Source organism: Mesocricetus auratus, unplaced genomic scaffold, assembly GCF_017639785.1.
Source record: "Mesocricetus auratus isolate SY011 unplaced genomic scaffold, BCM_Maur_2.0 Super-Scaffold_100018, whole genome shotgun sequence".
Lineage (NCBI taxonomy): Eukaryota > Metazoa > Chordata > Mammalia > Rodentia > Cricetidae > Mesocricetus > Mesocricetus auratus.
The window spans coordinates 1,543,479-1,775,014 of NW_024429199.1; the positions used below are offsets into that span (position 1 = coordinate 1,543,479).

Genomic DNA, 231,536 nt, shown 5'->3' on the forward strand with positions numbered 1-231,536 from the left:
AGTCAGAAAAGATGTCCTGTTGCTTGTTTGCTTGCTTCCTTCCTTCCTCCTCCTCCTCCTCCTCTTCCTCCTTTTTTTCTGAGACAGGTTTCTTTGAGTAGCCTTGGCTGTCCTAGAACCTTCTCTGTAGACCAGGCTGGCCTCCAACTCATAGAGATCCGCCTGCCTCTGCCTCCCGAGTGGTGGGATTTAAGGCATCTGGCCACTTTTTTAAAAGGTGAAATGCTACTGGGCATGGTGGCACATAACTTCAGTCCCAGCTTTCAGGAGAATGAGGCAGACTGATCCTGTAAGTTTGATCCAGCCTGGTCTACACAGCTAGTTCTAGGACAGCCAAGACTGTAGTGAGACCCTGCCAAAAACAACAACAAAAAACAAGAAACAAGCTGGGCATTGGTGGCGAACGCCCTTAATCCCAGCACTCCAGAGGAAGGCGATCTCTGTGAGTTCAAGGCCAGCCTGGTCTACAGATCGAGTTCTAGGGCAGGCTCCAAAGCTACACAGAGAAACTCTGCCTCGAAAAACAAAACAAACAAACAAACCAAAAACTGAAACAAAAACCCAAGAAATGAAAAAATTGTGAGATATTTTTTCTCATCTCAGTCTTTGAGCAACCAGAATACAGGGTTGCCGGTTTCTGACATAATTCAGAGATATTCAACTAACACTCAAAGAAAACGTGTATACACTATGAATGTCACTTTACAGTTATGGCCAACTTGTCCCCATGGAGGTGATAACAGTTCATCCCCCCCAACACCTGTGATCAAACCAGTCCTAAGACTGTGTCCCTCACAATCAACCAGGTGACGCCAGACAAGCAAAATCTAGTTAGAATGCTGTCCCAAGTGGCAGGTCTGTCCCTAAGGACGTAGCAGATGCAAACCAGAAGCTGGCTGAGGTGGCAAAGAGCATCCAGGTCCTGAAGAAGCAGCAGCTATGTGATCAACATTCCTGACACCAGTGCCCCTCTCTTCCAGACAGGAGGGGCCATTGTCTTGGCTCCACAGCACATAAAGGGTCAGGCCGCACAGATCTATGCCGAGGGGAAAAACACCACAGGTCAAAGTGTTCAGATTACTCCCAAGAAAAGCTCTTTGCAGAGACAGCAAATCCCCAGTCAGGTGAAAAGACGAACTTTCTTCACCCCAGAGACACTGCAATGAAATAACCGGTTGAACACGGTTTGGATTTACCGAACATGAAAACAACTGGATTAAAGTATAATCTGACTGGAAAGGAAATGTACCAAGAAAGCTAAGTAATGATGAGGCCACAGTGTTTCCCTCTGCCAAGCAGGAACAGCCAATCCAGTTCTACAACATCTCAGACCAATCCTGCTACCACTCCCCTTGCTTCAGACTGTCGACGCAAAAATACCCTCAAGAATGCTGTGGCCAAATGGCGGCTGTGTCCTTAAGGCTGGTGTTCATCTGCATGCACCCTGGCCCAAATGCCCAGCGCACCTGTGCTGAGGCAGCGTCTACCTGCTGCACAGCACAGGTGCAGGCTTGAGGGCCACCCAGCCTAGGGTTTCGCTTCCTACTGTGAACTTCATCAAATTTGTCCCAGCTCTTCTCTTGGCAGAATGAGGAGTCTAAGTCCTGCTCTCTGTTACCCATCGGCACTTTCGTGTTGCCTACCTTTCCCGCGGGAACATTTATTAACCTGTTACTTCTAACTGATAATCCTAAACACCTGTGATGAACCGCTCTGGTTTGGACTGGTTTATCTCCTCAGACTTTTGTTTGTTTGTTTGTTTTTTGCTAGACATGCACTGAATAAGGCAAACTCAAGACAGGCAGTGAGAGGGAAAATGTATGGCAATCTGGCCAGAGTTGGACTGTTTATTGTTTGTGGAGTTTTGTTTGCTTTGTTTTACCTGCTGGAGGTTTCACCACCCTCTGGTGTCTTTGTTTCTGCTTCTGTATTTTGGGTTTACCTATTACTCCTCAGAGGAGAGCTGTGTTATAACCACCATGCTTATTTATTCCAGAGCACCACCTATGTGTGAACGGTGCGGGGAAGGGGGGGTGGCGGGGGTGGACACCACGTGTCCAGATGAGATCTCGTATTTACTGGGTTTCTGCCATACACAAAGCTATCTCCAAGGTTATGTGGTTTAGGTCTGTGGCCCTTCTCCCTTCCCTGGCTGCAGCATTTCCGATTTAGTTCTAACCCCTTGTTGACAGAAAGGGGAGGCTGATGGGGGGCGGGGGCTGTGCTGGAGGGGAAAGAGCTCCTGTCCCTACTTGGTATAAGGCTGTGAAAATCTTACTTTGAAGGCCAGGGAAAGAGGTCTGGTTGTTATTTCATGATTCTTCAGTTTTATTTTGCTCTATATCTTTGCTGTATCTGATGGGTTCCTGAAGGTCAGTCTTCAAACCTCTAGGTGCTTCTGTAGAAGTGGGATTTCCAGGAATTTCTTAGTCTCATGTCAATGCATACTCAGCCCCTAGCAAGCTATCTGCATCCTCTTCTAAAACAGCATGCACAAACAAAACAATCCTCACTATTTATTTGAGTGTGGCGGCATACATGCTGTGGTGCATATGTGTGGATCAAAGGACAATTTGGGGGAAGTCAGGTCTCCCCTTCTACCCTGGGAGTCCAGGGGTTGAACTCACATAGTGAGGCTTGGCAGCAAGCTCCCTAGCCATCTGACTGTTCTTAACCAGGTTGTAGCTCCCTGACCGCTCCCAGCAACCTCATAGCAGTTGGTTCTCTTGGATGAACAATCCTGGAAGACCCTGTGGGGGAATAGTTTGCTCTGTAACCGAAATTCTGAGGGGTCCAAGGAAGGGCTGCTTTGGTCCAGCTTTTTGTTTTGGGGTATGTGTTGGAGATCAAGGCCAGGGTCTTGCACCGCTCTTCCTCGGAGCCACCCCTCACCCCCAGGTTCTTGTTTGGAGGAAGTGCCAACCTCAGGCTCCTCTGAAGCAGCACACCTGACTCTGAATGGCCATCCATCCCTCTGCCTGAACCCCATGTCCCTGACTGAATGGCCCACCCGTCCCTCCGCCTGAACCCCATGTCCCTTTCTTGTCCTCACATTTCTGTATGTTTACTGTGAGTTTTGACTGACAGTGATTCAAGACCTCTCTGGCCCACATTGTCATTGAGTTTACGACCATTTCCACCCATAGCACTGACTCTGACAGTGAAGTCAGCTCTAAATGCCCCTTCCGGGTTGTGAAATCAGCTCCTAGCCTCCAGACCAAGGGCAGATTTTCTGAGTTCACAATAGGAGAAACTTTGTTCACTATACATTAACCAAAATAATTTCTCAAGGTCTGATAATACTTTTTCTTAATTCCCTGATTTTAAAGATGAAGTTGGCCAAATATGGTTCAGATATGGCCATCATCAAAGGACCTCTCAGGGGAGTGCCCAATCCGAGGATTTCCTGGGAAGTTCAAAAAGGCCCTTGGCTCAGTCTTACAGAGTAACTGTGATGTTTACTTACCTAAAGCCAAACTTAAATCCAAACCCCACGCATTCATGTCCTCTTCATTTATGTTCAGCTGCCACTGTGCCTTCCCCACCGTGGCAGAGGGATGGCCTCTGGAAACCCAGACTTTCATGCTGCCAACACTGCACAGAAAGCCAAGGTTCCTAGTCCACAGAACAGGTCATCATTGGGGGTCCTTTGAGGTAGACATCTTCAGTTATCCATCCTGAGCGCAGTTCCTGAAATTTGGGAGCCTCTCTTCATCTGTCAAGGGGAATGCCACCTACATAGGATTCTGCACTCAGAGAGCACACTGGAAACAATGGAGGCCCACACTCTATCCTAGACATTGCAAACTCCTTCCCCAGACTGAACACTTGGGTGCTAATCAACGCTAGCAAGCACTGAGTGTGTAATCTCCAGGCCACAGCATGCTCAACTATCTGTCCTTCCAAAACACCAATGTATTTTATCTTACTGGCTCAGGGGCCTCAGCCTCTTTTCACCTCCTACAGAGGGAGAGTCCTTCAGAGTGGCCCATAGCAAAATGCCCTAGGTCACAACCACAGGGCCCTGATGATAAAACATCCAACCAAGAAGCCAATGCCAACTATACTTGCTACTCTAGATGCCCATAGCAAGTAGCTACAAGGCTAGTTACTAGGAAGCAGTTCAAGGCTTCCCATGTGCTAGGCCAGGACTCCACCAAATAAGCAACATCTCCATGTCCAGAATTAGGTTAGCTACAAGGAAACCTCCACATCCCAAAGCTGCTGTCCCTCAGATTTCCACAGCTAATCCTGTCAATTGTATTGGTGTCCCCTGGACCAAAGTTCTTCAGAAAACAACTTGAGGGCTAGAAGGGTTAGACTTAAGACTTTGGGGGCTGTCAGTCTGCTGCACTGGGGAAGGCACTGTGGTGTTGTGGTAGCAGAGACGTCACAGTGTCACTGACCACTCACATGGCAGCTGCCCAGGAAGCAGAGCTCCTGAATTAGGGGCTGGCCCATTAACCTTCAAGAGCAAGCCCCTACTGAGTGACTTTCACCAGCTAGGAGTTCACTTCCTGATGTCTCCACTGACCTCCTGCCCAAACTTAAAAAAACCTCAATAACAACATCAACAATTGGTGGCACATACTCAACGTAAGTCCCACTGGGGACATTTGAAACCACAGTCCCCAACCTCCCTGTGAGTTTGAAAGGCCCTGTTGGCACTGACTGCAACAGGCAGAAGTGGACATAAGGCCTTACATTCCTTAGTCACCTTCCCAGGTTCTGGAAGCTAGACACCATGTGCACCACCATGCCTGGCTACAGTTTGAACTTCTAACCTCAAGTTTTGGCTGTGTGTGAACGTGGTCAGGACAACAGGTGGTAGTGGGCTCTCTCCTTCTCCATGTAGGTCCCGAGGATCAGGCTTAGACCCCAGGCTCGGCAGTAAGCACCTTCACTTGATGAGCCATTGTGACAGCCCCTTCTATTTTGTCTAGCAAAAAACGAACACCCTTGATGCTATCACTCCGGCTCACTGAAATCAAATTTGCACGTTATCTTTGTTGTTTTGCAGTGTTCCTGTGCTAGCATCTGTGTGTGGGTGCACTGAGCATGTGTGTACACAAATGTGGAGACCCAAAGTCAAAGTCGGGGTCCTCTTTGACTATTCATATATATATATGGCACAAATTCCCTTCCTGTGTGCTGGGATTATGGGTGCTGACTCGCCACATGGATTTTACACAGGTTCTTGGTATTTGAACTCTAGTCCTTATGCTTGGGTAACAAGCACTTTACCACCTTCCCAGTTGCCTTATTTCTTTGCTACTTTTATTTTTTTGTGGGGGGGGGCGTTTCGAGACAGTTTCTCTATGGCTTTGGAGGCTGTTCTGGAACGAGCTCTTGTACACCTCGAACTCACAGAGATCCTCCTGCCTCTGCCTCCCAAAAGAGCTGGGATTAAAGGCATGCGCCACCACCGCCTGGCGCTTTGCTATCTTTTAAAAAGATATTTTGCTTTTATTTGAAATCATGTGTCTCTTGAGTGCAGTCATCCCCTGGAGCTGGAGTCGCAGGCAGCAGTGAGTTGCTGGATGTGTGCTGGGAACTGGATAAGGGTTCTTTCCAAGAGCAGCAAATGTTCTTAACCACAGAGCCATCTCTACCTGCACAGTACACACTTTTCTTCTGTTACCCAAACAGTTTTGCTATGTAGCCCAGATTAAACTCCAGCATGCATTATAACCCTCTTGCCTGGCTGCTTCGTATCATCTTGTAGTGCTAGTTTTATGAAATTGTGAAAGTGTTTTGAGCAACTAGAGGCCTTTTACTGCAGCTGTGACTTCTTCATCGAGTCGGCAGTATGTATGTGGACATCCTAGTTTGACAAAGACCTGAGCTTGCTTCTTCTCATACCGTCTTGTTAGAGTGTGCAGGTACATGCCTGCGATTCCAGCATTTGGGAGGCCGAGGCAGGAGGATCATAGTTTGGAGTGAGTCTGGGTTGGCAAATAGCCTTTCCTCTTCCCGAAACTTAACACTCAATCATAATGGGGTCCCAGACCACCTGATGTGCAGATGCGTAGACTAAAAACTACATGCCAGCCACTAAGTCTGGTCTTGTCATTCATTAAGTCAGGTCGCCAAGGCAGTGCTCCTCTCTCCTCAAAGGATGAGGTGTGCCACTCACACAAGCCAAATTACAGAGAGCATGCACCTGCCACTTGGTACTCTTGCTAAGTTCCTGCAAGGCATTCAGATGCCTGGGGAACGAGCACTGAGAAACAGGAGGGCACACTGGGTGTCTTATAAGGCCGCTGCGAGGCTGACTTCTCATGCCGTCCTTCCCACAAGCAGTCGGCCTGGGGAATGCTGCTCACTGCATCCATCCCTAGCTGCTGTTTAAGGAAACCCCCTATTCAAAGGGTGCTGGCGCATTTGATATCACCACCGTTTAAAGAGGAATGGGTTACGGGAAGGAGAGTATATAATTAGCACATAATCCCTCTTAGAGAGGGAGGCGAGTACAAAGCCACGGAGGAAGGACAGGCTCTGCAGGCCATGCAATCAGTGCACACGAGAAATGCGTTTCAACTTTTATTTGAAAACAACTTAAATTTTTAGACAAATGATTTTAGTATATAAATTTGATTTTGCTTTTATACAGAATATAAAGATTTCCCTCATTAATCTTTCATGTGAAGGAAATTACAGGCCAGAAGAAAGACACACTCTGCACACAAAGTACACCTCATATGTGGCACTGCAGACGAATGGTGTCGTGCACCTTTAATCCTGCACGTAAACTAGGACCAAGTGGTGACATCACACACTAAGGGGGAGAAGAAATATTCTACTCAGTCAGACTCAAGAAGCAAACATGACACAGAAACTGCAAATAAGACCAAGTCAGCAACTTTAGTGAAAGCAGCGCAGGTCTATGGGGCTTGTGAGGCTACAGTGTGCATACGGACACAGCGAGGAAGAGCTAGAGAGAGAGAGAGAGAGAGGCTCAACGGGGGTTTCACTAAAGCAAACGAACTTCTTGTCAACTGCCAAAAGAAAAGGAAACCAAAGGAAGGGAGCGGTGAGTGTTAGTATACCCAGGGCATGTTAGACCCGTGTCTGCGCAGCATGCTTCGTTAGTTACAACTTCTTCATTGGTGTGGATCAATCATTAATGGTCGCGTGTTTGCCTCTTCTTCCCAAACTCAGGCATGTCTTATTTTAGATGGAGTATAGCTTTTATCTATTATTTCATCCTGTAAGAACATGTGAAGACAACGTTCATTCTGGGCCAGAGGATGACCAGCGACCCTGGGAGGAAAAAATACAAACTTTTAGTTCAATGGGTTTTTTTGTTGTTGTTTTGATTTTTTTTTTTCCGTTTTTTCGAGACAGGGTTTCTCTGTGGCTTTGGAGGCTGTCCTGGAACTAGCTCTTGTAGACCAGGCTGGTCTCGAACTCACAGAGATCCACCTGCCTCTGCCTCCCGAGTGCTGGGATTAAAGGCGTGCGCCACCATCGCCGGCTAGTCCAGTGTTTATTAAAGATGGTATAGGAGGGGTCAAAACAAACACATTTTAAGGCTAGGAAATATGTATGATTTGTAAGTATTATTCTAAACTACCCATAAAACAGTCTTTTCCTTTGGTCCATAAAGTGATTTTAAAAATATTTTAGAGGTGCTTTTGGCTAAGTCTGATGACCTGAGTTCAATCCCCAGGACCCCACATGGTAGAAGGGAAAAAGTGACTTTGCAAATTACCTTTTAACCTTCACATATGCACTGAGGTGGAAACACACAGTAAGATAAACAAAAATAACTCTTAAAACTCTGTAGTGCTTCTGGAAAGTGTATCCAATTAGCTTTTCAATTAGTTGGTACATGCCTAAGAAACTTTTATTTAATCATTACACATGAAACAGTTCACTCCATTTTAAAAATACAGGATCCAAACCAGCACACTAGCCCATGCCTGTAATCCCAGTACAGGAGAGGCTGAGCAAGGAGGCTCTCAACTTGGGCAAGTATTAAGAAGATAACGTAAAAATAAAACAGGATATAGGTTTTGAATTAGAAATAAAGGAAACTCGGGGCTAGAGAGATGGCTCAGAGGTTAAGAGCACTGGCTGCTCTTCCAGAGGACCTCAGTTCAATTCCCAGCAACCGCGCGGTGGCTCACAACCACCTACAATGAGAAATGGTGCCATTTTCTGGCATACATAATAAATAAACCTAAAAAAAATTACAGGAAACTCAATAGTAAAGAAACACTAAGAAACAAACAGAAATGTTCACGTTTTTGCTGTTCTCTTTTTCTTCCCTTTCCCCACCTCTGTAACCGGCAGTCCAATCTGTATTCAGCCCAAGTGTAGCTTCGCCTTCTCAAAGAGAGTGCTCACAAAAAAGGAACTGCAGGGGTGTGGTGGTGAAAGCCTGTCATCTCAGCATTTTGTGGAGAGTTCAAGGCCAGCTGGGTAACACAGTGAGACCTCATGAACAGCCTAGGCTACACAGTGAGGCCTGTGTGCTATAGTAGGTAACTTCTGTTCACCACTCAGATAGCAAACCATCAGTTAAAATGGATGTGTGTGCTCACACAGCAGCGTCTGCCAAGATCTGGTTAATATGACAGAACCTAACACTGACCCATAATCACAGTGGCACTGGCATGCCTGCAGTCTCAGCTACTCAAAGGGGGCCAGGAGGACTGCCACAGCCCAGGTCAGGGACAATGAGTAGTGCTGAGCATTGGTCTGTCCATCTGTTTGTCTCACTCCCTTCCCTCCTTCTCCCTGCAGCCCCAGCTGGGCCTGGCCTAACAATACTTCTGCTGGGTCACATCTTTAAAAAAAAAAAAAAAAAAAAAAAAAAAAAGCAGGCAAGTAGTGGTGGCGCACACCTTTAATCCCAGCACTCAAAAGCAGAGACCAGCCTGGTCTACAGAGCGAGTTCCAGGGCAGCCAGGACACAGAGAGAAACCCTGCCTCGAATAAAAACAAAAACAAAGAAACAAATAGGAAAGAATATTGGTTTGAGCTTATCAACAGTTACTAAAAGACAAACAATCCTAAATTTTCTTACATTTTTCAAAAGAAAACATTTTGCCATGAAAAAATTTTAATGTATACTTTTACATAAAACATGCTGATAATATTGCTACTTGCAATCAAAAAAATGATTGCAAATGTATTGTACATTTTATTATTCACATGAGAACATACCTTAAATCAGAATCACAAGTAAAACTATTTTCTGAATGATGCAATTTTAAATGTAATTTGCATAAATTATCCAAGAACAACAAATATGAAACACAGGTCAACACAAAATCCCTCACTTCATCCACTAGAGAGTGCCAGCATTTACCCAGTGGCATTCAACTTAAGAGATACGAGTGCTTTGTTTAAATAGTACAAAGTTGGGAAATGGCCAGATGAAAGGCAGCGAGCACGGATCTAACAACACTTAAATGACAAACAGTCTAGGTTGAAGAGATAGCTCAGCAGTTAAGAGCACTGGCTGCTCTTGGAGAGGGCCTGGGTTCGATTCCCCAGATGTATGGGGAACAGACACACACGCAGGCAAAGCATCCAAGCACACAAAACAAAACTCCAAGTAAGTAAACGAATGAATAAATGAATGAATAACTAGCAGCTAGTAGTCATGGGATGTCTCAAAGCGCTGCTGTCCCAGTACTTACTTGTTTATAAACTGTTCCAGCCCTTGCTTCCTTTCCTCGATGAAATTGTCATCAAATATTCCATCATCTCCTCTAAAAGGAAGTTGCCGCAAAAACGCTTTCCCAGGGAGTGGAGGAACTACAACCTGAAACAAACCCACACAGTGAGTCCCTGCTGATGACAGCCGGGGCGTGCTTAGTGAGTGAGAGGAAGTGGCAAGTCCATCCACAAACAGTCAAAAGTGAATGAAAAAAGGTCAGCAGCAGTATCAGTCACCAAATGAAAATCAAAAGTACTTCCATTTATACAAGCAAGGCCATGAAGTGCATTAACGCCTGCTCAGGGATAGGTGAAAGCACAGGTTGGCCTTTGAACTCCCAAGCACACGTGATGGTCTTCATGCATCGTCCTGTATGAGGCTGTAGATGGGCACCACTGTACCAGTGCAACTGCAGCCTGCACTGCTCCTGCCAGCAGTGTAAGCATTCTGCATCTCTCCCTGGCCTCCTCTGCATTTACTGTTTTTATTCTTTTACTCTCTTTCCCTTTCCCCTTTGTTCTTCTTTCTTCTGTGCCTTTTTTCTGGAGACAGTCTTGCCATGTTGCTCTGGCTGGTCAATCCTGCCTCTGCTATCAGAGTGCTGGAGTTAATTACAGGTGTACTCCATCACATCTAGCAAGTTTCTTGTAAAAGGGTTATTGGTGACAATGAGTCCCTAATGACTTGTAGTTACAGCTGCGCAATTCTGAAAATTTTAGGTGAATTATGTCACCTCAATTGTATAGCATGCAAACTATCTCTCAATAAGACTGTTGCTGGGGGGTGGGGGAGGATATAGTCAGCAAACATTTATTAAACATTACAGGGGCTGGAGAGATGGCTCAGTGGTTAAGAGCACTGGCTGCTCCTCCAGAGGACCTGAGTTCAATTCCCAGCACTCACATGGCAGCTCAAAACTGTAACTCCAGTTCCACAGGATCCAACACTCTCACACAGACATACATGCCGGCAAAACACCAATGCATGTAAAATAAAAATAAATCATTTTAAACATTCCAGTGTGGTATATGCTATGTTCAAAAAAATGCAGTTTATCAAAATACTTCTTCCTCCTGGTTACTACAATTTTCTCAAATTGTTCAATTTGTTTTATCTTTTGACATATATGTGTGTGCTTGTTTTTTCTAATTTTTAAAAATGTATACAGGTAGCCGGGCATTGGTGGCACACGGCCTTTAATCCCAGCACTCAGGAGGCAGAGGCAGGCGGATCTCTGTGAGTTCGAGGCCAGCCTGGTCTACAGAGCAAGTTCCAGGACAGCCTCCAAAAACAATACAGAGAAACCTTGTCTTGAAAAACCAAAAAAAAAAAAAAAAAAAAAAAAAAAAGTATACAGGTGTTTTGTGTGCATGTATGCCTACAGACCAACAGAGGGCATCAGATTGTGAGCTGCCATGTGGGTGCTAGGAATTGAAAAATAGCAACTCTTAACCGCTGAGCCATCTCTCCAACCTCATATGCTTGTTTTTAGCCCTAGCTTCCTGGAACTTGCTAGCTCCTACTTAGAGATCTGCCTGCCTCTGCCTCCTGGGATGAAATATATACAACTATGCCTGGTTGTATGTTTTTTATTTCTGACTTGTTTTATACAGTTAAGAGTTTCGTTTATCTGTAATTAACAGCAACCATATATTGCATTCCTCGATACATATCCAGATGTTTCAAAGTCTTTTACTGAATTCATTTACTCATTGGTGGGTATTATTATGTGGGTTTTCGTAATGAGAAGACTGGCATGACTTGGTACATACTAAACATGTACTCTTTCACTGAGATACATCCTGGTCTCCAATCACACCTTCTGTTTTATAAATTAAATCACCTATAAAAACACAGGTTAAGTCAGGCTTAGTGGTGCACACCTTTAATCCCAGGATTCAGGAGGCAGAGGAAGGTTGATATCTGTGAGTTCGAAGACAGCCTGGTCTACAGAGTGAGTTCCAGGCTGCACAGAGAGACCCAGTCTTGAAAAAAACCAAAACCCAAAACAAAACAACCCATAGGCTAGTTAGCCTTTAAACTGCACCACATTCTGCTAGTCTATACTCACAGATAGAACACTGCTATATTTACAGCTTCTCAGGTGTGGGAGAACAAACTAAGACCCATGTATGAGTGTGTGTCACTGAGCTATACCCTGACCCCGAAAGGTTTAACAGCTACATCTGTAATATGTTCTTGGTATTCAGGAGAACAAGCACATGCTCAATATACCACGAGCCACTGCGGGCTATTCCTGGGCTTTCGGACTCTAAAGCTCATGTCAGTCTGCTTAGTGTACGCAGACCTCCAGCTGAGTCCTACTGCAACGTTACAGTCTATAACCAAGTTAGGAGACAGCGCACTACTGTATGGCAAGGTCTCGACCTCCTCTCCACCATCACAACTTGTCTGATAGAACGTGAGAGCATTAAAGGAATCTTAGTTTATCTAGAGCTGACAAACAGGGTGAGTCTCAACCCTTTACATACTCGATTGTCTGCAGGTATACACTGTACACCAGACACACCCGTGTGCCTACCTCCCTCTTCCAGGTCAGGGTTTTCCTTTATTCCCGTCCAGTTTTATTTTCCTGAGCTTCAGAAAGTAACAACCTTTCACTGACTTCAGACAACTTCTTCCTGCTACATTCTAGTAACAAAATAACCTCAAAAATGTCTAAGAGAAGACAATCGTTAGCAAGATAGACAATGGTGTCATTCAAAGCACAGGCAGCAGTGGGTCACAGTCACCACTTAAAATCTGGGATGGGGATGCAGCTCAGTTGTAGTGGGCTCCCCTCACATGCACATGTCCTGCTTGGTCCCCAACAGCACATATTAACTAGGTGTGGCCCGTATTCCTGCATTCAGGAGATAAGAGACAGGAATCAAGAGGTCAGTGTCATCCTTAGCTACACAGAAGCCATTCTAGGTTACATGAGACTTTGTTTCAAAAAATAAACAAACAGGGCTGGAGAGATGGCTCAGAGGTTAAGAGCATTGGCTGCTCTTTCAGAGATCCTGAGTTCAATTCCTAGCAACCACATGGTGGCTCACAACCACCTATAATGAATTCTGGTTCCCTCTTCTGGCAGAACACTGTATACATAATAAATAAAAAATAAAAAATAAACATTAAAAAAATAAATTAAACAAATACCTGATCTGGGGGCCAGAGTGTAGCATGAGAACTTGAGTTCAGATTCCTAGTATCTATACTAAATTTAGGAGTGCTGGTGCCTAAAACGCCAGAACTGGGAATGGAGGAAGTAGACCCAGGGGGCTTACTGGCCAGCCAGCCTAGCTGAAACACCAGTGAGGTTCAGTGAGAAACCTTGCCTCAAAGGTTAGGTGGAGAGTCATGCGACAGAGGAAGGCCTTAGTAAGAACACACATGTACATCAGTCCTGATACCCACTGCCAACCTTATCTGAACACTGATGTATCATACCTAGGATCAACATTTCATGAAACTTCTACATACAGGTGGGATAATAAAAATGTTGACTATGAGTCAAGCATAACTGTAAAACATACTGACATTGAGGAAGAGGAGGGAGGAACAGCATCAAGAACTGAGAAGTGCTACTCTGCAAGTAGCACGATTGAGCACAGAAGGGAGCCAGCTCTGAGACAAAGGGGACGACTATTCCTCTACTCTCCGGTACAACGTGAGATGGACCCATTTACACTGCGTCCTACACGGGTTTCCACCCACTTAAAGATCTTCAGTTAGAGCTGGAATGTTTTAAAGTTACATTGTAAGTCAAAGAATTGCTACATTTTAAACAACTCTTACCTTGCTCTCTCTTTCTAGTTCACTTCGAAGCCATTCAAAGTCACTGTATCTTCTTCTAACAGTAGATTCCTTCAGCTTGAAGATAGGAAGATTTGTCTGAAAGCAAAACAGTCACTCCTAAGTCAAAGCACATTAAGGAGCTTCTGAAAGGGAGGAAGATGTCTGCCACATTGATAACATGACAGTAACTTCAGTTTTTTGTAAGCTAAGCAAGCACACCACCACTGAGCTGTTTCCAGCCCTCCTTTCCAAGTTAATTTTGAGACAGGATCCACTAAGTTCCCAGGCTAAGCCCTGACTACCACTAATTGTAGTCAAGTAGGCTTTGACCTTGCTATCATCCTGCCCTGGCCAGGCACTAGCTCTTCTCTCTGCAGTGCCAGGAATGAACCCACAGCTTTGCACACTAGCAGAGTCACATCTCCAGTCCAAAACCACAGCCTTTTTTGTTTTCTCCTTTGAATCCATGTACCTCGCGTGTGTGGGTGCACATGTGGAGGTCTAAACACAACACCTTGAGCTAGTTCTTTCCTTCAACCTCATGTGATGTAGAGTCCCATGTTTTACGGACTGAGCTGTCTGTCTAATCCTGACTGCAAGTTCTGACCCATTCTTATGGCTCCACCAGGCTGTCACCACGTCATCTGGCTTTAATTCATGTGGTCAGGCTTGCATGGCAAGCATTTTATTCGCTGATCCATCTCCCTGAACCTTAAATATATCTTTAAAAATACCAAAAACCGTCAGGGAAAGTGCTGCGATTTCTGTACTTATCAGTAGTAGAAAATTAGGAGCCAAACTACAACAACAATAAACCCCAAATCACCCCCCCTTAACATAAAAAAGGCAACTAAGAGGGCTGGAGAGATGGCCCAGCAGTTAAGAGCAAGTACGACTCTTGCAGAGGCCTCAAGTGTAGTTCCCTGCAGTCATTCTGGGTGGTTCACAAGCACCTGTAATGGGGCTCCAAGAGATCCAATAGCTTTCTCTGGTCTCCATGGGCACACACCCATATCACACACATCTTTAAAAAAGGGAATTAAGGGTTGTAGCTCAGTGGTAGAATATGTTCACCTATGTGAAGTTAAAATTAAGTTAAAGTGGGTAAACTAGGCTTACAGAGCCAGATCTTTACAGGAAGAGAGCATATTTAAGGACTGAGAATAGGCCAGACATTGATGGCACACGCCTTTAATCCCAGCACTTGGGAAGCAGAGGCAGATGGATCTCTGTGAGTTTGAGGTCAGCCTGGTCTACAGAGCGAGCTCCAGGACAGCCTCCAAAACAATACAGAGAAACCCTGTCTCTGAAAAAAAAATTATTGAGAACGTAGCTGGGTGTGTTAGCACATGCCTTTAATCCCAGTACTTGGGAGGCAGAATTCAAAGCCAGCCTGATCTACACAGTAAGTTACAGGATAGCCAGGGCTACATGGAGAAATCCTGTCTCAAATCAAAACAAAACAACAAAAAGAGCATGATTTAGCTCAGTGGTAGAACGCTTAACTGGAAAGCTAAGGCCCTGGGTTGAAGCGCTAGCAGAGGAAAAAAAAAAAGCAAGCTACTAAATCCATTAAAATGATTTATGATAAAAAACATTAACAGAAGAAAAGATTTTTAATATGCATGTAAGAATTAAAAATCTTTGTACTCAAGAGGCAAAGCAGGATGTCAAGGCAAGGCCAGCCTGGGATCCACAGAGATGCCCTTCACAAAGTTTGTAGAGATCAGGAATGATTTAATATAATACATGGCAAGCTCTATCAAAATTCCACTTAATATTACCCACTGTGTTGGGTGAATTTTGTCCTTAATTCAGTATTTGCACTTGGGGAACTAAAAACTGTTGAAAAAAAATTAAGAGGCACCTGGAGGAAAGCCTCCCTGCTTTGGAGATCAAGGCATGTTGTAGCATCCACTGCTAAGAAAACGCTCCTCATTTGCTGACCTTAATGCCACCAGTAAATAGCTGTCACTCAGCAGAAGAAAGGCTTTCTATTCAGGACCTTAAGTTCATTCTGTAGTGGTGTCAATTTTTTCCACAGTGTATTAACTTCTACGTTGTATAACTTGAGCGTGGAGCCTTCTACAGATGCTATTGGGCATAACAATGTATAGGTTTCAAGCATGAAACCAAATCTCACAAGAGGTTTAAAAGCACTTGAGTTTTCTTTCCCAGGTAACCACAACATTTGTTCATTGTATTAATGACTACGAGCAAAATTGCACCTAACAAGACTCTTATTATACTAAAAGTCAAACTTGTATTTAGAGACGCCGGCTAGCTATACAGAGGAGCATTCTCATTCCTCAGAAGGAAAAAACTCAGGTCCCCTGGAGAGCAGGATGGTAATTCCCAGAAAGAAAGCACTGGATTATTTCTCTCTAATTTCACCCATTGGCTTTTTAACCAGGTTCACCCTTCCGCATTAAAATATTAAGTCTTTGTAAGTGTCTAAAGACAGAAAGGTCTTTACAGAGCTGAGCGCTTTCTGCAGGTGAGATTTTACATTCTGAGCTCCCTCCTCTCAAATTACTTTACAAAAGGGATTAACTGCTCTCTTTATTCAGTATGTTAAGATCAAGCCTGTGAAAAGAGGTCCCCAAGAATTTTCATACTTCTGGGTACGGAAGTCTATAAAGTTAATCTCCGAAACAACATATCAAGCTTACAGGTACAATGTTGAGGGAAGAGTGCCAACTCGGCTCCTTTTCCCTTCCATTTTCCCTTTTGAACTTTTGACACAATCATGATTATATCTGAATCTCTCTAATTGAGTGAGGAATGGGGGAAAGTCCTCCCTTCTATATAAGCTAGTAGTTTATATATTTAGAAAGGATCTTTTAGGTTTACTCAGCTGGCTATAGCTCTCTTGTACAAGTGCTATCTGGAGTCCTGTCAAAGCTTAGCAGGACTCTGGGCTAGGACTCAGTCAGTGATGGGGAGAGTGCTTGCCCAGTGTGCACAAGACCCTCTAACACTCTAAAAACCAAACAACTGAATTCTTATTCCCCACTACATTTACAATACCGAGCTTGAGTAAGATGCCTGTCAAAGTTTCTCCTAATTAACTTTGGTGGCATTTAGCAATCCCAGAATTAGAGAGGGCAGGGAGATCAGAAATTCAAAGTCACCCTCAGCACACAAAAAGTTTTAGGTCAGCCTGTGCTACATGTCTCAAAAGTAAAGTTTTCCTGGGGCCGGTTAGATGGCTCAATATTTGGCAGCACTGGCTGCTCTTCCAAAGGACCCAGATTTGGTTCCCAGAACCAACATGGTAGCTCACAGCATTCTGCAACTCTAGTTCCAGGGGACCCAGAGTCCTCCTCTGACAACAGGCCACACATGGTGTACACACACACACACACACACACACACACACACACACACACACACACACACACACAACAATCATACACATAAATCTAAAAAGAAAGGAGCCTTGATCATTATACACTTTAACTTAATCAAAAGAAAAAAATAACTGCCATGTTTTTATATGAACCACTGAGCTATCACTATTTGATTGCAAACTCTTATTTGGGCACTTTAAAATTAATTAATGCTTATAAATACTCTGAGGACAGATATTCCCCCATCTCCCAGCTTTAGAAGACTCATGTATTGTTTACCAAGCATCTTTAAGATAAGATAACAGTGCTAAATATGGGATTACTTAAAATGATGGATCAAATGCAGTCCTGGCCCTCATGAAACTTAAGGAAACACAAAGAAAAATAGAAGCCAATAATAGAAAACTCTAAATTTGTGTGGTTAAAACACCACAGACAGGACCTGGAGTTTACTTCACTGATGGGACCTTGCTTAGTATATCCAAGGCCCGGAATTGACCCTAGTACATCCCCCGGCTACCCCCACCAAACTACTCATACACAGAAAAGGTTCTGCCCCAAATGATGTGACAGACTTCAATGATCTCCCACGGGGCCTCACCCTCCCTGAGGAGTGGATGGGGGGTGGGATAGGGAGATTGTGGGGGGATGGGAGGGTGGGAGGGAGACTGGGATTGGTATGTAAAATAAGATTGTTTTTAATTTAAATTTAAATTTTTTAATTAAAAAATCAAACATGTTCTTTATATTGTTCAAAACTTACAAAACTATCAGAGAACAAAATGACTTCTGCTTATCGATACTTAGGACTGAACACAGGCCCTTGCATGCTAAACATACATTTCACTAATTAGTTATACCACCATATCCATGCTAACCACTAAGAGAGACTAGTTTCTACTACAAAAGGGGCATTCCCTGCTAGACACTATGTGAATAAACACACTGTGTTTAATCGGCATATGGTACATGAAGAGGTCTTAAAGTCCAGTTGGCTGAAAGAAGGAATGGGTGTCTATCTCTGGTCTAGAAGAAATTCAGGGTAATACGTATGCTTCTATGTTTTCATTTGCAAGTTGAAAACTGAATTCTTAGCTCATGAAAAAGATGGACTAGATAGAATACAAAACCACGAACACAGAGAAAACTAGGAAAAAAGGTAGGGCATGATGGTGCACGCCTACAGTCCCGGTGTGTGGGAAGGAGAGGCAGCGGTGTGAGGAGTTCAAGGTGATCCTTGGATATACAGCAAGTTTGAGAACAGTCTGGACTACATACAACCTGTCTCAAGAAAACTAAAAAAGAACAAGAACAGAAGCCAGAGCAACACCAGAAACAAAATGGCAACAATGTTAGGAAAGATCTATGTGCTCTGTACTTTCAGTTTTCTGAGAGAGAGACAGAGAGGCCCTTTTTTCCCACAAAACTGTATTATTATTCACAAGGATAAGATCATCGGGACTCTGAATGGACAGTGGCAGGACAAATTTTTGAAACCACAGTATATAGAGATCTAAAACAAGCACTTCAAGTCCAAGCACAGTAAAACTGCTCTTACATACTTACACAGGCTGACCTACTGAAGTCAGCAGCTCACTCACACACACCCTATATGTAACCTGATTATCACTGATACCAAGCAGAAAAGCCAGCTTTAAAATGCTATCAGCTGACTATAGCTTAATAGATAGCAGAAAAATGTTTACCAAGTGTTTCTAGTATTTCTTCAGACAGTGTCACGTGTACATTTAAAAAAGACTGGCAACAACATCAAACGTACACTCGAGAGCCCACACTATTCAGCCACTCCTAAGAGATGTAAGTGGATGCCCCACTCCAGGCTCTCATTCAGCAGTTGCATCTAGAGATAAAGCCTAAGCTCAAGTGCTGAGCTATCACCTCTCCCTGCAGTACTCTTGGTACTTGTTTTACCCAATCTGGAACACCATGAATAACCAGAGATATGGTTTATAACCTAGATGAACTCCTAAATATGGCTGGAGAGAAGTCACTTAAGTGAAGAATAAGCTTTTTAGTCTGAAGAACCTTTGAAATGGAGATTGTGACTAGGCCAAAGTATTTAGTTTCTTTCTTCTTTTTAAAAACTAAGGACATGGCCTTCAATGATACAATTCCTCATTATTTTAAAGAAGTATCCTTTATGGTGTAATTTCCAAAAAGAACAACAACGAGTTATTTAAACTAGTTTAATGCATGACAAAAGTAATTCCATAAACTCTTCCGACTTTGTTTATTCTTCATTTGTGAATTCCCAAGAATACTCATTTGTGAGAAGATAGGAAGTTTTCAAGGAACAACTTTCAACAGAAGTGTGTAATTTCACTATAAAAGAAAATCATATACACGTTTACAAACAAGCACATAATTCTATAGACCTATGGTGGAAGAAAAGGCTACTAATTAACATGCTAGTTACTATTCTAACACTTTCTACATATTTTATATGTGCAAAACTTTAAAATTTGTATCTTTCCAACTTGCCTAACCCTAAGAATTATACCTCAAAGTGACTACCACCTAAAATCACATTCAAATGGCCTATGGTAGTGTAGTAGTTACTTTTCTGTTGCTGTGATAAAACACAATGACTAAAAACAACTTATGGAATAAAGAGATTATTTGGGCTTAGAGTTTAAGAGAGCCAAGAGTCCATCATGGCAGGAAGGTTTGGCATCAAATAGCAGGCATGGTGGTGGGAGCAGGAATCTGAGTGTGCACATCTCTCCCTGTAATAGGGTCTTCCTGTGTAGACAAGGCTCACAGAGATCTGTCTGCCTCTGGCTCTTGAGTGCTGGATTAAAGACATGTGTCACTACACCTAGCCAGAGAGTTCAAGATGTGAGCTCTCATAAGCATAGAGCAGAGAGCACAAACTGGAAGGAGTTTAAAGCTTTAATCTCACAATTCACTCCAGATGACATACATATCCCGCCTCCATCAAGCCTGCACCAACTAATCTACCCCAAAAGGGGCACCAACAGGTGGAGTGTTCAAATGCCCGTGGAGGGGGCCGTTTCTCATTCAAACTACCACAGGCAGACTAACCATCAGCATTTTAAAGGAACTCTAAGGTATGGTCAGAGCTGAGAACTGCCAACCTAGACTTGCTCTATGAAATTCGGCAGGAGCTCATGAATCAAGTGATTCTGAGAGCTGAGATGAGTATGAATGATATTTTACCTTGGTGAGGACAAAGTCCAGAATACAATGAGAACTGTGAACTGGGAATGGTATGCAAAAATCACCTTAAGTCTATCTGCAACGTAAGAAATGGGGGAGAATATTAGTTAAGTGGCTCTACTCAATAATCTTAAATTCTTAGGGACTCACTAAGACTACTACAATTGTGGAAAAGGAAAAAGTTGGCGGTAACACACTTTCTGATTTATGTAATCAAAATTGTATGGGATGACCAGATAACTCAGTGGGTAAAGGTGCCTGCTGCCAAAACCTGGCCATGGGAGTCTGACCCTCAGAGGACCCTACATGGTGGGAGAACTGATTCGGTAAATTGTCCTCTTACCTCCCATCTGCACGATAGCTCAGGTGCACGTACACCCACACATAAATATCTTAGAGGGAAGACAGAACCCAGTAAACAGAGCCCAGAAATAAGTTTAAAAGCATGGCCAACTATCTTTACAAAGGGCAAAATAAGAAACAGAGGGGAAATAAGTCTCTTCAATAAACTGTGCCTGAAAATTGGATTTGTTTATTTAAAAGAATAAAACTTGCCTGGCAAGATGGCTCAGTGGGTACTTTCATGTAACTCTCATGTAAAGATCTAGGAGGAGGAAATAGACTCCATCAATTTCCTTTAACTCCACATGTGGACGTGGCATGTGTATGCTTCTACACAGAGTAGATAGTCCTCTTCCAGCTCCCATGCACATGCTTAGACACACATATCTTCACACAGGTGCACAGATACTACACCACCCACCCACCAAAATCAGTATGAGTAAGAGCTCTTACCTTCAAAATATGGAGCATAAAAGGCTGGGGTAGTTCTTAGTGAAAGAGAAGTTACCTAGCACAGGCCTTGGATTTGATCTTTAGTATCATAAAAAGTAGGCAAAGGTTAGTTATAAAAGGGCCAGTTGTAAAACTGCTATATTGCTACATTGCTGGAATGGACTCAATAAAACCTCTTCCTAAAAAACTAATAATAAAACTAGACAAATGAGTCAAAAACAACTACATCTGGCCTTTGGAAATTTAGTGACACATAAAACAAACTAAAAAGCACTTACTCAGAAACACTACTGGCTGGGCATTGCAAATGCCTATAATCCATGTCCTTGGGAGGCTGAGATAGGAAGATTTTGAGTTTGAGGTCAATATAAACTACACGAGAACATGTTCCAACAACATCATACTACTGAATTACAGGTCAGAAGAAAGGAAGTATGGTATTAGCATGCCCCATTTGAATCCAGCAATGGCAGGGAAAACAATAAAGTTGCATTTGTGGGTAAACTGTTAAAAAAACAAAACAAAACAAAATAGTGTTCTTGAGAACAGAAAATTGGGGCAGGCCAATGCTGCAGGAAACCAAGATTATAATTCTAAGGTAAGCAACAAACCAACAGACCTGCTGAACAGCATGGAAATTGGAGTTAACACAGGCACAGCGAGCCTTGGTTAAGTTTCTAACTTGGGTGGCTTGTATAAAACTACAAACATGAGAATGTCTGGAAATTAGCAACGTTGATGATCTACAGAACTACAGTTGAATGTGATTCCTTCACAGATAAAGGATTGAAAAAGACACCAGAATCTTGCTATGTAAAGGCTAGGGTAAGTTCATGAATTTCCTAAACTTTACACTCCCTAACCTACACAATGATCTCTTCCAAAGGCAGTTTTCCTAGCTCAAGGTATTTATGCATAACCTTTGACCAGTGGCTAATCACTAGTGTTAACATGATGGGGGTGACACTAGGAGTTCAGGCTTAAAACCTCTTGAAAAAAACCCAAATATCCTGTTCATAGAAACATCAATTTCACACTCTAGACTTACATGCAAATCCCTAAAATAAATAATGAACAGCAACACTGGGCATCATGTGTCTCTGTCAAATTGTTTTTAAAATATGTATGGTTTTATTTTTGCCTATAGATTGTCAATGCTCTTAACTTTGATCAGAGGTTGTTTCTACAATGGCAAGTACATACTGCAGACTCATAATTGGTGAAAGTATTAAGACTGTTGTAATGGTGGTGGTGCAAATCTTTAATCTCAGAGCCTGAGAGGTAGGTAGAGGTAGATGGATCTCTGAGTTCCAGGACAGCCAGCTACACAGAGAAACCCTGTCTCAACAAAGAACAAGTGACTGTTGAATGCTCATGGGTGGGGAAATAAAGGAAGCTCAAGGATAAGAGTGCTTGACAAACATACATGAATTCTCAGTCCTGTATCACCCTAAGTAAGGCTCAGGAACACCATGGAAGAGGAGGCGGGGGGTGAGTACAGAGTTAAAAGAAGTAGAGTGCTTTGCAATGCTACCTTGCTGGCACTGATGGCCACTGTATTCTCAGCAATGTGAGTATCAACCTGTACAAGATTAGGTTCACCAACATTCTATCATGGAAGGGGAAGAGCTCATGAGGCCCTGTATTCTCTGAGGATCTAACAATTGCTGGGGTATGGAGAAGGTTCATGAAGTCCATCACTCCCGAGGATCTCTAGGTAGTTAATTGTTGCTGAGGAAGGCAGACATTTCTTCTCAGTGTGCAGTCAATGGTTATGTTGTCCATGTTCCTATAAAGAATCCCTTACCCATGCTCTTGTAAATAACTAATTAAACTACAAAACAAATCAGGATCAGGAAAGTAGATTGGGGCCTCATTGGGAAAAGACAAAAAAAAAAAAGGGGGACAAGGGAGGGTAATGGAAAGTGAGTATGTTCAAAATACATTACGTACATGTAAAAATATTATGAAACCCATTATTAAGTTAAATTAATATATGCCAATAAAGACCAGAGTGACAAGTAACTAGAAACAGACTGGAGGTCAATGAAAGTTAGGGAGCAAAGTTCTAGTATGCCCTAGTTCCTACATTAAGAGTCACTTGTACATCTCAGAGGCCACCATTGCTTACCATCAAATAAACAAACTGAACAAACCAAATTCAATTTCCAAGGGATATCTGGTAGCATGAGTCTAAAATTCCAGTTTGAATGACTGCTAGGGGCTAGGATAGCTCAGCAGTTAAGAGCACTGACTGATCTTCAATTCCCAGCACCCACTCGGCAGCTCACAACCATGTGTAACTCTAGTCCCAAGGGATCTGACTCTCTTCTGGGCCCCTACAGACATAACTGATAGCCTATGCCCACATCTAAAGCTTTCCTGTTTTCTTTTTTGCCAAGATAGTCTCTCATCATAGGTTGGCAGTCCTGGAACGCTGTATGCAGACCAGGCTGTAAGCCAAATATGGACACCTACTACTGAGCCTCCGGTCTCTGCAGGCAGGTACCACTGACCTGTTACAGACAATTAAAAAATTATTAAGCTGGGCGTGGTAGTACACACCTTTAATCCCAGCACCTGGAAACAGAGTCAGGTCTACAGAGTGAGTTCTAGGACAGCTAGAGCTACACAGAGAAACCCTGTCTTGAAAAACCCAACATAAATTAAATGTGTGGTATGTACAGGTGCCTCTTGGGGTCAGAAGGGCGCGAATCCCTTGGAGCTGGCATTATAAGCAGAAAGCCACTACATTACATGGGTCCTCTGCAAGAGCGCAAGTGCTCTCAACTGCTGAGTCATTCTTCCAGCCAGACTCAACTTTTCTTTTTTATCAGGAAAAACAAATGTTCTATCAGTGAGTTATATCATAACCCAAGAGGGAAAAATATGAAGACAGGGTCTTGCATATCCTAGACTGGTCTCAAAGTTACCATACAGTTGAAGATGACTTAAACATTTTTAGGGGTTGCCAACTGAGCTACCTCTCCCCTCCCTGGACATGAACTTCTTCTCCTGTTCTGCTGGATCACAGATTTGGCCTCGTTTATGTGGTGGTAGAGATCAAACCCACAATTCTGTACATGCCAGACAAACACTATACCAACTGAGACCCATGCCTAGACTCCTAAAGAAAAGTATTTTTAGAATCCTTGGCTTATCAGAAGAAAAGGGACAAAAGCCAACGGTGCCAGAAGATGGGGAAGAAGTAACAATGTTTTGACCTTATAAACAAGGTTCAGAGTTAGGTTCAGGTTCAGCAGTCCCTATTGACTCTGCAAGGCTGTTGGGAACTATCTCTATCTAGGACAGAGGCACACCATTATTATTAGAAGAGACTTAGCATCTTCCAACAATTACTATCTTTAAAGAAGTTAGTTCTAGAGGCTGGAGAGATGGCTCAGTGGTTAAGAGCACTGGCTGCTATACCTGAGGACCTGGGTCCAATTCCTAGCACTCACATGGCAGCTCACAACTCACATAGACAAAACACCAATGCATAAAAATTTTTTTAAAAATCATTTTAAAAGTAAAAATAAATAAAACTTTAAAATCAGTTTCAGTGAATTTCTTTTGGATAATCCAGGGGAGAACTCGTTTTGCCTTTTTAGTTTTTAGAAATTGGAAATTTCTAACTAACATACATTGTGAGGGAGAAATATTCTGTCACAAATTTTCTTTTGTGGTGCTGGGCATTGAATCCAAGGCCTTGTACATGCTAGGCAGGTACTCTACCTACACCAATGAAATGTGGTAGAAGTGAGGAGTAGAGAGATATTGTAGCGTCTGCCTCCACTTTCTTGCTCTTGTGAGGACTGTCACAAGTAGAAGCCTACGAGATAATGAGAAGCCCTGTAGAAGACAGGAAGATCTACACCAGTAGGCAGATAGCATCAAATGTCAAACATGTCAGCTATTCAGCAAACACACAGTGACAGAGACCATCACCAAGGTAACATGGAACGTGGCAGGAACTAACTCATTGCTGTCATACATTGCTAAATTGCAGGTAACACATAGAGGAAACAGAAGCCTATGTTGTGTACATACAGTAAATGGATTCCGTTTTTTGAAAAAACGGAATAAAAATAAAAAATACGGGATAATGACTAGAGTTAATTTTGAGAGAAGAGTAGACTACATTATCTTAGATGTATCATAAGGAACACATTCGTAATTAGGAAATAAGTATAGTCATTTAAGAATCTGCAACTAGTTGGGTGGTGGTGGCGCACACCTTGAGTCCCAGCACCCGGGAGGCAGAGGCAGGCATAGATCTCTGTGAGTTCGATCCAGACCAGCCTGGTCTACAAGAGCTAGTTCGAGGACAGCCTCCAAAACCAGAGAAACCCTGTCTCCAAAACAAAACAAAAAAATCTACAAATAGCTAGGGAAAGTGAGGCAGGAGGATAGCCAGGCTGCACAACTGAAACTCTGTCTCAAATGACACCCTTCCAATTAGGGGGAGAAGAGCAACTTAGTAGCAGAGGTTATCTGCCTAGAATGAATGAGGTCCTGGGACAGAGGCTTACTTCCTGACCAAGCAGGCCTACACAGAGAAACCCTGTCTCAAAAGAAAAAGGGGGTGGAGGGGCATTAAACATAGACTGAAGAGGTAGAGAAAACACATGATCACACATCACATCCAAGTTAGTTTCATTCCAGGGATACAAGATGGTTCAACATATACAAATCAATAAACTTAGTACAGAACATATATAAAGGGCAGAAATCGTGTGATCATTCCAGCAGATACAGAATCAAAGCTCAATATCCCTTCATAAGTCAACACAATAAAGGCTACACAGGGCAAACCTACAGCCAGCATGATGAGAGACGGAAAAAGTATTTGCACTAAGCTCAGGGAGAATGAAGGTGCCTGTTATGTTCTTTATAACACAGTGCCTAAAGTCTTGACTAGAGAAAGAAAGGGATAGAAAAATAGCAAGTGGAGGTGTCCAATTATTGCTATTTGCAGAGGACACAATCCTACTTAAAAGACTACAGACTTCACCAGGAAACTCAGATAACACTTTCTGTGAAGTAGTACGATGCAAAATAAGTGGCTTTTTAGTACAGCAATAATGAACCACTGACAAAGAAACCAGAAAAAAAAATTCCACTTATAATAGCTTCGAAAAACAAAATAAACCAACAGGATAGGAATAAGCTAGATAGCCAGACATAGGGGTACAGGGGTACACACCTTTAGTCCCAGCACTCTGGAGGCAGAAGGAGGATCTCTCTGAGTTCGAGGACAGCCTGGTCTATGTTCCAGAACAGCCAGAGCTACATAGTGAGACTCTGCCTTCAAAAGAAAAAAAAATATGTGAGAGAGAGAGAGAGAGAGAGAGAGAGAGAGTGTGTGTGTGTGTGTGTGTGTGTGTGTGTGAGAGAGAGAGAGAGAGAGATGGGGGGGGGATGGAATGAGCTAGGAGGTGAAAGACTGCTACAAGAAACTTTACAGCCCCAAAGCAATTGAGAACACCTATGTCTACAAACTGGTATAATCAATATTGTGAAAATGGTTCTAGTACCAAAAGCCAACAACAAGTTAATAGAATTTCCCATCAAAATCTCAAAACATCCCTTCATACAAAGCAAGAACAATCATCAACAGCCAAAGCAATCCTTAGCAGAAGAGCAAAACTGCAGCCACCCATCCCAATACCAGAACTTTAATTACACCAGAGTGACAGGAACAAAAACAACATTGTACTACTAGCACAAAACCAGACATGCATACGCATGGAATAAACAGGAGCAAGAACAACAGTCCCACAGCTACAGACACCTCATCTCCAACAAAAGTCAAAAGCATACACTGGAAAAAGACATATCCAACAAATGATGCTGCACAAAAACAGATCAAACATATTACACCCGAAACTTAGAAACTGCTAGAGCAGTGGTTTTCAACCTGTGGGTTGTGACACACACACACCCTCCCGGGGAGAGGGGGGGGCTGGTAGTGGGGTGGGGTTAAAATGCCCTTTTCACAGGGGTTTCCTAAGACCATCTGCATATCACACATTTACATTACGATTCATAGCAGCAGCAAAATAGTTATGAAGTAGCAACAAATACCATTTTATGGCTGGGGGGTGACCACAGCATGAGGAGCTGTGTTAAGGGTCCCAGTATTAGGAAGGCTGAGAACCACTGAGCTAGAGGAAACACTTGCTAAACATTCAAGACTTGGGCAGACACGGACTTTCTGAAAAGGACTCCAACAGCGCAGGAAACAATTCTATTAACCGGCAAGTAGGAGTGAATGGGATTACAAACTGTAGAATATGTGAACTGAGTGTCTGCATGTATGTTTGTGCACCACATGTGTGCCTGGAGTCTCTGGAGACTGAAGACAGCATCTGATGCCCGGGAACTGAGTTACATGTGCTTGTGAGCTGCCCATGGGGAGGGGAATGAAAAGGCAGAGCTGTGTGCAGCAATGAAGACTGGAACGAACTGCACTCTCTGCAGATGTATTCTTCCTCTGTAACAAAATTCTGGACCAAAAGCAGCAGGTTCACTTTACCTCTTGTCTGTTTCTAGAACACACCAATCGTCTCGTCATCCTCCATTTCCGGTTATGTCTGGTTCATTGACTGACTGTCCATCAACTTGGAATCTGATCTGTTCACTAGGAGGTACGTGCCTCTCAATCACCAGAGCCACAGAAACCTCTGCCCCATCATCTTCAAGTCAGTACAACGACAGCTCGCAGCCTTGACTCTTTCCACCAGTCTCCCTGGAGGAAGCTTCACAAGAGATATACCTGGTCCACACAAGGAGCAACAGGAAGCAGCAGCTCTGGGCACATGTCACATGTTCCCTCCTCTCACCCAGCATAGGAACTCCAATAGTTTAACACCAGAGAGCCAAATCAACCCAATCGTAAAAGGTCAATAAACTGAAAAGACAGTTCTCAAAGAAAGAAATATGAATGACCAATGAAAAGTGTTCAACACCCTTAGCCATCAGGAGACTGCAAATTGAAAATGCTTTGAGGGCCTGGGAGATGGCTCAGCAGGTAAAGACGCCTGCCCCCACCCTGACAACCTGCCTTCAATCGCCAGGACCACATGGTGAAAGAGAACAGACTCCTGTGAGTTGTCTTCTGAAACCCACATGACACTCCTGCAACAAAAGCCACACACACACATTAAATACATAAATAAATGCTGAGATTCTATCTCGCCCAGTCAGAAGGGCTGTCATGTGGTGACAAGGACACAGAGTAAAGAAGAACCCTTCCTTCTACCCGGACAGTAGGAGTGCAGTCCTATGTGTCTCACAACATGGAGGTTCTTCCAGGACGTGAAATCGATGCCAGCACACCAGAAGCAGTTACATACACAACCTTGTCCACTGCTGCACAATGCATAACTTCAAGTGGGCAGAACCAGCCTTGGTGGACAGTAACAGATGCGCGGATAAGAAAATGTGGTACTTTCACACAATAGAATCAGAAATGGAATTACGTTATGAGACAGAAGCTGGATTCAGAAAGACAGATACCACATTCTCTCACATGGACAATAGAAATCTAAGCATATTTATGTGTGGAGAGGAGTGAACAGGCACATGTGAAGAGGCAAAAGGGAAGATTCTTTAGAGAGAAATGGAAGGAGAAGGAGCCCAAAGAAACAAGAGGGCAGAACTGTTTCAGTCAGACAGCGACATGGGTCTTGGGGAATCGAATGGTCAGAATCCACCACTATTGGATGACCCAGGCAGGTCCATAAACCAGGGTGCTCCCTCTACTGCACTCACACTCCTGGCCAACGTGGGTTCTCTGCACATTATGCACATTTTCACCATGCCCATACCAAGTTGGAATTGAATCTGCCCCCCACTTGCCACCTCCAGTACTGAGGGGCATATGGAGGTCAGAGGTCAATCTCCTTGTTTTGCTTTCTGTTTATTTCAGACAGGGTGTCTCTGTGTAGCCCTGGCTGTTCGGGAAATTTCTTTGTAGATCAGACTAGCCTCCAACTTAGAAATCTACCTGCCTCCCAAGTGCTGGGATTAACAGTGAGCACCACCAACACCACGAGAGAGGCCACTTTTGTGCACGGTTCCTCAGGATCCATCCATGATGGAGACAGGAGTCTCTTCTCCAGGATCTAGGTCTCAGATGAAGCTGAGCTACCCATCGTGCAAGCTCTAGGGCTCTTTCATCTGCACCTCCCCAGCGCCATCACGACCAGCTTTTTACATGGGTACCACAGGCTAGCTCAGCTAGCTACACTGGGAATAAAGGTGTATGTCAATTACGCCCAGTCTCCAGCCCAAGCATTTTGGGGCTACTCATCTTTGAGTCAAGCATCTAGTCAGGGAACTTATACATGTCCATCTACTGGGTAGTTTTGAGGAAACAAAACTGATCAGAGCAATCCTAGAACAGGAGAAAAGCCAGAGTCACTTCTGTAACCCTGGTGCTGGGGAAGCAGAGACAGGCAGATCCTGGGCACCCAGCCGGGATCAAGCTCTAGGGACAAGTGAGATACCCTGTCTCCAAAAACAAAATGGAGGGGGGACAGAGGAGAGAGAAAGAAGGAAGGAAGGGGGGTGGGAAGAGAAGAAGAGAAAAGAAGGTGGTTGGCTGGGTATTGTGGTGCTTACCTGCAATCCCAGCACTTGAAGACAGAGAGAGGCAAGAGGATCTCTGTGAGTTCAAGATCAGCAGGTTCTAGGCCAGCCAGGGCTACACAGAGGGATCCTGTCTCAAATAAAAACTTCAAAGCAAAACAAGGTCCACAGGGCCTGAGGAACAAGACTGAGCCGAGAACAACCTCTGGCCTCCATGGCCACTCGAATGCCTGCGTACACTGAGACACACACACCCCAGAAGCAAAAGGGCTAGAGAGCCTAGAAGGATGAAGGGCAATCGGTCTCAGCCTTTTCGTCTGCAAACCTGGGCTTTTACCTCCTTGACTTGGTTGTACCAGAGGATGGATGGATGGATGGATGGATGGACGGACGGATGGGTGGGTGGGTGGGTGGGTGGATTAAAGGCAGCACTTGCACACACTAGGTATCAATAGCTCTGAACTAACACTCCTTCAGACACCTCTTCACAGCACAGACGCTCATCACCTTCTCAGCTGTTTTCCTAGGCACATCTTACCTGCTGATGGCAACTTCTCTATCTCAAGCATGCCAACACTGGAATTTCCTTCAAAGCATTCAAACATCTAAATATACCAAAATTAGAGTGTGGATTTAACAAGTTTAATGTATTTTTTAAGTAACCCATACCAAAATGCGTAAGATTATAACCATAGCAGCTCTTGCGCATTAACTAGACTACTTGCTCTGGGTAGGAGACAAGTTTTGTGCCTTTGTTTCTGAATAAAAGCTAAATAATATAGATCTGGGTTTCTAATTACCCAATATAAGAAGACAGGACTCCTTTTCAACTGTCACCACCTTTATCACATTCTCTTAAGACCTATGTTAAACTAAACAGAACCTTCTACCACCACTATGAGTGACTTCACTTGATAGAGACCCCAGAAAAGCCAATTGCAGGGCTGGAGAGATGGCAGTGGTTAAGAGCAGTTGCTACTTATAGGACCCACATGGCAGTTCACAACCACCTGTGACTCAGTTCTAGAGGAGCCAGTGCTCTCTTCTGACCTCTGTGGGCACCACCGGGCATACACATGGTAGACACACAGGAGGACATTCACACACAAAAGTCAATTGCAACTGACCTCAAATGAGTTAGGAAACATTTCAGCTGGGCATGGAGGCACACTCCCTTAATCCCCAACCTCAGTAGGCAGAGGAAGGAGGACCTCTGTGATCTCAAGACCAGTCTGGTCTACGAAGCTAGTTCTAGGACAGTCAGGTCTACACAGAGAAACCCTGTCTCAAAAAAAGAAAGAAAGAAAGAAAGAAAGAAAGAAAGAAAGAAAGAAAGAAAGAAAGAAAGAAAGAGCAAAAAAAAAAACCTTGATTTTCTAACATACTATTTTGGCCAGGCATGGTGGTGCAGGCCTGTAAAATGACACTTCAGAAATGGAGGCAGAAGGATCAGGAATTAAAAGTCATCTTCAGCCACACCGTGAGTTGGAGGCCAGCATGATAAGCCATGTAAAACCCTGTCTCAGATATCACAATAAATACTATGCAGACCTTTTAATACTTTGCAAGTCTTAAATACTGATTTCCAAATTTAGTATTAGAAGACTGACACCCTTCCCTCCCCAAAAAACCAACCTGCCTAGATGCGGTGGAGCATGCCTTGGGAGGCAGAGGCAGGCAGATCTCTGAGTTTGAGACCAACCTGGTCTACAGATAAGTTCCAGGACAGTCAGGTCTACCCAGAGAAAAACAAACACTCACCCTTAAAAGGAAAGGAAGAACCTTTAGAATGGTGAATGCTATCAAGCTGCTACTTGAGACAGGATCACACTATGAAGCCCTGATTGACCTGGAAATCCTTATGTAGACTAGGCAGGCCCCTGCCTCTTACATGTTCCCTTGTTAAAACCAATACCAACCAATGTTGGCATTAAGCTTTAAGCTTGAATTCAAGATTCTAAAGCTATATGGTTAGGTATTAAACAGCATGGCTCCTTTTTATATCACACTTGCCTCAATGAAGGTACACTTCCATAGTTGCTTTGATAGGAAATCAATTTTAGTAAATCAACTTACAGCAAGTTAACACAAATAAGGTAGCTGCCTTCAACTTTTCCTTTAGAAGATATTTATATTTAGAAAGAGCCAGACTTTGGGTGATTATTGGATAAGTGTCATAATATCCAATCCTGGGAGGTGGGTGTGACTGCCAAGGACCCATTTCATGGAAAGGAAGTATAACTAACTTTTTTGTATGTAAATTATCCCGCCAGGAAATGGTACTTACTTTTTTGAACTCAAGGCTAGCTCAAACCTTAAAGAAGAACCTCATACCTATTCCTGCATGATACAATTGCCTCCAAGTACAATAGTAGATCTTAAATAACTGAAAAACCCAAAGTACTAACAAAAACTTCATAAGCAGTGGCTGAATTTCCTTTTCAGCCCTCTCTTTAATATGACAAATAATCCAGACTTCGAGCTTTCCCAGACCTTTAATCATTTACAGAGTTCTCTGCCATACCTACCCATTAGAACAATTTTAAAAAACATTAACACTGTGCCAATTATTTTCAAAGCTGAGAGATACTAATCAAGTGATCCTAATAGTCTTAAACACTATTCTCAAACGAGAAAAGATAAATGGAGATTGGGAAACTTGTATTCTAAAGTGCCACCATCTAGATAAAATTACCCTGTGAATTGGAGCAATTTCAATCAGACCCTGTAAAATTGAACATTTTTCTCAAGACTAGAATTAGATAGTAACTATAAGATAGTTTAAGGGTCTGAACTCTGAAAAATAAAAGGGCTTTCTACATGGCAAATTCAATTTCAAAGGCAGGCAGTAGAAACTATGAAGAACATCAACAGTTTAGAATAGTAATAAATAAAATTACAAAATGATAAATGTATTCATCTCATGGCCATTCTAACTTTTTTTTGTATCCTGGAACTTACTATGTAGATCAGACTGGCCTCAAACTCAGAGACCTGCCTGCCTCTGCCTCCTGAGTGCTGGGGTTAAAGGCGTGGGCCATCGGCTCCTTCTACCTTAAAATAAGATCATAATTACTCTGGAAAATCACATGCTACTTAAATAAAGCCTTAAATGTCTTACTACTTGGTGTCCTGAGTTTTCAGTCAATACATTACATACTAAGAGAAACTCCAACAGCATTTTCTAAGCATCAAAACTCAAGTATGTTTTATTATTGGGTGCCAGTATTTCCAAAAGTCACTAACAAACAACCAAGTGGCTTATAATAAAAATAAGCCAGAGTAGGTATAATTCATTTAATTATCTAACTCACTAATCACTCTTAAAATGACTGTTTTCTATGTACATGGCCAGGCCATTAACAATTATATCCAAATGTCACATCCACTATTTAGTAATAAGGTCTCGTGTATTTTTGGAAAGGGAATTATCACACTAGGATCCATTTAACAATGCACTCAGCAAGATAAGCACTAAGTTATTAAGTGGAGGAAGTGTAGGCGGTTCACTCAACTGTGTGACAGGAAACGCTAGCTATGGAAGTTTGGAAACAGGAATACCAAGTTTCATGCTAGCACAAGGAAAAAACATGCTGGTGAATAGAGGCAAAAGAGGAAGTTCTTTTTAGTGACAGGCCATATACTAAAGACAAAAATCATCCCTTAAGCTTAAAAAAAAAAGCATCACCTTTAAAAAGTTGTTAATAAAAAAAATTTTCTGTGTCTGTGGGTGCCACCTGTGTGAAGGTCGTCAAGGAGACCAGAAGAGGGGCAGGGAGTTACAAGTGGAATAATTCATCTATGTGGACGTTGAGGACCAAACTCAAGTCCACTGCAAGAGTAGAAGTGTTCTTAACCACTGAGACATCTCTCTAGCCCCTACATTATTCCCTTTTTTTTGGGGGGGGGGCTTTTCAAGACAGGGTTTCTCTGTATTGGTTTGGAGGCTGTCCCGGAACTTGCTATAGACCAGGCTGGCCTCGAATCACAGAGATCCGCCTGCCTCTGCCTCCCGAATGCTGGGATTAAAGGCATGTGCCACCAACTCGACACGCAGCTTCCTAATTCCCTTTTTAAAAAAAGGTTTGTACAAGAGTGAATTCCCAGCAGGGTGTGGTGACCCAAGTCACTTGTGATGCTGAGACAGGCAGATCTCTGTTGAGTTCTAGGATAGCTAGAGCTATTACACACAGAAATCCTGTTTCAAAATACCAAAAAAAAAAAAAAAAGGTTTTCATCAGGTGTACTAGAGCCTGAATTTTGCAGTTTGCAGAGAATAAGATACTAATTTGGCTCTACATCTACAGGGTTTAAAGAGTAGCTTAAAGTCCAAGCTATTAAATTTAATCTTATAAATTTGTTTATTTAGCCAGGCGGTGGTGGTACAAACCTTTATTAATCCCAGCACCCGGGAGGTAGAAGCAGGTGGATCTCTGTGACTTAGAGACCAGTCTGGTCTACAAGAGCAAGTTCCAGCCGGGCGTTGGTGTCGCACGCACGCCTTTAATCCCGGCACTTGGGAGGCAGAGGCAGGTGGATCTCTGTGAGTTCGAGGCCAGCCTGGTCTACAGAGCTAGTTCCAGGACAGCCTCCAAAGCCACAGAGAAACCCTGTCTCGAAAAACCAAAAAAAAAAAAAAAAAAAAAAAAAAGAGCTAGTTCCAGGACAACCTCCAGAGCCACAGAGCTCTGTCTTGAAAATCCACCCCCCCAAAAAGGAAAATTGGTTGATTCGCCAGAGATAGTGACACTGGACTTTAATTTCAGCAGTTGGGGCCAGCCTGGTCTACCTAGTAAGCTCAAGGCCAGCCAGGTCTACATATAAGCCTGTCTCAAAAGTTTGATGATTAACTTTTTTCCTGGTCATTAATTACACAAGAATCATTCTTTAGCTGGGCAGTAGTGGCACACCGCCTTTAATCCCAGTACTCAAGAAGCAGAGGCTGGTGGATCTCTGTGAGTTCAAGGCCAGCCTGGTCTACAAAGTTACACAAGAGAAACCCTGTCTATAACCCCTCCCCCCAAAAAGGAATCATTTTTTAAAAGTGTGTAAGTTTCACAACCTAGATATATGTAACACTACTGAGTCACAAAATTTAGAATTGACTAGGATGGCAAATTTTGTTTACCACACAAAAAGTGCCAACGTTAGCGAGGAATTTCTACACCTAAATGCTATTGGTTATCTTTTATAATTCTTCTAAAGCCAAAATTATGTTTTGTTTTGTTTTTATGGGGGTTTCCAAGACAGGGTTTCTCTGTGGCTTTGGAGGCTGTCCTGGAACTAGTTCTTGTAGACCAGGCTGGTCTCAAAGTCACAGAGATCTCCCTGCCTGCGTCTGCCTCCAGAGTGCTGGGATTAAAGGTATGTGCCACCACTGCCCGGCTAATGTTTTTGTTAATAATTTGGTGTTTAGGGACGAATTACTACAAAAATTAAAAAAAAAAAATCCAAAGCCGGGCGTTGGTGGCGTACGCCTTTAATCCCAGCACTCGGGAGGCAGAGGCAGGCGGATCTCTGTGAGTTCGAGGCCAGCCTGGTCTACAGAGCTAGTTCCAGGACAGCCTCCAAAACAATACTGAGAAACCCTGTCTCCAAAAACCAAAAAACAAACAAACAAAAAAATCCAAATGCGGGGCGGGCGGTGGTGGCGTGCGCCTTTAGTCCCAGCACTCAGGAGGCAGAGGCAGGCGGATCTCCGCGAGTTCCAGGACAGACTCCAAAGCAATACAGAGAAACCCTGTCTCGAAGAAAAAAAAACCAAAAATTTCCAAATGTGGACAAAAACTTTAATCCTGAACTGCAGAAAAAAAAATACTACAAAGTAGTACTTTGATTTAGCATCTTTCAAACCATATAAATTGCTTATTGCTAAGACCCACTAGCTATGAAACTCTTAAGTGTATGTTTCTACTTCAGCTGATTCCTTCATTCAGTCGAAGTGAAAATCTAGAAATTAAGAGAGCAGTTGTTGATGAGGTTGCTGAGGTAGGTGACATTCCCCACACCTAGGCCTTCAACAGGCCGACAGCCAAGAACGCTTAAGGTCAACCATTTCCCCATCACTGCTAGCGCTTGGTTCAGCCCTAGCAAAAAATGTGTCACGCTTTCGTGAACTCCCGTCAAGTTCTGCTCAGAGAAGCGTACGACCCAGGTTAGTCTTGCACCCTGAGAAAGGCCTGGAAGGAGCAGCTAAGCTAAGCTTGGCTTGGCCACGTCTTGTTAAGTGTTCAGGAAAAAAAAAAAAAGAGAGAGGGAGGGTTTCAACTTTGCACAACCCCCTTTTCCTCAGTCACACCTAGCTTCCTTTTCGGAGAAGAGTGTTCTGGAAAGATCTACCTCTTCAACTCAAATGCCATGCCCAGATCAGCTGCTTAAGAGGCAAACAGAGCTCACCCCACACCCTCATCTTCCAGCACCTTCTACAGAGCCGATGGGCTGCTCCCCACACACGGAGGGAGACCCTGGCTCCCCCTGCGCCGGCAGACGAGCTGCCCAGGGCGTCTGCAGGGGAGTCTGGCCTGGGCGGCCGCTGACACCCGAGGCCCCGCGCCCGGCCGGGTGGGGACGAGCGGCCGCGACGCGAGGGTCTGGGAGAGGGGCGGGCGCCTCACCTTGACCCTGATCTCGTAGGTGGTGAAGCGGCCCCGTCCGACCCCCACGGTCTGCGGGTTGCTCACATCGATCTCGAGGAAGTTGCTGGGAGGCCCGTAGGCGTCATTCAGGTTCTGCGGCTTGGTGATCAGCCGCCGGGTGTCCGCTACGGTCTCCGCCATTTCGCTGTCGCCGCGGCAGCCGCGGACTCTCTCCACCGCCTCCGCCTTCTGCCAACGCCGCCGCCGCCGCCGCCGCCCGCCGCGGGGACTCCGGGCTCGCGCGCAGCGGACGGAGGCGAACGAGCACGTAGGGAGGGCGGGCGAGCGGGAGGGCGTTCGCTCCTTACGAAGCTCCGCCCCAGGCTGCTCGGGCTTCCGCCCTTAGCCCGGGGAGAAACAGCTGACTGGCCTGAACACCGCGCCCCGGTACACAGACCCCGCGGCGGCCCCGGAGGGACACTGCGGGGTGGGACTGAGACGCAGCGGTGTCACGGGACAGTGTGCGCCGAAGATCTGACCGGACTACAATGACCACAATGCACCGGGTGAGCGCGGCGCCGAATGACGCGCAGGCGCAGTAGGGAGAAGCGTTGGGGCGAGTTCCGGTATTTCTGAATCAGCCTCCGCCGGGAGGGGCCCCCGGAAACGATTTTAGCTGTCTTGGCGCATTGGAGGCAGTAGTTGGAACTGCAGGAAGAAGACAAAACTGCCTATACAGCCAGTCCAGTGCCTCACTGGGACCCCTGGAAATTCACTTCTAGAAACCTTTAGTAAACGTCTCAAACGAATCAGTGCACAACTGGAATCCTAATATTTGGGAGTTGGAGACTAGAGAATCAGGAGTTCGAGGTCAGCCTGAGCTATATGAACCCCTGTCTCAAAAGACCGGAGCCGGTGATGTAGTTCACTTGGTAGGTTGATTGCCTAGGATTCTTAACGTCCTGGGTTCAGTCCCCAGGAAGGACGTGAATCCTGACGCTATGTAATGCCGGCGCTCAAGACAGCAGAGGCCTGAGCCTCAGAAGTTCTACATCCTGTTCTACACTGAGAGATTCGAGACAGGAAATAAGGGGAGTGGAATTTTTAAAACCTGGTAAGCTCAAACTAAGGTCAAACTGTGTCTAAAAAGAAGTCTGCCCCCTATAACAATAGCAGACAAGCGGAAAGCCACCCGAGGAATCCTGTCTGGATAAGCTGCCCACTTGTTTCCCACGAATCCTAGCAAGCTGGTTTTGTTTTTAAATGGTAAATGTGCCTGTATTATGCTTGGGATTCAACTTGGATAAGCCCTTAAACAAAATGGGGAGGAAAAAAAAGGTAGTGAGGAGGAAGACAGGAAACTAGGGGAGTGCTAAGAACTCAGACACAGGAACCACTCATTGTGTTGTCACCCATGACGCCAGAGCAACTTCTCACACATTCCCTAGAGATCCTTCAGGCCAGCCTACAAAACATTGTAGCAAGATCATATAGCTAGCAAGTTCCAGAGTTAGCAGTTTATTTTCAGAGTACAGGAGATCTGAAAAGGATAGAGTTGGAGACATGGCTGAATTATTAAAAGTGTTTTCTGTACAAGATGAGGACCTGAGTTTGCAGCAAACTAGGTTTGTCATACCACCACTGCCTACAACCCGTGTGTGTGTGTGTGTGTGTGTGTGTGTGTGTGTGTGTGTGTGTGTGCGCGCGCTCGCGTGCGCGTGCGCTCATGCTAGAGAGATAGGAGAATCACTGGGATTTTTTGGCTCTCAGCCTGGGTGATGAGGTTGCTAACAGTGAATTCCAGGTTCATGAGAGACCATACCTCACAGAAATAACCAAGGGTGATAGAAGACATTGATGGTAGCTTCCACACAACATGTCAGTGTACATCACACACATATACACCATACAGAGAATAAACTGGAATTAGAGAATACAGTGGATGGATGAATAACAGTAATTTTTTTTTGTCTAGACAATGTCTAGTTATAATGGAGATGGAAATAACTTTAAAGGACACAAACAAGAAAGAAGAAAGAAAATATTAAACCCTCCTCACAAGAGTGACCAACATTGTCAAATTCAAGACTCAGAGGAAAAGTCAGAAGTAGCTGGACTTCAAGGCCAGCCTGGGGTATACATCAAATTTCTGAGTTTACTTAAGACCTTTGCCCCAAAACATGAGTTCAAGATACTCTCTCAGCCTAGACACACGGGGAAGGGCCTAGGCCCTGCTCCAAATGAAACAACAGACTTTGAAAATCCCCCATGGAAGGCCTCACCCTCCCTGGGGAGCAAAAAGGGGATGGGATAGGAGGCTGATGGGGGATAGGGGAGGAGGGGAGGGAGAGGGAACTGGGATTGACATGTAAAAGAAGTTAGTTTCTAATTTAAATTTTAAAACATGAAAAAGAAAAAAGGAGCTGGATGTTTTGCACACTTTTAATTCCAGGACTGCAAAGGCAGAAGCAAGTAGATCTCTATGTGCTCAAGGCCAGCCTGATCTATATAGCAAGTTCCAGGCCAGCCAGAGCTACACAGTGAGACCTGTTTCAAAGAGAAATGTCTATGCATGTCCTGCAGCCTCTTAAGAAAGGAGATTCAAGACGGGCGTTGGTGGCGCACGCCTTTAATCCCAGCACTTGGGAGGCAGAGGCAGGTGGATCTCTGTGAGTTCGAGGCCAGCCTGGTCTACAGAGTGAGTTCCAGGACAGCCTCCAAAAGCCACAGAGAAACCCTGTCTCGAAAAACCAAAAAAAAAAAAAAGAAAGGAGATTCAAGCCAGGTGGAGGTGGCACATGCCTTTAATCCCAGCACTCGGGAGGCAGAGGCAGGTGGATCTCTGTGAGTTCAAGACCAAGCCTGGTCTACCGAGTGACTTCCAGGACAGGCTCCAAAACAATACAGAGAAACCCTGTCTTGAAAAACCAAAAAATAAAGAAAAGAAAGGAAATTCAAGTGTACAATAAACATAAAGAGTGTGCCCAAGTATTTTAATCAAATGCTGCTGGAAAAGACCTGCACTAGCACACCCAATTTATAACTTTCATCTTCAATGTCAGTTAAGGATCTGTTTTATCAATTGTTTTCTTTTTTTGACTAGAATGTCACTTCCTCAAACCCAGAAATCTCCAAGGGAAACAATGAAAGCATGTAACTAGAGTCAGGATCTGAATCATGGCACACCTAAGACTGAACAGAAGATAAGTGCATTTGTAATACAGAGAGACCCTGCATAATCTCACTTTCTTTCTAAAGTTGACATTTGATTACTTTTTAAATTAAAAAAGTTAAAATTTATTTATCTTGGGGGCTGGAGAGATGGCTCAGAGGTTAAGAGCACTGACTGCTCTTCCACAGGTCTTGAGTTCAATTCCCAGCAACCACATGGTCGCTGATAACCATCTACAATTCAATCTGGTGTATATGTAATAAATAAATAAATATTTAAAAAGTTATTTATCTTATGTAAGTATGTATGTACACCATGTATGTGCCTAGTGTCAGAAGGGGTCAGAAGAGGGCATTGGATCTCCTTGAACTGGAGTTGTGGTTCTGGGAATTGAACCCTTGTCCTCTGAAAGATCAAGTGCTCTTAACTGATGAGCCGTCTCTCCAGTTCTTGACATTTGATTTAGCAACACAAGGAAGTACATATTTGTCTGTAGCTTCACAAACAGTACAATTTCTAAAATCTTTTTTTTTTTTTTTTTTGGTTTTTTGAGGCAGGGTTTCTCTGTGTTGTTTTGGAGGCTGTCCTGGAACTAGCTCTTGTAGACCAGGCTGGCCTCGAACTCACAGAGATCTGCCTGCCTCTGCCTCCAGAGTGCTGGGATTAAAGGCGTGCGCCACCAACGTCCGGCTCTAAAATCTTTCCTAGTCTGAATGGTATCTTAATTTGAATTTTCTGAATTGTGAATGCCTGTGAACCTCTTTTTACAATTTTATAAACATTCATACTTCCTTTTTCTATTTGTGATCTATTCAAGTTATTTGTTTTTTGAGACAGGTGTGTAGCCCTGGCTGTCCTGGAACTCACTCTGTAGATCAGGCTTACCTCAAACTCAGAGATCCTCCAGTCTCTGGCTCCCAAGGGCTGAAATTAAAGGTGTATGTAAGCACCCAATCCTACTAAATTTTTTGCCTATTTTTTAAAAAGATTTTTATTCTTTCTTTGTTTTTAATGTTATGTGCCTCTCTGTGTGTACACCATGTGTGTTGTGGTGTCCCTGGAGCTGGAGTTAGAGGCCATTGTGAGCCACCATGTGAGTGCTTGAAACTGAACCAGGGTCCTCTGCAAGAACAGCTAGTGTTCTTAACCATTGAGCATGTCGAGAGCCCCTGATGGTGTCCTTCCCTCAAAGGGCACATCTTTGATGATATAAATCACAACTACTGCCTCAGTTTAGCCTTTAATCATGCTAATGATGAATTTTGCACCTGCCTTGTTTATTTTATGTTATCATTATTACACTATTTATTTATTGAGACAGAATTTCACTTTATAGCCCTTGTTGGCCTGGAACCCAAAGATTCAGCTGCCTCTGTACTCAGAATGCTGGGATTAAAGGTGTGGACCACTGCCCTGAAGTCTTTTCTTATATATCTTCTGGATTATAAAAATATGGCAAGAAGGACAGCCAAAAAAAAAAAAAAAGGCAATTACTGTTGCAGTAGGAGTGTCAGTGTGAGGTGAAACTAAAATATAGCAGAGACGCATGGGAATTTACAGTCAGGGAACCAGGGTAAGGGTGTCAGTGCATGGAAAGTCACTGAGAGGAGACATCATGATGTGGAGTCTCTTGCTAAGCATTCTTGCTGTCATCAAGCCAGGATTTAGACATTGTAGGGGATGGTGAAACTGACCCGGTTATCGAGAAGGCTGAGGGTCTTTACACTGACTTAGCAATGGCTTCTTCAAGAACAGGCATGGAAGGCCAAGATGAGGACTAGCAGAGAAGAGCTCAAGGATGTGAGGGTGGTCTTGTCATGACATCTGTCACTCCGTTGGTCACCCAGGCTGGCTGGGCTGATCTGGCTGGCTAGGTAGGGTCCCCTTCCTCCCTCATTGCTAGCATCCCTTCTGAAGCTGCATTCTGGGTGGAAGAGAATGACTTTCTCTGCCGGAGGAGGACCTTCCTTCTGCCAACAGTATACGATGAGCTGTGTCCCCCACCAGAATCAACAGAATTCGATTAGCTGTGTTCCCTCCAGCTGTGTTCCCTCCAGCTAGTACATCCAGATCAGCTCTTAGGAGAGCTCAGCAGGGCCTCTCTACAGGGCTCACTGCAAGGGGCTCCCAGTATTGTTGGAAAGGATGCCCCAAAGAACCCGGAATTTCAAGGAGCAAGCTTGGAATTTTCTCTGACCTGCCCCTCCAGTCTCCTAATCCTTCCCAAAGCACAGGGAGATAAAGGATCCTGACCTTCCTTTCCAGGAGGAACACGATTCTTAGGAAATCCCATTTAAGAAAGATTAACCACCAGAGAGAGAAAAGGTTAAAGGTCCTTTTCTTGTAAGAATGGCTCCAGAGATCACCTGATTGGTTTTATCTACTTAAAACAACCTTCTGGGGGTGGAGGTGGGGAGAAGCACATGCCAACGATCCCAGTCCTCAGGAGGTTGCAGCTGGAGCATCACGAGTTTGAAGCCAGCCTAGACCGTACAAAAAGTCTCCTTCTCAAAGGAAAAAGAGAGAGGAGAGAGAGAGACAGAGACAGAGACAGAGAGACAGAGAGACAGAGAGAGCAAGGGCAGATATATTTGGTTAATTGTTGAGGTGTGAGGAAGAGTCCCGTTCTAGCATCAATGGCATCTTGTAATCTGACGGAATAGAAATGCCCTTGTCACCAGAGCTACAAAGTGAGCCCCTATCTCGAAAAATAAACGACAACAAAAAAATAACGTAGGACTTTTGGATCCTTTTGGTCATTTTGTAAACAATTATGTGTCAAGCAGACTGTGCAAGAGTGGAATGGGTGTGAGCAGCATGAGGAGTGGAGATGGCATGCAGCCTGGCCATCAGGACAGAACAGTGATGATGCCTGAGTCCCCAGCACCTGGTGGTACAAGCTCTTGGCTGGAGCTCCTGGGCCGTCTTGGCTACTAGAGAGTTGGAGGCCATCCTGGGCTACCTGAAAACATGTAGCAATAAAACAGCAAAAGCCCTGTCAAGACTGATAAGAGCCACATAGCACAGTCTTGGGGAGGGGGTTCAGAAGTAAATAGTGAAGCAGAAAATGAAATTGATATGGATTTTTTTTTCCTAAGAACTGAAACTATAGTCTTGTACATGCTTGAGCAAATTCCCTTTGTAGACCTGGCTGGCCTTGAACTCACACAGATCCACCTGCCTCTGCCTCCCGAGTGCTGGGATTAAAGGAGTATGCCACCAGCGCCCAGAAAAAAATTACAGGAAGCTGGCTTGGTGGCTCAGACTTAGAATCCAGTGTTCAGTGTCAGCATGGTTATTTAAGAACATGTCTCAAAAAACCAAACCAGAATAACTGGTGACTCAGCAAATCAAAGTGTGGCCTCTAATCCTCATGATCTGAGTTCAACACCTAGGGTCTACATGGTGGAAAGAGAGAACAGACTCCTGCAAGCCGTCCTCTGATCAGCCAGGCAGTGGTGGCGCACAACTTTAATCCCAGCCCTTGGGAGGGCAGAGGCTGGCGAATCTCTGTGAGTTCGAGGCCAGCCTGGTCTACAAGAGCAAATTCCAGGGCAGCCTTCAATACAATACAGAGAAACCCTGTCTTGAAATACAAACAAACAAAAGAAACAAATACCTCTGATCTGCAAGCCCCTTGCCCAAGGACATACAGTTCCTGAAATGCTGGAGGCTGTTGTTTATGGGAGATAATGAACAACATGTTTTTCATTCCCCTAAATAAGTCTGTTTCACCCACCTACACCAGATGTGCTAGAAGAAATGTGGGAGGGAGGTTCACAGGCTGGAGGTATGGCAGGATGTATGCTTGTCCCTGATTGGACCTGATGGGAAACACAATGAATTATGGGTGGCTCCTCCTCCTCCTCCTTCTTCTTCTCCCCCCTCCTCCTCCTCCCCCCCCCTCCTCCTCCTCTTCTTCTTCTTCTTTTCTTCTTCTTCTTTTCTTCTCTTCTTTTCTTCTTCTTCTTCTTCTCCCCCCCTCCTCCTCCCCCTCCTCCTCCTCTTCTTCTTTTCTTCTTCTTTTCTTCTCTTCTTCTTCTTCTTCTTCTTCTTCTTCTTCTTCTTCTTCTTCTTCTTCTTCTCCCCCCTCCTCCTCCCCCTCCTCCTCCTCTTCCTCCCCCTCCTCCTCCTCCTCTTCTTCTTCTTCTTCTCTTCTTCTTCTTCTTCTTCTTCTTCTTTTCTTCTTCTTCTTCTTCTTCTTCTTCTTCTTCTTCTTCTTCTTCTTCTTCTTCTTCTTCTTCTTCTTCTTCTTCTTCTTCTTCTTCTTCTTCTTCTTCTCCTTCTCCTCCTCCTCCTCCCCCTCCTCCCCCCTCCTCCTTTTTTTTTTCTTGTTTTTTCCAGACTGGGTTGCTCTGTATTGGTTTGGAGGTTGTCCCAGGACTTGCTCTTGTAGACCAGGCTGGCCTCGAACTCACAGAGATCTGCCTGCCTCTGCTGGGATTAAAGGTGTGCCCTACCACCGCCGGGAGAGTTTTCCTTCTTAAGCCACTGCAAACTGTGATTCTGGGTCATTTCCTTAGAACCTGGGTATGGACCTGGTCAGAGCCCATCCACCTTGACCAGTATTTAATTAAGGTTTGCTTCAAATTTGGATGATGTAGTGATCTTATTCTTGAATGCTGGGATTAACACAACCAAACCAACTAAGCAACAACAGCAACAAAAATGTAAATGCATTAAGACACACACACACACACACACACACACACAAAAGCTAAAAATAACAATGGAGTCAGTAATGCTAAAGTACCAAGCAGCCAAATCCAAATTAACCTGCTTGTCTAATCCTCTGAGGAACTACGAAAAATGTCAGGTATGGTTATGCCAGCCCTGGGAGGCTGGGATAATCAAACTGCGAGTTCAAGGTCAGCCTGGACTGCACTCTGACCTGAGACGCCTGACTTTTTCTTTTAAAGCTGAGTTGGAGTTTTCGTAAAGAGGTGTGTTCTAAGCACTAGAGTTAGGAGAATAAAGATGCTCAATTTGAAAGATATGCCTGGGAATGTTGATAAGAATCACCTCACCAAAAATCCTCTTAGAAAAAAAATAAACAAGAAATAAAAACAGTCCAAAGTAAAGAGAAACCAGGTGGTGGTGGTATACACTTTTAATCCCAGTACTGGGGAGGCAGAAGCAGGCAGATCTCTGAGTTCAAGGTCAGGCTGATCTACAGAGTGAGTTCCAGCACAGCCAAGGCTACACAGAGAAACCTTGTCTTGAAAAGAACAAAACAAAAGTAAAAGAAGAAAACATGCTAGTTCCAATTAAGGTATGCCTAGCTTGTTACAGGTAGCTGGGATTTGAACTCCTGTTCTTGTGCTTGTGAAAGACCTCGGCATCAAAGTGCCGGGCACTGAACCGAACCCTCTGCCCAAGAACCGGGGCCAGACCACTGGCTGCAAATGCAAGAGGTGATTTATTGAGTACACAGGCGCCTGCGGATGCTACTGCAACTCAGGTGCAGAGCATCCCGGGCTTGCAGGGAGCACAATATTTATAGAGTTTTAATGGTTACATAAGTAACAGGCATTTCATTGGCTCATCTTGGGGGCAGGGGTAGTTCCCACGGACTAAGTTTCCTGGTATTACTTTATGAAAGACCCTGGCATGCTTCAGCAATTATTATCCGGGTCCCATGACTACTATGGTGATCATAGACACAACTGGGGGCAAGGGTAGTTGCCAAGGACTAGGTGTCCTGGTATTGCCACATAAAAGACCCTGGTATGCTTCAGCAATTATTATCCGGGTTCCATGACTGCTCTGGTGACCACAGATCCTGTTTGACATCCTGCCAGCTGGGCGAGGCACCTGGTCTGGGTTTCTTTCATTAGGCAACAGCCTGGCCTTGCTTTTCTTTTCCGAGGGGGTCCTGGGTAGGGGTCTTTCACTTGCACAGTAAGAACTTATATCTCCTGAGACATCTCTTCGGCCCCAATAATGACATTCTCTATACTATAGTTCTTTAATAAAATAAGCTGTCCCAGGTAACCAGCAGTCACCTTCTTGCTCTGTCCCCACCCTGCTTTGCAAGGAAGGAAAGTAATTTTGAAATAACCAATCTATTTTTTTTGTCCATTTTCTTGCCTTTTTCTTTTTTCTTTCTTTTTCTTTTTCTTTTTTATGAGACAGGGTTTCTCTGTATTGTTTTGGAGACTGTCGGTCCAGCCTGGCCTCGAACTCACAGAGATCCGCCTGCCTCTGCCTCCTGAGTGCTGGGATTAAAGGCGTGCGCCACTACCGCCCGGCGCCTTTTTCTATGTATAAACCTGAACTTCTTTTCAGCTCACTGGAGCCTTTACTTTGTTCTATGGAATGAAGTACTGTCAATTCTATAGCAGAAAAGAAAGTCAAGTGTTATGGCTAAAGAAGCTTCATTTTATGCTAGGTGCCCAACTGGCACCTGTGAGGGTTCAGGCATTATTTTATGCTAGTGCCCATCTGGTACCTGTGAGGGTTCAGGCATTATTTTATGCTAGGTGCCCATCTGGTACCTGTGAGGGTTCAGGTATTTTATGCTAGTGCCCATCTGGTACCTGTGAGGGTTCAGGTATTATTTTATGCTAGTGCCCATCTGGTACCTGTGAGGACTCAGGTATTGTTTTATGCTAGTGCCCATCTGGTACCTGTGAGGACTCAGGTATTGTTTTATGCTAGGTGCCCATCTGGTACCTGTGAGGACTCAGGCATTATTTTATGCTAGTGCCCATCTGGTACCTGTGAGGGTTCAGGCATTATGCTGGCCTGCCCCCTGTCACCTGGCAGAATGCACTCAGGCAGTACCCTGGTCAGCCCAGAGGTCCCTGGCTGCTGCTTCACTAGGTAGTCTGCACGCAGGTGCAAAGGACCCTTCAAAAGAAAAACTCCATCCACTTCCCTCCTCTTTCCTCGCTGGTTCCCTGGGGAAGACGGGACTTTTCCTGTCTCCCTCTTCTCTTCTGTCCTCTATCTCTGTGTCTCTTTACCTCTTTTCTCTTTCCTCCCCCTCTCCCTTCCCTTTCTTTTTTTTTCCTTTTTTTTTTTTCTTTTTTAGTTTTACAAGACAGGGTTTCCCCGTGGCTTTGGAGGCTGTCCTGGAGCTCACTACGGAGACCAGGCTGGCCTAGAACCCGCGGAAATCTGCCTGCCTCTGCCTCCCGAGAGCTGGGATTAAAGGCGTGCGCCACCACCGCCCGGCTCCCTTCCCTTTCTAATAAAACTTCTCACTTAAGCTCGTCTACCTGGCATGTCTGTCCCTTGCCTGCCATGGAACCTGCCAAAGTCCACCACGAGTCATATTCCTAACAGTACACACTAGCCTTTGGCTCTGACTCCAGCTCCTGGAAGACAAATTCCTAGTAACCCTGACTCAGGGACCCCCACCCAAAGGTATGCAGCCATGAGTATCTACTTGTTATGACTAACTGCCTCTGCTTCTGCAACTTGTTTACACAGATACCCAAAGATTGTTTTGAGTTGCCTTAATCACTTAAGTCGGCAGAACAGAACATTTTTCTTTTCCTGACTCAATACATATGGAAGGTCTTCCTGTGGTTTTCCCCTCTAAAAGTCCTTCCCCATAACCCTCCTTCACTGCAATCTCGAATTTGGCTCAGAGATTGTTGGTCCTGCCAGTAGTTTATCAATAGGTCTTTTAATTTTAATTGGGTTGAGTCTAAGGCCCTTTCCCAGATGTCATAAACTCTATAACACAGACCTTTATGGACATAGAGACGGCACAGAAGATGAAGATGTTTATGGTGCCAGCCTGACCACCTGCATTTGATCCCCTGACTCTTGTAAAAATGAAAAGTCGGCCTCTGACCTCCATGCATGTGTACACATACTTCCCTCCATACATACAGCATACACAATGACAACAATAATAATAAATATTCCTAGTAGTCTAGTGGTTAGGATTCAATGTGCTTATCACCTCAGCCTGGGTTCAATTCATGGTTAAAAAAAGAAGAAAAGAAAAAAGAAAAACAAAATAATAATAAAATAAAGTTTAAGAAGTCTTTAAACTGGGCTGGGCTTGTAGTTTGTTGGCAGAGTGCGTGCCTAGCATGTACAAGGCTCTGGGCTTGCTTTACAAAAGCAAGCAAACAAAAAGTTTAGACTGCTGTCCAGTTTTAGCCACAGGGAAATATACTCCTAGGCATGCCAGGTATGACCCACAGTTGCATTTACAAAGCAAGTTGTTATGAAGCATGTCTTCACATGTCTTTATCTAGAACCTGTGTGCTGGGTTTGGTGGGCGCTTACCAAAGGCCGAAGCATGTCCACTCTGCTCTCCACTGCCCCCAGTCCATCATTACTTCAGCAGGAGCGGGAACATGTCACTGTGATACCGACCACTCAGGGGCCAGGGAAATGACTCAGTGGGTAGAAAAGCTTGTCACCAAGCTTTTTTTTTTTTTTTTTTTTTTTATGAGACAGGGTTTCTCTGTATTGTTTTGGAGGCTGTCGGTCCAGCTTGGCCTCGAACTCACAGAGATCCACCTGCCTCTGCCTCCCGAGTGCTGGGATTAAAGGCGTGCGCCACCACCACCCGGCTTGCTTGTCACCAACCTTAAAGACCTTAGTTCTGTCCACAGGATGGAAAGAAGGAAAGGACTCACACACACACACACACACACACACACACACACACACACACACGCACGCACGCACGCACGCACGCACACACACACACACACACACACACACACACACGCACGCAGCTGTGGGGGGAACAACATTGCAATTAAAAATGAAAAGAACAATGACCACTCAGTGAGCCGCACATCGGCACAGGCACCTATATGTGATTTCTGTTTGTTGCACCACTGACTAAGTTCATTTAAAATCATTCTCATCTAACTTTTTTTTTTGAGTCAGGGTTTCTTTGTGTAACCCTGGCAGTCCTTTGCTCGAGCTGTAGGCAAGGCTGGCCTCAAACTCACAGAGATCCATCTGCCTCTGCAGACCTTCCAAGTGCAAGGACTAAATGCGTGGACCACCACGGCCCGGAGAGTCCCTCATTGACATCTGTTCTCTGGTGCTGTCTGTCTATTGCTTGGCACTGGGACCTGAAGGCGTTGTTTTTCCTTCTCTCACCTGCCTTCACCCTGCTGCAGTGCTTTAGTTTGGCTAATGTTACAATGCTCAGGGCTCTGCCCTGTCTTGATCCCTCTATTAGCTCCAGCTCATTGTGCATAAGCCCAGTATGATTTACATGTTACGATTCTAGTATTTGGGGCTTTTGTTTTATAAAGTTTTCATGAAATTTTATATGGTCGAAGGGATGGGCATGCTATCTCTGGCCGTGCCTCCCCCCCCCCCAACTCCTCTCCTTCCCTTTCTTTCAACAGAGTCTCTCTCTATACAGCTCAAGATGGTCTGGAACTTGCCACAGAGCCTAGGCTGGGCTCCAATTTGTGAGACTTTTGTCTCAGCCTCTGAAGTGCTGGGATTACAGGCATGCAAGACCATGCCAGGGTGAGTCCATTCATTCACATATAGAATGGGAGTAGCCTGGTCATGGTGGTGTGTACCTTTAATTCGGCACTCAGGAGGCAGAGGCAGGCAGATCTCTATGAATCTGAGGCCAGCCTGATCTACAAAAATGAGTATCAGGATAGCCAGGGCTACACAGAGAAACCCTATCTCGAAAATGGGGGGTATTAGCCGGGCAATGGTAGCGCACGCCTTTAATCCCAGCAATTGGGAGGCAGAGGCAGGAGGATCTCTGTGAGTTCAGGACCAGCCTGGTCTACAGAGTAAGTTCCAGGACAGCCTCCAAAACAATACAGAGAAACCCTGTCTCGAAAAGAAAAACAAAAACAAAAACCAAAAAAAAAAAAAAAGAAAGAAAGAAAATGGGGTACTAAGCAGGGCATGGTGCCTCAAGCCTGTAATCCCAGCATTTAGGAGGCTGTGGTAGAGGGGCTGCTGTGAGATTAAGGTCAGCCTGCATTACAGGTGTAAGTTTGAGGCCCTCCATGGTTTCATAACAAAACCCTGATGCATAAATAAATAGCTGGGCCTGAACATAGTCAGTCAGTAAAGTGCTTGCTTCTTACGCGTGAGGACTCAGTTTAATCCTCAGCACCCACATAAAAGCCACACGATAGAGCACACCTGTCACCCCTAACGAGAGGTTCCAAAGGTTCCAGTCTGGCGAAATGTGAACTCAGGCTCAGTGGGAAACTCTGTCTCAAAAAATGAAGGCAGAGGCTGGGCAATGGTGGTTCATGCTTTGAATCCCAGCACTTGAGGAGAGGCAGAGGCCGGCATATCTCTGGTCTACAGAGGGAGTTCCAGGACAGCCAGGACCATACAGAGAAACCCTGTCTTGGAAAGAAAAAAAAAAGAAAGTTGTCTTTCAGCTTCCGTGCGCATGCATGTGCACACGCACCTGCACACACACAGCTAAATTTAATAAAAGGAAAGGGGCTGTAGAGACGGCTCCGCAGATAAGAGTGCTTACTGCTCTTGCAGAGGACCTGGGCTTGGTTCCCACATGGCAGCCCACAGCTGTCAGTTAACTTCCGTTCCAGGGTGTGTGACCCACTCTTCTGGCCATTTTGGGCATCAGGCATGTACATGATGCTTATACATACATGCAGGCAAAGCACTCATACACACATTAAAAAAAAGAAGATGGCACCCAGTGTTGACTCTGGTCCCCACATGCAGATGCACACACATGAGCACATACAAAATTAAAAAAATAAATAAATAAATAGGGATGTTAACAGTACTACTTCACAGAATGCCAAAAGAGTTGCTATGTTTTGAGCATTTGACACTGTTAGGACAGTGTCAGAGTCATGAACCCTCTATAGAAGTAAAAAAAGGAAATGGGCTTATGCACAAAGAATATGGTTTTGAAGGTGGTAAGTTGCCTGGCCTGCCATGATTGGCAGTGACCATGGTGGAGTTCATTGGGGTCCTAAGAGGAACCATAGTAGGAAACAGTGCTACCTTCTTTTGACCATAACAAACTGGAGCTTACATCTGATGTAACGCTGGAGTACCTTGATTTATTACAGTGATTTGAAGTTCGAAACAGAAGTTTCAGAAGCATATCAACTGGGTACAGTGCCAGCTACCGAGACCCTAAACAAAGAAGTGTCCTTAAAGGTTTATATCACCACAGCTTGCATTTAAGAAAGTCAAAATTTTCTAAATGTGGTTAGTTTCAAAGTAATTTTTTGATAAACCAACTTGAATACTGCATTGTGGGTAACAAGGTTAAATAAAGGTTCTAATAAGACAAACAGTGACAATTTAAATAAATCAGATGTTTTTGTGGAAGATTACTCTGTGATTTTCTCCAATTATTCATGACATTTCACCCATTCATATTGTGATCTGCTTTAATAGTGGAAGGAAAAAAAAACTCTTGTCTCCTTGTTTATTCTTTGTTCTCAAGGAGATAAGCTGTTTATAAAGACACGTTATTTGTTATTTAAATCACTTTTACTGAAGTTGTTTATTTCCTTGTTTCAGTTTCTAAAAATATTGCAACAATTGTAATGCTTCTTAGAGATGTCTATTCAATTCAGAGTGATTTGTACTGAAATCTTTGCTAAATGGGCACAGGTGCTGGTCTGTAGAACATAGTAGAGTGAGTCAAAACCAGCATGCTGAGGACGGGGAGAGAGACCGACCGTGTCAACTTTTCCAATCAGCCTTCCAAAGTCTTACATATTTGAAAAGGTCTAATGCTATACATGCCACTTTATAAGTACTTAATAATAGTAATACTAATAATGATAATAATAAACCAGGTCTAATGCTAAAACCATAAGCAGAAAAATTGTATAATTTAAATCCAGAAATCTATTTCTTAGAAAATGCCCTTTAATCACTTTGCAGACTTTCAAGATCATAATTATTATATAAAAGTAATTACATTAAAAGATAATTTACCTGGTAGTAAAGTATCAAATTAAAGCTGAAAAGCACTACTTATAAACAGAATTAAATATGTATTTTTAAAAATTGTTGAACAGCAAACATGAAATTATATCTCTCCTACTTCCTTTCTCCTTGTTGTGCACAAAATTACCACCAAAATTAATCTTGGCTTGGCACTAAGAGGCCACATAAGCAGATGTCATAGAGCCGCATTACATGTTTTATACAAACTATAAAGCTAAACTATGGCTCTTCTTAGGTAAGAAACAGGATTGATGTGTGAAATCAAGCCAAGTGGATTTGATGTTAGAAGGGGCTTTTGATTATTTCCAAGAACGAACAGTTCCAAATCCAGCTGGGTTGATTTGTCTAAAAAGAAAGTGAAGCCCACTCTCGTAATTTCCAGTCTGCACCCCTGCTGAGAGAGCTGGGTACAGCAGACTTGGGTCTGTGGGTGCACATCTCTCCCTTTGAAGCTGATGAGAATTGCTTGTGCTAAGCGAGAGGCATGCTGGGAAAATTGGGCCCTTACGTTGGTGTGTGTCCACATCAGCAGTCTCATGACACTTTCCTGATCTGGGCCCTCAATTTTCCCCTCGGTCTTGGTTTTGGCAGGAGATACTCAGCTTTGGATCAAACATTCAGTGAATAACATAGTGTCCGTGATATTCAGGATTAAAAGTTATTCAGGGTTTTTCATCCTAAACTCTCACTTGAGAACTTCTTCATTAGCCGTGAAGTTGGATAAACAAAACTTCCCTGACTTAAATCTTATCTAAATCATCTCAGATGTCCATTTGAAAAGCAAAACAAAGTCAAACCCATGTGATTCCTTTGAAGTCTAGGCCAACTCCCTGCTAATTCTGAGTTTAGTCACCTAGAGCAAGGAGTACGATGGGTTCATGAGGTTTTATGATGACTTATGAAGACTGGCTGCATTGCAGGCCAGCTTCAGTTCCTTTGCATAAGTGGGCTATATAGAAAAACAGTTCTTTTATTGCTTGGACACATCCGTTAGATACAAAAATCAGTAAAACTATAATGGCTACATTATCAGGGAGCAGTTATCACAGTCCTACATTGTATGGTTGTTTTTGTTTTGTTTTTTGTTACAAGGGCTCTTTGTGGTTTCAACCAGAAATATTCAAATATTGAGATTTTGATTCTCTGTTTCGCTGTCTCTCTGTCTCTCTCTCTCTGTGTGTGTGTGTGTGTGTGTCTCTGTCTCTGTCTCTGTCTCTGTCTCTGTCTCTGTCTCTCTCTCAAATTGAGATAGGGTTTTTCTGTGTAGTCTTGGCTGTCCTGTAACTCTCTCTGTACTCCAGGCCGTCCTTGACAGATATCTGCCTGCCTCTACCTCCTGAGTTCTGGGATTAAAAACATGTATCACACTGCCATAGGTTTTGAATCTTGTTCTCCAGCTGTTGGTAAGCTTTTGGGATCTGTGGGGCCTGGGGAAATAGGACCTGGCTGTTGGAAGTACATCTCAGAGGAGGCCTTCGAAGGCTGTTGCCTGGCTCTAACTTAGGCTCTGCACTAAGCTTTTTTTCTTGGTCTACTGTCATGTGAACAGTAAGACCATGCTATCTAGCCACCATTGAGAGAGTCTGTCACCTTGTTTTCTCTGCTCTGATAAATGGAAACTTCCAAAACCATGACCTAATATGAGCCTTCCCTCTTTTAAGTTATCCTGTCTGGTATCTTTTCACAGCAGTACAAAAGTAACGAATACAATCTTGCTATATAGCCCTGGCTGCCGTGGACCCTGATCCTCCTGCCTTAGCCTGCAATTATAAATGTGTGCCACCACCCCTGAACACCACCATAGGGCTGGTGAGTGGCTCTGTGATTACTTGAGTTCAGTCTCCAGAACACATTTGATGGGAGGAGAGCACCTACTCCAGCAAGATGTCTTCAGGCAACGGCACCCATGCATTAACGGCACCCATGCAGCTGCTGGAGCGTGTGGGCCATGTGGGTGTTCATGAACACACTCTCACACAACCACACACAGATAGATAAATGTTTCAGACAAAGTAACTGCGGCTGGAGAGAAGGCTCAGCACTTAAGAGTACCCGCTGCTCTTCTAAAAGACAGGGTTCAGTTTCCAGCACCCACATGGCAGCTCGCAACTATCTATAACTCCAGTTCCTGGGGATCCAACACTGTCACACAGATATACATGTAGGCAAAGCACCAATGCATGTAAAATTAAAAACAAATATTTTTTTTTGAGTGAGGGTTTCTCTGTGTAGCTTTGGAGCTAGTCCTGGAACTGGATCTGTAGAGCTACAGGGCAAGTTCCAAGACTGGTTCTGAACTCACAGAAACCCACCTGCCTGAGATTAAAGCCACCCCCTGGCAAAAACAAATATATTTTTAAAAAATTAAAAAGACCCTCAACCTAAAATACCACTGTCAGTGTCGTTTCAGCCTGTTTATACGCTTACATTTTCATACTGTCGACTCAAAGCAGCCCAGAAGCAACATCTACTTCTGGTTACGCTCCCATCTCAAGGCTTTCCCCATCTCTGCCCCTTATCTGGGGCAAATATCGGCACACCAAGAATACATATATTTTATGTCGTCTGTCCCAAATTTTCAGTATTAAAAGCATTCCGACAGCTTATTTTAGATTCATTTATCTTATTTTATGTGTATGAGTGTTTTGTCTGCATGCACTGAGAGAACCAAGCAAACCCCATGACAGGCTCCTAATACCACAGTTAAAAACTAGGCCTCAGTTTCAGCTTCCTGAAACTATACAAGCAGTTTCTAAGGAAGCCATAAATAACCAACAATTAACCAACAATACCCCTGATAGTAGCTACATGGTGAGACCCTATCAAAAAACAAAGAAAAGAAAATGGGAAAGATATAAATTGTGATTCATTCTTTCATCCTTTAGTCCATAGGGAAGCCCAGCTAATTTAGATGGTTGGAAGCATATTATATGCCTAGAGTGATCTGGAGAGTACAGAGACACTACATCAGCTCTGGCAGACCCAATGACAGTGGATGGATTTAAGGTATTTTAGGACAATAGAGCCAATCAAGTTTGAGAAAGGATTAGGTGTGAGGGTTGAGAATCAGAAATTAATTCAAAGTGGCTCCTAGCTTCCAAGTTTGTAGCTGGAATGCATGTGATGAAGCCTGCATGTAATTCCACTCCATGGGAGGCAGGATTACTAGTAGTTCAAGGCTACTTTAGGCTACATAACACGGGGCCAGCTAAGGCTCCATGGTGAGTGGAATTATAGGAGGTTGCAGAGTGGATAGACAGGTTCAGGGCTGGTGAGATCATGGCTGGTGGAATGCATAGCTGAAAATTCCTTTTCCCTGTTGTCACAGCTCCTTCTTAGCGTTGGTCATGGCGAGTCCTTACACTATAAACCCATGGGAAGTCCCGCTGCCTCTCTGTCCCCTGGGTCTATGAGATGACTAGAAACACTACCCATTGTGTTACACAAGCTGCATGGAACCAGAGGGGCTGGGAAGGGTGGAAGCTTTCCCAAACGGGAGGCCAGAAGCCAGCACACAAAGCTCAGAGGACACCAGCGCTCTGTGATGGTGGTCCATGGATAATGATCACTCTCAGCTCACTGATGCTCCTTCTTCCCAGCAGTGGCGTGGTGAACCACAGGTGACTCTACAATTTTCCAGGTTTCCCTAACAGCTGAAAGCTCTTAGGGTCTTTCAAAAATATACTTTGTATTTTTACTGAAATTACTCAGTCAGTTTTCAAACAATGTTCTAGTAAGCTAGACATTATTCCAGGTCTAGGGATTCGGCTGTGACTGTAACAGACACAGGGAGATTAAATTCTAAGAAGAGCAGATAGTAAGCTAAATAAATTAATGAAGTATGCACAGTGCTATGGTCTGGGGCTGAAGCGCCACAGCTTGCCTCGTACGCACTAGAGTTCAGTCTCTAGTGATCAGAGTGCTCAGTGGTGTACCATTACCATATGGTGGTGAGTGTGTGTGAGATTACAGTTTTACATAAGAGCTAGTAGTTAGGTAAAGTCCTAGCTGCAATTCGTAGGGAAGTAATGACATGGGGAAGTAAGCCAAGTAGGCCATATATTTATTATTGAAAAATAGATTCTTCTCTCATACGAGGTTTGCTTGTTTTTTAAGACTGAGTCTCATTACATAGATCAGGCTGGCCTTGAGCTCACAGAGCTCCACCTGCTTCTTTCGAATCACACCTGGCAGATACCTTTTTGAACATGTTTTAGTGTGTGTGTGTGTGTGTGTGTGTGTGTGTGTGTGTGTGTGTGTGTTCCATAGTAAGTGTATAGAGGTCAGAGGACAACTTTCAGGAGCTGCTTCTCTCCGTCCCCACATGGGTCTCAGGGATGGAACTCCGATCATCAGGCTTGGAAGTGGGAGCCTCCACCCCCTGAGTCATCTCACGTCTCCCTGATAGGTATTTGAAGTATAGAACATTCCAGTAGAAAGACCAGGACACTGAAAAGATTTAGGTGTAGGAGGCAGGCTTGATGAATTCCAGGGACAACAGGAAAGCCAACATAGGGACAAAGAGAGGAAAATCAAATGGCTAGAGATGAGATCAGGGAGCCTGCTGTGACGGTGACTTAGGAAAGTACCTTTGAATGGCACGGTTCAGTTGAGTAGTTTAGAAAATGTATGTTACTGTTGTGCAGAGGACAGACAATGGGTTAAGAGAGTGAGCAGGCTGAAAGAGTATCTCAGTGATTGGGGGCCAAGGAATACCACAAAAATCACACCCGAAACAGACCTCACCTAAGAGATTTATTGGGGAGGGCGCAAAATGACTGCTTGTGAGTGGGGTTGGAGACAGTGACAGGCCAGGCCGTGATGGCAGGCTTTATGGGGGTATGGGGAATGTGCATAGGGAAAATATGGCAACAGCGGAACATGTCACACTAGCCATTAGTGATGGTGGCATGTCCAACATTCCTCCTTTTTGTTATTACAAAAGGTACAGAAGTAGGAAGGGATGACTTCTGAGGTAGTTTATAATCTAATTTTTTTTTTTTTTTTGGTTTTTCGAGACAGGGTTTCTCTGTGGCTTTGGAGGCTGTCCTGGAACTCACTCTGTAGACCAGGCTGGCCTCGAACTCACAGAGATCCACCTGCCTCTGCCTCCCGAGTGCTGGGATTAAAGGCGTGCGCCACCAACGCCCGGCAATCTAATTTTTTTAATAATGGTCTTTCACTACCTAGAACACACACACACCGTTTTCTAGGAAGTGTCACACTAAAATTAGTTCCCAGTGGTATGTAGAAACAGTTGTTCCTATCAGAACAATGACGTTAAAACGATAGAGTTGGATATGTAAATCAGAGGATAACATTGCTCTGATCAGAGCTTGGCAGCCTTAATAAACTAGAATCAGCTACCAGTCCTCATAGGCCTTTTTTTTTTTTTTCTTCCGAGACAGGGTTTCCCTGTGGCTTTCCTGGAACTAGCTCTTGTAGACCAGGCTGGTCTCGAATTCACCGAGATCCTCCTGCCTCTGCTTCTGGAGTGCTGGGATTAAAGGCATGAGACACCACCGCCTGGCTTCATAGGCCAAATTTAAGAAACAAGTAAAAGAGGTAAGGCAGACAAGGCTCCCACCTCTAATCCTAATGCTCAAGGGGCAGGCAAGAGGATCACAAAGAATTTGAGAGAGGCCAGCCTGAACTACAGAGTGAGACCCTGATTCAAAATACAAAATGAGACACATAACAACAAAAACCAAAGGACAGGGACAGAGAGAATGAATAGTTAAAAAGCAGGGAACATAGGCACGTTAGGAAGGGAAACAAAGAGGTCCAGTAACCCCTCGTCCCAAATCCATCTTTGAGGTCCTGACCTGAGGCTCACGTCTAAATCTTAGGCAGAGGTCTGAAAAACTAAGCAGTCCCGGTCAAGGTGTGGGCCTGCCCACCATTGCCCTGGCTCCAGAGTGTCCCACAAAGTGTTCTGGCAAGCTATCAGAGCTGTGTGAAACCTCTTCCTGGAAGAGTTTTCTCCCTTTTCTGGTTGGCACTAGGCTTCAGCCTTTTCTTTCTCCTAGCATGAGATTCTTGGGAACATTCTAGTTTCTTAGGGACCATTATCTAACAGCCAGAGAGAGGGGGCATAAATGTCTGTCTGTCTTCATTTCTGGCAGGGTGGGTACCAATGTTGACAAATTAGCAGAGGAACGTCTCAAAACTACTCTGCCACTTAGACATCTCTTTTTCCTGTTTCTTTAGAACTCCTCTTCTGGTGAGTATGGTCTGGCTTCCTGGAATTCCTTAGTGTTCTCTTTTCTGGTCACACAACTCAAACTTTGTTTCTCTTTCCTATACTCCAGACTCTCTTCCTTTTCCTTTTCTTTTTGTGAGACAGGGCTTCTCTGTGTAGCAGCCCTGGGTGTCCTGGAACTCACTTTGTAGATCAAGCTGACCTTGAACTCAGAGATCTGCCTGCTTCTGCCTCCTGAGGTGTGTACCATCACCGCCTGGCTACTCTAGACTTTCTTGTTTTGCATAATCCCCTGCTAAAAGTTCAGGTGTTTCAGATGTGAACCATGGTTGAAGGGTTTTAAATGTTTTAAATTTATTTTTAAGAGTCTCATATAGCCCAGGCTGACCTATGTAACTATGTAGTTGGATTTCCAACCCTGCTGTATCCACTTCCCAAGGGTTAGGAGCACAGGCACGTGCCTCAGATGGAATCTCAGGCTTCAAACACACCGGACACTCTACCAACTGAGCTACATCCAACAACCCCCTGGGAAGGTCTTTATCTTTTGTTAAAGGTTAATCTTGCATAGGCTGGAGAGATGACTCAACAGTTAAAAGAATGTGTAGCCGGGTGTTGGTGTCGCACGCCTTGAATCCCAGCACTCGGGAGGCAGAGGCAGGAGGATCTCTGTGAGTTCGAGGCCACCCTGGTCTACCGAGCGAGTTCCAGGACAGCCTCCAAAACAATGCAGAGAAACCCTGTCTCGAAAAAAAAAAAAAAAAAAAAAAAAGAATGTGTAACTTTTTGCAGCCAACAAGAGTTTGGTTCCTAGCACCATGCCTGGTGGCTCACAGCCTCCTGTGACTCCAGCCAGCTACAGGGTATCAAGCTAGAAAGGCAGGAACGCCTGCCCTTCACGACTTCCGGTCTCCACTGTATGCTTATAGCATATGCACATCTAGACAAAAATATAATCTTTCTCAAAAGCTAAATCTTCTGGAAGTTAAATCTTACCATTTGTCTTTTGTTGCAGTTTTCATCTCTCCTAAAGGTTGCCAGCCTCAAATGGGGGCGATCACTTAGAAGGTCTCCTTGCTTACCCCGTCCCATGACTGTCCACAGTCCACCAGTTGCCCATCTGGGGCCACTGGCTTTCTTGTCCCCTTATAAGCTCCTTCAAAGCATGCGAGTGTGTGCTATGTTGAAAATTACTTCTACTATTTAACAGGTCAAACAGAAAGTGGCAATCACATTTCAGGTACTCTTCAGGGACCCATGTCGGACACTGAAAGAAAACTGAGGCTATAGTATACTGGGCTGGACAAGGTAAGGGCCCACCGGGCCACCTACATATTATGCACACTTAGAAGGTTCAGGAATTGTTACTACTGGCTACATTTGGTTTCTTCAACCTTGGGCAGGGCCGGGTGTCGGTCCCAGACGGCTCGCCGTGGGGGCGTGGCCACACAGCCTCACGCACCCGCGTCTGTCGGGCCCCGCCCCCTCGAGACGCGCTGCCTTTCGGGGCTTGTAGTCCCAAGCCCCACCGGAAGGCGTGAAGGGCAGGCGTTCCTGCCTTTCTACGCTCGAGGTCACCTCTCCTTAGCGCTCCCTCGTTCTCAGGCGTGGCCTCCTGGAGCGCCACGGCCCTCGGCTGCGCAGTTCTTCTGGTTTTCAATAAAGTTTTCCTCCCTGTACGGCGTTCAAGATGGCGGCCTCCTGGTCGCCCTTGGTTACCCTGCGCTCCGCCGCGCGCGGCCGGCTGACGGGGAGAGGTGTTGGGTGCGGGGCGCGGGCCGTCGCAATCCCTCCTCCGGCCCCTGGCCCTGGGAGACCCCTTTGGAAAGGTCAGTGACCGTGTCACCTAGCGGGCCGCGCAGGCTCTGGGGTCCCCCCAGTCCCTGATCACTCATTCCCAGCTGCACCAGCTTCGCAGCTTTTAAGGACCCTAGGGAAGATTTCGTGTCCCCTTGACTTTTTTTTTTTTTTTTTTTTTTTTTTTTGGTACCTCGTCCTGAAGGAGCTCCGAGCACCCCAGGCAGCTACCTCGAGATTAACTTCCATTTGAGGGCCAGAGGTCAACCCAGGTCTCTCCTAGGCAGCCGAGAGCTGGAGAGCTCAGGTGTGCAAGTGCCTGGCTTGGAGGGATGAGGTGACAAGTGTGGAGTCGGTGTCTGGGGCCCTTCCACCCAACACCCAACACCACCCAGGTTCTCAGGGCTGATAATGGGCTTAAAGCTCCCCCACCGGCCCTGTGACCGCTCCCCGCCCCCGTCCTGGAAACAGTCTGGAATGAGGAGCCCAGAGCAGTTCTCAATGGTCAAATTACTGGAGGTGTCAGGTTTTGTTTTGTTACTGGGCCTGTATTCGCTTGTTGTACTGTTGTGCGCTCGTGAATGAGTGGATTATATGTTGACTAACCAAGCCCACCAGAGTGCTAATTTATCGTTTGAGACATGGTCGCACTGTGTGGGGCAGGCTGGAACTTGAGATCCTCCTGCTTCAGTTGCCCAGGAGGGCTAATTTTACCCCGATGTTCACTGAACTGCTGGTTACTGACAGACGTCGAACCCTGTGGGTGCCATTGTTTCTCTGCCACTTAGGGGGTGATTGGTGTCTGATGAGCAGATATTTTCGAATGAATGAAGTTATTCTCACGGTCTCCCCGTGCACAACCCTGCTTTTCCTTTTCTCATCTCCAAGTACCTCTTTATATAACTTAATAAGTTGATATAATGTAACAAAGCATGCAGGTTAGTACTGATTTTTTGCATCTCAAAATGTATCCTTCAGCCATTGAAATTAATACTAGAACTATTGGCCTTAGATGGCTCACCTGGCAAAAAGTCTGCTATCAAGTCTGAGTTCAGTACCCAGGATGCTTATGGTGGAAGGAGAGGACCACGGGGATTGGTTATTTAGGGTTCACACTTCTGATTTATCTCCATTTTTTTTCTTGTTTGAAGTTTCATTTAGGAAAGCATTGGCTTAAACAAAGGAAGGAAATAAGTAATGGAAAAGAATGTAAGGGAAGGAAGGGCAGGCTCCTGCTTATTCTTGGCACTACTGTGCTTGAACACAGGGTCTCCTGTGTGCTAGGCCAGCCCTTTCTGCCGCCGAGCTTGTCAGTTCTCTTCCTTTTGTTCTGAGATGGGGTCTAGATTGCATCCTGGGCTGGCCCTGTAGTCCTCCTTCCTCTAACTCCTGAGCAGCTGGGATTGCAGGCCTACGCCACCCGGGCTGGTGGGTCATCCCTTAGTTATTTTTTAACATCTATTTTATGTGTATGAGTGTTTGCCTGCATTTGTGTATGTATACCACTAGTGCCTGTAGTGGCCGGAAGAGGATGTCAGGTCTCCCAGAGCTATAGTCACAGGCAGTTACAAATTGCCATGTGGAGCCAGGTGGTGGTGGCACATACCTTTAATCTCAGCACCTGGGAGGCAGAGGCAGGCGGATCTCTGTGAGTTCGAGACCAGCCTGGTCTACAAGAGCTAGTTCCAGGACAGCCTCCAAAGCCACAGAGAAACCCTGCCTCAAAAAACCAAAACCAAACAAACAAATTGCCATGTGGGTGCTAAGAACTAAGCCTGAGTTCTCTGTAAGAACAACCAGTGCTCCTTTAATTTTGTTTTTAATGTCTTATGTTACTTTAATGCCAGGCCAGGCTTACTTATTTTGTAAACTCAACCTTGAAAAGCTTATGGGCCCTTAAGAAGCACAACATTATGAATTTCATTTGGGGGTATGTACATTTCTATTAGGTGGATTTTGATATTTTCCATTTTTTTTTTTTTTTTTGGTTTTTTCGAGACAGGGTTTCTCTGTAGCTTTGGAGGCTGTCCTGGAACTCACTCTGTAGACCAGGCTGGCCTCGAACTCACAGAGATCCGCCTGCCTCTGCCTCCCGAGTGCTGGGATTAAAAGGCGTGCACCACCAACACCCGGCCTATTTTCCATAATTTCAATCATTGATTTCACTACCTGTTTTCCTTAGGTCTCAGTAAATCTTCATTTAATGTACAAGTTTTAAACCTCCCCCTACCCTCCAAGACAGTGTTTGTCTGTGTAGTATTGACTGTCCTGGAACTCACAGAGATCCGCCTGCCTCTCCCTCCCCAGTGTTGGGATTAAAGGCGTGTGCCACCACCGCCTGCTAGTTTTAAACCCCTTAATGGTTAAAAGGAAGAAGACCTTTATTAGACAGCAGAGTGGCTATCTGTGCTTGGGGGCACAGGCAATAATCTTAATGCATGTTGCCTGATCATAATGTCATATCAGGTTTGAGCCAGCCTACATAGTGAGTTCAAGTCCAGCTCTGTTGCAGCATAGGAACAAACACCTAACAACAGCAAAAAATCATATTGGCCAGGGTATGGGTAGAAGAAATGTGACAACATTGTTAATTCAGTTTAAGTCTTGGCTACTAAATATAAGGAGATGTGTGAATAAACTGGGTCCTAGGCCTTGCAAAGGAGATAGAACTGTGACACCTAATATTTGATAGCTAATATGTGATGAACCCTTTCTTTTTTTCTTAAAAGAATTACACACACACACACACACACACACACACACACACACTCACACTCGTATTTGAACCAGGGTCTTGGCTGGAGCTGGCCTGGAACTCACTTGCTTTTTAGTTCACTAGGCTGGCCCCAAACTTGCAATCCCTGTCTTGGCCTCCCAGCTGCGGTTACAGGTGTGGGCCACCAGGCCCAGCTGAGCCTTTTCTATATTCTAGGCAGACTGCTAGTCATTTTTCTTACACTCTGAGTTCCGTTTGTTTGTGTTGTCAGCCAAGTGTGCAGAGAACAGCATATGACCCTTACTGGTTTTTATGCTTCTGAGGGAGAGCAGCCAGAGACGAAGCTGGGATGGGGAGCTGCTGTGGGTTTCAAAGAGCTGTTGATGCCAAGGGAGCTGTCCACACTTAGATGCTGTAGAGCTTTCTTAGGAAGAAATGTGGTCAGATCTGTTTCAGCACCGTGTGCTCCCGGGGATGCCAGCGTGGGTGACTGAGATAGCGTGGGAACTGGGAAGGAAGGTCAAGTAATTGAGAAGGCAGTGTGACCAGGCCTAAGTGTTTGCTAAGGAGAAAGACAGGAGGAACTCAGAGATGGCCGCTTGATAGACGTGAGAGTTGTGCAAGAGATAAGGAAAGTCTGTTAATATCGATGTGTAGTTGCTAGGCTGGGTACCTAAGGGAAACTAAGTGAAAACAGGAAAGGAGCCCAACAGGAGCAATTCCACTTTCTGACTTTAAAGTTTCTTCACAAAACAACTCCGGTCCCGTGGAGGGGCTGCAAGCACTTAGAACCGCCGAGCCGTCTCCCCAGCGTCAAGGTTCGGTTTTTGATTTGTTAAATTTGGGGTGATTGTGATGGTGCTGGGCAGACATCTCGGCTGGTGTGGGATGTGACAGGGAGGAAGAAATTGGAGGCAACGTGAAGCAGGATGGAGGCCTTGCCTGGGCAGGTTTGTAGGGTGGAAAGTGAAAAATCTGAGTCCCGAGGAAACATGTTATAAAAAGAAGGGGCCTCCAAGAAACGCAGAGGGAGGGCATGGAGAACTAGGGTGCACACCAAAAGGGAGGGATCTCTAGGTTTCCCAAAATATGAAAATTTCTGTCTAAAATTCTGCTTTATTTAAGGTGGCCTAGGAAAAGTGTGTTTTGTAGAGGCAAGGGATTTTGAGGGTCGGATCTCATGATTTCCCTTTGGTATAGCATTCTTTTGAAGCATGTACTATTTTTTTAGGTGTTGCTATTAGACGATAAGTCCTTTTTAACCTTCAGCTCACAATCTCATCTCAGTCCATGAACATAAGAGAGCTTCCCAATGAGAGTTCAAATAGCGCTGAGCCCGGTTCACCGAGTGGCGTGGTGGAATTATTAGTAGTCTAAAATGGTCGTAGGACCTGTGTGTGTGTCTGCTGTGTGTGTGTCTGCTGTGTGTGAGTGTGTGTGTGTCTGCTGTGTGTGAGTGTATGAGCTGTGACTCACATGTGAACCTTAGATGACAACTTTGTGGAGTCACTTCTCTCCTTCCACCTTTATATAGGTCCAAGGATCAAACTCAGGTGGTCAGGCATATGCAGCCAGCACCTTTACCTGCTGAGCCATCTTGTTGGCTGGGGCTAGCTCTTCGCATTTCTTCTATTATTGTTCTCATTGCAGAGGCTGCTCTTATCAACTTGTTTCCTCTCTGTGTTCTCTACCAGGTGGCAGTTCTCAGTTATGAAGTAACAGAGGTTGAACATGCAATTCTTTTTTTAAAGTCCATGTTTTAAATGTATTCTTTGACAACTTAATACATGTATACATGTGCTTTGATCTTCTATACTCCCTCCAGATTCTCTCAGCATAAGCCCCTTACATCTTGTCCACTCTTCCTTCCTTCCTTCCTTCCTTCCTTCCTTCCTTCCTTCCTTCCTTCCTTCCTTCCTTCTTTTTTGCTCAAGACAGAGTCTCACTATGTAGCTCTGGATTTCCTAGAACTCACTGGACTCAAACTTACAGAGATCTGATTGCCTCAGCTTCCCGTGTGCTGGGATTAAAGGCATGTGCCACTACACCCAGCTTTATTGTCTTATAACCACCAAGTGTTGCCTATATGAGCATGGTGTGGGGTGGACACTGGAGAATGGGCAGCCTATGAGGGGCTACTCTACCAAAGAAAAATTGTTCTTCCCTCAGCAGCCATCAATTACTAATAACTCCTCAGCTAGGGGTAGGTGCTGTGGACCCCTTCCTCACTCATGCTTGGATACTGGCTGGCTTGAGCCTGTGCGTTCAGCCACAGGTGAGTTCGTGCATGCGGCAGCTGTGTCATACTTAGAATACAGTATTGTTTCCTAGCACTCACTGTATTTTGAGACCCATTACCTGGTTTTCTTCTGTCCCCCTTCATTTCTAGCCTATCAGGTGCCAACTATTCAACTCTACTTCTCTGGGAATCAGTTTTAGCCTCTATGTATAGGTAAGAACATGCAGTAAGCAGTATTTGTCGTTCTGTGCCTGGTTTGTTTCACTTAGTGTGATGTCATCTAGCTTCATCCACGAACATGTAATTCTTATAGTTGTTGTCTCATAGGGTCATAATACTCCTTGACATTTTAAATGTAACTCCAGCAGACTCCACTTTAAAATCTTCACTTATATGTGGACGAATCTACCCAGTTTAAAGTAAACCGGGTCTGGGAATGTAGCTCCGTAGGTAGGGTGCTTATATGGCACGCACAGCGCCCTAGGTTTGATACTTCGTAAAATCAAACGTGGTGGCACACACCTGTAGCCCCAGCTTGCAGAAGGTGGAGGCGGTGAGGTCCAGAGCTCAAGGTTATGCTCAGCTACACAGTGAGTCTGAGGCCAGTGCCGGCTGTTGAGACCCTGCCTCAGTCAAACAGCACAACAAAGACATCAGTCGTTTTCTTTATCATTTGAAAGAAGGGATCTCTTAAGACCTCATTATCGAATAGCGTGTGAGCAGGGTGAATAAATACTAAGGAGTTACTCAGTATGCTGGGCCATGCCCGTGATTACTTCCGAATGTTTTTATTCAGATTTTTAGGCAGGATTTTACTGATTTGTTATCATGAAATTTAAAGTGCTATTTTTTTTTCCTTTTGTAACGTTATACACATTGGCACATTTAACATTAACTACCTTCTAAAGGAAAAGAATGATAACCAGGAAGCATTTAGTTTTAATTTTCATAATTTTTCTATTTAAATCAAAAGCACCCTTTTAAAGCCCCTAAATCAGCCTTTTATAAATAAAGTAAATCATCTTGTGATGCATCCCTTGATGATGGCTTATGTTGTTTTTCTAAAGAAAGAGTTTAATTAAGATTTGATTTTCTTTATTCTGCACCTTGTTTACTCATCAGCAAATCAAACACAGGTCTTTAATGTCACCGAGGAGGCTTGACTTTTCCAGTCCTTCATGACCATCTCAGTTCTCAAAAAAGAAACTGAATATTTATCTTTTGGGTATGATTAGGACGTAACAGAACATAAGGAGCTGCCTCAGACCCAGGTTAAGTTCTTCTGCCCTAGCAGGACGTCGCTGGTCAGTGGCTACTGTTGACAGTCTGCTGGAATCAACACACATGTACAAATAACTCAGGAATAATTTGTACACAGTATTTGAATGATGTTTAATAAATATGCATTAAAAATCTAATTACAGTAATGAAGTTTACAGCTGAAATTTTAATCCAGCCCTTTAGAAATATTAAATGTGCTTTTCCTGATTGTGCATTTTTCTCACAGCAGTTGGGTAAACATTTTAAACTAGAAATCGAAGTGCCTTATAGAGTTTTGATTTCATTTAACTAAGCATGCATTTTTTCCCTTTGTGAAGAATTGAAGCTTTTTCATTCTGTAACTGGTATTTTGAAGAATTTTCCATTAGTTCTGACTTAGGACCAGTGGACATATGTACTCCCAGATGACTGCTAGCTAACACATGATCGGGAGAGCTTTGGCCGCCATCTTGGTCCCACTCTGGGTCAGTCTATTTCCTCATCTTTGGAATGGGGCTGGTCAGTCTGTGCCTTTCTTATGATCATTGGCGAGGCTCAAATAACTGTCCTTTGAAAGCTATCAGAAATGTGTGGCTGTGCCAGCAATAACTGAGCCTCTGAGAGTGAAGCCCCAGGGACAGTGGCTTTCAGTCTGTGAGTATATCCGTTCATCTTCTACAACATGGTGAAGCTGCCTGAATTCTAGAGAATGCTTATTGTTAACAGTGGCACAGGGATCGACTGATTCAGTGATTTGCTAGAAAGTGGCTTTGGCTTTTTTTTCTTTTTGGAGACAAGGCCTATCTAGCCCACCCTGTTCTGGAACAAGCAGTGATTTCTATTGCCTTAGCCTCCCCAGTGCCCAGCGCTGGATCACAGCAGGGAGTCGCCTAATTCAGCCTTTGTAGATTACCTGGCTCTTTGCTTTTTTTTTAAACATTTGTTGTGAAAGGTGACCTTGATCACAGCAGCCTGATTCGACTTTCTAAGTGCTATCTGTATGCAGGCATATATCACCACCCTTGGCTTTCAGAAAAAGAAATAGATTTATGAATCCAGAGGCTTTGATGGTTCCCACCCCTTCCCAGGGGCACTTGACACCTGAGTTATGTTACCATTGGCTGATTTATGTGCTGCCTGACTTTGGTCAATTTGACTCAAACTAGAGAGACCTGGGAAGAAGGAACCCCGATTGAGGAATTGCATCCGTTAGATTGGCCTATGGTTATGCCTTTGGGGCATTTTTAAAGTTGCTAATTGATGTGGGAGGCCCCATCCCTAGGCAAGTGGTCCTGGGTTGTATAAGAAATGTAGCTGAGAAAACCAGGGAAGCCAGCCAGTAAGCAGCCCTCAGTGGTTTCTTGCTTGGGTTCCTGCCCTGACTTCTGACTGGGACCTGGAAGCCAAATATACCCTTTCCTCCTGAAGATGTTTGGCAGTATTTTATCACAGCAATAGAAAGCAAACTAAGATAGGAATATAATTCTGGATTACTCTACTGAACGTTATGTTTCTGAAGTCTCACCAACATAATATTCAGTGAACTAATCCAGCATTAAAGTTTTCTTCATGTGTGGTGACTGTCATTCTCTCTCTAAATAAATGACTGAGACATTTTATAACACAGGTTTTGTTTGGTAGTAACTACTCTTCTTCTTTTAATTAATTAATTAATTATAGATAGGGACACATTCTATCTAGTCCTGGCTATCCTAGAACTTGTTATGTAAACAAGGCTGGCTTATAATTTATATTTGTCTTCCTGACTAGCTTCCTGAGCACTGAAGGTTGCAAGCAGGTACCACCACACTTAACTGCTGTCTGTCTGTCTGTCTGTCTTTCCTTCCTTCCTTTCTTTTTTCTTTTTTAAATTTAAATTAAAAACAAGCTTGCTTCACATGTCAATCCCAGCTCCCTCTCCCTCCCCTCCCCTCTCCAGCCCCTCCATCTCCCCATCCCCCGCCCAATCTCCACTCTGATCCCCAGGGAGGATGAGGCCCTCCATGCAGGATCTCCAGACTCTGTCATTTCATCAAGGGCAGGGCCTAGGCCCTCCCCTAAGAGTCCAGGCTGAGAGAGCATCCCTCATTGTGGGATGGGCACCCAAAGTACATTTGTATGCCAGGGATAAATACTACCCAAGGCCCCTTAGATTGCCTAGGCCTCCTCACTGACACCCACATTCAGGGGGTCTGGATCAGTCCTATGCCATCAGCCTCCCAGCCATCAGTCTGGAGTCCAAGAGCTCCCCCTTGTTCAGGTCAGCTGTTTCTGTGGGTTAAACCAGCCCTGTCTTGACCCCTTTGCTCATCACTCCTCCCTTTCTGTCACTGGATTCCAGGAGTTCAGTTCAGTGTTTAACTGTGGGTGTCTGCTTCTGCTTCCATCAGTCACCGGATGAAGGTTCTGTTTCCCAGAGTCTCCTGCAGTGGGACCTGGAAGCCAAATAATTCATGTCTAAAATCCACATATGAGTGAGTATATAGCATGTTTTTCTTTTTGTGACTGGGTTACCTCACTCAGGATGGTTTCTTCTAGTGCCGTCCATTTGCCCGAGAAAAGGGTCCGGACCTCTTACTCTTCTGACATCATCTATCGTGACTCCTTTCTGTTTTTTTAAAGACAGTCTCCTCTGTCACTTAGACAGATCTCAAAGTCTTACACTCAAGCAATTCTCCTGCCTTAGCCTCATTAGTAGCTATGACATAGGCACCCACCTGGCATGCCTAGCAAATGACTTTCTCCCATTTTTCTATACAGGGGACCAAACCCAGGGCCTTAGATGTGCTAGGCAAACATTCTATCATTAGTCTAAACCTCTAATTCCTACTGTCAATTGACATTATTTTTTGATTCATTTTAGTTTATGTGTCTAAGTGTTTACATGTATGTTTACATACATGTAAGTGTTTACATGTATGTATGTGTACCATGTACATGCCTGGTACCCTTGGAGGTCACAAGAATTTGTTGGATCACTTAGAACTGAAGTTACATATGGTTGTGAGATATGGGTGGTCGGAACCAAATTCAAGACCTCTGCAAGAACAGCAAGTGTTTTTAACTGTTGAGCCAGTCCCTCAAATACTACAGTTGTTAATCCATTTTATATTTATAGATACTGGGGTACTTCCCAATTTTTAACTAATCTTAGTTATGATACTGCTATGAATATGTCTGTATATTTTGGTGTAGATATATACTTTTTGTTGAATCTATAACTAGGAATATAATTATTGCCTCATAATATATATGTATATATATTATGCCTCTAATATATAAATATATATATTTAGCTAGAGTAGATAACTCCAGTTTTCCAAAATGGTTATATCAATTTGTTTAATTTTTTTTTTCTTGAGACAGGATCTCATTGTGTAGCCCTGACCAGCCCAGAACTCTATGTAGACTAGGCTGGTCTGAACTCACAGACATCTGCCTGTCTCTGCTTCTCAAGTGCTGGGATTAAAGGAGTGAACCTCCATGTTTGGCTGCTTTTTTGTGTGTGTCTTTTGTAGCGCAGGTTGGGTTCATACTAGATTTGTAGCTGAGCCTGACTGTACACCCTCATCTACTGCTTCTGCCTCCCTCGTTCTTGGGTCAGAAGAGCCCAGCTTTCATCCCTCCCGCCTCAGTTAGCTGAGTAACTGCAAGTGTGGGCTAGCACTCCTAGCTTCTCAAGTCATATTTTACTGGCGTCATGGGAGATGTTAGTTCACACATCTATACTATTAGTATTTTAGTCACTTTAGTAACTATGTTCCAGTATTTATTATATATTTTGTTTTGCCTTTCCCCTGATGACTAGTGTATATGAAAAACACAGCTCTGGCTTCAAAGTGAAAAGAAATAGTTTATTCTGGAGCACAACATGAGTAGTGATGGCCTAGGGACACGGATTCAGATTGCTCAAATACCATGTTCCAACGTGGTAATGGTTCCATGATGTCTTTATAGTTACAGAAGACAGTCATAGATACATCAATGTGCTCTTCAGATATGTTGGTACTTGAAAGCACTGGGGCCTATCAGACCCTTGATTTTTTTTTTTTTTAATTCAGCCTGACCCTCTCACAAACTAGCTGTTTTCTCAACATCTGAAGTTCTCTAATCAGGTATTTTCTAGGTTACTTTCACTTGATGTGACAAAACACCATGATCAAACCAACTTATAAAAGGAAGCATTTGATTTTAAGCAGGCAGTCATGGCTCTGGAACAGCAGCCGAGAATGTATGTCTTAGCTTGGGCCACAGCATGAGGCAGAGAGAGAGAGAGAGAGAGAGAGAGAGAGAGAGAGAGAGAGAGAGAGAGAGAGACTGACTGACCATCACAGACAGAGACACTGACTGGGAATGCTGTGGGCTTTTGAAACCTCACAGCCAGCCCCCAGTGACACATCTCTGTGCCAACAAGGCCACACCTAATTGTTCCCAAATGTCTCCTCCAGATGGGACATTCCAATATCTGAGCCTCGATGGCCTCCTCAGTCACAGCACTGCAGTAGGGTCATCTCAGCAAAGAGGAGAGCTGAGGAGGCCATTCATAGCTTTGGGGTTGGTCTGTTAACACATTCTGAAAAGTTTTGCCTAGTAGTTGTAAGGATGCAGGTCAGACACTGAGGAGAGCAGTGAGTGCTGCTAAGGGAACTAAAGATAACCCAAGATAATCTGGCTCTGGAGCTGCAACATTCCAGCTCTCCACAGCCACTAATGAGTCACCCAGCTTTGCAGAATAATCCTGTGTAGAGGTGTGGCCTTTTTCCTAGGAGTTTCAGGTCATACTACTGAGGTTGAGCACCTTTAGACTCTTTCATGATTCAAGACATGAAAATTTAAGGCTTTTGTCCATTTTTTTCTGTTGCTTTTCTAGACCCCTGTTGTTGCCCCCCCTCCTTCTTTCTCTTGTAGGGTCTTGCCATGTAGCCCTGGCTGTTTTGGAATTTGAGAACCTCTGACCTTAACCTGTAGGGTACTGGGTTTGCACATATGTGACAACACCCAGCCTAGTCATAGTTCATTTGTTTATTTTTGTTGTAGTTAGAAAACCCCCAAAGGTCAGAGCTTTACCTTTATACCTGCTGAAGAAAATACACTCCTTAGGCAGAAGCACAGATCTTTTCTTTGGCTCATCTTGGGACATAATCGGCAGGCTTGTATCACAGCAAGGAAACTGAAGGCTTAGGAAACCCCATCTTTCTTCGAGGTCTGCAAACAAACCTTCCCGACCTTTGATCTGAAGAGAGCAAGCATGCTGGACTATAACCCTGCTTTCTACTTGGGCAGATAATCCTTTTGGCTTTGGTGGTCTCGATTGTGGCAACCCTAATGTGTCAGGAAAGTGCCTGTGGCAATCCGTAAACTGGACAGACTGAGTCCTACAGAGTCTACAAACCTCTCCTAGAGAAATGCTCATATATACGTGCCCTGTTTGCTTTGAATCAAAACTATTTGCATTAAGTCTGGATGTGGCGGTGTGGACTTAGAATCCTAGCACTTGGGAGATGGTGGCTGGAGAATGAGCAGTTAAAGATTGTCCTTAGCTACCTAGTAAGTTTGAGGTCAACCTGCGCTATATACTACCCCATCCCGGAACAAACAAGCCACCACAAACGAAGTATCTGACAGCTGTGTTGGTGTCCTGCAGGGTATACTCTAAATTAAATCTTGTTTTTCAGTGTTAGGTGCTTCTTGTTGAATGACCTATTGCTCCCAAAGCTTACTTTCCTCATTCAACAGATAATGTGTACTTATCATATCTATTCTGCCTCTACTGGGCATTGTAGATACTTGGTAGTTATACAGTGAGTTATACAGATAGGGTACCTTCTTGTACTTTTCAAATGAATAACAAATGTATAGTTACAAATTAATAAAAGAAAAAACACAGTGATAAGATTTTCTATTCTGGGCTGGGCCAATTTGGTCGGTAAAGGTGTTTACCCCTAAGCCAGTGACCTGAGTGATCCCTGGGACTCACATGGTGGAAGGAGAGAACTGACTGCCATGAGCTGTCCTCTGACCTCCACATTCCTGCTCGTGTGGTTTTCTTTAAGCTGGGGTGGGGGGACCCCAAAAGATTTGTGTATTTATGATGATGATGTATTTTTAGAAAATCTTTCCCAGCCATGAGATCTTTCACTTTGTGTGTGTGTGTGAGAGAGAGACAGACACAGAGAGAGAGAGAGAGAGAGAGAGAGGGAGGGAGGGAGGGAGGGAGGGAAGGAGGGAAGGAGGGAGGGAGGGAGGGAGGGAGGGAACAGAGGGTTGAGATAGTTTTCATGGATCCCGAGCTGACTTTGAACTCTAACATATGGCTGATGATGGCCTTGAACTCCTGATGCTCTAGCTGCATCCACCTCCCAAGTTCAGGGATATGGCGCTTTCTGTTGGAGTGTTTCATATTTATTTCCACATGTGGTACTCAAGATCTGTTTATCACTTTCCTTCTGTGTGTGGTGAGAGGCTGTGTTTGCGTAGCGCGTGCAGATGCCTGCTCCAGTGAGAGTGGAGGCCAGAGGTTCCACGTAGAGTGTCTTTATTCCTCTTTACTGTGTTTGAGACGCAGGGTCTTTCACTGAACTGACTCATCCTGGCTAGGCTGGCTGGCCAGAAGCTCTCAGGGTCTGCTGGCTCTGCCTCCCCAGTGCTGGGGTTACAGTCTGTACCCCCTCCATGGGTTTCTTTTCTTTCTTTTCTTTTTTTGTTTTGTTTTTTCTTTTTCACTTTTTGAGACAGGGTTTCTCTGTGTAACAGCTCTGGCCATTCTGGATCTTGCTCTGTAGTCTGCCTCCGTCTCCCAAATGCTGGGATTAAGGGTGTGAACCACCACAATCTGGCTCCCTCCGTGGGTTTCTGTGGCTGCTGGGGATTCTGACTCAGGTCCCCATGTGTCCCTGAGGCACTTTACCAATGGAGCTGTCTCCATAGCCCCTCCTTTTGGTGGAAGTACTTAGTCTGTAAATTAATTGGAAACAATTGGTAATTTATAATTGCTTCTTTTTTCATATTTTGCTTGTGTCTTTGTGAAAGATTTTGATGTTTCTCATATAGACCTTGCATAATGGTTGATATTAGACTTTTTTTGGGGGGGGTTCGAGACAGGTTTCTTCTGTGGCTTTGGAAGCTGTCCTGGAACTAGCTCTGTAGACCAGGCTGGTCTGGAACTCACAGAGATCCACCTTCCTCTGCCTCCAGAGTGCTGGGCTAAAAGGCGTGTGTGCGCCACCACCGCTGGCTGGTATTAGACTTTTTTTGAGACAGGATCTCACTATGCAGTCCCTGGCACCTCCTTGCATGTGATCCCAGAGCCATACTGAAGTCTGTGTTCACACTCTTGAGTTTCTGAGTCCTCTGGCTGGCCACCTCCCTTCCTGCCCCTGGCTGAATTCCTTTTGTCCCTTTGATCTCAATGGAACTATCACTTCCTCTCACTCCCTTCCTTAACTTCCTGACCTGGCTGCTGTCTTTGGCTCTGTGATCTCACAGCCTCTGTAACTTCTCCTTGCTACGCACCAGTTTGTGTTTTTCTGAGGGTGCTGTGAGTCTCTTGGGTGCAGCTACAGCACCTATATTATATTATGTTATATTATTATATTTGCAACATTGAGCAGAGCTTTGTACTGTGGGAACTTCAGTAAATTCTCCTGTTTGATTCTTTTACGGATAATTGAGGAGTATTTTGAGTCCGGGTCTGGCTGGTAAGCCAGTCTGGCCTCAGATTTTTCAGTGCTTCTGCCTCTGCCACTAAAGTGCTGACATTACATGAGGTGCCACCGAGGCCAGCTGAGTCTTCTGTTTGGAGACAGAGCCTTGCTGTGTAACCCCAGTTGGTCTCAAGATTGTGGCAGTTGCTGTGTGTTGGAGTTGAAGATGTGTCCCGCACTTGACTCCCAGCTAAACTTTTTACAATTAAATGCTCCGTAGTGAACTTCTGTGTTGGCAAGTTCCTCCGTTTATTGTGGCCACTGGTACTTGGAGAGGCTGTTGTGACCTAACCTAACTTGCTGTCGGCTTCATAGTGGAGGACTGAGTCATTTGTATTTTCCTCTGGTATCCGTGTGTGTATATTGTATATAAATCGGATTACCCCCTAGTTCTTTCAAGTCAGCTGTGTGTAGAATCATATGAGCAGTTTCTCTCTGCCCCTTTGACACTGGGCTTTTAGTTGACAAAGCTGCTCTGGTGGGTTGGACGAGGTGTGGCCAGCAGTGGTGATGACCCATGACCCTGCAGTGTTGGAGGAGACAGAGAAAGCCAGGTGCTGACTGACTAAGGAGGGGCTTCGAGGTTTGTGCTGAATCTCAGTTGCCTGGCTGTGACAGACTGGAGCTGCCTGTTGTCTGCAGGTGGCCTTAATGAGGTGATACCTGTGGGGCTTCCCAAGCTCAACTCCACATTCTGCTGGGTCTCTGCTTTTGTGACCTTTTCAGTTGTTTTAGTTTTCTCATGTGGGGGAAACCCATCTCCCCCAGTTCTGTTGTTGTTATTTGTTTTGAAAAGTCAGATAATAAGAACACTGTCTTATGGGTTTTGTTGGTGATTATTAATGCTAGCGTTCTTTTACTTTTCAGAATTGCTTCACTCGTGTTCTTTTTTTCCCAGTTTTTCAAGATAGGATTTCCCCATGTAGCAGTCCTAGCTGTCCTAGAACTAGCTCTGTAGACCAGGCTGACCTCGAGCTCACAGAGATCCACCTGCCTCTGCCTCCTGAGTGCTGGGATCAAAGTCGTGTGCCACCACCACCCAGCCCAGCCTTGAATTTTAACATGACTCCAAATGTTGATTCTTTGAGACCGACTCTCTTCTCGACTGTCTTGTTCTTCAAGCCTCTATTTCCCCCAGTCCTGGGATTATCACGGTGCCTGGTGTGGAATCCACATTGTGGACAGAAAACCTTAAGCTGTTCAAACGAGCACAGAAACACAAAGTTTTTATGTTGTTCTTGCGCACCTCTCAGAACCTGTTCTTTTCCTGTTCTTCTGGGTATTTGGAAGGGAAGGGGTCTCACTGTGTAGCCCAGCTGGCCTTGAACTTGTCCTCAGACTTTGGGTAGCCTCAACTTTTGAAGCTGGGCTTACAGACACCTGTCAGTCTGCTCTGCTGTTGGCCGATTTGTAGATTGATGTATCCCCACCCTCCTCACCCCCACTCCCTGCGTTTCTATTTCCCTGTCTTTTTCAGACAGGATTCACTCTGTAGTCCAGGCTGGTCTTGAACTCTCAGCAATTCCATCAGGACTGAGGTTTCCAGAAATGGCTCAGTGGGCAAAAGCGTTAGCCACACAATACTGACCACACGGTTTGATTCCTGCAAGTCATATAAAAATCCAGATGTGGTGGCATGTGCAAGCAATCCCAGCATTCCTGTCTTGAAATGGGAGGTGGAGATAGGCTGGAATCAGGTCTGGAATATACAGCAGGGCAGCAGAAACCATGTGAGGTGGAGAGTGAGAACAACTTTACGTTTGTTTAGACACATGATAGTTAGCGTTAGTGTTTAAGGTATGCGCTTTTTGTTATGTTTGCTTTCTTATTTAGTTTCCTTCCTTCTGCCTTTCCTTTCTTCTTCCTTCCCTCCTTCCTCCCTCTTTTTTTTTTTTTTTTTTTTTTGAGATGGGAATCTCACTGTATAGCCCTGGTTAGTGGTCTGGAGCTCACTCTGTAGGCTATGCTGGCCTTGAACTCACAGAAACCCACCTGCCTCTGTCTCCTGGGTGAAATCTTAATCTTTTCTGGGATTCCTTGAACACCTGGAATTCCACCGTACACTATGTGCAGCTCTCACATGTTTGGGGGCTGAAAAATTATAGATTTTTTTCTTTTTGATCTATATGTAATAATAGGGGTGGAACCCAGGGCTAGCTAGGCCATTTTGATTTGATTGCTAAATTTTGCAGCTATCTTCAAAGTTGTGATTCTGAATAGTTGGGCATGTACCACTACACATGGTGGTATACATGACACACATGGCACATGACACACACTGCACACATGACACATACAGCACACATGGCATGCTTGGCACAGAATGTTTTCTATGTGAGCCTCACTTTAGCCAATTTATGCAGATTTTTTTTGCATATTTGAGTACATTTTAGTTAGTTTTTACTATGACGTAACTAAAAAATTAGTCACCTTTATAAGGCTGTGTATATGTATGTCCTCAGTGGTACAGCAGTTGCCTAGCATTAGTAGGGCCTTGGATCAGATCCTTATCACTGCCCAAAATATTAACTTCAAGTACTTGTGGGATTTTTCCATTTTATCTGCCCACCCCCCACTGCCCATGGAGACTTTTCTTTCTTTCTTTTTTCTTTTTGGTTTTTCAAGACAGGGTTTCTCTGTATTATTTTGGAGGCTGTCCTGGAACTCGCTCTGTAGACCAGGCTGACCTCGAACTCACAGAGATCTGCCTGCCTCTGCCTCCTGAGTGCTGAGATTAAAGGCGTGCCACACCAACGCCTGGCTCTATGGAGGCTTTTTATTTATGTTTTATATCTTTAGAAAAAAGAATCCCAGGATCTTCTCTCCTGTTTCGTGGTGGTTTGAATAGGACTGGCTTCCTTAAGCTCATAGATTTGGATGCTTGGTCATTAGGGAGTGGCCCTACTTGACAGGGATCTTGTTGGAAGAAGTATGTCACTGGGGTGGGCTTTGAGTTTTCAAATGCTCAAGCCAGGCCCCGTGTCACTCTTCTCTTCCTGCTGCTTGTGGATCTGGATGTAGAACTCTCAGCTCCTTCTCCAGCACGTGTCTGCCTGTGTGCTCTCATGCTTCCTGCCATGATGATAGTGGACCAAACCTTTGACAGTAAGCTAGCCCCAATTAAATATGTTCCTTTACAAGATTTGCATTGGTCATGGCATTTCTTCACAGCAATAGGAAATGACTACAGCACGTGTGTTTTTGCCTTGCTTCGTTGTGGTCCATGATGCCAGCTAAGGCTGTCAGTACAATGAAGCCAAACTGGCAGGAAGGGAGCAGATTATTCTGTCATTTTTCCAGGTCTTTGGGCTGTACATCAAATCTAGGATCACAACACTCCACACTAGTTCAACCTGCCTGAGAAGTTCACAATTTTCCCAGCTCTGTGATCATTATTGATTTCAAATCCTCCAATGTCACCATGCTTCATCATCAAGTTGGGATCAAGTGATGACTTTGGATACGGCCTATGAGGACCCCAGGTTTGCATCTCTCACAGTGTTGATGCTCTTGAGAGCATCTGCCAGGACATTCACACACACCACCCCGGCCGAGAGGAAAGGGGATGGAAAGATGTCTTTCTGTCTCTCCCCTCCCCTTCCCCTTCCTTCTTTCTTTCCTTTCCTCTTCTCTCTTTCCTTCCTTCCCTCCCTCCCTTCCTTTGTTGAGATGCGGGGGGTCTCACCACGTTGTTGAGGCTGAACCCAAACTCCTGGGTTCAAGTCATACCCCTGCCTCAGGTTTCCAAGTAGCTGGGACTATCAATAGTCACTAGCTAAAACCTAAAGCTTGGAACAAGCTTCCAACATTTTCTGAAAGGATTTTTTGTTGTTGTTGCTGCTAGTGTTATTAAATTTATTTATTTGTTTATGTGTGTATGGATGGTTTGCCTGCATGTATGTCTGTGCACCAGGGGCACACTTGCACCCTGTGGACGTCAGAAGAAGGAACTCATTCCCTAGAACTGGTGTTACAGACAGCTGTAGGCTGCCGTGTGTGTGTGTGTGTGTGTGTGTGTGTGTGTGTGTGTGTGTGTGTGTGTGTGTGTGTGCTGGAAATTGAACCTGGGTCCTTTGGAAGAGCAACCAGTACTTTTAACCACTGAGTCATCTCTCCAGCTCCCTGTATTTTCTTGTCTACCATTTTGTCTGAGGTTCTGAATGTGTAGCAATGACGAATCCAGCCCTGTAGGCCTGGTGAATCCTTTGGTATTCCACTCCAACTTGTGGAAGCAGTGCCAACCATGCGTGCTGGCATATATAAGGGTTATGATCAGCTTGTATGTGTCAGTCATGTTTGCGTTCATGTTCTTGAGTTGCTGTGGCAGTCCAGGTATACTAACTTCTTAGGAAAATAGCGAAAGCAGAAGAGAACCAATTCCTGTTCTGGATGCTGTTTGAAGAGGTCTGGGGGAGACAGCAGAAGCAGACATCACTGTGAGCATCACTGGAGAGGGAGGTGACAATAGGCTGTCTGCCAGGGGAAACGATAGTGCTGTGATTGAGAGCCCAGATTGGTCAAGGAGTCAGGCTAAAAAGACGAATCTCCTCCCCTAGCACTACGCTCCTCCCCTAGACCTCCGGTCTATACTCCTGGGTGCAGGTGCTGGTCAGGCCACTTCCTGACTTGAGAATGTGGACCAGTTACTAAGCTTCTCTGTGCTTTGTTTCCTTACTTGTTTTCTTTTTTTGAGACAAGAATTAATGTAGTCCAGGTTAGCTTTGTACATGCTGTATAACTAGGGTGCCCTTCAACTCCTGATGCTCTTGCCACCACCTCCCAAGTGCTGAGCAGTCCAGCAGTTTCTTATCTTGGACCTCGGATAAAGGATAAAGTATCTACCGCATAGGGTGGTTGTGAGGATCAAACGAGTTGGTATATAGCAAGTACTCAGTAAAGGTTGGCAGTTGTGGCTGCTGCTGTTAACTACGTGGTCTCTGGCATTTGCGTAGCCTTCAGTGGTACTCTAGTTTTAATCACCTCCCTCTCTGTTTCTGCACACACACACACACACACACACACATACACACACACACACACACACACCCATGTAGCTGCTATGACAGGCATGCACAGCTCTGACTAAATGTACAGCCAGTGAGCTATGGAGTACAGCGGAGGCCTCCAAAAACTTGGCTTGTAGAAAGCGGTGACGGAAGATACGACTCTGAGGTGTTAGAAAGAGTGACACGGGTTCTTTTGGACTTCTAAAAGTCTTCCCTGTAACACAAATAAAAAAATGACCCAGAGACTGAGATTGGGGTTCAGACTTCAAGCTGAATATCAGAAAAGCAAAGCAGCTGGCCACTAGCTCTCACCTCAAGCTCAGGCTGTAAGGCTGCTCCACGTGCCAGCTCGTCACCAAGTCTCAAACTGCTGCCTCTCCTCAGTGTGGATGGAGAATGAATCCTCTGAGACCTTGCTTCTGTCTGTCTTATATACTTCCCTAATGTTGGGATTAAAGGTCTGAGCTATAATTCTCTTTTAGACTGATTCACTCTTGTGGATTCCTGGGAGGCCTTGGACTCAGAGGTCCCTCGTCCACCTCTTATCTCTGAGTCCTAGGAATAAAGGTGTGTACCACCACCTTCTAACTTCTGGCTGCTGGATTAAAGGTGTGTGCTTGGCTTCTGTGGCTTGTGGCTGACTTTGCTTTCTGAATCCTCAGGCAAGCTTTAATAAATCATAAATAATATATCACTACACTTCCCTTTTTGTTTGTAGATTAGTGTATGGAACTTCAGAATGGCATTTTCCCACTGTCCATTTGGAGTACAATAAGACAAATTAATACAAATCAAAATAATATGGTAGCAGCATCACATAATTTGTGTATACTGGTGTAGGAACAGATTTAATTTAGTGCAGCTTTGGCGAAGTCTTTTGTATTTCAGTTTATACAGCTGCTATCCAGGGCGAGGCTGGCCAGTCACAGCCTTGAGCGTCTTGCAGAGAGAATCTTTTTTCTCCGGGTGACTGGCTGTGTTCACAGATGCTTCTTCCTTAGTTCTCCTTCATTTTTTTTTCTCAAAAAAAGGAGAAGGTATACACATAAGATGACTAGTAAGTCACAATAGCAGCAGTAAAGGGTTCTAAGCTTTCCAAAGCCCGGTGCTGGGACGCAGTGCTTGGTCTCCAGGCCTTCCTATGCACAACCTTTAGAAGGGAAACAGTTTACAAAGGAAAAGTGGGGATAGGAAGACCTGGGAGTGAAAATGAGCCCTGAGGGGCCTTGTCAGAAGCCGGCTCATCAAGGCCTGTCATCACAGGCTCAGAGTGAACAGGATGTGACCAGTGGCAGTGACAGGAAGGGAGGAGGGCATATGTCCCACAGTGGGGCTCGGGATGCTTTGTTGTTATATTTAGTGTTTTGAAAATAGATGGGAGATGAGGGGTAGAAAAAAGAGCAAGTAGAAATCCTGGTGTGGTGACACACACTGATAATCCCAGAGTCTAGAAGAGTAGAAATCCTGGTGTGGTGACACACACTGATAATCCCAGAGTCTAGAAGAGTAGAAATCCTGGTGTGGTGACACACACTGATAATCCCAGAGTCTAGAAGAGTAGAAATCCTGGTGTGGTGACACACACTGGCAATCTGAGTCTGGAAGTCAGAGAGAAGGAGGGGATTGTGAGCTGGAGGATGGTCTGTGCTACACACTGAGACCTTGTTTCAAAATGCAAATAAGAAGAAAGAAAAAGCAACTAGGAGAAAGTAGAGGGGGAAATAGTACAGTAGTCGTGAATGAGAGGATGAGATACTTGAAAAGTTACAAAGACAGAAGATTCAAAAATACCTAGTGGGATGTGGTGGTGCACACATTTGATCCAGCTCTAGGGAGCAGAGGCAGGAGGATGTCTGTGAGTTCAAGGCCACCCTGATCTACATAGTGACACATAGGCACATGTGTGGAGGTCAGAGGACAGCTTGTGAAAGGGCTCTCTCTCCTTCCACCACACTTTGTAGGGATCAAACACATCATCAGAATCGGTGGCAAGTGCTGGGTGAGCCATCTTGTTGGTTATGTGATGGTTATATAGGTACCTGTTGCCTAGCATATACCAGAATTTCTGATCTGATGAAGGAAAGTAGATATCCAGTGGAATGACATTGTTTATAGAGTGTCACTCTTTACTTTTTTGGCTTCGATGATCCTATCTCCCCTGCCAGTAACTCAACTATTGTCAAGAGCCAGTCTTGCAAACAGGCATTTCTGTGGATAGCAGCCTTCCTTAGGCTTGCTGTGTTAACCTTTGCATGCTATTTGTACTTAATGTGATCCTAGAAGGTGGGGAAGTGGCTAGGGGACTGTTGGGAAATGGGAGTTATATAGGCATGCTGTTTCCACTTTCCTTTAATACATTGAGAATTTTAAACTTTATTATTTTGTATATGTATGATGCGCATGTGTGAACCTGCTCATGCCATAGCATGTTTGTGCAGATCAGAGGACAACCCACCTTCCACCTTTATAAGGGTTCAGGGATCAAACTCAGGTCATTAGGCTTGCAAGGCAAGTGTCTTTACCTACTAACCCATCTTGCTAGGCCTAAACTGAATGGAAGATTTTTGTATATAAAAAAGTTGGCACAATGACAAATCACCCATTAAACAGAATGGCAAAGCTTATAGCAGGTTGCTTTTGTTTTTGTTTCTGGTTTTCTCAGCACTTTATGAAACCAGCCTCCTCTGCCTAACCCACTGGAACACACACAGAATTTTATGGAAAATTGTGTTACTTGATTCTCGAATTGCAAAGAAAGCCAATTAAAGGCATTGGATAGGCTGCAGTTCTGTCTGTTGCCACAAACACAATGTTGATGGGATTTGCAGTGGTGGAAGGTATTCTAGGTAGTGGGTGATGGTGACGTGGTGAGGGTACAATGGCCACAACCAAACAAGTGACAGTCAGAGTCCCATCACGGGTGGTGTGTGAGGGAGGGGAGGAGGGAATGGGTGTAGAGTTGAGTATTCATAAGGGAAGAGGTTATAGGACAGAGGGAAAGAGAGTATTGCTTTGGACTTTCCTAATTGGTTAAACTCCAGAAAATTAAGACAGTGAGAAGAACATTTTTCTCTGATCATGAGGTTCTGAATTTTTGTTTCGTTCTGTTTTTGTTTTCAGTTTTTTTTCTTTTTCCTTTTTTTTTGTTTTGTTTTGTTTTTGAGATAGGGTTTCTCTGTGTAGCTCTGGCTGTCCTGGAACTCACTCTGTAGACCAGACTGGCCTCAAACTCAGAGAGCACCTGCCTCTGCCTCCTGAGTGCTGAAATTAAAGGTGGGGGCCACCACCACCACCTGACTTCTAAAATCTTTCAATATCAGCTGAAAAGAATCAATTAAATGCTGACACGTTTTGCTGGGAATGAAAGCCGAGTTCCATGAAGTGGATCCTTTCGTATGTCAGCTGCAAATGGGATGTCCGCTTACCCACATCTCTGCCTAGCAGGGTATAGAGTCAAGGACTTCTATCCTTTGCTAAGTATCTAGACTGTCTCACATAGCTCAGGCTATGACTCATTTAGCATGAAGGTACAACCCGAGGAAGTGAACAGGGAGAGAGCATGAGGCAGGCAAACCACCCTCTCGGTACGTAACTGTCTTCAGCGACCTGGAAGCTCTCAGGTCTCTTTGCTTACAAGTTCTTATGAAGTTCAGCCTCTGGTCCTCCCCAGAGTCCCGTGCACGGGGTTGAAAATTCAGTCTTCTCTTTGCTCCATCCTTTTGGCCACCATCCTGTTTTGAAGCTGTCCTAGTCAGAAGAGGATTGCTATGGATAACAAGACACACCACTCAGGGAATTCTTTTGCAAAAGATGCTTTAAAAACAAGAGGATCCGTTTATTATTTCCATGTATGTGCACACGCCTGCATTACTTTATATGCACTGTGAGTGTGCAGGTGCCTACGGAGGCCAGAGACGGTTGAATTCCCTAGAACTGGAGTACAGAGCATTGTGAGCACCTGCTGTGGGTGCTGGGAACTGACCCTCTGGAAAGCAGTTCATGCTCTTAACTGCTGAGCTACTGCTCCTGCTCCCTTAAAACTTTTTTGAGACAGGTTCTTACTTTATAGCTCTGTCAGGCCTGGAACTTGCTATATGGACCAGGCTGGCCTGAAAGTGACAGAGCTCTATGTCTGCCTCTTGAGTCCTGAGATTAAAGGTGTATACTACCACACCTGGCCCCTTTAAATTCTTTCAAAAATTAGGTGTGTTTGTGTATAACTGTGTATGAATTTGTCACTTGAACGAAGTACTTGTCAGAAGAGGTCATCAGATTCCCTCCCCCATAGAGTTACAATCTGAGGCACCCCCAGATGGGTGCAGGAAACTGAGTCTGCTCCACACTCTTTAACTACAAAGTCATTTCTCCAGCCCCTACTCAGGATATTCTGAGGACTGGTTTTGGGCACTCTTGACAAGAACCAGAGACAAGGACCAAATCGCCTGCTGTACCCCCACTTGCAAGATAAAGACAAGGAGGACCTGAAGCTCACAGTCATCTTCAGCTCTGTAGGGAATTCAAGTGCTACCGAGACCTTGTGTAAATGAAGGTACGAAGGTACAGGTGAATGAAGTCTAAACTCTTGTATGTTTTTGTTTATAGCCTACACGGTCCAGACATCTGAAGGTGTGCGTCCAACAGCGGCTTCCGAGGCCCATTCAAAAGCTTTGGCTGTTTGCCGTGGACCTCTGGACCACTACGAGTTTCTGATTGAAGCCCAGGAGCTGCGGGACGACGAACATCAAAGAAGAGTCATTCAGTGTTTGCAGAAGTTATTGGAGGATCTGAAAGGATACAGCATCGAGGAAGAAGGGCTCTTCTCCAAGGTGAGGCTCGCACATCTTCTAAAATGGATTCAGTACTGGAAGGATGGTCCCGAAGCTGCCTTAGCTTGGTGGATCCCCGTTCCTGCCCTTCTGATAGTCTTTAGTCTTCGCTTACCGTCCCGGATTCAAACAGCCTCATAGTTACTAAATCCTGTAGCCCTGGCTAAAGGAAGCTTCCATGTGGGCCCTGTCCGCGTCCTCAAGCCTTGCCCTGGAATGTGGGGAGGGGGAAGGGCATATGCCTGTCTCCTCCTCTCCTCCTTTGCTTTGCTGTGCTTCTGAGGGCCAGGCGTAGGACGCCGGAGTAGGGAGGACAGCAGTCTTCGTAGGTGCTGCTACTAGCACTTTGTTAAGGGACACTCTGGTGGGTTCCAGAAGCCTCTCCTGGGGACTTTGATGCTGTCCTAGTCTTTGACTGCTTTCTTGTGACTGGGGAAACGCCTCCCACTCCTGCCTTTGGTTGAGCCCTCCCTTCTGCTCGCAGCCATTTTCCTTTCAGGGCGCTGTCTCTGGACCCCTTTTATGGGTCCATCAAGGCCGTGGGTACATAAAGTTTTGTTTCTACAACTCCTGTAGCACAGAGTGCTTTCGTTACTCTGGATTTCTTCGTCTCTTCTTCTTCTTCTTAAAAATCAAAACAAAGCAAAAACCAAAAAACGTGTGTCTTCTGCTTACATGCTGTGTACCACATGCCTGTGGAGGCCCGAAGAGGGCATTAGAGTCCCTGTAATTGGAGTCACAGGTGGTTATATCAGCCGGGTGGGTGCTGGGAACCGAACTTAGGTCCCCTCTAAGAGTGGCCAGTGCTTTTAGCCACTGAGCCACTCTTTGAGTCCCCAGCCTGGACTTCTGTGGGCAAGAAGACACCAGATTGGTTTTGTCCTGAATGCGGTTATATATTTCTGAGGGTTAATGTCAGGCTCACCCACAGGCTCTTCCTCCCCGCTGTGGTAGCTGCCTGTGGCATTCCTCATTCACCTGGGAGGGTGAGCTCGCTTCTCTTACTCTCAGCTTTGGATGCTTCTCCTAGGACCCCTCCCTGCATTCCTTACCCAGCTAACAACTTTCTGCCTTGGTCACTCTTTGGTTTTAAGACTGTTTTGCCTTTTTTTCTTATTAATTAACTAGTTAATTAACTAATTAGTGGACAGGTTCTTGCTGCGTAGACCATGCTGGCTTCAAACTCTTACACGTTTTATTTTTCCTTTTGGTGGGGATTAAACCCAAGACTTCACACATGTTAACTGTTGAGTACCAGGCATGCAACACCATGCCAGAGCTGCCTACTTTTTTCTTCCAAAGTAACCCCTTTGTGGGTGTAAGCTTCTCCTGGGGGCGGATGGAGCGCTTGCCTTCTGTTCTCTGCTTTGAGGTTTTGCTGAAATTCGGCCGCAGTAAGAAAATTCATCCTGTATCCTACTGTGGAAACCAGCATCATCAGATGAAGTGTGTTTAGTAGTCATAGAGCTATACACCTGAGAAATAGTTTCCCCTAACTGACTGACCCCCAGTCTGCTGCTTCCCATTACTCAACCATTCTTTCATTTAAGGTTGTTAGGAAAAGAGGCACTGGTGGTTTGTTTAAAATTCTGATGAGGGGTTGGAGAGATGACTCAGTGGTTATGAGCACTTTCGGCTCTTGCAGAGGACCCGAGTTAGATTCCCAGTACCCATGTAGGTGGCCACAACTACCTGTAACTCCAGTTCTGGGGAATCTGATGCCCTTTTTTCTGGGCTGTGAGGGCATCTTCTCACACATAGCATGCATTGGTGCAGATACAAACCTACAAATAAAAAAAACAAAAACAAAAACTAATCAAACAAAAAATTCCAACAGACAAAAACAAATAACTAAAAAGAGAAAAATCCAATGAAGGTAATTTTATTATTATTTATTTAAATTAATTTTTGTTTTTTAAAGACATTGTCTTACTATGTAGCCCTGGCCTAAAACTAGTAATTTTAGTTTTAAGAAGGATCTGGAAGGATTTGGGATGCTAGATCAGTGGTAGATATTACCTAGCATGCTGGAGACCCTGGCTTTCATTCCCAGTACTGTAAAACTTATGAATAATCAAACAAACCACAAAAAATGAAAAAAAAACTCACTTCCAAGTATTAAAAAAGTCTTACTTAAAAATATTTTTACTTTGTTACTTTACATATGTGGGTGTTTGCCTTCATGTGTGTCTGTTTACCACATGCATGGAGTGTCCTCAGAGGGCAGAAGAGGGCACCAGAGCCCCAGGAACTGGAGTTACTGATGCCGGTGAGCCTCAATGTGGGTGCTGGGAGTCAGACCAGGTCTTCTGGAAGAGCAGCCAGTGCTCTTAGCCACGCTCATGCATCTCTCCAGCCCCAAGGTCTTGCTTTTTATGACAATAAGAAGGCTGCCATTGTGTTAACTTGATGAAAAGGAATAATGAGTCCTCTGTGAAAAATAGGTATTGAATAAAAGATCACACATGAAAACAGTAAGGAAATACATTTCCGCCATATAATCAGGCTGCATGGTGCTTTGCCATTCATTTAACCCACTGTCCTGGGCATTTTAGGCTGCTACCACAAAATACCTTTAGCTGGAATAGTATGACAGCAGGAAATTATTTCTCGTTATGAGAAGCTAGGAAGTTCACAATGAAAGTGCTGACCAGCTTGGTGACTGCTTCTGCGCGGAGGACTTTTCTTTTTCCTCACGTGGTGAAAGGGTGAATGAACTTCCCTGGTCCTCTTTCATAAGGACATATTGATCCCCTCCATGATGAGCTGTGGTTTGGATGTGGCTTGCTGGGATATGGTCCCTACTGTGACTAAGAGATGGAGCTGTGGAGGTCCTTTGTCATTGAGGATGCTTCCCTCAAGGTCTGAGGTTGTTCTCACCAGGGTTATAAGGGTGACCCTGACTGCCAAGTCTTTTTTTTTTTTTTTTTTTTTTTTGGTTTTTCGAGACAGGGTTTCTCTGTGGCTTTGGAGGCTGTCCAGGAACTAGCTCTTGTAGACCAGGCTGGCCTCGAACTCACAGAGATCCGCCTGCCTCTGCCTCCCAAGTGCTGGGATTAAAGGCGTGCGCCACCAGCGCCCGGCTGCCAAGTCTTTCTTTGCCAAGTCTTTCTTTGTCTTAGGTTTTTTGTTTGTTTTGTTTTTATTTTTTTGAGATAGGATCCTTTGTATGCACAGTCGTGGTATGTGTGTTCATGTGTGTATGGGTGTATCCATGTGTGTCTAGGCTGTAGGTCAAAATCAGGACATTTAGTGTCTTCCTCTCTTTTCTCCTCCTCTCTCTCCTCTCTTTTATTTGGGACAGAGATGGGGGAGGAGGATGGATGACTATGTGGGCATCTGTGTGCCACAGTGTGCATCTGGAAGACAGAGGCAACTTGTGAGGGTATTTTATTTCCTTCTGTTATGTGGGCTCTGGGGACTGAACTCTGGTTATTAGAGTTGGCAGCAACTTCCTGTACCTACTGAGCCATCTTGCTGGCCCCTCACTGTATTTTGGAGACAGTGTCTCTCACTGAATATGAAGCTCTCTGATTGGCTAGAATGACCAGCTGGCAAGGATCCACCTGCCTCTGCTACCCCAGGCACACACCACTGTACCTTGCCATTTATGTGTGTGGTAGGACTCTGAACTCAGGATCACTTGCTTCTGCACAAAGTAGGTTACCAACTAAACCATCTCCTCAGATTCAAGACAGGGTTGTATATGTAGCTCAGGCTGGCTTTGAGCTCAACATGTAGTTGAGGATAACCTTTGAACTTACTTTCCATCCTCCTGCCTCTCTCTGATGAGTGCTAGGATTATAGACTTGTCCTATTGTGCCTGGTTATGCATTGCTGGGCGTCAAATTCTGGTGGTGAAGCATCCTAAGCAAGTGTTCTTCTCACCACACCTCAGCAGCCTCTGTAGTGCTCCTGATGCAGACTACGCCTCTCTTGCGCTTCTGTGATGATGCCATCCGTCATGTGGTGAGGCAGTAGCCGTGCTTTCACCAGAGCCAGCGCCATGCAGTTTTGATTTGCAGCCTTCAAAATTGAGCAAAATAGACCTTTTAAAAATGTTAGCCCATCGCAGCAATGGCATTATAGGACAAAACCATCTAAAAGTGACACTGTGGCACACATCTGGATATTCTAGTATTTGGGAGGCACAAAGGAAGTTGTATAGAAAGTTCTAGGCTGCCTGCTATCTGAGACAAACAACAAATATACAAACACAGCATCAACAACAACAAAAGCCAAGCAAGACAAGACTTATACCTGAAATTTCCCTATCATCAAACAGCACAGATGTTCAGATAGAGCTTGCACTGACTCTGTTGTTTCCTTCCCTCTTGTTCCCTGTGTGTATGTGCACATACATGCACATACAGGTGCTTGTACACATACACTTGTGTGGAGGACACAGGTCAGGGTTTGATTGTCTTTCTCGGCTGCTTTCTGTTTTACGGCTCTAGCTAGGACCTGGAAGAATGGGGCCTGAAAGTGAGGTGCTCTGAAGTCTCCTGCAGTAGCCAGTGTTATTCAGAGCATCAGACAGTTCATACTTTGAGAGTTAAACAGTCACACAACCAAATGTACAATCACAAGGACAAGCCCTACGGGGGGGGGGGGGGGAGGGGCAAACATGTTTCTCCATAGAAGCATATAAGCCAGTTGCAATGAGTAGTCTGAAGTAAACTCAGTGTTGTGCACCACCCCGAGAGGGGTACACAAGTGCATTCTAAGAACAACTCCCTGTTGTGAAGAGACTGAAGTCTCATGACTCTTCTTGGAATTTTCTTGAAAGCACTCAGAAACCCCCCCCCCACTACTTCATGCTTGGACTGTGCTTCAACAACTCCCACCCCCTTTCTTTTTGAGACAGGATCTCTCCCTGCAGCTGGAGTTTGCCTGTTGACTGGACTAGCCCCCGGGGATCATCTGTTTCCACCTCCCTAGCACTGTCCTTACAGACGTGGAGTGACGTGCTGGACTTCTTGTATGGGTTCTGTGTGCTCTGGGGATTTGAACTCTTTGCTGCCTCTCCAGCCCAGGACTCAGACATCTGGCATAATCTGAGAAAACACATGGAAAATGTTTTGGAATATTTGTAAGTAAGCTATAGACCCATTTCTTTTCAATACAAAGGAGGAAAAGAAAGGCATGAGAGTCTGCCCGTTGTCACAGAAGGGAATCTGAGTGAGTCTCAGTTCTCCAGTGGTGTTTGTGGGGCTCTTCTTTGGCTTTAGACTCATGATTTTGAGGACTTTGAGCTTGTTCTCTGTGCCGATGTGTAATGGTTCCTCTTGGTGCACTTCTCTTTTCCTCTCCTGTAGTCCTAAGAAATTTCTGCAAGTTTGCACTATCACATTAAAAGGGAACGTACCTCCCTCACCTGGCCAAGCTTCCTATGGTAAACATTTGAAAAAGTTCAGAGCTTTGCTTCTGCCCCAGGAGCAGTGGACTGTGAGGAATGAGAGCTTGTGGACATGTTGTTACCAAATAAAACTTACAACCAGGTTAATCTGACACGTTTAATGTATGCATAATTGTTATTGTGCTGGGAGGTAATTAGGCATAAATGATAAGTAGTTCATGTAAATCACTATAATTAGAATTACTTTTACACAGCCAAATCAAGCATTTCTGGAGTCAGGGAGGGAGAGAATTAAACAGCCTTCCATTCTCTCTCTCCATTAATCAGGGCTGTGCAGGCACTGGGTTTGTTCAGCCTTTAGGAGGAGACTTTGTAGCCTGTTTGTAAGGAAGCTCAACTTGGGTGTCCAACTGTAGTCACATTTCGAGGATGAGTATTTTGCTCAACAATGAACTGCATATGCCATGGTGGATCTGTGAGATGATCTTGGCTGAGAAAGTCTCGCCCAGTGATGTCCTAGCAAGACCGTCTGGCTTGTGTGAAGATGCGCAGACAGCTGTGTGAAAATGTAGCGCCTACAGTTACAAACAGTGCTTTCTGTGTGGGAACGGTCATAACCCGTTACTTGTCCACGTGGGGCATGTGTGAGGACAGTTGTAAAGATATGTGCCGGGATGGATTCTGACTTCCCACTGGTCAATGAATTCTCATTCTTTCTTTCTCTCTTTCCTTCTCCGTGTGTGGTGTGTGGGTGTGTTTGCATGTGTGTGAGGGTACTCATACGTGTACATGTGCCTCGACTGTGCCTCTGTGTGTGTGTGTGTGTGTGTGTGTGTGTGTGTGTGTGTGTGTGTGTAAAGGTTAAAGGTCAATGTCTTAATTAGGGTTTCTGTTGTTGCAGTGAAACCCAGTGACTGAAAACCAAGTTGGGGAGGAAAGAGTTTATTCAGCCTACACTTTTATATTGCAGTTCATCACTGAAGAAAGTTAGGACAGGAACTCACACAGGGCAGGAACCTGGAGGCAGGAGCTGATGCACAGGCCGTGGAGGGGTGCTGCTTACTGGCTTGCTCCCCATGGCTTGCTCAACCTGCTGTCTTATAGAACCCAGGACCACCAGCCCAGGGATGGCACCACCTACCATGGGCTGGGCCCTCCCCCATTGACCACTAGTTAAGAAAATTCCTTACATCCAGATCTGATGAAGGCATTTTCTCAATTGAGGCTCCTTTCTCTCTGATGACTCTAGCTCATGTCAAGTTGCTATAAAACCAGCCAGCACTGTCCATTTGGTATTTTCCTCTATAGCTTTCCATTTTTATTTTTAAATAAAATACAGATGACGAATGCAATGTATTTTTGAAAATGTCATTTTCTATATTTTTATGTTTTATTGTCTTTACTTTATGTGCATTTGTGTTTTACCACCTGTGTGCTTAGTGTCTATGGAGGCCGGAAGAGGGCGTGGGATCCCTTGGATTTATACCATGTGGGTACTGGAGTTGAACCCAGCTCCTCTGAAAGAGCGGCCAGTGCTCTTAACTGCTGAGCCATCTCCCCAGCCCTCTATTTTTTTTTTTTTTGCAGGAGGGGGGGTGAACGTGGAGTCAGAGAACAACTTGAAGGAGTTGGTTTTTCCCTTCCACCATGTGGGTTCCCAGGGCTCGGACTCAGATCATCAGGTTGAGCCATCTCCCATTCCTCCCCCTTATATTTGGAGATGAGGTCTCTCATTGAATCTGGACTCACTGACTGGATGCATAGGTGGAAGGTGAGCCCCAGGAGCCCCCGTCTTTACCCCCGGCCCCAGAGTTACGGTGCATGCTCCCTCTCCACAGCTGACTTTGTTTCATGGGCGCTAGGGATCTGAACTTAAGTCCCTGTGTTTTCCCCACTGAGACCTCTCCCCAGCTACGTTTCAACCTCTGTTTTTCTGTCATCCATGTTTTTACTGATTGATATACTCACTCATTAATTTGACCAAACAGAGTATTAAGGATGAGTATGTATAAGTATAAGGTTTCTGTTAGGAGTGTTCTGAGGGGTCAGTCCCTTATGGAGAGGGCCATGACAGGCAGAGCAGGTCACAGGATGGAATGGTTTAATTCCCCCCCCCCCCCCTTCAAAGACGGCCCTTCCCAGCTCATGTTTCCTGTTGCTGATGGGTTTCTATGTAGTTGGTATCTTTAAGGGGTCTCTAAGATATTATATCCCTTTAGCAATATTAATCTTTTCAATAATTATACATTTTCCTTCTAAGGGTTTGTTTTTTAAAATTGCTTTTTATTTGTTATGTTTTCTTTTGTGTGAACATGCATGTGTGAGTATGCCAGGCTGCACATGTGGAGGTCAGGGGACCACTTTTGAGAGCTAGTTCTCTCCTACCGTGTGGATCCCAGAGACTTGGTGACAGGTGCCTTTAGTCACTGAGCCATCTTCTTAGATTTCAATGGCTTCTCTTCTCTCCTCACCCCCCCCCTCTTTCTTAGGATAGGTTGTCACTGTGTAGCCCTGGCTGCCCTGAAACTTGCTTTGTAGGCAAATCTGGCCTTGAGCTCACAAAGATCCACCTGCCTTTGCCTCCCAAGTGCTGGGATTAAAGGTGTGCATGACCATGACTGGTTTCTTGTTTTTTTCCTCTTCTCCTTGGATTACATCTGCTTATTTATTGTGCATATGTATGTGTGGGAGGGCGCTCCTGTGGAGGTCAACCCATTCTTTCTTTCTGCCATATGGGTCCTGGATATTTTTTTTTTTTTTTTGGTTTTTACGAGACAGGGTTTCTCTGTATTGTCGGAGGCTATCGGTCCAGCCCAGCCTCGAACTCACAGAGATCCGCCTGCCTCTGCCTCCCGAGTGCTGGGATTAAAGGCGTGAGCCACCACCGCCCGGCGGGTCCTGGATATTAAAATCAGTTGTCAGTCTTAGTGGTCGGCACCTTTACCTCTGAGCTATTTTGTAATCCCAGTAGAAAGATCAGAATACTTTCATGAGTGCATTGGGGTTCAAGGTCAGCCTGAGCTACATGAAACACTGCTTCAGCAAACAATCAAACACATAGCCAAATAAACAACAAACAGAAAAGAAACCCTGAACTATCACACTTCCATCTTCCATGGAGTGTGCAGAGACCTGCAGCCGAATGTATGTTTCAGGACATACTGCCCTGACTATGTATGCTAGCTTCCCCAGAGATGCCCGCTGCACAGTTTGGAGACACTGCATGACTGCCGTGGTGATGGAGGCCACCATGGAGCTGTCATGATTTGCTTCTGCCCCATGGAACCAAAAAGAGCCCCATGGTCTTTTCCCTGAACCCTGCGTTGCTTGGGCACTGGGTTGGCTTGTAAGTGAAGCAAAGGAGTGCAGTGTCTCTTCTACAGTTTCTTCTCATTCACCCCATTGGCCACATGAACATTTCTCGAGACAATGTCTGGCTATACAGTACAAGTCTGCCCGCCTCTGTCTCCCAAGTGCTGGGATTAAAGGCGTGCACTACCACACCCAACTTTAGGGATCCTCTTATTCTATCCACAGGCACCTTCGCCAGATAGTTTTTTTTTTTTCCTTGGACTTCTTGGTCCTGTAGAGTCAAACTCAAGGACTGGCATAAAATAGGTGCTTAGTGCTCAATTGTGTTTGTAGAGTAAGTGAAAAAATAGCACCCTCATAGAAGAGACAAAATAATTCTGTGTCAGTGAACTCTTGTTTCTGTGTCTGTCTCTGGGAATGAGTCTTTGGCAATAGTTGTTAGCTAGAAAATGCCCGGAAGCCCAGCGTAATTCTCCATTTGAGAACCTTCAGAGTTCAGAGCAAGAAGGTGTTTGTTTCCATTACTTTGTCTTAACAAGTTCTTGGTTATTTTGACAATTATGCGCATGTGCTAGTATTCGGTTGACTAGTGGGAGACAGGGGCCAGGCCAGAATCAGAGTAACAGATAGGATTGAGAGACCAGAGAAGAATTGCCTCTTGTCACTTGCTTCCCAGTGGCACCTAGGGGTATTTAAAAATACTTTTGCTGGACCTAAGGTCCCAGCACTGTGGAGGGGGAGGAAGGAGGATCAAAGTTAGAAGCTAGCTAGGGTTACCTAGCAAGACCTTGTCTTTAAAAAGTTAAAAATCATTTATGTCTGTATATTCTCTTACAGGTAGAGACTGAGAAGGTGTTTTGTCTGTTTCCTCAGTATAGACAGGCTCTCTTGATGCTCACCAGGCTGCCCTCCGGTTCTTGTGCTCCAATCCTTCTGCTTCAGCGTCCTGAGTAGTGAGGAGAACTATAAGTGAACACCATTAGGCCCAACAAGTCCCTCCCTCCCTCCCTCTCTCCCTCCCTTCTATCTGATGCTTACATCCCGTAGTTTATTAAGTCAATTTAAAACACAAATGATGGGACTCGGAGGGTAGATGAACTTATCTATGCGAGAGGAAAGTGTGGGTTTGAATGTCTGAACTTGCCATGCCCTGTCATCTGCTGCAGCGACTCTTCTCAATGACGACATTAAGCCAACAGGACTGGGTTTGAGCAAGGGACACACACACTGAAAGTGTCTGGAGTAGTTGACATATCCCTGTTCTATCTACAGCTCCATGGCTAGCTGCTAGCTGCTCTTCTGCAAGCCATTTCTTGTGTGTGTTTTTGTAGAATTTGAAAGCCTCTTTATTTAGATACTTAAATAGGCTTAATTATACTAGTAAACTGAGCAAATTGATGTGCTTTAGGTTAGGAGGGTTCTTTTGAAAATCAGCTAAAGCCATTAAAAAAACATTTTCATTTAAAGAGAGTTTGTGGATGCTAACATATAGTTCTGTTTTTTCGTTCTTTAAAGATCTGTAGAAACCTGAAGGATATACTTTTATCAAAAGTGGCCCACGTGGAGAATGCTGTAATGCCAGTTTTTAAAGATGTAATTATGCTCAGCTGGAATCATTGTCTCTGCTTCTGCCATTTGGGGAGATAATAATGCAGTGAGGGGGGTGCGGAGAAACAGGAAAAGTAATATCCCTGCATTTTAAACAAACTGAAAACAATACTTTTTATCTTAGGAGCAACACCCTTATTAGCTAGTTGTCCTAATGGAAATTATGCTGGGGTAGCAGGTGGATAATCCAGGATGGCAGAAGCCATGCCTCTTAACTAAGAACATTCGTGAGAATCACAGTGGGTCATTATGGGTAGGACTTTTTTTTTTTACTATACTACTATTTTTATTTATTTATTTATATCTTTTTATTTAAATATGGGTAGGATTTTAAAAATAATTTTTTTGAGACAATGTCTTGCTATTTAGCCAGACCAGGCTTGCATTTGAGATTCTCCTGCCTCTGCCTTTTGAGTGCTGGGGTTGCATGGGTGTATGATGTGCCCAGTGCCTTGGATAATTTTTCAATGTTAACATTTTAATGAAATTGAGAACAAAAGATAAAATTTACATCATTAAGTGTAAATACTTGAAATGACCACTTTGAGTTTACAGCAGTTAAAATAAAGGAATAGTCTTGAAAACAAATATTTAGACCATCAGTGTGCTGGTGGATCTTTCATTGTTTGTTTGGAGACAGGTAGTTAAGGCTAGTCTTGAACTCATTGTGTAGCTAAGGATAACCTTGAATTTCTGGTCCATCTACTTCCTTTAAGTGCTAGGACTCCATTTGCTATGCATAGCTTGAATTTTAAAAATAACTTTAGAACCAGTCATGATTGTGAACCCTTTTAATCCTGGCATCCAGGAACAGAGAAGTAAGCAGATCTCTGTGAGTTGGAGGCCAGCCTGGTCTACATAGTGAGTTCAAGGCAAGCCAAGACTACAGTGAGACTTTGTTTCAAATTTCTGAGGAAAGCGATTTGAGAAAACACTAGAGAATTTGGAAAGACAACTTATGTTCACAGATTGGTAAAATTAATGTTGTGAAAACAACATTCTTACCAAAAGTAATTTACAGATCAATGCAGTACCCCTAACAACTCTTCTGGAATAGAGAAAGACCCTAAAATTCATATGGAATCAGAAGAGACCCTGGATAGCCAAAGCAAACCTGAAAACAGAACGATACTGGAGGGATTGCCTTTCCAGACTTCAGGGTATGCTAGAGAGCTGCAGTCATAAGGCAATGGACACCTGGCACAGAAACAGGCCTGCAGACGAGCGGAATGAAACAGAGGAGCCAAACACACGTAACACAGTACTCAGAAACAGGCCTGCAGATGAGCGGAATGAAACAGAGGAGCCAAACACACGTAACACAGTACTCAGAAACAGGCCAAAACATACACCAGAGAAAAGAAAGCATCTTTAACAAACGCACTGGGAAAAGTTGATGTTCACACGCAGAAAAATGAGATTAGAGGCTGTGTCTATCTCTCCACACAAAGGTTAGCCCCAAGTGGTAAGAGAATCCCAGTGTGAAACCTGAAGCACTAAAATTGCTAGAAGAAACTAGGCAGTGCCCTAAGAGATGCTCCTAAGAGGTGTAGAACGCTTCCTGGAGAGGACTCCCTTTGCCCAGGAGTTAAGGTCAACAATTTAAAAATATTTCACAGTACTTGTCTTTTCTCCTTGTGGTTTCTGGTTGGCTTTGCTTGTCTGTTTTGTCTTGCTTGTAGGATATTGCACTTCAGTATTATAAAAGCAAATGAGCAGGAAGGTCTGTGTAAAGGTGTTGGTGAGCAGCAGGGCTACTGAGAAGACCGATTTGCTGTGCCATGGCTCCTGGGTTTTGAGAGGCAGGCACCAGTGAGGTTTTGATAGGAAGTGTGTCTTTTATCACTGGAGGGAGAAACGAGAAAATGACCGCAGAGGCAGAGCTGCAGCTTCATGCAGCAAGCTGCAAGCGTTCATTCAGCTCCACAAGACACCTCCTGTTTTCTGTCTATGAAGAAGTGGGAGCCATTGTCTGAAAGTGAGTGGGGGAGTGTAGGTTAGCTTCAAGGAGGCTGAGAAGGTTCTAGGGAACCACCAAAGAGAGCTAGACTGTCTACAAGTCTTGAATGAATTGCTGATATGTTGGAATAGAGTTCATTAGTGGTGCTAGGAATTGACCCTGTGCACTCTAGGCTACTGCTCTGGTGCTGAGCTAGCGATATCCCCAGGGCATACAGAGGAGTAAAGTTGCTTGAGTTTGCCAACCATATTGTCTAGACTTTTTTGGAGTTAATTATTTTTATTTTCTGTGCATGAGTGTTCTGTCTGTCTGTCTATTCGTCACACAGTGCCTACATGTGAAGAGACCAGAAAAGGGTATTGAAACTCCTGGAAATAGAATAGATAGGTGATTGTGAGCTGCCATGTGGGTACTGAGAACCAAACCAGTCCTCTGCAAGAGCTGCAAGAGCTCTTAACCACTGAGTCATCTCTCCAGCCCCCAACTCCAACATGGGATTTTTAAAGAGTTTCATTATAGTATGTTTTTATAATAATTCTCCTTATTATTAGCTGCTATTGTTTATATCTTCTTATTGGTAGGTGTGTATAGGAAAATAGGGCATGTATGGGGTCAGGACAGTCAAGTTATAGAGGTTCACTGGAAGACCGCCTTTCCTGAGGATAAGGAGTGGCTGCTGTGTGTGAGAGTGTGCAGTGCTTATATCTGCTTTCTGTTAAGCCTGATGACCTGAGTTTGATCCTTAGGACTCACAGGCTCTCCATAGTTGTCCTCTGACCTCAACATGTATGCCATGAAATGCACATGTCCCCTCCGTTCACAGACGTATAAATAAATAACTGTAGTACAAACTTTAATGTCATTTAGATACACAGTGCTAAACCTTGATTAGTAGAAGGTATCCAGGCTTTATTTTATTTTATTTTTTTGATACAGGGTCTCATCAAGTAACTCTGGCTGTCCTGGGACCATGTAGACCATGCTGGCCTTAAATTCAAAGAGATCAGCATGCCCTGAGTGCTGGGCATAAAGATGTGCACCACCACACCCCGCCTGGTATTTAGGTTTTAAATTAAATAGTCAAAAGTTATCTACTTTGTTTATTAAAAGTAAATTAAATTAAATTTAATTAATTTTACCAAAATTAAATCGAGGGCCAGTTCCATTCTACCACACAGGCACATCTCATCTCTTAGCTTTTTTGACACAAGGTTTCACTGTGTAGTCCAGGCTAGCCTTGAACTGGAGATCCCGTTGCTTGAGCTTCCCAAGTACTAGGATCGCTATGCACACCTAGCAGTATCTCTTTTGCATTAAGGTACAATGCAGGACCTGGCATGGTGGTGCAGGCCCTTAGTCCTAGCGCTAAGAGACAGCAGCAGGCAGCTCTTGGTGATTTTAAGGCCAGTGTGGTCTACATAGAGAGTTCCAGGCCAACAAGGGCCACATAGTGACACCCTGTCTCAAAAAGCAAAACATACCTTCCCCCTAAAAATTCACCATACCAAGCCCAAATTCAATTTAATTTAAGGAGAGGAGTAAGAAGTGAATATGACCAAAATATATGGTATTAAATTTTCAAAGAAGTAATAGAATATATTTTAAAATATATAAAGCAATGTAGCATAAATTGTACATGTAGCAAAAAAAAAAAAAAAAAAACCACCCGATAGGGTGTTCTTTCTGAAATGTTTTGGATTATTGGATAGGAAGGAAAAAAGAAGACAGACCTGTGGTGAGTGCTTCTTCATGCCTGTGCGAGTCCTGAACTCGGAGTCCCGGCCATTACACTTGGGAGGAAGCATTCTGACGTTGAGCTGCTCTTCCATCCTCAGCGCTACTTATAGAAATTGAGCTCTGGTGCGACTCCCCTCCCATCTTTGTTGTTTTTTTAACTCGAATTTTTAGTATGTGTTGTTTGTATCATGTGAACAATACTAGAGAAAAACTATTGCAGGCATGGTGGCTCACACATTTAATCCTATCTTTATGACTTCAAGGTTAGCCTGATTAACATAGCAAGTTCTAGGTCAGCCAAGGCTCTGCAGATACAAGGCTATATATTGTCTCAATACCAAAACCAAAACCAAAGACCAACAGCAACAAAAATTTATTCGTGCAGATTGTTTAACACCTCCAGTTAACTAACACAGAATATTGCTTTCAAAAGATTTCTAACATGCAGAATATACTTAGAGATTTTAGGTTTTATGTGAGGTTTCAAATTTGACATTGTTCTAACATTGTTTAAGAGTGTAATGCCGTCAGGCAGTGGTGGTGCACGCCGTTAATCCCAGCACTCGGGAGGCAGAGGCAGAGGCAGGTGGATCTCTGTGAGTTCCAGGCCAGCCTGGTCTACAAATGAAGTTACAGAACAGCCTCCAAAGCAATACAGAGAAACCCTGTCTCAAAAAGCCACACACGCACAAATTAGTGTAATGCCTTTTTTGGGGGGGGGCAGTTGAAAATATAGTTACACAATGTTTCACACACAAAAAAAAAAGAAAGAAAAACTAAGAGACATTGGCAGGAGTGGAAATCTGTTTTCAGCTGAAACTTAGAGCAGTGACTTGCAGGGGAACAGGAAGCTATGCAGATGTTGGAACCAAGGTGAAGATCCGCTTGCCTGGCCTGTAGCAGGGTGTGGCCCATGTCTGGTGGTGAATTTAATAGAGTTAGAATGTGCCTGTGTGTTACAAAACAGAAGCAAGAGCATTATGGATTAGATGCTGAGTTGAGCTTTCAGATTTTGCCTTTTAAATAACAGGTCTGGTTACGAAGTCCAGGCATCCTCCTGCCTCAGCCTCCTGAGTACTTGGATAGCAGGTGTCTGCTGCCATGTTAGTCACCTTAACTATTTTTATTACACAGCTCTATGGCAGTAAATGCCGACATGATTCTGTGTGTTTCTCCTACCTGTCTCTTCATGTAACAAGTGCAACACTGTATCTCCTCCCTAAAGAATTCCTCACCTCTACTCTGCCCCTGACTCCTGTTTTTCCTACTTCTCATTTATATGATTTTTGGTTGCTTTGAGTACCTCATATAAGGGTACCTCATACGTATTTTGTTTTTGTGTGACTAGCATATTTTACTAATACAATGTCTTCAAGATTTCTCTGTGCTGTACTCTATCAAAAACACCCACCCTCCTTTCAAAGGCTATCCATATTTTTGTTTTGCAGATTTTCACACCAAGCTTTTTCTACTTATATATAGGTGCCCCCTCAATGTCCTATATATAGCACAGCTGGGAACTTTGTGTGTGTGATTATATGTAATTCTTTTCATGATAGAAAATTTGTAATTTGTTCTTAATTTGCAGCTTTTTTCAAGGAACAAACCTCCAAAGGGCCTGTATGTTTATGGAGACGTAGGTAAGTGTTGAATGAGTCCGGGGGGGGGGGCTAGCCAGGAGCTTCTGTCAGTCCCAAACCAGGGAGATCTGGATAAGGGGTGCGAAGGGGGAGGGAGGGACAGTGACCTCAGCTTTCACCATTGCTTCTCCTGGGCAGAATCAGATAGCACGTGAGAGTGTAAATGCTTTGTCACGCTTGAAGTGAAGCGAGATGACCTGCAGGACGTTGTCTGTGGCTGACGGCACAGCCAGATCTCATCACAGTGCTCTTCACTTAGCTACTTCTTTTTAAAATTGAGTGAATGCTTTTTGGCTTTGTGATTTCCACAGAGATTTCTATTCATAATCTAATCCCTTAGAGTAGTGACCTGGTCATCATTGTTATCATTCCATCCTCACCCCCTAAACAGGGTCTAACTAAATTTGTGCTGGTCTCAGTTTTGTGGACTCGGGTGCTTCTCCTGCCTCAGCACCACCCTGCCCTGCCGTCTCCTATACATCAGTTAGTAGATGTGGCTGTGGCATCGTGGTGGTGCTTCCTTGATCTAGCTCCATCCCTGGGGCGAACTTGCCTTTCCTTAGCTGCTAGGCTAGCTGTGAGTTTTGAGGTGATGTTCCTTTTCACTTATAGCAGGTGCTCTGGGGTGTTTTGTGCTTGCGCCCCGGGCACTACTCGAAGCACCCTGCGCCCCGCCCCGGGCACTGCTCTCAGGTCCCAGCACCCCAAGTGCTGCTCCCAGCCTCACTTGTCCAGCTCTTGTTCTTTGGGAGAGCGTTGTATTTCTTGGTACCTTCACTTTCATGTTCAGTCATTGCAAAAATCTGTTCTTTTGTTGTTCCTATTACCTTAGCCACTTACCCATAAATGGAGATGGTTAGTGGAGCCTTCTACAAAAGGGCTTGAAAAACAAGACTGGTGAAGCTTGCTCCCATAGTCTAACTAATTGAATGGAGATACAGTGTGAATAATGCATCTGAAGTCTTGGACAAACTAGCCATGAATGAGGTGCAGACATCAGGAGGAGTATGAGCTTGAGGCTAGCCTGGGCTATGTTGTAAGGCCTTGTCTCAAATAAAACAAAATAATGAGGAGTAAGAGAGAGGGAGAGAGAGAGAAAGGGAGGGAGAGAGGGAGGAAGGGAGGGAGGGAATAATCTGGGTGTAGGCTGGGTACATGCTGTTGGTTAAAATACCTTTGTAAGGGGCTGGAGAGATGACTCAGCAGTTAAGAGTACTGGCTGCTCTTCCTGAGGACCTGGGTTCAATTCCCAGCACTCATATGGCAGCTCACAATTGTCTGTAACTACAGTTCCTGGGGATCTGACACCTTCATACCAATGCACATAAAATAAAGTTAAATAAATTAAGACATACGTTTATAATACAGAGGAGAAGAGAGACAAACCCTGAACTAGGAAGTGAGATAATTTTTGGTGGCTAAAATAATCAGAAAAGGGGTAATAAGAAGTCTAGTTCTCGTTTTGGGAACTCTCTGCTAGAATAGTCTCAGAAGGCCACTCCAAACTCTTACTCTTTCTCATCCCGTTTTGGACTTGAGAAATGGTTGTTAAATCTAGCAAGGTTTCCTGGGAAGGAGGGTGCTTGTTTCCTAGCCCCCTTTGCAACCCCTCATTTCTCCGTGGTGCCCGCCATGTTGTACTCTTTATTTGTAGATGGGTTGAGATGAGGGACTTGAATGAACCCTGTATCCTGGAACTGTCACAGGGTTAGTATTTAAATTGGTGGATTAGCATTATAGTTCAGCCTTTAAGAAAACGATTTTCATCAGTAGTGCTCAGCTCACCACACTCGGAGGCTGAGCGAAAGCTTTATGCCTTCACTCTCGGCATGTAGCCGGTCCTGTCGCAGCAACTGTCAAAGCAAAAAAGCGGATCTCACCCCAGAGAGAGTAAGAGATGGTTTATTCAGGAGCTAAGTCATCAGCCAGATTCAGGTTCCCAAACACCACGCTCCACTGTGGAAATGCTTGTGTCAGGTTCTGGGAATCACAGAACAGAGGAAGCAGCAAATCAGACACACCGGTGGGTCCACAGGCCACAGCCAAGCAAGACAGCTGCGTTAGGTATGAGATAATGTCTGATCCAAACATCCTTAGGTTAGGGTTAGTGGTCTGTTAATCCGTTTAAAGTTTGGACAGTCACAAGGATGCTAGGTCGACAAGGGTGTGGGCAATGGATAGCTTTCAAAGGGCCTAAAAATAGCTGAGAGATTTTGGCTCTGGTTTGAAACATTTTAACTCTCCTTAATCTTGAAGTTTAGTTATTTGGCCTTGTAGAATCTTTAACACAGGTGCAACCTTTTCCTCCTTCCCACCTTTCCTTTCTTCCCTCCCCCCTTTTTTGGAAGCTGGGGGGACTTCAGTCTTTACTGCAGTGGTGCCAGCAGGGCTAATGATTTATCTAGACCATTAGAAGAGAATGGAAGTGAGTCCTTATTGTCCCTACCCACAGCAGTCTGTCCTGTCCTTACTGTCCTTACTGTCCCTACCCACAGCAGCCTGTCCTGTCCTTACTGTCCCTACCCACAGCAGTCTGTCCTGTCCTTACTGTCCCTACCCACAGCAGTCTGTCCTGTCCTTACCATCCCTACCCACAGCAGCCTGTCCTGTCCTTACTGTCCTTACTGTCCCTACCCACAGCAGCCTGTCCTGTCCTTACTGTCCCTACCCACAGCAGTCTGTCCTGTCCTTACTGTCCTTACTGTCCCTACCCACAGCAGCCTGTCCTGTCCTTACTGTCCCTACCCACAGCAGTCTGTCCTGTCCTTACTGTCCCTACCCACAGCAGTCTGTCCTGTCCTTACTGTCCCTACCTGCAGCAGCTTGTGCTGTCCTTACTGTCCCTACCCACAGCAGCCTGTCCTGTCCTTACCATCCCTACCCACAGCAGTCTGTCCTGTCCTTACTGTCCCTACCCACAGCAGTCTGTCCTGTCCTTACTGTCCCTACCCACAGCAGCCTGTGCTGTCCTTACCATCCCTACCCACAGCAGCCTGTCCTGTCCTTATTGTCCCTACCCACAGCAGTCTGTCCTGTCCTTACTGTCCCTACCCACAGCAGCCTGTCCTGTCCTTACTGTCCCTACCCACAGCAGTCTGTCCTGTCCTTACTGTCCTTACTGTCCCTACCCACAGCAGCCTGTCCTGTCCTTACTGTCCCTACCCACAGCAGTCTGTCCTGTCCTTACTGTCCCTACCCACAGCAGTCTGTCCTGTCCTTACTGTCCCTACCTGCAGCAGCTTGTGCTGTCCTTACTGTCCCTACCCACAGCAGCCTGTCCTGTCCTTACCATCCCTACCCACAGCAGTCTGTCCTGTCCTTACTGTCCCTACCCACAGCAGTCTGTCCTGTCCTTACTGTCCCTACCCACAGCAGCCTGTGCTGTCCTTACCATCCCTACCCACAGCAGCCTGTCCTGTCCTTATTGTCCCTACCCACAGCAGTCTGTCCTGTCCTTACTGTCCCTACCCACAGCAGCCTGTCCTGTCCTTACTGTCCCTACCCACAGCAGCCTGTCCTGTCCTTACTGTCCCTACCCACAGCAGCCTGTCCTGTCCTTACTGTCCCTACCCACAGCAGTCTGTCCTGTCCTTACTGTCCCTACCCACAGCAGCCTGTCCTGTCCTTACTGTCCCTACCCACAGCAGCCTGTGCTGTCCTTACTGTCCCTACCTGCAGCAGCTTGGCTGGCCCTATGCTCACACCTAGCTCTAGAAGTTGGTAGGGGTTAGAGCACAGTTGTGGGGCCTTGGTGGCGGGTGGGGAGGACCCCACTTCCTGCTTTGTCTGCAGGGGAGAGCTAGGAGAAGGAACTTCCAGGGTTGTTCTCTAGTTATCTTTGACTCCTAACTCAGGGCTTGGCTGTCAGATCTCAAAACTTTGGCGTTTTCAAGTTAATCCCTGGCACTACTCTGCTCTTGAGAACCTACCAGGTTTAATTTATAATTCTTAGAGACTAAAGCAACATTGTGAACTTGGTAGAATTTGGTATCCAGCACTTCCCACTTTTCCCGCAAGGTCCTCTGACCTTGTTTTCCTTACCAGTGGACAGGTGTTTTGGGCAGGCAGCGTGTTGCTTTGGAGAGGAACTGAATAGACAGACCAGCCATTGCTAATTCCTAATTCCAATCTCTCCACATTTTCTTCAGCCTTTAAGTCCTTGGTGCACTGTTCTTCCTTGAGCAGAGACTCTGACTACTCTAGGCTGCTCACAGAAAGGGAACTATCCAATATCCGACCTTTCCTGTCTGGCTTATTTTACTTAGCAAAATATCTTCAAGATTCATCTATATTGTTCCACACATCAGAATTGTCCCTAGATTCTTTGTTTTCATGCTCCTCCGAGCTTCAAACCATCAGTATAGTTTAAAATAAACTTTATAAGTTATTATTTTGAAGTGAGATAATTTAAAGACTGTATCATGAACAAACTAAAAATACTTTTGCAGGGGCAAAAAAGGTCTAATCACGTAAGAATTGTCTTCCTTTTAAAGGCTGAATAATATTCCATCACATGTATATATCACAAGTTGTTATCTATCTGTCAGTGGGTGTTACTGAGTCATTCTGACTTCAGTTGCTGTGAATAGTGCTACTATGAACATTATAATGTGTAGATCTTCGTTTGCATTCCCACTTTCAGTTATTTTATATGCCCCAAAGCGGGGCTGCTACATGATGGTTGTATTGTGTTTAATTTGGGGGCCTGCCATACTATTGCCAAGCAGTAAAGTGTGTCACTGTCGTGCCTGCCAGCAAGCAGAACACAGGAGCTTAGTCTTTATTTTGCTGTTTTGGCTTTTGAGATGGGGCCTCATTTAATTTGAACTGGTCTCAAACTCAGTGTGTAAGTAGCTGAGACTGGAGACTGACCTTGGATTCTGGGGCTGTAGGTGTATGTGTCAGAGTGCCTCATGGTTAGGGACCTCCCAAAGACGCCTCAAATACCTGCCTGGATCCAAGAATGGAGATGGCATTGAAACCAGAGGCCCTGGATACCTCCCAGAAAAGTACCCTTAGGACACCTCATGCAAGGACAGGCTGTGTGCATTTTCCAGCCATTGCCTGTGTTCCCTCTCTATACTGTTTAGTTTTTCCCAATGTTTTCAGTGATTTCGTTTTTGGTCTATCTATTTCTTGATTTTATTATTTCCTTTCTTACATTTACTTTGTTTCATTTGATGCCATTTCTGACTTTGTAGAATAGGATAAGTTCCTATAGATTTTAAAGTGTTGCTTTTTAATATAAGCCTTTGAAGTTACCAAACTACTTCCAAGAGTTGCTTTGGCAGTACTCATCATATGCCCATGTCTTTGACTTTTCCTTCTGTTTGAAGCAGGACAGAAGGACAGGAAGTAATGAGGGGGTGGGAAAGGAGAGGAACCCTTCACCCTGGAGTCTGATCGAGGTCTCTGCCAGGCGAGGATCAAGAGTTCCAACACAATTAACACTTGCTGTGCAGACTATCTGCATAAAGGCATTCCTTGCAATATAAGACACTTCGTATAAGAACGCTAAGATAGTGTTTTAAGGCCTGGACATATCCTTAAGTGTGGGCCTACCCCTGTGGGCCTGTGTATTTTCTCCTATTAATTTTAGTTTACATTTAGCTTCCTGTGCAGTTCCTGGGATATGAAGTGTTGTTTTGTCTGCTGTAGTCCTGTTGACTCTGTGATCTAATTTAAGGTCCATAAGCACCTTTAAAGATAACTTCAAACTTCACCAAGTCCTAAACATGGCTATTACAAAGATAATGAAATGAGACTTACCTCTGGGGAACCAGTCCCCTGTTCTCAGGCCTGTCTCCCGGAGCACCAGAGCTCCTCTCTCTCTTATTCCTTGTGTTTAAAATGTCTTAGTAAGCTGCAGCTCTGCTTCATCCTGGCTCATCCTGAAAGCCCTTTCTGTGGAAAGTCATGGATCCTGCTTTACCTAAGTGCAGGTTTCTAGGAAGAACTCAGGCTGCTGTCGGAGGTTGTGTGGGGCTGCAAGGATTACTTACCCACATGTTGATAAATTTCTAAATATCTGATTGATTCCTGGTTGGTTTTATTGTACTCTCAAAAAATGGTTTGTCTGACTCAGTTCCTTTCCTTTCATATTTCAGAAGAATAACTATGATTTAGGGTTGAATGTTATAGAAGAGAATATTTGTTTAACTATGTAAAGATGTGTTGCTGTTTTACCTTGCCTGCCTAAGGCACCTGATTGGCCTAATAAAAAGGTGAATGACCAACAGCTAGACAGAAGAAGGATAGGCAGGACTGGTGGGCAAAGAGAAAAGGGGAGCTGGCCAACCAGCCAGGGGCCAGACAAACAGACAGAAGGAAGCAAGAAAGCAGGATGGACAGTATGTAGATGAGGTAAACGAGCCTGGGGGCAGCACATAGACTAAGAGAAATAAAGAAAAGCAAGCTAGAAACAAGTCTAAGTTAAGGCCGAGCATTCATAATTACTAATAAGTCTCTGTCTGTGTCATGATTTGGGGGCTGGTGGTCCACGAAAGCCTGCTACAGTTGACTATTTCAGGTGCACATGAAAACACTAACCACTTACTGCTGTGCATAATGTTCTGTACTTCCGTTTTGTCAAATGTTAGGAAATCTGTATTCTCATTGCTTTTCTTTTTATTTTGCCTTTTTCCAAGAAAGGAATGTTGACACCTCCTACCTTTATTGTGGATTAGATTATTTCCCCTTTAGTTTCATTTAATATACTGTGAAGCTCCGTGATCGGCACGTATATATTGTTACTCTTTTCTTCCTTTGACATAGACTGGACTCAGACTCAGCTCCAGCCTCCTATGAATGGGGATTCCAGATGTGGGCCGCAGTGACCCCTTCCATTCTACCTTTTTGATGGATCAATTATCTTATTATAGAGTGCCATTCTTTATCTTTAGCAATATTCCTGATTACTTGTCCAGTCTGTCTGATGTTCATATGATTGCTGCAGCTTTCTTAGGATGAGTATTTGTGGGACAGATCTCAGTTTTTACCTTTTTTGAATTTTCTGAGATTTAGTTAATTAGTTAATTAGTTTTATGTGTTTGGTGTCCTACCTGCATACATATCAGTGTACCGCATGCACGTCATCCCTAAGAAGACCAAAAGAGGGTGTCAGGTCCCTTGGAACAGATGACGGTGAGCCACCATGTGATGCTGAGAATCCAACCAGGGTCTTCTGGAAACACAGCCAGTACTCTTAACCTCTGGGCCATCTCTAAACCCTCAGTTTTTACTTTTATCACATGTGTTTGGGTATCATGAAGAGAGTCTGTAGCTTAGTTTTTTGTTCATTTCTCTCGGCCTGTTTACCGGATTATGTGGTCCAGTTGGTTTGATCAGTATGTAGTGCTCACACCTCCCATCTCACATTTGTATTCTGCTTCCCCTGGGTCTTTGTTAGCTGTCATCCCACCCCGCCTTTTGTTGATCTTGTTCTAAGATGGGGTTTCATGTAGCTCAGGCTGGCCTCTAACTCTTTATATAGCCCAAACTGACCTTGAACTCATCCTCCTGCCTCAGCCTCTCAAGGGCTACAATTACAGGCCTGTGTTACTATACCCATCTTGTCCTTTGTTGTTGTTTTTAATGTAAAAATTACCTTATTACTTAATAATCTGTTTTAGTTTGTATGTACATGTGCATATGCCACGATGTATATGTGGAGGTCAGAGAACACTCAGAGGGACCCAGGGGTGGGGGGTGGGGGGATGGGGGTGGGGGGATGGGGGTGGGGGTTAAACGCTGGTTGCCAGGCATGGTGTGTGTCCTAACCTGCTGGTCGACCTATCTGCCCTGTTCTTAGTTTCTAAGGACTGTTTTGTATATTCATATTATTCATATGATTGGTATTATTTATATTTTATTTATTCCATCTTGTGACCATGTGAAATACTTTTCTTCTGTTACAGTCTTCCTATGTGCTCTTGCAGCACACGTCACTAAGCTCACCACGGTGTCATGTATAGCTGTGTACTAGTACTTTTCTGTTTCTCTCATCTACCTCAGAATAACATGTGTGCTCATATTGGCTGCAACTCACCTGTATGTTATTAACCCTGTAATACATCACTTTAGCAACTTTTTTTTTTTTTTTTTTTTTTTTTTGGTTTTTCGAGACAGGGTTTCTCTGTATTGTTTTGGAGGCTGTCCTGGAACTCGCTCTGTAGACCAGGCTGGCCTCGAACTCACAGAGATCCACCTGTCTCCGCCTCCCAAGTGCTGGGATTAAAGGCGTGCGCCACCAACGCCCGGCTAGCAACTTGTTTTACATCTTCCTGAGGCAGGGTCTTGCTGTAGTCCATGGTGGCCTTGAACTCCTTGCATAGCTCAGCTGGATGAGGAACTCATGCTGATCCCAGGGATTTTAGTCCTGTTCCTCTTATATCCCAAGTACCTGTAGTCAGTAGCATCTTATCCATGTGATCGTTCAGCGAATCTATCAATTAAGTGAATAAGGATACTTATTGTATTTAAGTAAGATCTTGAAAGTTATGTGGTTAACATTTATGTAACCTAATGTTTTCTTTTCTTTCTTTCTTTCTTTCTTTCTTTCTTTCTTTCTTTCTTTCTTTTTTTTGAGTCATGTAGCTCAGGCTAGCTTCCTGCTCACTTGATGGCCTTGCTCCATTTTAAGACCATTTGACAAAGAGTTCACACAAATATGAAGTTGAAGTATATGTTCTTCACATTTTTGGTTAGATAATTCAAGAACTTTTCTGGGTCAGTGTTAGATTCGGTAGAATTTGAAAGTTTAATGCTTTACTTTTTTGGTAAATGTAATGATTGAGAATCTGCTATTGCTTATTCTAGCCAGAAGTACTGTACTAAAGATTTTACAGAGTCACTTTTCAATTTAAAAAGACCTGGTATTGAAATGGCATGGGCTTGGGGGCTGGAGAGGTGGTTCAGGGGTTAAGAGTACTTGTTGCTTTAGCAAAGGACCTGGGTTCAATTCCCAGCACCCACATGGTGGCTCACAACCACCAGTAACCCCAGTCACAGGAGGAATCTGATGCCCTCTTCTGACCTCCAAGGGAACTGCATGCATGTGGTTTATAGACACACATGCAAGCAAAAAAAAAAACCCACACACACAACACTTTTTAAAAAAGAAAATGTCATGGGCTTAATGCCTCCCAGAATGGAGAAAAGCCCAAAGATGAGTCTATGTCTTCCTATTTACTAAGCTGCCCTTGAATTTTAGTAATTTCATTTCCTGATGGGATGGGTGTGTGTGTGTGTGTGTGTGTGTGTGTGTGTGTGTGAGAGAGAGAGAGAGAGAGAGAGAGAGAGAGAGAGAGAGAGAGAGAGAGAGAGAGAGAGAGAGAGAGGTGGGGGGATTGGAGGCAGGACCCCTTACATGCAGATTTAGCTTGCCGATGGTTGCAGGGGTATGGACCAAGTGTGGGTACTGCTGTGGTCCACTCAGGTGCTAGATTGCCGGGTGCTAGGTTTCCTGCAAGGGAGTAACACTTTTTGTGCTTGCCTGTGCTCAGGTGACTTTCAGCTGTTAGTACAATTCTAGTGAGTAATTTTCAAGTGTTGAAAACTAGATAATTTAATTCTTTTTTTTTAATCAATAATGATTTTTTTATTCTTTTTTTTAAATTTAGATAAGAAACAAGGTTGCTTCACAAGTCAGTTCCAGGTCCCTCTCCTTTTCCCTCCCCTCCTCCCGTGCCCTCCCCCCATCCCCCCCCCCCGTTATCCCCTAGATAATTTAATTCTTAAGATCCGTTATCAGAGTTTCTGAAGTAGGGCTAGTTTTGAAAAACCTGCTCTCAGCTTTAAACAGGACAAAGCACTGTAATTGACCATTTTCCTCTGCATTTATTGCTTTACTTTTCACCTCTTTAAAAAAATATTTGTGCCTATTATTATCATGCGTGCCTATGATATATGTGTATGCAGGGGTGGGGTGGGGTGGGGTGGGGCAGGGTGGGGGACTGAATGAGGGTCAGCAGGCCTGCATGGCATGTGCTTCACCTGCTGAGCCACCCTGCCAGCCAGCCACCTTCTCTCAATATTCTTACTTTTAATTTCTGAATTTCCCATAGTTCCTAATAAATAGTAAATTAATTTATTTTAGTGTCTTTTAGAAGAAAAGACAGAAGAACAGCCTAGAAACCATGCCAGGTTATGAGCACACCTCTGCATGTTGACTAAAAGCAGGATTATGAGGAAACGGGGACCATCAATCTTTGAAAGCCAGTTCAGCGGGAAACATAGGTGCCTTCTCCGACTTAGCAGAGCAGCAGCCTCTGGCTTCCCAGCAAAGCGCGAAGTCTCATTATCCCAAAGCTAATGAGCAATCATTAGTGTAATCAGCACATGCCGTTTAATGGCATTCTTAAATTTTTTATTTTTATTTTTCAGGTACAGGGAAAACAATGGTGATGGACATGTTTTATACCTATGTGGAAACGAAGAGGAAAAAACGGGTCCATTTTCATGGCTTCATGTTAGATGTGCACAGAAGTAAGTTAGTGACCCCAAGCAGCCTGTGGGTTTTCTACAAAAGCGTGTGAGCTACAAAATCATTTTCCATATGCTGGAAAAAAAGTTAGGCTTTTGCTTGAAGTAAGATTTTCTTTGGTATCATTTGCTTTGTGGTATATAGAAAAAAAGAATGCATCTCCAGCTAGTTTTTTCTTTTTTGTTGCTGTTGTTGTCTTTCAAGACCGGGTTTCTCTGTAGCTTTGGAACTCACTCTGTAGACCAGGCTGGCCTCAAACTCACAGAGAGTGATGATTAATCTCCATTGCACGTGGAGTTTAAATTTAGTTTTTATTTTTATTTATTTATTTTTTTGGTTTTTCGAGACAGGGTTTCTCTGTATTGTTTTGGAGGCTGTCCTGGAACTAGCTCTGTAGACCAGGCTGGCCTGGAACTCACAGAGATCCGCCTGTCTCCGCCTCCCAAGTGCTGGGATTAAAGGCGTGCGCCACCAACGCCCGGCTAAATTTAGTTTTTATGTCCAAGTTAAGTTTCAGAGATTAAAAATGTGTTCTACTTCTTAAAATGTTCTACTAATATAATATTTTGTCTGTTTCATTTCATATATCTAAGGAATACATCGCCTTAAACAGAGCTTGCCAAAAAGGAAGGCAGGATTCATGACTAAGTCATATGACCCGATAGCTCCCATAGCCGAAGAAATCAGCCAAGAGGCTTGTCTTCTATGTTTTGATGAATTTCAGGTAAACTGGGGAGTTTTTTTGTTTTTGTTAGATTTAGATTTCTTTTTATGATTTTAAATTGTGTGTGTGCATGAATAGGGTTGTGTATGTGAGGATGGGTGTTCACCAAGGCCAGAGGCACTGGGTCCCCTGGAACTGGATTTACAGGTGGCTGTGCGCTGCCTGAATTGGGTTCAGGGAACAGGACTCAGTGTTCCACAAGAGCACTAGGCACTCTGAACTCTGAGCTGTCTCTCCAGCCCCAAGGGGAGGTTTTTCTTACCTACAGATGGAGTATTGCAAAGTGTGAATAGTTAAATTTTGCTCCTGGTATTTTCATTGTTTTTTGTTTTTTGTTTTACGAGACAGGGTTTCTCTGTATTGTTTTGGAGGCTGTCGGTCCAGCCCGGCCTTGAACTCACAGAGATCCACCTGCCTCTGCCTCCCGAGTGCTGGGATTAAAGGCATGCGCCACAACTGCCCGGCTTTTCATTGTTTTATGAATTGATTTCACATACTTTCTGTTACTACTTCAATTTTACTGTCTTATTTAGAGTTTCACAAGCCATGGCCCACTCAGGATAAATTGGCCCCTGCTTCTATGTGACTCCTGAGAAAAGACTTTTGTGTTGCAGTGCTTTAAGATCTATTTTACTATCCATTTCTTTTAAGTGTGTGTCTGTATGCATCCGTGTGTGTGTGTGAGACAGGTGGTCCTGGGGGCCAGAAGAGGGCAACAGAGCCCCTGGAGTTGTAGTTCCAGGTGGTTGTAGTGCTGGGAACTGAATGTGAGTCCTCTGCAAGATCAGCAAAAGATCTTAGCCACTCAGCCATCCTACCAGCCCTGGGTTCATTTTTCTTTTTTTTTTTTCTTTTTCTTTTTTTTTTTTGGTTTTTTGAGACAGGGTTTCTCTGTATTGTTTTGGAGGTTGTCCTGGAACTTGCTCTGTAGATCAGGCTGGCCTCGAACTCACAGAGATCCACCAGCCTCTGCCTCCCCAGTGCTGGGATTAAAGGCGTGCGCCACCAATGTCCAGCCGGGTTCATGTTTTTAAGTGGTAGCAAGAAGAAGAAAGGAGGAGGGGGGGAGGAAGAAGAAGAAAAAGGGAAGGAATGAATGAATGAATGAAGGAAGGAAGGAAGGAAGGAAGGAAGGAAGGGAGGAAGGAAGGAAGGACAAACAGAGATTATGTGGCATGGGAACCCTGAAATACTAACTTATTGTAAGAGAAGCTTGCTGACTTGTAAGTTACAGTAAATGTCATGTGTTTCCCTTCTTCTATACCAGATATTATACAATTGTAAAATAGTGTGCCTACATGAGTTTATGTGCACATGTGTATGCAGATGTCACCAAGGCCACAGAGTACCAGATCCTCTGAAACTGGAGTTACAGGCGCTTGTGAGTGGCGCAGTATGAGTGATGAGAAATGAACTTGGGTCCTCTGCAATAGTACTGAGCACTCCTAATGACTGGACCATCTCTTCAGCCCCCTAAATCGTATATATTCTTTATATTTTTGGTGTATGAGCAGTTTGTCTGCTTGTATGTCTGTGCACCATGTGTGTGCATTGCTCACAGAGGCCCAAAGGGGGCATCATATCACCTGGAACTGGAGTTACAGACACTTTTGAGCAGCCATGTGGGTGCTGAGACTCAAACTGATTACTCTTGGAGATCAGTCAGTACTCCCAACCACTGAGCCATCTCTGTAGCCTTCTATTTATTTTTTATATCAACACAGTATAGATTTTTGTTTGGATTGATGAAGGAAGGATCCCATGAAAGTATATGTTCTAGGCTTCTCCCAGACCATAATGTTCTACTAATAATGAAGTCCTAACGAGCCTGGCTGAGTATTCTCCATGAAGTTCATATTTGAAAAGGCTGACTAATGGGGAGAAGGAATCAAGAATAAATGTCTACATTGCTAATGTTTAAACAGACCCAGCTTATCAGAGACACAGGCAACAAAGAGGGTTTCCCTGTACATGTTGAGTGTCTTAGTTACTTTTCTATTGCTGTGAAGAGAGACCATGAGCAGGGACTTGATTATAGTTTGAGAGGATTAACCCATGACCATCATGGTGGGGAGCATGGCAGCAGGCAGGCATGATGTTGGAGCAGTAGCTGAGAGCTTACATGTTGACACAACCTAGGGCTTTAAACCTCAAAGCCCATCTCTAATAACAATTTCCTCCAATGAGGCCACACCTCCTGATCCTTCCTAAATAGTTCTACCAACTGGGGACCAAGTATTCCAATATGGGGCCATTCTAGGCTCTTAAAGGATCTTGCCTGCTAACACACATAATAGAGGTGTGTGTCATCCAAACTTGGTTTGATAGTTATACCAGCTGCCTGACTTCTTATTACAGGTCCTTTTCTGTTCCACCCCTAAATAGACTATGCCTGCCTATAAGTAGCTAATCTACAAGCTTGTCAGAAACCTTGGACCTATGTTTCTTATGAATTTGATCTAAGTGGGGAAACTCTTGTATAGGGGACCCTGTTAGACCAGAGTACCTCTGTATCTGTTCAAGCACTGTACTTACTATTTAGGTACTGCATTTTCAAATGAAAGTCTTTCAAATACATTTCATTTTTTAGAAATTGGAGCCTTTGATGGTTGAGGTCTTGCCTCAAGGCATCTTTCCTATTGTCCCAATCAGGGCTTGAGGTTTCTCTTTAATGATGCTCTCTCCTAAATAGTTGCACAGTTTTGTGCAAACCTTCTCCACCTCCTTACTTGCTTATCTGTTTTGAGACAGGGTCACTGGGTAGCTCCAGCTGTTGGTGCTACACAGATCAGGCTGGCCTCAGACTCACAGAGACCCATGTGCATACTAGCCTCCTGAGTACTGCACATCACCACAACTGGCCGTTTATCCATTAAAGATTTTATTTATTGTATTTTATCTGTATAGGTGTTTTGCCTGCATGTACCACGTGCATGCTTATGCTCTCAGAGGCAGAAGAGGGTGTCAGATCCCTGGGACTGGAATTAAAGATCACTGTGAGCTGTCATGTGGGAACTAGGATGGAGCCCATGTCCTCTGGAAGAGCAGGCCAGCCTATGTGCAAGCACTGAGCCATATCTCTAGCTTTCATTTTTTTAAGATTTATTTTTATTTTAACTGTATGAGTGTTTGTCCATATGCACCTAAGTCCACTGCAGGTGTGCCTGGTGCTTTCAGAGAACACCAGATCCCCTGAACTGCAATTAGAGACGGCTGTGAGCCGCCATGTGGGTGGTGGGAACCTAACCTGGTCTTCTGCAAGAGCAGCCAGGGCTCTTAGCTGCTCAATAATCTCTCCAGCCCCTGTCCATAGCTTTTAATGTACTCATGTTCTTTTCTTTTCCTAACTGAACTTAATTCTTCTTCTTTTCTAATCTGTCTGCTCTGTTCTTTGCTCTCCTTCTCATTATAAACCTGACATCAAGCAACAACTATGTCACAGTGAATGCTGTATTATGTTGAATCCCCTATCACCCGAGCAATGGAAAGCCCATTGCTTTTGAATTCAGCCTCACTTAAAACTTTTAGGACATGAGCAGATCATACCACATTCTTTGCCAGGGTATAACACAAATGGCCTCTAGCCCATTTCCAGACAGAGTTCTTTTTGTCTGAAACCTCATGAGCTGTCTTTACTGTCCATATTTTGGCATTCTGATCTTCGAAACTCTTACCAGAATGGTCTGTTAAGCTTTACCTATAGCATTCCCGCATAAAGATACTCCCCTTGAGTATAATAGCCATACCTCTCCAGCAAAGTCAGCATCTTAGAACCCAAAGACTAAAACCTCAACCACATTTCTCCTGTCAACATCCTGAGGTATCTGATCATTTTTAATTGTTAATAGATGAAAATGCTCCTATTATTTAAATTATATTATTTGTGCAGTAATATACATCTTTGCTTTCTTACAAGGTTGGTCTTTTTGTGAGCTGTTTGAGATGTTGCTTATTTGTCTGTTGTGCTGTTCCATTACATCTATTATGTAGACTCTTTGTCCTTTTCATTCATTTTGGAGCTGGAGATGGACCTAGGGCCTCTTGCACACTGAATGGGTCATCTACCGGTGAGCTGCATCTCAGCTCCTTATTGTGCTCTAGGATGTTGGCTACGGCTTCCTGGGTGCTCTCTGTCTGCCCATGTGTTTGTTTTGGCTTTCGTTTGCTTTGCATCAAGGCCTCTCTATGTAGCCCTGGCTGTCCTGGAATTCACTTTGTAAGCTAGGCTGGCCTTAAACTCACAGAGATCTATTTCCCTATGTTGGGATTAAAGGTGTGCTCCATCATTTCTGGCCCCTATGTTTTGCTTTTTTAATAAACAAAATATTTTGTAGTTGTTTTTTTTCTTCTTCACTCTTTGCCTTTGGGGCCTTGCCACCAAGCTCCCAAATAAATATACAGAGATTATTCTTACTTTTGAATGCCTGACTTTAGCTTGGCTTATTTTTAGCCAGCTTTTCTTAAGTTAAATTATCCTATCCACACTTTGTCTTGGGGCTTTTAACTTTATCTATTCTGTGTACCTTTCTTTCCTTCTTACCCCATAGCTGGCTGTGTGGCTGTGTGGCTGTGTGGCTGTGTGGCTGTGTGGCTGTGTGGCTGGCCCTGCAGTCTTCCTCCCCTCCTTCTTTTCTAGCCCTCACTCTCTCTTCTCCTATTTATTCTCTCTGCCTGGCAGCCCCTCTTTCTCCTGCTGTCTACATAATAGATGTAATGGAACAGCACAACAGACAAGCAACACCTCAAACAGCTCACTATTGGCCGTTCAGCTCTTCATTAGACTAATCAGGTGTTTTAGACAGGCAAAGTAACACAGCTTCACAGAGTTAAACAGTATTTTAGACAGGCAAAGTAACACAGCTTCACAGAGCTAAACAGTATTTTAGACAGGCAAAGTAACACAGCTTCACAGAGTTAAACAGTGTTTATACAGGCAAAGTAACACAGCTTTACAGAGTTAAGCAAATGCAACGTGAAAGAATGCAACATATCTTTGCATCATTAAACAAATAGTCCACAGCATAAACAAATGTAACATATCTTAAGCTAATATTCCAGAACAATATTTTAATTTTGTGCACGTGTGCACGTAAGTGTGAGTGTTTGTATCCCAGAAGAAAGCAGGGATACCCTGGAGCTGTTGTTGTAGGCAGCTCTGAGCTGCCCAACCTGAGTTCTGGGAACTAAGTAGGGTCCTCTGGAAGAACAAGAATTGCTCTTGATTGCTAACCCTATGCCTTTGTTCTTTTCTGAACTTGTTTTTATTGAGCTGTACATTTTTATTTATTTATTCATTTATTTTTCAGTTTAAATTTAGATAAGAAACAAGGTTGCTTCACAAGTCAGTTCCAGGTCCCTCTCCCTTTCCCTCCCCTCCTCCCGTGCCCTCCCCCCAACCTACCCCCCCCATTATCCCCTCATTTCCCCAGGGAGGGTGAGGCCCTCCATGGGGGTGTCCATAGTCTGTCATTTCATATAGGGCAGGGCCTAGACCCTTCCCCAAGAGTTCAGGGTGAGAGTGCACCTCACATTGTTGGATGGGAGTCCAACTCGGGATGGGTACTGATCTGCTGCCCAAGGCTCAATAGATTACCTAGGCCTCCTCACTGACACCCACATTCAGGGGGTCTTGATCAGTCCCATGCTGGATTCCCAGGCTGATGCCTGGGATTCAAGAGTTAACCTTTGTCAGGTCAGCTGTTTCTGGGGGTTAAACCAGCCCAGTCTTAATCCCTTTGGTCATCAGTCCTCCCTCTCTGTTACTGGCTTTCTTGAGTTCAGCTCAGTACTTAACCGAGGGAGTCTGCCTCTTCTTTGATCAGCCACTAAATGAAGTTTCTGTTTCCCAGACTCTCTGGCCATGGGATTGTAGGCTGGCACTCCCCAGATCTATGTCTAAAATCCATATATGAGAGAGTACATGCCATGTTTCTCTTTTTGTGACTGGGTTACCTCACTCAGGATGGTTTCTTCTAGTGTCATCCATTTGCCTGAGAATCTCAGGATTCCATTGTTTTTTTCTGCTGAATAGTACTCCATTGTGTAAATTTACCACATTTTCTCTATCCACTCTTCGGTTGAGGGACATCTAGGTTGCTTCCAAGTTCTGGCTATTACAAATAAAGCTGCTATGAACATAGTGGAACAGACAGAGCTGTACATTTTAACGCCTTTGTTCTTAAACCCTGTACTGTGATATCTATCCTTCCATTTACAACCAAGATTCTATATAGCAATGCATTATTAATATGGAATTATAAGAGCTTGTATACCATACATACGTAATAACCCCAGTTAACATTTCTTGGGATTTTAACATATGTCTTATCAAAGTTTTACAACTAGGTATTGCTGCTGCTTTCATTATATTGGTGAGGAAACGGAGAGTCAGAAAAGGTATGTAACTCAGCTGTGGTTTAAATCCAGCGTCCTCGCTCTGACTTATAGCGGCTATGTTATGTATTTTCCTTAGTACACAAAGTCTTGTATAATGTAGTTAGCCTCTGGCTGTAGAGTAAGGTGGGGCTTGGGGATTTTTAAACAGAACTTCAAAACCCAGAAGTCATTCTTAAGCCTGGTATAATACTTGCTGGATCAATTAGAAACAGAAGTCATCCTTAAGTCTGGTATAACACTTGCTGAATCGAGCAGAAAAGAGTCTTCAGCTGCTTCATTTTTTTTCCCTTAAAACAATTATTTTTCATTATACATATCAACCCCAGTTCCCCCTCCCTTCCCTTCTCCCCTCTTCTTTTCCCCCAGCCTATCCCCTATCCACTCATAGCGGGTAAGGCCTTCCTTGGGGAGTCCACAAAGTCAGGCATACCCAATTGAGGCAGGACCACGCCCGTCCCTGCTGCATCAAGGCTGAGCAAGATATTCCAGCATAGGGAATGGGCTCCAAAAAGCTAGTTCTTAGTGACGGTATGTCTGTAAATACCAGTTCACTTTCAAAATTGGATTGTGGTATTATTGCTGTTTTTGCAATTTATTATTGTCTATAGGGTGGTGGTAATGAATATAATGCTTTTTTATAGGAAGACCAATGGGGAGTATTGCTGCTTACAAGCAAGGACATACACTTTCTATCTGTGCTCTTGAGTTGAAGGTGTTTTTTAAGGTTCTGCATTGGAAGTGTTTAGCTCACATTTTGCAGGGCACATTCTTTCTTCGTCATCTTTGCCGAGCGTGACATCTCAGATACACTTCTTTGGTTGACGGATGTGTCTGTATAGGGTTTTGGTTTTCTTTTTTTCTAAAGTGTGTTTTAGTGGCTGAAATAAAAGAATACCTTATTCTTAACGTTTTCCTTCCAATCTTTATTGTATCTTCTTTGAGTATTTGTGTTACCTGCTAAACCACTTGTAATTCTGAAAACAGAATTCCGAGGGAAGACGTGTTTTACTAACACAGTATTTAAAAAGCGTTGATAAGCAGCATGCTGTATAAAATTCTCCTCCACAAACCACCAATGTCACTTACTCAACAGATACTGTTAGCCATTTTTATAAAGCAGGAGCGCTATTAAAAACTGCTAATAAAAAGTAGGTGCTTGTTTTTGTGCTAACCCTAATTACTGATAATGCATGCTTATGTTTGTCACTCATTCCATGGCGCTGTACCAATCAGCGGGCGACTGAGACTCAAGCACTTACACATGTAAATGAATTACTTTCTTCTCTTTTTATTTAAGCGAGTCATGATGGAAGGCAACTCTAGGTCATAAAGATCTCTTCTCTTTAATGCTAATGGAATGTCTCCACTCTCTGCTCGCAGACTACCCTTATTGGTAATCTGCAGCCTTGTCTTTTGTTCCTGGTGGTAATGAAATGCTGGGTGCTAAACACCCCAGCTCTCCAAGAATGTGGGGCCAATTGTCTTCTGTTCGCTTATACTGTAAAATTACTGTTCCCCAGCAAACCCGGACAAGTGCAGGACCGAGATCAAAGAGTATACATTGGCATCCAGCTGCACCGAGTGACTCCTGCTTTATTAATTAGTCATAGCGTCTCCAAGTTAATTTTCTCAGCTAGCACAAAAACAGCCAAGTGGAGCTCGACCACAAGCCTTGACTGTTTGTTCCCATCCATTCCTGGGTTAAGCTTTTGCAGCGTGTCAGCTGAATATTCCGCTCTGAACCTCAGGGCACAAAAGCTAATTTTCAATTTTCATTCCAAAAACCGTTATGGACATAGTCAAAGAACTGCCTTCATTTTCTAATATCAGGTAACATTTCATTGATTTTCTTTTTAAAGGAAGTGTATGGAGAGGCTTTAAAATCTAATTTAAAAGTGCAGTTGCTACTGAATTTTGCAAGCTCGTTCTGTCTCCTCATCAGAAATGCCACTTGTGTTTAAGCATTTGAAAGGACTTCTCTATGAATGTTTTTTGTGGAAGCAAAATTCGTCCATGGTCCCAAACTCCAACTGAACGCTTCTCTTTTATCTTCAGTGAATGCTTGAGGTTCCTAGAGCCTTTTTAATACAAGGTGTTCTCAGTAGTTTCTCCTAGTTAATGTTTTTAAGTCATTGCTTGAGACAAAATGACCTCCCCCCCTTCATGGTTTTGTTTTGTTCAGGTGGGGAGGAAACTCTTTACTGTCTCAGTAAGATCCTGGCCATAAAGAGAGAAGCAATTTAGACCTATGCAACTCAGTTTGGCTGTGTTATAATGGGTTGGTTGGTAACTTGGAGTTTCTGTACCCTCTAACAGTGGGAAAATACGAAGCACATGTAAGGCAAATTTTACTGAGATTCTTTGAAAATGCCGGTAAAGGAGGTCAAAGCACTTTTATACCGGGACAGCCATGAACCCTGTTGGTACTCCACAGCTGCAGTGGGCAGTGTCTTCAGTTAGCACTTAGGCTGTGTGTAAAGTTTCCCTGTCTCGATTGCTGATTTCCTTGTGAAGTGCAAAAACCTCTTAAAGAAAAAGTAACCATTAAGTGGACTTTTTGATTATGAATTTGAACAAGAAATCATTTTGGAAGAGATGAGTGGCAGTGTTCTCTGTTGCTTAGTGTGGTTTTGCTTGCACTGTGCCTTGTTTAGGTGCGTGATGCATTTCTGGTTTTATCAGAGGTCATTGTTTTAAGGCACCGCTTGGGAGGGACAGATTTATTTTTATTTTATTTTTTTAGCAGGAATATTTGTGTTTGCAAGGTTAGCAGAGGCTGGCGTGCTGGAAGTGACTGCGGCGCCTTTGGATTATTCATGGACAGTAATAGAAGGCACTTAAAAAGAACAATGAAATTGCTTATTTCTGTGATGGGCCATCTGTTGAATTGTTTTGTGCAACAATTGCACAATAGTATCTATGTCATATCATTCTATTTTCAACAGCAGCTGATTATGTCTCACTGGCTACTTGTCCTTATTTCTAAAGTCCCATGGCCATTAAAAGTCACCTTTCCGGGGACCTTTGCCAGGAAGGTATTAGGAACTGCAAATAGCCTGTCTATGTTAATGTTGTTGCTCTTGTTCCCCGCCTTTTTGTGTGTGTTTTGGGGGTGTGCAGAGGGTGGCAGTATAAGGAGAGAGTTGGCCATGTTCTAATTAATTGGATTTCCTAAATGTTCAGGACGGTTTTCTATGCTTTCCACAATAGTTGATGAAGAAGTCAGCATAGAACCATTTGACAATTTGGGTAGAGCTGATGGATTTGCAGGAAGGAGGTGTGAGTCTAAGAGAGTGTTCGGTGGCCTTTCATGCTTTTAATTATCTACTCTTTTCTTCATGGCGGTAATTAGAATTTTCCTCCTGGAATTCACTTCCATCTTAAAAAAAAAAAAGACCCATTAGCAAATTTGTTAGAGCAGAAGTGAAATTAAAATAAAACAAATGTGTTGTTGCCTACAGGTCACTGACATCGCCGATGCCATGATTCTGAAACAGCTTTTTGAAAATCTGTTCAAAAATGGGGTCGTCGTTGTGGCAACATCCAACAGACCACCGGAAGGTAAAGCAAACAATGCGTCTCCCCATCCAATTAGATGGGGACTTCAGAAGCTTTCAAAACCCCACATTTCTGGAGGAATTTTCTTGTGTTTGTCAATCTGATGACTTCTACCTACTCTTGGTTTTATAACAGGCTTAATCTGAAAATTCAGTCTGAATTTGTATTTTAAAAAATTTCTATTTTTAGCAAGCCCAGTTGCTCCCCATGTTGGATGTATTCCCCCTAACACTAGACACATGATGGGTACCTATAAAGATGCAAGTATTCCTAGCTACTTTTTATGCCTTAAAAGAAAGCTCAATGAAATGAAAAACTCTTAATTAAATTTTAGAAAAAGATGAAGCTCACTTTCATGAGTAGTTTTTTTTTTACTACTTCATTTAATTTATCATTTCCAAAAAGGCACTTGTGGCTTATTAGGAAAGTATTAAAAATTAAAATACAAGTAGTAGTTAGACGAAAGTAACACATTTAAAATCTTTTTTTTTTTTTTTGAGCTCTCATCATGTGGTCAGTTAAAGGTGAGGAATCCAAAATAATGTTTCCCTGGGGGTGCCAAGGCCCTGGTCAGAGGGGCCTGGACTAACCATACCGCTTGCACAACCCAGCCCTCTTACTCTGGTGCCTCCTCTTACCTTTCTCCATTTTGTCACACGGCACCTGTGCCCCCCCATGCTTGACTTATTTATTGTGTTTTTGTTTCATTGGTCGCCCTCTTCCAGAATGACTCGGCTGTGCGAGGGAGGGCACGGATCGTCCTTATCTCGGTGTGTGGGTGAGCTTTCAGAGTGAGGCCTCAGCATGAGTGTGGGGTGTCTGCGTTCCTGCAAGGATCTCTGGCTGGAGTGAGAACAGACTGTGGATGAGTTTTTGAGACTGGGAGTAAGGGTGTTCTCAGCACCGTTAGGGGAGGGAGGGAGGGATGGAGCAGTGGCCGGAAAAGGTCAGGTGCTGTTTCCATTATAGGCGAGTCAACAGTGAGGTCAGATGCTGTTTCCATTATAGGCGGAGTCAACAGTGCTTGCGGATGGAAAAACACAGACCAAGCAAGCAGTCTACCACTGAGCTATCTCCCCATCCTTCAAGAGTTTTTTTAAAAATGAAATTAATGTGTGGGCATGGTAGTACATGCCTTTAATCCCAGCACTTTGAAGGCAGAGGCTGGTGGATCTCTAAAAGTTCAAGGTCAGCATGGTCTGCCTACTGAGTTCAGGCTAGCCAAGGGGACCTAGTGAGACCATGTCTACAAAAAAAAATTGGGAGGTGTTGAGAGTTGTAGTTTTAATGAGTTTTAATGACAATGACCTCCATAAACACACATGCACACATACACACTTGCACACACATTCGGATGTTTAGATCTCAGTTGGTGGACTGTTGGGAAGGATTAGGAGATGTGATCTTGTTGGAGGAGGTGTGTCACTGGGGGTGGACTTTGAAGTTTCAAAAGCCCACAGCCAACCCAGAGTCTCTCTGCCTGCCTGCTGCCTGTGGATCAGGATGTAAAACTCTCAGCTACTGCTCCAGCACCATGCCTGCCTGCCTGCACTACACTTCCTGCTGTGATGATAATGGACTAAATCCCTGAAACTAATCAGACCGCCAATGAAATGCTTTCCTTTATAAGAGTTGGCTTGGTCATGGTGTCTCTTCACAGCAATAGAACCCTACTTAAGAAAAGAGTACTAGAAGCCGGGCATTGGTGGCGCACGCCTTTAATCCCAGCACTCGGGAGACAGAGGCAGGTGGATCTCTGTGAGTTTGAGGCTAGCCTGGTCTACAGAGCGAGTTCCAGGACAGCCTCCAAAGCCACAGAGAAACCCTGTCTGGAAAAACCAAAAAAAAAAAAAAAAAAAAAAAAAAAAGAGTACTAGAGGAAGACACATGATGTGGACCTGCGACTTCCACATGTATATGTGCTCTGGTGCAACTTCACCCCACACACATGCATATACAGATAACACTGCACACTTATAAATACTAGATCACTAAGTGAAAATGTTTGCCTCTACCATAGTTGATTTGACAATGTGATTGGGATTATCTTTGCACAATGACAAAGTTATGCTCATAAATAGGGAGCGCTAGAACAGTCTAGGAGGTTCTCTAGCAAAAACCGTTGAAGGAAAAGTAGTGCAGCAGTTCTGGCGTGGTAAAGCAAGGCAGACAGTCACAAGAAGATGTGGAGGGACACTTTGGAGCACAGATGTTGTATGCATGAACAAGATTCCCTGGGCTGTCCAACAGTGTGCAGAAATGGAGCTGTAGCTAGCCTTTGGGGAAGACGTAAAGTTCAAGATGCAGAATTGCAGCAGTTGGACCCTAGTCAGCTGACAGACTTCTCCAAGCTCTACATCTCCCATCTTCACATGCTAACTGTTTAAAACACTTTTACATTTGTTTTTTTGAGACAGATTTCTATCTGTAGCCCTGGCTGTCCTGGAACTTAGGTATCTGCCTACCTCTGCCTCCCAAGTGTTGGGATTAAAGGGGTGTGCTACCACACCTGGCTTCAGGCTGGCTTTTAACTTGTGGTCTTCCTCCCTCTGCCTCCTGAGTGCTGGGGTCAAACAGCTTAATATTTTAAGCCAGCCTGGACTCTAGGGTAAGTTGTAGGTCAGCCTGTTTTATAGGGCGGACACTATCTCAACAAAACAATGAAATGCTCCCCAAACTCCCACATTAAAACATTTAATGCGAAGAATAAGACACCTATATGAATGTGGATATGCTTATTCATGTGTGTGAGCTCACTTGTGTGCATGCATAGCTTTATTGGTAAAGAAAGAGACAGAATATTGATATTAGGAAGAGACAAAATGATAGGATAAAGAGCAGAGCTGTGGCCCGTGGGCTTGGTAGGGAGACTGACTGCAAAGGGGCAACAGGAAAGTATTTCTTGTTCTGTATCTTGACTGTAGTGGTGGTTATGAGTGTTAAAACTCACGAAACTATACTCCACAAAAGCTAATTTTATTCTATGTAAATTAAGAAAATCTGCATTAACTTCTTTCTCCTTGATGGCTGTGAATGATGGTGGCCTAACTGCCCTGTTTAAGGTTGCTTTCTTTCCCAGCCATGAGAATACGTGCAACTTTTCCTGTAACTTGTAGCTTTGATCCAGGGCCCCCAGGTAGTGTTGTCACTGAGAAGATAGACGTAGCCATTGGGTAGAGTGGCATGTGCCTGTAACCCAGCACTGAGGTGGAAGAGAAGAGCATTGCCCGTGAGTCTGAGGCTCACCTAGCCAACCTCTGTAACAAGTTCCAGGCCAGCCAGGGTGACATAGTGAGACCTTCTCCTCTTCACCTCCATGGACAGCAGGTCCTCAGAGGACCGTACCAGCCGGGAAAAGAAAGTTCTTGGCAGAGCTTGGACAATGTTAAGTGGCTAGAAAGAGAGCAGTGTATTAAAGGAGCTCAGAAGACATACAGTGTGACCAGAAAGTAGGGGTACAGGATAAAGCCAGAGATAGGAGCTAGATTTTTGTAAGGCGACAATAAAGATTTTGAATTTCATTGTAAGAAATAATGTAAACCTGCCTGAGGCTTGCCTCAAGCAGGACTGACAGGATCCCAGCTGGAAAGATTGCTTTGGTTATAATTTGAAGAAGGGGTTTCTGGGTGGACCCAGGTAGACCTGTTGGGAAGTGACTGTAGATTCTATGCAAGAAGTGGCTATGTCTTGGTACCAGATAATGGTTCTCCAGTGGGGACTGTGTGGCTGGGAGGAAATTTCAAAATGTCTGACTGTTCTACCCAAGAGGGTGCCTTGGCAGGCAGCAGCGTTGAAGCTGGGACTGCTGCCAGGAACATTGTTAGTGCAGAGCTATTCTCCATACGAGAACCACATAGACAAGCATGTCAGGAGTATGCAGACTCAGAAACCTGGTGGAGAGTGATGGCAGTGGGTTTGTAGAGAATGAGAAAATAAACCCACAATTTAAAACTTCACATACATAATTCTCATATTTTATGTTCTAAAATGAAGGTTTTCTGTTTTCATAACATTCCAAGTTTTTCAAGTTTCATGAGTTTCCAGTAGGAAAAAAACAAAAAAGAGGAATTAATTGGATGGTGACCCAACGAGTTAGCAGTTCAGTAGATCAAATTAGTTAAAAATTCAAAATTAACTTAATGATTAAGCTTGAGAACTCTGTTCAAAAAATAGGAAGCCAGTGTGAAAGAAAAGCTGAATGGATAATTATTTAGTGTGGTCACTTTGTGGGGCACTGAAAAGAGAGCAGCCCGAGACCAAACTAGAGTGGTACTCTGGAGGCTCCAATTTCTGGTTTCGACTTTTAAAAGCTTAAAAAATATATTATTATTTTATGTGTATGGGTAATTTGACTGCATGTGTGTCTCTGCAGCACTTGCATATTTGGTGACAGTGGACACCAGTGATTTCCCTGGAACTGGAGTTACAGACAGTTGTGAGCTATCACGTGGGTGTTGGGAACCACGCTCAGGTCCTCTGCAAGAACAGCCAGTGAAGAGCCAGTGCTCTTAACTTCTGAGCTATCTTTCCAGCCTCTCCCACTTTTTAAACATTAAATAAATAAAAATTTTATGTGTGTGTCTGAATAAGCTTGTATGTTCACTCAAGTGCATGCTACAATGTACCTGTGGACTGTGAACAACTAGCAGGGAATTGGTTCTCACATTCCACCATCTGGTTCCCAGGAATTGAACTCACGTCATCAGGTTTGGAGTAAAGTGCCTTTACCTGGTGAACCATCTTATTGGCTCAGATTTCTGTTTTCTTTTCTTTCTTTCTTTCTGTTTTTGTTTTTTGTTTTTCGAGACAGGGTTTCTCTGTATTGTTTTGGAGGCTGTCCTGGAACTTGCTCTGTAGACCACGCTGGTCTTGAACTCACAGAGATCTACCTGCCTCTGCCTCCCGAGTGCTGGGATTAAAGGCCCCCAATGCCTGGCAAATTTCTGTTTTCTATGTACTGTTTATTATAATGAAAATGAATTATCATTAATATGCCCTATCTAGGATAGTTTGTATAATCTAAAGCTATGGCTTTTACAATCTTCCCACCAACTCTTCTGTGGCAGCCCCTTGGTTTTGGGGGAGGAGATGGGCTACAGATTCCAATCATGACTGACGATGGCAGGATATCCTTTCTCTGTACCTTGAGCAACAATTACTGCTTTTTAACATGTAACTAAATTATATACAGAAGAGAAAAAAAAAGTTGGTGGGCGATTAGGAAAACCATGTAAACCACATATCTTATTTGAATTCCAGAACTACGTGAAAACATTATCTGAATTGCAGAGATGCACCAAGCTTACACATGGTCTACATAAACAGGAAACACCCTAGCATTAGGACAATAACAGATACTGCAACATTAAATATGGTGATTGAAGGCAAAAGATGCAACCACTTTTTAAAACAGATGAGTGACCAGAACAAAAAGAAATGTGTTTCAGGAAACTTCGGTTTTTTTTTTTTTTTAAAGATAAAGGAGAAACTCTTTTTTTTTATAAACTTTTTTTTAAAGATTTTATTTATTTATTATGAATACAACATCCTGCCTCTACATATGTCTGCACGCCAGGAGAGGGCACCAGATCTCATTACAGATGGTTGTGAGCCACCATGTGGTTGCTGGGAATTGAACTCAGGACCTCTGGAAGAGCAGTCAGTACTCTTAACCGCTGAGCCATCTCTCTAGCCCGGAAACTTCGGTTTTATTTTCTTTGAAAGTCAGAAGCTGGGCCTGTAATCCTAGGAGGATGCTTAATTTGAGGCCACAATGGGCTACATAGAAAGATTCTGTCTCAAGGGAAAGAAAATTAGGAAAACATAGACTGCATGAAGAAAAAGATTTAAGATTAAAAAAGGGCAACAAATTGAACTGAAAACTTATTTACTGAGAGATCATCTGAAATAAAGAAATCGAATGAAGTAAGAAGATATTAAATCCGTTCATATCAGCCTTAGAGGCACCAAAGTGTAGAAATGAAACTATAGGAAGTGAATGAGTGATGTTTGGGAGATGTTAGAAGTTTGGCAGAATGTATAGGACCAGACCATGGAGAAGAAGAGTGGAAAAGGAGGTCAGTCCCTGGGAGAGCGAGAGTGTGATGGACTCCACTGAAGAAAACTGGGAGGTGAGGAAGTCACTCAAACAGGGATTGGGTTTGTAAAATATGAACCCAAATAATCTTCCCTCCCTGAAGTTTTTTTCTTTTCTTTTTAAATATTTATTTTTATCTTATGTGTATTAGTGGTTGCCCACATGTATATCTATGTGAGGGTGTCAGATCCCCTGGAACTGGAGTCACAGACAGTTGTGAGCCGCCATGTAGGTTCTGGGAATTGAACCCAGGTCCTCTGGAAGAGCAGCCAGTGCTCTTAGTCGCTGAGCCATTTCTCTGGCCCCTCCTCCTTTTTTATTAGATTTACTCATTTTATGTATGTGTGAGTGTTTTGCCAGTATGAGTGTATATGCGCCACATGTGCTTGGTGACTGCAGAAGTCAGAAAGGGGCCCAGGACCCCCTAGGACTGGAGTTTGGATGATTATCAACCACCATGTGGGTCCTGGGAATCGAACCCAGGTCCTCTGTAAGCATAGCAAATGCTCTTAACCACTGAGCCATCTCTCCAGCACCACTTAGTTGTTTGTTTTCCTTATGTGTTTCATCCCTGTAATGAGATGTCTGACACAGGGAGTTGGTGATAAGAATTGGGGTTACTCTTTTCCACAGTATTCAGTTTTCTAACTTCTTGTTATAGTACATTGTATGTTTTTTCACTCATATATTATTTAATTTACACTGACCTATGCTATTTATGCTCCATAAGAAATATGTACTTAGGCTGGTCACTGAACTGTCTCTCATTAAGATTCTGATACTAATTTTCGCAGTTTATTCTCTGTGTACAATGGTAAATGATAAACATTTTTGTGTATCTTTGCAATATGTATATTAGTGGGTTTACTTCAAATTGGCTTCTTTCTGAATAGGATGTCTTCATATATGGAAACCTTATATTCTACTTCATTTATACTTGGTAGTCTACATGTGGTTAGAGCTTTTATATATTCTGTATATTTTTATTAAATATAAGACTTTTGCTTCTATAGTGTTAGAGAAAGATAGCTCACAATACACTTTTAATTTGGTCATGTTACATTAAATTTTAGTTTTATGTAAAAAAGAAGAATTGGGGTTACTCCTGTGAGTTTACCTCATGATGTGCTGAGTTAGCTTTCGGAACTGGCTTCTGTGAGGACTTTGGAAAAGTTCAGTGACCGTAGGTCACAGATGTCCTGGAATGCTGCAAGAACAACAGCACTGATTGGGTACTGGGAGTTTGAATGAGCATGGCCCCATACATTCATCTATCTGAATGCTTAGTCACCAGGAGTAGAAGTGTCTGAGAAGGATTAGGAGTTGGAGGTGTGGCCTCATTGCAGGAGTGGGTCGCTGGGGGTGTCTTTGAGGTTTCAAAGCCCGTGTCAGGCCAGTGTACCCTCTCCCTCCTGCTGCCTGTGGATCAGGATGTAAACTCTCAGCTGCTGCTCTAGCTGCATGCCTGTCTGCTTCCCATCATGATGATCATGGACTAACCCTCTAAACGGTAAGTGAGCCCCCAGCTAAGTGCTTTAATTTATAAGAGTTGCCTTCATTGATGTCAGCCCCATTGGTGGAAGTGTTGGTGAGCCAGCTTCAAAGCTGTGAGCATGGGAGAGCTGTCCCGGTCACTTATCTGTCATGTGGTGGCACCCACCCTGTACCACCCACTCACACCCGAAGCAGGTGGGAGAGCTGGCCCTGAGGTCATAAGAGCAGGAGAGCTGTCCCTGCTCCTCCTCAGCTACAGCACTTGGGAGACACAGTAGAGCTGGCCCTGACGGTGTCAGTGTGGGAGAACCAACCCTGAGGATGTGAGATTTGGAGAACTGCTCCCCCATCACTGCAAGGGGTGGACTAGCCAGGGCAATGCAGGAGAGCTCACCCTGGTGGTGAGGGCAGGGGAGAGCTGACAGGCTGACCAACCCTGCAACTATCCAGACCCAGAACCAGGTCATCTCTGCAGCCTCTAGTAGAGATCATTTCAAAGCAGTCAGGCTGTGGTATTGTTATTGCTGGTTGCTTTTAGTGTAGTTTATAGTAAGAATTGTGACCAAACAGCAGAACAGCCAGGTTTGAAAGTTTTTCAGTTTACCTAGAAAAAAAAACTAGTGTCTATAAAATTGGGGTCCAAGGAAAATATGACTGCTGAAGAGATAAAAGCCATTAAAATAAACCAAGTGCTTTGCTTTGGGAAATAGAAAAGGTACCTCAGGAACTGACCAGACCCTAGCTGTCACAGACTCAAGTATATGAAAGACTGAAGAATTGAGAAAGACTTTCCTTGAAGAAGAGAGCTTTAAAACTGGGTATGGCAATGTGTGCTTGTAATCCCAATATTCAGGAAGCTGATGCAGGATGATCTTAAACTTGAGGCCAGCCTGGGCTACATAGTAAGTTCAAGGCAAGCCTGGGTTTTTATTTTCCTTCGGTCTCTTTGGGTCTGTAATAAGCCACAGGTCACAGTGTGGTTCAAAGAAGCCCATAACTTTTTTAGCATTATCACAATGCTTGGTTCTAATCCTGTCAATTACTGACAAATTGTCTACTAAACCCTGAATGCTAGTTTCTTTATAAACTGAAAACTGGACATAAATGATTTATTTTGGGTTTTTGTGGTTATGTGGAATACTTAGCAAACATGTGGCTTCATGTTCAAATTGTGTTAAGTTTCAGCTTCTGCAGCCTTTGCTTCAGCTCTGATTCAGGGCATATATAGTAAGTGTTAGTGCCGAGTGATGAATTGATCATCACGACGCAATTTCTCTTCTGTCTCTCATTAGAGTCTCACTCTGAATCCCAGCCTGACGATAGATTCTCCTCCCTCCTCCCTTCGCCTCCCAAATGCTAAGATTACAAGCACATGCTGTATAACTACATTTTACAATTAAAAGGGAAAATTAATTTTTCATATTATTTACATATTTAGCAAAACATTGTTTGGACTTTGTGGTGATATATTATTTATGATTTATTAAAGCTTGCCTGAGGATTCAGAATGCAAAACTATCCACAAGCCATAGAGCCAGGCAGTGGTGCCACACACCTTCAATCCCAGGACTCAAGAGACAACAGATGAATCTCTGTTAGTTCAAGGCCACACTGAGCTATACAAAATTGATCCCATATAAAAGAGAAACAGCTCACAAAGGCGATCTCAGCACTTGGGATTCCACACTTTTAATCCCAGGATTTGAAAGGTATAAAAGGAAGACTAAAGGGCTCATGGGAGAGTTAGTCTCTAACCACGTTGAGGAGAGCACAACAGTCTGAGTGAATCTGAGGAGCAGTCTGAGGGTCGCCCCTTTGGTCTGAGCTGAGGCAGAAGTAAGAGCTAGTGACCAGCTGCTTTGCTTCTCTGATCTTCAGCTTGAAGCTTGAACCTCAATATCTGTCTCTGGGTTTCTTACTAATCATGTTACAAGAATTTAGTTTTATTATTAAAGGAAACCAAATACTATGCTGTGGGTGTTGAGGAAAGGTATTCCAGTTTACTATAGTGACCTGACATTGTGCAGAAATTTACAGTCATATTGATTGGTCTAGAAATTTTTCCCACTTGTGCAGATGAAATGCTGTATATTAACTATGTAAGGCTATGTGGGTTGATTACAGAAACTGAGAAAACATTTTCTAAATAACGAAAGAGAAAAACTAAATTGCTGTTGCTGCTTAAATGGTCTAAAGATGCCCTTTAAAAATATATGATAAAATAATAATATCTTAAAAGGACAAATCATATTGACCCCAGAGAGCCACATAAATATTTTATGTCAGGACATATTTTCTTATTTTATAGGAAAATTCTATTGAATTACCTTTCTTACATGCTTTTGTTACTCTACCCCAGTCTGTACATGTGCAGTCATTGTTGACTCTCTTGGTTTTGGACCTTGAATTTTAAGGAAAAGATCTGCTATCCACATGCATCTCCACAGCACTGATGTGATGTGCTTGTCATTCCTTAAAAAATCCTCTTTGCATGCATTTTGTCTGTAAGTATTATTACAGTTCTTCACTCTGTAAAGTTTAGAGTCCTTATACCATTCTCTACAAAATGAGTGTCCTGTAGGCCCAGGCCTTTATCTTATACAACCAAATGTTCATTTAGTTCTGTTCAGAAATCATTAAAAAAAACAAACAAACACACACACACACACCCACAAGCAAGAACTGGTGAATTTTTAACTGGTGTTTAGTAAATACTAGCAACTGTTGATATAAATATAATATATTATATTATATAATATAAAGTCTTTACATCTAAGAAAGTTAAAACCAAGTGTGAAAAACTTTGTAGCTAAATAACACTTCCAGAGATAGATCTATTGTATTGAAATTAGCATAATATTTGAATTGCAGAGAAACTTCAATTTAATGACTACAGCCCCCTTTCCATTACATGTTCCATGAAAGTCTGAAGATTTTTAAGCCAACGGATTTCTGCTTGGGATTCTGTTTAGAAAATGTTCCTTAGAGCCTAATGTTTGAATCACATGTCTTTGTAAAGTCTGAGTTTTAAAAATGTAACCCTTTGAACGTTAAATCTTTAACTTTGCTGACAAATGGAAATCTACTTGACAGCAATTGAGCTGCTTTCCTTGACCTCAGCATTTCAAAGGCTCCCGCTTGTCAGCCTCCTGTAGTGTTAGAAAGACAGTTGTGACGCACACCTTTGGCAGAGGCAGGCAGATCTCCGAGGCCAAGCTGGTCTGCGTGGCGAGTTCCACAACAGCCATCTAGGGCTGCATAGTTAAACCCTGTCTCAAACAAACCGACAAACAAGCAAACAACAACAAAGAAAAAAAACCTAATATAACACCTTAGTTTTGTCATGCTCATACATATCCACTACTGTTGATACGTTTTTATTAAGGTATTTCTAGTACATAGTAGAAATGACACATCTTAAAAACTGTCAATACATGGGGGTCATTTAAATATAATACTCATACGTTAAAATTTAAATTAATTGTTTAAACAATCAGCACCACCATTTAGCAAATATTTGCGTTTCTTCCCAAACTTTCCTGTTTCCCTTTGTCATCACTCGCTGTGGGTCCTGCACTCTTTCGTCATCACTCACTGTCGGTCCCACACTCTTTTGTCATCACTGGCTGTGGGTCCCGCCCTCTTTCGTCGTCACTCGCTGTGGGTCCCACCCTCTTTCGTCATCACTGGCTGTAGGTCCCGCCCTCTTTCGTCATCACTGGCTGTGGGTCCCGCCTTCTCTCCTCAGAGAACCACTTGATTTTGTTGCTGCGGATGGGCTTGTCTTTTCTCTAGTTTTCTATCAAGGGAACTAGCCAGCATATATTGTTTTGGGTCTGGTTTCTTTTGAGATCTGCCTATTGTTCACTTAGTTCATCTTTTTTTGTTGCAGAATAGTATTTCATTATGCAGATATGCATGGTTTGTTTTTGTTACTGAACGCTGCACATCTGTTTTGCTTCCAGGTTGGAAATATTACAAATAAAGGTTTTTTTTGTTTGCTTTGCTTCTTGCTGTTATGAATAAATCTGCTAGAACATGGACTAAGTTTAATTTTTTTTCCAAGACAGGTTTTCTCTGTGGCTTTGGAGGCTGTCCTGGAACTCTCTCAGTACACCGGGCTGGCCTCGAACTCACAGAAAGCCGGCTGCCTCTGTCTCCCGAGTGCTGGGATTAAAGGCGGAGTTTAAAAATTCTTTTTCTTACTTGCTATCAATCATGTCTGTAACTTTTGTGAGTGGGGTGTGGGGGCTGATCCTGGGCCTCATGCATGCTAGGAAAACACTTTACCACCAGACAGCCCCATGCCCTATTACGTTTTAATGCACCTTCTCCAGGAGCTTTTTGCAATTCGCAAAAACTGGAATTGTTTAATTTTAAACCCATTTCCCAAATTTTACCTGTTTTACTCAATGAAGGTAAGGATTATAGTAAAGATCTCACATTGAACTTTGACATCCTCAGAGCCTGGCCAGCATTATTTTACCTTTTGTGATGTCCCTATTTCAAAATTGAGAGATGTACGTGAACTGAAGCCTCTCCTTGATTGCCAGATATGTGTGCCATTTGAGTACTGCAGTTACGTATGTGTGCCATCTGAGTACTGCAGTTACGTATGTGTGCCATCTGAGTACTGCAGTTACGTATGTGTGCCATCTGAGTACTGTGATTACATATGTGTGCCATCTGAGTACTGTGATTACATATGTGTGCCATCTGAGTACTGTGATTACATATGTGTGCCATCTGAGTACTGCAGTTACATATGTGTGCCATCTGAGTACTGCAGTTACGTATGTGTGCCATCTGAGTACTGTGATTACATATGTGTGCCATCTGAGTACTGCAGTTACATATGTGTGTCATCTGAGTACTGCAGTTACATATGTGTGCCATCTGAGTACTGCAGTTACATATGTGTGCTGTTCTGTTTGCAAAAGTCTTCCTTTAAAAGTATAAAATCCTTAAATCTATTGCTATTTTCTTTTGTTGACTTTTGAAAATAAGTATATTTATGATTCTGTATTCATCCATTGTTACACATACATAAGGTAAAATAAGTTAAGTAAGACAAATACTGCCTCTGACATAATCACCGTATGTCTTAGCTCATTAAGAAGAGTATTTGGGGCACTCGGGAGGCAGAGGCAGGCGGATCTCTGTGAGTTCGAGGCCAGCCTGGTCTACAGAGCGAGTTCCAGGACAGCCTCCAAAGCCACAAAGAAACCCTGTCTCGAAAAACCAAAAAAAAAAAAAAAAAAAAAAAGAAGAGTATTTGGGCTCAGCAGTGATGGCGCGCGCCTTTAATCCCAGCCTGCAGAGGCAGGCGGATCTCGGTGAGTTCGAGGTCAGCCTGGTACAGAGTGAGTTCTAGGACAGCCAAAACTGTTACACAGAGACACCCTGTCTCAAAAAACAAATAAACAAACAACCACACAAAGAAGAGTATTTGGATTTTTAGATAATACATTACACTGGCTTTTCCTTACCTTTTAATCAGATATATGACCTTAGTACAAATTCAGGAGCAATTTTGTCTATTAATGTGTTTTCTAAAAGGGTTAACTTTAAATGACTTTTAATTAATTACTGAAAATTTACAGGATAAGAAAAGAAGATTCCTTTCCTGATGCAGTCTTCTATGTTCAAGGGCTAAATACTTTTAGATGTTCTGCCTCCTCTTCCTCCTCCTCCTTCTCTTCCTCCTCCTCCTTCTCTTCCTCCTCCTCCTCCTCCTCACTTCTCTGGGTATCATTGGCTATGCTGGAACTCTCTCTGTAGACCAGGCTGACCTCAAACTCAGAGAGATCCACTGCTGCTTCCTCCCGCGTGTTGGGGTAAAGGCTGCAGTGCCGTGCCCAGCTCTGCATCACCATGTCTTTATGGTCTCCGCTGCTGCTTCCTCCCGCGTGCCCAGCTCTGCATCACCATGTCTTTATGGTCTCCGCTGCTGCTTCCTCCCGCGTGCCCAGCTCTGCATCACCATGTCTTTATGGTCTCCGCTGCTGCTTCCTCCCGTGTGCCCAGCTCTGCATCACCATGTCTTTATGGTCTCCACTGCCTCTTGCTCCCACTTAGAGCCATTGGCTGAGCTGCTTCAGATTTCCTTTCTGTGACTGCTAATGTTTCTTCTGTTAAAGATGGAGTGAGTTGCCGGGCACTGGTGGCGCACGCCTTTAATCCCAGCACTCGGGAGGCAGAGGCAGGCAGATCTCTGTGAGTTCAAGGCCGGGCTGGTCCAACAGTCTCCAAAACAATACAGAGAAACCCTGTCTCATAAAACAAAAAACAAACAAACAAACAAACAAAAAAGATGGAGTGAGTCTTGATACTGTCTGAATAGAAATCATTTTGGCCAATTTTTTCTTGTGCTTTCTTAGTCAGTAGAAAGATTCATGTGTGCCAAACTAAAAGATAATATCATTGTGATTAAAGCTAAGTAAAAAGCTCATGCATTTGTTTGTTTCAGATCTCTATAAAAATGGACTCCAGAGGGCTAACTTTGTACCATTTATAGCTGTCCTGAAGGTAAGGGGAAATCATTTGTTTATCCATTGACTGAGACATGCAAATGGTCACTGAGTTGGTTGGTCTTCATCAAGCAGAATTCATCTTCATACTTAGACAGTGATAGTCAGACACAAGAGCAGAAAGATAGCTTTAAAAAACAGTATTCCCCCATGTGTACATGGGGAAAATTACAAATATAGTCCAAATTATTTCCTAGCTGAAATGTTTGATAGTTTACCTTTTATAAATCTTAATTTAAGGTTTGTTCATAAATATTATAGCAGAATGGTTAAACTTATACACTTGTTTCTGAAAAAAATGTTTGGTGTTCTTTGTTTCCTTCAGGCTAATGACCATTATTAACATGTTTTCCTAGCTATTAAAGTTGCTATTCTAGAACACCATTATTACAAAAATATTCTAATATATTTAAATGTGATTGCCATCAAGTTATCATGAAATTATGTCAAGTTGAGGCACATAAATAGTTTAAATATTTGTGTGTATCATTGCTGCATAGAGTTTAAAATAGTCTTCATTACAATATCATTAAGAATAAAATAGCCTCCTTTTTTACTGTTAATTTTAAGTAATTCCTACATGATTATTCACTAATTCTATAGCCTACCCATGTTTCTTGAAAACCTACTGTGTGCAAAGTACCACACTAGTTAGAGTAAGTAATAGAATTATGAAATAGCGATTTTTTTTTCTTTTTGGTTTTTCGAGACAGAGTTTCTTTGTGTATCAATCCTGACTGTCCTGGAACTTATTTTGTAGGCCAGGCTGGCCTTGAACTCACTGAGATTTGCCTGCCTCTGTCTCCCAAGTGTTGGGATTATAGTCGTGCACCACCACTGCTTGGCTGAAATGGGGGATTTTTATCTTCAAGTCTTTATGATCTAGTTGAGAATGTAAAATGTACACAAACAGTAAAGCAGAAAGCATATAGTCTCCAAATGAAGCACAATTATGTGCCAAATGTAATTTATCTAATTTTAGGTATTTAAATGTTCTCAGTCCATAGCAACATATCTGGAAAAGAATAAAGTTTTATTTAACAAAAACTAAACTTCAGAATTTCTTCCTATGAAGGCAGGAGTAGAAAACAGCTTCAAATACTCTTAAACACTCAGTCAGACAATCTCTTTGACGTAAATTTTGCTGGATTATTGTTGGTGCCGGCACTAAGAAGAATTCAAACATCTGTTTTCCTGACCAATTTGTGGTTCCTGAGGATTTTAATTTCTCTGAGATATTTATAGATTGGGGAAAGTGCTTTTAGAAGACCCAAACTGTCAGTAATGTCTCCCTTTGATATCCATGCTTCACACTTGGGGAGAGGTAGATTTCCTTTATACTCCAAATACGCTCTACAAAGACCCCGAATTACAAACAAGAAACAAACAAACAAACAAAAAATAGATGCCCAAAATAGTATCTTCATATGAAAGCTATAGAAAGAAGGCTCACAGAATTTTGTCTATATACCTTTTTTTGGCCAGTAATTTATCATAATTCAATACACAACGCCATCAGTAGACAACTAGACTGACTGAATTGAATTTCATTTCCATTCCCTTTTCTGCTGTTACTTTTTCTGAAGAGAGAACATCAGAAATGAATAATCCATAGTTTCAAATTGAGCATGAACCGACATTCTCAAGAGTCAAAGTAAAGTAAATCTTGCATTAGAAAATGTCTCAAATGTCCAGTTCAGTCAAAAGATGCCTTATTTGTAGCAGAACACAGTTCAATGTCAAGACACTCAAGCTGGATTTGCTGGAGCTCCTGTCTTTGTGCTGGTTAGTGTTTAGTCAACCTGACACTGACTAGAATCACTGGGCTGAGGGAAGTTCAAGTGAAACATGGCCTCCATCAGACTGGCTAGGTGACATGCCTGTGGGGCATTGTCTTAACTGCTAATTGATATAAGAGGGTCTAGCCCACTGTGGGCAGCACCATCCCTAGGCCTGGAAAGCAATCCAGTAAGCAGCATTACTCGGTCTGTGCTTCAGTTCTCCCCTGCAGGCCCCTGCCTTGAATTCCTGTCTTGGCTTCTCTTCACAAAAGCCAAATAAACCCTTTCCTCCCTTGAGATGCTTTTGAACACTGTTTTATCAAAGCAACAGAAAGCAAAGTAGGGCAGTGTGTTTGTATGAAGATTCTTTTGTGAGTAAAGGTGGCTTCATCCTTAATTGAATGATATCTTACCTACTTACAGATGATAGTAGTGGATTCTCATTTTGGCCCAGCCAAGAGAAATGTACAGCAGAAATCCACTTTAAAGCACATAGGGGGGCCGACAGTGTGGCTAACTGGATAAAGGCTCTGCTGGCAGGAGAGAACCAGCTCCCAGGAATTGTTCTCTGACCTCCACACACATACATGGCATGCGTGCACACATGCACACACTCGTGCGTGCACACACGCACACACAGACACACACTCACACACTAAAGTTTGTTTAGTCATATGGGAAGGAAGATTCTGGAATGGGAAGGAAGGAAAGACTTGATTAGTTACTCGGAATACATGATGTATGCACTGGCTCAGAGAACAAGACAAAAATAAAGTTTTTACTGTTTTACTAACATGGTGAAGGAGATGAATTGATTCTAAGATCAGAGGAAAAGTGAGCTGGTAGAAACAAAGGGAAAATTGTTGAGGTAAAAACTTTTATAGAGACAACACCAGATAAGGAAAGCAGGTAGCGTGTTGCCATTCACTCGATTGTGTGTGTGTGCCCATGTTTGTGAGTGTGTGTGAAAAGTTTTTGTTGTTTGTTCATGATGGACTGCAACTCATCCTCCTGCCTCAGATTCCTGTGTGTGTAGAAAAAAGGCCCAAAGATAAAAAAGAAAACAGGTTTTATTTAAAAAGTCCAGATTTGGTGTTCACTGTGTATTTGCCTAACTCCATCAAGAATAATATATTTTTCTGTTGTATTATTTAACTCCAGGATCAAGTAAAACTTGCTGGGTGTTGGTGGTGCACGTCTTTAATCCCAGCACTTGAGAGGTGGAGGCAGTTGGATCTCTGTGAGTTCCAGGCCAGCCTGGTCTACAGAGTGAGTGCCAGGATAGGCTCAAAAGCTACACAGAGAAACCCTGTCTTGAAAAACCAAAAAGCCAAAAAAACTAAAATAAACAAACAAAAACAAAAAAAGGATCAAGTAAAACTATCATCAATAAGAAAAGAAATTAGTGGGGAAAATCCTCAAGTTGATCAGAGATTTTCACGTTTCAAATAGATGCATAATAATGTAGAATATGGTTGTTCTTATAGTGTTTTAATAAATCATAATAAAGTAAAATACGATAGTTCTTACAGTGTTACATTAAAAGGTGTCAGGGCTGGAGAGATGACTTGGTTAGGAGCTCTGCCTGCTCTTCAGGGACCCAGGCTTGATTCCCAGCATCACATGGCTTCTCACACCCATCTGGGACTGCAGTTCCAGAGAATACAGTGTCTTCTGAGGACACAGATGATACAGACACACATCCAGGCAAAATGTGGCTCCTATTCTTCTTAATAGTAAAATCTCAGAGACAGACATTGGGGTTAATGCTGAAGATCAGAGAAGCAAAGCGGACAGCCGCTAGAGAGTTCTCACCTCTACCAATGCTCAGACCGACAGGGCGATCTCCTCAGACTGCATCTCCAGACTGCACTGAGTTCCTGTCTCCTCCTGCCTATATTCCTCTCTAGTACTGGGACTAAAGTCATGGGATCCCAAGTGCTGAGATCACCTTTGTGTGAGCTCTGTTTCTCTTTTAGACAGATTCAATCTCTTGTAGCCTAGAGTGGTTGGGATTAAAGGTGCTTGCCACCACTGCCTGGGCTCTTTGGCTAACTCATGTGGCTAGCTTTACAGTCTGCTCTTCAGGTCAACTTTATTTGTTAGATCATAAAATATCACCACAGCAAAACTTCCATACTCATAAAATTAAATAATCAAAAAATATATGGTATCTTGTCAGCTGGGTCATTGCACACACCTAGAGCTCCCAGACATGCCAGATGTGCAGGCATCCTCCTGTAATGCTGACACTCAGGAGCTGAGGAAGTGGGACTGCGTATTCCAAGGCTAGCCTGGGCTACATAGTAAGACTCTGCTCCAAATGGGCCAGTGGAAAAATAAATAAATCCCTACTACCTTTAAGAGCCACTTAAAAACTCCACAGATACATACTTTTAACATATGATAATGTAGGAATTGCAGCCTTCATGAAATTTCTTGAGCAAATTACTTTTAAGATTTCATACCACCAGTCAAAATGAATAACTTTTAAATAGAGATATTACAGTAAAATAATTGATGGTGGTTGAATTGAGTCTGATTAAACATTTCAGGAATAACATTTTTATCATGTCATGTGAGCACTTGTGTAATTGAATTAAGTACGGGGTGCTGACGTACATGGCGAAGAGGCCTTGGCCTGAATGAGGAGCTGGAGCAGAGAAAGTGGCACATACAGGAACTCCCCAAAGAGCACACGATACTTCACTGAGACCTAAAGTCAGAAGTTACCAGGAAAAGCAGAAGGGCATCATAGAGGGAGGACGTTTTGAAAGGTTGAAACCATGACGACTGTAAATTTAAAATGTGATTAATAATTAGTTAATTAATATTTTATGAACTAGTTATTACTATTCTTCTGTTTACTCTAGGCTTTGAGGATTTGTCCAAGACTAAGATTCCCTCTCCTTGCCTCCAAATAAAAGCAAGACTTATTTGGTGTTGCATGCAAACAAGAAGGACCATGTATCGCTTAGTGCTTGCTTGCTTGCTTGCTTGCTTGCTTGCTTGATTTATTTATTTATTTATTTATTTATTTATTTATTTATTTATTTTTGAGACACTCCTGGCTGTCCTGGAACTCACTTTGTAGACCAGGCTGGCCTCAGACTCGATGAAATCCACTCCCAAGTTCTGGGATTAAAGATACGGTGTGTTATTTATCTGTTGTGGTATTTATAAAAACCAGGTAATTCTAAAGTATGTGTAACAATAAAATTGTTAAAGCAGTTGCCAGTATCTGCACAGACTTGTACTTTACAATCAAATGTGTCTGCCCTGGCCTCTACACTGCAATATTTCACAGAACTTAGTGTTTGTATCCAGGTCGGCATACAGAAGCAGTAACTGAACCTGGCCTGTTACCTGTTTTTATGAATAAAGCTTTATTGAAAAGCTTCTTGCTCATTTCTTTGTATGTTGCTTGTAGATCTTTTCACTACAGCAACAGAGTTGAGTCCTGAAGCAGAGACTAATAGTCTAAAATATTTACATTCTGTCTTTTTCCAGACAGTGTATGGACCCTCATTGATAATATGTGTAAACATCTACTTAAAATAATATGTGCAAACAGCATATTTTTCCTAGAAAATGTTACTTGTTCATGTGACAGAAACCCTGTGCTAGGGTAGAATCAGTAGCAGCTGTCAGAGAAAGTGTTCCTTCAAAAGCTGGATAAGTGATTGATAGATAGTAAGGACGGAGCTTGGTGGGCTAAAAGCCAAGAGGGTGGCCAGTATCAATTGCAGATAATTCAGTAACTTGAGGTGATTGGCTTTGTTATTTTCATACATACATACAAACATACACACATATGTACATACATACGAACATACAGCTATACAAATATATATACATAGTACTTATATTTATTTGCATTCTTGGGCATTTAATCCAGGCACTTGCACATGTTGGTCAAATATTCGACTTCTAAGCCATATCTATAGCCTAGTTTTAACATTTATTGTTTTGTTATTTATTTATTTGGAGACAGTCAACCTGTATGCCAGACTGGCTCAAATATCACTGTATAACTCAGGCTGGCCAAAACTTGAAACAATCCTCTTGCTTCAGGTTTTTAAGTGCTAGGATTAGAGATGTGAGCCATTGTGCCCAGTAATTTTATACAGATTAAAATAATAACATGTCTTAAATGTATAGTGATTGAATACTATTCATTCCATACAATCTGTCCTATCATCAGCATTTAAAACTGTGATTTTAAAGGTATAGAGAACTAACTAATATTTGACGGAAGAATTGTTTTTATTGTTGTTGGTAATTTCAAATTGCACTAATATTAGTCTTGGGGGTTGGATTGGCTAACAATCATTTCTAGTCTCATCTGATCAGGTTCTGAAAACAATTTAGGCAAAAAACTGTGTTCACGCCATCACTTACCACTCACAGACTGTTTTGTTTGATTCACTCCTGTGTGATCTTTTTTTTTTTTTTTTAGAAATGTCATCATCAATTTAACTCTAGAACAGCCCTAAAACAACATCCCCATGGGAAATGTCCCATGCAGTAGTCTTTGCCATGTTTTTGACGTAGATATGGTACCACCAGTAAGTCAGCATTCTGACTGTCTTTTACCATGACAACGAGCTGTCTCTTTTTGAAACTCTTTATTTCCTCTTAAATTTAGAGTATAGATGATTGACTATTGGGATGCTAACTATAAGCTGGTGGACAACACCCAGCAGAGCATCCTACAGTATAATTTTCTCTTTCGTTATACCATTTAGAAAATGCAATTAGAGAACAGTAAGGTCCTAGCGTTAACTCTTTGGAGTTTTCCATTTCTAGGAAAACGTTGCTCATTTGGAAGCATTATATTATGATTTGATTTAGAGTTGATTTTAAATACATAATGCTTAGATACTTAATAATCAAAGGGAGTAATAGTTTTGTTGCTACTAAGCTTGTACTATTTAATATTCAGGAATGATTACATATCTTTTACTTGGTAATATTTCTGGACTGCTTTGTTTTCTTGATCAAAAGCATTTAAGGAAGATGCGTATTAGACTTTATGATTTTGTTTTCTGAGGGTCTTTTCTTGAGGACTCTTATTCTGTTAATGAATACTTTGAGAATGTGTTCTGTGCTGTGCACTGCAGTTGCAAACTTTAGAAAGGTTTTTTATGCCCTGAGGCAAAACATCTTTTGTCCAGTATTGGCACTGGGATTTTAGAGTTGCTAAATGAATGGATCTTGTCACTTTGTCGTTCTATGGTGTTTAGAGCTGCTGAGAGCAACTTGAGTGTGCTCCTGGTGACTTTTGGCACAGGAGTTCTCAGTGTGTTAGCCTAGGTGTTAGTGTCCACCTAACTGACCTCCACTGAACTGTCTCCTGAGTCTGTCTTCCTGGGGTCACCCTTTGTTGGCGGGATGATGTCTTTACTTAGGAGTTTTAATACTTAAACTGAAAGAAACAGAGGAGAACAGATGTAGCGGACTGGACTCCAGGATTCAAGAGAATTCTGGCTTCCCACAAACTATTAGAGCACATTTGAACCCTATCAGGTGTCTGATGTCTTACAAGACAAAAGTCATCATTGGATGTGTAATGCATTTCTGAGATTAGCAACTCTTAGGTCTAAGGAAATTAAGGAAATTGTCATCTATGAACTTATTTTGTATGTGCTTGAGAAAAATAGTCTTGAAATCACTGAAAAAATTGATAGCAACAGCAATTAAACTTCATTGGTAATATGTTTTTGTTTTGTGTTTTTGAAATGTATAAATAGGATTAAAAATTATAAATATTTGTGATATAACTTTACATCTTTAACCCCAAATGAACACTTAGTCTTAGAAAGCCTGTGGGAAAGTAATTTGGGGTATATGCTTTTAAAAAATATTTTTCCTGTCTTGTAAAATGAAAATGAAGATTTTCTATAAAATATATTAGTTATATGATTGTTTTTAACTGAAATACAAGCAGCTGTGTCTTATATGTAAAATATATAGTTTAGGACTTGAATTCTTTTCCTTGAATAAATAGTTATTTTCGGTTTAATTACAAAAAATCAGTTCTGTGGTGACAAAAATGGTTTAAAGGAAGTGTGTCTTAAATATGAATTAGTGGCTTCTTTGAATCATGAGATAAATTAGTTTAATTACACATGGCAATTTTCTTGGCTAGTGATGTAATGTGAAATAGAACTCTCACTTTCCCCTCCCTTAAAACTCAAGCCAATTAAAAGAACTTTTAAGCTCTTTGTCACAGGCCACCATGGAGGTCTGCAGAGAAGGACTTTAATCCAATAAACATTTCATTTAGATCATGAAAAGAAAACATGGGAGACACTCCTTTAAAAGAGGGTGTTACTATGAGTCTACCCACGAGGAGATGCGAGGAATTTGCCAAATTAACCAAGAGGTCCTCATATTTAACGCACAAACGTGTCAAAACTAACAGGATCATTATTTAATTTGCTTGAACTCTACATTGAGGAAACTCTGAAAAGCCACAACTGTTTTCTTCAAAGCCTCCACTGTGGAGCTGGATGGACAGGGCAGAGGGAGGTTGTGAGAAATGCCGATAGCACTTAGCCTTGGCCGGAGCTGGTCAGAAAAGGGAATAGATAATTAGGCATAATTAGCGTGTATGAATCGTTGTCTCTCTGCCCTTAGCTTGAATAAATTTTGAAGAAAAAAACCCTCATGGTGCAAAGCCTTTGATGTGGGAAGAGTCATTGTGGCCTGGCAGCATAAAGGCAGGGTTTTATACTTTTGACATAATGGCTGTGGTGCGGAAAGATCTGAATGGGCCCTGCAAACCCCCCTGACTGCTTTTTACCAAGGACTTTTGGATTCTCTTGAAACAAAAATGCATCACAAGTTTTCAGTTGTCCCTAATGAGGTAGTGGACCTCATCAGAGCTCAGAGGGAGCCATCTTTAGTTTGTTTAAATCTTAACCACTGGGTTTTGTTTTTTGAGTTTTTTTTTCTGGGAAATCCATTTTTTGTTGTTTTCTTTTTTTTAAATAACTACATCTCCCCTCTCCTTAGCTTGCACCTCTAGTATGAAAAAAAAAAAAAAAAGGAATACTGCACAGGAAAGCCAAACAGAAAAATTAAACAAAATTAAACAAAGGAGAACACATTTTTGTGTTTTCAGGCCCTCCTGATTTGATGATTTCTTTCTGCCTTAAAGTCAGTAACTTTCTAGTAAGATTGTTTATAAGAAAGACAATAAGACGCCATACAGTTAATAACTTTAGGTCCCTTTCTGCAAAGAAATTATCCTAAAATTGAAATGGGACAAAGTAAATGGATAATGGGCTACTAGTTACAGTATTTAAGCTTTTAAATGAGATCAGCTTGGCTAAAACATTACTCAGTATATTTACTGTAAGCTTTATTTTATTTTTGAGTGAAATACAGGTTTGGGGACTTGGCTCTGGGTCCACTATAGTCTGTGAAGTGTTACTTCACTCCCAGGAAGAAGAGCCTATTCCTGGGAAAGCATTGTGTTTACTTGGAGATTTTTGAGTGATCAGGGATATCCGAGCCACCTAAAATCTAATGTTAATTTATTTTGGTAGTTGATTTATGTTCATTTTGATGGCCCAAAATATTTTCAAGTCAGTCCTTAGCAAAAATAAATGGATCACTTGAAAACTCAAAAGTAACCTATATGTTGCATAAGGGCAGGGGAAGCTGAGGTGACTTAGAATGCCCAGGCTCAGAGGCAATCGTCCCTCAGTCTCCTAGTTCTGATACATTTCCAACAGCCCCCATCAGCTATTCAGCATCCCTTAAAAAAACCTACCCGTCAGATATGTGAGTGCCCAGCTTGCATTCCAGTTAATATTCTTCTTTCAACATATCTTAGTTGTAATTTAGTCATCAGCGATCCGTTCCTCCGTGTGTAATCTACGAATCAATTTTTGTAAGTGTCACTTTGCTTAAGGATAGCTTTCTTATGACGTTGTGATTCCAGATAGACTTCTTTCAAGCCACAATGATCTGAGATGCTTTTGGCTACTTAACCCACTTTGCATATTGTACCATTTGTGGGATAAAGTAGCCTTTTATGCGTGAAGTTGATTTGAACTCTGAAAGGCAACACCTGAACATCTCACAAAACTGGATAATTATGGCTGATTGTGTTTTTCAGGTATAGGTCACAGGAAACTCATTTGGGGTAAAGTATGTACAAAGCTAAGAAATATGCAGATTTCCTGTTGTAGGATTGTGTAAAAATTATTTACAGTTAATACTTGCATAAAGGTTAGAAAGGTTGATGAAGTGATATTTAGTTTTGCTTTCCTATTCACTGCATGTCAGAATGTAATTATGACTGATTCATGAAACTGTCTTAGAAACGAACCATCTTTATTAAAATGCTGATCAAGATAGGAGCTGACAGTAATAAAGAATAGAACATTTTAGTCTTGTTGCTTTTGAATGATTGCTAATTACCCCAGAGGTCATGTATAGTGCTTGGTAGGATTCATTGACATTATTTCTTTTAAGTCTGCTGTTTCAACAACATCTGAGCATGAAGACACAAACTGTGCACAGTGAACAATAGTTTGGCCAAGTTCTCCAGGCTCTAAATGCCGAAGACATTTGTTTTCCTACTATGTGAATTTAGTTTTTCTCTGTCAAAATCATAATAATACTAGGGGTGCTTGTGTTCATTTGCTGTTGACTGTGTTTATATCTACATTTCCCATTTTTAAGTTGGTCTCAGGCTATGGAGACATTGTTATCTCATAATTTATGTAAGCATATACAACTAACAAAAGTCACAACATGCATTGGCCCATAAGTTAGAATCCGTAGAAAGGACTTATCAATGCATAATTAGAATATACTCTTGCTATCAATAGCTAGTGTTTAATTTACTTTTTGTTTTATTAAAAAAGAACTTTGTCATTGTCTTTAAAGATGTGTAGGAATCTATATATTCTATTCCTTAGCCCATAATGCTTGGCAGGAGATGTATATTAGCAAAATTTGGTTATCAGATTAAACTCTTTATAATATTTAAAGTAACCTTTAAAATTCTTTACAACCCAAAGTAGTAATGCATATGTGCATGTGTGTGTGCATGCATGCGTGTGCATGTGTGTATACAAACCACACAACCATCCCAATCATCTCACATATCCAAGTATTTTCTGTATAACCGAAAAACCAAGAGATTGCAAAGGTCATTGTTAAATTGGACTCAGTGATCATTATAAAAGGCATAAAGCTGGGAGGAAGGGTAAGGAGTGGGTCAGGGGGAATTGGAGGACTAATGGGATGAATATGATCAAAATGTATTGCACGTGTGCATGAAATTATTAAAAGAGTTAATTCAACTTCTCTCTCTCTCTCTCTCTCTCCCCCTTTCTTTTTTTCTTTCTGAAAGCTCTCTTTGTGAGCGCCTGGCTCTGTCACTGACTATGTCAAGTCCCTTCCTTACATCTTGAGATTTTTTTTTCACCTACAAGTGATGGGATTGGACAGACCCTCGTAATGCCATGATGTCTTAAGATCAAGTTTAGAAGCTTACTGTAATTATTTTTGGCTGTGTTGTATTTCTTTTCTGAGCAGGGTTCTAAATGTGCTGTTAAAGCCCTAAGCTAGCTAGTCTACCAAAGTTCAACTGTCCCACATGGCAAATAATGTACCTTGTGAAATAAAAGAAAGTGATATTTTGATTTCAGCATGCATTTTTAGGTGCTTACTTACTGGAGATGCTAATATTGCTGATACGTAAGTCCTGCCATTAAAGAAATTAGGATGTTATAGTACAAAAGAAATACCAACAAGTAACTATAATATAGGAAAGTACTATACTGTACTACAGAGAGTAGGAATGATTAACTATTCAGGGGCGACGATGCTACCAATGGTGTAAAATGCAGCACAGTACATAAAAAAAAATCTCAAAGCTTAAAAGAATCCACACCCTCTTTGCTGCTGGTGATCGTGGAGGACAAGGGCAGCACAGGAACTAAGCGAGCTCTCAATGGTTTGTGGGTTTGCAGACGGAAGAGTGACAGTCCACACGGCTTCCTTCTTTCTGTCTGCTGCTTACCAGTTCACACAGACCCTGGTCTGGGTGATGGTACTCCAGTTGGAACTAAGTGAAGGTTTCCCTGTGAAAACTGGATAAGACTTAAAGGAAGAAAGGGAGATGGAGGGTGAGCTAAAAATAATTAGAGTGTATATGTCAGAGGTTACTTGACCTAGAGCTAAGTAAGTTAGGAATAGAGAGACCTAAGAAATACAGAGCAAGGCATATGTAGCAGCTCTTTCTGAGGGGGCAGCAAGAATGAACAATAGTCTAGGTTGTAACCAGAGGCTTAAAAAGCCCATTGAACATGGGAATTCCTAATCGTGTAGGAAGGCTGACTGCCGAGGGAGGCATATACGTGCTAAGTACACTGTGATTTGAAGAGTGTTCAGAAATAACAAACTACAGTATCTGGGGTAGCACCGGGATAGCCTTGGATAATGCAGACAGACATTGGGCCTCAAAGTCATAGCATACCAGTCTCTACTAATGAGCCAGTATAGAAACATGCCTTGCCATGTATGCTCACAGGGTGTGAAGGGGTTTTGGAAACACTTGTCTCACAACCTAGTTATAGCCTATAGTTAGCTGAGAACGATATCTGCTGCCCTTTTCCTCATGATGGCACAGCTAGTTGCAGAACTGGGATTAGAATCCAGCCTTCCTGTTCTTTAATAAGAGTTCCTTCCATGAAACCATGTTGCACAACGTGTGTGTGTGTGTGTGTGTGTGTGTGTGTGTGTGCATGTGCTCATTATATTTGCTTATGTCCTACATTACCACCTTTGGGTAGAGTTAGTTATTTGCATTGTTTTACCAATTGGGAATTCTTTATCTTTGTGTGTAGATGTGTAATCTGCCTTATTCATCTAGCTGTGGACTCACACATGGTGAGCTGAATGGAATGAGACTCAAAACTTGTTTTTAGCTAATAGCTTAAAATTATTCCTCAGTTTCTTTTGGTAGGAATAACTATTAGGTTGACTAAAGTTGCCTCTATTCATCTTCAGATAAAAGCACTAATGAAAACGGCAGAGATAAAAATGGGCAGATGAAATGAAGAGAGAGAGGAACCAGAGTTTAGAATTCAGCATAAACTCTTGTCAATCAAGTCCACAGGGATGAGCAGAGACCATTTTTGTTATTGTTGTTGTTGTTTTGTTTTGTTTTTCGAGGCAGGGTTTCTCTGTGGCTTTGGAGGCTGTCCTGGAACTCACTCTGTAGACCAGGCTGGTCTCGAACTCACAGAGATTCATCTGCCTCTGCTTCCTGAGTGCTGGGACTAAAGGCATGTGCCACCACCGCCTGGCTGCAGAGGCCATTTTTAAAGCTAAATATTTTCTGGGATCTACTTTTCTTCATGATTTCAGTGAATGATTGTAAGAATTGCGTGTTGTGAGCTTTGCACATTCCTAATAGAGCCAGCAAGAGTATTATGTTTTATTTGTGTATGGCTGGCAAGTTCCTTCTTGCCGTGGTTATTTGTACAGAAAAAGGAAAAATTCTTTAGGTAAATTTCTGGTTGTGAAAAAAAAATCTAGATTTTTCAAAGTGACATATATTCTGGGAGGTTCCTGTCACCTGGAAGATGTCTTGTAGACTTTATTTTTGTGGGAGAAAATAAAGGTTAGTTCTGTTTTTGGTAGGACAGTTATTGTGAAAAACTGTATTGGGGTACATGTTTGAACTTCTTTACACCCTGTCGTATGTTATTTGGTCTTGTGTTTTGCTGTCAGGATTGAGGACACTAGTTTTCTTGGATAAAGCAAACAGTGGGTGAGCAGTGGAGTATTAGTTACAATTGTATATTAACATAGAGCTGGCAATGTGTCATTGTGACTCTAACAAGATGGCAGCTGTCAGCTTTTTCTGACGTCACTGTTAGGGTACAATACATAGAGAGCTTGAAGGACTCTCTTGTAAAGTTTCATTGGTGGAAACAAATGTATCCTTAGCTTAAGAGTCTAGCCATGATGTAGTATATGCACATAGGTGTGTGTGTGTCTGTCTGTCTGTCTGAGAAAGAGAGAGTTTACTAAATAACAGAAGCTCCATTTACCTCTCTTCCTACCCCGTTTTCCCCACTTTCCACTCTACCTCATTGCTCCTCGCCTCCTCAGGAGTCCCTAGGGTGGCTTTTGAAAGTTGTACCTGTCCCTGGTTCCAGCCTTCTCCTGGTTCACCATCAGGATTTCTTGGCCAGGATGAACTGAAATCCCTCTGAAACCAGGAGCCTAACTAAGCCACCCCCCTTAAGCTGTTCCAGTTAGATATTTGCTCCCATACCTGCCTTGGACTTCCTGTTGTTCACATTTGACCAAAGGACATTAAAGCATCATTCTTCTAAGTGGCAGCAAAGGACATACAAGTGTCCGGGGTGTGAGGACCATCTGGGTGAAGCTGAGGCACAGTGCACGGTGACGCCAGCGCAGTCCCTTTAGAGGCTTGCTTTGATTCTCTACAGTCTCTCACTGTCTTAAAGATAGTAAGTTCTGTATTTTATGAGTGCAGATATTTTTAAAATGTATTTATTTTTATTAATTCTTGTATGTTTTGCCTGCATGAATTTAAGTGCACCACATGTATTCAGTGTCCTCAGAGGCCAGAAGAGGGTGCCAGATACCCTGGAACTGGATGAAGGTTGTGAGCTTCCCTGTAGGCCCTGACAGCCGAACCTGGGGCCTCTACAAGTGCTCTTAACTGCTAAACCATCTCTCCAGCACCCCCTAAATATTAGAAAAGAAGTAAGTTTATCTAAGAAGGAAGAAAGACAAAGTAAATCATTAACATTCCAAACAAGACCTCTAATAGACTACAGAGCTGCTCCAGGCTGATGTAGTAGACTACAGAGCTGCTCCAGGCTGATGTAGTAGACCACAGAGCTGCTCCAGGCTGATGTAGTAGACTACAGAGCTGCTCCAGGCTGATGTAGTAGACTACAGAGCTGCTCCAGGCTGATATAGTAGACTACAGAGCTGCTCCAGGCTGGTGTAGTAGACCACCTGGCTGCTCCAGGCTGGTGTAGTAGACCACAGAGCTGCTCCAGGCTGATGTAGTAGACCACAGAGCTGCTCCAGGCTGATGTAGTAGACTACAGAGCTGCTCCAGGCTGATGTAGTAGACTACAGAGCTGCTCCAGGCTGATGTAGTAGACTACAGAGCTGCTCCAGGCTGGTGTAGTAGACCACCTGGCTGCTCCAGGCTGGTGTAGTAGACCACAGAGCTGCTCCAGGCTGATGTAGTAGACCACAGAGCCGCTCCAGGCTGATGTAGTAGACCACAGAGCTGCTCCAGGCTGATGTAGTAGACCACAGAGCTGCTCCAGGCTGATGTAGTAGACCACAGAGCTGCTCCAGGCTGATGTAGTAGACCACAGAGCTGCTCCAGGCTGATGTAGTAGACCACAGAGCTGCTCCAGGCTGATGTAGTAGACGACAGAGCTGCTCCAGGCTGATGTAGTAGACGACAGAGCTGCTCCAGGCTGATGTAGTAGACTACAGAGCTGCTCCAGGCTGATGTAGTAGACTACAGAGCTGCTCCAGGCTGATATAGTAGACTACAGAGCTGCTCCAGGCTGGTGTAGTAGACCACCTGGCTGCTCCAGGCTGGTGTAGTAGACCACAGAGCTGCTCCAGGCTGATATAGTAGACCACAGAGCTGCTCCAGGCTGATGTAGTAGACCACAGAGCTGCTCCAGGCTGATGTAGTAGACTACAGAGCTGCTCCAGGCTGATGTAGTAGACTACAGAGCTGCTCCAGGCTGATGTAGTAGACTACAGAGCTGCTCCAGGCTGGTGTAGTAGACCACCTGGCTGCTCCAGGCTGATGTAGTAGACCACAGAGCTGCTCCAGGCTGATGTAGTAGACCACAGAGCTGCTCCAGGCTGATGTAGTAGACCACAGAGCTGCTCCAGGCTGATATAGTAGACTACAGAGCTGCTCCAGGCTGATGTAGTAGACCACAGAGCTGCTCCAGGCTGATGTAGTAGACCACAGAGCTGCTCCAGGCTGATGTAGTAGACCACAGAGCTGCTCCAGGCTGCTGGAGTAGACCACCTGGCTGCTCCAGGCTGATACAGTAGACTACAGAGCTGCTCCAGGCTGCTGGAGTAGACCACCTGGCTGCTCCAGGCTGATATAGTAGACTACAGAGCTGCTCCAGGCTGATGTAGTAGACCACAGAGCTGCTCCAGGCTGATGTAGTAGACTACAGAGCTGCTCCAGGCTGATGTAGTAGACTACAGAGCTGCTCCAGGCTGATGTAGTAGACTACAGAGCTGCACCAGGCTGATGTAGTAGACCACAGAGCTGCTCTGGGCCTTCAATCCAATTCAAAAGTCTTTGCAGTCTAACAGATCTTACATTGTTCAAAAGTTCAAAGTTCAAATCTTTTCTGATGCTACCTGTTGAGTCCTTCCTTGTCAAATCAGAACCGTGAGTGACATATTTCCAATCCATAACAGCACAGAGCAAACATTCCCAACCCCGAAGGGAGGGACTGGAAGACTACAAGAAAAGATGGGACCAAAGCAAGACCAAAACTCAGTGGGGAGCAGGGAACCCCCGTCCGTCCTTCCATTCCAGCATCCGGAGCTCTCTGAGTTATGACTTGGGATGAAACGAGCTAACTGCCCATCTCTAAGGCCCTGACATTTGCAGCGCATGTGGACCCTCTCTTGCGCTGGCTCTTCTCAGGCTGGCCTGGGATCTCCCCCATTTTGTTACCTCCTTTTCAATTAATACATATTAATTATTCATAATGAGCTTCATCATGACATTGCCGCACATGTAAATGATTTCCATTCAGAGAAAGTCCCCGGGCTCCTGGGAGAATACTTCTGCAGTGTTTGGCTGGAGTACTTTATAGATGTCTGTTAGGTCCTTTGACCTATGCTGCCATGTAACTGTAACGTTTCTGCTTGTTTTGCTTGAATGGCCCATCTGTTGTGATAACTGAGTCCAGAGGTGACCCACCATTGCTGTGTTGGGATTAATCTGTGACTTTGTATCTTGTAGAATTTGTTTTGTGAAGTTGGGTACACTGGTGTTTGGTGCATGTTTGCTTAGAATTGTAATGTGATGGGTCGCTCCCGAATCGTAACAAGCGATTTTTTAAAAACTCCCTTCTGGCCAGTTTTGGTTTGGGTCTGTTTCCCAGGTATTAGTGTTGCAAAGCCTGCTCATGTCCTAGCTCTGTCTGCTTAGAACACCATGTTCTGTAATTTTCCTCTAAGGTAGTGTCTACCTTTGATGAGGGAGAGGATAGATGGGTCCTGTTTTTAATTCAATCTGCCAGGCTATGTCTATTGTTTCAGGGAATTTGCATCATTAACATTCAGGGTTACTACTGAAAAGTGTGTGTTCATTTTAAAAGGCAAGAGAGATTCTGAAACTGGTTATTGAGAAGTCAATTCTCTATATTGCAAGATAGAAGACAGATTGGACAGATAGGTAGACAGACAGAGAGATGATAGATTAGACAGACGAATGGAGAGATGATAGATTAGATATCCCCGCAACAGGGACTGTTTGCCCAGGGTAAGAATATGCTTGCCTTCCACGGACAGCAGCAGCTTCCTAAGGAGGCTGCACTGATGTACACTCACACCAGTGGTATGGTTATCTGCCACCGGCATGTAGAGTTACAATTAAACCTGTCTGTTTGTTAAGTTCAGAATCCCACTATGTAGCAAGGGATAGATAGCCCTGATTCATTACTTAGCCCACATTGGCTCAATTTGGTGATCCACCTGTCTCAGCTTCTGAGTGCTGGGATCACAGGCACATACTGGTTTATCATTGATTCCAATGTGTGTATGAATGTGTCTGTGAGGTAGGGCCCTCAAACGGAAAAGAAGCCCCTTATGAAGGAGTGAATTCTGTGTGTTTCCACTACAGAAAGCCCCCAAGTCAGGCTGGCTTTGGTGGTGGTGCTGGAGTCAGGTTCTGACTGCCTTTGGGGATGTGAATGGGCTGCTGGGGCTGCAGAGGCTCTAGTGATATTCTGGTTAGACTGAGTGAGACGCTGTGCTTCATGTGTTTGCATTACATCTTAATGATGAAAGGTAAACTACTTAGAAGTTTATGTGTTTACGGTTATAATCACGTTGCTGGAGAGATGGGCTCCGTAGGAAAGAGCGCAAGCGAGACCTAGTTTGGATCTTTGGTACCTACACAAAAAACTGTGTGGACTCAAGTGCTTGTGACCCCAGCAATGTGGCAGATGGCAACTGGATGGCCAGCAGGACGTGCCACCTGGAAACCAGCAAGCCCCAGGTTTGGAGACAGACCGTCTCCGTGGAGGAAGCTGGACTCACAGAGGAGGACACACAGCATCTTCATCCGGCCTCTGCACAAGTATGCACCCCACTCTGGTGCTCACACTCCCCCCAGCAAACACGCAGTCTTTAGAAGCATCAGGACATGGTTATCTTAAATGAGACAAGCTGTTGGAGTATAAAGGTGCCTCAGAAAAATGGAAGATACCTCACCTTTCTGTTCTTGGCTCAGTTTCTCCCTTGTACTTGTCATTTACTTGTGGGAATCTGTTCTTAAGATAAAAATAATATAGTATGTCATAAGCCTTTGCTGTATTCACACCTGTAGTTATTTTATTCTCATAGGCATTTTAAGACATCAAAAATAACTGAGCTTAGAATCCTGTATATAACCATCTGTTTCTCATTATTGTTTGAGGCAGACTCTCTAAGTAGCTGAGGCTGGTTTCAAGTCTCTGACTGCTGAATTATAGGCATGGGACACTGCATCTGGGTTATGCGGTGCTGGAGACAGAACCCAGAGCCTCCTCCATGCTGGGCAAGCACTCTACCAACTGAACTACACCTCAACCTGTGTGTGTGTGTGTGTGTGTGTGTGTGTGTGTGTGTTTTAAGATTTTTTTTGTCTGTGCACCACCCATGTGCCTGGGCCCTCAAAGGCTAGAAGAGGGCTTGAGATCTCCTGGAACTGTCACTGTGAGTTCTGGGTGGGGATTCAACCCTCTGGAAGAGCAGCCAGTGATGCTCCTAACAGTTAACCAGTGAGGTATCATATTCCCGGGCCCCCATTATTTCTTTATATCTAGAAGAAACATGAAACATGTAAGTTATTAGCAGACTTTTTTTTTGAGACAGGGTTTCTCTGTATTGTTTTGGAGGCTTTTGGAGGCTTGTCCTGGAACTCACTCTGCAGACCAGGCTGGCCTCAAACTCACAGAGATCCGTCTGCCTCTGCCTCCTGAGTGCCAACATCTGGCTTTCAGCAGACTTTTTAAAAAGGGAAATAGAAGATTTGCTTTTTAAAATTTTTATTTTTATTTTTGGAGACAAATTCTCACTATGTAAGACCTCAGAGACATCTGCCTGTCTCTTCTTGAGTGCTGGAATTAAAGGTGTGCGGCCACCATGCCTGGCTTACTTCTGTCCTTTAAATAGTGCTCAAGGGTGTGTGTTTAATAGTAAAAATGGATCACAGGTTTTAGTTCAGGAAGATAAAGTTTCAAGAAGAATTAAGCAATGGGACTTAGAAGATATTTTATTTTCTGGAACAGGGTAGTCTCATTGTTTTTTGTTTTGTTTGTTTGTTTTTTTCTTTTTCCTGGTGCTAACTAATGGGTAAAACAAGCCAAAGCTCTGATGGTTTTCATCCCTCAACTTTTATTTAACAGTTACCTAGGTAACAGAAACTCAACTTGTGCTGTTTTCCTGCTTCCTTTCTTTCTTCTTACACTAAGCTGTTAATTTTAAAATAAAATGTATTTTTCAGTCTTTTCTTTAGAGATTAATATGTTGTGGTTTATAAGGATTTTCTTCACTGAGTTTGTGGTTCCTTTTTTCTAACTGGAAAAGAACTAATGGCTGTCTTCTTTTCAGTCCCCTGAGAGGACCTAGGGCTTGGTACATGTTAGGCAAGTGCTGGACCCTTGAGCTCTGGCCCCAGCATCAAACTGGGAATGAAGTAGAAGCCACAGAACATAACTTTGTGAGGTGCACTGTCCCCTAAAGAATAGTCAGAGTTGCTATAAATATGACAGTAGATCTGAGGACCATGTCAGTTGCTGAGGTAGTGACTTTACTAATATATTTTGCTTTCCAAAGCCAAAGGCCTTTGACTCATGCTGTCTGAAGTATGCAGTCTCCTTCCTTTGCTCCCCCAGATCATCCTAATTGCATTCTCAGATTTTTAAATTGTATTTGTCCTTTGTACATAAATACACAAACTATTTGGAAATAAACTTCCCTTGGAGGCTGATTGGTACAGTGCTTATGCATGATGCCCGTGCCCTCAGGAGGTCATGGGGCTTGAAAAGGTACCCAGAAATTAGGGAGTTTCCGAGAAACCAGACCCATTACATTCATCCTCAACTTGGAGATGGTATAGCCTTCACCCTTTTGTAAATGGCTTTGAAGAGTAGACCAGGGGACGTGCAAACAATCTGAAAATTTGATGTTTATTTTTCTCTAAAAATATAAACTGTGAGTTAGTCTTTTGCAGACAATTAAGAGCTCGCATCCCAGGCTTTGGTTACTGTTCTGAGCTGCTGATTAGGTCTTCCTGGTGGTGATTACTGAAAGCACAAATGCAATCATTTGCTGCGGCTTAATCACTCACGTGTTTGGGAAGTTAGTTATCCAGAAGGAGAAATTGAAGCTTGTGTAACTTCCATTAGCCTTATTTTTAATAGCAAAAAAAAATTAACGACAGAAAAAGTGAGAAAAGGAGGAGAAATTATGACTAAATCAAGAATACTGGGTCATACAGGATACAGTGGTTGAAGAGAGGTGCGGAACCCGGCAAATACACTGTGGTGAGCAGACAGGTTCCGCAGTAGAGGGAGCAGATGAAGCCCGAGGCTTCCTCAGGGACTAGGACAGACGAAGACTGGCTCTTTCATTGGGCACGTTCTTCCTTTGAGCTGGTGCCTGACCCTCACTATCACAAACTGAAAGGACGTGCTATAAAATGTTCCTTGACACAGTCTAAAAACTCTGCTGCTCAATGAGTGTGTATGTTTGTATGTATGCACTCGTGTGCCCTCCATCCACAAAGCCCACTAGTACAGGGAGGTGTTGCAAAGTTCATGAGTGTTGTAAAGAGGTATTTGGAGTGAGTATGCATGCATGTGTGCGTGTGTGCGTGCGTGCGTGTGTGATTTATATGTACTCATGCAGCCAGGAGGTGGGGAATTATTAGGGTGAAGGAAGGATTGGTGATACAGGATGACTCCGGATGAAAGGAGACTCTGGAACAGGAGAGGATGCTGAAGACAGGATGAGAAGAAGGGATGAGGGCAGTGGCAAGTGTTTGGAAATGAAGGGTGGATCTGCAGAAAGTACCACTGTCGTGTGGCTTTAAACGTCACCACAGATGTCTGACCCAGCTCTCGAACCAAAGATCCATGAAACGTTTTTTCTGGTAGCTTCCACCTTCTTATTCCAGTGTAATGGCAATTGGCTATTGGTTTTTTTGTTTGTTTGTTTTTTGTTTTTTGAGACAGGGTTTCTCTGTGAAGCTGTGGCTGTCCTGGAACTCACTTTGTAGACCAAGCTGGCCTCATACTCAGAGAGATCAGAGATCCACCTGCCTCTGCCTCCCTCCACCCCGCAAGGGCCGGGATTAAAGATTTGCACCACCACAACCTGATGGCTGAAAACTGGCTATTTTAAGAGTTAAGCAGAAACTCAAATGTAGGTACTTGAAGAAATTTACTGACAGTACAGTTTTGGCAGTTTCAGGAAAACGTAATGCAAAACTTACTTTTAAATTAAATTATTATTTTATTGGATTTGTATATATTTAATATTGCAACTTCAGTTTTATGAATCTTACATGAATTAGTTTTGTTCTAAGCTCATATAACTTCATTGGAACATCTCAGGAATTATATATATGTGCATATACATATATATAATTATATAAATAATAAAGGTATGTGTGTATACATACACACATATATATGCAGAAAGCTTATAATTCCAAGTCATTCCTTGTTTCTTGTTTGTTTGTTGGATGTCAGAACCATTTCTCCAAAATGTTTATGACTTTTTTTAAACAACAAAACATGACAAAATAAAGTATAAGATAAAACAAAAACCATTGCTTCAAAGTTGGACAAGGCAAACCAACAAAAGAAAAAGAGGCCAAAAGAAATCACAAGAATCAGAGACTGGCTGGTTCACATACTCGGAATCCCAGAAGTAGACTGGAAGCTATAACATATGTGTGGGGACCCGTGCAGGCCCTGTGCTTGCTGCCCCAGTCTCTGGGAGTTCACAGGAGCTCTGCTCAGTTGGTGTAGAGGCCGTGTTCTCCTGGTGCCTCTGGCTCTAACACCCTTTCTGCCACTCTTCTGCAGGGTTCCCTGAGCCCTGGGAGGGGGGATTCTGATGGAGACATCTCATTTAGGGCTGAGTGTTCCGAGAACTCTAATGTTTGGCTGCTGTTGGAGGAAGCATTTCTGATGATAGCTGAATAAGGCACTGATCTATGAGCATAGGAGAATGTCATTAGGAGTCATTTTATCACTGTCGTATTTATTATTGTTGTTGTTATTATAGGCCAGCAGTATTTGGTTTTACTCTCGGTCCCCTGGGCTATCTTGTCTATGGTTCTTGGTCACCCAAGCAGTGTTGGGTATGGCTTCCATCTCATGGAGTAGGTCTTAAGTCAAATCTATTATTTGTTTTAAAAGGTGTTTTCTATGTTTGTACTATAGGAATATTGCAATACGGTCCAGCTAGATTCTGGGATAGATTATCGGAAAAGGGAACTCACTCCTGCAGGAAAACTCTACTACCTGTAAGTGTTTTCTATGTGTATGTGTTTAATTTTCCAAGCTTATAATTTAATAACTTATCAGGAAAGGATTAAGAAAATCAGAACCTGAAAAACTACTTCTGAATTTCATAATTCTTAAACAAAATGTTATGATGTTAACTTCTTTATACTGCCTTAGCTATCCATATTCGCATCGTTTCTAATGTGTGATTGGGTGAAATCCTAATTAGGTTTTTGGGGAGGAGATGACAGATGGTTAGGAAGTAATGAGTGTCCCCTCAAAAGAGGCTGTGATATTAAGAGAGTATCTTCGATGTGCTAAAGGAATTAATTATTTGTGGACATCTTCCATCTCCGTCCCCCCAAATTGTTGCTATATTTCGTCAGACAATCTGTCTGTATTTGCTGTTGTTGACTGACTCCCTTGCAGAACTGATGTAAAATGTATCCCATATGCAAATGAAACCAGGGTATCTCCTGAAGTTTTTTAGAAGCTTCTCCTGTGTAGGAGCAATTTATAATAATAGATGTATTCAGCACATGCAGCCAACGCTGAGAAAACAATACGGTGTGTGTGAAAATGTCACTTGTGAGAACCCCGGGAAGGAAAAAGTGCTCTGTAGATGCAACTGTTGTCTGTGTCTGCCGACCGTGTTCTTTCAGCATGTGTGGGCTCTCAGGGACTGCATCATGGGCCTAAGTGTAATTTAACTAAAAGGCATGTTGCTGGTAATTTAAATTTTGATGACAACGTGCATATGAGAGGTTGAGGAAACTTCTTGTCTTTGCCGCCTTGTAAGCAGAAGTACTTACTGTTTTTGAAGCAGAAATTAGCCAGGAAAATCACATAATTAAAATTGCATACTTTACAACATCCCAAAGGGACTGTTGCGCCTTATATTCAGATTCCCACAATTGTTACAGAAGCGTCTTGTCTCCCCGTAAGTACTTAGTCTCTAAAGTACTTTATAATTTAAAACAATTCTCCCAACACCATTGTCTGTTTTTGCCTGGGTGCTTTTTTTCCCAGATTATTTTATCTGGAGGATTCCTGGGTCTTTCATTTTTCTGACTTGTTACCTATTTCTTGTTGTTTCAGATATGCAGTATTTATCAATAAATAGCTATTTCTTTTATTCTTTTTTCAAAGGGAGCAGTTCTTATTTCCTGTTTTTAGGTAAAGAACACAATTATGGAAGAATTAAAATATTTCTTAGTGAGGAATTTCTTTCTCTTTCCTTCTATCTTTGTTTTTTCCTTTTTTTTTTTTTTTTTTTTTTTTTTTGAGACAGGGTTTCTCTGTGTAGCTCTGGCTGTCTGGGAGCTCACTTTGTAGACCAGGCTGGCTGTGAACTCACAGAGACCCGCCTGCCTCTTATTAAATGTGTGTGCCCACCACCAGGCTTGTGAGGAATTTCTTAAGTGAAGAAGATGGACTGGGGCATGGGTCAGTCAGCGAAGTGCTCACTGTGCAGGCAGGTTCCCAAAGCTGGGTGAGGCAGCGTGCATTTATTAACCCAGAGCTAGGGAGGTAGAGACGGCGCCCTCTGTGCTCACTGGCCAGCCAGTGTAGTTGAGTTAAAGTTCTAGGTTCAGTGAAAGACCCATCCTCAAAAAACATGGAGGAGAGCAATGATTGACGAAGTCACCAGACACTGACCTCTGGTTTACACACACACACACACACACACACACACACACACACACACACACAGAGTACATACACATGCACATGTGCACATGTACACGCACCACATACATGTTTGAATGCACACAAACACAGACACAAACAGGCGCACACACTGCACACACCACACACACACATACACACATGTGCTCACACACACACACACATACATGCACGCATGCAGGCACACACAGCACATGCTCACATCTGCATTATGAAGTCTCTGTCATGGTGCTAACCCAGTCTCAGTAGAGTTTCTTGTGGTGAAAAAGCTGCTTTTGCTGAGAACATAGACATTTTCTTTTCTCTGACCTTACCCTGGGGTATCCAGTGCTCTTCCTGATAAAACCAGGTGATTTTATTTTATTTTTAAACTTAATTACATTTATTTATTTTCTTGTGTGTGTGTGTGTTCATACACACACTTCCATGCATTCATACATGCATCCCATGGCACATGTGTAGAGGTCAGAGGCAGCTTGTGGGAGGCAGCTCTCTTATTCCTGTGTGGGTTCTGGGGACCAAACTCAGGTCATCAGCGTTTAAAGCAAGCACCTCTTAGCCTCTCAGCCATCTTGTCTGCCCACAAAGCAAGGCAGTTCCAGCACAGGGAACCTAGTTCCATTCCTAAGACATGCAGTAGGAGAACACAGACTCATGAAGCACCTCAGTGTCCAGGGAACCATGAAATACGGCAGCACAGGAGGCTCAGGGTGCACCCCGTATCCTCTTGCATGAGCCCTTGGGTAGAAGTAAGAGAAAAGTTCTTCATGGCAGAGAAAAAGAAGAATCCCCTTAGGTCTGCTTTAATTGGATTTCTTTGCTCTTTCTTTTATGGTATGGGAGATTGAACCTAAGATTCCACAGACACTGGGCAAACACTATTCCTCTAAACTGTCCCCCAAGCTCTGTTATTTACTTTCTATTTATAGTTTTAAAAGCTTTACTTTTGTTATTTTAAATTATGTGTATGGATTTGTGCTGGAGGTGGGTATAGGCGTGTGAATACAGGTACCCTGTAGGCCAGAGGTATCAGATCCCCTGGGGCTGGAGTCATAGTGGTTGTGAGCTGCCTGAAATGGGTGCTAGGCACCACATTCAGGTCCTCTGCTACGGCAGCGCATGCTCTGAGCACTCAGCATCCCTCCAGCTCCTACGCTTTTTGTTCTGAGACTCCCATTCAGTGGTTGGGCCTTGGAGTCCCTCTGAGACCAAGCAGGTCTTGAACTTGCAAACTTACTACCTCAGCCTTCTGAGTAGCTGAGCTTACTGGCCAGTGCCCCCAAGCCCAGTTTATCTCACATTTATAGAAAAAGTTTCTACATTCTCCCTTGTGTTATTCTTTTGCCCTGTTAAAATATGTTTTTCATTATTACTCTACAGGTAAAATCTGGAATCTGTTTCTGAATATGTGGATCCAGACCACTCCCTTGTCAATTTTACTAGAGTTCAAATGTCTGCAAAACAGAAGCTTCTCTCTAGGGGGCATCAACTACTGTTGGATTTCTTTACAAACAGAATCCCATACACGATCTTTAATTAAATAGAAATATTCAGATGAGGTGGGTGCATTCAGGGTGGTGGGACTGATACTAGAAATATCCATTAACTCTGCACTTCATGTTTGCAAAGAATGGAAATGTTCCAAGCTAGAACCTGAATAATACTAAAAATCACCAGAGATCTCATCCAAACAACCTGCTTAGCTGACATGGAATAATGTCTGTCATTCAGAATATTGTCTGCTTCCTCAGAACTGTTCACACAGGCATTGCCTGTTTCTGCAGTCCTGTCGAGTTACAAGTCTTGGGGTATGGTATTTGTTTATTTGTGCGTATGTGTGTTCAGTGTGTGAGTGTCCATGTGTGAAGGTGTGCTTGTGCCACAACACATGTGGAGGTCAGGGGACTGTCGTGGCTATCAGCTCTTGCCTTTTGCTTTGTTTCAGTCGCGGTCATGTTTGTTTCTGTGCTGCATACCCCAGGCAAGCTGGATTCTCCCAAATGCACCTCCCGTGTTGCTATAGGAATACTGGAATTATAGGCACATACCCTCATATCCTTTCACACTAGGTTCCAGGGGTCCAAACTCAGGCATCATGCTTGTGCAGCAAATCTCTTACCCTTTAAACCATCTGCCCGATCTTTCTAAGAAAGTTCCAGAGACTTTTGACTTATCCCAAGTAGTTTTCGATCTCAGTACAACAAACTTAGAGTAGTCGTCGGTGTTAGCAAGTTGCCAGCCACAGAGAGCTTGAGTGTAGGTGCTCATATATATGTCCGCCTGATGAAAGCATACAATCGTTATCCATCCTGCAGTAGCTGCATTTTTACTCCTCAGTTTCGCCCTGGATGCTTGGAGACTAGGCATCAGATGGACCCCTCTGTGAGAAAGGTGACAACAGTCTGTGCTGTGTTAAAACCCAGGCAACTCCATTAAGCTTTGGATTTCCCATTTGTATCTGGTAGCCACTTGGAACACTGACTCATTTTGAACCTTATGGAGCTTGTCAAGCATGACCTGTCTTATGCTTTCCCAAGAATTTACCTGCCTCAGATGAGCTCTTGGGGGCTGGTAGCAGATAGCTTATCATTTTATATATGCAGTGAGCACATCTTTCCAGCAGGAGGTGCAACTATGGAGGGACCGCATGGGATGCTACCCTGACTATTCTGCTGTTATTTCTGCAACAGGAGGATCCACTGATTTCCTGAAGAGAGGACTTCAGGTCACCTTGATCTAAAGTTTGCTGTTTGGTTTTCATTCACTTTTAGGAACTGAGTAGTTTCTCTCTCTCCCTCCCTCCCTCTCCCTCCCTCCCTCCCTCCCTCCCTCCCTCCCTCCCTCCCTCCCTCCCTCCCTCCCTCCCTCTCTCTCTCTCTTTCTCTCTGTGTGTGTGTGTGTGTGTTGTGAGTGTGTGTGTGTGTGTGTTTTTTGCTAAGTCTGTGGAAGGATCTAGAATGTTTCCTATTCACACAACAGATCTTTCCCAAACTCACATACAACTCCTATTCTCTGCACAGAAGCCATGGCCTACTGAGAAGATTTGATTTTATTCTCTTCTCAATTGTGTATATGTGTCTATTAAATGTAGTGTACTTGAACGTATACAGGTGCATGATATATGTGCGTGTTAGTGTATTAGGCCAGAGACTGGTGTTAGTTTCTGCCCTACCTTTGAGTAAGAAGTTTTCCTACTGACCCTGGAGTGTTTCATCTCCACAGAGTGGCTGGACAGCAAGCTTCAGTGATCCTCCTGTCTCCACCTCCCCTCTGCGCAGTGCATGAGTTACAGGCTCACACTGTTGCACCCGGCTCCTACAGGGGTACATGCTTGAGGTACAGGCTCACACCACTGCACCTGGCTCTTACAGGGGTACAGGCATCCAACTCAGGTCCGTGGGCTTCCACCCAGCCCACTGACCCAGCTCCCTGGCTGCTCACAGGAAGACTTAGGACTGAACAGGGAACAGGTAGCAGACCTGGCATGTTTATGTGCTCTACCTCGAAGTTCACAGATCGCCTCTTAGTGTTGTATGGCAAAAGAAGTGACCAACCTGGGTCAGAAACACAGGATTTTGGTTGTCTGGTACAGAGACCAGCCTGAGTATTAGAAGATGCCATTGTGTCCTTGAGCCCAATCCCCTGGGGTGGGAGGGAGTTCTCCTGAGGTCTGGATGACTCCAGTTCAGGTATGGAGTCCTGTGACGTGACGGGAGCACTGAGCTTGTGTGGAAGCTATGGTTTCTAGCTGGAAAGAAGCGTGTCTGCCTGCCTCAAGGTTGCTCGTGACACACACAGCGCTGGGGAGCGCCAAGGCCAAAAGACCTGTAGAGGAGCAGCTCTTGCAACAGGCTTCAGACTTTTCTTTCACTGACTCTCATCCATTAGAGTCGTCACCACCACACCAGCATCCATAGGAAGCACACACACACACACACACACACACACACACACACACACACACACACACACACACACATTATGTGTATGTATGTATGTATATTAAACACACACACACATCCATCCTTTGAACAGACTTCAAAAGTAACATTCTTCTTAAATACTTTCCCAGTGGAAGCTTCATCTCGCAGCAACTTTCAGTTTTCCACTCCAGAAATATCTCTTTCAAGAAGATAATCATTTTGTTGTATCTTTGAATACCAGTTTTTAAAAAGGAGCAATTAGTTGGCAAAAAAAAGAAAGCCCCACAGTGTTCTAATGCTAGAGATTTGTTTAAGGAAAAAAGATCTGAAAACTAAGGATGAAGCTCATGCTCACACACGCAGGTCCCCACAGTTGAAGCATCCTGCTTCTTGCCTGTGATGTGCTGTATAGATGCTCTCTCTCATCCTTCAACTGCGAGGACCACATCAGTAAGTTAGGAATGTTCCTTAGCTTCATTGCCACACCTTCGCACACCCAAAATCTTGGCTTATTTTTTTTCTAGACTTAAAATTTTAATTTAATTAATTAATTTTATGTGTTTGGGTATTTTGCCTGCACACCTAGTGTTCTCAGAGGCCAGGAGAGGGCATCAGATCTCCTGGAACTGGAGTTAGAGATGGTTGTGAGCTACCATGCAGGTGCTGGGAACTGAACCTTGGTCCTCTTAAAGAACAGTCAGTGCTCTTAACCATTGAGCCATCTCTCCGGCCCCTTAATTTTGATTATGCATTAGGTGTATGAGTGTGTCTATTTATGGGTGTGTGCATATGAGTATGGAGCCTACAGACCAGAGTTACAGGCAGTTGTAAGCTGCCCCACATGGGTGCTGGCAATCTAACTCAGGTCCTCTGCAAGAATAATAATATGTGCTCTTAACAGCTAAACCATCTCCTTAGCCAAACTTTGGCAAAGTTCACTAGTTTCTGCCTAGAATGTTGCCACTTCCTGGTTTGGAAGGTGTCGGGGACATCTTGGGACCATTTCACCATACCCCATAATCACTTTACAGGTGTTTGTATCCCAGAGGTTGGTAATTGTAGTTTGGATCTCACCTTTTCTTGCTGTTAGACACGTTTCTATTGCCTATTTATTCTGGTCTTTAATCTCTTTCAATAGTGTTTTGTACTTTCCAATATACAATATGCTTAACAGTTCTGTTAAATTCATTTGTTAGTAGTTTATTCTTTTTGTGCTCTAGGCATGAATTTCCCCTAATTTCATTTTCAGTGCCTTTATTACTACTATAAAATGCAACAGATTTTTGCATATTGACCTTGCTAAACTGGTTTATTGGTTTCTTAGTAGAGTTCCTGGAATTTTCTAAATACAAAATAATGGTATCTACAAAAACAGTTGACTTCGCTCTCTGCAAGCCAGCATTTTTGATGTATTTTTCTCTTGTCTAATTCCCCTTCACAGAGCTGAGCTTCAGTACATACAGTACAAGATGAGATGCAAGATGATAAGCCTTATCTTGTTTCTGGCCTTAGAGGCAATGACTTCAGTTTTACCATTAATTACACCATTGTCTCTGGGGTTTTCATAGATGTCTATTATCAGCTAATAATATTCTTTTTCTTGGTCTGTTGAACATTTTTGTCATGTTACATTTTGTGAAATGCATTTTCTGCTTTTGCTAAGATAAATGTGTGATTTGGATCCATTGTTATATTAACACACTTTATGCTACTAATTGATTTTTAGATTTTAGATTAGCCTTCCATTTCTGGAATAAATATTGTCATACTTGTCAGTTTTCCATCCCTGAGCAAAGCATCTGAATGAAACCACTTAGCAGAAGGAGATACCTATGTCAGCCCGTGGTTTCCCGGGTTGCCCTCTGTGTGTGGATGGCACCACACTGCCTTAGGGCCTGTGCTGAGGCTGGACACTGTGTCTGGGAGTGCGGTGGGGACAAGGCAGCTGGCAAGGGTGTCAGTGTCTTGATGACTTATTGGAGAGTGCCCCTCTACGGAAACCCCCCTCCACAGGGTTCCTCCACACCCCAGCAGTGCTGTGAGCACAAGTCTAACAGTGGGGGGACTTCAGCACCAGACTGCAATAATCACAGGATAGAATCCTCTTTATGCCTTGCTCAGCTAGGCCTGCTGGTACGGGATTGGGACTTTTATGTTTGTGGTCAGAAGAGATGTGCATCCTTGCTTTCTTTTCTGGACATGTTTCAGTCTGGTTCTGACAGCAGGATAGTGCTGGGCTCACAACAAGTGTGGAAGCACCCCTCCCTTCTCTCCCACATTGCCCCTCTCGGGTCAGTTGGAAGTTGATTTGTATCTTTCTAGGAGTTTGTCCATTTCATCTAGGCTAGCTGGTTTGTTAGTTTGCAGCTGTTCATGGGGCAGGTTGAATACCCTTATCCAAAATGCTTGGGAACAGAAGTATTTCAGATTTTGGAGTTGTTGGTTTTTTGTTTGTTTGTTTGCTTGTTTTTGGAATGCTTGTGTAAAGTTTATGACTGAAGATCCCCAAGCCGAAGTCTTGACTTTCAGTTTAGAATTACTGCTATTATTTTATAGTCTACTTCATCTCAACGAGGTTATTTGTAACACCCTGTCTTCCACTGTCACCTTATAAATGCACAAGCCCACGTGGCAAACATACATGGTCACAAATATCAGCTTCCTGCTTCATATCCTGTATGACACAATCACACAAATTGTTTTTCAAGTTTGTAGCTGTTAAAACCATAGAAGTGTTCTATTTGACATAATTTGGATGTACACTTAAGTAGTAATTAATTGCGCATTAACTCAAGGGCTACTGAATGAGAAATTAATACCAAGTGTGTGAAAGTATTTGAAATGCCACCTACCAAGTGGCACAGTGCCGCAGTCCCTCTTGTACAGACTTCCACACCAGCCACACCAGTCTGTTCAGCACACCTCTTTCTCTATTGAACTGTTGGTGGCAGTGGCTCCACACACCGCAGGACACTCGGGCTTGTTGCCGTAGAATAAAGCTGGCCCACCATTTCCCTCTTAACCACACTGACCAGAGTATCCAGCTGTAGATAATACAGTATAGACGTGCACCATGTGAGCAGGTCATGTGCACACAGTGTAGACGTGCCCCGTGTGAGCAGGTCATGTGTACACAGTGTAGACGTGCACCGTGTGAGCAGGTCAGTGCACACTCTGGAGCCCAGGCTGCTTTGCGTTTGCACAGTCCTCCTGCTTCAGCCTCTTCTGTTTTGGGACCATACGCGTGAGCTAGCAGCCCAGCTCAGGTTTCTTAGCATTCTTATCAGCTTGTTATTCCATCTTCAAACAGATCACAGACTGAACGGAAAGTCAGACTCTAGGACAAGAAACACTGACCTGGCAGACGTCCCGGGTCCTTAGTTACTCGCTCAGGACTTTTTAAAAAGCTCTTAAATCTCCCTCGCCTTTCCCCCCTCATTATCCAACTTCTCTTTATCTTCACTGGTTTTAAAACCCTTTGTTCATATGCCTTTCTGAAATTATACAGAAAGGAATTTTTAAAAAATGTATCACACTTGCAGTTCTGCATGTTAGGCTCCTGGCTTCGCTTAGGTAAATGCAACATAGAAAGTCAGCACACATTTTATGTGGAGATGAGACGGGTGAAGTCCTGCAATTTGAGGAGATCCCACTTTCTGTATTATGTACAGGTCAAGATTAATGGAGCCAGGGAAATTATCCGCCAGGTGACTGAGAAGGGTGGGAATATGGGGACTGAGACGGATCTGTGAACAGTCAATTAAGCCTTTTCGTGACTGAGAAGATAAACAGTAGGATAAAAATCCATTTGAACAACCGATTCCGTTATGTAAAACACACCTACAGGATTTGAAACACGACCAAGTCTGTTTTATATTAAGGCAAGTATAAACCAAGTAAATTTTAGACCTGCCTCCAGCCCCAGATTGCGTTTGGTGAGAGGACAAAGAGCCATACAGCCTGAATGCGCAAGGAATCGGTAGAGTGCAGAGACTCTGCCAGGAAAGTTTGGCAAAGAACCCCAAGAGGAAGGAGAAATTTCTCTGTCAAATCCACTTTGGCTCTCTGGCGTAGAGAACACGGAGCGCCGGGGACTGAGGAAGCCAGTCCTATTCTACTTGTTGATACCTTCACAAGCTGTTGATTTCTGAAAGAGGACAAAGAAGCAAAGTGTGGTTAGCATTCTGTCCCCTTGAGTCAATCCTAATGAAGTGGGAGGTTCTTGAAGAAATTAATTTCCATTTAAATTCATGCGTGACCCTCTTCCAAAAACCTCCAAGTGTTTGGGAATTTTTGTTGAGAATTTCAAATGATCCAGCAATAATAAGCTCATTTTCAACATGTTCTGTTTCCTTGAGGCTAAGTTTTATGTTGGATGCCTGTTTTCAGCTGTAAATTTTTTTCCAAGGTCAGAATGACTGATGAATTTCTTTGCTGTTTACTGATTGAATGTGGAAAAGATAAGTCACAATTAAAAGCAGTCGGGCTAATCCAGGTACTGTGCTCAGGGTTCCTGTGGGAGCTGGTGCCAGTTTTCTTGGCAACTGAACAGTGGTTGATTCCAGAGCTTTTCTGACTTAAAGACACAGTGGTACTGCTAAACAGGAAGTAGAAAGCTGCCCCTCAGCCCCGCTCCTGAGAGGAACAGAGGTGACAGGAGCATTGAGATGGCCGGGTTTCAGGGCATTGCAGAGCAGAGGAAAGGGGGTGTGCTCTGGCTGTCTTGGCCCTCAGGGGAGAGGGGCAGCTTTGGAAAAGAGTGGCTTTGCTTCACATCAGAAATTGTCCCAATGCACTTTTTCTGTCAACTTTTGATTAGCTGTGGGCAGATTTTCTTTTCTTGCATCTTAGCTTCACAAAGGCCTAGTATATAGTAGTGTCATACCATGAGCAATTACCCAGAGTCCAGCTGTCTGGAGGAAACTGAACAAGTCAGTAAATTCTTGCAGAGCTGGGGATCAACCCAGGGACTTGTGCATGCTCAGCAGCCGCTGGCACTAAGCTGCGCCCACATGAGTGTTTGGTTCCTTTTCTGCTTCCTTCCAGAGAGGAAGGGAACACTCTTCAAGCATCGGATCCAGGTCCCTTGTCTTCCTGTCATTGTGATGCCACTTCCCTTCTTTAGGAGATACCTCTTTCTTTCTTTCTTTTCTTCTTTTTAAGATTTATTTATTATATACACAGTGTTTTACCCACAGGCCAGAAGAGTGCACCAGATCACATTATAGATGGTCGTGAGCCACCACATGGTTGCTGGGAATTGAACTCAGGACCTCTGGCAGAGCAGCCCCTGCTCTTCACCGCTGAGTCATCCCTCCAGCTCTAGGAGATACCTCTTTATGGCTAAAATGGAGCTACATAAAATACAATGGGATATCTGCTTTATTGTTGTGCGGAACATATATTTTTGTAGCTCTAAGAGAAAACTGAGAACCAAGCTGGTTTGGTGATATATAGTTAGGTGTGTGTGTGTGTACATATATTTGTACAGGAGTACACGTGGGGGGGCAGAATTCCATGTCAGATGGCTTCTTCAGCCTCTCTCCATCTTTTTTTTTTCTCTCCAAACAAGCTACTCACTGAACCTGGAGCTCAGCAATTCCACTAGACTGGCTGGTTAGCAATTCCCAAGGACCATCGTGTTTCCACGTCCCCGGTGTTGGGATTACAGTGTATGCCACCATGCTCGTGCTTTTGCATGGATGCTGAGCTCTCTCCAGCCCTCAAACCTCTTAACTAGGCTGTTTGGAGGTTGAGCTTCTAGCCCTCCATCACGGAGACTGGGCACCATGTCTATTTGCTGAAAACCAATCCTCTCTTGTTGTAAGGTCTTTAGGAAAAAGGCACAGAGTAACATAAACTCGCAAAAGTTTGTTTAAAACTCTTAATGGGGTCTGGAGAAATGTCGTCATGCTTTGTCTTTCCAGAGGACCCTCGTTTGGTTCCCAGCATCCATATTGGGTGGCTCACAACTGCCTATAACTCCAGCTCCAGAGGGTTCAGCCCTCTTCTGGCCTCTGTGAGCTCATGCAGCTCCCCCAACACATATACAACGATAAAAATAATAAAAATAAATCTTACAAAAACCCATACTAATGAAGCAAAAACCTAGCAAATCCTGGTCCTCCACTGCATGGGTATGGTGTATTTCTGAACAGAGAGTTTTATTTAAGGGAATGTTAACATCCCTTTAAGAGGTTTTACTTCAGAACTCTGATAGAGCCTTTGCTGTTTTTCCAGTTTGTCATGGCAGGTGACAAATATTCTTTTCTTGTTTGAATTTAAATGAATTTTCTTTGGCTGAAGTTTTTAAATTAAGGTTGTATACTTGAAATTTCCTGCTTAAAAGTAGCCAAGGGTGAGGATTGGAGAGACAGCCTAGTAGTTGACAGCACGGGCTGCTCTTCCAAAGGACCCAGGTTCGTTTCCCAGTGCCTACATGATGCTCACAACCACCCACAACTCCATTTCCAGGGGATCTAACACCCTCTTCTGGCCTTTGCAGGCACTGCACACATGGCACACAGACATACATGACACATGCAGGCAAAACATCCATACACATAGAGGAAAAATAAATCTTAAAATTTAGAAAAAACTGGGGTGGGGGGAGGGCAGGGGAGGGAATCTTAGATATTTTGAAATGTAATTTTACATTTTTATATAATCTTGATATTTCATTAAGAAAATATTTCTTGTTTAACTATTTCATTAATTCAATTATGTATTATATGTTATAGCTACACATAAAAATAATTTGAAGCAACTTACATTGAAGTAATTTACAATGCATGCACCATAATAATCTCAAAGGAAAGAATTGTAAAATTCTAATAAGACTGTAGAAGCTGTGGTATTTTTGTGTACCGATACACAACTATGCTGAACATTGGCATTGTATTTCTTTTCTGTTGCTGTGATAAAATATCATAGCTAAGATAACTTATAGAGAAGGAATATATTTGGGCTCACAGTTCCAGAGGGTTAGAATCCATGATGATGGAGCAAAGGCTTGGTGGTTATAGCAGCAGTTAAGAGCTCACATCTTGAACACAAATAGGAAACAGAGAAAGTGAACTCAAAATGACACAAGTCTTTAAACTCTCAAGGCCTTCATCCTGTGACAAACTTCCTTCTTCATTCCAGGTAGTTACTGTAACAGCGTCCCCCCCTCCCCACAGGCAACAGGAAGTGGTCTGAATTAGGAGTATTTTGAGCATAAGAGACCTCAAAGCCCACCCCCTCAGTGACACACATCCTCCAACAAGGCCACACCTCCTCATAGTGCCATTCTCTATGGCCTTATGAGGGACAATTACATTTAAACTAACACAAGGCTCATTGACATCTTCAGAAATTACAGGAAGTTAGCAATTCTGTCAGCTTTGTGAGATATGTAAACAAATAAACCAACAACAACAGAATCCCAAACTGCTTGGTAGTCCATTTGTTAAGTGGATCTAAGTGTACTTGATCACATTCCCCATCACTGAATATCTATTTAGGTTCCTTTCCTTTTTGTTCCAGAAGTTAGCCTTTATTATTTCATAGGTGACTTCCTATGAATGGAGTAGCCTTGTGGCTATGGATTATATGTAAAAAATAACCACAGGCTCATGTGTTTCATCTCAGCTGTTGGCTTTTGGGGGTTGTAGAAGTTTTAGGAAGTGGAGCCTCGCCTGAGAAGTGGTGGCTGTGGGCAGGGGGAAGGATTCAGACTAACCAGGTTCCGCCTTGAGCTCTCGCTCTGTTTCATGGTCCACAGAGATCAACAGCAAACTAGCACCAAGCTCCTAATATGGACATTTAGGGAGTGATTCCATCCCAACAACTCTGACTTCAGGAATGGATTTATTGACCAGGCCACTTCTTAATGTTACCATCAGCACAGAGTCACCGTCGCTATGACCAAATACCTGAGAGAAATGATTTAAAGGAGGAATGATTTATCTGATCCCGTTGTTTTGAAGGCTTCTGTTCACTGTTGTTGAGTTTGTTGTTTTAAGGCATATAGTAAAGCAGAATGCCATGGTGGTGGGAACCTGGACACGTGTCTGCCTTCCCTCGTGATCCTCCATCTAAGCCCGTGTCCTAACACTACTTTTACTCCCTGTCATGGTTTTAATCTGCTAACATATCAATCCATTCATGCAGCCAAAGCTGTACTTCTCACGGGCATCAACTAGCAGCAGTATCCCCAGCAATGAGCCTGTGAGGGCCATTTCCTGTCCAAACCCTAGTCCATCCTCCTGCCTCAACTTCCAAGGACTGGCATCACAGGCATGAGCCGTACTTGGCATGATTTCCCTTTGCATTTGTTGCTTAGTAAGAAGGAACGATGGGCCCCTTACCAACTGGGCCATCTTTTCATGCAACTTCTTAAGTGTCCTTTGAGAGTTGTTCTGTTGGAGTTTTTATGTGGTGATACTTTTTTTATATGGTATGACATAAATATTGCTATAGTGCTCCCAGTTTGACCAGAACTTTTAAAAAAATATATATAGTTTCTGCTGTACAGGCAGTTTATGTCTTTGTGTGTTCAGACTAGATAGGCAACATAGTTCTGAATCTCCGTCTCCCCTTCTGTGACCTCGTGGCGGTCATGCTGTGACCTGGACAGCGAGGGGAGAGCAGTGTGAGGAGCTCGCTGCTGCGTGGCGGTCCAACAAAGGAAAGCTTTCGCTGTTCCCCTGGGACACACTGCAAGGTTAGAACCGCCTAAGGTTTTTGTTACAAGTGCAAGACATACTCAAAGCTGTTTAAATTTGATTTGGAAATGTATGATAGGTAACTAGGCCTTTTAGATTAATATAATTGGTAATTAAAGTTTTTTCTCTTTATATTTCTAATGCAAATCTATTAAAAAAGCTAATGCAGCCTGGCAAGATGGCTCAGTGGGTAAAGCACTTGCTGTGTAAGCCTGATGGTCAGGCTTTGACCCTCCCAAATCCATGTAAAGGCAGAAGGGGAGAACACCCCACAGAGTGTGCTCCATGGCCCGCATGTACTGCATACACACATTCTATGTACGTTCACAATAATTACATAGAAATGTAAAACTACTTACAGAACCCCAATAACTGCATACACACATCCTGTGTACATTCACAATAATTACATAGAAATGTAAAACTACTTACAGAACCCCAATAACTGCATACACACATCCTGTGTACATTCACAATAATTACATAGAAATGTAAAACTACTTACAGAACCCCAATAACTGCATACACACATCCTGTGTACATTCACAAATATTACATAAAAATGTAAAACTGCTTACAGAACCCCAATAACTGCATACACACATTCTGTGTACATTCACAATAATTACATAAAAATGTAAAACTACTTACAGAATCCCAATAACTGCATACACACATCCTATGTACATTCACAATAATTACATAAAAATGTAAAACTACTTACAGAACCCCAATAACTGCATACACACATCCTGTGTACATTCACAATAATTACATAGAAATGTAAAATTACTTACAGAACCCCAATAACTGCATACACACATCCTGTGTACATTTACAATAATTACATAAAAATGTAAAACTGCTTACAGAACCCCAATAACTGCATACACACATTCTGTGTACATTCACAATAATTACATAAAAATGTAAAACTACTTACAGAACCCCAATAACTGCATACACACATCCTATGTACATTCACAATAATTACATAAAAATGTAAAACTACTTACAGAATCCCAATAACTGCATACACACATCCTGTGTACATTCACAAATATTACATAAAAATGTAAAACTACTTAGAGAACCCCAATGGCTGCACCTCTTTAACTAGGAAAGCCTGTGCTCTGAGTAGAGTTGTTAAGGAATTTGAGAATATCTGTCTATGGTAAGAATTCCTTTCCTGCTATCCTTCTTTCTTTCATATCAACCCAGTGACATCAAAAGCGCCCGAGCATGCAGGCCACCCCTCTGCCTGCTTTAAGGTAGCCTGAAGAGGCTGTTCCTGTCCTCTGCACCAGTCATGCTTCTCCTGAGGCCAAGTGCATGCGAGTAAATGGGTAGCAGCCACATGTCACACTGACTGCATTTATGAAATGCCTTTAGTTCTGGACTACTTAACACTGATGCCTTTTTGTGTTTTGGAACTTCAGAGTATCTGTTTATGGTAGAGTTATGAAATTCTTATAAGATAATGTTGAAATAAAAATCATTTTGTGCTAGGTGTGGTGGTACAGTTCTATAATTTTAATCACTCAGGAGATGGAGGCAGGAGGGTTGCAAGTTATAGGCTAGCCTAGGCTACATGGCAGGACCTGTCTTCAAAAACCAAAATAAAATGCAACATGAAATACTAACCTTGTTATGAAGGAACTATTGACGTGTGTGTGTGTGTGTGTGTGTGTGTGTGTGTGTGTTGCTAGGGATTGAACACAGGGTCTTGCCATGCTAGGCAGGTACTGTCCTGATGAGTTGTGTTCCTATTCTGCTTGCTCCATTCTATCTGCCTTGACAAGTATGTCATTAGGACCAGTGAGATGGCTCAGTGGTAAAGGTGTTTGCTGAGAAAGCCTGTTGACCTGAGTTCACTTCCCAGAACCCATGACAAACTGACTCCCAAAAGCTGGCCTTTGATCTCACACGCACACTGTGGCATATGTATGCTCCCCAACATACATCGGTATTAAGAAGTAAAATAAAATAAATTTTAAATAGATCATTAACCAAGAATTCTGGAGGCTGAGGCAGGAGCAGCACAAGCAAGGTCAGCCTTGCCTATGTAGTGTAACTTTTTTTTTTAAGTCAGGGCTGGAGAGGTGACTCAGCTGGTAAAGTGCTTGCCATGCAGGCATGAGGTGCTGAGTTTGGATTCCCAGCACCCGCATAAAAGCCAGGCACAGAGTTGCACTTATGCAATCCCAATGCTGGGGGAGGGGCCAAGCTCAGGAACAGGCAGCCCTAGAGTTCATGGTCAGTCAGCCTGGCCAACTGGGGAACAATTGTCAGCCAGGTGTCAGCACACACAATGCACTGCACCTCTGTATATACATATTAACACACATACATTCACACACACTCATGCATACACACTCAAGCACACAGAAGCACACACACATGCATGCACACACACACCACTTCTAAAACAAACAAACAAAATCTGTGTGTGTGCATGCACCATTGCATGGTAGAAATTGTTCTAAATGAATTCCAAGAATGACCTCTCAACATCCATGTGGCGGATGTGACACTGACATTGACTTTGTGGTTTCGTGGTAACTTTGAACGTTCTTTGCGGGGCTGATATGAGTGTTTGCTGGTAAGCCTGATGACCCAAGTTGGACCTGAGAACCCACATGGTAGAAGGAGGAAAGCAGTTCCCACGAGTTTGTCTCTGGCCTCCATATGCAAGTGTAATAAAAAAATACATTTGGGTGCTCGTCTCTGAATCATTCTTTATCTAGTGTCATTTAGTAACTTTAATGCGGCTGAATTTAAAGGTCGTATAAGATGTTATGAAAGTCAAGTAGCATTCCTTCTGGAGTCAACGATGGCAAATGACATTTCTGAGACCCACGGAGCTGGGTGGCTACTGGCCCTTCATGTGACTGCGATGCTGCATTTGTAAGTTGTTGCATCTGCTACAGTTGAGGAATTCTGTGGTCATGTGTCAGATGCCAGCAACCTGCTAAGAACAATTTTGTTTAGTTTCAACTTAGTCTTAATGACTAATTTTCAACAGGACACTATTAAAGCGATGTCAGTTGCTTCCACAATTAGCCAAGATTGATTTGTGTCAAAATTAAGCATATTGGTAGGTCACCTTGTGTAAGTTGTTTGTAGGATTAGAGAAAACTTAGATTTTTCACTTGAAGTATTTTTTTTTGAATGGCCTTTCTTCTACCAGTTATTTTCTTCTATTGACTGATAAATTATCAACCCTTCTTTGAAAAAAAAAGTGAGAAGAAAAGAGGCCATAGCACTATCACATTTCTATATGTGCGCTTCTTAAGCATATGGTGGTCTCTAATTAGAATACAAAAGGCTGTGTGACAGACTTCACTCCATAGACAGCAATAGACAGCATCACAGAAGGAGGGGGCTTGGGGACTGTGAACAAGGACACTTTTGAGAGAAACTGTAGTCTGTGCTTGTCCTCGTCCTGACAGGAGCCTGTCCTAGGTGTCTTCAGAGGTACAGAGTCTGATAAAGTTTCTGATGTGCAGACCAAGTTGGTATTTGGAAGCTAGCAATTTTATTCTGAGTGCTCGAGCCTCCCCGCCAGGAGCTTGGTTTGGTTTTTCTAACAACACCTCAATGTTTAATTTCACGTGTACCCTCTCAGGGGAGATTTCAAAGGGTACTTGCTGGATGCTTGACTGCCTTGCCTATTTGCTCTTGTTTGGCGTGCAAGCGAGAGTCAGGCGCTTTCTTCTCATTGTGTACACATAGTATTAATGGATTTACTCTGCCTGTATCGTCTCATTACTGGAAACATCTAGAAGCTCAGAAGTCTTTCAATGTATGCAAATAAGGCAGGATCGTCTACCTGAGAGTTAATATTCTCTGCTTTTAAGTGTGTTCTAAATCTAATGTTTGTATTTAGAGCATATCACCCTGTTCTCTCTTTTTATGGGCAAAAAGCTAAGCGGGCTCAGGCAGCTGTTTGATGTTGGCTTCAAGTGTTATTAATTTCATATTCTATTATTCTTTTCACTGTAGCACAAGTGAGGCTGATGTGGAGGCTGTCATGGATAAGTTGTTTGATGAGCTGGCCCAGAAACAAAATGATTGTACGTAAGTTAATTTCTCTTGAAAGAGAATACATTTAGAACACAATGCCCAATCTCCACTGACCAATTAATAAGTCCCATTGCTGTATATGGGTTGATGCCACGCTCAAGTGGCAGTCATTGTATCAGCATTTTGTCTAATTTATGTGTTGAATCATGTGCTATTATTCATCAAGCTATGCATTTCCTATCTGTAAGAGATGAATTTTATAGTAATTATCCAGACAAGATTGAGTCTTTGTTCATGTTCCCATAGTAACTAGACCAAGGATTCTAAAAGTGCAAGGCAGAGAGCTGCGGCTGAATAAAGCCTGTGGAACCGTTGCCGACTGCACATTTGAAGAGCTGTGTGAGAGAGTAAGTAGCCAGGCCTGGCCAGACTGGTTGGCCTTTTCACATGTTAAATTACTTCATGTTTTCCCTTCAGCCTGTTTCAGATTTGAAAATGCTATTCACAGAGTCAGAACTGAGGTAAAAGTCTCAATACAGGAAATGCGCATCTATTTGCCAAGCAATTTTTATAGGTACTGGCACAAAAATCTGCTCTTTGAAGGGCTTTCAAGAAAAAATTAGAGATGCAGAGGCAACTGTCAACTGTTGCTGGAAGCAAAAGCAAAATGAGTGTCAAGGCTCTTTTGTAAAAGTCACATGTGTGGGAAGTAAGAAAAATTGAGGTAAGGGCTGGCGAGATGGCACGGTGGGTACTTGCAGACAAGCCCCACCTCCTGAGTTCGATTCCCAGTCTCGTATGGTAGAAGAAACAACTGCCATAAATTGCCTTCTGGTCTGTACATGGAATAAATGAATAAATGGACTAGAATATTTTTATAAAGAGAAAAAATGAGGTGAGATTAGTGTGTCAGGAAAAGAGGAAAGTAGTATTACTGTCATCTAAGGAAGTGTGCATTAAGAATTGTCATTCCCCAAATTCATTGTCCAGCTGCTGTGCCATATCTGAGCTGTTTGGGCCAGGTAAAGGGAAGTCAATCTATCAAGCATTGGTATTACATCACAAATAATTTACCTTACAGATGAAGTAGATGCACACACACACCACGTCTTAGAGAGTTGTTGCAGATCCATTATAGATATGGATTGTGTCTTTTCAAGTTCCAGACTTCTCGGTGCTCAGTAGAATATCAAGTAACTTTACACACAGTTCCTCAGTTGAGCATCATCCCTTGGTCTCTGATTTCTTACTTTAGCTAAGTACAGAAGAGCTGTTTGGAGGAAAGAGAAGGCCATTGCCACTTGTGCCTGATGAGTAGTGTATGTGTGTTTCTCCAACTTACTCCTAGCAGGCATGATTTTGTCACCCTTAAAGCAGAAATGAATCCATTGCAGTTGTTTAGGGCTTTAGAAGGAGTACAGTTAGGATTAATTAAGAGCCTTTGATGGAGACCCGACCTCTGATTCCTACAGTGGCTGGTATGAGGCTTCCTGCTTCTACCAGCAGCACATCGTGCTAAGGTTCCCCTGTCTGGCAGGGAGAGAATCTACCTGGGCTCACAAGTTTGACTCTTGTGAAGGATGAAGTTGGTCCTCTCGCTGTAGTAGGACGCCCAGTGAGGAGAGGGAACAGGCAGGCCACAGAGGCCTCTTGGAACAGATTGTGAGTGTCTGTATTTCTTTACTAGCCTCGTTATTTTCAGGACACTTGGTATCAGAAAGAGGCCACTTAGAATCCCATGCCCCTTATAATCTTTTTACTGTAATGATGGGAAGAAAGTTGGTCAGGACTTAATGTTGAAAAATGAAAATAAGACCAACATAACTCACTTTTATTTGACAAAAGTTTAGATTGAGTAACAGCCATGAACTAAACTCTCAGAATCAACAATAACAAGATTTCCATTTATTTTTGGCCTAACTGTCTTGTCAAAATTCTAGAACAATAAATCATTATATCCTTAACTTCGTGCCTTGGTTGTTTAGTTGCATGGAAAACCCTTTCCAGGATTTCATGTATTCCTTGGTGTCATCTTTTTTTGGGGGGGGGGTTTACGAGACAGGGTTTCTCTGTATTGTTTTGGAGGCTGTCGGTCCAGCCCGGCCTTGAACTCACAGAGATCCGCCTGCCTCTGCCTCCCGAGTGCTGGGATTAAAGGTGTACGCCACCACCGCCCGGCTCTTGGTGTCATCTTATTGCATGAACATTCCAGTTGTTTTTGTCTGGCGTTTCTGTGGTGTCATTACCCCTATCAAGTTTTTTCTTCCTCTGGTTAGATAGACCCTTCATTTGCCAGTTACAGGCATGGGTAAGCTTGCCCTTTATTCCATGGTAACTGGAGTATTTCCTACATTGGACAAGCCCCAAATGACTGACAAGACATTGGCATGAGGGATACAGTTTGTTCCTCATTGTTAAGCTCTCTGTGAAGGATGTCTGAAGAAGGGCAAAATTTTTAAGTGGTCAGTTCCTTGCTACTATTTTCTTATTATAGTGATTTTGCATTTCTTTGCAGCCTTATAATTGTGGCAATTCAGAGACTGAATAGTTGCATGAAGAGGATCCTTGAAATCATTCAACTTCAGATTTAGCCTAAAACTCTTAATTAGTTATAATGATTTTATGAGCCAGACTACATAGCTGCCAAAAGATGTTCAGTAAAGATAAAAACAACACATCCAACCCAGGTATTTGAGTAAACATCTGGGTGGTTGGTTCCAGCTTTGGATTGCATAAGCTAGTTTCTGGAAGGCCTAAGACACACTCAGCTGCTGCTACTGACATCATCATTAAAAAAAAATCACCCTGCAAGCAGCAAATGGGTTGACAGTCTGTAATGATGAGTTTTGGCCCACAGGGGCAGGAGTAACATTTTTATAGACTTTTAAGATGGGTAACAGTGCATCTGTCAGCGTGTTAGTTAATAAGGTAAAAGATGGTTTCAATTTGAAGTCCTTGCCATATTCTATAAACCAGGCAGGTCCAGGGCATTCCACCTCTACATTTCTCTCTTCCATGCATAGTCTCACATCTGTAACCTTGCAGATCAACATCTGGTTTTTTGACATCGTCTCTCTTCACCAGTTTGATTCAGCATGGTCATACTCAGAAGACCAAACTAGGAGAACCCTTGACACCCTTATAAAAATAATAGCTAATAGTCATGCTAAGGCATCATTCTAGCCATTCTTTATACATTAGTTTGTTTAATACCATGAACGGCAGTGCTATGATTGTCCCATTTTATAGGTGGAGAAATGCAGGCATTGCGATGTTAATTAACTTTCTCAGGTCAGGCAGACAGTAAATGGCAAAAGGAGGACTTGAACTTCTTGCTGGTTTGGGAGCTACATGCTATATTTGTTACCTCTACATTATAGCTGGGAATGTGTGGGCAGGCTCTGCCTTGGCTCATTAGCAGAATTCCAATTCTGTTGTGAAGTCTCCTCAGACTCTTTGCACATTTCCACATCTAAGGAAAACTTTGAGACTTTGGTAGAGCATGAAGCCTGCAGGGGAAGCAAATAACTTCAGTCCTGAGAGGTCCTTCATATAAATATTGCTGTTTTCTGTCCTGTTATGATATGAAAAATGGTGGAAATGCCTTGGAGGAGGGGGGCGGGGGTGTTTGATGGACTTTGTCCCTGCCATTCCCTTCCTATCAGAGCTGCCCCAAAGAAAAGTGAAGCCCAACGGGGTATACTTTCTGCATCAGAGGTGTGGCATGCCTAGGAGTTATTTATGTCACTGCTTTGCATGGTGGTCACAGACCTGTAGGGGTCTCTGCAAGCCCCCAGGAGTCCTGAAACCCATACACACACACTCTCTGCTCTTCTCACTGGGGTGAGGTCTCCAATAATGGTGCTACAGAAGTGATAGGAAAACCTGCTGAATTAAGACAGTGGCACCAAACCATGCTGTGTCCTCCATGGCTGGGTAGTCACCAAGAGAGAGATAGCAGCCAAACCAATTGGAGACAGCGCCACAGGGCAGTAAAAGTAGTTAATTTCATTAAGTTTCAACTTTGAGAACATGTACTCTCAATATGTTTTTGTGAGGGAATGAGAGGTAGCCTTTATGGGACACTCCCGTATACCAAATATCATGGCTGCCTTGAGGGAATGCTCCCCCCACCCCACCCTAGAGACTACCAGTTCTTATGGAAAAGACTGAGTGACAGACCGTGGTTTTTCAGCTTGGCAGACATTTCCTCACAGTGTTTGACAGACATTTCTTGGAAATAAGTGAAGACTGTCATTTCAAGTAAAACAACGAGCAATATTTGTTACCAGTGATGAGGTTTGAGCATATGAGTGAAAGTTATCATTTTGGCACTAGTCTCTGTCATTGTGATACCGGCAGCTTCCTGGTTCTTGAACTTTTTTTTTTTTCTGGTGAAACTGATGGTGAGTTCAACAAATGCAGAATTACAGGAGTTTGGAGATGGGAAAAGTAGGGAAGCAGAGTTGGAACAGTGTCTCTCTGTGACTTGGCTGGCCTTGAAGTCCTTGTCCTCCTGTTCAGCCTTCCTACATCTGAAATAACAGGTGTTTGCTCCCATGTCTAGCTAACTGTTTTGGTGCTTATATAATTAAACATTTCAACACTTGGAAGGTCTAGTTTATTGGAACAACATTTACCAATAACCAATGCATGCTGTTATAAAATCATATATGACAGAAGAAAAATGCAGAAAGACTAACAGAAAATAATAATGCAAAAAGTATAAGCTTGGCATGATATCACATGCCTGCAATCTCAGCACTTGGGAGACTGAATCAGGAGGATTGGGAGGCCAGCTTGAGCTACATGGTGGACTCTTCCTCAAAAAGCTGGGGACATGGGTGGGCATGATGGCTCAACAAGTAGCCACTAGCCATGTGGCCTAACTGGATTTCATAAATCTACATAGCAGAAAGAAACAACCAACTCCAGCAAGTTGTCCTCTGACTGCCACATGTATGCGTGACATTAATAAGTAAGTGTAATTTTAAACACACACACACACTTGTGCACACGCCAGAACTGTTTCAGATTCTACTGTAAAACTAATATTTTTAAAAATACCTCTTGTCAGCTTCTTTACAAAATTTAAATAGACTTAAATTTTAGGTCAGTTTAGGTTTATATCAAAAACAAGAGGAGGCTGTTTTGGTGAGAAACACCTAACAGTTAGGAGGCTGAGGCAGGGGGATCACTGAGTTTGAGGTGAGTTTAGACTACACAGTGAATTCTAGGTTTGCCTGTGCTGTAGTGACATATTTTCTCAGACAGCTGAAAAAAGACAAAGAAAGGGAGGAAGGAAGGAAGGGAGGGAGGGAGGGAAGGAATGGGAGGAAGAGGAAGAAACAAAAAAAAAAAAAAAAAGAAAAATTGAGAGTTGTAAACATCTGCACTTACCGGGCTGAAGTTACCTGATATGGCCACGAGGAACAAAATCAGGTCAGGTTGGAGGGGCCACAGCACAACCAAAACTGTGACAGTTTTATTGAGAGCAATAAACTTTTGCAGTTTAAAAGCAGACTTTTAAAACCTTTATCAGAAACGGACTATGATGGCAATTGCCAGGATCAATACAGTTGTAGTTGCTAGGATACAGTGTTTGCAAGCCACACGGGGTACACAAGATTAATGTCTAAGACCAACTGTCCTGTCGAGTTCACGCGCTTCCTTGACTACTAAGGGAACAAACGGAGAAACACAAGGTGTCCTGAGCTCTTCACTGCCTGAGGGAGAGCATCAGTCTCTCAGGAACTGGAAGATACACTGTGCCCCAGGAGCCGTGGACTCTCCCCTGAAAAACCTATGACACATGCATGCCTCTCAAGGCAGCGAGGCCAGGGCAGCTCCATGGTTCTCTGTAGATATCTTAGTGCAGAGTGTCACATCTACTCCCAAATCTAATTTCCTTTATTACTGATACTGTCTATTAAAATGTTTGCTACATGTAATAAACAAATACCAGATACATTTCCCATGTTATTACTATTTTGTAGATTGAACTGGGCTCTGACACAGTATTATTAAGTTTCTACTTTATTCACACTTCCTTATTTTTGCCTAATGTCCCTTCTCTGTTCTAGGATGCCATTGGCATCCGAGGCCATCATCTCCGTAGTTCTTAACTGTCCAGTTTCTGGGACTCCCCTATTTTTGACTGCCTTTGACAATTTTGAGTTGTCCTAGCATTTGATGGTGGAATGATGTTTCTCACGAAGCCTCCCTGTCAGCCTGTATCACGTTTGTAGTGCTGGTCAGGATCCTCCACATGAAGGTTGGCCTTTCTTCCAGTCCAGTTCCCTCTTGTGAAGGAACTTCTTGTTGTCTTTATAGCTTCAAAGAATAATCCTATAATTAATTATCTGGAAAGGCTATTAAAATTACCTTTCCAACCACTGACCCATATAACCAAAGTATATCTAGTTTTTAAATGCTGTGGGTTTAATGTAATGGTTTTTACCATTGTGGATTCCAATGGATTTATACAATTCAGATTTTCCTCAGTTTAAATTTCTAATATATTAATAACAAAGGTTAGGAAAGAGAACCCATGTAAACAAAGCTCCCGAGAGTCCTTGATTACTAAGAGAACAGAGGGCTTGAACCACAGCACCAGGGATCCACTTGCATTACAGTTAAACTTTTGTGACCCAAAAATGAAAGAATCATTTTCAGAGAGAGCAAGCCAAAGCTGAATTCTAAAGGCTTAATGAGTAAACTGGCTATTCCTGAATTTTCCCTTTGAGAAATGTAATTTTTACACCTGCAGAAAATTGGTTCCTCAATCAATAACTGCGTTCACAGGTAACTATTTGCAAGAGCACTTCATTATTTGTGGTTTAAAAATGACAGGTGGCCAGGTGTGTTTGCAGAAAGCCTGGGCAGAAAATACATCAGTCGGTGTATGTGCATGGCTGTTTGTGGATGTTCACTGTCACCTTCCTGCATTCTCTTTCTGTCTCCTGCTCACTCACTTGCCCTTAGTGCTCAAGGAATAGATGTCTATGAGAAACAGACCTATGGCCTTCATCTGTCTGTCAGTCTCAATTAAATCATATTAGTTTATGTATTGTTAAACTACAAGTCTTACCAAATAGGATCTTCTAGAGGATTCTTGAATGGAACCCTCCCTCTACTGCCTGCTTTGTTTGGTTTTATTCCTAATGAAGCCACTGGTTGGGAACTCCTTCTGATTTGTGCCTATCTTGGCACGCTGTCAGGAAATGCTAAAGGATGAATAGCTTTTATCTGTGTTATTTGGCCAAGACTGCAGGCTGGTAGTCTTTGGTTGTTCCAGTGTAATTAGCATCAGGATGAAGGCATTAATCAGCAGGCTGAGGCAGCCCAGGAATCTCTGTGACCCTCTCTCCTCCCAGCAGCAAGACCTTTCTTGAGAAATTTCTTGCTTCTTACCTATGCTGACTCCTGACAAAGCCATGCTCTAAATAAAGTGGCTAGCCAACCTCCCAGGGTAGAAGCAACAGGTAAGCCTGAAGTGACCTCACAAAGACCATAGTGGAAAGCTGGCCTGCTTCTCACAGGAACATGAAAACAATGCTGTGGGTTTTGTTCTCTCTTCCCTGCCGTAACTCTGCTCGGCTCTTTAAAGAGTCACAGTGGTGTCAGAAGGCGCCATGCCTTCCTCTCGCTTGTTGGCCAATGCGCATCTTCTGGAACCATGGCCTCCATTTGTCTTGCAGTGACTTTTCTCTAACCCACAGAAAGGAATGGGGGGACATGTTCAGGTGGTATAAACGTCACCCATTAGAATGATAGAGGGTTTGGGAATAAATTCTCATAGTTGCCCTAGACACAGTTTGATTTAAAAAGGCAAATGCACACAAACAACTTGGTACCTAGGCTTATTTTATTATTCTGAACGTTGGGGCATGAAGGAGAAAGTCATTCTCTGGAAGGCTGTAGGGTTTTACTATCTCTATATTAGAAAGATTGTTGACAGCTTGTTGACACTTTCTGTGTGTTTTACTATTTTAAAAGGAAAACGAGAAAAAGACTTTTAGAGGTATAATCATGAAAGAGAGGCTAGATTAGAAATTTGAAGACTTTCGGACATAGAGTCATGGCGGTCATGTCCATGATGAAAGGGGACATGAGGAGGAACCAGAAGGAAGAAAGAGAAACTGGCTTAAGGGACACACACCTGTATTCTCTGTATGGGAACATTTCTGCTGGAGGGCAAATACGTAGGCAGGACCCTTTGGCCCTGTGTCTGTTTCTAAACTTGATCAAGAACAGAACTTTTGTGGCTGTTTTTTATGGCTGTAGAAGAAATTTTAAATTTCTTTCATGTACATGAGTGTTTTGCCTGCATGTATGCATGTTTGCCATGTGCATGCCTAGTGCCCTGGAGGCCAAGAAAGGGTATGAGATCTCCTGGGAGCAGAGTTGTAGATGGCTGTGAGCCACGTGTAGGTGCTGAGATGCCAGCCCAGGTCCTCTGGAAGAGCAGAAGTGTTCTAAGCCACTGAGCCATCTCTCCAGGCGGGCTGTAGACTATAAACTCTATAAGCCGTGATTTCTCAAACTCAGATGCCTAGCTTCTTTGAGAAAAAAAAAACTTAGCAGAATACTTACTGCTATGCTACTTGTGACTGGTTTAAAAGCCTGTCCAGCCCCTGTGCGGTGGAGGCCCAGGGATTCCCCATGGATCTCAGGGGAGGAGGTAGAGTGCCCGGAATAGCACACTTTCAACATGTCCTTTGTCTCAGGGATAAAATTAATCTGTGGATCAAATGTAGCAGCAGATATAATTCCTCATATTTTATTAATTTTTATTATTTGTCATTAAAAAATGTTCATTTCCTATGATAAAGAGCACAATTAGAGGCACCTTCTCCATACTTTAGATCAGTTGACTGGAAATGATTTAGTATTTAGCATACTAGAATATTCAGTAAGGTACATGCCATTAAAGGTTTGATTACTTTGAAATATATGTTAAAATATATTGTTTTGTTTTCTAAAAATAATAGTGAAATCTTGAACCAAATGGTAGATTTTAAGGGGAAAAAGCCTATAAGTATAGTATCGTAGTAATTATAATAGTGTTTTTAGGGCCAGATGTTACTTATGTCTGAGTGTTAATCAAGAAATGTACCTAGGGGCTGAGAAGATGGCTTGGAAGTTAAAGGTTGTCTCTCCTCTTGCAGAGGACCTGAGTTGGATTCCCAGCACCCACACAGAACCTCACAACCACTTGTAACTCCAGTTTCAGGGGATCTGGTATCTTCTGGCTTCTGTGGGCACCAGGCATACACATCATTACATATGCATATACTTATACCCATAAAATAATCTAAGGGGCAGAGAGACGGCTTAGTTGGCAGAAACATTTGCCATGTGACCCTGAAAACCTGGTTTAAGTCTTTGGAACCCATGGAGGAAGGAGAGAGCCAGCTCCCAGACAGCGTCCTGTGACCTCCACATGCTTGCTGTTGCGTGTCCACACTCTGACACATGTGTGCCCACACTCAAACATACATCATATGCACACACCATAGTAATACAGGTTTCTTGAAAAGCCATATATCTAATATTTCCACCTCAAGATTACTATATTGATTCAGGGTCAGTAACTGTTCCCTTAGTGCTTTCATGTCCATTTCTGTTATGAGAAATATAAAAATGAATATCAGGAAGTTTCTGTCAAGGCCAGTGAGCTGGATCAAGGGTAAAAGCATTTCTCCTAATCCTAGTTGACCCCAGTTACTGGGATCCACATGCTAAGAGAGAACTGACTCCCCCAAACTGGAGTCATTCACCTCCTCTGGCTCTACCATGTTTCTGCCTCCTCTCCCTCATAGATCCCTGAGCCCAAGAGTTTTAGGAAGGTTTGCAAAGCTGTACAGTCCCCAAAGGGCTGCAGCTTTCACCAGCATGTTCCAGGAGGCCAAGGAACAGGACTTCCTTCTGGAAGTTCTCTCAGGAAGATTGGGCTGCAGCATGCTCTATACTGTTTATGTTGCCTTGTGTAAGCCAATGGACAGACTCCTGCCCTTCTTAAAGTGGCTGACTCTTTCATAACCATCCGCAAGTATTACTGAGTGTGTGGTGGAAGGCTGGCTCAGTTCTAGGCACAGTAAGGGGGTAGCTACAGGATGAAGAAGAGTCACTCTCCACCCTTACAGTCTTAATTCAGAAGAGAAATTGTGATGGATGCAGAAGTCAGGAGACTGAGCAGATTATTAGTACCACAGGGTTTGTAGGAGCAGAATGGCTGTGGGTGATGAGGAGGAGCCCTGCCTTGAGGGCTGAAGAGTTAGAGATTCTGATGGTGCCGGGTAGGTAGGAGTCTGAGGAGAGATGCTCACCCCAGAGACCACTGCCGTGGTTTCTCCCTCCAAGGCTTTGTGTTGCTGTGGAGAACAGAGCTGTAAATGACAGAGCTGATTCAGAGGGTTGTTACACTTGCATAGTGATGGGACAGCTTCTAAAGACCAGCTCACATGTTAGTGACACCTGTAAATTCTGGACAGAAGTCTTAGGAACAACTGGCCTAATGTGGCCAATCAAAAATAGAGTGAAACTGGGGTGCAGTCAACTCTTGCAAGAAAGGATTGAATGTGGTGAGTTTGTCATTTTGTAGGGTTTTTTTGTTGTTGTTGTTGTTTTGTTTTGTTTTTTTGCCTGACGGCAGATCACAGTTTCTCTTATAGTTAGCTAAAATTCAATAGACTCTAGCCAGGCTTGTGGCTTAAGGAGCCACAGTGGAGCAAGCAAATGACCACAGCAACCGAAAATCTAGAAAAGGAAAAATGCTCGAATCTCAGGTTAGCCTGTGGACTCCATGTGCACAGCAAAGAGAAAAGCAAAAGCTTGACCAGAGGCGTCAGTGTGTTGTGTCTCCCAGAAGGCAGCTTAAAGTCTGGGACTGCCTCAGGTCTGTCTGCCAAAGTGGGGATGCCAAAATAAATCAGTGCATCTAATAATCCCCAAGTCTACACATGCCAGATTACCTCAAATCACCAGGTATAGGCAGGTGTCAGAAAGTGACTCATTTTCAAAAGAAAAGGTAACCAACAGAGACTTACCTTACGATGACACAAATGTTGGAATTCCTGATGTAATCTTAAAATTACATGTATTTATTGGAGGGGAGGGGGCTGCATGGCATGGGGTGTGTAGAGATTAGAAGACAGTGGAGTGAGCCCTCTCTTTCCACCACATGGGTCCCAGAAATTGGACTCAGATTTTTAGGTTTGGTGGTAGGTGGCGCTCTTACCCTTTAAGCCATCTCACCAGCCCTAGACAAAGTTTTCAAAATAGCTTGAGGCAAGCAGATTTTTGTGAGTTGAAAACCAACCTTGTCTACATAGCAGTTGTTAACCTAACCATGTCTCCAAAAAAAAAAAAAAAAAAAAGGTCAGGTTTTATATATATGTTTGAAGACATAAAGGAAAATAGGAAAATACACTAGTAGTAATGAGTAAAACATAGGCAATCTTAGAAGAGAAGTTGAAAATATAAAAAAGAAACAAATGAAAATTCTAAAGTTAGAAGTTCTAGAACCTGGCACTAGAGCAATGGCTCAACCATTAAGAGCAAGCGCTGCTCTCACTTAGGACCCAAGTTCAGTTCCCAACACCCACACCAGGCTGCTCACAACCACCGTTCCCAACACCCACACCAGGCAGCTCACAACCACCGTTCCCAACACCCACACCAGGCAGCTCACAACCACCCTTCTCTGCCTTCCGGGGATCTGGCTTACAAGGGCAACTGCACTCATGTGCATGCTCCAAACCCCACTTGCTCAGACATGTAATTAAACATAAAAATTAACCACAAAAGTATTCTAGATCTAGGGCCTTGCGCAGTGGCTCAGGAGATAAAGTTTCTTGCCGTGCGTGAGAACAAAGAGTTCAGATTCTGATTCTGTTACCTCCCTGGGACTAGTGGGCGTGGCAGCTGCCTGTAACCCTTGCACTGAGGAGGCGGAAGCTCGTGATCTCTGGGACAAGCCAGCTATCTAGACCTGCTCCAGGCAGCTCAAGAGGCTCCTGCCTCAGTAAGCAAAGTAGAGAGCAATCGAAGAAGACACCCAGCATCAACCTCCACACATGTGCTCGTACACATGTGTATGCATTCCTACAGACGTGTGCTCACACAGACACACACACACACACACACACACACACACACACCACATACACAATTATAGACCTAAAACCTCAGAAAATATATTCTTAATACCGGGTTTAAAATGAAAGGAAAATTGCTGATAGGTCAGCATGGTGACACAGGCCCCTTTTTCCCAGCATGCATGAAACTCAAGTAGAAGGATCCTATGGTCTACATAGTGAGTTACAAGTCAGCCAGGGCTACACAGTTCCTCATTAGACTCTGTCTCAAAAACAAAATTATGTAGTCTTGAAAACTGGAAGGGGTGAGGAGATCGCTCAGGAAAGCGCTTGCTATGTAAGCATATGAAGCTAAGTTCCATCCTAAGAACTCGGGTGAAAAAGCCAGGCTTGGTGGCGTGTGACTGTGATCCCAGCAGGAAGGAGGCAGAGACAGGCAGACCTCTTGCTGCCTGTTCATTCCAGAACTCCAGCCCCCGAGTAGTGCTGCTCACACCCTGGGTGGGTTTTCCCCATCTCAGTTGACTTAATCTAGAAAATGCCTTGCAAAACTAGAGCTGCGAAGACAAAGCAGCGACCTCCAAGTCAGTGTCTCTCTGAATCCTCTCTCTCCATCCAGAAAAAAGTTTCAAGTGTCACAGTGGGATGAGCTAAGTCCGTCCAGGATTTTTTTTTAATGTTTTTGTAAAATTTGGGTTGCAGATAATTCAAGGTTGTCTTCTTGGCAAGAGGACGGATTGAATAATTCTATTCACAGTGTTATTCATGGTTTGAAGGGTTCGGCCTTTGTATGCTCGGCGGCATGGAGAGGCATTCAGCCTTGCTGAGATGAATCGGCGTCTTTACCCAGGCTTCTCATGATGTGGAGGGCAGAATGGGAGGGAGAATAATAACTCTTAGATGTCCACTTCATTTCCAGTTCTGATTGCACTTTTCAAATACCTGAGCCTAAGAGGATTCAGTTTGTCCCCAGTGGACCCTCTCAAAGGAAGCCAAACAAACAACAGCAAAACCCAAACCTAGTCAGCAAACAAAACCCAAGCAACTGGACCTCTACACTTCCACGGTTTTGTTCAGGGTTAGCATCCTGGGATTTAAAATAAGCCTTTGTTATCCAAAGCCTTTTCCCTGCCTTACCCCCTGACACACACACACACACACACACACACACACACACACACACACACACACACACAGAGAGAGAGAGAGTCTTCCAAATTTCTGAAAAGACCCCAAAGCCAGACACACTTAGTACTCACCTTCATCCCGCAGACACAGCAAATGCTGCCCTCTGCTGAGCGATACTCAGGAGGCGGCAGTACGCCACTCGAGCAGGGCCGTGCTGTTGCCTGCCGCCTCACCACAATCCTAGAGGCATCTAGTGAACACATTACATTTAGAATAGAGCATTGTTGGCTCTGCCCATTTATTATCCGTTGTAGTCTCTGCAGTCAGACGCCGTTGTTGTCTGTGTGAGACACTCGCAAAAATGGTTAGCCAGCTAATAAGATGTTGCTCCGAGTGGAAAAGGGCAGGGTTATTATAACATTATTTTAATAAACGAGTTTGTGAAATAATTCTAGCACCACTTGACCTGTTTTACTTCCTCTTGCCAGTATTTTTTTTCAGTATCTGCTCAGTTGTTACTATCCAGATTCATATTTTCCAGAAAGGTAGCTGCTTATGAGGCAATGCTGGTTCCTGATTGTTTTAAAGGGGTAACTATGTGTTTAATGGCTGAGGATCATGTTAAACTGCCCTTAGACCATAGCCCTTAAGGAAATTAAACCGGAGATGTTGCTCAGTGGTAGAGGGCTTACAGTAGCTTTGCCCAGCCCATCAATAAAACTACAATCTAATTGCACTAGCCAGTGAGGTCTGGGGTGAAACTTGGAGGTGGAACATGCATTTAGTGTAGACCAGGCCCTAGATGTGTCCATCACCACACCCTACTCTCTCCGGACACCACCCAGAGCCTACACATCCATGAAGTAATTGTAGAAGCAATCGCATGCATAGATGGTATGTCTTAGAAAGGAAAGGCTTGTTATCTGTGTTCCTGGATGCAGAGTGGAGTGCACTGATCAACTCGTTTGACATATTCCCATTTTTCTAGAACCTGGTTTGCCAAAGGTGTTGGCCTGAAGAACAAGGAAGCCATGAGGAACAGACTTTAGTGATCCAAAGTGTTCCAGTGGCTTCTAAAAAATGAAAGAAAACACCTCAGCTCATAAACTTCCAGACTGAGAGAGCTAGCGGGAGGGTGTGGGGAGCCGCACTCCCACTGGGGGTGGCTTCCAGGACATGACTAGCCATCGTCTCTGAAGGGAAGAGACAGCCTCCTCACTGTGCCTCACAGGACAGCTGAACACTCAAGCTTCATACACAGCCTGGCAGGACGCTCTCTCTCTAGAAGTGCTTGAGTGCCTGAGCGACTGTCTCTGAGCCACACTATCCCATTCACCGCTTTCCTTCTGTTGTATAGGTGAACCCAGATTATTGTTTCCAAAGAGGGTGACTCTCAACCCCCTCTAAATTTTAGATGTATATGAAGCACCTAGATACCCTGTCCTGTCCAGCTGGCTGTTGAAGGAACTGTGGTGATTGTTCTATAACTCACCAAGTCCCTCTTTTGCGGTTTTGATAATTACTAGTAACGGAGTCTAGTGATAACGATGTCCTAGTTGTTCATATTCCTTTTGTCAAGAGTATTTTACATATGTGAGTTTGCCATAGTGTGCAGGTGCCATGGAGGCCAGAGGAGGGTGTCAGATCCCCTGGAGCTGGAGTTACAGGTGGTTGTGAGTGTCCTCATCTGACCATTGGCAAGTGACCTCCGGTCCCCAGGAAGAGCGGCACTGCTGCCCGAGGTGGCAGCCCCTTCTTCGTGGTCTTCCTTACCACGCCTACCCAGCGCTGCCTCTTCCTTTTCCTCCCCATCACAGGCTGTACCCCCCCCCCCCCAACTAAACTGGAAGTGCTCCCAGGACTAAACTAAGCACAGCACTTGTCACCTTGGAGGCTCTTGGAGCAGCCTGGTGTGCCTTGTGTCCTGAGGAGATTGTCAGTTCCAGGTTCTCCAGAAATCAGGCTCCCGCAGAAATTGGAGAGTTCTTTATTACACAAGGCTAGTCTGGAGTGTGGGGGAGTAGTAGGGGGGGTTAACTCTAGTATACCACCTTCACTTTTTGTCTGGTCATCGATTCCTCAAGCTTGCTGTTAAAATATAACTCTCCAGGAGTGCTGTGTTAAGTACTGAAAGGGGATAGATAGAGCAGACTTGGGCAGAACTTGCCTCCTGTCTTTGAAATGACATCCATCAGGGAGGATGAGCTTCCCTCAGCGCTCCCAAGAACACCTTTGGATAGAATTCGTGAGAGCTGGGAGAATGTCCCGGCATGGTGAAGCATTCATTCCCCAGCTGGCTCTTACAGGCTTTGTAGTCTCAAATCTGACTCTGGGAAATACTTACTCCACAAATACATTTCAGCACTTTGTTTTCTAACTACAAATCTGGAATTTGACAGCTATAAGTTGTTTAACATCAACTCATATGGTATCTTTGGTTTGTTTTGAGAGGGGCACACTCACCCTAACTCCCATCAAGCGTTTGTTCCCAGGGTACTTCAGGAGCTGAGGTACTGCCATTTCTGTGTAAACAAAGCAAGATGCCACACACACTTATTTAATGAGATGCTCTCAGGGTACCACGGCAAGGGATTTATAAAGAAGAGGCTATATAGATGAAGAGTGACTCTTAGGCTGGTATAATCTAGACAGAGCTTGAAGCGATAATCATCCCACTTGAGCTAACATAATGGTGCAGAACGAGCTTTAGAGTAAGAACAAGGAAGAAGGAAGCTGACAGCTCCTCTGCGGATGCTGAAGTGGATGCTTACTGTAGGGCAGAGGGCAGCCTGGGGGTGGGGCCGTTCACACTGGCAACAGCATGGAGAAAACCCTCCTGGCACCAGGGTAGGAACCACAGCAGACAACTGTGCTATTTCTCACACAGGAGAAGGAAGACGGCAAGCAAGCTCTTTATTCCTCAAAGTTTGTCAGAGAAGCTGCTACGTATAATGCAGCTGTATACTCCCGGTAATTAAGGAAAACAAACGCTCTTTGCAAACTCATTATAGATTTAAAGTTCCTTAAGTTTCCATCAGGTTTCCACAGAAACAAAGAGTTTGAGACAATAGTGGAGAATGCACACCACCGAATAAGTGGATTTTAATTGTTCCTGTCTAGAAAATTATCCGGATAACCAGCCGCATCAAAGACTATTAAACTTTTTAATTGCTCAGGTATAAAGACGGAGAATGTCATCATTATCTATCAGAAGAATCCGCTGTAGATAATGCTACTTGAATAACATACTCAAGGATACTAGTAACTGAAGTGCCATTTAGTACTCAGAAGTAATCATGTGCTTTAATTATTCGTAGGGCACAATGCATGAATTCACAATACCAATTATGGTTTCAGAAAGTATCATATGCTGTGGCTTACTTACACAGGAGGATGAGCTAATGCAAAATAAAAGCATAAGTATTTGCAATTGTTTTGGTGTCCTGTGTATGCAAGTTAGTTATACATTACTGTGGTCAAAGGGCCAATGTGATTTACAGAATTCTTATAGGATTTAATATATACCTCACTCAAGTTATTAAGTTTCTAGAAGTCACACACATACACACACACACACACACACACACACACACACACACACCCCACGTATATGGACAAAGTTTTACCTAATCTACGCTGGCCTCAAACTTATTGCATATTGAAGGATGACCTTGAACTCCTGATCCTCCAGCCCTGACTTCCTAAATGCCGAGTTTACTAACTTGTGCTGCCATGCACAGCTGGAAGAAGTCTTGCTGACAGTGTTTGTGTTTATGACTTACATACAATGTAAGACTTTGATCCTTTGTGCTAGGGACTGAAGCCGCTAAGACAGAACTGACCCTCTGAGCCTCCCAGTCTCATACAATAGGGGGCAACGGCAAACTTGAGAAGATTTGTAACCTCTCAGGTTTTTCAGTGCAGTCACATACTACTGAATGTCAGCCTGAGCTCTGAGAAATGCTTAGTTAAGGATTTTTGTGAAGTGAACACCGTAGAATGTGCTCACAAAAACATAGACCCTCCAGGAGAATCTATTGTCCCTGAGCTACAAACCTGCATGGTGTATCACTGCTGAATTAATACCAAAGATGGCTGAAACATAGCAGTGGGTATGTGTGTAAGATACTACGATAGAGGAATATTTCAGTTCCTTTATAGCTTTACAGACCCCTATTGAATGTGTCCCCAACATAGATCAAAAACATCATCATGTGGTGTGTATTGTATTTGCATTCGTGTGGATATTTCACACATTGGCTTTACATTAATATTAGGGAATATGTAAGGAACTAAAGAACTGATAATGAAAGATAAACCAAGAATCTTCTTTTATTCAGGGTTAGTAAAGATTTTGTCTGGCTAGATAGCTTAGCAGGGAAAGGCATGCGTGGAAGCCGGGAAACCTGAGTCTGATCCCTGTAACCCGTGGAAGGTGGAAGGAGGGAACAGACTCCACCCACAAGCTGTCTTCTGATCTCCATATACATACCCAGACACACACACACACGCACACACACATGCACGCACGCACTCACACACAGGAATGCATGCATATACACAATGTTAAAATTATAAGCAGGAATTAGTAAAAAGACATTTAGCATTGTTTAACATCATTATTCTGTTTTATTCTTTTGTCCTAATGTATTTTACTTCTCTCTCTTTTAAAGATATAGATTTTTTTAATGAAGCTCATCAAACACGACTCTGAATCCATTAGCAGGCAGCCATTGACCCCTACTCACTGTTGTCTTCCTTCCCACTTACTTATTTTGAGCACGACAGACATCTCAACACAATTATAAACTTGCATTATGCTTTTTTCACTCAGCTTTTCATGTGTGTTTCCATATTATGAAATGTTTCATGAACACCATTATTGTTGGCAACAGTCATGTCCATGTGTCTCCTTATTAACTCACTCCTCCCATTAGACTTCAAGGTTGCGTTTGCTTACATAGCTCTGAGTATCCCGGAGCCTCTCGTTGGCTTTCAATCACTTTGTTGTGCTGTTTTCTAGAGGTCCAGTGACATGTATAAATTGTCAAAAATTAAATAAGATGTAAGAAATAACAAAAATCATAACAGAAACACAAACCACAAAACTTTTAAAATTTGTCAAACAGATGAAACTTTGGGAATGAAACCTTCTCAGCTCTGCAGTAAGAAACGTGCCTCCACAAACTCTTCTTTGTAAGATTGGGCCTGCCTTGTCATGGCTCAATGCAGCTTCTAATAAACACTCTTCCAATTATACTATGAAGAAAACTTAAAGAGAAAAGAACTGAGGCAAGGGCTTACTCCAAGGCTAGTCTCAAACCTGTGATGGTTCAAGCCTCAGACGATGGTTCAAGCAGTTCTCAGAGTAGTCAGGGTTGCAGGCATGTGCCACTGCATTCAGGCTGGAGAGAAGTTTGCTGCCCCTCATCCTCCTCAGAAGAGAATAGATTTCTTGAGGAAATGTGAGGAAAGAATCCCCAAGAGTTGGGGGACTCCGATGAAGAAATTCCCAAGAATGAGGATTTCTATTTATACCAGAAACTTTGGGCAGGCTAGAGATGTAATTCACTGGACAAGTGCTACCTCGTGTGCACAGACCCTGGGCCCATCCCAGCATTGCATGAACCTGGCTGGTGTGCACTCTTGCAACCTCAGCATATGAGCTGGAGACAGGTGACCGTAAGTTCAACTTCAACTACATAGTGAGTTTGAGCCCTGCTTGGGCGACACGAGAGCCTGTTTCAAAGCAGAAAACAAAAGAAATAAAGGAAAGCATTGGGACATCTCATACTTCGAATAATGACAGACACTAACATATACACCTCTGCTGGGTAGGACAGGAAGAAGCCTAATTCTAAATGTTAGGATAGACTAACAGGTAATGCCTGAATCTCAGAGAATTAAGAATCAACATGCATTCTTGCCCACATCACTGCCAGGGCAGACCAGTCTATCCTGTCCTTCATGGACTGTGACTTTGCCATTCTCTACCTGGCTTTAAGCCCTCCAAGGCTTTTCCATTCGGCCAGCAGATGAGTAAACGATTGTGGGTCCTGCGTGCTTCTGGGCCAGCCTTTGTGGTCATAGCACGTCTCCATCCTGCTACATGGCGACTCTTCTGGCGGGCTCCTGCCTACCTCTCCCAGAAGTCTGCTCTCCTAGTCCCGCCTGTCTTACTGCCTCATTGGCCATTGGCCCAACATTGTTTTATTTATCAATCAACAAGAGAAACATATACAAAAGGACATCCCCCATCTCGTGTGTGTGTGTGTGTGTGTGTGTGTGTGTGTGTGTGTGTGTGTGTGTATTCAGGGACAGTTTAGGACAAAGAAAAACCTTAATTTTAGAAATGACTTTAGAACTTTAGAAAGGATTTAGCCTTAAAAGAGATGCCTCACCTAGCTCAGAGGAAACAGAAAGAAAGGAAAAAAGAGACATCTCAATATTTTAATAATAATAATAACAACAACAACAACTAGTTGGAGTCTGAGCTTGGCAGTACATACCTGTAATCCAGGAGGATTACAAATTTTGGGCCAACCTGGGCTACTTGGAGAGCCCCCATCAGAAAAGGAAAAAAATCCTAATCGAGAACTGTACAATGTAATAACCAAACCTTAACCAAATTAAGAACTCAGTAGAGGGAGGGCTGGCCAGATGGCTCAGGGGAATAGGCTTTTTTTAGCTAACTGAGGAACTGACTTGAGTCGGAACCCTTGTGCTGGACTGTGAAGACTGACTGTGAACTCCGGGGGCCCCTCCACTTGATCTTACCCTCTGTTGTAGCAGTTAATATAACTAGTTAACTCAAGTCAGACTTCATCTCATTTAAAGCTGTAAAGGGAAAAAAGTTCTTATACTTTCCTTTCTTTTTTTAATTTAAAAATAAAAGTTCTAATTAGCATTGGAAATGTAAGAGACACTGGGTTCAAGAGCTTTTAAAAAGCTTTCCGCCCCTCATTTTAAAGAACTCACACATGATACCAGCGACAGAAGGCGGCGTGTCCTGTTGCAGGACAGCTACTGTATGTTACAGGACTGAATAACCGAGTGCTGAAAACTGGCCCACTCCCGGCTTGACCATGACTTTGATTATAGGTGTAGACAACATGAATGAGACAGGCTCTTAAATAAGACAGTGAAAGGGCATTCATCATTTGAACTTTGGACGTAGAGTTTGTTTATCTCATAATCATGCTAGCAAACATGACTGTTAAAATGATTTATTTATGTATGTAATAATTTAGAGATTCCATTTTGTAGTTTTCCTACTCTAAAGTGAAATAATACATTTAATAATTTGGGAGTTGGGATACACCTTTCCTTTCAGATGTCCTTGAGAAAAATTTTGTATTGACTGATTAAGAATACTTAACATGGGGAAGAAAAAAAGAAAATGAAAAATGAAAGAAAAAGATGATAATATGACATAGAGGAGAGAGACGTGAATGCTCATCATAAAAAATTGTCTCCGCTTTTTAAGGGAAGTGTGCTTTTGCTACTAAAAGTCATGCAAGCTTCTGGGGACTGAAAGGATAACAAAGAAGTAAATCTGCTATTTCACTCTACTACCCAAAGATAACCACTTCTGACATGCTGATCTTTATCTTCCTAGACCTTGCCTGTGTGTGTGCTGGGTACACAGCACAGGCTCGCTTTAGAACAGAGAATTGGGGCCAACAGAGCTTGTGAGTGTGTGAGTGAGTGTGTGGGAATAAGTGAGTGACTGAGTGAGAGAGTGAGTGTGTGTGAGTGTGTGTGAGTAAGTGAGAGTGTGAGTGAGTGTGTGAATAAGTGAGTGACTGAGTGAGAGAGTGAGTGTGTGTGAGTAAGTGAGTGAGAGAGTGTGAGTGAGTGTGAGTGAGTGTGAGTGACTGAGTGGGTGAGTGAGTGAGTGTGTGTAAGTGACTGAGTGTGATTGAGGAGTATGTGAGTGAGTGAGTGTGAGTGAGTGAGTGTGTGAGTGTGACTGAGTGAGTGAGTGTGACTGAGTGAGTGTGTGAGTGAGTGAGTGTGTGTAAGTGACTGAGTGAGTGTGATTGAGGAGTGGGTGGGTGAGTGAGTGACTATGTGTGTTTGTGTATTTGTGTGTGCTGTTACTTTGGAGACCAAAGAGTTTAAAACAAGAACCAGCCTGTTCCCCTGGCTGGGCTGTTCTGTCACTGTATCTACTTCTTTACTGATTTATTGCATAAATATGAAGCGTTCCCTACATCCATGTGCTGAGTTAGGGCCAACTGAGTGTTGCTAATGATTTTAGCAAAGAAAGGAGGACAGGGTCTGGTACTGGGCTGTTTGTCACCTGCGTGTGACTTCATGGGCAGAGGCTATGAGGGGGAGAGCTGGGGGAGCAGTGTCTCTTCTTGGAGGACAGCTGGGCCAGCGAGCTGTTCACTGGCTCACTGAGGCACCAGACCTCAGGACCTGAGGAAAGCCCTACTGTCCCTGGGTGATGGCTGTGCATTGACCGTGGCGCTCTAGGGAGTGCTCCGCCAGCCACCAGCATTTCCTGAGCACTGACTCTGCAGCCAAGACATTGCTCCTCGGGACAAGCCTGATAGATAGACTCTCCTTCACAGACAAGGAGACTGAACTTCAGAGAAGCTGCTCAAAGTCACGTGACTACAGGAAACAGCCAACATCTCCAAACCTCCATTGTCCTGTCAGGTGAAACTTACTGCTTCCAGTTAGTAAGCACTCATGTAGATTCAATCCTCGTGTTCTCGTGAGTGCTTCTCTGTAGACATTTGAACAAGAAAGCCACTACGAAAAATGCTTACCAATAGAAAACCCTTTTTTGTTTTTGAGACAGCCCTAGATGTCCTGGAACTAGCTCTACTGACCAGGCTGGCCTTGAACTCACAGAGATCCACCTGCCTCTGCCTCCCAGTTCTGGGTTTAAAGGTGAGTGCCACCATACCTGGCCAGTTTTCATGTATTTTTGAGACAGAGTCTCCAGGATCCCAGGCTGACCTCAAGCTCACTTTGTAGCTGCAGATGACCTTGACTTGGTCCTGGTGAGCTCTATGGGTGTTTATTAAGTAGAAGTGGTACCCGGGGTCATCATGCCTGTTTTTATGCAGTGCTGGGATGGAACTCGGGGCTTTTGCCTGTGTGGCAATCAGTCCATGCACTGAGTTCCACTCCAGCCCAGAGGTTCCCACTTTGTATCTTAAATTCATGGTATTGGAGCTTACTTTCTTCGGAAAGTCTTCACTAATTAGTGCATTTCATGTTCCTTTCTGGTGTTTCTACAGAACAGATTAGATCTTGCTCTGTCTACGGCCTAGCATGGGGTTTTAATGTAAAGTAAACAGAGCCCTGACTTTCCCATTGTAACACGGGGCGGTTCGGTGGAGCCATTGTCGTGCAGCCCTCAGCGGTGTCCTCTTGTGTCCTTTCCCAGGCTGCTCACACTAAAGAGCAACTTCGCATCCCCGTGAGTGCGGTTTGTAAGGCGAGAGATCTTATATCACACTTATGTTCTTGATGTGAGGGAGCGCATAATTGTTTTCTTGATGTGAGGAAGGGGGCACTAGCTAATATGATGGCAAACGCAGAACCTACTGACAAAGGTGTAATTTGTGAAACAGCTGAGTGGGCACAATCTGATTTCCCGTCGCCCTCGGTGCTCCAGCGCACCTCTGATAATGCTTTCCCTGGGCGTGTGTTTGCGCTGATAAAAATCACATCCACACACAAAATGCCAGCTTAATTATAAGAACCAATGCCAAGCATGAGGTTTCACATTTTCTTTTTAACATATGCTTTCTGTTTCACGATGAGACAATTCTAACTTATTTCTAAAGAGTAGCATAGCTTTGGAGCGATAGGGCTGTGAGTACCACTCTCTCTTATACTAAGACACCCTTTGGCCTTTCCCTGTACCTTATGGCCACTGTCCCCCGCTCCCTGACCCCTAGTATTGCATGGCCTCCCAAGGACCTTGCTGTAATTCTAATGTCAGGCAAATGTATAAGGTTTCCTGTCTGAGTTAGGGTTTCTATTGCTGCAACACCATGACCAAAAAGCAAGTTGGGGAGGAAGGGGTTTGTTTGGCTTACACTTCTAGGTTGCTGTTCCTCACCAAAGACAGTTCAGGAACTCACACAGGGCAGGAACCTGGAAGCAGGAGTTGATGCAGAGGCCATGGAGGGTGCTGCGTACTGTCTTGCTTTTCTTGACTTGCCCAGCCTACCTTCTTATAGAACCCAGGACCATCTGCCCAGGGATGGCACCACCCACCATGGACTGGGCCCTCCCCATTGAGAAAATGCCTCACAGCTGGATCTCATGGAGGCATTTCCTCAACTGAGGCTCCTCCCTCTCTGATGACTATAGCCATCTCAAGTTGACACATAAAACCAGTCAGTACACTTTCCTGTGGTTTCAGGTGCAGGCAGGGGTAGAGCAAGTTAATTAGTTCCCATTGGGAATGCCATTCTCTACATACTCTGCTCGCTGGGCCTCAGTCAAATCACTTAAGCTCAAAATAGTAATCATGAAAAAGGCCAAGCCAGATAGAGAGATACATACTTCATAGTCTGGAGGCTGAGGCAGGAGGATTACTGTGAGTTCCAAGGCGGCCTAGGCTACATTGACCCTTTTCTCAAAAGCAACAACAAAAATGGTTTAGACATGCCAGGCGGTAGTGGCACATGCCTTAATCCCGGCGCTCAGAAGGCAGAAGCAGAGGCAGGTGGATCCCTGTGAATTCCAGGCCAGCCTGGTCTACAGAGTGAGTTCCAGGACAGCCTGGTCTACAGAGTGAGTTCCAGGACAGCCTGGTCTACAGAGTGAGTTCCGGGCCAGCCTGGTCTACAGAGCGAGTTCCAGGCCAGCCTGGTCTACAGAGCGAGTTCCAGGACAGCCTGGTCTACAGAGTGAGTTCCAGGACAGCCAAGGCTACACAGGGAAACCCTGTCTCAAAAAGAAAAAAAAGTGGTTTAGACTCTGAGGCATGCCCCAGTCACTGTGCTAAGTGTTTTTACCCATAATTCTGTGAGGCAGAAATAAAGGACCATTTTCTATATGTGACAGCTGAGGAACAGAAAGACCATGTAACGTCCCTCAAGTTAATAAGTAGGGGTCAAAGCAGCCAGTCATCTTTTCTCGGCAGTAGGGGCCCTTGGAGAACATGGAGTTAAAGCAGAAACTCCCCACAGAAAGCCTGGAACCCCTCAGTGACTGAACAGTGTCATGGCTCAGGCAGGGTTAGGCAAAGGCCTGGAGACGAGACTCCAGCCAGGGAAGGCTGAGGAGCAGCAAGGGCCCCTTGTAGTCATTTGTTATGTACCTGCAGCCTCCTTACCCTATTCTCAACAACTGCACCATCAGGCCCGGCCCCCAAGTCACCATTTAATCACTCTGTTACAAAGTCTAATGAGTCCAAAGAAAACCACAACTCCTCTTTCCCCTTCCTGTTTTAATTGTAGCCACTTGGAGCAAGTGACTATTTGGAACTATCAAAGAATTTTGATACAGTATTTGTACGAAACATTCCACAATTTTCACTGGCAAAGCGGACTCAAGCTCGGCGATTCATAACACTCATTGATAACTTCTATGATTACAAGGTAAGGATGGACTCCATTTTCCTAGGACCACGCAATCAGATGTCCTGGGTCAGAATCCTGGCTCTACCAATTCCTTTACTTCTGTGCCTTGGTTTCCCCATCTGTAAATAGGGGCTAACAGTATCTACCCCCAAACGGCTATTGTGAGGACCACACAGGTTGTTCCATGTAACATACTTAAATCTGCATTTGGCCCACGCTGCAGCAGCTAGTGTCAGGCCCCATGGAAAGTCACTCTGCTGCTACATTAATGTCCCGTCATCCTACAAGTAGGGCTGTGTGTACCAGACTGAGCGCTCAGTGCACACGCCTTGTTGAAATGTTCTTGAGGTCTCCCCACCCCCATCCCAGAACTTTCTAGCCAGACACATCGTGCTATGTTTCTGATCCCTGTGTCCTAACAGGCAGTGCAGCCACGAAAGGCAATGTGGTTAAGGAGTGGTTACGGAGTAGACCCTGCCCAGGGTGCCGGTCCTGAAGACCCGCTGGGCCTCTGAGCTCCTCGGCCTTCACCAGAAGTGAAGGGAAATAATGACACTTGTGTATTTGTGAGGGTGAAGTAGTTATAGAAAATGCTGAGAACCTAGTGTGGCAGGCAGTTCGCTCACACTCAAGGCGAGCTCGGCTCACAGTCTATGCCTCTAAGAAGAAGAAGCCCACAGGGAAGGTAGGGTAAGCATTTTTTTTTTTTAACTACTGGAGATTTCCCTACCTCATCTTTGCACAGAATTGAAGTGGTAATTCAAAATTTGAGGGAACTTTGTAGGGAAGGAGGCGTGTAAGAGAAGACAGAAGAGCTTAATGTTTCATTTCCGCATTCATTCAGGGATCTCTGTGACCCCGAGCAAGGTGCTAGGCCGAAAGTCAGCGGAAATTGAGACGCTGTGGTTGCCATCATGGAGCCTAGGGCCCAGGGTCTGTCCACCCGAGTCTCATGTCTGAGGAAATCGTGCTCACTTAGCAGTTCAGGATGACCTTTTGGTCCAGGGACAGTTGAGAGTGGTCCAGGGAAGTCCTCTGTGGTCTACTTGCATCAGAGCCATCAGGGCCACTTAAAACCCCAATTCCAGAGCCGCCTTATCCCCACCTTAGCAAATGAGGACGAGGCACGGGGCCGGAAGCCCATGCTCACAGGTTCCCCAGGTGCTGCTTAGAATGTCAGGGGATGGAGGGCTGATCCCAGCACAGGGCAGGAGACATAGGCCTGGGATGGGGGAGAGGCAGCCAGGGATGGGGGAGGGGTACTAAGCATGAAAGGCAGCCTGTGGGCTCTGGTCAGGCAGCCCAGGAAAGCCTGCTGAAGGCATGCAGCAGAGGCCACGCAAGCAGGGCCTCAGGACAGGGGTCACTGACCTGAGGGAGCTGAGGCTCGGGGCAGGTCTCCTCTCACCCAACAGGCTGGAGGGTATCCCTATTCTACGAGGCAAAGGCTTCACAGGGAAAATAGTGGAAGTGCATTGGAGTAAAGTATAAAGGTCGGGTGGTTTATGTTTCAGCTGGGAAGGCCTCAAAGGAAATCTGTTTCCCATTGCTCTGCCGGTCACTCAGTCCCCTCCTACCTTTTCACATATTTAAACCTATACAAGCTTTGCCTGGCAGTGTGAGGGAATGCCCAAACTACCTCCCCATCCTGACATTTATTCTAATTAAACCACATAGTTCGATTTTTCACTTTTAAAGTCTAGTCAAAATTATCCTATTTCAGAAATTGAGAGCATTAAGCAGACATCATTCTAGAATGTTTTCATGAAGATTTGTGAAATAGGACATTTCCATTTAAGTAATGAAAAAGGTGTCATTTGTGATTGAAAGAATTTATTAAAATAAAATGGGAATGCTAGTCCCTAAAGTCAACATGTTGTTTTAAAGTATCGATATAGTTACTTGAATGATGACTTTTGAAAGGCTGGCAAGTCTAAGCTCTTTAAACATCCAGAGAGGTATGTTTTGGAGCTGGGCATGTTTGTGCCTATAATGCTGGTTCGTGGGAGGAAGAGGCAGCCTGAGCTACATCCCAAGATCTGCCTGAAAAAAAAAAAGAAGCGAAGAACAAGTATGATTCGATTCTGAGTGGATCGATGAGTGGATATAAAATATATAAAAGGTATACTCTGTTGTCACGCTGTGGTCATATCTGCACACTGGGACACTGAGATACTGAAAGGGCGTTGATGGAAAGCCCTGTGAAGAGTGCCCTGGCAGACTGCTAAAGAGAAAGGCCTGGAAACATGGCTCCATGGTTAAGAGAGTCTGTGACTCTTCCAGAGAATCCAAACCCATGTTGGGTCCTTACAACTGCCTCTAGTTCTGGCTCCAGGGGAAACGACACCCTCTCCTGAACTCTGCAAACACTCATGCACATATCCACACACAGAGATACATAACTGAAGCTAAATCTTAGAAAGAGAAAAGGGTTTGGGTAGATCTTCCTGGAACCATCACAACCCCAAAGGTTCCACCTCTTAGTAGTCTTGTACTGGGAATGTCCCAACGTAAGTTTTGGAGGGGCTGATGACATCCACACCATAGCAGTAAAGGCAAGAGCACTGGAGGAGGACCCCTGGATCCGAACTGAGGCTGCCACTGGCCTGGCTACATAGCCCCTGCTGATTGGGTCACAGCGTGGTCTAAGATGTGCAGAAATGTGTTGAAAGTGCTATGAGGCTTTTAAACCATCGCTTAACTACAGACTACTAGGAAAAAAACCTAGATGTTTGAAAAGCAAAGACCCAAGCTTGTGATGTGACAAGCAGGTAAAACTCCTGTGAGATTTTTCTTTCCCGCCCTGTGTTCTTTTCCCGGTTTAGGTGCGTATCATTTGCTGTGCGTCGGCTCCTATCTCCAGCTTATTCTTGCATCAACACCATGACAGTGAGTTGGAGCAAAGCAGGATACTGATGGATGACTTGGGGCTGAGCCAGGTAGGTGATAGTAACATGATTCCATTTCTTATGAAACAGTTTAGTTGTTTGCGGTTTGATACATGCTATGCTTTGCAGAAGGAGCTATTGAGTTAATGCTTTCTAGCCAACTCCATCTCAGTATTGGCACATTTAGCGAGTCTGTCTGAGAAGCCCTGTTGAGTGTGTAGGCCAATGCTTCATTTTCACACAGCAGAAACAGAGTCCTGTAGACTACTTAGCAAGTCCCAGGTGAAAGAAAGAAATCCATAGCCACGGGAATGTTGGCTGTCAAAAAGCAACACCTATGTAGTCAATGCACCTGAAGAGCTAGTCAGTCAAGTTAGTTTTCATCATAGGTTTTTTAAATTACTGTAAGAGTCAGGCTTCAGACTTGAGGCCCAATATGGAGAAATCAGGGAAAGTGACCTCAGGCTTCTAGAGTCACAGTGACTTGGTGGGGAAGAGGGGCTTAGGGACGACGAGCTTAAGGAAGGATGGGCTTAGGGAAGAGGGGCGTAGGGAAGAGGGGTTAAAGGATGATGGGCGTAGGGAAGAGGGGCTTGGAGAAGATGGACTTCGAAGTGTTGAATTTCCTCTGAAAGAACTTAAGAGCAAACCCCCAAGGAGAGAGAGAAAAACCCTCATGACCACAAGCCCATGTGGTGTGCCTAGTCCCAAGGTGTTGACTGGTTTTACAGTGGGAGGGGTCCCCAACATACCCCTCAGCAAGGGGACCAATATCCTAATAGCTAAGGACCAAAAGCAGTTCAAGTCTTTGCGGAGTTCTTCAGGCAGGCTGTTCCCATAGAAACTTTCAGTCACTCAGTCTACAAAAGGCTCTTCAGGGATCTGTTCCCAGGTCTTCCTACCTTACTAGAACTTCATTTTTGGGTTGTTAAGACATACATTGCATGTCCAATGAAGAGGATGCCCCAACATTACAGAGGAACTCGGGTGACTGTCCAGGTAGTAAGATATCTCTGTCAATTCCATGTTTATTATCCTTCTGTGGTCTTTGATGGAGTTGAAGACAGATAGTTGTAGTTATAGTTTTCCTTAGTTATGATAAAAGATTAGCTACATATAAGACTTTAGACTACAAAGATAGGATAGATGATACTTTCTATAAATCTTACTAAATGTTAATGGACAAAATATTGTAACTATAGTTCCTGCTTGATAACTGTTTTGTTATATATAATTTGACTATGTTAAAGTTAAAACCTTTCTTTTATTTTAGACAGAAAAGAGGAGATGTTGGGAGACATCATTCTGTAAATATGTGTCTGATTGGTTTGAATAAAGCACTGTTGGCCAATAGGGAAACAAGCTAGGTGGGGCTAGGAGTCTAGGAGGATTCTGGGAATGGTAGTGAGGAGGTCTCTCGCCATGTGATCTCCCAGGAGCAATGGGCGCTCAGGAGTGTGTCCTCAAAAAGATAAATTCTTATAAAATATATATTAGTAATAATGGGTTAATGATCAAATCAGAGCTAGCCGACAAGAAACCAAGCAAACAGCCAACAGCTTCATAATTAAAAAAAAAACAAAAGACAGACATTGTTTTGAACATGCAACCTTCCTGTCTTTGCCTGTGGAGTTCTGGGATTATAAGATAAGTCTCCATGTCTAACAAAGCTATCATTTTTGTCATTAGCTACTTTTGGAGAGAGATTTCTTCCCAGCTTGTTCTCATAGTTTGCAGAGAACCTCCTTCTGAGCAAAACAAACGTTTTGGTTTCTGTTCCAGTTTTGACCTGATATTTTTCTTTCTTTTTTTCCTTCCTGGTTCTGTTGATTGCCTATTAGTTTAGATCAGCTAACACTTTAGTCCGCATAAGAGATTGTATGTGGGGAGGAACATATGATCTAAGTAGATAAGCCTGAAGGCGTTTTCAGCCCGGATTTGGTCCACATGTCTTCCTCTGGAGTGACCAGTTTCCACTGGGGCTTTTATGTTTTGTCTGCTCTCTCTCAGGACTCGGCAGGGCTCTCCATGTTCACAGGAGAGGAGGAAATCTTCGCATTTCAACGCACAATTTCCCGCCTCACAGAAATGCAAACTGAGCAGTACTGGATTGAAGGGGACAGAAGCAAGAAGTAAGGTCACTTTTGTAAGAATAAAAACTAGCGACTGGAGAAGGCTGTGAGACAGCACTGAGACTTGACGAAATCATCTCTTCCTCATTGATAATGCACTTTGTCTCCCAGACTCTGATCATCTGAGGCAGTGGACGCGTACACTGATGTCTGGTCTTTGTAGATCCATGTTTTGTCCATTTATTTGGACTTATCCTATACCGTAAAATGAAATCACCACTCCTGGCGATTACTATAAAAACTGACATGTTAGCACATGACTGAATCTTGAACATACAAACACACAGGGAATGCAGGCTTCCTGGGCATCTCTAAGCTTTGGCTGCACAGTAGTCACACCTTGTAAATACACTTGCAGGTGGAGTTATACTTTGCAGTTCAAGACAAAGAAAGCTTTCTGGACATATAAACTGAAGGGGGAAACATTTTACATTGGCCTCTGTACTCCTATTGGTTGGTTATGAATTGCAGTCACCCCCAGGGCTTGAGGTTTCCTCGGTGCTACAGAGAATCTGTGTCTAACCATAGAGAGATCCAGGTTGGCAGGCAGTCCCTGATCACATGAGGATGTGGGTTACAAAACCATCAAGGAAGGACAAGTGGGGAATTCCAGCTAACAACCAGGTCATCCCTCCGCCAGCCAAGGAGGGCAGGCACCTGGAATGTGACTGTGGGAGGAGGCAGAGCCCCACCAGCAGCAGAGTGGGCCCCATCACCCGAGGCTCCCTACACTGTTCACCCGCACCCGCTCTCACGGCAGTGTTCACTGCCCACCCTTGATGCTGAGACTGCAAAGAGCTGGACCTCATGGGAAACAGAAGAGAACTCTTGACAAACCCGTAAACAAAAGCCGATGTCTTCTCCACTGAGTTTCTCTCAGTCACTTACGTAAAACCGGTATTCGCTAGGTATTATTACAAAGGGTGGCTTGGGTTGTAGTTATTAGAGAGTGGGAGAGAAGGGCCAGCAGTTAAGAATGCTTGCTGAGGGCTGGAGGGATAGCTCAGACATTAGAGGCTAATAAGAATGCTTGCTGATCTCTCGGAGGACCTGAGCTCAGTTCCCAGCATCCATGTCAGGTAGCTCAAACCCCAAGGATCTGATGCCCTCTTCCAGCCTCCAGGGGCACCCACATGCTCAGTCCATATACCCACATAGACCAACATGCAATCACATAAATTTTTTTAAAAAGTTAGTTTTAAAGAGAGAAGACAAATCTTAAATTCTGGCCCAGTGAGATGGCTCAGTGGACAAAAGGACTCACACACAACCCTGGCAATGTGAGTTCAATCCCAAGAACCCACAATTGAAGGAGAAAACTGGATTCTCAATGTTGTCCTCTGACTGTCACACTTATGCCTGTACTTAACACACACACATACACATAATAAATAAAGTAATTTTTAAAAAGACCTTCTTAATCCCTCTTCAGAAAAGAAAAACTATGAAACCCCCAAATTATATGGAAATCAACTATTTGGGAGAGTAGTGTATGCATATACATACAAGTGTATGTATGTAGTATGTATGTATGTATGTATGTATTATGGATGGATGGGTGGGTGGGTAGATGGTTGTTGGATGGGTGGGTGGGTGAATGGATGGATGGATGGATAGGATGGGTAGACAGGCGAGTGGGTGGGCAGGCAGATGGATGGATGGATGGATTTTTGTGGTGCAGGCTACTAAACTCAGGGCCTTCCCCTGTGCTAGGTAAGTGCTCTACCACTGAGCTGTCTTGCTCAGGCACACTCTAGTCCTAAAGCTTACCTTTCGCTTTTTACATTTCTTTTTAGCGTTAATAAAAAAGACAGTGTGGATGGATAGACAGGTGGACAGAGGACTAACAGAAAAAAGGAACTGTCCCTGAGTGTGTGTTATTGATAGCACAGGGCCCCACTCCAGTTCTTCATTTGAGGTCAGGGAGGTTCCAGTGGGAAAGCACAATACTCTGTGCCCTTGACAGCAAGGTGAGCCTCTGTTGGAGAAGATTGTCTTCAACAGTGCAAAGCTTAGGAAAGACACATGGACTGGAGAGGAAAAGGCAGATGTTGTGGAATATTCCTCTACACTGTGTCTCACTGTGACTGGTTTAATAAAAAGCGGAGTGGCCAATAGTTAGGAGGATTTCTAGGCATAGAGGATGCTGGGAAGAAGAAGGATGAAGTAAGCAGCATGACCAATACAGAGTAAAGGCAACCAAGTCACATAAAAGGACATAGATTAAAAGATATGGGTTATTTTAAGTTATAAGAGCTAGTTAGAAACAAGCCTAAGCTATTGGCCAAGCTTTCTTAATTAGTAAGTCTCTGTGTCATTATTGGGAAGTCAATGGTCCCAATGAAAAATTCACCTACAGGTGGGGACACCTACTTACCCAATGTGGTAGTTTAATGTAATTAGCCCCATAAGCTCATAGGGTGTGGCATTATTGGGAGGTGTGGTTTTGCTGAAGTAGGTATGACCTTGTTGAAGGAAGTGTGTCACTGTGAAGGTGGGCTTTGAGGTCTCATATGCTCAAGCTATGCCCAGTGTCTCAGTTCACTTCCTGTTACCTTCAGATCAAGATAATAGAATTCTCTTTTCCAGCACCATGTCTGCCTGCATGCTGTCATATCCCACTGTGATGATAATGATTGAACCTCTGAACGTAAGCCACCCAATTAAATGTTTTCCTTTATAATATTGCTGTCATCAGGGTGTCTCATCACAGCAATAGAAGCCCTGACTAAGACACTTAGCCAGATCAGCCAAATCAACCAAGTGACCAGTGTATGGCAGATATCACAACCAGATTGCCCTCACATCTGAGGCCAGTTATTTGGAATACAATTTCATTTTTTTGTGGATCAGTGACGTATTATCAGTCCCCAGTGTAGGTGGCTTATCTTTCTGTTACTAAGAAGTTTAGATAGCTTTTGAAAATACTGTGTCTATAGGGTGAACTGCAGTGTAAGGCCCTATGGGCTTTGCAGGTTGTGCCCTCTCCTGTTCCCTTCCATCCCTCCAGCCCCAGGCCCCTTCCCCAGCTCCCTAGGCCTAGTGGGAGATGCAGCTGTGGAAGGGGCTTTCTAGGCCAGGGGTTGGGAGCAGAGAGGAAGGCTGGAAGGCCTCTGTATGGGCTCTGCCTCCGTATCAGGAGGTTCTGCAAATGATCCATCTTCATCTGGGCCTCCTCTCCACCGTCTGCCTCACAAAACAGCATGCAAGAAAAGAAACAAAACAGCATGGTAGCTGGACCAAAAAGAAAACAAGTTGGGTGTCCTTCACCCAAATGCTCAGGACTGGGAGGGTTCTGGATGCAGCATTTCTTGGATTTGGGGGTACTTGCATATTTATAATTCAATATCTTTGGGCCAGCACTACAGCCTAACCAGAAAATCTGTAAGTTTCATATAAACCTACACATGACCCCAAGGTAATTTGATATGGTATTTCTAGTGTACCAGAATTTTTAACATATTTATTTATTTTATGTGTATGGGTGTTTCACCTGCATGTAACTGTGCACCATGTGCTGGCATGACTGAGACCTTCAAAGGCCAGAAAGGAGCATCAGATCCCCTAGAACTGGAGTTATAGATGGTTGTGAACTGCCATGTGGATGCTGGGAACGGAACCTGGTCCTCCAGAGGAGCAGAAAGTGCTCTTAACTGCCGAGCCACCTCTTCAGCCCCCCATGCCTGCATTTTGACTCTCATAAGAGGTATGGCATGGAATTTTCCATTTGACATGTCAGTCAGCAAACCAAAGTTCCAGGTTGTGGAGCATCTCAGGTCTTGAAGTTTTTGTTAGGGACACAACACCTGTAACATGGAAGTACAGCACGTAATAACCCACACTGGGGCACCTCACTTTAGTAGCTTTCAGCTGTGATCTGTGAAGTTCCCACCATGCCAGTCTTCTCCCTGGGGTTGCAGAACCAGGAGCCCATGCTCCTCTCACTGGAGTGCTTGGTGCGTGCGTGCGTGCGTGCGTGCGTGCGTGTGTGTGTGTGTGTGTGTGTGTGTGTGTGTGTGTGTGTGTGTGTGTGTACAGATGAGGTCCCCGCACGTGCTGCTGTAAAACAAAGCTCTGTTCACCCAAGACCCAGACCAGGAGGCCTAGGTTCAGAAGATCAAGGTGCCTCAGAATCTTCCTGATTCACACCCAGAAGGTCCAGAGCCTCAGAATCTTCCTGACTCACCCCCAGAAGGTCCAGAGCCCCAGAATCCTCCTGATTCACACCCAGAAGGTCCAGAGCCTCAGACTCCTTCGGACTCACCCCCCAGAAGATCCAGGTGCCTCAGAATCCTCCTGACTCACCCCCAGAAGGTCCAGAGCCTCAGAATCCTCCTGACTCACCCCCAGAAGGTCCAGGTGCCTCACCTCCCATTCCCAGACTTGACAGAAAATAAATGGGAAGAAATAGGACAACTTTTCTTGGAAAAAGCAAAACCTATTTGTTGTGTGAAATGTTTTTTTTACTCTCTTGTTGGGGGCTGGTCACCCAGGTCCCTCAAAAAATCACACACAGAGTCTTATTATTACTTGTGAATGCCTGGTCTTAGCTCAGCTTTGTTTCTAGCCAGGTTAAAATAACTACCTTTCCCTCTGAGCTTTTCTTCCTTTCTTCTGTATATCTCAATTTCCTTGTTATGCCTTGACTGACTGGATGGATGGCCGGCTCCTGATGTCCTCCTCTCCTTGTTCTCTTGCTGCTGCTTCTTTTTCCTCGATTCTATTTATGCTCTCTGCCTACCGTCCCGCCCCCATCCTTACTCCTGCCTCACTATTGGCCATTCAGCTCTTTATTAGACCGTCAAGTGTTTTTGGACAGGCAAAGAATCACAGCTTCACAGAGTTAAACAAATACAGCATAAAAAAGTCATACGCCTTAAAATAATAGTCTACCACAGCTATTCATTGTATACCGTGTGCGTGTGTGTGTGCGCGCGCGTGTGTGCGTGTGTGTGTGTGTGTGTGTGTGTGTGTGTGTGTGTGTGCGTGTGTGCGTGTGTGTGTGTGTGTGTGTGTGTGTGTGTGTTAACAGACCATGAGCTTATTTGCTGGTGACAATCATGAGATAGATAATATGGAGGACTTGCATATTTTAATCCACTTCTGAGTTCAAAGCACTGCTGAATTATATTTATGCATTCCCGGTGGGGTTTTACATTTTTATTACAAGGAGATATTTTCATCTTTCTGAAATTCCCTCTCCCACCTTTCTCTGTTCTCGCCCTGGTACTTACAAGTATGAAAATAATATAAGTTTTAAATTAGTTGGAATTTAAAACAATCTTTACATTTAATATAAATAAATGAATATGCTCATGTTTACTTATTTAAGAATCATATGGCGTTTATACGTGCTAAAATTCCTCATAAACAAACTCTTTTGTTCCTTGTGACTCTCCTCTGAGATACAGAAGCTGTTACCCCTATTTTAAAGACAGGGAAATTGAGGCCAGGAAATGACAAAACCAGAGCCGAGGTGCTAAGACACACATTGGAGTGGAGGGAAGTATCCAGACACTAACTACACCGTCCATTTCCCCGCCTCTGTCCTGTAAAATCCACTCCTGCAGCCTCTCCATGCCCGGAGAAAACACCTCTAGTGGGGCTCCAGTCTGTGAGCCAGTGTTTGGGTGTGTCTGCTCTGGAGTCTGTAAGGGACACTCCTACCTGGGGCGGATGTGTCGGCCTTAGGGGGGCTTCCAGCGGTTCCCCTGAGAAGCCTCCTCTCCAGGGTGTACTTTCCAGATCCCAGCACTGACTATGGCCTACGTCCAGGTCTGGGATCCTGGAACCAGGAAACTCTTTTCTGTCGGTTTTTACTCTGTGACCTGGAACACACCCGTGCTCTTCGCTTTAATTTTCTTCTGAAGGACTACTCTAAAGCAAGCAATAGAAAGCTCATGGCAGATGGTCGAGGCTTAAATGGATAATAGGCTAACAATTGTGATCAGATTGCTCTAATCAGATGCTCAATCCACGGCTATTGTGCATTATCGATCTTTGAGGAATGCGAGACTGAAGACAGCCCACTCCGGCGGCTCCTTACAGAGGAACAACGACCACAGTACTCGCCGGCACTCAAGGACTCAAGGCCTGGCTGAGATGCAGGGTCCTTAAATCCTAATCCATTCTTTCAGCACAGCTGAAAACAGAAAATAGTACTCGGTTGGTGGACTTCAGTCATTTCCCATGAAGAGGGCACCATCTTGTGGCCGGTGCGGTGAACTGACAGGGGAAAGTCTAGGATTGCGGGTTATTCACAGGCCAGGGCCACCTCCAGAGAGCCAGGCATTCTTGGAGAGCCTAGCAAGCACGTTCTCTAATGCTCCCCGTGGGATCCTGATTTTCAGCAGGGTGGGTCTGTCCCGAGATGATGCAGTCAGCAAGCACGTGGGGCTGGCTCTGCAGCCCGGGACCCTTGACTCCTTGATGGAGGAGCGTTTTCAAGCCAACCCTGTGGTACTCATGGGTCTTGATGCCCAGATCACAAGCACACGGCCTCTCCGTCTCCCTCCCGGAGGCAAGAGGCCCCTGCTGTGCTTCCTCACTCTTGGTAACAGCGGAACTGAGCCGGGCAGCCCTTCTGGTTTGCAGAGCAGTTTCCTGCTCTGTGTTCACCAGCAGCGTGCTTATCCCCCCCTAGGGAATAGGCATGCCCAAGGGAGCACCTTCTCATCTCGGAAAAATATTAGTTTAACTCTTAAAAATAGTAAAGTACGCCCTACAGAAATAGTATTTAAAATGCATTGTTTTCTTTGAGACTGCCTACTGACATCCAACTTCTGCTCCTCTTGCCCTAGCTGCCTGGGATTATTAGTTGTGTGCCAAGGAGACATCTGCTTTCATTTCTAACATGGTGATCTGGGTCTATGCGCCCCCAGCTCCTGCGCCCAAAGCCTTTTGAGACCTGCAGTCATGTCAATAGTGGAATGTGGTCCTCCGATAGTTCTCTCCCTTTGGTAAGCTTAAACTCCGTTTCTGAGGGAGGGGCACTGCCCTCTGCCGTCACTCTCCTACACCGGCTGTTCCAAAACAGCAGCACTGTTTCTCTGCTTGAACATTCGACTTGGGAGAGGCATCTGGAGTCAGCTTACGTGGATCACTCCGGTGTTTGTTAACACAAACTGTAGTCATCCCACAAGGGACCCTCCATTAGATCGCTCTGTAGGCTAGTCTGTGGAGGCATTTTCTTGATTGATGATTGATGTGGGAGGCCCAGCCCACTGTGGGCGGTGCCACCGTGGCTAGGTGGTTCTGGGTTGTGTGAGAAACCAGGCTATGCAAACCATGGGGAGTGAGCTGTGTTTCTTCACGGTTGCTGTTTCAGCTCCTCGGGCCCCTTGGCTTCTCTTCCTGCTGTGCTGTAGGATGAAATAAACCCTTTCTCCCCCCCTCCCGAGTTGCTTTAGGTCATGCTATTTATCTCAGCAATAGAAAGCACACTAGGATACACCCATTTTTAATATCACACATGCGTCATGCTGCTTCTGGAAACCCTGCCCAAAAGAACAAAGTGTCTTGCTGGTTCTTCTGTGTCTCTGTAATAGAAAATCCGAGACTGGGTTGTTACAACGGGTTTACTTCTGCCTAGGCTGAGCAGCCCATGGCGGAGGCGCTGCATCTGGCGAGGGCTTTTGCTCTGCATCGCCCTATGGTGAGTTTTAAAATGGCCATTGTGAAACCTACACTCCGGGTTAGAGAAGGTATTGTCACACACAGTGTCCGCGTCGCACTCTTCAGTTTCGTTTTTTCAGATTAATTTATTTCATATGTAGAAGGGTTTACCTGGATGTACGTATGCGGGTACCGTGTGTGTGCCTGGTGCCCGAGGAAGTCAGAAGAGGGATTTAGATCCCCTGGAGCTGCAGTTATGGATGGTTGTGAACCACCACATGGGTGCTGGGAATAGAACCTGAGTCCTCTGGGAGAGCAGCCAGCGCTCTTAACTGCTGCCGCTTCTCCGGACGCTCACAGCCTTTCTTGATCCCTCTAGTTACAAAGACCACCAAGGCCAGCTATCCCCCAAACGCGTCTCCTCCCTGACTCTGACCTCAGCCCATCACTGTCTGCTTCCAAATCCAGCATGGCTCCAGGGACTTGACCTGACTGGAGGCCAAGAGAGACTGAAGAGAGTCACAGGCACACAAAGAAGCAGGGATCCGACAGACTGCTCTGGCTAACGGAGAAACCACAGCACCGTGGAAGTGCAGCGTGTTTATTACAGAAGGCCAAACAGAAGCCAGGTCACTGTGCACAGCTGAGTGAGGAGGCAGGGTCACTGCACAGCTGAGTGAGGAGGTGGGGTCACTGCACAGCTGAGTGAGGAGGTGGGGTCACTGCACAGCTGAGTGAGGAGGCGGGGTCACTGTGCACAGCTGAGTGAGGAGGCGGGGTCACTGTGCACAGCTGAGTGAGGAGGTGGGGTCACTGCACAGCTGAGTGAGGAGGCGGGGTCACTGCACAGCTGAGTGAGGAGGCGGGGTCACTGCACAGCTGAGTGAGGAGGCGGGGTCACTGCACAGCTGAGTGAGGAGGTGGGGTCACTGCACAGCTGAGTGAGGAGGCAGGGTTATTTACTGCATACAGATCAACACGGACCACTGAGTCATGTACTTTAAAAGGCTGAATTTTATATATGAACATATGTCGGTGAGGTAGTTAAAAAATAGCATACAAATATTCACTAACCATTCATGCATCCACTCACAGGCATTTATTTTTATGCACTCTTTTCAAAGATCCAGGCAAAGCCACATCAGTATGACTAGGAGAAACTCCCTGGCCAAGATGGACTCACAGTCTTTTAGGAACACACAGACATAATACAGAAGTATCCAGAGTGGCCTACCTGGGGACATGGAGAGTTCTCATGTCAGCCAGGAATCATAGGAGAAGGTGGAGAAACGACAGAGGGAGACACCGTTGGGAGGAAAGGTAGAGAGTGCTAAGCTCCACCCCTCAAACCCCTGATTTAATGAGTATTGCATGCTGGTTTGTGCAGTGCTTGCCAAGTGTCAAGAGACATGGCTGGTCGTTCTGGGAGCTCGGGAGAGGAGGCAAAGTGACTAGAATAGCGTTTTTCTGAATGTTTAAAGAGAAGTCAGATGCGACTTGTCCTCCAGACTTAACAATTTCCTTTTAGAATCCAAAATTCAGACGGCAGAGTGTAAAAACTGCTGTTCTCATCAAAATGTACCCCTCATTTTGCACTAATAACCTATCTCATTTTTAACCAAACTCTGTAGCATGCAGAATATTAAATTTATTTGCTAAAGAAGTATCGGCTGATTTCTGTTGATTAGAATAACATAGTCTGTAGAATTAAAAAATAATTGCTTATACTTTTGTAGTACTGACATCATCAGATTTCACAACACAAAATAAGCATCAAACCATACTAAAACAATATTAAGTTTAAGACAAAATAGACCCAATGTTTGGCTGAGCTAAGGTCCGAGAATAGTCCACCCATTTCTGAATCCCCTGGTCAAACCTGAAGATGGAATGGGAAGGTTTGCCTGTGGCACGGATGGGGAGAGCCATCAATTTACCAGTGAAAGAGAAGGGCAGGGCAATGCTGTCTTGGTTGTCACAGCACAAATAAGAGGCCCCCGGTGATCTGAGGCCAGCCAGGGACAGGCAGGCCCACCTTTCTGCTGCAACCAGTGCGACCAGCTTGGAGTAGCCCATGGCACGGGTCTGAGGGGCTGAGCCCTCCTTGGCCTTAGATCCAGAAGAGCCTTACTCTCCTAGGCTCTGTCCTGTCCTCAGGGGCCACCTCCCACCCTGGTGTCAGTCTTCTTCGCTGTCCTCAAGGCTGGAAATGAAGCTCCGGGTTGTGGGAGTAGGGAGTCCTCAGACCTGCTCTGTCCCCATAGCCTGTCCCATTAAAAGAGCTGCGGGCGGGTAGACATAGTGGCAAATGCCTTAATAAAAGGGAGGGAGGGCTAAGACAGAAGGATCCCCACAGGTCTGAGGCCAGCCTGGTCTCTGTGTTGTTTCAGGCAAGCAGGGCTACATAGTGAGAGCCCATCTCAAAAGATCAAGTGACAGGAGTGTAAGGACCTGCTGTCTCCAGGCTTTGTTCACCCCCCACAAACTTTGCAAGCGGCAGAAAGGTCTGTATCACGGCTGGGGACACCAGAATGGGTCTCGGCTCCCAGAGACTTGGTGACTTGGTTTCCTCAGTTTTGCAGTGAGGTCTTGTTTGCTCTTTGGCTCCAGAAGACCCGGGTTACATGCATTTCTTATATTGACGGCTGGGGGGCGGTATGGCTTCTTTACACAATTTTCCTCCTAGTGACTGCTTATCACCAGCACTTTTTGCTGGATGATTAATTAAGGCTAGTTTATTATTTAATTTCTTGCCTTCCAACCTAGTGGTTGACCAGAAACATCTGGGATGAGAATATAGACTATCTATGTGCCTAACTCAAGCACATCAGCAGTGGATAGCTTGGAACCTTGTATCTTCGGAAAACCAGATGCTTAAAGAAAAAACTGCCACACTGAACGTGCCAGCCTGGGCAGTGGCTGCCAGCAGGGCTGGGGTATACTACAGGGTACTGGGTGGTCCCTGATTTGGAAGAAGAAAGCACATGGGACGCTATTTAACTTCATGATGTTTCTAAAGTCAGAAATGACGATTGTTCTGCACACCGTTTTTCCAACCACATGGCACTTTCGGTCCGTCCCATCAGCTTCATCCGCAGGGAAGAGCCACTCCACCATGCTGAGACCTGACAATGGCACCTTTGTTTGTCCCCTTAGTTAGTCAGGGATAGCCTCACACTATACTTTGTGCCACTGGATGTCACTGGTGTGGTTATTAAAGGCAAGAGCTTTAAATCACAGAATCCACGGAACCTTTTGCAAGTGAGAGGTGAGCTACGGCCAACAGTGTTACAATCTTGCACCACATGAGACGTTTTCAATTGCTCATGGCCAGAGGTTCCTGAGAAGGTTTGGACTTGAAGAACTTGGTCTTTTCCTCAGAGGACAGTACAAAGAAAATGAGCTTCTCTGACTTGTTGGCTATCCTGCACAAGTAGCTCACTCCCATGCTGCTAACAGCACATCCTAAAATCAGACCCCTGAGGGAGCGATGGTTTCTCAACCTGAGAGGAAATGCTCACAGCTGCGCTAACTCCTACTACAAGGAGGGTTATAGCATGATAAATAAGAGACCCAGAGACAGGTATTGGGATTCAAGCTTCAAGCTGAAGATCAGAAAAGCAAAGCAGCCAAGCCACTAGATCTTACCTCTACCTCAGGTTAAAAGGATTGATCCTGTCTCCTCCAACTCTCACCAAGCCTCAGACTGCTGCCTCTCCTTGAAGTGGCTGGGGAATCAATGCCTTCCTATCCTCAGTGTGGCTGAAGAATGAATGCCAGCTCTGAGACCCTGTTCCTGTCTTAAATACCTCTCATGAGTCCTGGGATTAAAGGCGTAAACTCAGTTTCTCTTTTAGACGGATTCAATCTGGTGTAGGCCTGGGTGACCTTGAACTCAGAGAGATCTATCTGCCTTTGTCTTCTGAGTCCTGGGATTAAAGGTGTGTACCACTACTTCTATGGCTAACTAGTATGGCTGCTTTGCTATTTTGATCTCCAGTGGCTTTAATAAGTCATAAACATCACCACAGAGGGCATTCTGAGCAGGCTTGGGAATATTGCCATGAGGTATGAGCTGTAGCCAAAATGATGTCAAGCAGCATTGGCAAGAACCTGTGACAAAAAGGAAGACCAGAGAGTTTTCCACAAATGCATTTGATGACCTCAATGAAGTGGACCTTGGAAAACACAAACTTGAGACCCACATAGTATGACACAGATGGTCAGGAAAGCCCTAGAACTATGAACAGATCAGAACCAGTAACTTAAAACTTTCTGGAAAAGAAACATGCAGGCTCAGGTGACTTCCCTGGAGAAGTATGCCAGTGGAGGGACACTTCCCTAGTCTCAGGAAGCTGGAGTTGCTGACATTAAAGCCAGCAGCAACAAAAGACAACAACAACAAAATGAAACTAAAGCTTAATGTCCCTCATGAATCTAAAAACAAAAACTGTAAAAAAAATGAGCAAATATGACCAGCAACATAAATAAAGAGTTACAAATCATGATCAGTGACACATTCTTATTATTCTAGCACTCAGGAGGCTGAGGCAGGAGGATCACAGGTTGGAAGTTAGTCTGGGTCATGTAGACTTTGTTTCAAAAAAGAAAGTTATATATCATAACCAAGAAAATATTGTCAGGGTGCAAAGCTAATTCAGCATTTGAAAAAACAATTAGTGTAATCCACAGAATTAAGGTTAAAGAACTTTTGTGTAATCCAATAAATGTATGCATAACAAGCATTTTATAAGATTCAATATGTATTCATGATAAGAATAGTCTGTGTGGCTAGGAGTATATCTCAGTGCTAAAGAGCATAGAACACACACAAATAAAAAGATGGAGCCTTAAAAGAATCTTAAGAAAACAATTGAAAGGAGGAAGCAAACCTGTAACGCTCCTTCTCACAGGGGTGGGTGTGGGTGGGTAGGGTCAGGGGAGGACAGGGGGTAGATGGGGGTGGGTGGATAGGTCAGGTGGGTGGAGGTAGGTGAGGGTGCGTAGAGGAGTGGGTAGGGTCAGTGCTGTGGGTGGGGGCAGTAGCTGATGCTGTCACTCTCAGATCAGAAAGGTAAAGGACATGCACTCTCCAGACTCTTCTTGGACACAGTTCTTGAAGTTCTGCAGACAGAGTGGGCAACAAACGGAAACAGAGGGTAAACAGACCAGAAAGGAAAAACTTAAGAACAAATCTCAAATAGTATGATTACCTAAGGATAAAATCCCAGAGTATCTACAAAGAAAAAGCTTGTAAAGTGCATAAGCAAAGTCAAAGCATACAAAATAAACATTAAAACCATGATGTCTCCTTATATTAGTAATGAATACATAGACACTAAAGTTAAAAGACTATACAATAGAAAGAGACAAGCTGTGCTCTCCAGACTGTTGCTGGTGGCCTTCCATCCCCAAAGTACCCCATTCCCACTTCTACAGTGCTCCTGTCCCCACCCCCGCAGTACCCCCCTTCCCATTCCTGCATTACCCCCCCCATGCTCTCCTGACCCAGCAGTGCAGCGACTCCAGTTCTGCATCTGGGATCTATTTCAATCGACACCCACAGCTCCTACCTGCAGCCCTCTGAAGGATCCGCTGTAGCCTGAGGGCTCCTTGCCCTCTATAGTCAGCTTACAATGCCTCCTGTCTCCTGTTGCTTAAAACCCTTCAGAAAATGTTCTTGTTTCCTGTTTGGATGGGTGGGCTGGGGTGGGACATCTGTTGGCCCTGTTGTGTTTATTCACCTGTGTCTCAGTTAGGGTTTCTATAGTTGTGAAGTTACTATTGACTACAGCAACTTTTATAAAAGAAAACATTTAATCGGGCTATCTTACAGTTCAGAGGTTTAGTCCATTATCATCGTGGTAGGTGGCATGCAGGCACCTAGACATAGTGCTGGAGAAGGAGCTGAGAGTTTTACATTTTGATTCGAAATGATTCGAAGGCAGCAGGAAGTGAACTGTCTACCACACTTGGCATAGCTTGAGCATACGAGACCTGCCCTCACAGTGACACACTTCCTCCTAATAGTGCGACTACCTATATGCCAAGCAGTCAAACACGAGAATCTATGGGGACCTATTCAAACCACCACATTCCACTCCCTGGCCCCATAGGCTTGTAACCATAACACAGTGCAAAATTCATTTAGTCTAACTTCAAAAGTCCCATGTCTAGCACAGTCTCAACAATGTTAGAAATTTCAAAGTTTCAAGTCTCTTCTGAGATTCAATCTAACTTTTATCCCTATAAAATCAAAATAAAAAACAGATCACATATGTTCAACATATAATGCCACAGGATATATATTACCATTCCAAAACGCAGGGAAGGGAGCACAGTGAGGAAATACTGGGCCAACACAAGCCTGAAAACCATCTGGACAAACTCCAACTCTGCATATCCATGTCTGCTGTCAAAAAAGTGCTCTTCAGATTCCATCTCTGTTCAGCTTTGTTGACAGAAACACACTTCCTTCTCTCGGGGTGGTTCCACTCCCTGTTAGCAGCTCTCCTCAGCAGGTATCCCATGAATCTGGTATCTATCTCCAAAATTCTGGGGTTCCCAAGGCAATCCAGGCTTCACCTTCACAACTTCACACAATTTCCTCTCTGGGCCTCCATTCAGGGACACCCCTGACACATGTCTGGTCTCAGGAGCTGTTCTTAGTCACTAAGGAAGATTCCATAGCCCCTTTCTTCTGTCCTTGACTCCAAAGCCAGAACTGCGTGACTGCAGCTGTCAAGTTCTGCTACTTGTTGGGGCTGGAACATGGCCCCCCTCATTCAATTACATCTTCACCAGATTTCTGTTTTTTATGGTAACCTTCACCACTAAGCTTGGCTGTCTTAGAGCTTTCTCTGTAGGTAAACCTGGCCTCAAACTCAGAGATCCAGCAGCTTCTGCCTCTGAAGGGCTGGTATTAAAGGCATATACCACCACACCCAGTTCTAAGCTTGTCTTTAATTCCTTTGCAGAAGTTGGAAACTTGGCTTTATGGGATCTTGCCCTGAGGTCACCACTGTCTTTACTCCATTTCTTAATCTGTTTATCTCCTTGAATACGGGACTTAACTCCAGTCTACTACTTGGTTCTCCTTCTCCTCAAATTGTACATTATATATTTTTCCTTTCTCTGCTTGCTCATTTTCATTATAAATCTTCATTAGAATTAACACTAGTAACCACACAACAGAGTCTGTACTAGTTTGTTTTGAGATTTCCTCTGCCAACAGAATTAATCCAAATCTATTTATTTTAACCTCAGGCAGACTCTTTTGTAGTGATATTTTGTTTATGATTTAACATAAAAAGCTTGCCTGAAGATCAGAGTGCAAAGCTAGCCACACTAGCTAGCCATAGAGGCCAGGCAGTGGTGGCACAAACCTTTAATCTCAGCACTTGGGAGACAGAGGCTGATGAATCTCTGTGAGTTCAAGGCCACCCTGGGCTACATGAGAGTGAACCAGTCTAAAAGAGAAACAGCTCACACAAAGGTGATCTCAGCATTTGCGATCCCACAGCTTTACTCCCAGCACTGGAAAGGAATACAAGGCAGGAGGAGACAGGAGCTGATTGCAATTTGAGGAGCAATGCAGTCAGGATCAGTCTGAGGTTCTGTGGATCACCCCTTGGGTCTGAGCATTGGTAGAAGTGAGAACTCTCTAGTGGCTGGCCGCTTTGCTTATCTGATCTTCAGCTTTAACCCCAATATCTGTCTCTGGATTTTTATTAATTGTGGTACACTCTTAAGACAAGGACAAAAAGGAGCCATATTCTTCACCAAAATATCACAAGACTGGTCTCTAGGCTACATACTAACATTCTTCTCCTCTGAAATCTCTTGAGTCAGGCCTCCACAGTTCAAATCACTGTTTTCCATGTTCCTATTAGTATGGCCAATGAAGCCCCACTTAATATGTTCAACTGCTTTTCTAATCTATAGACCCAAAGTCCATATTCCTGCAAACAAAAGAATGGTCAGGCCTATCACAGCAATACCCCAATCCCTGCTACCAACTTCTGCCTTAGGGTTTCTATTGCTATGAAGACAAACCATGACCACGACAATTCTTATAAAGGAAAACATTTAATCGGGACTATCTTGCAGTTCAGAGGTTCATCATGGCAGGTGGCATACATGCAGACATGGTGCTGGAGAAAGAGCTGAGAGTCTTACATCTTGGTCCACAGGCAACAGAAAGTGAACTGACTACCACAGTGGGTGTAGCTTGAGCATATGAGACCTCAGAGTCCACCCCCACAGTGATACACTTCTGCTGGAAAGTGGATCAGAGGCTCGTGAAGAAGAATAAAGAACTGAGAAAGAGAACTGTATAAGCATGCCCAAATGGTTTTTTAAGAAATTGTAATGGCAATGAGAAGGGGTCCTGGAGCAAGTGAGTGTTGACCAGGTCAACAGACAAATCTTGACCCAAACACACCGTATATAAAAATTAACTCAACCAATCATGGCATACACATACAATGTAAAATTATAAAATGTTCAGAAAAATTTAGAAGAATGTCTCCCAAACCTAGGCCTTGGCAATCCCTCAGGTATAGTCCATAAAAAGAAAACAGTGATAAGCTGACTTCATCAGGATTAAAACTCTTTCATCTTCCAAATTCTGTTAAAAGGATGAGAATTGGCTGAAGATTAGAGGAGAATCCCTACAAACCAAACATCCAACATTCCTACTGTGTGGTTTGAAAGAAAATGGCCCCCAAAGGGAGTGGCTCTATTAGGAGGTGTGGCCTTGTCAGAGAGTGTGTGTTCTTGTTGGAGGAAGCATGTCTCTGTGGAGGAGGGCTTTGAGGTCTCATATATATTCATGCCTCGCTCAGTGAGACAGTTCACTTTCTGTTGCCTATGAGCCAAGATGCAGGACACTCAGCTACTTCTCCAGCACCATGTCTGACTGCATGCCACCATGTCATACCATGATGACAATGGACTAAACCTCTGAAAATGTAAGCCACCCCAATTAAATGCTTTTTCTCTGTAAGAGTTGCATGGTCATGGTGTTTCTCCAAAGCAATAGAAATCCTGACTAATACACCTACACAGTCACAAAATCTAGATGCAAGTCTAGAATATTTGTTAACAATCTTTTCAAAACTCACCAATAAAAATATCAATCAGCTGGGTCTAGTAGTACATGCCTGCAATCTTAGCATTCAGAAGGTGAGGCAGAAGTAGTGCCATGAGTTGGCGGCCAGCCCAAGCTACATAGCAAGACACTGTCTCAAAAACAGAACGGAGGCTGGGAAGATAGCTCAATGGTTAAAAGCACTGGTTCCTCTTCCAGAGGGTCCAGGTTCTATTCCCAGCACCCACATAGCTACTCACAACCATCTGTAACTCTAGTCCCAGGGGATCTGATGCCCTCTTCTGGCCTCCATGAGCCACACATGCACATAGTAAACAGCCAAACGCAAGCAAAACATCCACCCACATAAAACAACAAAACCCAAATCTAGAAAACAGGGGAAAGATGAGTGGGTTTTCAGATATGGGAAGATACATAACAAATAACAACAACAAAAAAGAAAGATGTCCTGCATCATGAGCCAGGAGGGAAATGCAGACTGAAACCAACAGGAAGCATCAGTACACACCTAACAGATTGGGGGGAAGCCAACAACACTAAAACCTATAACCCACCCAGCAACTGCCCTCCTGCCCATTTATGTAAAAAGTGTCATAGAGCATTCCTATTTGTGACAACCCCAACTACAAAGAGCCAAAGTGTTTTTCAAAGAGGGAGCTGTTAAGCCAATCACAGTCCATCCATGCTGTGGCGTCTGCCCAGTGACCCCAGAGAAATGGAATTGATGGGAAAAGCCCCACCCTGTTATACACTATGAGATTTTACTTGTGTGACATTCTTGAACTGGGTTTCTAGTTGCTGGGTGAATGACAGGTGCAGGAAGAAACAGGAGGGTGACACCCTGTGGGCATGGAATGTGGTGATTTGAATAAGACGCCCCTCAGGCTCAGATGTTTGAATATTTAGCCCCGAGTTGTTGGCACTGTTTGGGGAGGCTTTGGAGGTGTGACCTTGCTGGAAAATGTATACTACTGAGGGTAGACTTTGAGTGTTTAAACGATTTTTTTTGTGCTGCCATAACTACAGCTGCCTTACCTGAGGCCAGGCTGGTCCTAGGGACCCCAGTTGAGACATTGCCCACCACCCACTCACAACTCCCTAAAGCCTGCCCAACAGCCCCAGACTGCACCCCTCCCCTGGGCTCCATAGTTTGGCCTACAACTTCAGCAGAAGACTTCTGCTTTACGTGAGGCCAGTAGATTCTAGGGGCTCGAGGTAAGACACTGCCCACAGCTAGCTAACACGCCCTAAAGCTGGCCCAATAGCCTCCAACTGCACCCCTACCCGCCCACAACCTCGGATGAAAGCTTCTGCAGCACTGGAGGCCACGCTGTACTAGGAACCCCAGAGACCAAGCAGGTACCCAGAACCCCAGAGGCCACACAGGTACCCAGAACCCCAGAGGCAACCTTAGCACCCAAACCCCCAGAGGTCTTGAGGGTGCAAAAAGCCCAGTGGAGACACCCTACCAGACATGAAGACTCACCAGGCACCAGAACCCCTGGCTACTTAGGACAGAAGACAAGAGAGGAAACAGAAACCAAGGAACAAAACACCCATCCAACAAAGACAAACTCAAGAATCAACACCTCGACTTATAACCATCCAAAATCCAGATGCCCACAAGCCAGTGTAACGACACAACCAACAACAGAAAGGGCACCATGGCAGTACCGGATCCAGCTATCATACAACAGCGAGACCTGAACTATTCCAACACAGCTGAGGTGCAAGAAAACAACCTTAAACATGACTTTATGAAGATGACAGAGGTCCCTAAAGAGGAAATGAATAAATCCCTTAAGGAAATCGAGGAAAAGACAAACAAAACATTGGAGGAAATCAATAAATCCCTTAAAGAATGTCAAGAAAGCCAAGGAAAAATAAACAGGTGAAGGAAATGTTCAAGACCTGAAAATAGAAATAGAGGCAATAAGAAAATACAGAGGGAATTATGGAAGTGGAAAATCAGAGTAAGCAAACAAAAACTACAAATGCAAACATAAATAGAATACAAGAGATGGAAGAGAGAATCTCAGGAGCTGAAGATATGGTAAAATAAATATTCATCAATCAAAGAAAATGCTAAATCTAAAAAAATCCTGACACAAACCATCCATTAAATCTGGGGCACTATGAAAAGATCAAACCTAGAATAATAGGAATAGAAAAAGGAGAAGAATCCCATCTCAAAGGTCCAGAAAATAAATTCAACAAAATCATAGAAGAAAAAAATTCCTAACCTAAAGAAAGAACACCAAATAGATTGCACAAAAAACAAAACAAACAAACAAAACAAAAACAAAAACCCAAAAAGGATCCCGGTGCCACATAATAATCTAAACACTAAATATACAGATCAAAGAGAGATATTAAAAGCTGTAAATGAAAAACACCAAGTAACATATAAAGGCAGACCTATGAAGAATAATACCTGACTCCTCAAAAGAGACTCTAAAAGTCAGAGACCACGGATGCCAGTCCAGACTACTATATCTAGCAAAACTTTCAATCACCATAGATGAAGAAAACAAGATATTTCATGACAAAGTCAAACTTAAACAACATCTATCCACAAATCCAGTCCTACAAAAGGTACTAGAAGGAAAACTCCAACCCTACAACCCTAGGAGGCTAACAACCCCCCATAAAAAACAGGCAATAAATAATCTCATACCAGCAAAACCCAAAAAAGGGGAACACACACACACACACACACACACACACACACTACCACCACCACCACCAAAATAACTGGAATTAGTAATCATTGGTCATTAATATTCCTCAACATCAATGGACTCACTTCCCCAGTAAAAAGACATAGGCTAACAGAATGGATACGAAGACAGAATCAATCCTTCTGCTGCATACAGGAAACACAACCTCAAGAACAAAGACAGACATTGCCTCAGAGGAAGAGTTGGAAAAATATTTTCTAAACAAATGGACCTAAGAAGCAAGCTGGTGTAGCTATCCTAACTAACAAAACAGACGTCAAACTAAAATCAATCAAAAGAGATGGAGAAGGACAAATGCAAGCAAATGAAAAAACTACAAAGAGGATATTGCAATTCTTAACATCTATGCCCCAAACGCAAGGGTACCCAGATTTGTAAAAGAAACATTACTAAAGCTCAATTCACACATCAAACTTCACACATTAATTGTGGGAGACTTCAATACCTCTCTCTCACCAATGGATAGGTCATCCAAACAAAAACTAAACAGAGAAATCCTGGACATTATAAATCAAATGGACCTAACAGATATCTACAGAACATTTCACCCAAACACAAAAAAATACATCTTGTTCTCAGCACCTCATGGAATATTTTCCAAAATTTACCACATACGCAGGCACAAAGCAAGTCTCAACAGATACAAGAAAATTGAAATAATCCCCCTGTACCTAAATAGACCACCATGACCTAAAGCTGGATTTCAACAACAGCAAAGCAACAAAAAGCCTACAAACTCATGGAAGCTGAACAACTCTACTGAGTTAACACTAGTCAAGGAATAAATAAAAAGGAAATTAAAGACTTCCTAGAATTAAATAAAAGTGAATGCATAACATACCCAAAATTATGAGATACAATTAACGCAGTGTTAAGAGGAAAGTTCATAGCACTAGAGCCTTCATGAAGAATTTGGAGAGAGCTCATACTAGTGACCTAATAGCATACCTGAAAGCTCTAGAAAAAAAGAAGCAAACACACAAAAGAGAAGTAGATGGCAGGAAATAATCAAACTGAGGGCTGAAAATCAATAAAATAGAAACAAAGAAAACAATACAAAGAATCAATGAAACAAAAAGTTGGTTCTTTCAGAAAATCAACAAGATAGACAAACCCGTATCTAAACTAACTAAAAGTCAGAGAGAGAGAATATCCAAGTTAACAAAACCAGAAGCAGAAGGGAGATGGCACAACAGATACTAAGGGAATCCAAAGAATTTTTAGGTCATACCTCAAAAACCTGTACTCCAAAAAAAAAAAAGGAAAATCTAAAAGAAATGGACAATTTTTCAATAGATGCCACTTATCAAGGTTAAATCAAGATCAGATAAACAATTTAAATAGACCTATAACTCTTAAGGAAAAAGAAGTAGTCATTAAAAATCTCCCAACCAAGAAAAAACAGGGCCAGATGGTTTCAGTGCAGAATTCTACCAGACTTTCAAAGAGGAGCTAACACCTAGACTCCTCAAATTATTACAAAATAGAAACAGAAAGAACATTGCCAAATTCATTTTGTGAGCCTAGTTACCCTGATACCCAAACCACACAAAGACTCAACAAAGAAAAAGAATTACAGACCAATTTCCCTCATGAACATTGACACAAAAATGCTCAATAAAGTGATGGCAGACTGAACCCAATAACACAAGGTGTGTGAAGAATTGCATTGGGATTTTAATGGGAATTGCGTTGAATCTGTAGATTGCTTTTGGTAAGATTGCCATTTTTATTAAGTTAATCCTACTGAGCCAGGAGCATGGGAGATCTTTCCATCTTCTGATATCTTCTCCAATTTCTTTCTTCAAATTTCTTTTCATACAGGTCTTTCACTTTCTTGGTTAGAGGTACCCAAAGATATCTTATGTTATTTGAGGCTATTGTGAAGGTTGTTGTTTCCCTAATTTCTTTCTCAGCCCATTTATCTTTTGTATATAGGAGGCCTTCTGATTTTTTTAGTTAATCTTGTATCTAGTCACTTCACTAAAGGTGTTCATCAGCTGTAGGACTTCCCTGGTAGAATTTTGGGGTTAATTATGTACATTACTATATCATCTTCAAATAATGATACTTTTACTTCTTCCTTTCCAATTTGTATCCCCTTAATCTCCTTTAGTTGCTTTGCTGCTCTAGCTAAAAGTTCATGCGCTATATTGAATAGATAGAGAGAGAGTGGACAGTCTTGTCTTGTCCTTGATTTTAGTGGAATTGCTTTAAGTTTCTTTCCATGTAATTTGATGTTGGCTAGTGTCTTGCTGTATATTGCCTTTATTATGTTTAGGTATGTTCCTTGTGTCCCTGATCTCTCCAAAACTTTTATTATGAAGGAGTGTTGGATTTGTCAATTGATTTTTTGGCATCTAATAAAATGAGTATAGTAATAAAAATCGAGTGGTATTGGCATAAAAACAGACAGGAGGATCAATGGAACTGCATTGAAGACCCTGATGTAAATCCACATGCCTATGGACACCTGAGTTTTGACAAAGAAGCCAAAATTAAACAAGGGAAAAAAGAAAGCATCTTCAAAAAATGGTGCTGGTCTAGCTGGATGTTGGCATGTAGAAGAATGCAGATAGATCTAAATTTATCATCCTTCACAAAACCTCAATATAATATGAACACATTAGTACAGGAGACAACTTCCTGAACAGAACACATGCATAGGCACTAAGATCAACAATTAATAAATGGACCTCATAAAACTGAAAAGCTTCTGTAAGGCAAAAGACACTATCAATAAAACAAAACAGCAGCCTACAGAATAGAAAGAGATCTTCACCAACCCCACATCTGAGGGATGATTTCATACACGCACACACACACACACACACACACACACACACACACACACACACACACACATATATATATATGTAAATATATATATTCTAGAAACTAGATATCAAAAGCCCAAATAATCCCATTAAAGATGGGGTACAACTATAAACAGAATTTTCAATAGAAGAATCTCAAATGACTGAGATACACTTAGAGAAATGTTCAACATCCTTAGGCATCTGGGAAATGCAAATTTAGATGACTCTGAGATTCCATTTTACACCTATCAGAATTGCTAAGATAAAAAGCATAAGTGACATCTCATGCTGGCGAGAATGTGGAGTAAGAGGAACACTCCTCCATTGCTAGTGGGAGTGCAAACCTGTACATCCACTTTGGAAATCAATATGGCAGTATCTCAGAAAATTGGGAATTGACCTACTTCAAGACCCAGCGATATACCCAAAGGATGCTCCATCCTACCACAGGGACACTTGCCTACTATGTTCACAGCAGCTTTATTCATAATAGCCAGAAACTGGAAACAAACTACATGTCCCTCAACAGAAGAATGGATAAAGAAAACATGATATAGTTGCACAATGGAGGATTACTCAGCTGCTAAAAACAATGACATCATGAGATTTGAAGGCAAATGATTGGAACTAGAAAAAAAATCATCCTGATTGAGGTAACCCAGACCCAGAAAGACAAACATGGTATGGTATGTATTCACTTATAACTGTATATTAGCTGTAAAGTAAAGGAGAATCCTGCTATAGTTCACAGATCCAGAGAAGCTAAGTACCAGGGAGGGCTCAATGGGGACACATGAATGTCACTGTGAAGGGGAAATTGAATGAATATCCCAGGTGGATGAAGGAAGGGGTCTGGATGGGAAGATGGGCATGAAAAACAGGAGATATCAGTGTGGGGAATGAAGGGAGAGGGTACTGGGAGATACAGCCAGAATCAGGGGCACCTCGGATGAGCTAGAAACATAGCACAATCGAAACTCCCAGAAATCTCTGAGGGTGACTCCTAGCTAAGATACTTTGCAATGGTGGATATGTAGCCTGAATCGGCCATCTCCTGTAACCAGACAAGACTTCCAGTGGAGGGACTGGGACCCCAACCCAGGCACATAACCTTTAACCTACAACTTTCCCTGCCTACAAGATGTGCTGGGGTAAAGGTAGCACAGAAATCATGCAGGTGGTCAACCAATGAATGAGTGAGTGGTCCAGCTTGACAGTGATACACCCCTGACACTTCCTGGAGGACCAGGACCCAGAGGCTGGATAGCCCAGAGACCTAGGATAGAACCAATATGCCTGGCAAAAAGTCAATGAAATGGTTCCTAATGATAGTCTGCTATACTCATAGATTGGTACCTAGCCCAACTGTCATCAGAGAGGCTTCACCCAGCAACTGATGGAAACAAGGAGAGGCCCACAGTCAAACATTACATTGAGCTCTGGGAATCCTATGGAAGAGGGGGAGGAAGGATTGTGGCAGTCAGAGGGGCCAAGGACACCACAAGAAAACCCACAGAATCAATTAACCTGGGCTCGTGGGGGCTCACAGAGACTGAACCGATAACTAGGGAGAGAGAGTGTATGGGACTGACCAAGGCCCTCTGAATATTTGTGACAGTTGTGTAGCTTGGTCTTCTTGTGGGACTCCTAACAGAGTGGGCAGAGGCTGTCTCTGCTTCTGTTACCTGCTTCTGGGACCCTTCCCCCCTACAGGGTTGCCTCGTCCAGCCTCAATAGGAGAGGAGGTGCCTAGTCTCACTGCGAGATGCCATGCCATGGTTGGCTGATATACAGGAGTCTGGCCCTTTCCTGAAGGGAAAGGAATGGATTGGGGGGGTTGAGGGGAAAATGTGATCAGGCTGGAAAAAGTTAATTACTTAAAAATAAGATTTGTGTCATTCTTCGGTCTCACTCTCAGCTTAAGATGTGGGATCTCAGTTTGCCACTGAAGTCACCACACTTGGTGCTGCCACGTCTCCCTGACATGAAGGTGATGGACTCTTATCCATCTGGAACAGTAACTCCAAATATTTCTGTCCTTCTTCAAGCTGACTTGGTCACAGTGTTTCATTATAGCAACAGACAAGTAACTAAGACCCACTGTTCAGTGTGGTGGTTGAGCCAGTGTCAATGTCCCCATGCTAACATGCTATGTTTCACAAGATGCCAGCACTATGGGAAACTAGGTAAGCTCAGACGACCTCTCCCAGCATTATTCTTACTATTGTATGCTGACGAACACACCTCAAAAGCTTAACTTTTAAAAGTACTTCAAAAGTTTCATTTTTAAAATTATATTTAAAACAAATGTTTTCTAAAAGTTGTATTTGAAACAGAAATGTTTGGTTCATGAAGGCTTTAGGCCAGGTATAGTGGTGCTCGAATTTAATTCCATCAGTAGTGAGGCAAAGGCAGGAGGGTCTCTGTGAGATCAAGATCAGCTTGGTTTATGTAGTGAGTTCCAGGCCAACCAGGGCTACATAGTGAGACCCTGACTCAAAGAATTGGGGCAGGGGAAGAAAACCAGTATTGTAAGTTTGTGTGGGTGTCAGTATAGGTGAATGAATTTTGGGTCCTGCTACAGACAGAAACAGGGGGAAACTGTAGAAATGCTGAGTTGTTTTCGTTGTTTGGAAACAAGATCTCCTATCAGATGGACTGGCCTGGACCTCTTCTCGACTTGGCATCTCCAGTGATGAGACTGCGATTGTGTGGTACTATGCCTACCAGGTTCCTTGGGGCTTGGGGATAATAGTGCTGGGAAATTATCACAATCGGTACAGGGCTTGCTTATCCTCAAGCCCTGAGATCAATCCCCAGTACTTTGGAGGTAGAGGCAGAAGGATCACAATTTCAAGGTTATCCTCCACTATACATCTAATTCAGCCCACCTAATACTGTCCATAATCACAATAAAATGATTGATGATGACGATGATGATGGTGGTAATGATGATAAACAATGACATTCAAATTACTTACACCTGTAACCCTGGATGAATCAGGAGGACTATTGTGAATTCAAGGCCAGCTTGGACTACATGAGAAAACACTGTACATACATACATAAATACATATATACATGTTAATATTGATATATTTCTCTAGAATGGTGGGCAGGAGAGCCACAGAACTCCCACAAGAACAGTGGTTTTCTCTCCCCTGCTCCTTCCTCTTTCCTCCTCTCCCATCAGGCCTTGCAACTCCCAGTGTGGCAGGGAGTTGAAAGCAGAACTTTGCAGGACTGCTCGGCTCCCAACCACAAGATGGCAGGAGAAGATCAGAAACCCAGGCACAGACTCTGTCCCCGAGGAAACCTGTCTCAGCTAGTGACACATGGCATGCTTGCTCTTCAGGGTGAGTTACCATGTAGGAAGATCCTTTTCCCTTTTTTTTCTATCTTTCTTGGTAAAAGCCATCCGAGGCTCAGGGTGAAACAAGTGGACACTTGGGAATTTGATCATGAAAGTTGCCAACAGGAAATGAGCACTGTGACATACTTTCTTGTCATGTGGCTCTGTTGTGACCAGCCTCACTGTGATAAAGTGAGTGGCAGTTGTGTGTGTCTAGAAATAGGATGTCGTGTGCCACACTGCCTGTCTCCATCCTCTACCATAGATGCAGGTGTCTTGGCATCTCAGCAGCAATGGACTCCTTGGGAGGAGTGCCAAGCGTACTTGGAATCCCAGGGTCATCCCTAGTAGGGTAACCCAGTGTCAACACTCGGACAAAGCCAACCCTTGGCAGATGCCAGCCAATTAAAAAAAACCTTTTTCCAGGGAGAGACATTGAGAGTCGGGAGATGTGACTGAGATTTTAGAGTGGTTTCCACTGAGCCTGGCTGTCTGGATCTCTCCACTTCAGCCAGAAACAAGGCAACACTGACCAGGAGGGCACACAGGCTGAGGGTGGAGGGAGAAGCAGCCATTCATCTGAGAGACTTTCACATCACTATGTGGAAATAATGGGCTCCTTCACCCTGGTCCACTGGGATGAATTTAGTATGTCTGAGTGTCCTGTCAGGGCAGGTTAGGGTCCTGTTTTAGAGGTGACTCATTGCACTAGCAGTTGCTGAGAAGTGTGACCTCTGACCAGTCAGCTGGGGGCTTTGACATCCATAACATGTATTGTGGTTTCTTGGCGTCTTGAGCTATTCAGTGTTAACTCTATGTTTGCCTTTCAATCAGGCAGTTCCTGAGACTTCTCCAAAGGTCTTTGAGTCCTCACCTGGCCCCTCCCAGTGTTTCATGGTGGCCAGGAAGTAGAAAACCATAGAAGCCACTGCTTACCAGGATGGGCATGAGAGAGAAGGGAGAGTGCTCAGAGTTGGTCCAGGGGGTCCAGTACTCCAGGGGCAGCCGTGATGCAGTCTCAGATGGCTCTAGGGCAGCGGACAAAAACCTGGATGACAATCTGGGCTCTGTCAGCGGGAGCAGTCTGCAATGGGCATCTTGGGCAAACCTGATGCTTTTCAAGAAAAGGACTTGAGAATGAAAGACGGCATGTCACCGGTACAGCACCCTGGAAGGCTGTAATCAAACATACAGGCCAGCTGCTGCCAGCAGCACAGGGATGGTGGCCCCTGACATGCGGCCAAATGCACACAGAGATATCCTCAGTACTGGTCATATTACAAAGATCCAGAGGGCACTGGCACTTGGCAGCAGAGAGCAGGTAGCACACAACTCAGGGGTAACAATCCACACCTGAAAAGAGTTGGACGTCAAACAGTTCTCTGGACGCTCTCAGCAAAGATGGCAGGGTCCTGTGGCACCGGAAGTT

The 231,536-nt window shown here is 43.6% G+C and overlaps 2 protein-coding genes and 2 long non-coding RNA genes across 10 annotated transcripts; 2 read left to right on the forward strand and 2 right to left on the reverse strand.

The window, feature by feature from the left end:
* Positions 1-6,530: 6,530 nt before the first annotated feature.
* Positions 6,531-36,468, reverse strand: Snx3 (sorting nexin 3). The gene is made up of 4 exons (XM_005073218.4): positions 36,033-36,468; positions 13,475-13,570; positions 9,654-9,778; positions 6,531-7,263 (listed from the first exon to the last, which is right to left on the reverse strand). The coding sequence occupies exons 1-4, from the start codon at positions 36,192-36,194 to the stop codon at positions 7,158-7,160; spliced, it is 489 nt and encodes a 162-aa protein (XP_005073275.1). The 5' UTR covers positions 36,195-36,468; the 3' UTR covers positions 6,531-7,157.
* A 145-nt stretch (positions 36,469-36,613) lies between these two features.
* LOC121144477 lies at positions 36,614-38,023 on the forward strand. The gene is made up of 2 exons (XR_005881842.1): positions 36,614-37,107; positions 37,969-38,023. It is a non-coding gene; the product is annotated as an uncharacterized LOC121144477 (long non-coding RNA).
* Positions 38,024-58,838: 20,815 nt separating this feature from the next.
* Positions 58,839-213,743, forward strand: Afg1l (AFG1 like ATPase). Of its 7 annotated transcripts, XR_005881850.1 has the most exons (16): positions 58,839-59,112; positions 82,607-82,830; positions 98,395-98,446; positions 108,830-108,931; positions 109,523-109,653; positions 119,511-119,610; positions 133,668-133,726; positions 156,251-156,333; positions 174,639-174,709; positions 174,966-175,066; positions 199,327-199,467; positions 202,275-202,388; positions 204,348-204,469; positions 211,270-211,428; positions 212,061-212,123; positions 212,463-213,743. XR_005881850.1 is itself a non-coding variant. In XM_040758263.1 (14 exons), the coding sequence occupies exons 1-14, from the start codon at positions 58,974-58,976 to the stop codon at positions 211,319-211,321; spliced, it is 1,491 nt and encodes a 496-aa protein (XP_040614197.1). In that variant the 5' UTR covers positions 58,839-58,973; the 3' UTR covers positions 211,322-213,743. The 7 variants fall into 7 exon arrangements, 3 of the variants coding, with proteins under 3 accessions (XP_040614197.1, XP_040614199.1, XP_040614200.1); XR_005881848.1 differs by having other exon boundaries at positions 211,270-212,123; XR_005881847.1 differs by having other exon boundaries at positions 212,061-213,743.
* On the reverse strand, positions 173,355-180,248 carry LOC121144480. The gene is made up of 3 exons (XR_005881851.1): positions 180,060-180,248; positions 175,734-175,929; positions 173,355-173,601 (listed from the first exon to the last, which is right to left on the reverse strand). It is a non-coding gene; the product is annotated as an uncharacterized LOC121144480 (long non-coding RNA).
* Positions 213,744-231,536: the final 17,793 nt, after the last annotated feature.

Bases quoted from the DNA above. Each gene is read 5' to 3' on its own strand.
- Afg1l (XM_040758263.1), top strand. From the start codon at position 58,974: ATGGCGGCCTCCTGGTCGCCCTTGGTTACCCTGCGCTCCGCCGCGCGC. The intron at 108,932-109,522 runs GTAAGTTAGTGA...CATATATCTAAG, and splicing joins CATGTTAGATGTGCACAGAA to GAATACATCGCCTTAAACAG. The intron at 119,611-133,667 runs GTAAAGCAAACA...TGTTTGTTTCAG, and splicing joins ATCCAACAGACCACCGGAAG to ATCTCTATAAAAATGGACTC.
- Snx3 (XM_005073218.4), bottom strand. From the start codon at position 36,194: ATGGCGGAGACCGTAGCGGACACCCGGCGGCTGATCACCAAGCCGCAG. The intron at 13,571-36,032 runs GTGAGGCGCCCG...TTTTGCTTTCAG, and splicing joins CCTACGAGATCAGGGTCAAG to ACAAATCTTCCTATCTTCAA. The intron at 9,779-13,474 runs GTAAGAGTTGTT...GGTTTGTTTCAG, and splicing joins AACTAGAAAGAGAGAGCAAG to GTTGTAGTTCCTCCACTCCC.